General features: G+C 35.8%; 8 protein-coding genes, 1 long non-coding RNA gene, 1 other non-coding gene and 1 pseudogene across 16 annotated transcripts; 6 read left to right on the top strand and 5 right to left on the bottom strand.

The window, feature by feature from the left end:
- The first annotated feature begins 9,996 nt into the window (after positions 1-9,996).
- On the top strand, positions 9,997-38,994 carry LOC138324720 (peptidyl-prolyl cis-trans isomerase Fkbp12-like). 2 transcript variants are annotated; one of them, XM_069269821.1, is made up of 6 exons: positions 9,997-10,137; positions 25,866-25,922; positions 27,220-27,309; positions 28,434-28,456; positions 31,198-31,271; positions 37,555-38,994. In XM_069269821.1, the coding sequence occupies exons 1-6, from the start codon at positions 10,092-10,094 to the stop codon at positions 37,625-37,627; spliced, it is 363 nt and encodes a 120-aa protein (XP_069125922.1). In that variant the 5' UTR covers positions 9,997-10,091; the 3' UTR covers positions 37,628-38,994. The 2 variants fall into 2 exon arrangements, with proteins under 2 accessions (XP_069125922.1, XP_069125923.1); XM_069269822.1 differs by having other exon boundaries at positions 10,019-10,137; positions 25,869-25,922.
- Positions 38,995-40,933: 1,939 nt separating this feature from the next.
- LOC138324718 (ubiquitin-protein ligase E3C-like) lies at positions 40,934-66,658 on the bottom strand. 2 transcript variants are annotated; one of them, XM_069269818.1, is made up of 24 exons: positions 66,514-66,658; positions 66,122-66,175; positions 65,555-65,629; positions 65,152-65,289; positions 63,860-63,972; positions 61,655-61,809; positions 61,099-61,252; positions 60,142-60,404; positions 59,104-59,228; positions 58,283-58,464; positions 57,587-57,673; positions 55,594-55,748; positions 54,796-55,010; positions 54,020-54,124; positions 52,820-52,904; positions 52,395-52,489; positions 51,836-51,977; positions 50,278-50,522; positions 49,949-50,073; positions 48,598-48,688; positions 47,668-47,766; positions 46,772-46,928; positions 46,002-46,132; positions 40,934-44,636 (listed from the first exon to the last, which is right to left on the bottom strand). In XM_069269818.1, the coding sequence occupies exons 1-24, from the start codon at positions 66,577-66,579 to the stop codon at positions 44,466-44,468; spliced, it is 3,228 nt and encodes a 1,075-aa protein (XP_069125919.1). In that variant the 5' UTR covers positions 66,580-66,658; the 3' UTR covers positions 40,934-44,465. The 2 variants fall into 2 exon arrangements, 1 of the variants encoding a protein (XP_069125919.1); XR_011208672.1 differs by having other exon boundaries at positions 44,497-44,636; positions 46,002-46,161.
- A 56-nt stretch (positions 66,659-66,714) lies between these two features.
- On the top strand, positions 66,715-78,539 carry LOC138324719 (diphthine methyl ester synthase-like). The gene is made up of 8 exons (XM_069269820.1): positions 66,715-66,910; positions 70,451-70,511; positions 72,489-72,552; positions 72,910-73,018; positions 73,445-73,565; positions 73,876-73,915; positions 75,229-75,344; positions 78,296-78,539. Exons 1-8 carry the CDS (start codon positions 66,776-66,778, stop codon positions 78,520-78,522), a joined length of 873 nt encoding a protein of 290 aa, XP_069125921.1. The 5' UTR covers positions 66,715-66,775; the 3' UTR covers positions 78,523-78,539.
- A 2,540-nt stretch (positions 78,540-81,079) lies between these two features.
- On the bottom strand, positions 81,080-128,385 carry LOC138324715 (serine-rich adhesin for platelets-like). Of its 4 annotated transcripts, none has more exons than XM_069269814.1 (25): positions 128,246-128,385; positions 128,102-128,142; positions 113,642-113,716; positions 111,441-111,504; positions 110,789-110,926; positions 110,010-110,100; positions 109,377-109,471; positions 108,924-109,042; positions 106,610-106,658; positions 106,069-106,168; positions 104,888-104,994; positions 100,353-100,394; positions 99,884-99,973; positions 99,154-99,459; positions 98,526-98,628; positions 98,025-98,057; positions 97,458-97,574; positions 97,096-97,230; positions 96,852-96,943; positions 95,936-96,037; positions 93,973-94,128; positions 93,696-93,752; positions 91,020-92,646; positions 88,666-90,348; positions 81,080-88,399 (listed from the first exon to the last, which is right to left on the bottom strand). In XM_069269814.1, the coding sequence occupies exons 1-25, from the start codon at positions 128,312-128,314 to the stop codon at positions 88,386-88,388; spliced, it is 5,505 nt and encodes a 1,834-aa protein (XP_069125915.1). In that variant the 5' UTR covers positions 128,315-128,385; the 3' UTR covers positions 81,080-88,385. The 4 variants fall into 4 exon arrangements, with proteins under 4 accessions (XP_069125915.1, XP_069125914.1, XP_069125916.1 ...); XM_069269813.1 differs by lacking the exon at positions 104,888-104,994 and adding an exon at positions 104,396-104,502; XM_069269815.1 differs by lacking the exon at positions 104,888-104,994 and adding an exon at positions 104,396-104,502 and having other exon boundaries at positions 93,973-94,110.
- Positions 96,287-96,499, bottom strand: LOC138326609 (small nucleolar RNA SNORA53). Its single transcript, XR_011208926.1, has one exon. It is a non-coding gene; the product is annotated as a small nucleolar RNA SNORA53 (small nucleolar RNA).
- LOC138326102 (uncharacterized) lies at positions 125,744-126,943 on the bottom strand (annotated as a pseudogene).
- Positions 128,386-128,468: 83 nt separating the features above from the next.
- On the top strand, positions 128,469-146,425 carry LOC138324717 (DNA repair and recombination protein RAD54-like). The gene is made up of 21 exons (XM_069269817.1): positions 128,469-128,606; positions 130,718-130,795; positions 131,082-131,192; positions 131,577-131,637; positions 131,964-132,099; positions 132,318-132,387; positions 132,674-132,751; positions 133,202-133,249; positions 133,612-133,680; positions 134,530-134,623; positions 136,066-136,190; positions 136,617-136,767; positions 139,553-139,659; positions 140,754-140,826; positions 141,326-141,481; positions 141,868-141,978; positions 142,570-142,693; positions 143,104-143,182; positions 143,894-144,073; positions 144,722-144,885; positions 145,315-146,425. The coding sequence occupies exons 1-21, from the start codon at positions 128,604-128,606 to the stop codon at positions 145,514-145,516; spliced, it is 2,220 nt and encodes a 739-aa protein (XP_069125918.1). The 5' UTR covers positions 128,469-128,603; the 3' UTR covers positions 145,517-146,425.
- Positions 146,426-149,604: 3,179 nt separating this feature from the next.
- On the top strand, positions 149,605-182,691 carry LOC138324711 (ankyrin repeat domain-containing protein 29-like). 2 transcript variants are annotated; one of them, XM_069269810.1, is made up of 9 exons: positions 149,605-149,751; positions 163,265-163,375; positions 171,962-172,060; positions 172,291-172,389; positions 173,507-173,704; positions 176,089-176,187; positions 176,479-176,574; positions 179,741-179,839; positions 180,751-182,691. In XM_069269810.1, exons 1-9 carry the CDS (start codon positions 149,740-149,742, stop codon positions 180,856-180,858), a joined length of 921 nt encoding a protein of 306 aa, XP_069125911.1. In that variant the 5' UTR covers positions 149,605-149,739; the 3' UTR covers positions 180,859-182,691. The 2 variants fall into 2 exon arrangements, with proteins under 2 accessions (XP_069125911.1, XP_069125910.1); XM_069269809.1 differs by lacking the exon at positions 149,605-149,751 and having other exon boundaries at positions 163,238-163,375.
- On the bottom strand, positions 163,094-167,035 carry LOC138324714 (uncharacterized). The gene is made up of 2 exons (XR_011208671.1): positions 166,845-167,035; positions 163,094-163,362 (listed from the first exon to the last, which is right to left on the bottom strand). It is a non-coding gene; the product is annotated as an uncharacterized lncRNA (long non-coding RNA).
- A 7,977-nt stretch (positions 182,692-190,668) lies between the features above and the next one.
- On the top strand, positions 190,669-195,635 carry LOC138324712 (uncharacterized). Its single transcript, XM_069269811.1, has 5 exons — positions 190,669-190,981; positions 191,539-191,622; positions 192,264-192,298; positions 193,709-193,780; positions 194,265-195,635. Exons 2-5 carry the CDS (start codon positions 191,544-191,546, stop codon positions 194,448-194,450), a joined length of 372 nt encoding a protein of 123 aa, XP_069125912.1. The 5' UTR covers positions 190,669-190,981; positions 191,539-191,543; the 3' UTR covers positions 194,451-195,635.
- A 1,487-nt stretch (positions 195,636-197,122) lies between these two features.
- On the top strand, positions 197,123-201,921 carry LOC138324713 (uncharacterized). Its single transcript, XM_069269812.1, has 5 exons — positions 197,123-197,493; positions 197,814-197,897; positions 198,113-198,147; positions 199,460-199,531; positions 199,980-201,921. The coding sequence occupies exons 2-5, from the start codon at positions 197,819-197,821 to the stop codon at positions 200,163-200,165; spliced, it is 372 nt and encodes a 123-aa protein (XP_069125913.1). The 5' UTR covers positions 197,123-197,493; positions 197,814-197,818; the 3' UTR covers positions 200,166-201,921.
- Positions 201,922-220,010: the final 18,089 nt, after the last annotated feature.

Raw genomic sequence — 220,010 nt, 5'->3', positions numbered from 1 at the left:
CGCCGTTTTGTCATAAAATACACATAATACTTAAAGTCACCTTAAAGCTGACAATGCAAGTTAAAATTATTAACATGATTTTTTTTTAAATAAGTATACTCGTTTTTTTCCAAGAATCGTTTATGAGACATTCCCCGGTTGAGGACAGCCATTTTTGTTTTACATTCCGACGACTCACCGACCCCTATATAAAGCGCGTGAATCGACACACGTGCGCTCATTCATGTACCTATACACCTAGCAGTCCACAGGTTATATCACCTACAAATAGGTAAACAAAACCCTCACCTTTAAAAACTATATGGGACTTTTTTTAGCAAGAAAAACATTCAACTCCTCTAAGTTGTCATTTAGATGTTTCTCAAAATAAAATTCCAACGCAAGTGAATAGAAATCCGAAATATTTTCCGGATATCCCCGAGATAAAATTTGGGTGCGTTCTGACCAAGAAGGACTAAATTTTTTATAGAAGTAAGTTGAATTAATGTAGGTGGTAATTTTAGGTGGCATATTTCTGCCATCCTTCTGTTTATGTCGCCATCTCATTTATTCACCATGGCTAATCGTACAAACCCATGGCACGCCGTTTTGTCATAAAATACACATAATACTTAAAGTCACCTTAAGGGCAAAAAATGTTTTTTGCCGTTATGTACATTTCACCTTAAAGTGAATAGTCGGGCAAAGAAAACCAGTCTAAATGCGTTAATTGGCCTTTCAAAAGTTCTCACATATTAATACGACGGTCAAGTTCTGCTTACGTTTCCCAGTTCTGACCATTGAAATAAAGAAAAGTTGAAAGCATTGAAAGCGAGGCTGCGTGGAAATGTAACCACGGACATAGTCAGTCGGGAGGACGTTTTAGGATTCCTATACTTTAAATTAATTTCTACGTACGCAGACAGATTTTGACGAGAAATTTTATTTTTCTATTCCATAAGAAATTATACTGGATACATTCACATCATTTTTATCGACTTTAGTCACCCTTGCCCGACTGTTCACAAACAACTGATGAAAATTGAAAATCTCCAAAAATACTTTGTAACAAAATTGTTTTCAAAATTGTTCATTTATTGACACTAAAAGTCTACCTGGTAATAATTCATTTATATTGCTACAAATTCATTTATATTGCTACAAAAAGGTAAATAAATCTTCTGCTTTTAAGGTCAAAAAGCTTTTTTAACCTTAATGTCAAAAAACTTTTTTAACCTTAAAGTCAAAAACTTTTAACCATAAGGTAAATAAATATTGTGTCCTTAAGGTCAAAAAACATTTTTGCCCTTAAGGTAAATAAATATTTTGTCCTTAAGGTCAAAAACATTTTTGCCCTTAAGGTAAATAAATCTTTTGTCATTTTTGCCCTTAAGGTAAATAAATCTTTTGTCCTTAAGGTCAAAAAACGTTTTTGCCATTAAGGCAAATAAATCTTTTGGCCTTAAGGTCAAAAATCTTTTGTGCCCTTAAGGTCAAAAAACGTTTTTGCCCTGATCTAAAAATGACTTCTCCTTCCCCTTAATGAAATGAATACTAAATCTGACCAACAAACAATTGGATGATTCCATTCCCAGCAACATTTATGACATCACACATAATGACAAAAAATATTTTTTGCCCTTAAGGTCAAAAGATTTGACGTTAAGGTCAAAAGATTTGCCATTATCTAAAGATTTGTTTACAACAACAAAAATATGGACATTATGTCAAATAAACGCTTTTGCCATTATGTTACCTATCCGATTTTTTAACCTTAAGGGCAAATCTTTTTACCTTAAGGGCAAAAGTTTTTGCCATTATGTACAGTTTCAACGTTTTAACACTTAAGGTCAAAAGATTTAACCTCAAGGTAAAAATATTTGACCTTAACGGCAAATCTTTTTACCTTAAGGGCAAAAGATTTGACCTTATATAACGGCGTGCCGTACAAACCGGGCTACGCTATTTACGTTCGTTGAAACGCTTCTTTTACATCCAAAAATACAATTTGCCCACGGAAGAGTAGAATGTTTCGCCAATGCCTATAAAAAATTGAGGTTTTATTGTTTTATTCACGGTCGAAAAGTGTGATTTTGTTATATATTGAAACAGATATACATATCTAAACGAGAATCAGAGATAATACTTGATTCAGTTGATGAAATAATTACATATTTCTAGGACTAGGTAGCTTTTTGTTGAATTTTACTGTTATAACTATTTTTTTCTAAATCACGCATGCGAAAACGCTAACCGTTATACATGTATACTAAAAACACACAAGGCAGCGGATACATATTAGTTCCTCAATCATTTTTCATTTTCAGCTGAATAGTACTTGCTGCCCCTATTGCATGATTGAAAAACTATGATTTAGATTGTTATTTTTCCTCTTCCTAACCTATTTTCTCCTTCGTAACGTCTCCCTTGACACCGCCTGACACGAGGTGGTATTTGGTTCTTATACATGTAGCGCTCAGCATAAAGGGGGTGAGACGACTGGTTCTCCCGTTGTCAGTATCATGTGACCAAGTCCAATAAACCTGCATTTTATAAGTTTTTTCCCTATATTAGGCAAAAACCCATATAATATAGGCAGTTTTAGCGGATTAAATGCCACCGGGTGGGGTGTGTTGCTTGTTGTCTTCGGTGGCATACTAACAGTGTATATCACGATAAATAGGACAGGAGTTTCACTATGCAAGAAGATACAACACGAATATACCACAGTCTCCCAAAACACGCACCATGCACTTCACACACGCAACACATTGCACACATGGGAGGCCACATAGACATATCTGTTAACATTTCCATGTTAACAGATATGTCTATACATGCGTATGCGCGCGATATTTTAAAATCTACATGACGTAGATTCTAAAATATCATTTTTCTTAGTTTGATACAGAAGAAACTAAATCTTTTTATTTTGGACACTTTCATACATGTATGTATATAATCCAATGAGGTATTAGATAATTTTTAAATCACTTGAGCAAAGATTCACTCTTACTATATACATATAATTATCATGTGTTTTGAATTGAAATACCTTGTATAAAGAATAATTCAATTCTAGTATTGTAATCTACCCTATTGTGATTATTTGTCCAACTGTAAACTGTTCAACGCTTAAACTGTAAACAGCGAAATTAAGATTCTTGAGAACATTCTAGTTAATACAATGTGAACTAATTATATTCTACGCATACGTTATCTAATATAACGAGACGTACATGATGAACCGGTTTCGTTCCAACGGAACGTCGTATTCAATAAAACAATTTTACGGAATGTCAGGTTCGTACTGAAGACCAGGAACGTTTCTCTAACTGGGATATGCTGCTTGTATTAAATTCTTGGGACTATCAAAATTAAGTGATCTTGATCCGTTTCCATATGGAAAGGTTAACTAGGTTCGAACAATTAAACTACTAAAATATCGCGTGTATACATATATGTGTTGTCATGGAAATGGCTTTTTACTGAAGAAATTATATTTAAGAACTAATATCTACTGCCTTGCATATTGTTTCAAGCGTTCCATATTTGTTTCAAGCGTTCCATATGCGTACAGCTACATGTATACCAGTCCGCAGCGTTTCCGCATGCGTAATTTAAAAAGTATAGTTATAGCAGTAACATTCATCAAGAAAAGGTCACCAAATCATTGAAATCTGTGATAATTTTATGAGTGAATCCAGTATTATTTCTGTCTCTCGTTTAGATATATATATATATATTTGAATATACGACAAAATAATACGTTTCAATCATGATATGACATACCTGTCTATTTTGGATTATTGGCCGTGAGTTGAATATCGAGCAAATATTTATCACGTACGCTCCACAGACGACATTTTTCTATGTAAAAGAAGCGTTTCCACGAGCGTAAATAGCGTAGCCCGGTTTGTACGATGAGCCACGGTATTATTGGGTTCCAAGCTATGCTTCTGCATGTACAGTAGGCCTAGATCTACTGTAAAAAGGACCTGCTACAGCTTCCATTGAATTTTGAACCAATTTAACAAAACCCTGGGGCATTTTGTAGTACTACGACAGAAAACAAGTTAGATACCTTAAAAAATCAAAAGGCCCCCGGGACCTGCACTAGAGATGATTGGTCCAAAGCTATACCAAATTTAAAAAAAAAAGGTAAACTATTTACACACATCTTTTTTTTTATATTTTTTTTTTATTTGTAGAAAATTTAAACCAAAACATACTCATAAATAGAGCCAGCTCATCAACAAAGAAAGTTACAATTGGAGTTCCACAAGGGAGTGTTTTGGGACATATCATGTCAACACAAAAAATTGGAAACCTATCAGTAAACAGCAAATGCAATATCAAAGACGGAAACAACAGAATTCCATTGGAAAAGATTAAAATAGAGAAATACCTAAAAGTCGCTGTGAACAACAGCCTAATGTTTACAGAATATATTCAAAACACAGTGATAAAGGTTACCTCATGGGCACCATCTTACTGACATTTACTTACCTGGACAATAACACATTTACAACATTGTACAAGACCTTAGGTTAGACCACATCTTGAATACTGCTCGGTAGTTTTGACACCCTGGATTAAGAAAGACATATAAACACTAGAAAACGTCTAAAGAAGATGAACAAGGAGACTAATTAGTCTTAAAAACTTATTATACCCAGAAAGACTCGGGGCTTTAGGCTTTCCTACCCTCGAATACAGAGGAGGAAGTCTATTCGTGACATTGCGAGACTCTTTAGACGCAAAAGGTGTCCAGACAAGAACAGGACGAAAGTGGGCAGCATCAACCTATGTAGACCAGGCTGTAAGTATGTTGAATATACGGGATGTGATTGGAAATACGTGCAGTGGAAGGCAAGGACTAGGGTTGCAACACTTTCAACAGTGGAAGGCAAGGACTAGGGTTGCAACACTTTCAACAGTGGAAGAATGCCAAAGAGACGTAGGATGGTTCAGAGCGAGGTCAGGCGGGTAGAGGAGGACAAGAGGAAGGCAAAAGCTGTTGAGCTGGGCAAGCAATGGGCGTGGATGAAGTGGGAATTGCCCGGCAAGAAACTGTTTTGGTCAGAAGTGTGCAGGAAGGACCAGTACAGGAGAGGAAGAAAGAATAATGAAGCGCCCAAAGTCAACACCCGGTAATATGAAGAGTTTTGTTAGGGAGGGCGAGACAGTGTCGCAGAAAAGGCACCTACAAAACCATTGTTGTATAGAGGAAAGGACTGGGAGCTCAAAGTAGACCTGGATGGAAGGGTTGTTTTCCCAATAGTTGAGACTATTTTACGTCCCGACATGGTTCTGGTATCGATCCAGTCCAGAACTATCATTGTAGGGGAGCTCACAGTACCTTGGGAAGAAAATAGGGAAGAGGCTCATGAAAGGAAGAACTTGAAGTTTGAAGATCTAATAGCAGAATGCAAAGGGAGAGGATGGAAGACATGGCTGTTCGCAGTCAAGGCTGGATGCAGGGGGTTCCCAGCTCAATCAACGAACAGACTTCTGCAAAATTTAGGAGTACGGGGGAAGGCAATGTCATCAGCCTTGAGAAGAATTGGTAAAGCTTCTGAGAAAGCATATTGCTTGTTATGGCAACTTAGGGCGACTAGGAATGGAAGTCAGGATCCATCGAGTAGTGGATTGGCCACCACTACTGATCTACCAACTGGAGGATGGTGTGGTTTAGGGTTGAAACATTTGAGGATAGTTGGCGACGACCTGATCATAATGGACACTTGACAAGTGAAGGACAGAAAACTAAGCATTTGAACTACAGGAATGCCAGGAAGATGATGCACCATTAGGTCAGCTGTAAGTGTAATAAAGAGCGGATATGGTTGAGACCCTTAAATCATCAATAAAATAGACATTGTCAACAGTGCCACTATATGTACCCCAATGGCTCATAGAAGAACCAGAGGACATGAGAAAAAACTGTTCAAAAAACCATTCCGTCTAAATATAACAAAAAATGTATTCAGTAACAGGATTATAGAGGTATGGAATGCCCTCCAGGAGCATGTGGTCAACTCTGGAAATATTAACATTTTTAAACCAGAAACTATATGTAACCCTGGTCAATACTAGCCGCAATATATCGCTCGGCTATGTAGAACTTCTCCTTAGCTCGATCGGTTGAGCGTCAGACTAGTAATCCAGAGGTCCCGAGTTCTATCCCTGGCAGAGGCAGGTATTAAATTAATTGTAAATCCTGCACCCTGTTACATTGGCGCCCATGTAGGGACTCGGGAATGATACTTCACGATATCTGCAAAGGAGCGTTGTGACCCCTGGAAACTCGAGGACGAGTTATTTCCTGGAGGGGGAGTATGTAACCCTGGTCATTACTAGCCGCAATATATCTCTCGGCTAGGGAGAACTTCTCTTTAGCTCGATCGGTTGAGCGTCAAACTAGTAATTCAGAGGCCCCGAGTTCGATCCCTGGCAGAGGCAGGTATTAAATTTATTGTAAATCCTGAATCCTGTTACGTATATAATATATATTAGCAACGGCAGCGGGAGATGAGGGCTTACATCCACCAACGCTTGGGATTTCCAGAGGAAGTCGTGTCAACACCTCTTAGCCCAGACAATGGGGTCCCGGAACTCCAAGCAGGTTATTATGGTGGAACTCACAGTACTATGTGAAGACAGACGCACACGGAGACGAGCCAGTGACATCGAGGCAGCAGCAAGAGGCGGTCAGTTCCTGGCTGGAATTGATCACCCTAGTCGACGAACCTCTGGAGGATATCGTGGATTAAGCGCAGCCAAGTCTGAGGAAGGAGGAAGCTCCACTCGATGATGGAACTGGCCAGCATTGGAATATTCTGATGTATTCAAGGTATCAACACTCTGGATTTCCAATGATTACTAGAAAAGGCTAGCTGACGACTGAGAATAGTGCTGTGACAACGTGGAGAGACGGGAGGCAGTTGGGAGAGACCGCCGCGTGGCGTTAGGCTTGGCAAGCCGATGCGCATTCCCTGTTAAGGGAAACCCACAACTTGCAATGGACAGATATATATTGAGACACCCCGGGGTCGCACGAGCGTGGGGGAGGATGAGCGACCCGTCGGACTGACTATGGATACGACACCAGACCAGAACATGGACATGAGCCAGTACAACGGACAACGGGAGAGAACATGCAGTTGTTGCAAGACCAAGACCTGCAAGAATGAGAGAGGGCTGAAAATCCATCGCACAAAGATAGGCTTTGGCCCGATTCTCAATCTGGTGCAACGCGCAGAGCAATCTGGTGAGACGGATGAGGAGCAGGTCCAGGGAGACACCCACAGTGACCACAGCTGCCATGCATCGGGTGAAGAAATGGCGAACAGCGGAGAGGCAGACTCGCAGAGAGATCAGGCAGTGGATCAGATGCACACGGGGAGTGAAGTGGCCAGCAGATTCGAACAAAGCGGCATAGCAACAGTTCGAGCAAGACGTGGACAACATTCTGGATGAAGCTTGTTCACATTTATTTACAACATCGGGCTAGAGAGGTTTGAAGAGGAGGAGATTAAGGATGGGCAGACGGAAGAACACCAGAAGAACAGACGAAAAGTCGAGATAGTAAACATCAGAAGGGAACTGCGACAGTTGACGAAGCTGTATAGACAAGCAGCGGAGGAGGAGAAGCAGCCGCTTAACGAACTGAGGGACGGTTAGAGAGAGGAATTGAAGACATTGAGGAAGTCAGAAATCAACAGACGGAACCGGAAGGAAAGGAGCAGGAAGAGGGAGAGATTTGTAGCTGACCCATTCAAGTTCGAGGTTATTTGGAAGCAAAGGTTCTGTTCTGGAAGACTTGACTGTCCGAGGGAAGAAGCAGCGGAGCATCTGAAGAAAACCCATAGCTATCCGAGTAGGGAGGAAGACCTGGGCGACAACAGGAAGCTCCTAGATCCAGACGATCCAACAGTACCGTTTGACGGTGAACCAAAGCTTCAGGAAGTACAGGACACCATCAAGACGGCCAGAGCGGGGTCGGCACCAGGACCAAACGGTAATCTTTACAAGGTGTACATGACCTGCCCTAAGCTAGTGAAGAGGCTGTGGAAACTACTGAGGGTAGTTTTGAGGAGAGGAAGACTGGCAGACAGCTGGAGTACTGCAGAGGGGTGCTTCATACCGAAGGAAGAGAACTCTGAGAACATCAGCCTATTCAGGACGATATCACTTCTGCATGTGGAAGGGAAGGTGGTTCTCGTCGTACTCGCTAGACGGATGACGAGGTATATGCTGGATAACAGATACATGGACATCTCTGTGCAGAAATGAGGCATTCCCTGGGGTATCCGAATGTGTGGAGCACACCGGCGTACTCACTGAGATTATCATGGAGGCACGGGAGAACAACGGCGACTTGGCAGTACTTTGGCTGGACCTAGCGAACGCCTTCGGATCTATACCACACAAGCTAGTGGAGCTGACGCTGTAGAAGTACTACATACCTAAGAAGATCAGAGCCCTTATAGAGCTGAAGGAGTACTTTGACAACTTCAGAATGCGCTTCAACATCGGCATCTACACGACAGCGTGGCAGAGACTGGAAGTTGGGATTGTCACCGGGTGTACAGTATCTGTGATACTCTTCGTAGCTGTTAGGAATCTGCAAAAAATACTCAAATAGTTAACTTTCCGACCTATATTAAATTTTAACCACTGGGCTGGGAATTTATTTTCATAATTTCTTAATACTGTTATTGCATTTCGTTTTCCAACCCTTTATACAATTAGTATTACACTTTCACATAGTAATATTACGATTGATTGTGTAGTCTTTTGCATACCAATTTAGGGGAATTCATTATCATACGTAATTACTTAATTCTGTTACTGTATTTTATTGTAATAGTTACCAAAGATATTGGGAAGAATTGTTATTTTATTTCTGTAATAAGAATTGTCCGACATAAAGTGTTGTTGATCTTATGTACATCTTCAAATCATTATGTGTGATGTCATAAATGTTGACATACCACTTGTTCGGAATGGAATCGTCCAACTGTTTGTTGATCAAATTTAGTATTCATTTCATTAGGGGGAAGGGGGGTTCATTTTGAGATCAGGTGTTTCTTCAATTATTTACAGTATCAGCCATTGATAATAAGGTTTCAATGCTTCAATAAATCAAGAAACTTGCAGTATTTTTCATTTTTTGAAGGGGAATGGTAATATTTTTATCATAGTCTTAAGTATAAAAAGTCCAAACAGTTATTTGAACTTAAGGCTAAAAGATTTATTTACCTTAAAGGCAAACGATCTATTTACCTTAAGGTTAAAAGTTATTTGACCATAAGGTAAAAAAAAATATACCTTAAGGGCAAAATATTTATTTACCTCAAGGGCAAAAAAATTATTTGCCTTAAGGTTCAAAAAGTTTTTTAACCTTAAGGGCAAAAGATTTAAAAGTTATTTGACCATAAGATTAAAAAAAGTTTTTTGGCCAATAAGCAAGAAGTTATAAGGGCTAAAGATTTATAATTGTAGCAATATAAATGAATTATTACTAGACAGACTTTTACTGTCAATAAAAGAACATTTTTCAAACAAATTTGTTAAATTATTTTTGATTATTTTAAAATTTTCATTAGGGCCTATTTGTTTGGTGTTTTCATTATTTTATTAACTTTTAAAGGACTTAAAATTTAATTTCCCTAAGCGTTTCATGTTGTTCAAGATGTTGACAAATCTATTGATTAGGGGTATGAATAGAATAGTGACTTCAATAGATTGATTATTTGTCATTGTATATATTTTAATCTTAAGTGCAAAAGATTTGACCTTAAGTAGATAATCTATTATGAGTATTTTATGACAAAACGGCGTGCCACACTTAAGTGAAGTGGGGTGCCGTGGGTTATGTGACTGATCGCGAGTTGCTATCCTTGACTTCATAGAATATAACTAAGACATCTAATAATAAAATATTTATCAAAACAAAAAATGCGTGCGCCTGTGGTATAAAGAGGGTCTTGTGCACGTCTACAACCGGAAATTACCTAAAAAGGAAATGACGTCACTATTTCCTTAGAGTTGCTCACGGTGGATATAAAGGTGTTCACACAGATCGAGAAGGATAAACTAGCAAAATGTCACAGGAATTCCAAGCTGAGCTAATTAAAGCAGCCCCGACATGTATGTATCTAACTAAATCTGTATTTTAGGAATGATTAAAATAATGATTACAGTAAAACTTCTAAAGTAGGCTAGTTAACGTTAGTCTCGTTTTTCAGCATTACCGCCAAACCGGCTGCGTGAGCGTTTACTGTAGCTATAACCTAGCCCATTATCAAATCATATTCCTAATATATTATTGCGTAGAACAATATTACACCAGGGAAACCCTTTCCCAATTTCCATGTTCACCAACTTTAAACAAAATGCTAACCAGTTAGAGGTTTTATAGTGAAATTATGGTCGACATACTGTACACGACATGTTGTCAAATATTCAAATTGAACACAACCATCGCTGGTATTACTTTTGCGATATTTGCGTTACATATACAGTAACGTGCCAAAAGTCTTCGTAGTTTTTTTTTATTTTTCCCTATATATTATATGTATTTTTACATTTTTTCTTTGATTTTTCCTGATCTCATCTATTGGCGGATTTTAATCAATTTTGGCATACTTGTAGAAAATTATCTATACTATAGCTCATAAATATTTGTATAATTTTCCGATATTTTGTTTTCAAAATATATATTTTTTTGTGCACCACTTAAACTTATGCCGTCATTTCCTTCTTTGCTCTTACCAAAATGGCAACGAAAAAGTTTTGCCTGGTAATGAAATACGGTTTTCTCAAAAAGTGCATAAAGGAAAATTATGTAAATATTATGAGCTGCAAGTGTAGATAATTTTCTACAAGTATGCCAAATTTGATTAAAATCCGCGCCTAAATGAGATCAGGAAAAATCTAAGAAAAAATGTAAAAATACATAGAATATATAGGGAAAAATAAAAATTACGAAGACTTTTGGCACATGACTGCACATGTAGCATAAACATGGTAGCATTTTGTTTATCTCTCAACTGCACATGGTTTTTGGCGAGGTAATGACCTCGCCTTTGTGATCGTGGTTGCAATATTCTCTTTCAGTCAAATCCTCAATATTTCATGGCTAAGAACTTGCTCGCAGATACTAGCGCTCCTAACGACAGTGTATTCAACAACTTTGATTTTACCAGGAATTTTAAATCGCAAATTTTGAATATGAAAATTACTGAAATAAGCGTATCTGTAATGTTGAAATGGGAATAGCAAGTTACTGCTTTCAAACCATATACACTCCAAATGATATTAGGTTTGAAAATTTTCACTTTAATTGTTTACAATGTATCTAGACTTTTCGTCCCGAAAATGTTGTTTACAATGCATGAAGATGTTTGTCCCGAAAACGCTTCGCTTGGCCCTACGCGTTTAGTCCCTACTAGTGACAGTTATCCCCCAACGGAAAAAATGAAATAAATATTTCACCTCAAACATCAAAATTGTTACAATAACGATTTTTAGCTCACTTGGCCCGAAGGGCCGGTGAGCTTATGTCATGGCGCGGCGTCCGTCGTCCGTCAACATTTCCTTTAAATCGCTACTTGTCATAGAGTTCTGCATGGATTGTTACCAAATTTGGCCACAAACATCCTTGGGGGAGGGGAAACAGAACTTGTATAAATTTTGGCTCTGTCCCCCCCGGGGCAGGAGGGGCGGGGCCCAATAGGGGAAATAGAGGTAAATCCTATAAATCGCTACTTGTCCTAGAGTTCTGCATGGATTGTAACCAAAATTAGCCACAAACATCCTTGGGGGAAGGGGAACAGAACTTGTATAAATTTTGGCTTTGATCCTCCGGGGGCAGGAGGAGCGGAGCCCAATAGGGGAAATAGAGGTAAATCCTTTAAATCGCTACTAGTCATAGAGTTCTGAATGGAATGTAACCAAATTTGGCCACAAACATCCTTGGGGGAAGGGGAACAGATTTGTATAAATTTTGGCTCTGACCCCCCGGGGGCAGGAGGGGCGGGGCCCAATAGGGGAAATAGAGGTAAATCCTTTAAATCGCTACTAGTCATAGAGTTCTACATGAATTGTAACCAAATTCGGCCACAAACATCCTTGGGGGAAGGGGAACAGAACTTGTTTAAATTTTGACTCTAGTCCCCTGGGGGCAGGAGGGGCGGGGCCCAATAGGGGAAATAGAGGTAAATCCTTTAAATCGCTACTGTCATAGAGTTCTGAATGTATAAATTTTGGCTCTGACCCCCTGGGGGCAGGAGGGGCGGGGCCCAATAGGGAAATAGAGGTAAATCCTTTAAATCTCTACTTGTCCTAGAGCTCTACATGAATTGTAACCAAATTTGGCCACAAACATCCTTGGGGGAAGGGGAACAGAACTTGTATAAATTTTGGCTCTGATCCCCCAGGGGCAGGAGGGGCGGGGCCCAATAGGGGAAACAGAGGTAAATCCTATAAATCGCTACTTGTCCTAGAGTTCTGCATGGATTGTAACCAAAATTAGCCACAAACATCCTTGGGGGAAGGGGAACAGAACTTGTATAAATTTTGGCTCTGACCCCCGGGGGCAGGAGGGGCGGGGCCCAATAGGGGAAATAGAGGTAAATCCTTTAAATCGCTACTAGTCATAGAGTTCTGCATGGAATTGTAACCAAATTTGGCCACAAACATCCTTGGGGGAAGGGGAACAGAACTTGTATAAATTTTGGTTTGGATCTTTGGCCATAAACATCCAGAACTTGTATAAATTTTGGCTCCATAAAGTCAATCTCAGAAATGTCCAGACTTGGAAGGGTGTTCGGTACAGGCACAGGGGCATGTGGTACAGGGTTCGATTCACCACTTTGTTTAGAGATGTTTTGTAGACAGAGCTTAATGCTATCAGAATTGCAGTTTGGGTAGTAGGTCTTGTCTCGGCAAAACGTTAACTTGCGAGAGATTTCTCATTCCGATGACCAGACACTGATATGATATCTTATATTTAAAACCACAGCGTTGGAGCACTAGGAAATCTTGGTCGCAGGAATACGTGGTTGCGTGAACACTTCAGTGATAACTGAGCTGTCTAGATTTACTTGGACATTAAACACACCTAGCTATAGCATTTTTTACCTATGAGGACTGTTTTAATACCAGGATTTGTCGGAATCGAGATAGGAATTTCTGGGATATGAAACAAAGATTTCAATTTAGTGTAACGTTTTAAAAAGGTATTTTCAAACTTTTGGACTGGGCACATTTTTGTGTCGTTTCATACATTTGTGCACCGTCACTCTCTAACTGTTAGTGATGCGTGTGTGATTTTTTGTCTGTTTGTTTTAATTTTTAATTATGTATCGATGTCCATGTATTTCAGGTTTTATCTTCAAGTCATTGACCTTCCAGTTCATGTATATTTTCCCTGCTCTTCTGCCGAATTACAGTAGAACCTCAAAACAAGAGCGTAGCCCAATAGGAACTAGAGGTAAATCTTTAGTATCGCTACTCATCATAGAGTTCTGAAGGAATGTAACCAGGATTTGGCCCAAACATCCTTGGTTAAGGGGAACAGATTTGTATAAATTTTGGCTCTGACCCGCGGGGAGGAGTGCCCGGGGCTGAGTTCAATGAAAACGCGGAGAAGTCACGTTATGAACTAAACCATATTATATCTAACATCATTTAAAGCACGTTTAGAGGTTGGTCACTAATCCATACTTTAAAAACATTTTAGCCTGTTAATCACATGTGGCTGACAGGAGCTTTCGTTTCTGATTAAATATATTAGCATATTCAGTAATAAAACTACTTAAGTTAACAACATAATTTTTTGGTTGCGAATGACTAAAAATCATACATAAATGTTCGGTTTATACTCGAAGTGAGCTATTTTTTGTGGACTTCTACATTTGTCGATTGATGAAAATGCCAATTTCTTTTTCACGTGACAAGCCCCAAGACTATAAAAAGTCTGTCTTGAGCGACTTTTCATTCGCCTGTGGCCTTAATTATGATCAATAAACAGGTGTGTGAACATTGAAGTAAACATTTACTACAATTAGAGTACATTACTGTGTAACCAGTTTTGACGGATCATGAAAGATCGTGGTTTTTTCCACAATATTTGGCTTCAAAACTATAAAATAGGCCAGGTACCATCCAGATATTTCTCCTTAATAAACAATGGTAAACATTGACAATAAATAACCGTACATGTTAATAAGAGCATGTTTTATTTTGCCTACCGTATCATCTACATGTATGGCTTGGCGTGGGTGACTCGATCTCTTTTCGTTTTGTACGTGACATTTATGACCAAACATAATTTTATTCCTTGATATGAGTAAGAAGTCATTATAATTGCCATCCTGAAGCCAGCAACCCTATCTTTTCTTGAAACGTTTCTCCTAATGCCAGTCAGTCTTGTAAAGACAAATGCACACGACTTGGGCTTCAGTAATGGCCGCCATTTGGTAGCGGTGTACAGTAGATTTGTAAAATTCAGCAAAATAAAGCACAGGTTTTGAAATATTACCTCTACAAAAGGACTCTTTATTTTTCATCTACACAACATCTGTAATTATTTTGAAGTGGTCATTTTAGGACAGGTCTGATTTTTGTGTTTTTTTTCTTGTGTCTGTTAAAACCATGGTAATCTAATCATTTTTTTTAAATAGAAAAAAGTGGGTTTTTAATCCAAAATTACACCCCCTCCAGATATAATTCTTGTCTTAAACACAGTTTAAACCCAAATATCAACGTACGTGCGTCTGCTTGTATTTATAACTAAATTATTTAAAAAAAAAAAAAAAAAAAAAAAATAGTGCGTCTGCTTGTATTTATACATGTAGATTTCTATTGCTAAATGATTTTTTATATAAAAAAAAATCAGTTTTATTTTTCTAAAAATTGATAATTATTATTTTTATAATTTATTTAAAGAAAATCTGGTTAATTGATATATTAATAAACAACAATGTATTTAATGACAATTACCTACAGATTTTCAAGCAGTAATGTTGCGGTTGGACTGTCTTAAGTGACTCCCTCTCTTATGTGACTTTTTGTAATGGTCCCTTGGAAAGTCACATAAGACAGTCTCGACTGTATATAATACATTTAATGTTGTAAACATTTTTGATCCAAATAATTACTATCATCATCTTCATTCCATATATACGAGCTAACAAGATACCCAATTGATATTGAAATAAAATGAAGAATGATTACTTTTTGGCTTAACTACTTAACATCAAATAAATTGTCAAGTAATATTTATAAATTAATGTATACTTTACAAGAAAATGGACCAGGCGTTTTTTAAATGGCTGTAAGATGTTTAAGATATTTTATCCAGAGCTAGTTTAAATAAGTGCTGGAATGGTTACTAAAAATGCCAACCGGTTAACCGGATCGGATTAACCGAACCGTAACCGAATAACCGTACAATTTTGTAGCTGTTTAAGTAACGTTTCAGTCGTACATCGATGCCATGAATTAGTCATACTTTGTCTGGATTCCATAGTAAAATATATCCAAGGAGCGACAAAGAAATCGGTCCTGATTACAAAGCTAACACTGTCAATTATATTATATCATCAGCGATTAAACATGAGCACCGATCTCTGCTTTGATATAAAATTTTATTAGGTCACCTGAGACGAAGTCTCAAGTGACCTATTCTAATCGCCTTTTGTCCGTCGTCGTCCGTCGTGCGTCGTATGTCCGTAAACAATTTACATTTTCGACTTCTTCTCCAAAACTGCAGAAGCAATTTCAATGAAATTTTGCACAAACCTTCTAAGGCATAAGGCCTATCAAAATTGTGAATTATATGGTCCGCACCCCCCAGGGGGCTGTGGGCGGGGCCAAAAGGGGTAAAATTGAGTAAAATTTCAAAAATCTTCTTCTCTACTCACAGATGTGGTAGAATCAAATACTCTTCATAGATAGAAAGGTCTTAAGGTCCTTTACAAAAATTGTGAATTATATGACCCTGGGGTCTCTAGTTTCCCCCTGGGGAGGGGGTTAAGTTTACTATACTTTATATTGAGAGAACACTTTTTTGCGCATTATTTGGTCATTTGTAATAGGAAATGAGTAAAATGTTGTCAGAATTATCAGTATGAGATGGCCATTTAATCCTATTAACAAATTTTCTATGACTGACCCCCAGGGGCCTTAGGGGCGGGTTCAAAAGGGGTCAAATAGGCTAAAACTTCAAAAATCTTCTTCTGAAATTCTGGAAATGGTAGAATCAAATACTTTTCATAAATAGAAAGGTCTTAAGGTCCTTTACAAAAATTGTGAATTATATGACCCTGGGGTCTCACGTTTCCCCCTGGGGAGGGGATCAAGTTTACTATAGTTTATATAGGGAAAACACATTTATGAGCATTTTTTGCTCAATTTTCATTTGAAACGAGTCAAACTTGGTTAGAATTATTAGCCTGAGATAGCATTTTAATATCATATCCATATTGGTCCAGGCCGACCCCCTGGGGGCAGAGGGGCGGGGCCAAAAAAGGTCAAATAGGCTAAAACTTCAAAAATATTCTTTTAAAATTCTGGAAATGGTATAATCAAATACACTTTATAGATAAAAAGGTCTTAAAGTTTGTTTATAAAAATTGTAAATTATATGACCCTGGGATCTCCTGTTTCCCCTTGGGGAGGGGGTCAAGTTTACTATAGTTTATATAGGAAAAACACATTAATGAGCATTTTTTGCTGAATTTTCATAGGAAATGAGTCAAACTTGGTTAGAATTATTAGCCTGAGATAGCATTTTAATATCATATCCACATTGGTCCTGGCCGACCCCCTGGGGGTAGAGGGGCGGGGCTAAAAAAGGGTCAAATAGGCTAAAACTTCAAAAATCTTCTAAAATTCTGGATATAGTAGAATCAAATAATTATAGATGGAAAGGTCTTCAGGTGTTTTATAAAAACTGTGAATTATATGACCTTGGGGTCTTACGTTACCCCCTGGGGAGGGGTCAAGTTTACTTTAGTTTATATAGGAAAAACATATTTGTGAACATTATTTGCCCAATTTTCGTAGGAAATTAGTCAAACTTGATTAGAATTATTAGCCTAAAATATAGCATTTTAACATCCATATCCGTCCTCGATGACCCCCTGGGGGACCAGAGGGGCAGGACCAAACAGGGTCAAATTGATTAAAATTTCAAAAAATACCTCTAAGTTCACAGGTTTGATGGAAGCAAATACTCTTCATAGTCTAAAAAGGTCAAATTTATAAATCACTGACCAACTTCAAGGCCCAGCAATAGAGCATATAGTGTTTTTATGTCTTTCATTTGTTTTATTATTTGTTTCATTATATATTCTAACTCAGGTGACCGTTAAGGCCCATGGGCCTCTTGTTTTATTTTATTTCTACCTTTCATATCAGTTGTTATATAAATTATGTATCATTATTTTGCTGGTCATCGTAAGTGGTATTCTAGCTGGTGACACTGATTTTTAAAAATACCCTTTCGGGGGCCCCAACAGGTGTTTTAGGTCACGTGAGGTTATTGGAAATTCCCCAAACTTTCGGAACTCTATCAGAAGAAAATAAAACTCGGTGATGTCGCTGATTTAGGGTTTTACTATCAGAAATACAGGAAAACACTGATTAGGAGGCCAAAAACTCCAAAAATTGTCGGTAAAATTCGGCCCCCATCGTCCCATTCGCAGCTGGAGTGTTGCCGCCTGGAAGCATTTTCATCCAGAGGCCTTCAATCGAGTATTGCCTAAAAACATCGATCTTTTTGCAATTTTCATTGATACGATAAATATATAACTTTATTGACAACTTCATCAAATATTGCATATTGCGTAATAATTGCTGAATATGACCAGGTAAAAAATAATTTCGTTTTTGTGTGGGGTAAATAACAGTTTAAATTCACTACCGTTGGTCTGTTAAAATAATAACACGAGATATGTCAGTAAATCTTAACATCTTTTATTGACGCCTAATTATTGGGTCAAAAAAGTTATTTTTATATTAGGTGCCGAAAATAGCAGACGGCCGAAAATACCCGAAGGCGCTCTATTAGACCCAAAAAATTTATAATAAAAAAGCCTGATAATATAGGCAGGTTTAGCGGACTATGACATTATATTGACTTTTTGTTATTTTCATTATTATGTGGGTGGATCCAGATCTGGGGGAGGGGTATATTCCAACAATATTAGAGTTGTGATGTGATCTGTAGTTTTACAAGGATTTATAATTGTGAGAACGATTTGTCACTGTCTCTTAACACTACTAAACACCAAGCGAGACGCCATTGAACTGGGATCATTAGCAACGTATATGTCCAAAACACACACTGACTAAATGAGTGACTTATCCTCCTCACCTATGTCCTTGAGTTTTCAAACGCAATTTAAAAATTAACTCCACATTTAAAGGCCCACTACCTTTCCAAAGAGGCTTTTGATTTTTAGCCCACCATCATCAGATGGTGGGCTATTCAAATCGCTTTTTGTCCGTGGTCCGTCGTCCGTCCGTCCGTATATTGCATTTTGGGACCAATCGGTAAACAAAATGGCCGCCAGGCAGCCATCTTTGATTTTGATAGTTAAAGTTTGTTATCGCTATTTCTCAGAAAGTACTGATGGGATCTTTCTCAAATTTCATATGTAGGTTCCCCTAGGGCCCTAGTTGTGCATATTGCGTTTTGGGACCGATCGGTCAACAAGATGGCCGCCAGGCAGCCATCTTGGATTTTGATAGTTAAAGTTTGTTATCGCTATTTCTCAGAAAGTACTGAAGGGATCAATATCTTTCTCAAATTTCATATATAGGTTCCCCTAGGGCCCTAGATGTGCATATTGCATTTTGGGACCGATTGGTCAACAAGATGGCCGCCAGGCAGCCATCTTGGATTTTGATAGTTAAAGATTGTTATCGCTATATCTCACAAAGTACTGAAGGGATCTTTCTCAAATTTCATATGTAGGTTCCCTAGTGCATAATACGTTTTTGGATCGATCAATCAACAAAATGGCGGTCAGGCAGCCATCTTGCATTTTGATAGTTAAAGATTGTTATCGCTATTTCTCACAAAATACTGAAGGGATCTTTCTCAAATTTCATATGTAGGTTCCCCTAGGGCCCTAGTTGTGCATATTGCGTTTTGGGACCGATCGGTTAACAAGATGGCCGCCGAGGCAGCCATCTTGGATTTTGATAGTTAAAGTTTGTTATCGCTATTTCTCAGAAAGTACTGAAGGGATCAATATCTTTCTCAAATTTCATATATAGGTTCCCCTAGGGCCCTAGTTGTGCATATTGCATTTTGGGACCGAATTGGTCAACAAGATGGCCGCCGAGGCAGCCATCTTGGATTTTGATAGTTAAAGATTGTTATCGCTATAACTCACAAAGTACTGAAGGGATCTTTCTCAAATTTCATATATGTAGGTTCCCTAGTGCATAATACGTTTTTGGATCGATCAATCAACAAATGGCGGTCAGGCAGCCATCTTGCATTTTGATAGTTAAAGATTTGTTATCGCTATTTCTCACAAAAATACTGAAGGGATCTTTCTCAAATTTCATATGTAGGTTCCCCTAGGGCCCTAGTTGTGCATATTGCGTTTTGGGACCGATCGGTCTACAAGATGGCCGCCAGGCAGCCATCTTGGATTTTGATAGTTAAAGTTTGTTATCGCTATTTCTCAGAAAGTACTGAAGGGATCAATATCTTTCTCAAATTTCATATATAGGTTCCCCTAGGGCCCTAGTTGTGCATATTGCATTTTGGGACCGATTGGTCAACAAGATGGCCGCCAGGCAGCCATCTTGGATTTTGATAGTTAAAGATTGTTATCGCTATATCTCACAAAGTACTGAAGGGATCTTTCTCAAATTTCATATGTAGGTTCCCTAGTGCATAATACGTTTTTGGATCAATCAATCAACAAAATGGCGGTCAGGCAGCCATCTTGCATTTTGATAGTTAAAGATTGTTATCGCTATTTCTCACAAAATACTGAAGGGATCTTTCTCAAATTTCATATGTAGGTTCCCCTAGGGCTCTTGTTGTGCATAACACGTTTTTGGATTGATCGGTCAACAAAATGGCTGCCAGGCTGCCATCTTGGATTTTGATAGTTAAAGATTGTTATCGCTATTTCTCAGAAAGTATTAAATGAATCTGTCTCAAATTTCATATATGGGTTCCCCTAGGGCCCTAGTTGTGCATATTTTGATTTGGGACCGATCGATCAACAAGATGGCCGCCAAGGAGCCATCTTGGATTTTGATAGTTGAAGTTTATTACTGATGTTTCTCAGAAAGTGCTGAAGTGATCTGTCTCAAATTTTATATGTAGTATGTTTGCACAAGTTTGAAAAGCAGAGAAAAGATCCCTCTTTCCATTATCAGACATAGATCATTCTTTGGTGGGCGCCAAGATCCCTCTGGGATCTCTTGTTAAAATCGAAATGTAAAATGAGATTGATAGTTTTATAGAGTCACAAAAGTTATCAACTTACCTGTAATACTACACTTATCATCACAATATAAACAAATAAAATGTTTATTTTCATAACGCGAGTCGTCTTATGTTTCCCGCCATCATCCTAAATACGGCAAAACAGCAAAACGAAACCCAACTGTTATCATATATTACGCAGGATATCTTGCATACCTCATCAAGGCCATCGATATATATTTCTTATTAGGTCATCTGACCCAAAGGGTCAGGATGACCTATTGTCATCATGTACCGTCCGTCGTCGTGTGCCGTCCGCCGTCCGCCATCCGTAAACTTTTCATTCAAACAACTTCTTCTCAATAACCGGAAGGCCCAGGGTACTCATATTTGGCCTGTAGATTGCTGGGATGAAGGGCTACCAAGTTTGTTCAAATGAATGACCTTGACCTTCATTCAAGGTCACAGGGGTCAAATAGGCTAAAATCTTTAAACGACTTCTTCTCAAAAACCAGAAGGCCCAGGGTACTGATATTGGGCCTGTAGGATGCTGGGATGAAGGGCTACCAAGTTTGTTCAAATAAATGACCTTGACCTTCATTCAAGGTCACAGGGGTCAAATAGGCTAAAATCCTTTAAACAACTTCTTGTGAATAACTAAGAGGCCTAGAGACCTGATATTAGGCCTGTGGCATGCTGGGATGAAGGGCTACCAAGTTTGTTCAAATGAATGACCTTGACTTTCATTCAAGGTCAAAGGGTTCAAAAAGGCTAAAATCTTTAAACGACTTCTTCTCAAGAACCAGAAGGCCCAGGGTACTGATATTGGGCCTGTGACATGCTGGGATGAAGGGCTACCAAGTTTGTTCAAATAAATGACCTTGACTTTCCTTCAAGGTCACAGGGGTCAAATAGGCTAAATTCTTTAAACAACTTCTTCTCAAGAACCAGAAGACCTAGGGTACTGATATTGGGCCTGTGACATACTGGGATGAAGGGCTAGCAAGTTTGTTCAAATGAATGACCTTGACCTTCATTCAAGGTCAAAGGAGTCAAATAGGCTAAAATCCTTTAAATAACTTCTTGTGAATAACTAAGAGGCCTAGAGACCTGATATTGGGCCTGTGACATGCTGGGATGAAGGGCTACCATATTTGTTTTAAAAAAATGACCTTGATCTTCATTCAAGATCACAGGGGTCAAAATGGCTAAAATGACTATGTTGTATTGTGCCAATAGTCAGATGACTGTTAAAGCCCATGGGCCTCTTGTTTCATTATATATTTAAACTCAGGTGAGTGTTAAGGCCCATGGGCCTCTTGTTTATCAAAGGATACTTCAAATAATAAATTATTTTGGTGTTACATATGATAACCAAATATCATATTGGTTGGCGGGGGGGGGGGGGGGGTGTGACATTAATCTGCCTTCAATTATATTACAATTATATACATTATGAACATTATTAACAGAAACTATGACTATGAGGACTTCAGCTTAGATTTGGAAGGGGGGGGTCAAAATACTATGGCCACGGTGCCCCCCCCCCCCCCCCCCCACTCCAATTCATTCTTTTCCACTGATATTTATCTGCCTTCCATTACATTACAATCATATACATTATGATTTCAGTTGATATTTAATGTTATTAACAGAAACTTTGACTATGAGGACTTCAGCTTAGATGTTGGCCATGGTATTTTGACCCCCACCCCCATCTTCACCTTCCCCTTCTAAGTCAAAGTTCTCATAGTCATAGTTTTTTGCAAATAGCATTTAATATACACTGAAATCATAATATATATGATTTTATTGTATCTTAAGTTAGTTAATGTAAATTAAAAAGATATAACTGTTATGGGGAGGGGGGGTCATTTTACCATGGCGGCAGGCCATGGTATTTTGAACCCATCCCCCTTCCCCTTCTAAGTTTCAGTTCTCATAGTTCTAGTTTTTTGCAAATCACATTTAATATTCATTGAAAAAAAACATATATGATTTTATCGTATCTTAAGGCAGTTAAATGTAAATTAAAAAGATATTAGTCTGGGGATGGGGGGTGGGGCATTTCACCATGGCCATGTTATTTTGATCCCCCCCCCCCTTCACCTTCCCCTTCTAAGTTTCAGTTCTCATAGTAGGTTTTTGCGAATAACATTTAAAATTCTTTGAAATCATAATAAATATGATTTTATTGTATCTTAAGCAGTTAAATGTGAACTAAAAAGACATAATTGGCGTGGGGATAGGGGGTCATTTCACCATGGCCATGGTATTTTGAACACCCCTCCCCCCAAAAAAAAAATTAAAACAAAAAGGCCTTCCACATGCTAGCTATAGGTCTAACTTAATCCCAATTTGGAGTTTATTATAAGTGAGGAGAGAAAATCGTGTCTCCAAGTGTTATAGTAACTTTTAGAAGGGGAGTCATTTTGCCATGGGGGGGGGGGGGGGGGGGGGGGCACCATAATAGTATTTTGACCCCGGGGTCATTCTACCATGGGGGTCAAAATACCATACTACATCGGGTCAAGCTTCAAACCGACCCATGACGCGTCACCCGGGTACTTGTTACAGCCCTAGTACCTTTTCAATTGGGAAAACACTACATTGCATCTTTCTTGAAACATGTATATTTTAGAGATTTGGGAAAATATTAACATAAAAGTAGGAAAATACAGCAAAATTTCTCAAGGGGAAGGGGCCTCTATTTGGCCCCATGTGTAGTAGAATGAATATTCGTGCCTACTATATATGTATACCTTTCGGACGGGTAGGAAATGGTGCCTATGTATCGTGTTAAGTATTTTGATTGATACCGTTAAAATTCCAAATCGTTGATCAAGACGATTAAGCATGTACAACATGTACGCTGTACCCATACCCGAGCCAATGTCATGCACATTCAACAAATACAATACATAACCACTGATGAGTTGATGAAATTATTCTTTGATAAGAACATGCATTTCATAAGGTAAACACGCTACCTTAAGAGCGACATGAGTAGTTCTAGACAAAATTTCCTTACTAAACTGGCAAGGGCCAGGGTTAAGCATACATGACATCCAACCATAATGTGTAATGGCGGACAGTAAACGAGTTTGAACACTTCACATACATTTCAATACAGTTGACTTTTCTGGCATATCACAGTAAAACCAACTAATCTAATTTCCGTTAAAACTGGTTTGTTTCAGAAATATGTGCAAATTTTAATGTACTCTTAGAATGAATTGTCCCTTTAATCAGCTCACACAAATTGAAAAAAATATAACTCAGGGCAGCCAGATTACATTAAAAACAGAAATAATACTACAACACAAGTTTATTCTCAGACCATAGGTATTAAACTCGTCTGTCAGTATATGTCAATATATAATGAAATAACAGAAGGTAGGAATAATCGAAAGTAAATATTACTTTTATACTCCTGTCGTTTTTGGATCTTTAAACCACCATTCTGGCCTGATCATTTGAATCTGTTTAAGAAAAGAATGCATAAAGGGAGACAATTGATTTCAATTAAAATTTTATGTGTGAATCATGGTATTGAATGAAAAATTGGTATTATCCTAATTGATGTATCAATGTATCGTTACAGTCTTACTAAGCAGTAAGTCATGTTGATTATGGAAGTAGGGGAAGAGGTCCAAAAGTTTTAGGAAAAGTCTAATTTTTCATCTGAGATCTCGAGTACCATTTATGGTGGGCTACAAGATTTCTCTGAGATCTTGTTTATTTTGCCATGGGAGTGATGCAGAGATATTGCCATTTTTTGATGCTGTGAAACAGCATTCTTATGTACGCTCGGAGAGCCTGTGCACATCAAAACAATGAAACCACTCCGCGATGAAAATTAAAAGTTGTTTTGTTCATTTCACGTAATACTTGATGGTATGAAAAAATAAAACCCCAATATTCAAAACCACAGACATAGAATTTGTACATACGTATACACCATGGATCGAGTGTTTTAAGTGTTCAGTTGGGACTCTATGATATTTGTATAACTCCGAGAACACTGGTCTCCCAAAAATCACGAACAACGCCTTCTTAGCTGTCTTCCTCCGCGACAGACTTTCGGTGGATTTTGGATTGTGCATGTTTATTTAAACTTTACTTAATTCATGCTAATGATCGATTATTGTAATCAAATGTTAGGAAGGTAACTGCAAAAGAAAGTTCTTGTAACACTTATAAAGTTGTTTGTGTTGACCCTATTGACCAATTGACCAACTATATCTGAGATATTATTGCGCAGTAAAAGTTAATAGATTTGAGTATGTGCCTCCTCCCTTGATCTGTCACTGGGAGTAAACTGTTCTTTGTTTATCGACAACTGTGGTATCTTGAAAGGAAAAAAGTACCAAATCTATCAACATCAACTTACAAAATATAATGATAATATAGATCTATTTATGTATGAGCTACTGAAAGTGACAAATGAACTTATATTGCCGTGTAATGTATGGTAGCCTTATGAAGACTTGCTAAAGTCTGATGTATTGCAGGAAGTTTTCTTGATGATAGCGTTCTTATGAATTCAAAAGACGTTTGACTGTTACCAAATAACAAAGTAACCAAATAATGTACCCTTTACTTGACAAAGGTATATGGCCATGTTTTATTATAATTAAGTCAAAAGTCGGCAAAGCAAAACTCAAGATAAATGTTCTGCACGATAATATCTCGCCAACCAGCTACTGTTAGGCATACGAAGACTTGCTAAAGTCCAATACATTGAATGAAGTTTTCTTGATGTTAATGGCTAGCGTTCTTGTGAATTTAAAAGAAATTCGAGTGATATATACGTAATGAAATAATGTAACTTTTATTTGGCAAAAGTATCTGGCCATGATTTTTTAGTCGCAACCCATGTTAGTTTTCTAAAAAGGAAACCAAAACATATCCGGAAATGGTAATATTTCTAATGTTGTATTTTTCCGAAAATATTCTTCATTGTTAAGTGGATATTAAGATACGAAAATGTTTACTTATTATTTTTTGTCTTTGAATAGACATTGATGAAATTGATAATATAGCATTTAATAAAGAATTATAAAAAAATGATACTCAGATTCTGAACGGTTTCATTGGTGTTGAAATCGTTATTTCAAAAATAATTTAGAAATAAAATTTATTACAGTTATTTCAGGATAATAAGTTATTCAACTTATTGTTCTTGAAAAACTTCAAATATCATAAAATAAATACGGTATATCGTAAATATTTTTTTTATTAAACTCCGAAATTCAACACTGCACACTTATGTATAGTTTACTAAATTCTATATTTAAATGAAAAACCAATTTCTTTATTCCTTTTGTTTGATTCACAGCATCTATGAGTGGCCTTGGCACTTTGATTGTGGCTCCTTGTTACAATTCAGTTTTCTTTTTCATTGCAGCAGACAGTGAACGTAAAATGCCAAAACCAAGTCAAAAAGTGGAAGTCCATTATGTTGGTATGTACCTTACCTTGCACAGTAGATTGGTCTAACTAGTAATCAGTCAGAGAGAGTATATTTTCTGTAATTTGGAACCAGGATCTGTGTGAAAATTATAAGGTTGTGACATCACATAGCACTCAATCAGAACTCCTGAGGGTAATTATGTGTCCCAAACCTATTGTCATCATGTACCATCCATCATCATGTGCCGTATGCTGTGCGTAAACTTTTCATTCAAACGACTTCTTCTCAATAACCGAAAGGCCCAGGGTACTAATATTTGGCCTGTAGCAAGCGGGGATGAATGACCTTTACCTTCATTCAAGGTCACAGTGGTCTAAAAAGACTAAAGTATTTAAACGACTTCTTCTCAAGAATAGATAGGTCTAGGATGCTCATATTGAACCTGCAGCATGCTGGGATGAAGGGCTACCAAGTTTGTTCAAATGAATGACCTTGACCTTCATTCAAGGACACAGGGGTCAAATAGGCTAAAATCTTGAAATATCTTTTTGTGAATAACTAAGAGGCCTAGAGACCTGATATTGGGCCTGTTACCAAATATGGCCAGAAACATCCTTGAGGGAAGGGGAACAGAGTTGGTATAAATTTTGGCTCTGACCCCCTTGGGCAGGAGCTCAAAGGGGCGAGGCCTGATAGGGGAAATAGAGGTAAATCCTTTAAATTGCTACTAGTCATAGAGTTCTGAATGGAATGTAACCAACTTTGGCCTGAAACATCCAGTAGGGAAGAGGAACAGAATTTGTATCAATTTTGGCTTGGACCCCTCGGGGCAAGCAGGGTGGGGCGAGTTGAACTAGATATAAAGCCTTTAAATTGACACTAGTCATAAAGTTCTGCATGGAATGTAACCAAATTTGGCCAGAAACATCGATCCTTGGTGGAAGGGTAACAGAGTCTGTATAAATTTTGGCTTTTACCCCCAGGAGTAGAAAGAATGAGACCCAATAGGGAAATTAGAGGTAAATCTTTAATGTCCTTCAGAAAAGATACAATGATCCTGTAATCAGAACATTACTTGGCATTACAATAACCAGGTGAGCAATACAGGCCTCTGGGCCTCTTGTTTATTTAAGAACACGAAGGATACAATAACAGAATATGATTAAAAATCATAAATTTCTGAATATTTCAAATCATATGATATGCCTGCAACAGATTAAAAATTGATGCATTGCATCGGTTTTACAAACCGATTCTGATCATTGATTGTTTAGAATTTCCAACCGAAGTTTCCATTACTACAAGGTAGTCAGATGACCATTATGGCTCCTGTTTTGATTTGTTAAAGGAACTTTAACTAGTGGAAAAAAATTTGACAGCTCTAGAGACCGTGGAAAACCGTTCTCATTCATTCTGGGAAAAGGTGACGTAATACGAGGTAAGCATATTGAGTTTTAGGTCACCTGAGATAAAGTCTTAAGTGACCTATTCTAATCGCCTTTTTGTCCGACGTTGTGTGTCTGTAAACAACTTGCATTTTCGACCTCTTCTCAAAAACCTAAAAAGCAATTTCAATAAAATTTAGCACACACCTTCTTAGGCATAAGACCAATCAAATTTGTGAATTATATGCCCCCCAGGGGGCTGTCATCCTGTGGGATGGGCCAAAAGGGGTAAAATTGACTAAAATTTCAAAAATCTTCTTTTCCCCTCACAGATGTGGTAGAAACAAATACTTTTCATGGATATAGAAAGGTCCTAAGGTCCTTTACAAAAACTGTGAATCATATGACCCTGGGGTCTCACTTCTCCCCCTGGGGAGGGGGTCAATTTGACTATAGTTTATATAGGAAAAAACACATTTATGAACAATATTTGCTTAGTTTTCATAGGCAAAGAGACAAACTGGGTTAGAATTATCAGCCTGAGATAGCATTTTAACATCATATCCATATTGGTCCTGGCCAACCACCAGGGGCCAGAGTACAAGTAGGGGATCCAAGAGGGGTCAAAATGGGTAAAATTTCAGAATTCTACTGAATTCACAGATTTGATGGAACCAGATACTATTCATAGATTGAAAGGACTTATGATCCCTTTACTAAAATTGTGAAAATATGGCCCTGGGATCTCAGATTTTCCCCTGGGAAGGGGTCGAATCTACTATAGGTAATACTTCTCTATATATCAGTAACGCATATCTTATCTCAAATAGGAAATGATTTATCGTTCCAATGATGTTTTCGCTTCTCGATATTAATAAATGACAGATTGTGAATGGATTGTGAAATTATGTAGTGTTGTGCTAGTAGGTAAAATTGAGAAGCGTTCTGATGAAAAATTGAACATGGCGGTTCCGGTTAAAGCACATATTCCCTTTTTTTGTCAACAGAACATATTCGTAGGGTTTTAATGTTTATTTTCTTGTGTGATTGCATGTAATTGCTGGCTAGTTGGTTTCAGAAAATCAAAACGAAACAAAATAGAAAAAAGAGCTCAACTATGGCTTTATGTTGCAATATATTACCAACCATTCCTAAAGGGCCAATTCTTATTTTTTAGGTTGGGACGAAGGAGTAAAGAGGGTAAGTAATTTCTTCAGATGATTATCTATTCGTCAACCATTTTTGCTGCTGCTGTTTCTGATAAAGGACTGAAGGATCAGTCTCAACTTTCTTATGCAGTACTCCAGTTTGAGAGTCAATTAGAAAATATGTCGGAGAACATTTTGGATTTGACATTAAGATATTGTCACTACTATTTTAGTCCATCATAATTGGATAACCTTTCATTCACAGTCTATTGTCTTGTTACTGCTGTTTTCAGAAAATACTGAAGTGATATGTCTTAGGTTTTAAATGTATGTTAACATATATATATGTACGAAAACTCACGGGAGAACTTTGAACATGAAGCATTAGACAAGGTGACTCAATATACAGGGTGACATAGGCAATTTTGATTCGAAGCTGCAGAGCTATAAATCCATATCCACCTACATATATTATAAATGTTTAATTATTTCTTAGGTGGAAAACATCTTTTAGCATAGTCTATGTAGAAACATTTACGTTTACAAGCACAGATATATAATTAAGGTCATACAGGTATAATTTCAGTTTCATATGTGGTTTGTATGAACCAAGGGTATGTATATGTACCCCTGGGACCAGAGGGATGGGATATATACAATATATGTGTGAATATTAGAAACAAATTACTTAAAAACCTTTGAGGAAATAGTTACTTAATCTGCACTCCTAACTTTATAGTCTTTTAGGATTTGCATATTAACAATAAAAGCAATATACATGCGCCCAGAAAATTACTTACGCTCTCTGGGACATTCAGCTAATAGATTTCAGTTTTTCCCCTGAAAAAGGGGTCAAATTTACTATAATTTATAGAGGAAAAACACATTTATGAACATTATTGGCTTTGTTTTCACAGGAAATTAGTCAAACTTGGTTAGAATTATTAGCCTGAGAAAGCATGTTAACATCATATTCATATTTGTCGTGGCCGACCCCCAGGGGCCAGATCTAGAGGGGTGTCAAATTTGCTAACTTTAAAAAATCTTCTGAATTCACAGATTCGATGGAACCAAGTACTCTCTATAGATTGAAAGGTCTTAAGACCCTTGGCAAAATGTTTGAATTTCATGGCTCTGGGATCTCGGATGTTCCCTGGGGAAGGAGTCAAATTTACTATAGTTTATATAGGAAAACACATTTATGAGCATTATTCGCTTAGTTTTCATAGGAAATGAGTCAAACTGGGTTAATATTATTAGCCTGAAATAGTATTTTAACACTATATCCATATTGGTCCTGTCTGACCTCTAGGGACCAGAGGGGCGGGGCCAAAATGGGTCAAAATGGCTAAAATTTCAAAAACTTCTTCTGAATTCACAGGTTTGATGGAACTAGACATAGATTAAATAGTGAAATTTATAAAAATCACTGACACTGACTGAGTTCTAGTTTGGTTTTGTTGTTTAACGTTGGCAAAGCATAAGGTTTGGTAACATAATACACTAACTATCAAAATGAAAAACAAAAAATGAAAATTCTAATATGAAGGTTCAACTTTAAAGTTTATTCTAATTCGTAAATACTTTTTACAAATTTGAACCAACTTTGCAATGCTCTTTCTGTAGCAGCACTCGAGTGACTGTCAAGGCCTCTTAGGCCACTATATATTGTTATTAAAATACATGTAGTACAAAATATAAGAAACATTTACATTATAAAATAATACAACACAAGTACAATTATCTCTATTAATAAATTCAAATAATTTATTTAAAACAATTTTTTTTCTTTGTGGTGTCTTTAAAAAATAAGTCGGTTTCATCCATGATAAAAATGTCACTTGGATTGTACGATTCACAGATTTGATAGTTTACTAGTCCACTCAGCAACAGTTTGTTTGTTTACATCACTCCTTTCTCCGCTCATGGATCCAAAAACGATGTTGAATCGCTTTGTAAAACTTTGTAGCCATCCCTGTGATGCCTTGAAATCTGTTTTCCCCAAAACCTCCGCAAAGTTAAGAGCCTTTGTTTTCAGAAGCGGACCTGAGATATTGATCCTTCTTGCCGAAGCGTCTTTGAACCACTCATATGTTAGACTGTTGATTTCTTCGTTTCCAGTAAGATAACGCGTCCCTTTGATTCTCCCGGAACATTATGAATGTTTCAAAGTCATTTATCAATTCTAATTTTTCGTTTACATAGATTCTGAATCTGAGTTAATCCTGTTCATCCTTGTAGGCCGGTTTCCCCACATATAGTAATCTGATTGCTTCGATCTTGTTGTTAAAACTTTTCGTTTAGGCGAAGCCATACTATGTACGTACGTCTGAACTGTACACTTAAAACAACAATAATGGCAAAGAAAGTGTCCCTAGTGAGAAGTGTTCATTTCATCTCGTACAGACGTGAATTCCCGAGAGGTCAAGAGTGTATCGACTATGACTGTCGCTTAATACATAGCGAAATCGATAGTCTGGAGTACCTTGATCATAGTTGCTTGTCGCATACGACTGACAGTCGCTTAATTGGAATGATTTATATCGGTAATTACGTTGGGAGGAAAAATTATGGTCGTTTAAAACAGGCGGTCACTTAATTTAGAGGGTCACTAAGGCAATTTTGACTGTAATAAGCTTTTGAATCAAATTTGTTCAAACTTGGTCAGTATATTACGGATTTCTATAACTGGACGCAACACATGCTTCTGTAAGGGTTTACATGGAAATTTAGTGAAGGGACATTTAGTGATAGGCCATCTGCTTGCCTTATATTTCTAATTCTTTGTTTCAGATGGCTCGTGGTGAAACATGGAAACTGACATGTCCCCCGGATTATGCTTACGGGGAGAAAGGCTACCCAGGAGTATATCCTTTTTACTGAAAAAATCTTAGGCCCCCACTGCATTTCCAACACATTAATGAATAAGTCGTCTGAAATATTAATATCTATATTGATAGCCTACATTACCAAGTACACATGCATGAACCAAAAAAAAATCTCTGTGTAAGAAAAAGGACCAGGATGATTATAGTAATGTGGGTCATCATCTGCCTTCCGCCATGCATAAACCTTTCATTCAAATGACTTCTTTTGAAAAAACGAAAGGCCCAGGCTACTGATATTTGGCCTGTAGCATGCTTGGATGAAGGGCTCTGATGAGTCAAATCTGTTAAAATATTTAAATAACTTCTTGTGTATAACTAAAGGCCTAGTGTCCCAATAATAGACATGTAGCATTTTGGCATGAAGGGTTACAAAGTAAGTTGTTTGATATGAATGATCATTCGAGGTCACAGAGTCAAATAGGCAAAAAATCTGTAAACGTCTTCTTGTCAATAACTAAGAGCCCTAGAGACCTGATATTGGACCTGTAGCATGCTGGCATGAAGGGCTACCAAATTTAATCATTTTAGCTCACGTGGCCCGAAGGGCCGGTGAGCTTATGTCATGGCGCGGCGTCCATCGTCCGTCCGTCCGTCAACATTTCCTTTAAATCGCTACTAGTCATAGAGTTCTGCATGGATTGTAACCAAATTTGGCCACAAACATCCTTGGGGGAAGGGGAACAGAACTTGTATAAATTTTGGCTCTGTCCCCCCCCGGGGCAGGAGGGGCGGGGCCCAATAGGGGAAATAGAGGTAAATCCTTTAAATCGCTATTTGTTCTAGAGTTCTGCATGGATTGAAACCAAATTTGGCCAGAAACATCCTTGGGGGAAGTGGAATAGAACTTGTATAAATTTTGGCTCTGACCCCACAGGGACAGGAGGGGCGGGGCCCAATAGGGGAAATTGAGGTAAATCCTTTAAATCGCTACTTGTCCTAGAGTTCTGCATGGATTGTTACCAAATTTGGCCAGAAACATCCTTGGGGGAAGGGGAACAGAACTTGTATAAATTTTGGCTCTGACCCCTCGGGGGACAGGAGGGGCGGGGCCCAATAGGGGAAATAGAGATAAATCCTATAAATCGCTACTTGTCCTAGAGTTCTGCATGGATTGTAACCAAATTTGGCCAGAAACATCATTGGGGGAAGGGAATCAGAACTTGTATAAATTTTGGCTCTGACCCCCCGGGGACAGGAGGGGCGGGGCCCAATAGGGAAATAAGGTAAATCCTATAAATCGCTACTTGTCCTAGAGTTCTGCATGGATTGAAACCAAATTTGGCCAGAAACATCCTTGGGGGAAGGGGAACAGAACTTGTATAAATTTTGGCTCTGAACCCCCGGGGGCAGGAGGGGCGAGGCCCAATAGGGGAAATAGAGGTAAATCCTATAAATCGCTACTTGTCCTAGTGTTCTGCATGGATTGTAACCAAATTTGGCCAGAAACATCCTTGGGGGAAGGGGAACAGAACTTGTATCAATTTTGGCTCTGACCCCCCGGGGGCAGGAGGGGCGGGGCCCAATAGGGGAAATAGAGGTAAATCCTATAAATCGCTACTTGTCCTAAGTTCTGCATGGATTGTAACCAAATTTGGCCAGAAACATCCTTGGGGGAAGGGGAACAGAACTTGTATAAATTTTGGCTCTGACCCCCCTGGGGCAGGAGGGGCGGGGCCCAATAGGGGAAATAGAGGTAAATCCTATAAATCGCTACTTGTCCTAGAGTTCTGCATGGATTGTAACCAAATTTGGCCACAAACATCCTTGGGGGAAGGGGAACAGAACTTGTATAAATTTTGGCTCTGACCCCCCTGGGGGCAGGAGGGGCGGGGCCCAATAGGGGAAATTAGAGGTAAATCCTATAAATTGCTACTTGTCCTAGAGTTCTGCATGGATTGTAACCAAATTTTGGCCAAAACCAAATCCTTGGGGGAAGGGGAACAGAACTTGTATAAATTTTGGCTCTGACCCCCCGGGGGCAGGAGGGGCGGGGCCCAATAGGGGAAATAGAGGTAAATCCTATAAATCGCTACTTGTCCTAGAGTTCAGCATGGATTGTAACCAAATTTGGCCACAAACATCCTTGGGGGAAGGGGAACAGAACTTGTATAAATTTTGGCTCTGACCCCCCGGGGGCAGGAGGGGGGCGGGCCCAATAGGGGAAATAGAGGTAAATCCTATAAATCGCTACTTGTCCTAGAGTTCAGCATGGATTGAAACCAAATTTGGCCAGAAACATTCTTGGGGGAAGGGGAATAGAACTTGTATATAATTTTTGGCTCTGACCCCCTCTGGGGGCAGGAGGGGCGGGGGCCCAATAGGGAAATACTGTAGGTAAATCCTATATAAATCATTTTTAGCTTACTAGTCTTAGAGTTCTGCTAGGATATTTTAACCAAATTTGGCCCAGAAAACATTTCACTTGGGTTAACAGAATTCCTATAATTTTGGCTCCTAACACCTCTTGAGGCAGAAATAAGTGATGGGGGGGCCCCAATTAGGGAATTCATGGGGTAAATATTCAGAATTCACTTCAGAAACAATGTATAATGAATTTTTGGCTCTAAAACCAGAGTTGAGCGATACAGGCCCTCTGGGCCTCTTAGGGTCCATTGAATTACATTGACATATCCATTCAACGGTTACAGGGGTCTTTAAAGCTATATCTTCAAAATCAGGGGAAATAACCTAAGAGGATTGTGACCTGTATTGGACTGTAGCTATGCTGGCATGATCGGGCTACCAAATTTAATCATTTTTAGCTCACGTGGCCCGAAGGGCGGTGAGCTTATGTCATGGGCGGGGTCCTCCGTCGTCAACATTTCCTTTAAATCGCTACTAGTCATAGAGTTCTGCATGGATTGTAACCAAATTTGGCCACAAACATCCTTGGGGGAGGGGAAACAAAACTTGTATAAATTTTGGCTCTGTCCCCGGGGGCAGGAGGGGCGGGGCCCAATAGGGGAAATAGAGGTAAATCCTTTAAATCGCTACTTGTCCTAGAGTTCTGCATGGATTGTAACCAAATTTGACCACAAACATCCTTGGGGGAGGGGAACAGAACTTGTATAAATTTTGGCTCTGGTCCCCAGGGGCAGGAGGGGCGGGGCCCAATAGGGGAAATAGAGGTAAATCCTTTAAATCGCTACTTGTCATAGAGTCTGAATGGATTGTAACCAAATTTGGCCACAAACATCCTTGGGGGGAAGGGGGAACAGAACTTGTATAAATTTTGGCTCTGGTCCCCCAGGGGCAGGAGGGGCGGGGCCCAATAGGGAAATAGAGGTAAATCCTTTAAATCGCTACTAGTCTTAGAGTTCTGCATGGAATGTAACCAAATTTGGCCACAAACATCCTTCGGGGAATGGGGAACAGAACTTGTATAAATTTTGGCTCTGACCCCCGGGGGCAGGAGGGGCGGGGCCCAATAGGGGTAATAGAGGTAAATCCTTTAAATCGCTACTTGTCATAGAGCTCTGAATGGAATTGTAACCAAATTTGGCCACAAACATCCTTGGGGAAGGGGAACAGAACTTGTATAAATTTTGGCTCTGAGCCCCGGGGCAGGAGGGGCGGGGCCCAATAGGGGAAATAGAGGTAAATCCTTTAAATCGCTACTTGTCATAGAGTTCTGAATGGAATTGTAACCAAATTTGGCCACAAACATCCTTGGGGGAAGGGGAACAGAACTTGTATAAATTTTGGCTCTGTCCCCCCGGGGGCAGGAGGGGCGGGGCCCAATAGGGGAAATAGAGGTAAATCCTTTAAATCGCTACTTGTCGTAGAGTTCTGAATGGAATGTAACCAAATTTGGCCACAAACATCCTTTGGGGGAAGGGGAACAGAACTTGTATAAATTTTGGCTCTGGTCCCCCAGGGGCAGGAGGGGCGGGGCCCAATAGGGGAAATAGAGGTAAATCCTTTAAATCGCTACTTGTCTAGAGCTCTGAATGGAATGTAACCAAATTTGGCCACAAACATCCTTTGGGAGGGGAACAGAACTTGTATAAATTTTGGCTCTGACCCCCGGGGGCAGGAGGGGCGGGGCCCAATAGGGGTAATAGAGGTAAATCCTTTAAATCGCTACTTGTCATAGAGTTCTGCATGGAATGTAACCAAATTTGGCCACAAACATCCTTCGGGGGAAGGGGAACAGAACTTGTATAAATTTTGGCTCTGACCCCCGGGGGCAGGAGGGGCGGGGCCCAATAGGGGAAATAGAGGTAAATCCTTTAAATCGCTACTTGTCATAGAGCTCTGAATGGAATATAACCAAATTTGGCCACAAACATCCTTGGGGAAGGGGAACAGAACTTGTATAAATTTTGGCTCTGGTCCCCCGGGGGCAGGAGGGGCGGGGCCCAATAGGGGAAATAGAGGTAAATCCTTTAAATCGCTACTTGTCGTAGAGTTCTGAATGGAATGTAACCAAATTTGGCCACAAACATCCTTGGGGGAAGGGGAACAGAACTTGTATAAATTTTGGCTCTGACCCCCCGGGGGCAGGAGGGGCGGAGCCCAATAGGGGTAAATAGAGGTAAATCCTTTAAATCGCTACTTGTCATAGAGTTCTGAATGGAATGTAACCAAATTTGGCCACAAACATCCTTGGGGGAAGGGGAACAGAACTTGTATAAATTTTGGCTCTGGTCCCCCGGGGGCAGGAGGGGCGGGGCCCAATAGGGGAAATAGAGGTAAATCCTTTAAATCGCTACTTGTCATAGAGTTCTGAATGGAATGTAACCAAATTTGGCCACAAACATTCTTGGGGGAGGGGAAACAGAACTTGTATAAATTTTGGCTCTGACCCCCTGGGGGCAGGAGGGGCGGGGCCCAATAGGGGAAATAGAGGTAAATCCTTTAAATCTCTACTTGTCCTAGAGCTCTGACATGGAATTGTAACCAAATTTGGCCACAAACATCCTTGGGGGAAGGGGAACAGAACTTGTATAAATTTTGGCTCTGACCCCCGGGGGCAGGAGGGGCGGGGCCCAATAGGGGAAATAGAGGTAAATCCTTTAAATCACTACTTGTCATAGAGTTCTGAATGGAATGTAACCAAATTTGGCCACAAACATCCTTTGGGAAAGGGGAACAGAACTTGTATAAATTTTGGCTCTGGTCCCCCGGGGCAGGAGGGGCAGGGGCCCAAATAGGGGTAATAGAGGTAAATCCTTTAAATCGCTACTTGTCATAGAGTTCTGAATGGAATGTAACCAAATTTGGCCACAAACATCCTTTGGGGAAGGGGAACAGAACTTGTATAAATTTTGGCTCTGACCCCCCGGGGGCAGGAGGGGCGGGGCCCAATAGGGGAAATAGAGGTAAATCCTTTAAATCGCTACTTGTCATAGAGTTCTGAATGGAATGTAACCAAATTTGGCCACAAACATCCTTGGGGGAAGGGGAACAGAACTTGTATAAATTTTGGCTCTGGCCCCCCGAGGGCAGGACGGGTGGGGCCCAATAGGGGAAATAGAGGTAAATCCTATAAATCACTTCTTGTCCTAGAGTTTTGTTTGGATTGTGACCAAATTTGGCCATAAACATCCTTGGAAGAAGGGGAACAGAACTTGTATAAATTTTGGCTCTGACCCCCTGGGGGCGGGAGGGGTGGGGCCCAATAGGGAATTTAGAGGTTAATATTAAAATTCCTTCAGAAAAGAAACAATGAACCTGTATTCAGAACATTACTTGGCATTACAAACCAGGTGAGCGATACAGGCCCTCTGGGCCTCTTGTTATTATCTTGACCTTTATTCAAGGTCACAGTGGTAAAATAGGCTACAATCTCACTGCATACTTCATTTCTACTATATTTGGTATATTAATAGTGAAATGATCGTTAAGTCCCATGGGACCTCTTGTTAACAACGTAGGCTAATTTAGCTGCTTTGTCTGCTGTTGCATAGTAATTATGGTAATGCTGGGAAAGATGGTGGCACTTTGGGAATATAACCATTTAATTTGTATTTCCAGTCCACCATTATCAGATTGTGAGCCAATCTCCTTTAATCAGTGGTCTAGTGTCCTTTAGTCTATGTGTCTAAAATCACATATATGTAGACTTCCCTTGGGCCCTAGTTGTGCATATTGAATTTTGGAAATGATCAGACAAGATGGCTGACAGACAGTCATCTTGAATTGTTATAGCTAAGGTTTTGTTACTATTATTATACACACACATAACCATTTATATGGCAAATGTTTAGTTGTATTTGTTTCCAAATGTTACTGTATTTATTCCTTGACAGCCGCTCACTATTCCACCTAACTCCACCCTTATATTTGAAGTGGAGCTCCTCGACTTTGGACCCCCTACTGCAAAACAATAATATGTTTATCTGTTAGCTATATTTATCATCTGCAGGTTGTAGTTTACTCACAGAGTCAAAATGAATTTTGTGTTCATTACTAGGATTTACTTCATCATTTATACATTATGGATAGCTTCTGTACATTTAAACACTCAATGCATTTTTTTTGTAAGTCAGCTTTTTACAATGATTTTTTTTATTTCTTATTTCATTTTCAGATACCAATTTGATGTATACAATTGTGGATAGATTTTACTGCTTAAATTTAGACCTGTATAATATATACAAATGTACTAACATACACAATAGATTTAAAAAATTGAACTGTATCTGGTTGTCTATAGAGAACAATTATCTTAAATTCATTGTTGTTACTGAAGATTTTGAACAAATATCAATACAGAAAGAACAAGCTGGTCCAATGACAAATAATAATGTGTTATATCCAAGTTTACACCACAAATATACCTTAAACCAAAGATTGACACATTTTGTAAGACACAATTAAAAGTGAAACAGAAAATTCACAAGTACTCTTGATAATGGAGAAAAAAACCCAGCATAAATTTTAATTATAATAATCCATCTTGTTTTTTGATATCAACATATTAATTGAAGTAAATTTTGGCAGTTATGAAGTTTTTATATCAACATATTTATTGAAGTAAATTTTGGCAGTTATGAAGTTTTTATATCAACATATTTATTGAAGTAAATTTTGGCAGTTATGAAGATATTTTTTTCTACCAAAGGCTAGATAAACTGTGACCGGATTTTCTGTCACAATGCCTTACATATATTAAACAGAATTTTGTTACATTATCAATAACATGGAAGGTTTTCCTCAAATAATGAATTAATAAAGATTAAACACTGCTTTCAAGATATTGTAACATTACAAAAATTACAACAGAATGTTTTCCAAATTATTTGCAATTTTCTTGTTCAGATAATGTTTTTAAAGTATTCTAATGCCAATTTTAATGTGAAATTGTACTGACTAAATTAACTGCATTTAGTTATTTTTTCTAAATGTGCAAATGTTTAACTTTGTCAATCTATCATTGAATGTATAAATCAAATCAAATTTGTAGTTTACAGTTTTTGGATGCAACATAACAAAAGCTACTGATTCCAGTGCTTAGATTTGCAGACACCTGTTTGTTATGTGTGGAGATTAGATAAAAGTAAATTGGTGTGGAAATGAGATAAAAAGTAAACTACATTATTAATATTTGCTATATACACCACATATAAAAGTCCTAAATGTGTGTGTGACATGCAGGAATGTATTTTGATATCAGCCTTACTTTGTTTAAGTCTACGTTTGAATTTGGATTTGTCTCCATGCTAAAAATTTGATATTAAATTGATAACTGAAAGCAGTTGGATGTTTAGTTGTGATTACAGCTTACCTTAAAGGCCCACAACCTTACTGAAATGGCTTTTATTAGGTCTATGGTGACATATTCTAATCGCCTTTTGTCCGTCGTCGTCCGTCATGCGACGATAAACAATTTACATTTTTGACTTCTTCTCCATTTTTGACTTCTTCTCCAAAACCACTTAAGCAATTTCAATGAAATTTTGCACAAACCTTCTAAGGCATAAGGCTAATCAAAATTGTGAATTATATGAACCTAACCCCCCTCCCCCAAGGGGCTGTTGGATGGACCAAAAGGGGTAAAATTGACTAAAATTTCAAAAATCTTCTTCTCCACTCACAGATGTGGTAGAATCAAATACTCTTCACGGATAGAAAGGTCTCTAGGCCCTCTACAAAAATTGTGAATTGTATGACCCTGGGGTCTCGATTTTTCCCCTGGGGAGGGCTTAAGTTTATTATTTGTTATAGGAAATTAGTCAAACGTTGTAAGAATTATCCCTATGAAATGGCCATTGAATCCTATTAATAAATTTTCAATGAGTGAGCCACAGGGGTCTTGGGGACTGGGCCAAACGGGGTCAAATAGGCTGAAATTTCAAAAATCTTCTTCTAAAATTCTTGAATTGGTAGAATCAAATACTCTTCATAGATGGAAAGTTCATAAGGTCCTTTACAAAAATTTTACATTATATGACCCTGGGGTCCCAAATTTCTCCCTGGGGAGGGGGTCAAGTTTACTGTAGTTTATATAGGAAAAATACATTTATGAACATTATTTGCTTAGTTTCCATAGGAAATTAGTCAAACTGGGTTAGAATTATCAACCTGAAATAGCATTTTAATGTCATATCCATATTGGTCCTGGCCGACGCCCAGGGACCTGAGGGGCAGGGCCAAAAGGGGTCAAAATGGCTAAAATTTCAAAAATCTTCTGAATTCACAGATTTGATTGAACTAGATACTCTTCATGGATTGAAAAGTCAAATTTATAAAATCACTGACTGACTTCAAGGGCCTGATGGGCCAATATATAGTGTTTATATGCATGTCTTTGTTTCATTCTGTATCCGAACTCAGTTGACCGTTAGGGCCCATTATTTTTTAATGGCAATGTAAAACAAGATAAATTTGTAGTCGCAAAAGTTCGCAAACTTACCGTTTGGCCAAAAAAAAAAAAAAATGTCTATTTAGAAAAAAAATTGGGTAAGTAGGTTGGGACGATTCTTTTTTTGTGTGTGTGTCTTTCACTCTAAAATAATGGCCGTAGCCGTAGTCTGAGATCGAAATCCAGACTTTTGATTTTTTTGTTGTAGAAAAGCAGAAAAAAATTAGGATCGAGGGGAAAAAATTAGGGTTACCCTAAATATACATGTTATTTTTTTTTTTTTTGGCCTTAATACTACACTTTTCTTTCACACCTACGAGTGTAATACTGGCTGGTCATGCCGCCTTAGGCTGTATTGCATGGCTACCAATGCAATAAAGCCTCGTGACGTCAAGGCGTCCACAAAATTTCTATTTCCTCGGTAAAATTTCAACATTTTTTTCACAAACTTGACTGGCTTTACTATAAAAGATGCAAACAACGGAATTTTTGTTGAAATTATCACGTAATTTTTCATATGAAAAATTGACTTTCAGCTGTGGGTTCTTTCGAATTTTTTTCAAAATGGCGGGATATTATAGTTGTAAAATTGCAATTAAACATCGAGGTATGAAAGAAAAATACTCTTTCAGAAATGGATATTTTCCTTATTGGGCCCCGCTCCTCCCGCTCCTGGGGGGCCTGGGTCACGGTTTATACAAGACTGGTTCCCCTTCACCCAAGGAAGCTTCAGACCAAATTTGGTGAAAATCCATTTAGCCGTTTATGTCTAGTAGGGCTCACCAGCCCTTCTGGCCATGTGAGCTAAAAATATAACTACAAAGAAAGAGAAGATATCTAGAAATGCTTTATTTGAAAAACAAATAAATTAAAGATAATAAAATCCATTTAACCAACAATTCTTTCATACCTTGGTACTAGTGCACACAGCAACAAATTATTCTTAATGTTTGTATGCATAAAAAAATGTCGAGATATGTACATATTTTGTGACTATATAGGTAACATATATACATAACTTATATAATATACATATGCAGGGAATAATACATTGTACAAGGTATTTTGGATGCTGAAAGTGAAGAGTTGGGCAAGGAAAACCAGTCTAAATGGTTCATTTGCCTCCCATAAGTCTCTACATATCAAAACGACAGTAAAAAAGTTCTGCTTATATTGTCAACTTTTGACCACTGAATATATGAAAAAGCCCTGTGTAAATTTAGAACAGTTCTAAAAATAATTCCTGAAAGCGAGGCTGCATCGAAATGTCAACACCGACATAACCAGCCGAGAGGACATTTTAGGATTCCTATTATACAAATTAATTTCTTCACATACAAAGCGATTTTTATTTTTATTTTTCTATTTCATAAGATATTATTATTATAATGGATATACGAACACCTTGTTACCGACTTAAGCCTCCTTGACCCAACAATTGACTTTAACTGTTAAGTTAAAAGAAATGTTCCAATAATGTAAAAATGGTATTAAAGTATAGTGAATGAATGATGAGAAAAGTCATTGCTGGCAGTTTTATTTTTAGCCCACCATCATCAGATGGTGGGCTATTCAAATCGCCTTTCGTCCGTGGTCCGTCGTCCGTCCGTCCTTCCGTCCGTCCGTCCGTCCGTTAACAATTCTTGTTACCGCTATTTCTCTAAAAGTACTGAAGGGATCTTTCTCAAATTTCATATGTAGGTTCCCCTAGGACCCTAGTTGTGCATATTGTATTTTGGGACTGATCGGTCAACAAGATGGCCGCCAGACAGCCATCTTGGATTTTGATAGTTAAAATTTGTTACCGCTATTTCACAGAAAGTACTGAAGGGATCTTTCTCAAATTTCATATGTAGGTTCCCCTAGGACCCTAGTTGTGCATATTGCATTTTGGGACTGATCGGTCAACAAGATGGCCGACCAGCCGCCATCTTGGATTTTGATAGTTAAAGTTTGTTACGGCTAATTCTCAGAAAGTACTGAAGGGATCTTTCTCAAATTTTATATATAGGTTCCCCTAGGACCCTAGTAGTGCATATTGCATTTTGGGACTGATCGGTCAACAAGATGGCCGCCAGGTAGCCATCTTGGATTTTGATAGTTAAAGTTTGTTACCGCTATTTCTCAGAAAGCACTGAAGGGATCTTTCTCAAATTTCATATGTAGGTTCCCCTAGGACCCTAGTTGTGCATATTGTATTTTGGGACTGATCGGTCAACAAGACGGCCGCCAGGCAGCCATCTTGGATTTTGATAGTTAAAGTTTGTTACCGCTATTTCTCATAAAGTATTGAAGGGATCTTTCTCAAATTTCATATGTAGGTTCCCGTAGGACCCTAGTTGTGCATATTGCATTTTGGGACTGATCGGTCAACAAGATGGCCGACCAGCCGCCATCTTGGATTTTGATAGTTAAAGTTTGTTACCGCTAATTCTCAGAAAGTACTGAAGGGATCTTTCTCAAATTTCATATGTAGGTTCCCCTAGGACCCCAGTTGTGCATATTGCATTTTGGGACTGATCGGTCAACAAGATGGCCGACCGGTGGCCATCTTGGATTTTGATAGTTAAAGTTCGTTACCGCTATTTCTCAGAAAGCACTGAAGGGATCTTTCTCAAATTTCATATGTAGGTTTCCCTAGGACCCCAGTTGTGCATATTGCATTTTGGGACTGATCAGTCAACAAGATGGCCGCCAGGTAGCCATCTTGGATTTTGATAGTTAAAGTTTGTTACCGCTATTTCTCAGAAAGCACTGAAGGGATCTTTCTCAAATTTCATATGTAGGTTCCCCTAGGACCCCAGTTGTGCATATTGCATTTTGGGACTGATCGGTCAACAAAATGGCCGACCGGTAGCCATCTTGGATTTTGATAGTTAAAGTTTGTTACCGCTATTTCTCAGAAAGTATTGAAGGGATTGTTCTCAAATATCATATGTAGGTTCCTCTAGGACCCTAGTTCTGCCTATTGCATTTTGCGACCACCATCTTGGATTTTGATAGTTTAAAGTTTGAAAAGCAGAAAAAAGAAATGTAAGTTTGAAAAGTAGAGAAAAGATCCCTCTTTCATTTGTCAGACATAGATCAATCTTTGGTGGGCGCCAAGATCCCTCTGGGATCTCTTGTTCATTCATAACTTTCTTTGTGTAAACATTTCTTATTTGAAATATTCCATTACTATTCAAATATCTGAATTTGCTGCTTTGAATATGAAAAAATAATCTTTGTGTAAGAGTGTTTCTTGTTTGGTATGGAACCACAAGAAAACAAGTTAACTTGATCTATACTGAGATCAACAAAACATACAATTATCATAACTATTTCTATTTATAACCAAAATTTTTTTTTTTTTTTTATTTGAAATGTTTAATGTTACACATGTACAGTGGATATTAACTGATCATAGTGGACTAGATGAACCTAAAGAATGTGTACCATATAAATTGATTAATAAATTTTTTCAGATACTCTGTTTGGCCTAATAAGTACCCAGGGCAAGTAAGCCATTAATCGATATACTCTTTTCAGCCCAATAAGTACCCAGGGCAAGTAAGCCATTAATCGATTTACTCTTTTCAGCCCAATAAGTGCCAATGCCAAAAGAAATAAAAAAGATAAACCTTAAGTTTTGATTTCAGTCATTTAGTTCGAGGTAAATGAAATTGAGGCCTCAAAAAGTGGGAGGGGCACTTACAGGAACAGGGTCACTTATTGGGTCAAATACTGTTAATATTTAAATCAATGCAAGGGAATATGTGAATACAATTATAATTGCCAACATTTTAAAGCATATATACCATCTTCAACTTCAAGGCTTAGGAATCTTGAACAAAAATTACCTTATGTTTGATATTTCAATTATAATAAATTGATACAATGTAACAAATTCTGAGTTTAATTGGTGAGAACAAATACCATAAAATAATGTTGATTAAAAAATGTAAGCACAAGACACCGACAAACTGCATTTTTGGGAGAAATCTGCATTCACTCATTACCGGTGTCTGCCCTTATGGATAGATATTGATTGTGACGTCATATTTGTGCGAGTGTAAAGTTATACTTTTCAGAGAAAATGACACAGTGTGTGCTCTCAGATTTATTATGTCAGGATCGATATCTGCCTGCATGGGAGATAACTCAGTAAAATGCAAATACGGAATAGTTAGGTAAGCCTGGACTTTATAGCGTGGAAATGAAATGTAGCAAAATCTGGCAAACTTTGAATTTCTAGTACCTGGTAGTCAACAAGTTATACCAAAAACACATCTGAACCTCGCATGTAAAATTGATTATGTCTTTGAAAATAGGCTTTTATGCTTGTTTTGGGATTGAAATTGATGTCTAAAACTGATTATATAATGCTAGCTGAGTTCAAATCCGGACTCTGATTCCACTGCATATAACAGTTTAGTTTTCATTGTCTTTTCATCACTAAACTCAGGAAGTCGCAAAAGATTCATGCAGGTGCTTGCTGTTGGTAGTCGATCTGGTTCATTCCCGCCATAATGTACACAGAATGCTGGGTACAGGTCCTGAAAAATATATATGTACATAATGTATATAACTATAATTACAGTACAAATATCTCTTCTTTTACAAAATTTTGGCCTCTTGGCCATTCTCAGTTCATGGAAACAAAAAATGGCAATGTCAAATCAAGATTGGAACTTACATAGCTAGTTTTTGTTTCCATGTACTTGAGGATGCCCAAGAGGCCAACATTTTGTAAAAGAAGTGACTTGTATTGTTTAAATAAGAAATTTTCTTTCTCTGGAGGATGATTGTTTGATAAAATATATAATTATATAACGACAAAATCCCATTATAGAAAAAAACTTTGATATAAGTCAAAGATCCGGATCATCCCTGTAGTTATAGAAACAAACTTTGCTATAAGTAAAGATCCATACTGTTTTGGTGAAAGCAAAAGATCAATATCGTTAAACTTATAGAAACAAACTTTGGAAAAGTAAAAGATCCCTATCGTTATACTTATAAAAACAAACTTTGGAAAAGTAAAAGATCCCTATCGTAAAACTTATAGAAACAAACTTTTGGAAAAGTAAAAGATCCCTATCGTAAAACTTATAGAAACAAACTTTTGGAAAAGTAAAAGATCCCTATCGTAAAACTTATAGAAACAAACTTTTGGAAAAGTAAAAGATCCCTATCGTAAAACTTATAAAAACAAACTTTGGAAAAGTAAAAGATCCCTATCGTAAAACTTATAGAAACAAACTTTTGGAAAAGTAAAAGATCCCTATCGTAAAACTTATAGAAACAAACTTTGGAAAAGTAAAAGATCCCTATCGTAAAACTTATAGAAACAAACTTTTGGAAAAGTAAAAGATCCCTATCGTAAAACTTATAAAAACAAACTTTGGAAAAGTAAAAGATCCCTATCGTAAAACTTATAGAAACAAACTTTTGGAAAAGTAAAAGATCAATATCGTTAAACTTATAGAAACAAACTTTGGAAAAGTAAAAGATCCCTATCGTTATACTTATAAAAACAAACTTTGGAAAAGTAAAAGATCCCTATCGTAAAACTTATAGAAACAAACTTTTGGAAAAGTAAAAGATCCCTATCGTAAAACTTATAAAAACAAACTTTGGAAAAGTAAAAGATCCCTATCGTAAAACTTATAGAAACAAACTTTTGGAAAAGTAAAAGATCCCTATCGTAAAACTTATAGAAACAAACTTTGGAAAAGTAAAAGATCCCTATCGTTATACTTATAAAAACAAACTTTTGGAAAAGTAAAAGATCCCTATCGTAAAACTTATAGAAACACGTCTTGGTACCTGTGTAAGTTAGAATAAGATCATCATCAATACAGAAACAAACCATGGCAGGAAAAGTTCAATTTTCAAGAAAAGTTTGTGTTTTAACCAACCTTGAAGCCCAGTAAGGGTGGACGTGAACAACTTGTCACAAACTTGAGCAGCTGTCGTTTCTGACGATTGGTAAACTGTTCTACGACCTTCCAAAACATCCGGATGATAGGATGGCTGTCCGTGTATCCACCTGTATATCATCAACAAATTTGTTTCTGTCTAGAATTTAAGATTACAGAAAAGGCACTTAAATGGTTTCCCTTAGCCCTATCTTATTCATTCTTGAAACATCATCACATGTCATTGCGTCTTAGAATTGAAAACAATGAAGTCGATGAATGCAGATGCGTTATTGTAAAATAATTGAAAATTTCTGTATGACAAATGGCCCGCCTCCATGTATCAAGACGAGATTGAAATGGATGCAAGATGATGGGACAGACATTGTTAGTGCATTTCCTCCATCATTTCATGGTAGGGTATTAAAATACTGGAGATTCTTTATCATCTACTTCCAAAACATATAAGTAAATCCTACATTTTACACAAGTTATTTATAAAGTATTTATTGAATGTTTAAGGTGAAACAACCAAGTTACTTGCAGATGTTAAATACATTGTATTACTCCAAGGCATCGAGTTGGTGTATAAAAACAGCACAATCAAATAGCTAAATGCCTCTGGTGCTATATGATCAACTTTATACTTTTGTCTCATCATGAAATAAAGAATTATCATTATAATTTACAATGGCACCATATGCTTGACAATCAGAAGTATTATCAGATAATCTTCTGTAGGTTTTTTATCATTGTATGAAGATCCTCACCAGAATAGTTGGTGTGACGTTGCAAATCTTCTATGTTAACCGGAGTTATGGCCCCTGATATTAGCACCTGGAGCTCATGGTGATCAAACATGCGCAGCCAATCAAGGTTTAGGACGTCTGACATACCCTGTCGGAAAGCTGTGCACTGTACACGGATCTGTCGACAAAAATTAATTCATGTACATACATACAGACAAGTGTCTCTTTACAGGCAATATAAATTAAATTACAACTACAAAATCCTCCCTGTCAGAATTTTTCATTTATGCTATTTCTTTTTCATGATTTTCTCCATGTACATGATTGATAGTATGTTTTCTAACATTCCTTTAAATGTCCAAGGGTAACTGCATCACTAGTATGCGCTAGCTGTAGCTAAGTTATAATAACACCATTCTGATACACTTATCCAAGAACCAACTTTTCGCCCGTAGCTAAGTTATAATAACACCATTCTGATACACTTATCCAAGAACCAACTTTTCGCCTCGTTGAACGTTAAACCCTAGGTCCTACACCATAAAAGAGCTAACCTCGCCCCAGTTTTACAAATTATTTTTAAAATTTCCCTTAATTAAAGATGCTCCACCAATGTCAAATAGTATTTATTCTCAAAAAAAAGCATAAGTAGATGATTTAGTATTTTTCTTAAGTTACAAAAGTTACTAACGTTTCACCATTCAAAAGTTTGAGCTTCTAATTTTACATCTAGATAAAAATATTTAATAGCTTACTAGAAAAATTCTGTGGCACTATGTTCTATATGGAATGAATTGCATCAAAAGCAAAATAAATTGTTAATTAGGCAATGCCCATATAAATATACATAATTAAACATCAATTATTGTTGGCGGTGGAGCATCTTTAAAGGATAAAATTTTTACTAAAGAACTGACCTGCTTGTTGAGCTTATGATCAGCCATCAGGTGTATGTATTCAATCTTGTTATGGTTGTCCACGGCAATCTGATGTCCTCCTGGTTTTAATTCAACAACCTGAAAGCGACAAAATTAAATTAAATTTTAAAATATATATAAGACATAAAAACCTCACCTTCACATGAATCTCTTTTTATCAATCTTATTTTATAGGTCAATTCAGCATAAAATACATCTTCTTTTTATCAATCTTATTTTATAGGTCAATTCAGCATAAAATACATCTTCTTTTTATCAATCTTATTTTATAGGTCAATTCAGCATAAAATACATCTTCTTTTTATCAATCTTATTTTATAGGTCAATTCAGCATAAAATACATCTTCTTTTTATCAATCTTATTTTATAGGTCAATTCAGCATAAAATACATCTTCTTTTTATCAATCTTATTTTATAGGTCAATTCAGCATAAAATACATCTTCTTTTTATCAATCTTATTTTATAGGTCAATTCAGCATAAAATACATCTTCTTTTTATCAATCTTATTTTATAGGTCAATTCAGCATAAAATACATCTTCTTTTTATCAATCTTATTTTATAGGTCAATTCAGCATAAAATACATCTTCTTTTTATCAATCTTATTTTATAGGTCAATTCAGCATAAAATACATCTTCTTTTTATCAATCTTATTTTATAGGTCAATTCAGCATAAAATACATCTTCTTTTTATCTATGGCTATTGTAATAATATTAATTATGTGTTTCAAATACTTAACAATAGCCTTCAATTTTGACTTCAAAAGTAACAGGTAATGGCCTACAAATCATTTTGGTTTCTATTGTTTCAAGTTGGTATAATAAGATTTCAAGTAATCACGGCTATTTAAACATGATATAGGAATGTATTCATATACAACAGGATTACTTTAAAATAATACCTACTTTAGTCTGACCAAAATCATCATTAACAGTTGTAAAGTCTAATCCCAAGTCCACAACGTCTCCCTCGTAGGTCTTCAGTGACAACAAATTCCTGATAACAATGGAAATCAATATATTTCTAATAAAATTAGACTTATGATACGCTCCAATACAAGATCTAACAAGGACATAGTCATTCAGATCCCCCGCCAATGGAGATATCAAAGCTGAAGTAAGTTTGATTGTAGAGACTTATGTGTATGAAAAAAACAGGAAAAAGGAAGTTGAGCTAAAGAAAGATGGAGTATAATTCAAGTAGAGCGGGGCTGCAATTATTGAATCAGGTATACAGCCTTGACATTTGTTGGCGATAATTTTCCTGTTTTTTTTAAAATATTTTACTCCATGCAGTACGTATTAAATTCAAGGTCTGTGTTGTCTAATGTCTTAGATACATATATCATTCCAATTTGACCGCAGTTTTAAATTCGTATTTTCTTTCATCCACCAAATAACACTGCCACGAATATAATCCAAATGTTTTTCTTTCTTTTCTGGTAAGGGCAGATACAGCAAGGTGAATAGTTTTATGAATGTGAAGCATATAGGTGAAAAACTATTAACCTGTTTATAACTAGTACAATGACAGTGTCATAAAGGGCCTAAAAAGAATGTTTCTATGAAGTTTTAGAGTTATGCTCCGGAAATGAACCTGCTACAAAAATATGATATTTTCAGCAATGTTTCTATGGTTACAGAAAAAAGCACAAAAAGTGAAAACCTCAAAAATAGCAAAAGGCACTACTAGACCATAAGAACAATGTGTCTATGAAGTTTCATGGAAATATCTCTGCTGGTTTTAGAGTTGTGCTCCGGAAACGATTCTTACACAAAAATCTGCCATTTTCAGCAATGTTTCCATGGTTACAGAAAAAAGTACAAAAAGTGAAAACCTTAAAATAGCAAAAGGCACTACTAGACCATAAGACTAATGTGCCTATGGAGTTCCGTGCATATGTCTCAACCAGTTTTCCAGTTATGCTGCGGTAACGAACCTGGTACAAAAATATGATATTTTCAGCAATGTTTCCATGGTTACGGAAAAAGTGCAAAAAATGAAAACCTCCCGTGGGCAACACCCTGTTCAGGGTCACGTCACCATGACCCCTATGGTGAGCCAATCAGCATGTTGCCTATAAAATCTTCGGTTTGGTTGACAGTATATACAGTATAAAACTTTTGATTTTAAGATTTTCGACCCTGTTTAAACTAGTGTTTTTTGTAAGACTGGGACCCTCGTCATTCTACATACACTTTAGCCTGTATCATGAGGTACATTTACTCTCCAATATGTGGAAGTCCTTCTACCTACCTGTAGAGCTCAGGGTCCAGAGAAGCCAAGTGGTGAATATCAAGATTGCCGCCATGGCGGCTGAGTATCTTTGAGAGGAAGAAACTTGCAAATGGCAACTCGACCAGCATGTTTTCATAAATAGCCTGCAAAACAATAACCATAGTCTATAACAAAACAGTTTATATTAATAGCATAAACATTAGTCATGAATCTGAAAAACGTTTTTTTACAAAAACAATCCATTACATTTCTATTGATATATCACATGTATCTTTGTTTATCCGGGCCTGGGAAGATGTTAGATTTTGTCTTGGTACTGATTACAAATTGTAAGTAATTATAATTACCTTTCCAAGCATCCTGCCTAAGAAGTAGTAATGCTTTGTATAGTTCTCCATCAGGAATGCAGACTTAGGGTTGGGGTACAGGAGTAGGTCTGTAGTATGGCAGAACATTCCTCGATTAGGATCAAACCCAGTCTTCAGTAACTCGGATAAGAACTCACGAAAGATACCTCCTCCATCAATTCCTGCTTCATCAAGACCTGCGGCATTGATGAGTTGTACTCTCATCTTCAGCTTTAGATTAGGTTCTGGAAAGTAAAATAAACCAACAGATAGAAGATGTTTGTTCTATATAAAGTATAATCTATTTCAAAAGTAAGCTATGACCTATTCTGTATTTGCACGTTACCTGCCCTTGTGGGTAAAAATTGTGATTGTGTGTGCGAGTGTAACATCATAACTTTCATTGAAAACTATGTGAATTTCATTCACAAAATAATCACATCAGAATTGATAACTCTCCGCAATGGAGGTAGCACTGTTACACACAATGATGGAATATTGACCAACACAATTACATAAAATAATGAAACAGATTTAGGCAGCATGATATCATCATATCACCTTAGCGAGAAATGATAAAAAATTTCAATCATGGTCATCACAGGAAACATGGAAAACGAAAAAATGATTTCAAATAGTACAACTACAAATAGTACAAATGATCTTATCAAAATTAAACTTATTTGGCTTCCTTAGAAAAAATGAAAATAGATAAGGTCAGCAAATACTTTTAAAATTTGTGAGCCTTTTAAATTTCAATTGCTATAAGAAGTAAGCAGAACTTAAACCACTTTCATACAGGAGTCTTTGAGGGCAATCTTTCTTGGCTATTTCAAATATTCTGTCCTTGCATATTACAGAGTTAGCCCCCTTACGGATTGGTATCGATTGTTACGTCATTATTTTGTGAGCGCAATTCACTTCGTTTTCTCCGAAAAGTATGACGTTACGCTCGCAAACACATGATGTCACAATCAATACCTACCCGCAAGTGCAGATAACTTTGTAATATGCAAATACAGAACAGTGTACATGTTAAACAAGAGCTGTTGGAGAACAGCAAAGCTCGCCTATTCAGAAGAAGTTGATGTTCAAGTATTTACTATTTAAACATGGAAATATGACAAATTAACAGACTCAAAAAACCCCTAAAGGGCCCCTAATTGGTTGTATTATCACGTTCAGCATCCATACACATTAGGAAAATAAAATCATAATTATTTATGATGACTTATGCTTAAACAATTGACAAAATAGAAACTTGCTCAAAAACGTTAACATGGAAATATGACAAATTAACAAAAAAACCCTAAAGGGCCCCTAATTGGTTGTATTATCACGTTCAGCATCCATATACATTAGGAAAATAAAATCATAAACATTTATGATGACTTAAGCTTAAACAATTGATGAAACAGAAACTTGCTCAAAAACTTTAACATGAAATGGGACGCCAACGCCGACGCCGACGCTAGGGTGACAACATTAGCTCCCCCTATTCTTTGAATAAGCGAACTAAAAATTATGATAAAATATGCTTTAAGTAAGTCTGATTTACCATTCTCTGGTGATAATTTGTCAAATGCATCTTCATAGATATAGTTCCTCCGAATCATCACAGAAATGGAAGGCCCAGACAGGAAATGAGTCATTTCTCCTTGGTGCTCCTGACGGTCAGTCTGTATCAATTTCTGTAAAATCTGGTGAACAGAGTGAAACACATCAAATAAAATGAAAATACCTTGAATGATTAAATTGTACATCTTAATCTGGACACAAGGCTCAGCGAGTGCTGACCAGCCAAAGTTGAAAAGAAATTAATGAAACCATGTGGTTATCACAATATTGTTGTGTGTTGAACTTGATGACATCATCACAATGAGCACCATGGTTATGCCACATAATGCTCATATATAAATGGTGTGATGTTATAGCTCAATTGTTTAATAGGAGTAGTCGGTCAATCATATCTACAGACCGAAGGATAGGCAACCTGTACCAATATATCCCCTCCCTGATCTTACAATATAACATGTTTTAAGTTATGAATGAAAACATCCACACCTAAAGACAGGGTTTCACTTTTCTTCTTCCTACCATTTCCACCATATACTGACCTTGAAACGTTCTTCAAATGTAACGACAAAAGGAAGCTCCGTGAGAATAACTAAATTCTTTACATCTGTATTAGATAACGGAGGCCCATCTTCATCTGTAAAATTAAAAATTAATATCTTTTTGGACTTCTTCTAAGAGTTACAGTATTTAGTGGTGATAAAAATCATCTCTACAGAGTAATGATTGGTTATATCAAGGACAAAACGATGAATACATGTTCACAATATCATAGTATTGTAGTTATGGAGGCTTTGCCCTGACAGCCTAATTTTGGGGGTATTTTTTCAAAGACTCTAAAGCTCTTCAAAGGAAAAATACAGCTGTTTACAGTGTAACACTGGTGGTTAATAACAGTTCTGTTGCCAAATACTTCTCTCATGTGTTCTAAAAGTTGACATGGTTTTTTTTATTGTTATGAACCTACCTGGTGCAGTTTTTGTAAGAGATTTCATTGCTCCGAATGGTCGCCTGGTGAACACGGAACCTTGAGCTCTGTAGATTTGAGATGGCTGGAACACAAAGAGTACAGGTAGAGTGTAGAGTACAGGTAAGGGTAAATGAAAATCGAGATCTGCAGAAAGGAGGAGGTTATTTACTAGGTTTTTTGATAAGTGAAAAATAGAGAATCAATATCCTAATTTCTCCCATACTTCACAGGGATATCCCATGGTTGTTAGGGAAAAGCTATCTTACACAGGGATATCCCATGGTTGTTAGGGAAGAGCTAACTTACACAGGGATATCCCATGGTTGTTAGGGAAAAGCTAACTTACACAGGGATATCCCATGGTTGTTAGGGAAGAGCTAACTTTCAGGGATATCCCATGGTTGTTATGGAAGAGCTAACTTACACAGGGATATCCCATGGTTGTTAGGGAAGAGCTAACTTTCAGGGATATCCCATGGTTGTTATGGAAGAGCTAACTTACACAGGGATATCCCATGGTTGTTATGGAAGAGCTAACTTACACAGGGATATCCCATGGTTGTTATGGAAGAGCTAACTTACACAGGGATATCCCATGGTTGTTATGGAAGAGCTAACTTACACAGGGATATCCCATGGTTGTTATGGAAGAGCTAACTTACACAGGGATATCCCATGGTTGTTATGGAAGAGCTAACTTACACAGGGATATCCCTTGGTTGTTAGGGAAAAGCTATCTCACACAGGGTGGTGTATGACAGCTCACACGCACCAAACAATTATGTCATGACTTCAATATTTGATGCATAACCACGTTCCTTGCGATAATGGCATGACGAAAAAGCTGGAAAGCAACTGAAATTTTCTCATTTTTCTACTAAGTATAGGAGGAAAAAAATCAAACATTGGGTCTGTCAAGTGGACAGGGATATCCCAACCTTCGTGAAAGATTTTGGCTATCAAGCCTCAGGTTAAATCTTTCACTCAGCTTGAGATATCCCTGTCCACTTGACAGACTCATGTAAGATTCTATTGGTCTTTTTGTTTGGGTATATTACAGAAAATAAAGGAATTTCAGACCAAAATCTATTTGTGATTATCAATGACAGGCTAATGTTACACATTATTCAGGGTAAACATCACTAAATTCACACTTATCAGACAGATAAATCTAATAATTTCACCAGCACTAAGTACCTTATCTGCCTGGATAGATACTCGGTCCGACAGCCAGAAGTTTTGAGGACAGAACATGCGCCGTGTGTCTCGGGAGTAGAGCTGTCGCACTAGAGAAGAGGTAACCTGTAATTTAAATACACAAACAATGAATGTACTGATCAATTATATTGGAACACAGATAAACAAATTGGTAATCCTTATTGGGTTCATCAACATAGAAAAAAAAATAATAAAGAATATACACTGCCCTCCGAAGTTCTGTTATATAAGTTATAATTTGCTGACAATTTATCTCTAAGAAAAATCTTGAATAAGCAAGTAATGAGTTAGAGAAGATAGATAAGTTGATAAGTAATATATACTGATGCCTGTATTAACAATGTTTACATATTTCTACATTTTATGTATATTTGTAAATATTCATGTGTAACATTTTGGAGGTCAGTATAGTTATCCACTAACAATTGAAGTATATACACTTTAATAAGTGGAATGATGAAGTATAATCTTATATACTGTATATTGCTTTAAGTTTTGCAGGTTAATATTTTCAATAATCGCTGACTACTAGAATTAATGAACAATTATTTTAATTACCACAAGTAATTTCTTAAAATTGCATGAATTTCAGTGAAAATGTGAATACAAATGTATAGCGAATTTAACAACTATGCAGTAATGCACCAATGATTGTTGGTACAAATCTAGCTCATGGTTGTGTGATATTTACCTTGGGAAAATTAACATATAAAACAGAAATTTTACACAAACAGTTTTAACAAGACAGCACTAACCTTAAACAGGTAGGCCCACATATGATTGTTACGATCCTGCTCCTCTTTCTGCCGAGGCTTGTCTTTCATGCCTGCCTGTATGAGTGCCTCTTGATAGTCCTCCGATATTGACAGCCGTGTATCTGGGTTCGCCAGCTCAATCACCCCCAGACACGTGTCACGTAATACAAGTGTCATGGGGATCAGTTCCTCCAGGCTGAAGGGCATACTGCTAGCTACAGATTACACAAAATATCCATCAAATGTCTAAATAACACATACAAAAGCAGACATTGTAAAGCTCAATCATCGTTCAAGTTGATTGAGAAAAACCCTGTTTGGGGTTATCACTCAAGAAATACCATATAGAAGGTTATTTTTGTGAACAAAAATTTTCGCAATTATAATCTTAAAATGAAAAAATCAAATTTGAGGATTTAAGGGTTGAACAAATTTTTAATACATTGCAGATCAATTTTTCGCGATCATAGTAATGTCTCGTGAAATCACGAAAATATCATCCGCACCAAAACAATCATCTATATAGTAATAAGGAATCATGAATACCCTTCACCAATTATCAAACACAATAAGTTTTATTTGAATTCTCTGAACTGTACTACAAAATATAAGTGCCTTCCATTATGATCAAATATGTTCTGAATACCATTGCATGTTCAACTTAGTTCTGTAATTTCAACAAATGAGACCTTCATTCATAATCATAAATTCTGTAATGTCAACAAATGAGACGTTCATTCATAATTATAACGTCCCGTTATTACCATGTACATGTATATATCAAACATGGAGTCATACCTGTTGTATCTCCATAGAAATCAGCATCATGTATTGTGTACAGGAAGTGATTAAACATTGCACAGAAGATTGCTAACAGCGGTACAATTCTCTGGATATCATCGTCTGAAAGATCTACTCCACAAGCCAACATCTGGATGAGGGAGGCTTCCGTACTGTCAACATCAAAAGTTTACCATTGATAACGTTATAATGATTTTTTCTTTGTTTTCATACTAAATCCGGCCTTCTGACTGGCCAATATTTTTTTGAACACCACTATGGAAAACAAGAGGCCTATGGGCCTTAACGGTCATCTGACTATTAGAACAATACAACACCTCAAAGAATATAGAGTTGGCAAACAATTAAGGCATTTCAAAAAACTCTTTTAATAAGAGAAGTTCAGGTTCTGATATATTTGATGAATTAGAACATGAGTGAAGGTCCCTTGATCCGCACCATGCTACAAATGGCCTACTATACCTTTCGGCCGTATGGTCCCTATATGATATAGTGGTGCACTGCCTCAGATCACTCAGGCACATTTTCTATACTTTGTCGAAGGTTTCCAATTATTTTAAGCATATACATGCATTTATTTATTATTTTTGTCCAAAAGAAACATAACGACCATTCTTAATATCAACCACTCGTAAGACGTCAAATTCATAATATGTAGACTTGCAGTATAATTTTCTTTCCAAAAGACCATCATATTTATATGTGAAAAAACATAATGTCTCGCTGTTAATTTGATAGATTATACGGTTCAGTTTTATTGCCTAGTAGGTAAGTGATATCAAACAAATAAGATGAAATGCATACAGAGTTTTAATGATGGTTTGGACAATCATTTCTTTGCTCCGTTAGCAGTAATAGGCACCAATTGTAGCTCAACAGACGACAAAATTATCTGTCTAAAAGTCTTTTGAACTTCAATAATGCAGCTAATTTGACCCCTGTGACCTTGAATGAATGTCAAAGTCATTTACTTGAACAACTTTGGTAGCCATTTGTCTAAGCATGTCAAAGGCTAAAGATCATGTATCTAGACCTCTTAGTTATTCACAAGAAGTTGTTTAAAAGATTTTAGCCTATTTGACCCCTGTGACCTTGAATGAAGGTCAAGATCGTTTATTTGAACAAACTTGATTGCCCTTCATCCCAGCATGTCACAGACCCAATATGAGTACCCAGGGCCTTTTGGTTCTTGAGAAGAAATCGTTTCAAGATTTTAGCTTTTTTGACCCCTGTGACCTTGAATGAAAGTTAAGGTCATTCATTTGAACAAACTTGGTAGCACTTCATCCCAGCATGCCACAGGCCAACCATCAGTACTCTGGGCCTTTTGGTTGTTGAGAAGAAGTTGTCTGAATGAAAACAAGGGCCGTTTTCGATTATACGGTTTGACTGGTTGGACCTAGTTGTTCGTTTATTAATTAAAGACGGACCTGGTGATTTTATATTGTTTTCAGACGAGCCTTGACAAAGCCCTCGCAGGCCCGTAGAAAAAACTGCAGGTCCGTCAGGTTTTATACTTGAAATAATGACTTTTACAAACGGTCGAACCGGTTGTTCCGAATAAACGAAAACGGCCAAGGTGAACGGCGCATGGCGGTCGACGATGCATGAAATCCAAGAATGGCACAAAACCCCTTTATTATTGTAACGTCACAATAGATATTGATGCTGTGTATTGATTCGGAAAAACAATCCATATAAAATCTTTAGAATGGTACATTTAAACATATTTTATTTCATCAAATAGATAATAAAATTAATCATAAGCATTAATGTCACTTTTTTTAAAATTTCATCAGGTTATGAAAACAAATTGTTTGCAAACTTTTATTCACAGTTTGCAAACATTTTTTTCCCCCATACCCTGATGAAATGAAAAACTAGTAACATCAATGCGTAAATACCAAAACTATTTCATTCTTCATCTGTAATAATTACGACTACAACAACATGAGACAAAGCCTCACTAGTTACCAATGGTAACACTTACCCCATGACTGTCCAGTTCGAGGTTGTTGTACAGACTGACCACAGACCACGGATAAAAGACTTGCTGAAGGCTAAGCTGTACAGCAATCTGTAATCCAGAGAAAGCACGGTAAGAGTAAAGTTTTACTGAATTTATTTCATGTTATGCAATGTCTCCGAGATGTAAAACATTGACATCAAATGATGAGATGGTACAAGATGAAACGAGATGTTATGGACATAGATAACACTATAAACCACCCATTCATTTTAGGAGCGGAGCATGAAAAGCCTAAATTGTGTTAAATTTTATAGAATAATATAATTGATTTATCAGTGTAGCAGATACTGAAAAGATATATTGACATGTTAACATTTGGGATAAAATATCACAATAAAATGGGATTTAATTATAAACCATGTGATTCCTGATAACATTTGTGCTTAGTGTTTGTATTGGCGATGGAATATCAGTAAAATATGATATCCCATGTAAATGTCATTTTAGCGGGAGAATTACAAATAGTTCTGTTCTTTTATCAGTGGAGATACTAGTCCCGCACATACGTTATCAGGTATCATGTGATACATGAGTTAGTCCGTTCAATGAAAACATGGAAATGTTTTACTTTGATAAGTAATCATTAGGTGGTGCGAGACATTGAGAAGCTATAAACAGATTAATTTAAAGGTTAATACACCTGTGCATCAGTTTTACCTGACTTTGTGGATTTCCAAGTGATGGTGCGTCATTAGGGCGTGACATATAACACAGATGGCCGACACTATGTCATGTGACATCTTGTTTCCAAGGCAATCAATGACACGATGGACAAAGTTGGGAGAATTTAAAAATGTCATGCAATCTTGTTGAATCTTTTGTAAACCTTCTGTTGGAAACTGTGAAGAAAAACAGATAAATTTATTTATTAATTCAAGAAGCATGATGGAAGAGTTCATGATCTGTTAGAAATTCAAATAAATAAAAATTTCTAAAACAAATTTTTTTCTATTATCCAATCCTTAACCATTATTGAAAATTATGTGCTTGAAGTATAATTATCTTATTGACAAATCACTTACATACATTTTTACATTTTTATGGTATCAAAGTTCTCTATCTTCGCCGGGAAGCAATGACTATATTTCTAATGAAAACATTCAATCAAATCCATTTCTTTGTTGGTAATAGTTGTTTGCATGGACATCTGAACAAAATTTGGAATACCTTTAATTGGCTAATGCCCAAAACATACAAATACATTGTAAAATGTCTGTATTTAGCATCCTTGATACTCCAGGGGTTACGATAACAGATATTACTTCCACCCTTGGAAGATCGAATAGTAAACTGGAGGCAGTAGTTGACTGTGTTGCTCTGAAGTTGAGCATTTCTCTGTCATCTTCAAAAGAAGTCTCTGCAGGCCTGTGATTGGTCAGTTTTTTCTCTCTCCTGAACTGCATTCAGTTTTATTAATGAGACAGTCGAGGGGTGGATGTAACATTGGTGATAGTAACCCCTGGAGTATAGTAACATACCAATTGGTCTACATCCATTTCATCATCAGAATCATCGTCATCTTCAACCTCACATGTTGGTAAACTCGACAACAATTTCTTCAGCACAGACAGGAAGTCTACTGTCTGCTTGGTGTTCAGAACTTCTGCAAATGATAATCAATCTATGATTGGATATTATGCTAAATTTGATGTTGAGATACAATGCAGAATATTCTACTCAAAACAATTTTTCATGTGTTGCCATAATACACATCCAATTAAATACTTAAGGCCTAAAACTATCTGCTGCACACAGGTCACCAGGGCCCAATTGTTCAACAGAAATTTCTGGTACTACAATTTTCGCAAAATTTTGTAAGATTCTTAAGAACTTCATTTTTTATCTGCTTGCTGATTTTGGTGAAGATAAAATAACAAATTCTGCAGCAAATGGAACATGAAAATTTCACTAAAGCCGTAGTTGTGTTTTCTCTGTTTTGCATCATTTTGATTTTCTTAAATCTACCAGCTAGCAAGGCAAAAAAATAAACACTATGTTTCGCTACGGAATTCAAGTTTTTTAGAGGTTCAAATTTATACTGATTTGTACATTTTTCTACAAAAATAAGTTATTTAATTACAACTGATCAAATTAAGAAAAGAATTTTCTTTTTATAGATTTTAGAGATCTATGAAAACTGCAAGAAACATTACTTACCCTGTTCCATACTTCTTTTATTACCCAGTTTGGAAAAAAAAATCAAGACCTAAAACCTACCGGACACAGAAAAAAAAACCCTATGGCCTAATCATGTGATTAAGTTAATCATCCTTTGAACAAACAAGTCCTGGCAACTAACTTTTTTGTGTGCTTGAATTTTTAGGACAGTGAAGCTAATTTACATAAAAAACATTCTGACAAAAATTGTGAAATTACATCACTGAGAACGCATGAAAATGTGAAATTAAAATGTAACGACGACAATGTGATGGTTTACTATGATAGTAATAAATATCCCCATTTGATTTTAGACACAAAATAAAAAAGTGTATATCACACAGCCTTGGTTGCCTCACCTATGTATTTATCAGCTAATGTTACAAGGGCACCAAGCAGCCATGGTGTCATCTCTACAGATGAACTTGATCTTTTTGGCCTCCCATTGACCTGTGACCCCTGTTTAATGTTGACAGCTGTGTCAGATATGAGAGCCTGGATGAGATCGACGAATGGGAACGGAAACCTTCCGTAAGCCATGGCAGGAAGGAGAAAGTGTTCTATTTGTTCACTGTACGCCGGACACAGAAGGGACTGACAGACTGCCTTCAGTATGACATGGCTACAAAACACAAAGAATGTAAATATTTACTTCTAACAGCTAGCCACTAAACACAAAGTTATTCATTTTTCTTTGTTTCTGTACTAAATCTGGCTTTCTGATTGGCAGATTCATTTTTTTCATATATCACTTTGAAAATAAAATTGAGAATAGCACAGAAACTTAATATTTTCTATTGACGTCATAATAAAAACATTGACGTTGCATACTGATTTAGAAAAATAATCCACTGGAAAATCAATGGAATATAGATGTAAATATATTTCATTTTATCAAATAGTTTGGAAAATTAATTATAAGCATTGATGTCACTATTTTTTAATTTCATTGGGTTATGAGATAAATTTTGTTTGCAAACTTTTGTGAGAATCTGCTACACGAAATATATTTATGATGAATTCAATAAACTATCATAGAGTATAAGGTATCTTGTGAACAAGAATTAACAATCCAATAATAGATATTTCATAAGTATAGCATCTTTTGTATGATATATTAAACATCTCCAGATGTACTAGAAGCCATTCATACTTCAGAGAGATTCAATCACACCGAAGATTTTATAGGCGACATGCTAATTGGCTACCATAGGGGTCACGCTGAGGTGACACTGAACAGGGAGATGCTAGATCTGTATTGGAGCATATCATAGTGAAGCAGAATTACAAGTCTAATTTCAATTGGATTGTGTTACCTGAATGACTGGTTTTTGTGCTGTATAGCGTAACTGACTGGTCCCATGATAAGTCCCAGGATGCTGTCTGCGAGTGGGGTAGGAGCCACCGGTGTCCTCTCAAGGTCTGGGGGAACTTTGGCCTCCAGGATCACCCTCAGGTTGTCAAAGTAACCTACATCAATAATCAATCCAAATTGACAAAACAAGATTAACTTAAGCCATAAAGTGACTATTACAAAACTTCTATCCTTAGTACTGACCACTTCATTGATCTGATGAAAAGTGAAAGTGTCACATTCATTACAATTTTTTTGTGTGTTCAAAGTTCTAGCTACATCTATTACCAGATATGTTCAACTTTCCTGCTTGTCATAATCCTAAATTTTGTCCTCATATTAAAGCCTTAAAAGATATTCATAAAATTAGTGAAAGTATTATAAATCAAAGCATGAAATATGTTAAAAAGATGATTTACTGCTTATAGTCAACCTTGTTGTTATTACAAGAAAAATTACATCAGAAAATGTTTTAATTTTAAAGTATTTTTTATCCACTAGTGTAATGTTTGACATACCGTGGTTGATTAAGTAGAGCCATGTGTGATGAACTGGTCCATCAGGACTCCGTGTAAATCTGTGTGACCTATAGATATCAGGGGAGGTGAACATCTCCAACATCCTCATAGGGATGGCTATAGGGGCTGTCGTCTTAACCACGTCAGTCAGGTGTCTGTACAATATACAAGGTGTTACTCTATCATCTTTATCAATAAATTCCTAAAGGTCATGCAGAGCACAAAACCAATATTCAAATATACAAGAAATCCCAGAGGGATCTTGGCGCCCACCTAAGAACGATCTTTGTCTGACAAAGGAAAGAGGGATCTTTTCTCTGCTTTTCAAACTTTTACTTCATATTACTACATATGAAATTTGAGAAAGATCCTTTCAGTACTTTCTGAGATATATAACGCTAACAAACTTCAATTATCAAAATCCAAGATGGCTACCTGTCAGTCATCTTGTTGACCTATTGGTTCGAAAATGCAATATGCACAACTATAGTCCTAGGGGAAGCTACATAAAAAATTTGAGACAGATTGCTTTAGTACTTTCTGAGAAATAGCGGTATCAAACTTCAATTATCAAAATCCAATATGGTGGCCTGTCGGCCATCTTGTTGACGGATCAGTCCCAAAATGCAATATGCACAACAAGACCCCAAGGGAAACCTGCACATGACATTTGAGACAGATCCCTTCAGTAATTTCTGAGAAATAGCTGTAACAAACTTCAATTTCAAAATCCAAGATGATGGCCTATCGGCCATCTTGTTGACCGATCAATCCTAATACGGTATGTAATATGCATAACTAGGGACCTAAGGGAACCTACATATGAAATTTGAGAGAGATCCCTTCATTACTTTCTGAGAAATAGTGGTAACAAACTTTTACTATCAAAATCCAAGATGGCTGCCTGGCGGCCATCTTGTTGACCAATCAATCGCAAAATGCAATATGCACAACTAGGGCCCTAGGGGAAGCTACATATGAAATTTGAGAGAGATCCCTTCAGTACTCTCTCAGAAATAGCGGTTACAAACTTTACCTATTAAAATTCAAGATGGCAGCCTGGCGGCCATCTTGTTGACCGATCGGTCCCAAAATGCAATATGCACAACAAGGGCCCTAGGGGAACCTACATATGAAATTTTAGAAAGATCCCTTCAGTCCTTTCTGAGAAATAGCGGTAACAAACTTTAATTACCAAAATCCAAGATGGCGGCCTAGCGGCCATCTTGTTGACCGATCGGTCCCAATATGCACAACTAGGGCCCTAGGGGAACCTACATATGAAATTTGAGAAAGATTCCTTCAGTACTTTCTGAGAAATAGAGGTAACAAGAAATGTTAACGGACAGAAGGACGGACCACGGACGAAAAGCGATTTGAATAGCCCACCATCCATCTGATGATGGGGGGCTAAAAATGTACTTCTGAGGACAAAATATGCATTTAAATTCCACAAAATGTCAAAAAATAACTCATTTTGGTACTTTTTCAGGTAAAGCTGAGTAAATTATATATATATATGAGTTTAGATTGAAGTTTTTGTGTAAGTCAATATTTGTATATTATAGACATGCACATGCTTTCAAAAAACTTTGAAAAAATAAAAGATACAAAAAAATCTTTTTTAAATGTATCTTTTTTTTATAATGCAAGACAAAGACATCCATAAATATGATGTATCGTAATTTCCTGCAAATTGCCCGCAGGTTATACATTTTTTTTAACATCAGATGATGCCTAATGCGGGCTATCTGCCAATGCAGGCAATATGTGGTAACTATTATCAGTTTTGAAAAATATTTGTTCTATAAAACTATTTCAAATACACTGTATACAGTGAAAAGGTCAAGTAACCCCGACTATCCCAACATATTTTCAGATGAGCTATATCACTTACATTTAAAATATATTTACAAACAAAACATGTGTTATTGATAACTTTATATGTTTTTTGAATAGACATATACCCCCCCCCTACCGAATGTCATCACTGTAACATATAGACTCACATGTTATTATTAGTACATACTACCATCATGAAATGTAATTTTCAGCATATAACCTGCGAGCAATTTGCCAGTGCAGGTTATCTGTAATTTATTTTACAAAATCATAGAAAATGTCTGATTTTGTTTTCCGAAGGCTATAACCTAGTGCAGGTAAAACACAGGAAATTACAGTATACGGAAATAGGTAGAAAGCTACCTTAGACACAGCAGCAGCAGTTTCTGTAAGTGGTGCAGGCCACCTGGGATACTTGTACTGAGGTAGGCCAAGTAGTCCTCCTTTTTCTTCATTATATTCTGACAAACCCATATCTGTTGGAACATAAACAGCTAATGTCATACCATCTGTCCTCATATCATAAAAAAGCATTTTCCATTGTTTGAAATATGAAGCAGAGTAAACATGAAACATTTATTAGAGTTAAAAAATAAATATATATGATGTTAGTTAATTAGTCTATAAGACATCTAATAATGTTATGGTCTAGGGGGAGGTAACCCCATTCCATATATTTTTGTTGCTTCCAATTTTCGTTTTATAAGTTATGACTTGATTCCAGAAATGTTAAAACTGATAATAATGTGTATGTATAGCCCTCACTCAAATACCTCTCTGTAAAGCATACAATACAAAAAAGTATTCGGAATCAAAAGCTAGCAATATTCTGCTCTGTCTTAAGCAAAACCCTTGGAATGTGTAAATTGGCAAATCTGAAGACTGTTGTGCAAGAAATTTCATACTAGGGAAAGAGTGAAATTACTTATTATAAATGTCACAAGAATATTACAAACATGCTATCACCAAATGATGTTGCATTATCCCCATTAATAATAGTTGTACACAATAAAACAGCTCCACATGTCATACCATTGTAAAGATAGTCTCTTATAGTTGTCAATTATGCCAAGTTATCTTTAAGTTGAAGAAAATCCAGGTTGTTATGTATAACGCAGCGTTACCCAAATGGGAACGCTACCCAAAATGGAACACTTTAAAAATATGTGATACAGAATTTTCCGTTTACAATCAAAACTACCAATAACCGTAAAAATTAAGGTGCTGAATAATAACTATGACAACTTTTAGGTGTCATTTTCTTTCCAGTTGCTTATTAACTTTAATATGCATGCTTCAAGCTCTCTATTTCAAAATATATGCCCTGCTGACAAGTAAACAAATCATGAAATTAAAACTGAAGGCATCTAATTGTGGAAAGTTGAGAGAATAATCTGGATTCATGCACACGTTAGAAATTTTTCACAATTATCTTCAAAAAGTGTTCCAATTTGGGAAGTGTCAATTACCAGTTTCCATTTACAGGAATAGGATGTTATACAAACGTAGTTAGTATGAAGGTGACTCCATACATCTTAATGCAAATCTACCATAAAAAAATAAACATATTTTTTTCTTATAATAATTCATTGAACATTTTCTAATTAAAATAAATCCTGAAATGCATCACAAATATCATAATCAATAAACCTTACCAGTCTCTGAGAATCAAGTTGATCTCGATAGAAAAATGAAAGCTGTTGTTGAAGGGAGACCAGCGTCTTCATATCCGGTGATTCAGGTCCGTGTAACGATTGGATTCTCTGGTCAAATTCATTCCGAACTGCCACCATCTACAAAACCATGCAACGACCAATTACATACACAAATCTAGTCAAATATAGTGATTAAAAAAAATTAACACTTTGCTATCATACTAGGTAGTACTGCTTTTATCATATCTGTGACCATTTTGTATTTGTATCATTTTGAATATCTGACAGATGAATCAGTAATACTTGCATTACAGCAAACAAAATGAATAATCTCTTTATCAGCTATTTCACACAGAGATAATTATATAAGGACTTGGTACATAGCTTTATTTTGTCACATTACCTTTCTTTTCCTGACAGCATAACTGCGGAAATAGGCCTGTATTTTGGTTGCACTTTCATGCTGCAATCTCACCTCCTGAAGTTAAATATGTATTGTGAGACAAAATGTAAATAATCTAATGAGCCCCTACCCCAAAATACCACATCACTATATATATTATAGCAATTATTAATCAAACACTTCATGGACATCATTCTGACATTTTTTTTCAAGAAAGCTATACCTTTACTATGCAAGTGACTTAAATTTTATGTATTTAAGCAACATGTCACAACAGTAGCATTCATACACAAAGGTAGATACACAAAGGTAGACTGTAATTCAACGGTATTGGATGATTCATCCCCATAAAGAACACTAAACAGCCAATTAAGATTGAAATTGGAGGTTGATATTCCAAGTATTACTAGTAGGGTCCCAGTCTTACTGGTAGGGTCCCATTATTACTGGTAGGGTCCCGATATTACTGGTAATGATATACTAACCAAACCTTGATAATGCTAGTTTAGGGGTACATCATACATGTAACAACATTTACGTTGTATTTTGATTATAACAGGCACTGACCTCTCTTCTCTGTCTTTCAATCTGAGCACGAATCAGTAGTTGATTTTTCTCTTCCTTAAATTAAAACAGAAAACAACAAGAAAAATCTATAAAAAGGTAATTGTTGATTACATATCTAATTATATATAGCTTATAGATAAAGGTCACACAAGAGTAAGTTTAAAAAGATCATAGAGTTGGAATAGCGAAATACAAATAAATTAGAATTAAAATGTTGATGAAATTATCCCAATCCCAAATCCGTGTAACTTCGTGATTGATTATAATTAATCACGGGCTAAAAGCGTGATCAAAAACCAAGGATTTTATCGTTTTGTCCATGATCAAATCAGCTGATTATTAATTTCTACAATCAGTCAACAAAATAACTGATTGCTCGTATTTCTGAATACCTTTTTACTTGCTCCACGCAAAGATTGGATTGGTTTTCTTCTAAAATCGCCTTCAAAACTATACATCTTACTTTCGTGGTGTTTTTCTAGAAACTGCAGAATGACTGTCAAGTTTTTTGTTTACATACGATGTTACAGTGGTGTTGATTGGCTAAAGAAATATTCTTTAGCCAATCATAAGATTCGTAACTTTTTCCGTATGTGTTTCTAATTAACTTCCGGTTATTTAGCTGGACCGAGCCACGTGAGATCTGTCAACAAGATGTTTTACCTCATAGGTCTCGGATTAGGGGATGCTTCAGATATCACCGTCAAAGGTCTGGATATTGTTAAAAAATGTAAAAGAGTTTACCTTGAAGCGTACACGTCAATTCTCACCGTTGGAAAAGAAGTCTTGGTAAGCAGTTGTTTTCTGATCACAGATTTGATTGTGTTTATTATGTAGTTCAACAAACATAAACATAAGAAGGTTAGTTTGAGTTCCGAGAAATATCAGTTGCCTCTGAATTTTATATTGTTTCCCAATTTTGTAAGCCGTTAAGAGTGTCTATCCGTCCATACTTTTCAGATGTGGATAAAGGGAGGTAATCCCTATAATATAGTTTTACTTTTGTAGAAGAACAGGGAAAATACACATTCCTGTTGAGTGCCCCGACCAGGAATCGGACCCGAGTCTCCGGCGTGGAAATCTATGGCTCTACCGACTGAGCTAAAGAAGCATGCTCCGTCAGCTGAGTGACAGAGACCTTATTTAACACTATGTACAAACCACACCGACCCGCTCCTTTTACACTACTCCCCCTGTTTTTTCTGAGATTTCCTAAGTCTCAAACCGAGACTCTTTAACCACTTTCCATGGGTTATTTAGTTGGGCGCCAATGTAGAAGAACAGGGAAAATACACATTCCTGTCGAGTGCCCCGGCAAGAATCGAACCCGGGTCTCCGGCATGGAACTCTACGGCTCTACCGACTGAGCCAAAGAAGCATGCTCCGTCAGCTGAGTGAAAGCGGCAATATTTAACACTTTGTACAAATCACACCAACCCACTCCATTTACACTTTTTATGTTATTTTTTATTTTTTTCTCTTTTTATTTTTAAATCAATTATTTTTTCCAACCACATCCTCTGGACTGTGAATTTTAAGCTGAGAGATTTGTGAAAAGGCTGTCAAAATATTCATTTAGCGATAAATCCGAATTTATCGTGCGCACATGCAGCCTATGCAGGGGATAGCGAAATAGCGAATATATTTTTGATCGGTATTTTTATCAGATTTTATGTCTCCATCTATTAGCCTTTTATATAAGGAGTTGCATTTTGTACTTTGATTTAATTTTATCACAATAACGTATGCGGATAGCGTTGATACAACAGAAGTAAGCCCTCTTTCAAAGTATTCATCTGACATATATTACGCTTACCTATAAATTTATTGTACATGCTTTCTCTATTTGTGTTGAAATCCAAATAATTCAAGGTCTCAAATATATGCATAAATGCTCTTTTTTTCTGGTTATTATTTTCAATATACCGGTTGAATGTTGTAAGGGGCACTTAGTCCGCTAAACCTGCCTATATTATAAGGTTTTTTTGTTTTTTTTTAAATTGGCCTAGTATATAGTCTATATATAAGGCAAAAAAAATAAAATAAAAAGCCTAATAATAAAGGCAGGTTTAGCGGACTAAGGGGCGCTATGCCTGGCACATGAAATCAAATTGATATTTATATACATGCAACTTGTCCTTTATATCGACTTGGATTGATAATAAAAGCTTAACTTTATATATTTAACGACGTAGATACAGGCGCGTATAAAAATTACCAAAGAATTTTCATGTTCATTTTAGAATTATAATAGAACGTCTACTGATTACGTTTATACACAGAATCTATGTGTTCTAATTATTTTACCTGAATCGCAAATAGTGCCAATGAGAATGAATTATTACATACGGTAAAAGTTGGTATTTGTAATTTTATCATTTGTGCAATCTTCCGTTGTTCCAATAGTAATTACACTATATATTTTTGTACATACTTTATACATACATGTACAGCGATCAATCAGCAATATGATAAACAATGTGTATTTTATTTCGTTGAAAAAGATGGTCCAAGCTAGAAGTTGATCCTCCGATATGGGCATTATAAAATTCAGGAAAAACTCCTGCTAAAATAAATATTCGCAAATCGCACGACTATGCAAGTTTGCTGTCGTGTAATAGATGATTTATTGGATTTTAAAACTGCTTTTTCACAAATACATTGTAGATCATTTATATATCCTTTGGACGGCCATAACGTATTTATGCGTAATTATTCATTTGCCCCATTTCATGCACCCTTCTGGAGCCCCACTGAGACCGTTGAAAACTAAATACTAGTGTTTTGAAAAGGAGATGTTCATCGCTATATAGCATGTCAATATCGATTAGGTCATTACATTAGTGACGTCACAAATCACCTTTTAACATGCTCAAATAAGTCAAAAATTGAGGTTTGAAATCCGGATTTTAGTGTGTGCCCGGAAACCTGTTGTTGTGAGCTTATCAAGATACAGACATGCAGATGGTCTTGAACGATAGAAGAGATATTAAAGTAAGAGAAAATAGAGAGAAAGGGAAAAGGAAGGGGAAAATAGCACCGATTTGAAAAAAACCAAAAAAAAACAACAAGTCCCACGCGCAGGTTTCTGCCTCACATGACCCGTGCGTGGTGACCTTTAGGGGACTTCCTGTGACTGTTTAAGCTTGTTTGTAGTGTGTACTGTTTGTTCTCATCGTGAAAATGGCATCAAACCAAAATCTAGATGCAAACTGCTTCCATAGATGGCATTTGTTATAGCTGACTATCAAAATTGAGTCAAGTTCGAATCCTGCCGGCCGTCGAAAGGATATTAGATGTTAAGTATATAAACATATGTATTTAGAAACCTCATATTCGACATTTATTTTCAGTCTACGTTACTTTGAAAATGGTCACCTCTATTTTAAGTCGAGACGGGCCGATATTACGAGTGGAACCATGCCTCTTTATAATATTAACAATGTTTGTTTTCTTATCTTTTTTCCCCAATATGTACATGTAGTTCATATACACTATAAATTCCACATGTGCAGATAGGTGCAGTGTTTTTGTCTGCATTTCAATAGTTTTTATTCATAGTGCTTATGTACTGAAGACTAACGTTAGCTGTATGTATTGCCACTTTAGTTCAATTGTCAGTTTTAAATAAATCACCCCATTCCTTTAATTTTCAAATAATTACTGATTTGTGTTGTATTTGTGATGTTGATAATTCAAGAAATGAAATGGCATATCTCATTATTAAAGTAAAACCGAATCGTATTTCATAGCATTAAGCACTTCTCATAGATAGCCGCTTCAGTAACTTGTCCGTTTGTTCCAGTTGCCGCTTAGGTATTTGCATAGAAAATCGCTTATGTCATTGAGAACTGGCAAATCGCCTATTGCAATGAGTTTATGTTAGACTAGAACAAATAGATCAGTAAATTGATAGGTCACTGGATGTCAAGGATAAATATTAACTGACCTCTGACCTATATATTTAACAGGGAGGGGGGGGGTTATTTTGAGCGGGGTCTTATTTTGATATTTTCATGAAGGTGGAGTGTGTTGCATGCATTTTCTCCCATATATGGATTAAAAAGAGTGTTGTTAAACTGCTTTTTAAGTTTTTATATGGCTGATTTGTAGACTTAATCACATGGTTATTAAAGTATTAAAAAAAAACCAAAAAACAAAAAGATATTCGTTGTGAAAAAATTTGTTGTTGGCAAAAGCTTTATTTTAAAATTTTATAGGAAAAAACTTTATTTTGACAATGTTAAGATTTTCAAGTGTTGGTGTTTATGTTTTCATGTGTATATACTTTTTGATCACATCTTATAATTAATATTTACTTGTTCATAGGAAGAATACTATGGAAGAGACGTTATTCTAGCAGATAGGGAGATGGTGGAGTCAATGTCGGGTAAACAGATAGAACATTAATTTATAACTCTAAAAGAACTGGATGTACATACTAATCTCAATACACAATATATTTCATCCATGTGGTTTTAATTTAAGAATGAAAACTGCCTGAAACATCTTAAGGATAATTTTTAGCTCACCTGGTCCAAAGGACCGAGGTGAGCTTATGGGATACCGCAGCGTCCGGCGTCCGTCAACAATCGACTTCTTCTCCATAACCGCTAGTCGGATTTCAACAAAATTTGACTGGTAGCATCCTTATGGGCTACTAACTGAAAATTGTACAAATGATGGGGCTGACCCCCCGGGGGCCTGAGGGGCAGGGCCAAAAGGGGTCAATTTGGCTATTTCCATATAAACGACTTCTTCTCTGAAACAAAGCATGGGATAGCACCCATAATGCAATGGTAGCATCCTTATAGGGTGGGGATTCAAAATTGTACAAATGATGGGGCTGACCCCCCGGGGGCCTGAGGGGCGGGGTCAAATGGGGTCAATTTGGCTATTTCCATATAAACGACTTCTTCTCTGAAACTAAGCATGAGATAGCACTCATAATGCAATTGTAGAATCGTTATAGGGTGGAGATTCAAAATTGTACAAATGATGGGGCTGACCCCCGGGGGGCCTGAGGGGCGGGGTCAAAAGGGGTCAATTTGGCTATTTCCATATAAACGACTTCTTCTCTGAAACTAAGCATGGTATAGCACCCATAATGCAATGGTAGCATCCTTATAGGGTGGGGATTCAAAATTGTACAAATAATAGGGCTGACCCCCGGGGGGCCTGAGGGGCGGGGTCAAAAGGGGCCAATTTGGCTATTTCCGTATAAACGACTTCTTCTCTGAAACTAAGCATGGTATAGCACCCATTATGCAATGGTAGCATCCTTATAGGGTGGGGATTCCAAATTGTGCAAATGATGGGGCTGACCCCCCGGGGGCCCTGAGGGGCGGGGTCAAAAGGGGTCAATTTGGCTATTTCCATATAAACGACTTCTTCTCTGAAACTAAGCATGGTATAGCACCCATAATGCCTTGGTAGCATCCTTGTAGGCTGGGGATTCAAAATTTTGCAAATGATAGGGCTGACCCCCCGGGGCCTGAGGGGCGGGGTCAAAAGGGGTCATTTTGGCTATTTCCATATAAATGACTTCTTCTCTGCAACTAAGCATGGTATAGCACCCATAATGCAATGGTAGCATCCTTGTAGGCTGGGGATTCCAAATTGAGCAAATGATAGGGCTGACCCCCGGGGGCCTGAGGGGCGGGGTCAAAAGTGGTCAATTTCCATATAAATGACTTTTTCTCTGCAACTTAACATGGGATTGCGCTCATAATGCAATGGTTACATCCTTATAGGGTTTGGATTCAAAATTTTGCAAATGATGGGGCTGACCCCCCGGGGGCCTGAAGGGTGGGGTCAAAAGGGGTCAATTTGGCTATTTCCATATAAACGACTTCTTCTCTGCAACTAAGAATGGAAGAGCACTTATAATGCAATGGTAGCATCCTAATAGGGTTGGGATTTGAAATTGTACAAATGATAGGGCTGACCCCGGGGGCCTTAAACGGCAATAGATGCGAGGTCAAAAAGGTCAACTAGGCTACTATTTTCATATAAATTACTTTGTCTCTGAACCTATGTATTGGATAGCATATTTGTATGGTATCAATAGCATCATTGTATGGTTGTGATTCAAAATTAAACTTTGGGAGTCAATTTTGCTTATTTTTCTAATTGTCAGAGTATTGTGATAATTACTAACAAAAAACCAGGTGAGCGATACAGGCCCTCTGGGCCTCTTGTATTAATTGTACTCTAGTTACAGAATTTTCAATAAATCTAATGGTATACAAATGATATTGATTTACATGCAATGTAAGATACTGTTGAGTATGATTTCAGAAATATTTGTTGATAATTTAGATTTTGTAACTTAAAATAGTGATTTATTGCTGTCTTCCATTTATAGATGAAATACTGAATGAATCAGAAACAGAGGATATAGCGTTCCTAGTAGTTGGTGATCCCTTAGGGTTAGTATGCAATTTTTCTCTGGAAACTCCAATTTACGATATACATGTACTCTCTATAAATCTGATTATCAGTTACTCGGGAGTATTACAACACCATGTGATTGAGTATTCACATTACATTTATGGTTATTTGATGGCTAAACATTTGTTGACTGAGTTTTAGCTAAAGTCAACATGTTGAACTACAGTACCAAACTACTGCCTGATGAGTTCGGAAGTAAATATTTTAATTATGTTATAGTTGGAAAATAACTTGTTAGAATTATAACGTGTGAAAATAAAAAAAACCAATAAAAAGCAATAGTGTTTTGTCTCAGTGGATTGAACCAGACATTTCTTTTTTGTTTTGTTTTACAGAGCAACAACTCACACCGATTTGATTTTAAGAGCAACAGAAAAGGGAATTAAATTCCGAGTCGTTCACAATGCTTCAATTATGAATGCCATAGGATGCTGTGGGTTACAGGTAGCTGTAAACTTTTTTGGACAATTTTCAAGTTAATCTTTTGAATTAGATAATTTTGATTGTAGATAATTATCATTTAGATTTCAATAGGTCATTTATGAGAAAATGGCTTACAATATAACTACATAACGTTAAATAAATAATCAATAGCATTACCTTTAATTAATTTTAAATACTTATTGTATGAAATATCATCATCTGTCAAAAACTTGAAGGACCATACAATATTCACTTCTATAAACTACATCTTTATTTCCCCATTATCAGAAAACACAGCTATTTCAAAATATCTTATAGTCTATTTTTACAGATGTACGACTATTTCGAGGCTGTTTCAAATTATATGATTATCTGTTTTTTGTACAGTTGTACAACTATGTGGAGACTGTTTTGAAAATGTTTGATTATATATATCTATTTTCACAGTTGTACAATTATGGAGAGACTGTTTCAATAGTGTTCTGGACAGATACATGGAAGCCAGAAAGTTTCTTTGATAAAATACAGAAAAATAGAGACGCAGGAATGCATACCCTATGTTTACTTGGTATGTAATAATGTAATTCACTACAAACAGTATGCTCAACTTTTCAATGTTTTAGATTTTTTTGCAGTTATATAAAAAAAAGAAAAATCAATTTCTGCACATGACCATGAAACAAGCTGGCCAATTTTATAATGACATAGCATCTGTTGAAGATCTCTGGCCTCTGTCATGTGATGTGTACTCCATCTTTTAATGCAATAACCAGGCACTTCATAATTAGAGCTGTTATACTCAGTATATTATACCTTACTTTTTTATCCTTTTTTCATATTATTTTTTTGGTTGATATAAAATCTTTGATCTCTTTCAGACATTAAAGTTAAAGAGCAGAGTATTGAAAACATGATGAGGTATGTGAAACTAATTTTCATTGGTGAAGACAAACTCTCTCATGCTTAACTCAAGTTCTATCTCTCCAAGGCTGTTTTTGTTTATATATTGTTTTCAGGCGAGCCTTGATAAACCCCTCATAGGCCCATAAAATTTGCAGGTCCGTCTGAATTTGGTCTTACTAATTAGATTAATTTATTACAAGTGTTCCAACAAAAAACTGCATAAACCAAAAACTTGTCTTGTTTATCCAAGGGAAGTAACTCCAGGGAAGGGAAGTAACTTTGTCGTTTTGGTTTGTTTAAGGGAATTAACTTTGTCATATTTACTCATATTCTATATATTGTTGCGTTTGTCCAAGGGAAGTAACTCTGCCATACTTATCAAGTTCTTATCTTAAGCTTTCCATCCGTTATTCTTGCTTACTGGATACCCATTAGTGAGGCAATTATGAAAAGAAAACCAAGTGTTAACTTCATTTTAAAAGAATCATTTCTGGGAATTGGTAATATAATATCTATGCTTATGGATTGAATAGTATTAAGATTTTTTTCAAGGTTTTAGGCTTTATGCTTTATAATAAAAGTTTTCTGTCATGTACATATCCAACAATGCCTTGGAACTGGCTGCTTTAGAATATAAGTTTTCTGTTATTTACATATTCTACACTTCCTTGGAACTGGCTGCTTTAGAATATAAGTTTTCTGTTATTCACATATTCTACACTTCCTTGGAACTGGCTGCTATAGAATAAAAGTTTTCTGTTATTTACATATTCTACACTTCCTTGGAACTGGCTGCTTTAGAATATAAGTTTTCTGTTATTTACATATTCTACACTTCCTTGGAACTGGCTTCTGTAGAACAAAAGTTTTCTGTTATTTACATATTCTACACTTCCTTGGAACTGGCTGCTTTAGAATAAAAGTTTTTTTGTATTTACATATTCTACACTTCCTTGGAACTGGCTGCTTTAGAATAAAAGTTTTCTGTTATTTACATATTCTACACTTCCTTGGAACTGGCTGCTATAGAATAAAAGTTTTCTGTTATTTACATATTCTACACTTCCTTGGAACTGGCTGCTATAGAATAAAAGTTTTCTGTTATTTACATATTCTACACTTCCTTGGAACTGGCTGCTTTAAAATAAAAGTTTTCTGTTATTTACATATTCTACACTTCCTTGGAACTGGCTGCTTTAAAATAAAAGTTTTCTGTTATTTACATATTCTACACTTCCTTGGAACTGGCTGCTATAGAATAAAAGCTTTCTTTATGGGTAATAGAGTTAAACTGTTATGCCATTCTGTGTTTGATGACATTGTTTTAGGGGCAGAAAAGTGTTTGAACCACCACGTTACATGAGTGTTAATCAGGCAGCAGAGCAGATTCTAGAGGTTATACAAAACAAAAGGGCCTCTGATGACATGCAATCAACTGACACAGGTAAATATCTTATTATCTTCAACACAGGTAATTTTTTAACCTGGTATAACCATAATTGACCCTGACTGTCTAATCAAAACAAATGCTCGCATACATTTAAGTTTTTATCTCAAATTTCCAAATGTATATTCTAAAATGAATATGTAAGATTATGTTCCATTGTTGTTGTAACCTCTCCAATTACAGGTAGTTTACCATCATTATCATAAAATTCATTTTGTATCAAGTCACCCAGAATAATTTTTAACAAAGTCTTTACTTGTGATTGTTTTAAAAACATTTGATTTGCTAAACAAGAGATCCCAGAGGGATCTTGGCGCCCACCAAAGATTGATCTATGTCTGACAAATGAAAGAGGGATCTTTTCTCTGCTTTTCAAACTTACAATTCTTTTTTCTGCTTTTCAAACTTTAAACTATCAAAATCCAAGATGGTGGTCGCAAAATGCAATAGGCAGAACTAGGGTCCTAGAGGAACCTACATATGATATTTGAGAACAATCCCTTCAATACTTTCTGAGAAATAGCGGTAACAAACTTTAACTATCAAAATCCAAGATGGCCACCGGTCGGCCATCTTGTTGACCGATCAGTCCCAAAATGCAATATGCACAACTGGGGTCGTAGGGGAACCTACATATGAAATTTGAGAAAGATCCCTTCAGTGCTTTCTGAGAAATAGCGGTAACAAACTTTAACTATCAAAATCCAAGATGGCTACCTGGCGGCCATCTTGTTGACCGATCAGTCCCAAAATGCAATATGCACAACTGGGGTCCTAGGGGAACCTACATATGAAATTTGAGATAGATCCCTTTAGTGCTTTTTGAGAAATAGCGGTAACAAACTTTAACTATCAAAATCCAAGATGGCTACCTGGCGGCCATCTTGTTGACTGTTCAGTCCCAAAATGCAATATGCACTAGGGTCCTAGGGGAACCTACATATGAAATTTGAGAACAATCCCTTCAATACTTTCTGAGAAATAGCCGTAACAAACTTTAACTATCAAAATCCAAGATGGCTGCTTGTCGGCCATCTTGTTGACCGATCATTCCCAAAATGTAATTTGCAGAACTAGGGTCCTAGAGGAACCTACATATGAAATTTGAGAACAATCCCTTCAATACTTTCTGAGAAATAGCGGTAAAAAACTTTAACTATCAAAATCCAAGATGGCCACCGGTCAGCCATCTTGTTGACCGATCAGTCCCAAAATGCAATATGCACAACTGGGGTCCTAGGGGAACCTACATATGAAATTTGAGAAAGATCCCTTCAGTACTTTCTGAGAATTAGCCGTAACAAACTTTAACTATCAAAATCCAAGATGGCGGCTGGTCGGCCATCTTGTTGACCGATCAGTCCCAAAATGCAATATGCACAACTAGGGTCCTACGGGAACCTACATATGAAATTTGAGAAAGATCCCTTCAATACTTTATGAGAAATAGCGGTAACAAACTTTAACTATCAAAATCCAAGATGGCTGCCTGGCGGCCATCTTGTTGACCGATCAGTCCCAAAATACAATATGCACAACTAGGGTCCTAGGGGAACCTACATATGAAATTTGAGAAAGATCCCTTCAGTGCTTTCTGAGAAATAGCGGTAACAAACTTTAACTATCAAAATCCAAGATGGCTACCTGGCGGCCATCTTGTTGACCGATCAGTCCCAAAATGCAATATGCACTACTAGGGTCCTAGGGGAACCTACATATGAAATTTGAGAAAGATCCCTTCAGTACTTTCTGAGAATTAGCCGTAACAAACTTTAACTATCAAAATCCAAGATGGCGGCTGGTCGGCCATCTTGTTGACCGATCAGTCCCAAAATGCAATATGCACAACTAGGGTCCTAGGGGAACCTACATATGAAATTTGAGAAAGATCCCTTCAGTGCTTTCTGAGAAATAGCGGTAACAAACTTTAACTATCAAAATCCAAGATGGCTACCTGGCGGCCATCTTGTTGACCGATCAGTCCCAAAATGCAATATGCACTACTAGGGTCCTAGGGGAACCTACATATGAAATTTGAGAAAGATCCCTTCAGTACTTTCTGAGAATTAGCCGTAACAAACTTTAACTATCAAAATCCAAGATGGCGGCTGGTCGGCCATCTTGTTGACCGATCAGTCCCAAAATGCAATATGCACAACTAGGGTCCTAGGGGAACCTACATATGAAATTTGAGAAAGATCCCTTCAGTACTTTCTGAGAAATAGCGGTAACAAACTTTAACTATCAAAATCCAAGATGGCTGCCTGGCGGCCATCTTGTTGACCGATCAGTCCCAAAATGCAATATGCACTACTAGGGTCCTAGGGGAACCTACATATGAAATTTGAGAAAGATCCCTTCAGTACTTTCTGAGAATTAGCCGTAACAAACTTTAACTATCAAAATCCAAGATGGCGGCTGGTCGGCCATCTTGTTGACCGATCAGTCCCAAAATGCAATATGCACAACTAGGGTCCTAGGGGAACCTACATATGAAATTTGAGAAAGATCCCTTCAGTACTTTCTGAGAAATAGCGGTAACAAACTTTAACTATCAAAATCCAAGATGGCTGCCTGGCGGCCATCTTGTTGACCGATCAGTCCCAAAATACAATATGCACAACAAGGGTCCTAGGGGAACCTACATATGAAATTTGAGAAAGATCCCTTCAGTACTTTTAGAGAAATAGCGGTAACAAGAATTGTTAACGGACGGACGGACGGAAGGACGGATGGACGGACGGACGGAAGGACGGACGGACGACGGACCACGGACGAAAGGCGATTTGAATAGCCCACCATCTGATGATGGTGGGCTAAAAATAACAATACTATCAAAAGAAGTCATTTGAATAAAATCCTTGAAAACTCCCTTTTATTTGATTACGTAGCAGTAAATAGTTGTCATTTATTTAAAAAAAATTTATTGTTTACTTGTCCTTTTCCAGTGATTACAGAGGAGACCCTGTGTGTTGGACTATCAAGAGTCGGTGCGGAATCTCAACAGATTGTGACGACGACCCTACAGGAAATGACCTCTGTTGATATCGGTGGCCCTCTTCATTCATTGGTTATTCCAGGTCACATGCACCCTTTGGAACTTGATATGCTTTCATTATATGCATCAAGTAGAAAAGTGAAAGAAATGTTACAGTCATTACAACCGACAAAATAAATAGATAAATTAAGATATTCACATTGTTTGTTTTTGTTCTATCTGATACATAGCCATTTTACCTGGAAATCAACTTTTTGTCAGCTAAATATATAAGCACCTATATCTTGGATTTTGAAGTTTAATTCTTCTATGATTTCTTGGAATACTTTACACTGCCTTCATTTAAACACCAGCTATATGAGCCTGTTATACTTTCAAACTATCTGTCGGTCATAATGCTTTCTAGTGAGGCCAGTGGTTGTGATGTTGACACAAGTCCTTCTGTGACACGAGTTTGACACCCATGTGGTGCAGTTGCCAGGTTGTTGGTTTTTCTGGGTAATCCTGCTTTCCCCCACTTCCTAAACCTGGCATGTCCTTTACTCTCAGTAATGGCCCCCGTAACTTGTTAATAGGACAGAAACCATTCTAGAGAGATTTCCAGAGGACTTGAGCATACTTTACACTAGTAACCAGCATGCTTCAATTTCTACTCTTCAGCATATCATTTTTTCATAAATTTATCGAGGATTTATTTAAATTATTTTAGCCCCTGTGGCCTTGCATTAGGTCAATGACTTTTGTTAACTGATTTTTAAGAGACTAATAAAATCTGTTACCTGTAAGTGATCAAGATCAGGTTATCTCAGTCAAGGGCCAAGATTTTAATCTTTTCATTTTTGCTTCAAATTTAGTAATTCCGCATATAACTATATACTGTTTTAATAATTTAAACAATAACCAAAGAATTCATGGTAAATGACTGAATGAACAAAATTCTAAAAATATTGATTTTCTGAATCGTGCGACATCAGTGATTTGAGGGTATGACGTCACGTGACATGTGCGAACTGTTACATGAATGCGGTAAAATTCTGCCAATAATTGCGTAAAAGTACCAGACAGATCGGACGAGATATAAAAATCTAGCACAGGGTGTTATATATGAGATTTCCCTGTCCCAGGTGCGCGAAATGGTAATCACTACTATAATTCCTCTAAGAAACAAACCCAATATCGACTACCTAGGATGTTCTGTCTTGTGGCTTAGTTTCAAACTTTGACCACTTGATAAAACTGGCCCTTGTACACTTATAAGAGAGAACACCCAATATACTCCAATCTTTAAGGCCATAATGAGATGTTGAGGCCACAGTGGTTAAGATATTACACCATATTACCACCAGCCCTCCACTTCTGGGCTTCGAGCTTGAATCCCAAGATGGGGCAGTTGTGAATCCCAACAAAGACATAGTCATTCAGATCCCCCGCCAATGGAGATATCAAAGCCGAAGTAACCATTTACCATGATATTTTCAGCAATGTTTCCATGGTAACGGAAAAAGTGCAAAAAATGAAAACCTAAAAATAGCAAAAGGCACTACTAGACCATAAGAACAATGCGTCTATGAAGTTTCATGGAAATATCTCTGCTGGTTGTAGAGTTGTGCTCCGGAAACGATTCTTACACAAAAATCTGCCATTTTCAGCAATGTTTCCATGGTTACAGAAAAAAGTACAAAAAGTGAAAACCTTAAAATAGCAAAAGGCACTACTAGACCATAAGACCAATGTGTCTATGAAGTTTCGTGGAAATATCTCTTCTGGTTTTAGAGTTATGCTCCGGAAACGAACCTGGTACAAAAATATGATATTTTCAGCAATGTTTCCATGGTTACGGAAAAAATGCAAAAAATGAAAACCTAAAAATAGCAAAAGGCACTTCTAGACCATAAGAACAATGTGTCTATGAAGTTTCATGGAAATATCTCTGCTGGTTTTAGAGCTGTGCTCTGGAAACGATTCTTACACAAAAATCTGCCATTTTCATGAATGTTTCCATGGTTACAGAAAAAAGTACAAAAAGTGAAAACCTTAAAATAGCAAAAGGCACTACTAGACCATAAGACTAATGTGTCTATGATGTTTCGTGGAAATATCTCTTCTGGTTTTAGAGTTATGCTGCGGAAACGAACCTGGTACAAAAATATGATATTTTCAGCAATGTTTCCATGGTTACAGAAAAAATGCAAAAAATGAAAACCTAAAAATAGCAAAAGGCACTACTAGACCATAAGACCAATGTGTGTATGAAGTTTTATGGAAATATCTCTACTGGTTTTAGAGTTATGCTCCGGAAACCATTCGTACGTACGGACGGACAGACGGAACCCATTTGTATATCAGATACAAGTTGCAGATATCAGTCTTAGGTTGGTGGTTTCTCTTTGGTCACTCAGACTTTCCTCCATCCCCTAAACCAGACACAGCCTTGTTTCTCTTTGGTCACTCAGGCTTTCCTCCATCCCCTAAATCAGACACAGCCTTAAATGACCATATCCATTTTATAGAAATTACGAGATGCAACTCCTGAGCCTAACTTGATTTGCCCTCTTTTACTTCTAGAATATAATTTCCAATTATTGATTTGTAGCTCTTCTGCATCCGGAAGCTCTTCCATCTGTTTGGGTTGGAATACCTGACAGGAACACAAATCAATTTTGACTCTGCATCAGGATGTATGTAGTCATAAGTAACTACTTCTGAACAAAAAATAAAAACAACAGACAATGAATTATGGTTTTAAGCACACTGTAATTAACAGAAAGATGATACACTGACATGAATATTCAGCTTGGAAGTATGAGTACCATTCTCGGTGATACCTGTACTTGCACTCTGGCCTGACAACATACACCTATCATGTTGACAAGTTCTACACGAACAAAGACTGGCAACTACTGTCTATGACAAAGAAAAAAAAAAAAATGAAAAAAAAATATACATATCACAGATAAAAACAAATGTGAAAGAAATAATGTATGCAGTTGGTGCTTTCAAAACAAGAAAAAAAAGTTGCATTTAGCTTTAAAACTTGTGATGCTGAATTTAAATGGATGGAGAATACCATTGGCATTAAGTAAAGTAAAGTTTGATAAAAAGAGTCCAGGCCTGTTTGAAAAGAGGTGTTGTTCACCCCTCTATACACACTTAAACTCTTCTAAGTCAAGGCTGGAAGGCTTCATTATGAACTTTCAGGGGTGAATGACTTAAACATAATCTTATTATCACAGTAAACAAATTGACTTATTTCCTTTTGACCTTATTTGTTCATCTGTGTTGATACTGAAAACAGCAGATCTTTACGGGATTTTTTTTTGATGGATGGACCGACTTGTTCATTTATGAACTCAAGAGTAACCTGGTGATTTTATATTGTTTTCAGACGAGCTTTGACAAAGCCCTCACAGGCCTGTATCAAAAACTGCAGGTCCGTCAGGATTTATACTTGAAATAATAACAAAGGATTCAAGCGGTTGTTCCAAATAAAACAAAATGGCCCTGATAATAGATAATGGCCCGTAATGGGACACATAGAATCAGTAAGCATTAAGACACCAAACACCTAATACAATATTTATAGAGATGCTACACCACTAAGTATATCCCACCTTACATAAAATGGTACGCAATTTAGGAATATCTCTATAAAATGGTACACAATTTAGGAATATCTCTATAAAATGGTATGCAATTTAGGAATATCTTTATAAAATGGTACACAATTTAGGAATATCTCTATAAAATGGTACACAATTTAGGAATATCTCTTTAAAGAGATATCCAATTTCGAAATTTTTCTTAACAGCACTAAAATGAAAAAAGAAAAGTAGAGTTGTAATTAAGTATTGCTTATTAGAATAAACCTTTCATATGAAATGTTATTTACAAAAGGATTCCAGACATACTGTCTTCAATCAAAAACAAGGAAAGACAACTGTAAAAGATGAATTATTTGCACTGTGGAAATTCTGCTTATTTCACATTGATTAGGAAACTCTGCAATTATATCCACAAGTGCAAAATTTCACATATAAAATAATTCGAGTAAAGATGCACTGAGCCAAAGTTATCTTCCTGCAAACACTTTGAAAGCTGACTTGGCGAAAAGATTGACACGCACCCACATTTACAGTGTCGCAGGGTTCATTTAAAATTATATTACAAGTTTTGTTGTATGTTACAGATGTAGCACCTTTTCGACAATAGCACAATGGCATTCTATGTATATCAAACCTCTAGCTTATTGACATGTCTGTTATTACATATTAATAAATACACATACAAAAATAAAGTTGGTTATCCTCATAGATTTACTGATCAAAATCCCACTGATAATGACTGGATGAAAGATAGAAAATGAAAATATGAATCAATTACATCGTTATTGTTGCAAACACATTACGATAAATGATTGAGTTGTGATTTGTTAATATAAAATTTAATGTACGTACATTTTGTTGTTTTAGCTTACACATAGGACACTATAATAAACAACTTTTCTTTTATCTTATTTTTGAATTTTACTTTTAGAGAGAGAAAAAAATTAAAACAACCTCAATACAATGATATCTAGAAAACTGCATGGGTGCATGCAATTATTTGTATAAGTGTCTTTGCAGTTTTAGGGTGGAGGAAAATTTTACCGGCAAAAATAAATAAGTTACAAAAAGTGGGTGCTTTGAAGAGTAATGACGGAATGGTGGTTTTGTACTGGCATTATCATAGAATAATATAAAAATGTAAACGTGAAATTTACTCAAGACACAAAAAAGTTAATAAATTAATTAAATGATGGTTAATTACAGATGATTTAATTTATTAGTGAAAAATATTACAAAAATATCTAAATTATCATAGAAAATCGGACCGATGACAAATTTGGATTCTCTGATTTGCTGATTACAAAATAAGGCTATTGCAATGATATTTCAAAACTTCCTCTCAAACCAGAAATGATATTGCAAAGTTTATCATTTCGTCCCACAAAAAAAATACCAATACTTAAAAAAAATCTTTTAAAAACATTTAAACACCATACCATAGTTAACTAAGATGTACAGATGTACAAAGTTTAAAATTTTGTGCGATTTGATGAAATCATCAGTATACGGCCTCTCATCCTCGGTAACCCAGGCAATATAAACACTAATGTTACTATCAGTTAATTATATATTTCTGTCACAGGGTTACCGAGGAAAATCACCTCTGACCTTTACCAAAACAAGCTAATTTTGTATATTACAATGCCACAAAAAAAAACAATTTTGTTAATTAGAGAGTTATCTGCCCTTCCAGGCACCACTTTCTCACAACAAACTTAAGTAAAAATTTTGCACATAAGTTATATCAGGAGAAAAACATTTGCAATTTTGTTTCAAGAAATCAGAACCAAATAAAGAAATGTATTAATGTTACGCTGTGTATTTGTATTCGTAAAATCATGTTTTTTTCTGAGAAAATAAGTGATAATCAAATTTTTAGAATCAACTAATGGCATAAAGTACATATCCTTATGAGCAGACAACTCTTCTAAGACAAAATAACAATAAAAGGTTTAACAGACATCACTGCAGTTGTAAGTTTTGTACACAGAATAATAAAGTACAGTGTGCTAAACTTTTTAAATTTGACAAGAGGGTTCAATACAATTTGATAAAAATCTGTATCTTCAATACACTTATGTATATGCTCAAAGTGTAAGCATATTAAAGATAAGGTTTTTAATAGATTGGGATTTAATATAACATACTCAAATCTGTATGTTTACAGTAATTCCTATCATTTTTACAGAATAACAACGTATATGATTTAATATTTTTGAACAGAATAATTATAGAAGATAAAATGTATTCCTTTTTCAAATCTTTGTAAAATCCTGCTCCATCATAATATACTAGACTCTGATTTCACTTCTACCCATTTTTTTCCAATTAGAATTGACAATTAACTTCCAGACCACTCAATATCAGTCACCATAAACATCTTAAAAATATTTAACATATTTGCAAACAGTTATCCTATATTCCAATAATTAAAGAAAACAAGAGAGATAAAAACTGTTGAAAAATCATTTAATTTTTTGTTCAATTTAAAAAATATCTTTGAAATGACAGAATACTACTTCTATGAAATTAATACTTAACATATAATTGTTTCCTGTCACATTGATGCAAATCACAGCAAAGATAATCACCTAGCTTGTAACACCATTTACATCTTAAACTCTCATAAGCACAAACTAATTTTCAAGAATAAAACAAGACTCTCACAATACTATGTAATGAATAGTTGCTGGCTTGGTAGGTCTTTATATATAAATTGTGCGTTATTAGTTAACCATACCATTTTTGAAGTTTTGAAGTGAACTGAAACGAACCAAGTAAAATACTGTACAATAGCTTATTTCTGTAGGTCAAAATTTTTGCGATTTAGACAAAAAACTAAAAAAAATTAAATTACAGTGAATGAAATTTTTCGCAATTTGGCTTCAAGGGTAAATATCATTTAACCCATTCCTATTATTTCATGGATCAAAATTACGCGGTCACGTTGATGACCCTTAAAATCACTAAAATATCATCCCTATGAAAATTACCGGCTCTACAGTAATCTACTTAGCTCATTTATCTTACACTTGTGAAAAAACAATGGACACCTCGATAATCCAAAACCTCCCCAGCTCAATCTATCTAATTTCCAGACTATCAGATTACAATTTACTTAAGTCAATAATTATTTCCCTGATATTCCCGTCTGGATTGAGAGTTGGAAGACTAATGGTAACTGGATTATCACGAGCCCACTAAATCTGTAATGTCGGAAATAACACTTCTCGATTGTCAACATAGGACTGTTCTTGGACTTGATTTACTCTAATATCATTATTTACAATAAAATTAATTTCTGTTCAAATTTCATTGGCAAAAAGAAAGATACAAGTATTTTTTTTTTCTATCTTCAGCATGAAGTTGATCTAGTTCTGTAATCATTGAGATGTTACATTGTGGCCAACAAGGTACGGTATTAAAACAAAAACAATTACCACTCACATCATTCAATCAAACACTTTTATATACATGTTAATATCTAAAGATCAAATGTATGAGATCATAAAATCTTCACAATATTAATTGATGTGGTTTTAACTTAATGCTTATTTACACTGGCTAAATTTGATAAATAATGATAATACAAAACTATCATGCACCATAAAGACATCATTCAAATCAAAAGTCAACATGCATTACATGCATTCTCCCCAGAATGTCTGCCATATCAAATTGTAAGGATTAGCTCAACAGTTGGATAAGCACTTCTCTAGTTAATAAAAGTCCACAATTATCAGACACATTTTGTATATTGCTCCAACCTGCTTTTGAATCAACAGTTATCTCCCCTCACCTATCATTAGTTGTCTCCCTTGAATACACAATGTCCCTGAGGTTGGGTGGGGTTTAGATATACAACTGTATACAGTATCACAGCCCCACCCCCCTCACATTTCACATTTGGATGGTATGTCTTACTGGCATTCGTAACTAATTTTCACCATATATGGTTTTCCAATAAACTATTGGTTCAGTAACAAAACACTTCCCAACCTACCATTACTTAGCATACCATAATATATCTCATTAGAGTGAACTATTTTGAGATTTATTGGGAGAAATAAATCATGTAGAATACCTTAAGTTGGACATAATTGTATGTTGAAAAAGATAAAATACAATTCTGATGGATAAAAGGAAAACTTCTCATATTTGCCAACTTTGAATTCACTCATAAGCTCATGGACCCACTGATAATTATAACTATAAATTTCATTCACACAACATAGACAACAGAAAATATAATAAACTTCTATTGATGATAAACCAATTCCATATTAATTCAGTAAAAGTGAAATAAATTTTATATAGCACAAATTTTAAAATAATAATCATCATTTTATACAAAAGGAAGTCTGTGCAAATATATCAACATGTAAAAATGTCTCAAAATACATGTACAGGTATAAATCTGGTAAGTAACAGATATTGCATGGATACTGCTGGAAAGAAGCCTGAGGCTTTGTTTCACTATGCCAAGTCTTTTTTATCAATATATGTAGTTTTTGTAATTATTTTGTCATGTCATCTTCAATATCAGAAATCTTAAGCCAATCATTTCATTTTAAACAATCTTCTTAAAGTTGGCTACACATTAAATTCTATTTAAATCCAAAATATGGTCATTAATAATCGCTTTATTTTTTAAAGCGTTTACAAATTTAAAATAAGTTTACTATTTCAATATCAATATGTAATGTACTAACTAACTAACTTGTGATGGTAAAACAATTGAAAAACATTTTATGTTTTTCTATGAAAACATTTTATGTTTTTCTATACTTTTGCCAAAATGTGCTTGACATTCTGAATATGACTTTAACACACGACAAACATCCCATACTTTCACCATTTTGGTAGATAATGTGTCTGACCATAGCTTAACAAACAATACAAAATGATACAAACCAAATCTACTATTTCTTCCCACATGGAACTGTTTAATCTACTCTATTAAAAAGCAACTAATTTTGGTTACATAGTATATATTTTATAATATTTTTTATTATACTTTTTTGTGTCTTTTGTTTTCTTTCCATGCCAGCTCAAGTTTTGCCAAACCTTTTTTAATGTTGAATCTGACAAATTAAGTTAAGGTGAAATCCAAAACTATTGAATTTCATCATTTTATGTTTTAATTCAATTTTAATTTTATTCAATTGTTTATAGCATTCATTCATTTCACTATTTAATTCAATAAGCTTGTTTCAGATCCATGCTGCATTAGCCATTTCCTTAGATACTGGCACTATTTCCTTACTAGAAGTCTGTCAGATATATAAATACATGTACTCAACTTGGCTCAAACTAGATCGGGCCGTCTGCACACACATATCCTCAAACTAGATCAGGCGGTCTAACTTGCATATCCATGTGTTTTACTCAATAAATACATTTTTACAGATTTTTGTGACATGTTTTCTAGACATTCCCTGATAACAATCATTCAACATCTAAGTTTCACCGATTTAGGGTATATGTAACTGGGTATCATTGATACAAAACACATATGGTGATATATACTGTTGGAATAATAGTTTTACCCTTAAACACAAGAATGTTGGTTTCTTTATTAGCACAAATCACGATGAAAAAGTCTGTCACAAAATATCTTAGTTAAGAAAATAACACTGATCTGGCACCAGTTTATATTCCGTCCTTTGCATTATAGAGTGACCTCCCTTGTGTGTAGGTAAGTATTATGATGTCATCATGTTGTGAGCGAAACTCATGCCGTTTTCACTGAAGAGTATGATGTTACACTCACAAACACATGATGTCACAATCAATAACTACCCGCATGGGCAGATAACTTTGTTATATGAAAACATAGAAAACAGCATATTGGAGATTGTCAAATGAAGTCATTTCAGTATGATCAGTGAGTGCGACATCATATAATCACACTTTCATATGACATCACATTCATCGTTTCCATTCTCTGGAAAGCTCCCGATTCGAAATTTTGACTAAAATTTGGTCATACCGCATAACTTGGTTCTTACAATATGTTTATACAATGTTGTACATGAATATATCATATGGTTTGACAGTAATCTATGATCCTGGGTGCAGTTTAGTTAAATAAGGTCCACCAAGTGAAAAGATAGAGCTTAGAGTCATAAAACTGATAAATATCGTGTTAAAAAATCAAGAAACCAATTTCATTCATTATGTTATTAAATAAATATTTTTTTGTACTCTCCAGAAACATCATTATTAACTGGTAAATAATCTTAACAGAAATAATTTCAAATCAGAATGTATGTAACAGTAAAAACCAGTCTATTATCCAATCCCACGCTCACTGTGTTACTTGTTATCTCCCATGGAAACTTGCCATTTCCAGTCACTGCAGCAGTGCTGACCTTTGATTAAAAGGTCATCATCCACAGGGTCAAGGCCACAGTTAGTCTACTAGGTTGCCAATCACATTTGCCAATCTACAAAACAAAGATAATAAATATGAAAACATCACCACTTACAGGTTTAATTATCTTCAATTATATTTAAATACTCTCATCTACATTTTAATTTTTTCTTTTAATCTAACTTATTACAAATACATGGTGTACATACCTGGTAAATCTAACTGTAGGTAACATTCAGGAAAATTATTAATAGTAGTGCTATAGACTATTAACCAAACATAACTGTAGCTGCTAACCTCAAAATCAGGTGTATCAGACTTTGATGGTTTTCAACTTACTTTGCTGCTGTCCTGTAAACTGCTGCCTTGGTCCAGCCTGATTAGAAAACAGTCCTTGCAGCCTGATGTTATTATTCTGCTGACTGGGCTGTAGGCTGGTGTAGCCCTGAAACCTCGTGGCTGAGGCGTCTAATCTAGGACCCGCTTGGTTAGAGATAGCTGGACGGATTTGTATAGGCCCTCGGAAATTGGCAGACTGATTCTGTTGTGGCCTTGGTCCCTGTTGTGGATGTGGGCCTTTAGCAGGAGATGGTAGTCTGGCCTGCAGATTGACTGGAGGCCTAGAGAAGTCTGTGATATTTCCTGATGTAAAAGGCCTTTCATTAAATGTGGTGATAGGCCGGGGAGGTAGATCAGATCGTGGCCTAATAGGAGTGGGAGTGACAGAAGGGGGGCGGTGATTGATGGTGAAGATGGGCGTGGTAGGCTGTCCTGTCCCGCCTGTACACATTTGTAGTTGGCCTGTTGGATTGGTCACAACATTCCCGCCCCCCGGAAGACTGGAGTTAGGTGGCTTTAATGTCATATTAGGCGGAGGCCTGCTGAGATCAGGTAAGCTGAAGTTCGGAGCTGTAGAAACAAACACAGGCCCTGCGGTAGTGTAGTGAATATTCTGAGCTGCTGGCTGTAGAGTCAATCCCTTCTGAGTATTGTCGTTGTTTGGTGGCGGAGGAGGGGGTTGTTTAGCACATTGTTTTAACTGTTCTGAGAGGTTAGGCATCTGAGCCTGTGGGACAGGGTTCATAGTACTAGTCTGAAGAGAGGCCGCAGGACCCCCAATGATCTGATTGTTCATACCGTTGTTCTGTGGAGTGAACGATAACACAACTAAATTGCTTGGTATGGATGATGGAATTATTGGCATCTGATTGGTGATGGGTTGCTGTGGAATACCTGTGGCAGTGGTGCCTGTTTGGAGCTGGTTATTGGTCATCAGCATCATACCGCCACCAAACGAGGTGCCATTGTTTAACATACAATAGTTAGCATTGTTCATCACGGTACCGGTCACTGAATTACTACCTAGAGGTGCCGGCTGTTTTGGCACTCCTAGACTGTTTGTTCCTGAGTATTGCTGAATCACTGGTTTTACACTAGAGTTCATCACCGGATGTGGCACCTTTTTCTTTGTGGTTTCACTAGCCTTTTTCACATTTATTTTAGTGTTCCGGTGGCGCCCACTCCCGGAACTCCGACTTGATGACGAACTCCGGGAACGACTCCGGCTTCTACTGCTGGAGTAGCTACTACTTCGGGAGCTGCTTCTACTGCTCCTGGTTTGACTAGAAGTTCTGGAAAGACTACAACTACGGCTACGACTCGAACTATAACTGTTTTTCCTCCGACTTTTGACCCCCTTTTTCTGTGAGTGCGGAGATCCTGGGGGGGTTCTTGGCCCACGTTTATTTCTGGGAGGAGACCCAGGTGGAGTTTTGGGGCCTTTCCTCTTATCAATGTCCCTTCGTATAGAGTCCCGTAGGGACACGTGCTGCTTGGATGGCAGCACTGAATTTTTACGAGGACTTGGACTTTGACCTTCTAAACTTTTCCTACGAATTTCACGATTTTTATCTAATTCTGACGAAGCCAGAGCAACTAAGGCATCAAAACCACTACTGATCTGAGCTTGCCAATTCTTACTGGGCGAGTCTTTAGCACGGATATTTTGGAGACTAAGATGACCTGCAGAAGAAAAAAAGAGAAAATATTTAGCATACTTGCAGTTGCTTAAGTTTTGCACCCTAAAATTACATAACTTATCATCAGTAGTTATCATTTAAATCTCATCTGTAAAATATACTGCAATATAAAATTCAAACAAAATTGAAAGCAAGGATACCTTCACAGAAAGTAAAACCTTATTTGATTTTGCTATTTATGTATCATATTCTTTGAAAAAAACTTATGTAAATTGTGATTTATTTTGTCTCCATCAGAAGATATTGCCGCAGTTGTGTTATCATATTATTCAAACGGTAATTCCAAGTTTTCATCACATAGAGACAAATCAATCATTTATATATCTTAATTTGTATAGCTGGAGATAAAAAACTGGATCAATATTGTGTCTATTCATTTACTTCATTTGCAATTACCATAACTGCAGCTTACCTTTTTATGGCTTCAATTTCACTTATAGACTAAAGTATGAGAACCATGTAGGTTTCCCTATTTAATTTAATTTGTTAATTGATTAATGTCTTATTCTGTGCATTAACTTTGTAAAATGTTAACCAAAATTTGATCCTATTAGGCGCCCCTACATTTTCATTTTTAAAACCATCCTGGGTGCTTATTGAGTCGAATATGGTATCTTGTTTAGAGAAACAAAGGAAAATGATTTTCTTACATACTTTTGTGTTTCTGTCGAGCTGCCGTTGGGAACAATGGGCTCTGTACATGTGGTGTGGATTTCCCTGAATCAGGAGATGAGAAAGACCCTATTCCAGCTGTGAGACCCAACATGCTATCAAATACTCCATGGGCAGGTACATGAGAGGACAAGGCCATCTTCTTACTTTCACTTTCAAGCACATCCCCCTTTTTACGCTTCAGCCGTTTCCTGTCTGCAGCCTGATAACTTTCAAGAGTGTGCCGCATTTTAGGTGATTTGGAGTTGTCTGCCCCTTTGGAAGCAACACTGGCGTTGGTGGAAGACTGGCGAGGGGACACAGGTTTGTTGACACTCCGAACCTCGGACATCTGAAGCAGAGCCTCAGCTAGGTTAAATTTCTGTTGATCAGTATGCACCTTTTGACCTCGGCCATGTGATGAGTTGTTGGGTTTGGCCTGACTTGAAGTATTTTCCATAAAATTATTACTCACAGTCATGCGGCCGGAGATCTTGGGTTTAGAATCGGCCTTGTATCTAGACGAGCTGTAGCCCCTGGGACTACTAGAGGCAGTGGCAGGGCTGTACGAGTGACTGGCATCAAACCCAGGCTCATCAGCAGACTCTGTAGTACTGCCACGACTACTGGGCCGACTTATTGGAGAGTAAAACCCAGCATCATGATCAGACTTGCCTGACTGTTTAGACATCAGATTATCGTCGTGCTTGCTCGGTCCTGTCCGATTAAGGATTTTCTGCCGCAGCTGCTCCTTCTGTTGATGATCCAGTGGTATACTGACTGGGAGTGTGGGCCTGTTAGACTCCAGACCCACACCCTTGGGAGATGATTTGATCCCATTTGGAAGTTTGACTTTCTTGTTGTGTGTAACTAGCACATTACCCTGATTATTGTTTGTTTGTTGTATGGACTGAGATGAAGCCTGGTCAGTTATCTGACCAGACTTGGACTCCTTCATTCGTCCATTTTCTAACTTCACAGTTGAGTCTTGATTAAGGTCCTTGACCACGCCCGACTTGTAGCCAGCCAATCTAGAAGCTATTTCACCCCTATTCCGTTGACGCGCCTGCTCCCCGCTAGCCTCCAGGAGGATTCGTATAGACAATGCTCCCGGATTAGGAGATGATATTGATGATGACGATGACACATGTGATGATTTTACACTGGAATGGTTTTCCTGAGAACTAGCACTAACTCCTATAGAGTCCCTTACAGAGGGTTTGTTATGATCAAGAGAGTTGTTACACGACGACGTCAGTCGCACGCCGCCCATAGCACCAGTAACAACCTTCCTGTTCTTGGTGTCTGCAGAAACACGCGGTTGGTCCTGAGATTTGTCGAATTGATAATATGAGCTTAGAGGTTTCCCTGCCATATTGTCGGTTGAAGCTGCCTCGTCGGGAGACTGGGGAGGGGGAACGTTTGGTGTTAGACTGATACCGGAGTCCTGTGACGGGCTGTCATCACCTTTAATATCTCCGTCCTCCCTCGCCAGTTTATGTTGATGTACGTCTGACAAGTTCACCTCCAATTCATGTCCTTTCTGAATCATGTTCTTCTTTTGTGAATACGAGGATACACTGATTTCCTTGAGAATATTTTCCTGGAGAGGGGATTTGTGGAATCCGTTCTATAAAAGAGATAGGAAGGTTAGATGATAGCCTAGAGACAACAGCAATCACAAGTATGTTACTATAATTTTATTCTGTCTCTGCTTGTGTTGTGACCCATTATACAGCAACTTAAGAAATTTTCAGAATCAATCAGAAACCATAAGCTAATTATAACATGATATTTCAGTTACGTGCTTTTTTTTTTTTCCTTCCCCCCCCCCCCATATCTATCAGTCTGTGCTTATTCATATGAGACTACCTGTTTACTGTATTATTTCTGATTTTCGTGAGAATAATTTAATTTACTGTGAAATCATTTATTTTCGTTGGTCTAAATTTTCGTGGATTATAAAATTTTACAATTTTGTTGACACTTAACTTCGTGGGGAAGGCCTTACATATTACTGTTCAAAAATACACAGTCGACACTGTCACCTGTACTGTGTGATCGCTCGAGTGGAACTAAGCTCTACCATTACACACCACATACAGTTACAATCACAAGCTAGAGCTGGTACTCAACCAGTGTTTTTACAGGTGTAGACATGAACAATTATTGTGTCATATCGATAATTTCGTGATAGACTCTATCAATTAATCATTGGTACATGTAGATATAGTCTATCAAATTTTGAAAACTGTCTTTGTTTGAACAATATATATACTTTCCAACTTTTATCTTGTTATGCTACATCCTGCAGTGAAGGCAGGAGGTACTAATATAATCATCCAATGAATGCATAAACTAACATGACATTCGTATGCATTCATTTAAAAAAGATCAATTTTCGTGGGTACGTAAATTCGTTGATTTTGGTCAATCAACGAAAATTAATGATTTCCCAGTAACTGAAAATCATGGATTTACCCAAATTCTCAAAAATTTTATACTACAAATTTTTTTTCTCTCCAAAAAGCATTGTTTTACATACCACAGCTGTCACATAAATGTCACTTTCAATTGTTAAAAGCCTGATTCATAAAAATAAACCCCATGGATAGTATCCAAAAAGTAAATAACAGAATTTTCTATCCGCAAAATTTCATGATTACATATTAAGCTTACCTTTTTACCATTCATCCCTCCAGTTTTTTCTAAAACAATGTCCTGGTGAATCTCCACCTGTAAATAGTTTCCTTGCATGGTTATAACATGAAGTTCCAACCTAGTCTACAATATTGGATATTAAGTATAAAATACCTACTCAATCAAGGTAATTCCATCGGAATTATGAAAAGTCAAAACATTTTTGTGGTCTACTAAAGAAGGCCCTTTACAAAACAAGAAGGCTATCAAGATTTTTACATTAGTGTCTGTATTCATATTTTGGGACAAAGCTCACCAGTCTGCGCTGTTCTGCCTCTAGAGAAGCCACCTGGCCTTTCAGCGACCCCACCTGACCCTCAAGCTCCTTGTGTTCCTGGACAATAGTCTTAGCCTTGGAAAGGAAGTCCGAGGGACAGTCGGTGTCTATACCAAGCTGGGAAATAAAATCAATCTATTAGTCGAAACCAACCCGTCTTCTGTTGGAATCGATGTTTAGAAAACAATGTCAACATTTCAGAGCTGATAACTCTAATCTACTGACCTTTCACTTGCATTTCACAGTATCGCTATATACATTTTCATTGGTGAAGACAGTTAACTGTTACATTGTAGACGTTTCCTTACTTATAATACCGTAAGTTTCTTGTGATTGAATACATTAGTGATGATACAGGAAGAGAACTTATATAGTAACTGCCTGTTGTTTAATTCCTTTTCAATTTTATTTCATTGAAAAAATGAAAATGATGATACAAAGTCAAAACACACTTTTAGTGAACACTATTAAAGTGAACGGTCGGGCAAGGATGGCTAAAGTCGGTAAAAATGGTGTGAATGTATCAGTATAATTTCTTATGAAATGGAAAAATAAAATCTCTCGCCAAAATCTGTCTGCGTACGAAGAAATTAATTTAAAGTATAGGAATCCTAATACGTCCCCGGCTGACTATGTCCGTGGTTACATTTACACGCAGCCTCGCTTTCAATACTTTCAATTTTCCTTTACTTTAATGGTCAGAACAGGGAAACGTAAGCAGAACTTGGCCGTCGTATTAATATGTGAGAACTTTTGGAAGGCCAATGAACGCATTTAGACTGGTTTTCTTTGCCTGACTATTCACTTTAAACTGAGTTTCAAAGATCCAAATCTATATTTACATGTCAATTCTTTGTCACTATTTAACAGAGTTCCAAACCTATATTTACAAGTCAATTCCTTGTCACTATTTAACCAAAAGATCCAAACCTATATTTACAAGTCAATTCTTTGTCACTATTTAACAGAGTTCCAAACCTATATTTACAAGTCAATTCCTTGTCACTATTTAACCCAAAGATCCAAACCTATATTTACAAGTCGATTTGTTGTCACTATTTAACAGAGTTCAAAACCTATATTTAAATGTTAATTCTTTGTCACAATCTAACCCAAAGATCCAAACCTATATTTACATGTCAATTCTATGTCACTATTTAACCAAAATATCCAAACCTATATATTTAAATGTCAATTATTTGTCACTATTCAACCCAAAGATCCAAACCTATATTTACATGTCAATTCTTTGTCACTATTCAACCCAAAGATCCAAACCTATGTTTACATGTCAATTCTTTGTCACTATTCAACCCAAAGATCCAAACCTATGTCTACATGTCAATTCTTTGTCACTATTTAACCCAAAGATCCAAACCTATATTTACATGTCAATTCTTTGTCACTATTCAACCCAAAGATCCAAACCTATGTTTACATGTCAATTCTTTGTCACTATTTAACCCAAAGATCCAAAACCTATGTTTACATGTCAATTCTTTGTCACTATTTAAACCAAAGATCCAAACCTATATTTACATGTCAATTCTTTGTCACAATTTAACCCAAAGATCCAAACCTATGTTTACATGTCAATTCTTTGTCACTATTTAACCCAAAGATCCAAACCTATATATTTAAATGTTAATTCTTTGTCACTATTTAACCCAAAGATCCAAACCTACAAAGATCCAAACCTATATATTTAAATGTTAATTCTTTGTCACTATTTAACCCAAAGATCCAAACCTATATTTACATGTCAATTCTTTGTCACTATTTAACCCAAAGATCCAAAACCTATGTTTACATGTCAATTCTTTGTCACTATTTAACCCAAAGATCCAAACCTATATTTACATGTCAATTCTTTGTCACTATTTAACCCAAAGATCCAAACCTTTATTTGATGTTAAGTCTTTGCCAGGTTTTGGATACCTACCTCGCTCATCCTAGCCTTCAGTTGACCAACACTATCTTTCTGTAGGCCATAAATCTGTTTCTCTAGGTACGCCACTCTCGACTTCAAACAAGCCTGCTTCTCCTGTACAAAAATAAGCCCCTTTTTTAGTCATATACTACGAAAACCAGGAGCTCTACCATAAAATAATATTTATCTCTTTATCTCTTTATATGGACATATATTTTATATATTATGGGATACTATCAAATAAATGAAAGTCCAAATAAAATCAGATGGTAAATCAGAAGAAAATCCCCCTTTCCAGAATCATGATATTCCAAGAGGAAAATCTTGACTTGAAAATTCTAGAATATCTAATCCAATGTGAAATCTGTCCAAGTCAGAGGTCAGACAACCAGACTACCTAGTGTGGTCGTATTGGACCTCTGACTGAGGTATATTTCTGTTACACGCCAATGACTCAATCACCTTCGACATACAACCGACAAAGTTGCTGGACAGTACAATACTGGGCCCGCACAGCGGTGCTGCCATGTAGACAGGTCTTGTTCTAGTCCCAAAGGTGGACCTAAGGAGCGTGTGTTTTACATAAAGTTATACCGTAAATTGGGATATTTTGGCATCAGGAAAATGTGGCTTTTTGTATCAAAATAGGGTGGTTAAATTTTGATGCATTTAAATTTGGCTTTTCCCAATGCAAAAAATTCTGAAGATCTACTTTTTCTATAAATATAGATCCCTCAACAATGAAAAACTGATGTGATTTTTGAGTGAGTTAAATTTTGGTGCTTTCATGCCAAAGGCCTAATAAGCCAAAATATGACCACATCCAAAATATCCCGATTTACCGTACTGTGATATGGTAATTGGTCATTATGGACACTCACTGAAGCGCAACAGGTTTTTAGATAAACAATAGTTATTATGATCTTACCCTCTCCTGGTCTATCTGGAGTAACAGATTTGATTTGTACTCTGGCGTCTGCATAAAGGACAGGAACTTGTTGTACTGGTGCCGGAACAAATCTGTCAATGAAACATTAACATGTTGATTAAATAAAATACCCATAAATTCAAAACCAGTAGTTAGCAGTTTGTAATTTTACAAACACTTACATTCCTACCTGTTAATTTTCACAAAGTCACAAGAACTGCTTTTGATTGTCGGAGTGACTTACCAAGCAGACGTTGAAGTGCCGGCTCTGTTTCCAGTGACGATACTGTTTGGGCCTGAGTGCTTGGCTTGAAAAAAGCATTAGACATGGTAACCATGCTGCGGTCATTCCACTTATCGTTACTCTCGGGGGAGGCAGCTGTAAACAAAAGTTTATAAGTCAAACATCAGGAATCTTTTTAAACAGAATAGTGTTAATGTATACAAATGACATTGTGAGTTTTTAAAATAAACAATTCAGTCATATATTCATATCACAGTCTGAAGAAAATAAGAAGAAATTTTCACAGAAACAAGGGGTATTGAAACGGACACTCATTTAAAGATTTGATATTTATCCAATCTATATGTGTCATGGTTAGTTACCTGTTGACATGAGTGTGTGTGTATGTAGAAGATTAAGGCTATCCAGTCCTAGAACTTTCTCCTTCTCTTTGTTTTTATTGGCCCTGGCACGACTTCCCAGATTACTTCTCTTTCTCCCTGTAGGATACAACATATACAATTCTCATTTACACTACAGCTGAAATCTTCACACAGGCAGTCGGCAACTTCTGGTAAAACCAGTCTGCTAGGCAGACCAATGCCTCTCTTTGTGCCACTGGATTCTCCTTGGGTCAGTTATTAACAATACTTATAACTTGAAGATTTGCTTATTCCTAATTTTCGGGATGATAATGTGTTACAGTGCTTAGATTATATGAAATTTTGAAATGCATTTTTTTTTTTTTTTTGAAATCAGGATATGGGAATGTACAAAATTGGTAAACCCTTTAACTGGTAGAAGAAAGATTTCAAGACTTAAAAGATTTTTTTTATATTTTTCTTTGTTTTTTTTTCTTCATTGCATGATCATGACTTGCCATCCATCTGCATTTCCTTTGAATATAAATGTCTATAGAAAAATTCTTCTGTATAGTGGCCAATAATTACCTGTTGCGGGAGGGGTACTGCTTGCTTCACCAACTGGAAAGGTTGGAAAATAAGGTTTTTGTGTTACGCTTGCCACTATACTCTACTTTCATTTCTCATATATAAACTATTGTGTTGACTATATATTATATGGGATATATCTGTAATTCTTTATTTTGTGATTATTTTTGTGAATTAACCAGGAATTCATCATTAACAGTTGGGATTAAGTTTTATCTTTATTTTATCAACTTAGATCATTTAAGGATGCTTTTCTGTATGATAGTGTTGAAATCATAACAAAATCTTAAAAAATTAAAATGTGATTATCTTTTTATCAACTGCAAAATTTATTGATCTTTGTTGTCATCCTATCTCATCTGAAGGGAAATAATTGTTACACAGATTACACTTGTAACAATAATTGTGAGGAATTTTGTATGTAAGTCCATGGAAATTTTGTCCAGATTTCCTGTAGCCAATTCACAAAACATGACATTTTGTCAATATTTAGAATCCTACCTGCGCGTACGTCTTTCCTCAGCTGTCCGTTTCTCAAACGTTTTGATGCCGTCTTTGCTGCCCTAGTTCTTGTTACCTTCTTTGGGATGTCAACCACCACAGCCTGAGGACAATTTGTACACTCATAAGAAAACTATATCAATTAATCAGGGTTAGAGGTAACCACCTATTATTAAATACATTTAAGCATTATTTTAATTATCTTTTGGGGTTATGACCTCATAACCCCAAAAGATATTGAGAATAATGCTTATAATTTAATTCAGATAACTAAAAGATCTAACCAATAGAAACGAGTGTAACATATGAAATTAACTTACAGTAAAATGATTATGTATCATTTTAGGACATATTATGGATAACAGCAAATCAGCAGTATCAGGTGACATTACGGGTAAAACATGCTTTCAATTTAGTTTGAGCAATACAAAAGCAGTACAATGTATTTTAGTAGTTTTTACATGAATTGGACAAGGGCATGGTAAGCAAATGTTTGTATGTGCATGTATGACCTTTCTGAAAATACCCTTCACAAATATCCGAATTCAATCGCATAATTATGTATGAGTACCATTTCCAACATCTCAATTCTATTTTCACCCTGGCACCAAAGTCAAATTACACTTACATTTTCATCACTCTCCTCACGGAAGGCAGGCGGATGTTCTGGTGAGACCACTTCCATTGATGGTTTATTGAGACACTCAGACCACTGTCTGCGAGTCGTAGGGCCACCGAGGACCTGAGCCACTTCCTCAGCCGTGCCACTGACATTGGTGGCCGTGCTGGCATTACTGGCGCTGTCGAAGTCGAGATTACGTGCCGCCTGATAAGAGTGGTCCTTTATCACATTCAGTGCTGGTATTTCATTCTTGTTCACCTCTAGAGCTCGTATTTTCTTCTTCAAGGCACCATTCTTCAGCTCCTCATGCGGCTAAAGGAAATCAAATTGTAATGTTTCATGAATATCTGTTCAATGTTTCACTTACCTTCATAAACTTTAATGGCAATTGTGTTTAATATTTCAAAACATTCATATGGTTTGTCTATTTCTGTTTTCAAGAGTTACACTTTTCATCTTATTTTGTACAGCCTCTTTTATAAGTATAAATTGATTTTTATTCTAGATTATCATTTCGAAATCAATCAAGAGTTAAGAGTGAAAACTTATGTGGACATACTTATTTGCAGTCATATTAAATATCCTTTATCTCTATATTTAATGACACGACGAGCAAGTCTGTTTATGCTGAATATCTTTCTACTTATATTTTATGTATCTATTTTTAGCATAAGTCTGTTTATACTGAATATCTTTCTACTTATATTTTATGTATCTATTTTTAATTCAGTCTTACTTTGCCATCATTATGACCACCACAGCAGGTATGTTTCTCTCGTAGATGAATTGGTCTTCCTCTACGATCTCTTCGTACATCTTCATCCTCCTAAAATATATCAATCAATCAATTAGAAATTGATTACATATTACTGGATGAAATATCATTGCATGGCACCTAATGTTTTTCTCACTATCATCTCACGAAGTCGAAAAAAATTCCAAAATTAGATACTCTGGAGTTTGGCTTCATTGATAATGCTGTTTTTTTCCAATTCATATTATTTCAAAGCACTAAGTTCAAATGATTTTAAAATTAATGATCTGCTCTAATCAGAAAACATGCCGCTGAGTTTTTATCATTAATATCAAACGGTAATTCCAAGTTTTCATCATTTTAGCAGAGTACACTACATCACTTAACTTCCAATGTCTTTATGGAAGCTGTGAATATCATAAAGTTTAAACCATTATCAAACTGACCTTACCTTCATTTTTGGATTTTTCATTCGTAGAAAATACTTTTCCAGCTGAAAAATAAACAAATATATATGAAATGTACACAATATTATAAAACTATTGATCGTGCTTGTTTTCAATTATGGTTTTCTGTTAAACTCCTCAAATCTCAGCAGTTTATAACATATAGGCTAGAATGATAAAATTTGGGAAATTTTGGTTTTAATATGTTCATTTTTAATACAAATATTCTTTTGTATTCAAAGTTTTGAGTAAGATTATCAAACTTTCTAGTTCATTTTATCAGATAGTACTGGAGTAGATCATAACCATATCCTGCCTGGCACCTAAATAGTAAGTATTTCAACCTTCACTGGTTTTCAACTTTAAACTGAAATGGAATTCTTTAAAAGTACATTTAGTTTCAAAAACATAACTTTAACACAAAGTGCTTTTTAACAGGAAAAAGAAAATGGTCAAAACAAACAAACTAGTGAATTGTTTATAAATTGGTAATGAAATTGTGAGTTAAACATTAGGAAAACTCATCAAATATTGTCATTCTAATTTCTGAATCATCAGCATATCAAATGCACTAGTACCAGAGCTAATAAGCCAGTCTTGGTGACTCATGACAGACTTCAGTAATTAACAATTACTGTGGTCACAAAGTCTATTTACAGTGATACATACACAAAAATGTAGTAACATTTAACACAACAACAAGAGATCCCAGAGGGATCTTGGCGCCCACCAAAGAATGATCTATGTCTGACAACAGAAAGAGGGATCTTTTCCCTGCTTTTCAAACTTTAACTACATACTATATATGAAACTTGAGAAAGATCCTTTCAGTACTTTCTGAGATATGTAGCAGTAACAAACTTCAATTATCAAAATCAAAGATGGCTACCTGTCGATCATCTTGCTGACCGATAAGTCCGAATGTGCACTAGACCCCTTCAGGAACCTGCACATGAAATTTGAGAAAGATCCCTTCAGTACTTTCTGAGAAATAGAGGTAACAAACTTTAACTATCAAAATCCAAGATGGCCGCCAGTCGGCCATCTTGTTGACCGATCTGTCCCAAAATGCAATATGCACAACTAGGGTCCTAGGGGAACCTACATATGAAATTTGAGAAAGATTCCTTCAGTACTTTCTGGGAAATAGCGGTAACAAACTTTAACTATCAAAATCCAAGATGGCCGCCGGTCGGCTATCTTGTTGACCGATCGCTCCCAAAATGCAATATGCACAACTAGGGTTCAAGGGGAACATGCATATGAAATTTGAGAAAGATCCCTTTTGAACTTTCTGAGAAATAGAGGTAACAAACTTTAACTATCAAAATCCAAGATGGCCGTCAGTCGGCCATCTTGTTGACAGATTGGTCCCAAAATGCAATATGCACAACAAGGGCCCTAGGGGAACCTACATATGAAATTTGAGAAAGATCCCTTCAGTACTTTCTGGGAAATAGCGGTAACAAACTTTAACTATCAAAATCCAAGATGGCCGCCAGTCGGCCATCTTGTTGACCGATTGGTCCCAAAAATGCAATATGCACAACTAGGGCCCTAGGGGAACCTACATGTGAAATTTGAGAAAGATCCCTTTTGAACTTTCTGAGAAATAGCGGTAACAAACTTTAACTATCAAAATCCAAGATGGCCGCCAGTCGGCCATCTTGTTGACCGATTGGTCCCAAAATGCAATATGCACAACTAGGGCCCTAGGGGAACCTACATGTGACACTTGAGAAAGATCCCTTCAGTACTTTCTGAGAAATAGCGGTAACAAGAATTGTTAACGGACGGACGGAAGGACGGACGGACGGACGGACGGACGGACGGACGACGGACCACGGATGAAAGGCGATTTGAATAGCCCACCATCTGATGATGGTGGGCTAAAAAGAAAATCTCAATAATCCTCCGACAAAAACATGGGCGGTGCATGGCCAACATGCTAACTTTTTAATGCTACATCATAGGATTAATATGTGACAGAAAACATAAAAACAAATCATTGAAAATCCTTTACTGTAGAGACATTTATAGTGCATGATGTGTAACTTAAGGAACTACTGACAAAATTAAAGGGACAATTCATTGAGGCTTCTTCTGTTACATAACCACGAAGCAAAATATGACATAAATGTATTGTTCTACATTCCTTATGAAATATATAACAGAAAATATTGACAAATTCCACAACATTGTTAAGTATTTTGATTATTACCGTTGAAATTCCAAATCGTTGGTAAATACAATTAAGCAGGTACAACATATGTACGCTGTACCAATATCCCAGCAGGTACAACATATGTACGCTGTACCAATATCCCAGCAGGTACAACATATGTACGCTGTACCAATATCCCAGCAGGTACAACATATGTACGCTGTACCAATATCCCAGCAGGTACAACATATGTACGCTGTACCAATATCCCAGCAGGTACAACATATGTACGCTGTACCAATATCCCAGCAGGTACAACATATGTACGCTGTACCAATATCCCAGCAGGTACAACATATGTACGCTGTACCAATATCCCAGCCAAAGTTTCACACGTTAATCAATGCAATACATAACCACAGAGGAATTGATGAAATTATTTTTAGATAGGAACATACATCTAATAAGATAAACACACTACTGTTTGAGTAGCTCTAGGCAAATATTTCTTTACTACATAACTACACTGGCAAGAGCCAGGGTTCGGCATACAAGACATCCGACCACTATGTTTAATGGCAGACAGTAAGCGAGTTTGAACATTTCACATACATTTCACTACAGTGGGCTTTTCTTGCATATCACAGTAAAACCAACTAATCTAATTTCTGTTAGAACTGGTCTGTTTCCGATATATAGGCAAATTTTAATGAATTGCCCCTTTAATGACAGACAACAAAGCTTAATATATCACTATGAAACTAATCATGCATGACAAATAAAACACATTTAAGCAGAAATACATGCGTCGCTGTAATCAACAAAATATGCCTATTTATGGCAACACAGAAAAATAATTTCAAAGAAAACTCCATGAACAAACCAATTTGGTAAGCACACATTCAATATCTGTACCAGTGCTAGATGTACAGTGTAGCATTGGTATTGTGTACCTCAGTTATCACTTATTAATTATCCCGCCTTCATCATCTCACCATTGACTTTGATATCTACATCTACTTGTCCCCACCTTTCAACGTTAACACAAACCTTTCTATCCTAATGTTGTCCCTCCTTGGCACAATTTACTCGTTATGTATCCTGTTTTTGTGCCCTATAACCATCGCCACTGACATACTCCCGATAACCTATACCTGGTAATGTTTGTACATTTGTAACCCAGAGCTGTACTGTTGGCCTATTACAGTGAGCCTTAACCTCTATTCCAACGGTTTACTGCTCTTAGCCCCTGTTTTTATTACCTCTGACCCTTGTGTTGGTCTCCTCTATTATGTCCCTGGCCCTATTTTTTATGACCTCTGACCCTTGTGTTGGTCTCCTCTATTATGTCCCTAGCCCTATTTTTAATGACCATGCATGCTCCCTTTGTTCTGGTGCTCTTCCAATACAATGAACTTCATTGACCTTAACCAGAGTTCCAAATACCTTGTGACTTATGTGCTCTTCCTATGTATACTTTATCAGTAACCCTTGTTTCCATGACCCTATGCTCTTTGACCCCTAGTATTTGCACTTGTGACCCTATGCCCTTTGACCCCTGGTTCTTGTCCCTTATCTTTGGTCCCAAGCACTTGTGACCCTTTACCCTTTGACCCCTGGTATTTGTCACCCTATCTTTGGTCCCTAAAACTTGTAACCATGTGCCTTTTGACCCTAGCATCTGTGATCCTTTGCCCTTTGACCCCTGGTACTTGTCCCCGATCTTTGGTCCCTAGCACTTGTGACCCTATGCCCTTTAACCCTGCGCCCTTTGACCCTAGCACTTGTGACACTGTGCCCTTCGACCCCTGCGCCCTGTGTTTGACGTCTGTGCAACAAGTCCTGCCATAAACACCATGCCCTGCGTCCAGGCTACATACTCACCAGAGTCCTATCTATCGTGTGTACAAAGTAGGTGAACGCTTTCCCCGTCCAGGAGACGGCACCACTTAGCGGTGACAGTTCCGCCACGTGCATGATAGTACCAATATCTGAAAATTGCAGAATGCAATCAAATCATATCGCGATCGTCAACTTGCTGACAACCTGTATGACATACGGGGAGCCTGTCTGTATGTTAGTAGTGCTTCTGTGGGTCTGGCAGCCATGTAAAGAGTGAAACTCACACTGGCCATCTGACCTGTAGTAATGGAAGGAGCAACCAGCACCAACAACATAACACTCAATACTGCCAACCGAAATATCAACCAAACCAACATTACAAGGAGATTAACTCACAGGGTTCTGCTGTCAGATTTTATAAAAGTTTATTTCTTTGAATCAAGTGGTGCCGTTGGTGCTGCCTACGGATTGTTTAGTTAAGAGTGAGAACCCAATCTTGAGTTGATGGGGAGACAACTCTGTGACACAACTCACCATAGCACGATCTATTGTATGCAGGAAATACGTGACTGGTTTTCCTGTCCAAGATACCGCACCACGTAAGGGGGACAACTCTGTGATATGCATTATTGCTCCAATATCTGGAAAAAACATGTGAGCAAGCAAGGGGATGATATGTTGTTATATACACAGGCCTTATGTATGATCCAGTCCTTTCCCTTTCCTTTTAAAACTGGTTTGTTTCTAAGTATCGTAATCACATCTGGGAAAATAACTTTACATACTGAATATCAAACCCCAATGAGTGAAAATAATAACACAGAAATCATTGTCAGACCTTCAGATGCACCTATTTGTGTAGGTATTTCCATAGGTGGAGGGCTTATGTGTAGACATAGAAATGCCTTACCGTTTGGCGACCATAGCAAGATTTTCCAAATGGTAAAACTAAATAATTCAATTATCTAACTCTTTTTTTTAGAAGATATTTTTAGATTTCATTCCTGTGTTTATTTTCTGAATTTCAGGGATAGTTTCACCAATGTTAAAATTTACTGACAAGGTTTCCTGAAACTGCAAAAAAAACAAATGATGATGATGTTTAGGATGACATGCAAAGCAATGATATGATACATATAAATGAAATATTAACCTAGATTAAAAGTATCACAAGTCAGATCTGACAATACAGGACACTAAAAAAGAAAATGTCATTTAGAACCAGACATTAAATACAATTCACTAACAATTTCAAGGGCACTATACCGCCTTGAATCATATTATTTTTAATCCATTTTCCCCTTAAAACTTAATTTTGAACATTTGATGCAACAGCATTGAAATGGACATAGGAAGAGGTATTCATCTAAATCAGAATAATAGGTGGTTTTTGGTGGAAGAAATACAATGTATTTCATCACACTCTGACAAGTTTCAATAGGTCCAAGGAAAATTTAGAATTTAATGTGAAGAATTTTTTTTTTTTTACTTGTCAAACAACATTTAACAGTATCTAAAGACCCCTTTGATAATGACAACCCCTTTTTTCCAAAGATTTTTTTGAAGATGGCCAACAGGCTTAAAATTTGGAGGGAAAAAAAGAAAAAAAAAGAGAGACATTTGTACTGTTTAAATTACATTTGATTTCCGACTTTTAATTAAAAGGTCGTCAGAGTACCAGACTTCTGTTTTGCAGGCACTAAAATCCAACTTACCACTGAGATTTCTGTCTGTAATACGGAAGTTGAGGGGACAAAAGGCTTTGGAAGATACAATTTTGGCTCCTTCTTTCATATTGGCAAAGCGTAGTTTTAACTGAAAATATACACGTTGACTTTCAAGGTTTGCTCAGTTAAACATCTACCCCAACCCAAAAGTCTTCATCACCGGATTCAATGTTTGTATGGTCCACATATTTCTTTTATAACTACATTTAAGCAATAGACAAGAATTCTAAGCATGATCAAAGACAGTTTACTATAGATTTTTTTGGGGTCAAGTAAATATTTCAATAAATTAACTCTCAACCTTAACAGTTTTATTTTTTCAAGATATTTGATGAAATATTTTGTCAAATGGACAGACACACTTTGTATGACCAACACTTCTTTTATTCTATATTTAATGAACACGAGACATTCCATAACAACGAGAAGTAAATAAATACATCCTCATACGAGTATTATAGTGAATACAGGTTCTTTTAATTCTGGAAATAAGATATCTTTATAAGAATGTAAATGATATGATACTTACTTGATGGTCTACCTGAGGTCCAAATGCAAAGTTGTTCACAAATATAACACTGTCAAAGAAATAACAACACCATAACAACTTTTATAGCCTTCAATCTACATGTATTCGGGGAAATTTGTGTGAAAGATCAAATATAAACTGCACATTTTGCAAGTACACATAATTTCTATTGATTTAGAACAAAACATTAAGACCAACAAAATATGTTTTTTCCACTAGCAAGGTCGATTCCACCATTTTTCAAATGGCGCCCCTGGCAGCTGGATTGGGAATTTCGTATTTTAGTGGAATTTTTTCGACCTCACCATATTTTTTCATTCAAATGAAATCTAACACTTTTATATTACATTAGATTTAATTGTATAATGTTTTAATGTCATGCTTTTAGACATTATATTTTCAATATTATCATAGAAGTTTTGGAGAAATATTGTCATGAATATTAAGTTGAGCTTTTGTCTTGGTAAACACATTAGAAATGGAAAGATTTCTCAATTGCCATCTATCACAAACTGACATAAAAATATTTTATTTTTCTGGTGTAAGCAACTTTCCTAATCAGGAAAATATCACTTTCACCTTTTAAAAACCTATAATTGAATGTATACTGATTTGCTAACTTTGTTATTCCTTTTAGACATGATAGTACCATGACTGAAATCAGTTATTTATCCAAATCCAAGTAAATCGTCGTCATATTATTCAATATTCAGACTTCAATTTTACTTTGAACGCCGACGACCATCGAATTGTTCATATTACGCTGCAAAATCTTGTAGTAATATCATTATTCACATGATTCATTACTGTTTATTTAATTCCTATTTCAAAATAGTAAAGTGATAAACGAAGCAAAAGTTGTGACTTTAGACTGTCTCCTATCATATGCACAGACCGCCAGATGATCGTTCAGTTGTTTCTAAGAAAGAACGATGTGTCTGTGTTGTAAACTAGTTTATTTATGTTAACTTCAATTCATTTAAGCATTTTTTTACAAATGCCACTTGCATTTTTTTAAGGTTCACCTAGCGTGTTTGATATTTTGATCACATAGACGCTTGCACAAAAGCGCTACACATCATATAAACGCTTGAAATGGCATGACTAAAATATGGAATCAAAATTTCCGGATAATCTTACGACTTTTTAAGTAGAAAGTCACAGCTCACAGGCAAGCTGTTGTGAATTTTAAGAACAATCAGGCAATTTAAAATGGGGCCGTTAGAAGGGGAATGGGGCCGTTTAGTGGCCTTTAAATGATAGTAGAATCAGCCTTGCATAGCTATTGTTTACAGTTTGGTAGATGTTAACAATATGTGGGCTAATAGGGGTGACTATCGCCTACAATGTTAACAATACGTGGGCTAATAGGGGTGACTATCGCCTACAATGTTAAGAATATGTGCGCTAAAAGGGATCACTATCACCAACAATGTTAACAATATGTGGGCTAATAGGGGTGACTATCGCCTACAATGTTAACAATACGTGGGCTAATAGGGGTGACTATCGCCTACAATGTTAAGAATATGTGCGCTAAAAGGGATCACTATCACCAACAATGTTAACAATACGTGGGCTAATAGGGATGACTATCGCCTACAATGTTAACAATACGTGGGCTAATAGGGATGACTATCGCCTACAATGTTAACAATACGTGGGCTAATAGGGATGACTATCGCCTACAATGTTAACAATACGTGGGCTAATAGGGATGACTATCCGCCTACAAAGTTAACAATACGTGGGCTAATAGGGATGACTATCGCCTACAATGTTAACAATACGTGGGCTAATAGGGATGACTATCGCCTACAATGTTAACAATACGTGGGCTAATAGGGATGACTATCGCCTACAATGTTAACAATACGTGGGCTAATAGGGATGACTATCGCCTACAATGTTAACAATACGTGGGCTAATAGGGATGACTATCGCCTACAAAGTTAACAATACGTGGGCTAATAGGGATGACTATCGCCTACAATGTTAACAATACGTGGGCTAATAGGGATGACTATCGCTTACAATGTTAACAATACGTGGGCTAATAGGGATGACTATCGCCTACAATGTTAACAATACGTGGGCTAATAGGGATGACTATCGCCTACAATGTTAACAATACGTGGGCTAATAGGGATGACTATCGCCTACAATGTTAAGAATACGTGGGCTAATAGGGATGACTATCGCCTACAATGTTAACAATACGTGGGCTAATAGGGGTCACTATCGCCTACAATACGTGGGCTAATAGGGGTCACTATCGCCTACAATGTTAACAGGTGGATGTCTATATACTTACGTAGCATTGTTAATTTTTTCCACCATTTCGTCACACAGGAAGTCACCTTTGTCTAGTTGGTAATTACTGAATTTTTTTCCATACCACTTCATCCATTGTTTAAACTGTTTCTCCATATCCTGAAAATGTCAAATATATCCATATGTATTAGTAAAACCTGCATAAAAGTATCATAAATTCTCTAGAAAATGGACAAAATGTTTTTTGAAGTCTTTCAAAATTAAGTATATAGACTAAAGCTTCTTCAATACAGATTAATTCATCAAAGTAAGTGTGGAAAAATTTCATTAATTTTTCACTTTCATCAGTAGTGCTCCAGATAATTTTCAAAGGGGTGGGTAATTGTTCTCCCATTTTTGGAGGGTTGGGTAATTGTTCTCCCATTTTTTGAAAGGAAGGGGTACAACTCTGACTTGTGTCATATAACTTACCATACAGAAAATGTAAACTTACCTCAGCATACATAGCTGGGTATTCTGCTTTCTCAATACCATAGCACATTTTACAGGAAGTTGCTGCTGCCACCTGTAGGACGACTTGTCCAACTCCTGCAAAGATAAAATTTTGAGTTACAATTTTTTGCTGAATGGTGTACATTTGATCTTGTGTTAATCTATCCAGCACAACATTACTTGCTGATATTGAGACAGAATATTGTATTGCAAGCTGTTGACAGTGTTCATCAACATTACAAATGTACTTGATTTCTCAGCCATTTGACAAGTTGTGCAAATGTGCAATATGATCTTTTATCAAAGTATCTTCATGACAATGGTCTAATGTTATGGTATTGGAATATTGTTATCATATAAATTTATGATACTTTTAAGATATGGAACTCTTATTGAACAGATGGATGAACAAATCAAATAAAATCATTAATCTTTTTTTTTTTTACATTTTTACCACAAAACACATTTTTTTTATATGTTTTCCCATGAACTGCTGAACATGTATCCAGATAAAGAGAAAACAACTATTAACATGATTCAAAACCTAACACTACATGTATTAAAAGTGATGAATCCTAAATCTGTCTGAAAAAAACAAAACAGTACATGTCTTATTCTAGCTAGAGAGACTCACCACTGCCGAGGTCTATGAAGTAATCTGTCTCGGAGAAATTTATAGACTTGATCATCTGGTCAACGAGATCAAAGGATGTTTCTCCATACACCTGGTAAAAAAAGAGAACAAGCTGATGTAATAAAAATATTGTAATACCTTATAAACAATCAGATTACATTGAATCATGATGTTCATTCACTTTTCACCTGCATCATATACAGACAGACCTGTCTATAAAGACCAAACCAAGGGACCAGCAAAAAGTGGTCACTATAGCTAGGTGGTCATTATACACAGGTTAAAATGTCATATAGAAATAAGCAGGAGATCTTTATTCAGAGGTGGTCATTAAGGCAGGTTTCTCTGTATATGTATATTGAATTATGAAAGTTTTTCTAATTTTGAGGCATTTACTTTCGAAGGAAAGATTATTTCTCCGAACTAAAATATGGTTCAGGGTCCAGTAAAATCATGTGTAACCTCCCCTATCCTGTGGGAATAGATAGATAGGTAGGAAAAGTGACAAAGTGTGTAAACTGTGAAACATTATCGCATCCCATATAATGAACACATTAACAACAAGTTCATGATTATAGCGTAACATTTTTCATTCCCCATTACGATTCCTCAAAGATGCCTGTAATGTGTGTATAATGAAAGATGTTTATAACTAAGTGATTTTGTTGGTCCCTAGAGGGTCGTCATAACCATGTTTTACTGTATCAACCTTTCCAAATTTCCAGAGAACCAGGATTGGCTGTATTGTATCAAAAAGGGCACTCTGAACATTTCCATACCTCGGGAGAGAATGGCTCATACTGGTTCAGTCTCTCTGGATCTTTCACGGCGTGGTCATAGCACTGCTGTAGGATATGTTTCAGTAGGCCAGTTGATGGACGCTCCTTGATTTTTTGGGGGCGTGATGTTCCTTTCCACTACAATGTACATAAAACATCTCTTTAACAACATTCTTTTCATGACTTTGGTGAACTACTTTATTTTTGCGAGATACCAATTTCTGTGTAACCAGAGCGCTCAAAAGTGATTTCAAATATTTGCAAATAATTGTATAAAACTTATTTCCAAAACGTAAATATACTTAATAGCCCTAATTGTGAATTGATGTATGTAATGTTATTCACAAATATGTTCAATTAACGAAGACACAACACATAGTATTTGTGTAAATAAAGTGGTTTATAGCTATCTCTATTTCTACTGTATAAAACTTGTTACTGTAACGCTGGAGATTTTCACTGAGTTATATATTTATGTGGCACATTGATAGAAAATTTCATCCACAAAATAAACAGTCCCATAGCCATACCACGAAATTTCAATTTGTTAAAATTTACTTATAATTACAAAAATAATCAGCTTTGTGGCATGTAGTAGACATGGAAGCTGTTGCAGATCTATGATAAGACTTTTGATACACGCTCAACTTACCAGCTGAAGTATACTGTCGATGGTCCTGTTGTACTTGTCGCATAGCTGCTTCATACTCTCGTAGCTGGAAGTGATTACATAATATCTCAGGTTCTGATCTCACAGAACGGTTACCATATCATTATGATATTCAGTGTCAGAAAAAAGGGACAAAAAAGAGAACCAAGAACTCATTTAAACTAAATCAAGGCTTTTTAGGAATGACCTTGAATATCTTAATAATATTTATCCCATAACTATGCATGTTTCACAATGGAAAAACCATGTGATAAATTCCAAAGCAGTTGGTTATTTTTCAGGTTTTTGTGTGAGAGGTTTACAACACTCCAGTGTGTTAACACCTACGGTGCCTCTGATTGGTCAATTCCAAGATCTCTTGATTCTGATAGGCTTTCAACTTCAGGCTACTTTTCATAGCACATTTTCTTTGAAATAGCATTTTACTAACTGTTTAACAAGTAGATGTTTATTCAAAGTATTAAACAATAGAATATTAGTTCACTATTAAGGCATGCGCACTACATTTTATGGCGGAAAGATATCATTACACATTGTATGGTGGTAAGTTTCCCTGAATGAAGACGAGGAAATGGTCATCATGGTATAAATATAAAATTAAAGTTATGGGATAAATAAGTTCCTCAACGTGTGACTGTTGTTTATCATGTTTATCTATACTCTCGTTAAGTAATTTTCAAATTTTCAAAAGACACTCGCTGAAGTCTTTTAAAAATTTGAAAATTAACTAACTCGAGTTTGATAAACATGATAAACAACAGTCACGCGTTGGGGAACCTCTATATCATTCATACTACTTTAATTTATCTGCTATACATTTTTGCATTTCTCAATCTATATTTGCGATGAATCAGCAATGATAATCACAATGCTACTAACTAGTGACACTATACATACACTCTAGCATTATCAAATCTTATTTTTGTAAATAATCCTACTTATTCAACATTTGCTGTATGTGTACATTGCTATTGTTGATTAACTACTGTAAATTAATTACTATTTTTATGGAATTCAGTTTTCATTTGAAACCAATATTTTGGGTAGGGCTAAAGGAATTGGGTTAAAGCTTAAAAACCTCAACGATAGACGTAGGCTATCATGACGTTCAACAATTTAAGAGTTCCAACAAAATGTGAAATCATCAACACGTCATTTTTGTAAAAACAGTGACGATTTAAATGTCATAACCATAGCTGTTTATCAAACTCTTGAAGACTTTTTTTCACACATAAACATAAATGATAATTGTATTATCACTCACTAACAATATGTCTGTCCTGTATTTGACCTACATTATTCTAAAGACATAAAAACTTTTTATGTACTTGTAAACTTTTCAATTTATTTGTTGCATCAAAAGCAATACCGGTACTGGAGCTATTTCATCTGTCATATTTGGGTAACGACTGGTGAACATATCTGGGATACATTTGATAACTTGTTCTTTAAAAGAATACCTACACATAATACAGACGATCATTTATAGGGTCATGGCAGACATCGCGAAATTTGCCAGTCCGACGGACATGTCCGGCAAAATTTGACTCGGACCGCCTATTTTAAAATCTGGTCCGATTGACCATCCGGCAATTATTGAGTACTGGAAGTTGGCAGAAATGGTGTCTCTGAAGTATTATGCAGGTGTCGAACCTGGCAAATATGTAAACTGCATAAGATAAATTAAATTAGATAATCATGAAAACAGCTGCTCGGATACTTATAGCAGGAAGTTATGTTTACTTCAAAGCTTCACATTAATGTTTGGTCCGGCAAAATCTTACTCAGTCCCTGGTGGTCCGAATGTCCAGCCATTTTTTTCAACTTTCGCGATGTCTGCATGGTGTTCTTTATCTTCGTATTACCAATACTGTAAACCAAATTTCTTTCGTGTGCGATTTATTTTTGCGAATTTCGCGATCTAAATAAATCTGCAAAGTTTATCTCTGCGAACTTGCATCTATATCATTGATACTGATAAAAACGTCCAGTCAATTTTTAAACCCCGCAAATGTTAAACTTTGCAAACTTGCTTAAAAATAAAAATCACGAATTTAAGTAGCTGCTAAAGCTAGCTAGTTTACAGCCATTCTCAGGATTTAAAAGAAATTTTGGAGTTGTCGAGCTAACCATGGACACCTGTACTATACATGTATACCTAATTAATCCTGAACAGGTTTTACCTTTTGACATCATAGTCCTGTAGGATATTGTTATCTAGGGCCGTCTCCAGCTCCGGAATATCTTCTGACACCCATCTGTAACATATCAGTCAATCATACTAATTAGTAATCATGCTAATTAGTAAATTACAGGTGAGCAGTGACATATACACTTTGAAATTAAACAAACTGTTGTTTGAAAAATGACAGGTTTTATATGGGCTGGCTAAGGTTATGAAGGCAATAGTTATGACTAATCATTAAGGAGAAGGTACGTTAAGACTCGAATATGGCCGCAAAATTAATTCTCCAGTAAAGAACTACATATTTTGCCATATAACAGTTGAATACATTTGCTAACACATTATAGCTATTATATAGACTTGAAATGAATGTGGCCGCCTTCGTGGAGCAGAAAGAGATGTGTATCGTGTATTTACACATATCCATGCAAAATATAAAGTTGCTCCAAGGTGGCAGCCAATGTGCGGAGCACATCGTGTATGTACATGGTTATAAAAAGTTGTTTTGATGAATGGCAAGTATGAGAGTATTTATTGATGTGAAATTGATGTGGATCAGAGTTAATATTTTTCGGCCTGAAAAATTAAGGCCAAATACTGGTCCTTTCATATCTACTCCTTTGAGATGAGTAGGTAGATTGGTATAGCGCCTTTCATACTTGTCCAGCACATATGAAGTGGGATCATATGTACAGGACAAGGTTTTGAAACTGATAATTATGACCAATCAGTAGTTGGAGACTAGTAGGTTTAATAGATTAGTATCGTGTCTTTTATGGAGTTGTTTCATATTTAATTCCTTGTCCTTATATGTTACCTGGATGTTCCCTGCAGTGGGTATTAAAATACCTACCACATATAACTATCCTTTGTTAAAATAGTTGTAAAGGTAATCCTATGTATATTGTCTAATGGCCTATTAACACTTGTACAGGCAAGGTCATTTACGGATGTGTCAGGTTCAGGAGGTTGAGGAAGCCAGAGTACCCCGAGAAAACCCACCAACTTATGGTCAGTGCAATATGTGTTCATATTGGCTTACCCAGAGTTGATTGAAGGTATATCTGAAAACCTTAACCATTCCATCACTCCCCTACACCTCCCCCTCTCCCATTTTATTTTTCGTGAAACAAATGGGGTATCATGGATTATATCAGGTCAACCCCAAATGTTGTAAGAATTAACCTCATTTGGTTACAGCTTACTCTAATATCCTTATACAGCTAATAAGTACATAATTATGTGTCCGAAATGTATATCTTCCGTTCTTATGATCCGAGATAATTTTACAATTAATCATATAGAATATTGCTAAGTAAAAGTTGTAAACAATTTGTCACCAAACTTGTTCAGTCAGTGTACACCACTAAACAACCAGTAGTGACTAAAACAGGATCTTAAGTACACAGTCTCAATAGCTAACTACCGGTCACTTGTTTACTAGGGCTGATATATGTTACTAGCTTATGTCTCACGTATATGTTTTCTACTTTGATAAATTTTTACAACATGCAATGCATGATAAGTTTTGTTGTTGCTAATTACCCCAGCTATGAACAAGTAAACAACTGTGTTTATCAACACACATCTGATAAAATATCTTATTTACCTCATTCCCCCTTGAAAATTCATAATGGACTAGTCTAATCTTTGATTAAGAAGAGCCTAAATGTGGCTTCGGGGGTGATTGAATTAAGCTAATTCATAAGAGAAAGATGCTGCTAGGGGTACATATCGATATTAAATCTCTTCAGAAAAACAGTCTGTCATAAGTTTTTCAATTGTGACCTTTGAAAGTTTACAGCTTAACATAAGCTAAACATTTTTTAAATAGAAAATCTTTGAAAAGGGTGTGTTTTATTTGAACCACAATAATCTAGATAGAGATAGCATGGAAAAATTCTCAATACGGACAGAAATGTCAGGGAACTGGTTTTGTTATTGACCAAGTAGACATCAGCATACATGTCGCAAAATTTCCATTCCAGATGGTTTGGAGATGGGATGCATGTATTCGGATTGTTATGTTTATAGTATAATAATATATCAACAAGGTATGGTAATCAGGATTGTCATGGCCCACTGTTTATAGTATAATGATATATCAACAAGGTATGGTAATCAGGATTGTCATGGCCCACTGTTTATAGTATAATGATATATCAACAAGGTATGGTAATCAGGATTGTCATGGCCCACTGTTTATAGTATAATGATATATCAACAAGGTATGGTAATCAGGATTGTCATGGCCCACTGTTTATAGTATAATGATATATCAACAAGGTTTGGTAATCAGGATTGTCATGGCCCACTGTTTATAGTATAATGATATATCAACAAGGTATGGTAATCAGGATTGTCATGGCCCACTGTTTATAGTATAATGATATATCAACAAGGTTTGGTAATCAGGATTGTCATGGCCCACTGTTTATAGTATAATGATATATCAACAAGGTATGGTAATCAGGATTGTCATGGCCCACTGTTTATAGTATAATGATATATCAACAAGGTATGGTAATCAGGATTGTCATGGCCCACTGTTTATAGTATAATGATATATCAACAAGGTTTGGTAATCAGGATTGTCATGGCCCACTGTTTATAGTATAATGATATATCAACAAGGTATGGTAATCAGGATTGTCATGGCCCACTGTTTATAGTATAATGATATATCAACAAGGTATGGTAATCAGGATTGTCATGGCCCACTGTTTATAGTATAATAATATATCAACAAGGTATGGTAATCAGGATTGTCATGGCCCACTGTTTATAGTATAATGATATATCAACAAGGTATGGTAATCAGGATTGTCATGGCCCACTGTTTATAGTATAATGATATATCAACAAGGTTTGGTAATCAGGATTGTCATGACCCACTGTTTATAGTATAATGATATATCAACAAGGTATGGTAATCAGGTATTGTCATGGCCCACTGTTTATAGTATAATGATATATCAACAAGGTATGGTAATCAGGATTGTCATGGCCCACTGTTTATAGTATAATGATATATCAACAAGGTTTGGTAATCAGGATTGTCATGACCCACTGTTTATAGTATAATGATATATCAACAAGGTATGGTAATCAGGATTGTCATGGCCCACTGTTTATAGTATAATAATATATCAACAAGGTATGGTAATCAGGATTGTCATGGCCCACTGTTTATAGTATAATGATATATCAACAAGGTTTGGTAATCAGGATTGTCATGGCCCACTGTTTATAGTATAATGATATATCAACAAGGTATGGTAATCAGGATTGTCATGGCCTACTGTTTATAGTATAATGATATATCAACAAGGTATGGTAATCAGGATTGTCATGGCCCACTGTTTATAGTATAATGATATATCAACAAGGTTTGGTAATCAGGATTGTCATGACCCACTGTTTATAGTATAATGATATATCAACAAGGTATGGTAATCAGGATTGTCATGGCCCACTGTTTATAGTATAATGATATATCAACAAGGTTTGGTAATCAGGATTGTCATGGCCCACTGTTTATAGTATAATGATATATCAACAAGGTATGGTAATCAGGATTGTCATGGCCCACTGTTTATAGTATAATGATATATCAACAAGGTATGGTAATCAGGATTGTCATGGCCCACTGTTTATAGTATAATGATATATCAACAAGGTATGGTAATCAGGATTGTCATGGCCCACTGTTTATAGTATAATGATACATCAACAAGGTTTGGTAATCAGGATTGTCATGGCCCACTGTTTATAGTATAATGATATATCAACAAGGTATGGTAATCAGGATTGTCATGGCCCACTGTTTATAGTATAATGATATATCAACAAGGTATGGTAATCAGGATTGTCATGGCCCACTGTTTATAGTATAATGATATATCAACAAGGTATGGTAATCAGGATTGTCATGGCCCACTGTTTATAGTATAATGATATATCAACAAGGTATGGTAATCAGGATTGTCATGGCCCACTGTTTATAGTATAATGATATATCAACAAGGTATGGTAATCAGGATTGTCATGGCCCACTGTTTATAGTGTAATGATATATCAACAAGGTATGGTAATCAGGATTGTCATGGCCCACTGTTTATAGTATAATGATATATCAACAAGGTATGGTAATCAGGATTGTCATGGCCCACTGTTTATAGTATAATGATATATCAACAAGGTATGGTAATCAGGATTGTCATGGCCCACTGTTTATAGTATAATGATATATCAACAAGGTATGGTAATCAGGATTGTCATGGCCCACTGTTTATAGTATAATGATATATCAACAAGGTTTGGTAATCAGGATTGTCATGGCCCACTGTTTATAGTATAATGATATATCAACAAGGTATGGTAATCAGGATTGTCATGGCCCACTGTTTATAGTATAATGATATATCAACAAGGTATGGTAATCAGGATTGTCATGGCCCACTGTTTATAGTATAATGATATATCAACAAGGTATGGTAATCAGGATTGTCATGGCCCACTGTTTATAGTATAATGATATATCAACAAGGTTTGGTAATCAGGATTGTCATGGCCCACTGTTTATAGTATAATGATATATCAACAAGGTTTGGTAATCAGGATTGTCATGGCCCACTGTTTATAGTATAATGATATATCAACAAGGTTTGGTAATCAGGATTGTCATGGCCCACTGTTTATAGTATAATGATATATCAACAAGGTATGGTAATCAGGATTGTCATGGCCCACTGTTTATAGTATAATGATATATCAACAAGGTATGGTAATCAGGATTGTCATGGCCCACTGTTTATAGTATAATAATATATCAACAAGGTTTGGTAATCAGGATTGTCATGGCCCACTGTTTATAGTATAATGATATATCAACAAGGTATGGTAATCAGGATTGTCATGGCCCACTGTTTATAGTATAATGATATATCAACAAGGTATGGTAATCAGGATTGTCATGGCCCACTGTTTATAGTATAATGATATATCAACAAGGTATGGTAATCAGGATTGTCATGGCCCACTGTTTATAGTATAATGATATATCAACAAGGTTTGGTAATCAGGATTGTCATGGCCCACTGTTTATAGTATAATGATATATCAACAAGGTATGGTAATCAGGATTGTCATGGCCCACTGTTTATAGTATAATGATATATCAACAAGGTTTGGTAATCAGGATTGTCATGGCCCACTGTTTATAGTATAATGATATATCAACAAGGTTTGGTAATCAGGATTGTCATGGCCCACTGTTTATAGTATAATGATATATCAACAAGGTATGGTAATCAGGATTGTCATGGCCCACTGTTTATAGTATAATGATATATCAACAAGGTATGGTAATCAGGATTGTCATGGCCCACTGTTTATAGTATAATGATATATCAACAAGGTATGGTAATCAGGATTGTCATGGCCCACTGTTTATAGTATAATGATATATCAACAAGGTATGGTAATCAGGATTGTCATGGCCCACTGTTTATAGTATAATGATATATCAACAAGGTATGGTAATCAGGATTGTCATGGCCCACTGTTTATAGTATAATGATATATCAACAAGGTATGGTAATCAGGATTGTCATGGCCCACTGTTTATAGTATAATGATATATCAACAAGGTATGGTAATCAGGATTGTCATGGCCCACTGTTTATAGTGTAATGATATATCAACAAGGTATGGTAATCAGGATTGTCATGGCCCACTGTTTATAGTATAATGATATATCAACAAGGTATGGTAATCAGGATTGTCATGGCCCACTGTTTATAGTATAATGATATATCAACAAGGTATGGTAATCAGGATTGTCATGGCCCACTGTTTATAGTGTAATGATATATCAACAAGGTATGGTAATCAGGATTGTCATGGCCCACTGTTTATAGTATAATGATATATCAACAAGGTATGGTAATCAGGATTGTCATGGCCCACTGTTTATAGTATAATGATATATCAACAAGGTATGGTAATCAGGATTGTCATGGCCCACTGTTTATAGTGTAATGATATATCAACAAGGTATGGTAATCAGGATTGTCATGGCCCACTGTTTATAGTATAATGATATATCAACAAGGTATGGTAATCAGGATTGTCATGGCCCACTGTTTATAGTATAATGATATATCAACAAGGTATGGTAATCAGGATTGTCATGGCCCACTGTTTATAGTGTAATGATATATCAACAAGGTATGGTAATCAGGATTGTCATGGCCCACTGTTTATAGTATAATGATATATCAACAAGGTATGGTAATCAGGATTGTCATGGCCCACTGTTTATAGTATAATGATATATCAACAAGGTATGGTAATCAGGATTGTCATGGCCCACTGTTTATAGTATAATGATATATCAACAAGGTATGGTAATCAGGATTGTCATGGCCCACTGTTTATAGTGTAATGATATATCAACAAGGTATGGTAATCAGGATTGTCATGGCCCACTGTTTATAGTATAATGATATATCAACAAGGTTTGGTAATCAGGATTGTCATGGCCCACTGTTTATAGTATAATGATATATCAACAAGGTATGGTAATCAGGATTGTCATGGCCCACTGTTTATAGTGTAATGATATATCAACAAGGTATGGTAATCAGGATTGTCATGGCCCACTGTTTATAGTATAATGATATATCAACAAGGTATGGTAATCAGGATTGTCATGGCCCACTGTTTATAGTATAATGATATATCAACAAGGTATGGTAATCAGGATTGTCATGGCCCACTGTTTATAGTATAATGATATATCAACAAGGTATGGTAATCAGGATTGTCATGGCCCACTGTTTATAGTGTAATGATATATCAACAAGGTATGGTAATCAGGATTGTCATGGCCCACTGTTTTATAGTATAATGATATATCAACAAGGTTTGGTAATCAGGATTGTCATGGCCCACTGTTTATAGTATAATGATATATCAACAAGGTATGGTAATCAGGATTGTCATGGCCCACTGTTTATAGTGTAATGATATATCAACAAGGTATGGTAATCAGGATTGTCATGGCCCACTGTTTATAGTATAATGATATATCAACAAGGTATGGTAATCAGGATTGTCATGGCCCACTGTTTATAGTATAATGATATATCAACAAGGTTTGGTAATCAGGATTGTCATGGCCCACTGTTTATAGTATAATGATATATCAACAAGGTTTGGTAATCAGGTAACAAAATCAGGTATTTATTTAGCCAGTAAAAATAGTACAGCAAATGTAAACAATAAAGTATCCTACAGTGATGGGGCTCACCTAGAAAATTAATGGACTTAAGGTTTTCCTATTGGACCAAACTCACGACAATTTTAGGAACCTTAAATATTTCTTTGTACTGGGAATCATCAAATGAAAATTAAAGTAGTGTTCTGGACCTGCCTTCGACAATCCTGCATAAATTGCTGAATCCCAGAGAATTCAAATCATTATTTCATGAAAATGTTTCAAATATAACCCACATTATAATAGTCTGCTGTATATATACATGAAGGTAGACTATATATGAAACACCTGAGCAGACGAAGCTGAACAGGAATGTGACCTGGCCTCTAGTAGCTGCCACAGCTGTAGGCCGAGGTCAGACCAGGAGTACAATTATAACCCAGACATTCTACAAGTAGGGGAAACCAGGTCATTGATTTAATCGCATACAGCACAGGTTTCTTTAGCAGTAAATTCTCTACAAGTTTCATCACTGCTACTGTGGACATGTGTACATCCAGAGCCCACTGTACTGTGGGGCCTGGTCAATATGCCCAGATTATTGTCCATTCCTCTATACAGTGTAGCAGCTCTTCGCTGTACTGGAGCTCCGAACCAATAAAATGTATATTCTGTAAAAGCCAGCAGCCTCCAATCAATATAGCTGATTTTAGTTACAGATATCTGTGTCACCTGGTCAATAATGGTCAGCAGTGGTCATCTCTGGTCAATGGCCTATGATTGACAAGCCCTACATATTCAGGCCAGCCTGTATGGTCATATATATCTGACCAATCCTTCCATAGAGAGCTGTAGCCTTAAGAATCAAAGTCTAAGACTGACCAGCCCTTCCTAACATAGTATATAGCCCATTAATGTTTGAATGCTCAGTTCTTATACCTGGCATTCAGTCCTAGAACTGACCAGTGCTACTTTGGACAGTAGAGTCCTCAGATTGACTAGCCATACCTGGTCAATAAATGAAAGTTCTAGCTAGGACTGATCCGTCCTAGAACAGGTAGGCATCCTTGGATTGTTACATTGTCTAGCCTTTCCAGCTGGTCAGAGTGGTCACTGACAGACAGTTCTTGAGGCTGAACACCTCAATTGGGCATCATAGTTTGTTGAATGTCACAAAAATTGCAAGGTGTATCAACATATTATAATACTCAATACACTTAATGCATAGACAAATATACCAAACTCATATTAAAATACTCAATACACTTAATGTATAGACAGATATACCAAACTCATATTATAATACTCAATTCACTTGTATAGACAGATATACCAAACTCATATTATAATACTCCATACACTTAATGTATAGACAGATATACCAAACTCATATTATAATACTCAATACACTTAATGTATAGACAGACATACCAAACTCATATTATAATACTCCATACACTTAATGTATAGACAGACATATACCAAACTCATATTATAATACTCCATACACTTAATGTATAGACAGATATACCAAACTCATATTATAATACTCCATACACTTAATGTATAGACAGATATACCAAACTCATATTATAATATACTCAATACACTTAATGTATAGACAGACATACCAAACTCATATTATAATACTCCATACACTTAATGTATAGACAGACATATACCAAACTCATATATTATAATACTCCATACACTTAATGTATAGACAGATATACCAAACTCATATTATAATACTCAATACACTTAATGTATAGACAGATATACCAAACTCATATTATAATACTCCATACACTTAATGTATAGACAGATATACCAAACTCATATTATAATACTCCATACACTTAATGTATAGACAGATATACCAAACTCATATTATAATACTCCATACACTTAATGTATAGACAGACATACCAAACTCATATTATAATACTCCATACACTTAATGTATAGACAGATATACCAAACTCATATTATAATACTCAATACACTTAATGTATAGACAAATATACCAAACTCATATTATAATATACCCAATACACTTAATGTATAGACAGATATACCAAACTCATATTATAATACCCACACACTTAATGTATAGACAGATATACCAAACTCATATTATAATACTCCATACACTTAATGTATAGACAGATATACCAAACTCATATTATAATATACTCAATACACTTAATGTATAGACAGACATACCAAACTCATATTATAAAACTCAATACACTTAATGTATAGACAAATATACCAAACTCGTATTATAATACTCCATACACTTAATGTATAGACAGACATACCAAACTCATATTATAATACTCAATACACTTAATGTATAGACAGACATACCAAACTCATATTATAATACTCCATACACTTAATGTATAGACAGATATACCAAACTCATATTATAATACTCAATACACTTAATGTATAGACAGATATACCAAACTCATATTATAATACTCCATACACTTAATGTATAGACAGATATACCAAACTCATATTATAATACTCCATACACTTAATGTATAGACAGATATACCAAACTCATATTATAATACTCCATACACTTAATGTATAGACAGATATACCAAACTCATATTATAATACTCCATACACTTAATGTATAGACAGATATACCAAACTCATATTATAATACTCAATACACTTAATGTATAGACAGATATACCAAACTCATATTATAATACTCCATACACTTAATGTATAGACAGATATACCAAACTCATATTATAATACTCAATTCACTTGTATAGACAGATATACCAAACTCATATTATAATACTCCATACACTTAATGTATAGACAGATATACCAAACTCATATTATAATACTCCATACACTTAATGTATAGACAAATATACCAAACTCATATTATAATACTCCATACACTTAATGTATAGACAGATATACCAAACTCATATTATAATACTCCATACACTTAATGTATAGACAGATATACCAAACTCCTATTATAATACTCAATTCACTTGTATAGACAGATATACCAAACTCATATTATAATACTCCATACACTTAATGTATAGACAAATATACCAAACTCATATTATAATACTCCATACACTTAATGTATAGACAGATATACCAAACTCATATTATAATACTCCATACACTTAATGTATAGACAAATATACCAAACTCCTATTATAATACTCCATACACTTATGTATAGACAGATATACCAAACTCCTATTATAATACTCCATACACTTAATGTATAGACAGATATACCAAACTCATATTATAATACTCCATACACTTAATGTATAGACAGACATACCAAACTCATATTATAAAACTCAATACACTTAATGTCTAGACAAATATACCAAACTCATATTATAATACTCCATACACTTAATGTAAAGACAGACATACCAAACTCATATTATAATACTCAATACACTTAATTTATAGACAGATATACCAAACTCATATTATAATACTCAATTCACTTGTATAGACAGATATACCAAACTCATATTATAATACTCCATACACTTAATGTATAGACAGATATACCAAACTCATATTATAATACTCCATACACTTAATGTATAGACAGATATACCAAACTCCTATTATAATACTCAATACACCTAATGTATAGACATGGGACAAGGAAGTAATTCCAACCGTGTGGACAAAACAAAATTGTCAAATTTTCGAGGCGATCTGCCCTATAGACAAATATACCAAACTCATATTATAATACTCAATTCACTTAATGTATAGACAAATATACCAAACTCATATTATAATACTCAATACACTTAATGTATAGACAGATATACCAAACTATCTACTTTTAGCTATCTTGTAATACATTATACCTCCTCTAAGGAACTAACTTATGTCAAATCACCAATATCTGTTGTAATAAATAACTACTAAGTAATCTCAGACTAATTCTATATAGATCATACACACCAAACACCTGTAAAATTACTAAAGATAAACATAAAAGAAATTCTTATCAGCTTATGTCAGTACCTTTTTTACAAGTAATTAAGGACATGTACATATAAATAGATGATGAATCACAGTTCTATAAGTAAGCCACAGTAGACACACACACTACATGTACACTTTTTAATACTGTTCCAACTGTTGCTGATCAACCGGTTGCAGTATAAAGAAAGTCTGACATGTGTGTACACAGATGACAAGTATTGACAGGCACCACTGGTGATTTATCTACGTGGATGGAACAAGAAAGCTGCTAATTAACCATTACCATGTACCATACTCAGCCACCATCACACATAAACCACATTTTTCACAATTGGATTTAAACAAGGCTTTGAGAGCCAAGTTCAATGCAGTATAAATGCATTCTGACTTGTACTACAGCTGTTTTTTTATGGCATAAATTATTAACTACAAGGCCTTTGATCATTAGACAGCGACGAGTATACAAGTCTACGTGTCTGTAGCTCTACCGTAACACTAAGTACATCAACTTGTACTCTGTAACTTCACAGGGCCACAGGGGAGAAATGTATGGATCAAACCTACCATCATCAATAGATCTACCGGTCCTACACACACTATAGTCACTAAACATATCTGCTGACTAGGCATGTCTACATGCAAGTCATTAGTAATGCAGGTGAGCACATATACCTAACCTTAAAATGTGTACTATGTCCAATAATCATTATTATACAGTAACACAATGTGTGCAGTATTCACAAGGGAATAAACTTCACTACAGACATAATTGTGTTATCAAGAAGTTATGAGTGTGATTATGTTACTGTGTGGGGGAGTGGGTGTAATTATGTTACTGTGTGGGGGGAGTGGGTGTAACTATGTTATGTGTGGGGGTGAGGGTGTAACTATGTTACTGTGTGGGGGAGTGGGTGTAACTATGTTACTGTGTGGGGGAGTGGGTGTAACTATGTTACTGTGTGGGGGAGTGGGTGTAACTATGTTACTGTGTGGGGGAGTGGGTGTAACTATGTTACTGTGTGGGGGAGTGGGTCTTACTATGTTACTGTGTGGGGAGTGGTTGTAACTATGTTACTGTGTGGGGAGTGGGTGTAACTATGTTACTGTGTGGGGGTGAGGGTGTAACTATGTTACTGTGTTGGGGAGTGGGTGTAACTATGTTACTGTGTGGATGGGGGTGTAACTATGTTACTGTGTGGGGAGTGGGCATAACTATGTTACTGTGTGGGGGAGTGGGTGTAACTATGTTACTGTGTGGGGGAGTGGGTGTAACTATGTTACTGTGTGGGGGAGTGGGTGTAACTATGTTACTGTGTGGGGGAGTGGGCATAACTATGTTACTGTGTGGGGGAGTGGGTGTAACTATGTTACTGTGTGGGGGTGAGGGTGTAACTATGTTACTGTGTGGGGAAGAGGGTGTAACTATGTTACTGTGTGGGGATGGGGGTGTAACTATGTTACTGTGTGGGGGAGAGGGTGTAACTATGTTACTGTGTGGGGGAGTGGGTGTAACTATGTTACTGTGTGGGGGAGTGGGTGTAACTATGTTACTGTGTGGGGGAGTGGGTGTAACTATGTTATGTGTGGGGGAGTGGGTCTTACTATGTTACTGTGTGGGGGAGTGGCTGTAACTATGTTACTGTGTGGGGGAGTGGGTCTTACTATGTTACTGTGTGGGGGAGTGAGTGTAACTTTGTTACTGTGTGGATGTAACTATGTTACTGTGTGGGAGAGAGGGTGTAACTATGTTACTGTGTGGGGGTGAGGGTGTAACTATGCTACTGTGTGGGGGAGTGGGTGTAACTATGTTACTGTGTGGGGATGGGGGTGTAACTATGTTACTGTGTGGGGAGTGGGTGTAACTATGTTACTGTGTGGGGATGGGGGTGTAACTATGTTACTGTGTGGGGATGGGGGTGTAACTATGTTACTGTGTGGGGGAGTGGGTGTAACTATGTTACTGTGTGGGGGAGTGGGTGTAACTATGTTACTGTGTGGAGGAGTGGGTGTAACTATGCTACTGTGACGGGGAGTGGGTGTAACTATATTATATGTCATTAATGATAACAGTAAAAGTTTTGCTAAACATATATTTTTATATGGTTTGTGGGGATGGGAAGACTATTGGATGTTATGACATAATAATATACATGTAGTTACATTGATGATACAACTATTCTATGTCAAGTGTTCAGTAATTTGAGGCAGTGAGATCATGATCAGAAGACAAGTTTAGTTTGTTGATAAGATAACAACGACTATGTGTACTGCTATTCCGCTAATCATTTTTCTATTGAAAACACAATATAAGTCATGATAGTACATAAAACACCAGTCCATAGTTATATCTGTACTTTGTTATATTATAAGTTACCATAGTGTTTTGGTACACGAAACAGTTATTCTCGCCCCACCCCATATATTGTGTAGGATTTATTGTTGGTACGTTTCTGAAGAGGGAGGAAGTATAAAAATAACATGTAAGATGAAAATAAGACAAAAATATACACAACAAGGAAAATAAAATATCTCTTCTTTATCAGAAAAACTATGGTATGTAAATTGTCAATTACTTGAATATGAACTTTGTCACCATAAATTTTCTAAAAACAAGTATTGACCTGTAATATCAGTGATTCTAGGAAGCACACAGGCATGCATTCTGGTATACAGGTATATACACAGGCTAATCTTACCGAGCCTATTTTTAGTTTCTAACTAGGACAGGTAATTATAATATCCAAAAGGCATTTAAAACACAGCAGACATTCAACACCGACAATATTTCTTGCATCAGAAATTCTAATCTCATATTTTGCCTCTAGCACCCACGTGTAGTGGCAAAGGTGAATGTTATTGTTTTTAGAACACAATACATTTCAGAAACTGACAGCTCAGCTTTTTGATGCCAATTGTACTCTCCTGTCCCAGTTAACGTGCTTTCAATTAAACAGTTCCCCATTGTCTGACAGTTTGTATACGCAACAATGGATAATCAAATCATCGGGTTTTAGAACTCAGAATGCAATTATATTGAAGGAATAATGTGATGCTACGCTGTCACTGACATTTGGCCAAATGACCTACATTTTTACGTGGTCATGGGGTCAAAACCCTTCTGGATTCTAACATGTCTGAATATGGCGTCCTCCTCGTGCTTCACATATTTTTCGTTATTGAAATATATCACCGATTAAATGAATGAAAACTACATACCGTATGGTTTCGATGATTTCACTAGCTCCTTCTTTCCCGTCCTGAAATCAAAGAGGAAACAAATAAGAGTGAATGATCTGTCAAAACAGTGAAACAAATCAGATTACTTTGTGTGATATTTCTAACTCTAAGAACACGCCTTACCGAATTCGACAGAGGCCACGTGTAACTGACAGCTTCGGCTCCTGCCGGACTATGAAGCTTTAATTCCATTTCGATTCTCTCTCACTGACGTCTTCTGTCGCCATCTGATGCTCAAACAGCGTGAAGAATCGTCATATTCTGACCATTTCTTTCTTAGAAGTGGTGACCTATATCAGGCGTCAGTCCCACTCACAGGGGGAAGCCTCGTTGATCATGTGGGTGGCAGTTCTTCGTTTTGATTGGCTGCCTCTATCTGAATTGGAAATCACCTCCAAAATGGCGGTCAACTTTAAACTCGCATAATGTTTACACCAGTGAGACTGTCTAAAGAGAAGTCCTATGGAATTATGAAGCTAAAATGGTAATTCAAGTAACAACAGTTTGATGTAAGACTTGTTCAGTCGACATACAATTTAACAATATGGAATGGTTTTCCCGAAAATCAAACTGGTCATTCCGCCTACGTAATGGACCGAATCAACAAATCAAAGCCAGGGATATTACTGTATATTTGTGACATCACGAAATAGAATCCATATACTTATCATACTTGTTACGTAATGACACACCTCCACTAAATCACCCACGATTATTTTTTTATAGAACGATAAAAATCCACTTATGTTTTGTTATATACTTTGTTTTTGTTGTAAATTGAACGTGTTGATGATGATTTAGGTGATGATGATATATAATATGATGATGAGGAGGATGACGACAACAAAGATGATGACAAGACGATAAGGGGTACCAATGAATAGGCATAGACTAGCTAATATGTGTAGAGGAACAGGGAAAATACACATTCCTGTCGAGTGCCCCGACCAGGAATCGAACCCGGGTCTCCAGTGTGAAAAATTACGGCTCTACCGACTGAACCAAAGAAGCATGCTCCATCAGCTGAGTGAGAGAGACCGTATTTACCACTATGTACAAACCACATCGACCCACTCCTTTTACACTACTCCCCCTGTTTTTCTTGAGATTTCCTAAATCTCAACCCGAGACTCTTTAACCACCTTCCATGGGTTATTTAGTTGGGCGCCAATTTTGTAACAGGAGAGGAGAAAATGTAGCGGCCAGACCAGGATTCGAACTCGGGTCCCTCAGAACACAAGCCAAGTGCTCTATCGACTGAGCTACCTAGTCACAGATGATCGACCCAGTCCAATCCTGCTACACTCCTCCATCCTATCTCAAATTCTTCGCCCTCGAAGACACACGAGACCCTTACAAACACCACCACCGTGGGTTATTTAGTTGGGCGCCAATTTTGTAACAGGAGAGGAGAAAATGTAGCGGCCAGACCGGGATTCAAAACCAGGACCCTCAGAAAACTAGCCGAGTGCTCAACTGACTGGGCTATCTGGTCACCGATGATCGACCCAGTCCAATCCCGCTACATATGTGTTGAAGAGTGAAATAAATTAGGCTGATACTGGGATTTTAATAGAAATTATTTGAGATCTACATAAAATCAGAGATGACCATGTCTGCTAAAACACAAAAAAAAAAATGTCTCTGTAACATTATGTTGTTCAAATACCATGGGTCACATGCACAGTAGATTGCTGAGGCATTATTGTTATACGTGTGTGACTTATAATCAGGAAAATTTCATATAAAGAATATCGAACTTGTGATATTTACAATGTAAGTAATTATAACCTCTTCAGTATGATATTAAATCAGTCAAAGTTAAGTTTTAACAATATTTATTCAATAAGGATACAGTACAACATACATGTCATAAAAGGTTGGGTTCAGAAACAAATTGTAATTGGAGTGGATCCTTATAGACAAATAGTTGTGACTAAAAATTAATCAATTGAATTAATCCGACATTTCAAAAATCTTCTTTTCAATATAATAAGTAAGTATCTATAAAGCCAAGATCTTTAATTAAAATTGTGAATTTTGTGTCATCACCGGGCATAAAATTTACTACTGGTACAAGTATGGTAGTGTAACATATATGTCAACAGAGCAGTCACCCATCCAAGAGCAGACCGCTTTCAACATTGTTTTATCAACAATACACAGATACTGACACTGATCCATACCAGAGCTTTTTCTCACTGCTTTGGGAATGGGGCCTGTGGATTTGAATTTGGGAATATGTGTGACAAAACCAAGACTTGGGGAAAATAATGGAATATGAAATAAAATATAACAAATAAGAATTTTTTTTCCAGTGTAGTTTATGCACTTTTCTGAAGCCAATTCACAAATATTTCAAGCCTTAGCCAACTAAGTTCATGCAATATTTTTGGAAAGTTTTCAAGAAACTTTGATTTTTGGAAATTTAAAGCTTGAATATCAATTGGGGAAAATTTGCTTTATTGCAGCTGAAATGCCCATATCCATGTAAAATAATTCAGAACTTAAGATACTGGTAGATTAAATAAGGCCTCTTTTAAATGTAATATAATTAAGCTTTCCTGTATGCAGATATATTGCTTATATTTACAGAGACGCAGCCAGGCCCCCAGTCAGAGAGGGGCTATCACCTGCAGTACACAGAGGAGAACAAATGAGGACTCTCCTCAGGTAGACGTGTATTCCTAACATAATCTATGATATTAATGATAATTAGTAATGATAAACTGTTACTTCACAGAAAAGATAGTAAGATAATCATCATTCAATGTCAATTAGTTTTACTTCTTGATCAAACATATTACAGTTAAATATTAAATAATAATTTAATATGAAAGTGATTGAATATAAAAAGATCTCACAATCCTAATAAAATTTTAGGAACAATAAAAATGATATATTTTATTAATGTTGAATTGGATATTTTTTTTCTTCCAATTCTTTTTTTTTGTGATAGGTTAAGCGACTTAAGACAATTCACAAAGACGGAACAAAAGATGAAGTGGTTCGACGTGAGCCTCTGTCCAGCATCACCAACGTATCGCATTGTCCGGATGCCTTTTCTCATGTATGTTGTGATCCTGTCAGATAAGTATTGAAATACTACTTGTGAATTAATTTACTAATATTGTCTAATGTATATTTTACAAACATATTCAGTAATTTTAAAGGGATCCATACTTTTCAAATCCACTTGAATTTGAACATGCCCTCTGGCAGACTTTACTATCTGATAACCCTGTTTTCGGGAAGTACCAATTAGTAAAAATGACTTATCAGTGGAACTTTACTATTTAACAGTGGAACTTTACTATTTAACACAAAAAGAAACTTCAAGATTCCACTTCTTGCAATATCAGAAGAAACTTAAAAAAAAAAAAAAAAAAAAAATCAGTAACTTATTCATTTCAAACTGTTCTGTCTGATTTTATTTATCTTATTCAATTTCCAGGAGGCCTTCATCAAGAAAATTCTGTCCAAACCATTTAAGGTTCCGATTCCTAATTACAAAGGTAACTTGTTTAAGGATACCCAGAGTGATACAGTAAATTTCCATGAATATATATATAGCATAGCATCGCCAGATTGTGAATCTGGTTGTGATAATATAATTTGTTTCTTTATATTATTACCATGTTCATTCCACTGTCATAAAGCTGTTGTGTCTAGTTTTTTGTGTAAGAAATCTATTCATGAGCTTTTAATAGAAATACCATTCTGATCTACCAGAGTTAGTTAATGTCAGAGCTAAACAAGGGGAAGTAACTCTGCTAAATTAGAATGTAGAAATACCTATTTCTGTCTTGGCTATAATCACACACTTGTACTTTCTATAAAGGTTCCTCCCTAAGTAGAGCCCTGGGTGTGAGGAGACAAGGGGCCAGACAGCCCCTTCATGATCCAGAAGAGGAGGGCGCCCTCATACTCTATAGCCCACCAGAGCTGAGTGCTCACCAACAGCTTAAGGTCGACATGTAAGTCTTTATCACAAACATCAAAATGCTTCATTCTTACAGAGCCTGAGAATGTGAAATAGAAACTGAGTTCGGGTTCAAACTAGAAAATTCCAGAGGGGTAAATAAATTAACCAGTTTTCTTAATAGTGCTTCACTTTCATTCCTTATTTGCATTAAGGTAATTTTTGTTATGACATGAAGGAGGATGAGAACTTCATTTTCTTTTTTGTTCTCAGAGAAAAGATCCCTGTCCATGTTGTAGTAGATCCTAAACTCTCCATTGTTTTACGTCCTCATCAAAGGGAGGTAAGTTAGAAGTAAAAACTTATTTTTTATATCAACTATTTGTTGTGAAACAAGATTTTAAAATATTAGTTAAGTAATTAATTTATTTCTGTATTTATATATTTACGTTAAAACACATTTATTATGAACATGCTTACAACAAATTTGTGTCTGTAACCTAGTGCAATATGTGTATTATAAATTATGTTTATAATGAAGTAATTCTGTTGATCCCTTGAGGTTTGGTATAACCCTGTAATATTCCATGATGTTGTGACTTTAATCAGAAAGATGTTTGTGTTTTCAGGGTGTGAAGTTTATGTACGACTGTGTGACAGGAGTACAGATACCAGACAGCTATGGGTGTATCATGGCAGATGAAATGGTCAGTGGCAATTTGTCCTAGTATGTAAAAACAGAATAAGATATGTTCATTGTGCTGCAACACATCTCATTTCAAAGGCTATAGACCCTTCATTGATAAAACAATTATAGTTTCCTTGAAGAAGGTGAAGGAATTATTTTATTTTCAAACTTGGTAATGCTTAAAACATTCCTAAAATTTTTACAGGGAAGTATATTTGCATTAAACAATCAAACATTTGGTAGGTTGTATTTGTTATTAACATGAATATAATCTTGATGATAATTAAATGGATAGAGTGGTTCATGTTGCTATCAAAATAAATAAATCAGATTCAGGTTTATTGTTTGTATAAAACTGGATAAAAGTTATTGAGTGATGTGTCTTCTTTTCACTTTTGTATTTTACCAATGATTTTACTTTAGGAGATAACATTATTTTGTTTTTAAAAATGAGGTATTTGATTTGCAGGGCCTTGGAAAAACACTACAGTGTATAACGCTCATGTGGACAATACTGGTAAGATGAAACAGATGTGTATTTAACTGAATTCTACCTAATGCAGAAAGACAAAATTCATACTGACCTTTATCAACAATGAGTTATTTAGATGTGATTAGCTAAATCTAATCATTTTGGACCCAAATAAATTGGTCCTGTTAAGTAGGTGACTGTTATATAGGTGGTTGTTACTGTATATACAAATTCAGATAGAGTTTCTGCAAAGGTTTTGGATTCTTGTTTCAAGAATTAGATATTTTTCTTTTTGCTGGAGATAATTAATTATAATTGTATCTAAGAGGTATATATGATGGACTACATATTTTGTTGATGTATGACATACTTTTTTTATGTAGCATTGATTGTATTTGTTTTATCAGAGACAGAGTCCAGACTGTAGGCCGCTGATAGACAAGGTGGCCATTGTTGCTCCGAGTAGCCTTGTCAAGGTCAGTAACATCAGTTACTCTTCTGTAGGCAACTCACAAGTACCCCAAGGAAATATGAAAGTAATTATGTCCCCTGGATAAGACACACCATTGTTTATCAAAATAGTATGTTTGCTCCTGCTTAGAGTTTGACATAAAAGGAGGGGTTGACCTATTCTCAGTTCATATATAATGTGAACAGATATGCTGTTCTGTTTTGTTGAGACAGCAACATCAAAAAGGCAAACATTTCCACTATTACAAGAAGAAGCAACAGGAAAAATACCACAAACTCACAAAACACACACACTTGAGAACCTTACACAACAGATTCAGGCTGTCATAAAAGATCTAAGATGGTGATAGAACTTTATTCAACATCAAACTGATCCATAAATTCACCTTTGTCCAAAACCAGCTGTAATTTGGTTACATTCTCCCAGATAAGTTTTGAAAAATTTGCATTAAACTGTTTTTGTGATACAATGTACATTTAGTATTATTATGATGCACTATATGTAAGTACAATTCCACTTATGTCTGTTTGAGATTATTTTGTATCACTTGAAAGTGAATCTGCTAAAAGAACAAATTTTTAATCCAAGATATTGCATATCCATGCATTTCAAGCTACTGTAACCAAACTTTCTTTCGCGTGCGATTTACTTTCACGAATCTCATGATCCAAGTAAATTCGCGAAAAATTATCTCTACAAATTAATATCTACATCATTCATATTGATAGGAGTTAACATTCAACTGTTAAATCCACGAATTTTCATCTTTGTGAACTTGTTTTGAAACAAAAATCGCGAAATTTAATAGCTGTGAAAGACAGTTGGTTTACCATATATCATGTTTCTTTTTCAGAACTGGGCGAATGAGATTCAGAAGTGGTTAGGCACGATTATTAATTGTCTGGTGATCGACTCTGGATCCAAGGATGACATCGACTGTAACTTGGGTAGGTTGGTTGGACAGAAATCTGTAAACATCAACCAATTAATAGGAGTTCAAAGAAGATCCAGATCCAGAAAATGCTTGATAGAAAGCTAGTGTAGGTTGAAATGAATCTGAAATTACCTTACATGGTTTACAACTAATTTGATAATGAGAGCTGTTCCTTATTGTCACTTAAGGTAGGTCCATACTTTTGAAAATCGCGCCAATTCATATGACGCTATACCGGAAGTTGCGGAGGTTGTTTTTGAATTCCAGAATGGTTTCCGATACGCCACGACATCACACTTGGATATTTTTTCAATAGGTGAAAATTGTCTACATATAATATTGAATGTTTAAAATCATTAAATAAATCAAATAAAAGCAGTTAAGTGAAAACTATATGCTATCTCTGAGGTTTTTGCGGTCCCTGTCGTAAATGGGAATGGATTTTTAAACACCGGAAGTGCCGTTCGTCGCTATAAATCATAAGACGGGACCCGGCCGGACCAAAATTCCGGAATTCTAAAAAAATCGCATACGGATTTCCTTTAAACACACAATTTGGAGAAAATCATAAAAACAAACAGACATAAACCAGATATAATATCACAAAAACGTATGAACTGATGTGGAATGTTTTTTTGTGGCATGATTTTCAAAAAAGAGTCAAATATAACCCATCTTAACTCTGGATGAAATGGGGGTAGGGTTGCGAGTTACAAACTTCAAGCTTACAAAATTGTGAAATTGTGATCGAGGACCCCGTGTTTTTATATGATATTTGAAAAACATATTACCTTGGGCATATCATATACAAATATTGTGAAATTGACATGGGTTTTCATTTCCTTTTTGGCCTATTCATTGATTTTTTTACGGGCGAAAATATGGCAAAACATGGTAATTACGTATAGAAACGGTCCTGGGAAATAACAAAAATTAGTTAGCATTTGTAAAAATAAAATAGTTTTGTATATTGTTCTATCGTAAGAAATTTAGGACAAAATATCAACAGGATCGAGACTACATTCACCCTAATATTACAGAAAATATAATTTTATGAATTTTTCTATTTTCGGTCAGCAAATTTGCATGGATGGTATATTTCAAGCTCAAATATCTCAAAAAGTAGTTCGAGAACACCCATTTATCTTTACAGATTTGAAATCTACATGAAAAATGCAAGAAAATAAGACCTGTTAGAAAAAAATGACATGGGTTTTTCCAAAAGTATGGAGCTACCTTAAGGACAGAATCCTATTCAGAATGGTAGTCTAGTAGGCCAGTAGTGAGGAAATAGGCCATCTCATTGTTTTCTCAGCATACTAAGGGGAGATAACCATAATACTTGGATTGATCTCTAATGTATGTTCTGGTAGGCCTGTAGATGGTATGCTATCATGGGAAGTACCATTTGATTTTAGTATTTATACTATTTATATCGTTTGTTGTGGATTTCAGATCATTTTGTGCAGCAAAAAGGGAGACGTATCCCTAATCCAGTCCTCATCATTTCGTACGAAACTCTGCGACTCCATGCCAAGGTCATGTTGAAGGGCACCATTGGACTTGTGATCTGTGATGAGGTATAAACACATTCCATTGTACTTTTTAAAAAAAATATTGAAGAATGAGAAACATATTGGATCTGACATGGTTTACCTTTATCAGAATTGTTTTTCCAGATTGACAGATATGCATTGTATGTCTCTTGTTTGTTGTTGAAGTAACCATTTTATAACAAAAACACAACTTTTATGTATTTGTTTTCTTTGATAGGTATGTTTTACTATGTTGCATATTTCTTTCACCTAAGAAATAAATGCTTATAGATTTTGGACTGTCTTTAAAATAACCCAAAATCATTGCCATGCATTCGGTTCCAAAGTAACATACCACTGGTCATTGAGAGAAAAAATATAGGTAAAACCATACAGGTGGTAAAACACTAACCTGCTACAATAATATCATTATTTAAACTTAACAGACATTTTTTTTAAATTTTTTACCAGGGTCACCGTTTAAAGAACTGTGAGAACCAAACCTATCAGGCCCTAAACAGTCTGAAGGCCCAGCGGCGTATTCTACTATCGGGTACCCCCATACAGAACGACCTTCTGGAGTACTTCAGTCTCATTCACTTTGTCAATGGTGGCATCCTGGGTAAGGCTAGTTATTAATAACCAGTGGAGAATTTTTAGAGAGTCTGTATGATGTATGAAACTTTTCAGGGCTTAATTCTAAAAGATAATAGATTAGCAGCAGATCTAGTTAGTAGATAATCTATATACATGTATATGTAATACAGTGGACCCTCCATAATCCGGACACCTTTGTTCCCAGCCTAAACCGTGCGGATTACGAATTTTCTGGACTGCCAAATTCCGTGTTCTTAGTCAATTAAATTGTCATGTATGAGTTACTCCCTTTGACCTTGTAATCGATGATAGGCTTTTATTTAATATAAGTTATTATAATAAATACTTTGTTTGTTATGTTTTATAGGTGTTTTTTTTTTCTCATATTATGACATTAAAAATATTTAAGAAACATATTTCTTTTTCAAAATACGAAACTAAAAACCATCGTTAATTGTGTACGATGTATGCATATAGCGTATTCCACTCTTGATCTGTCGTACGGCAAATTATGTTTCAAAATGCCTAACCAAGGATCAATATCATCTACGTTCTTGACATAAAAAAAATATGATAATAAATAGCTGTGAACATTTTATGAACTAATATAATTGTTATTTTATATATTGTGTGTTTTTATTGACCATTTCCACAAGTCTTGCTTTCTGACTTACAGACATGTGTAACAACCACATGCATGTTCACATCTAACTTTGTGCACAATGTCACACACGTGTAGCCTTCATATCTTATACCATAGACGATGAATTTGAATAGATTCACATACATTTAAAATACTTATTTCCGGCGTCCGTCGTCCGTCGTCCGTCCCTGTCCGTCCGTCCGTCAACAATCGACTTCTTCTCTTTAACCGCTGGTCGGATTTCAACAAAATTTGACTGGTAGCATCCTTATGGGCTACTAACTGAAAATTGTTACAAATGATGGGGCTGACCCCCCAGGGGCCTGAGGGCGGGGCCAAAAGGGGTCAATTTGGCTATTTCCATATGAACGACTTCTTTTCTGAAACCAAGCATGGGATAGCACCCATAATGCAATGGTAGCATCCTTATAGGGTGGGGATTCAAAATTGTACAATGATGGGGCTGACCCCCCGGGGGCCTGAGGGGCGGGGTCAAATGGGGTCAATTTGGCTATTTCCATATAAACGACTTCTTCTCTGAAACTAAGCATGCATGAGATAGCACTCATAATGCAATGGTAGTATCGTTATAGGGTGGGGATTAAAAATTGTACAAATGATGTGGCTGACCCCCCGGGGGCCTGAGGGGCGGGGTCCAAAGGGGTCAATTTGGCTATTTCCATATAAAACAACTTCTTCTCTGAAACCAAGCATGGGATAGCACCCATAATGCAATGGTAGCATCCTTATAGGGTTGGGGATTCAAAATTGTACAAATAATGGGGCTGACCCCCCGGGGGCCTGAGGGGCGGGGTCAATTTGGCTATTTCCATATAAATGACTTCTTCTCTGAAACTAAGCATGAGATAGCACTCATAATACAATGGTAGTATCTTTTATAGGTTGGGGATTCAAAATTGTACAAATGATGTGGCTGACCCCTGGGGGGCCTGAGGGGCGGGGTGGACTGCCAAATTCCGTGTTCTTAGTCAATTAAATTGTCATGTATGAGTTACTCCCTTTGACCTTGTAATCGATGATAGGCTTTTATTTAATATAAGTTATTATAATAAATACTTTGTTTGTTATGTTTTATAGGTGTTTTTTTTTTTTCTCATATTATGACATTAAAAATTGTTTGCTATTTAAGAAACATATTTCTTTTTCAAAATACGAAACTAAAAACCATCGTTAATTGTGTACGATGTATGCATATAGCGTATTCCACTCTTGATCTGTCGTACGGCAAATTATGTTTCAAAATGCCTAACCAAGGATCAATATCATCTACGTTCTTGACATAAAAAAAATATGATAATAAATAGCTGTGAACATTTTATGAACTAATATAATTGTTATTTTATATATTGTGTGTTTTTATTGACCATTTCCACAAGTCTTGCTTTCTGACTTACAGACATGTGTAACAACCACATGCATGTTCACATCTAACTTTGTGCACAATGTCACACACGTGTAGCCTTCATATCTTATACCATAGACGATGAATTTGAATAGATTCACATACATTTAAAATACTTATTAATTTTGTTAGTATTATCTCACTTTATTGTATCCGAAACTCAGAGCGATATATTCTGCATGTGAAACCAGTAAGGTATCTACAGCATATGTACCCAAGCTCAAACTGCATGTTGAAAAGCATGTGGCTAAAAATATATTGCGTATCTCAATTACAACACTGAAGTTTGATCTCCTATAGAACACCAATGAACCGTTACATGTCTGCATGTACCCATTAGAAAGGTGTTCAGGTAAACGCCCGTGGCTATGACCTGGCAGCTGTTGTTATGACAACACACACAGTGTCAAGTGGTAGTGTGTATTTTACACATGACTGTAGCTGGCCTTGGATTTTCTCGGCTTGTGGCGACAGAAAATTGTCCGGATTATTGCGGGAATTTATTATACATTCCTTTCCCAAAATGGAGTTCCGGATTTGGAATACGAATTTCCGGACTAGTGAGTATAAATAACGTTATGGAAATCCGTTCCCTGACATTTCCGTCCCGATTGTGAGTTTTCAAGACTATCTGCATCCGGATTATCGCGGGTCCTGTGTACTGTACTGTTGTTGTTGTTAATATAAATATATAGTATGTGATATTTAAATTTATCATTTGTTTTGTTTGTATTTGGTTTCCAGGCACTGCCCAGGAATTCAAAAAGAAATTTGAGACTCCCATCCTCCGTGGACGAGATGCTGCAGCTTCAGACTGTGATCACAAAAAGGGAGAGGAGAAGCTTTTAGAGGTGAGTAGACTCAATGTGTGTAGTTCTGGTTTATCTGGTGCACTAAGGCCAAAAAATAATTGTCTGTTTAGGGTTACATTAGCCAAAAAAAATAGGGTCGGTCGGGTAACCCTAAAGAGACATTTTTTTTCTTTTTTGGCCCAATGATGAAGTGATGAAGTCTCTATTACAGGATCGATAGTCTGTTCGCAGAGTTGGGAACATATAGGAAGGAAGAAAAATATATCATATGTGGATATGAAGCAACCTTATGCTACTGTAAACTAACTTTTATGCAGGCTATTTTTTGCAAATTTTGTTTCAAGTGCTAACCTATTTCCTCTACATATTAGAGTTTCCATATATTCCGTCTTCTACATATTACAGAGTTAGAGGAAAAAGTAGCAGTTCACAAGCTTAAGTGCGAATGTCCAGATGTCTACTCTTGCATTACACTTGTGAAACACTTTGGTATCTTTAGTAGAATTTCCGCTGGTTCTACGAGGATTGTACCTTTTAGTAATAGATGCAGCACATCAAACAATATTCCGTCTTCTACATATTACAGAGTTAGCTCCCTTGCGGGTAGGTATTCATTGTGGCGTCATTATTTTGTGAGCGCAATTCACTTTGTTTTCTCCGAAATTTATGACATTATGCTTGCAAATATATGACGTCACAATCAATACCTACCTGCAAGTGCAGATAACTCTGTAATATGAAAATGCAGAATAATCACATGTGACTTGATTTTTCTTTGGGTAAACATGTCTGTTAGTGTGGTTGAGACATAATAAGACAACATCTATGATACAATAACTAAGTAATGAAGTAACTTACAGTTCAGATAATTCTTAGTCATATCGACAATAATTTGTGGAGATTAACTTTCATGAATTTTAGTGGATCACGATAGTAAATTGCACGCGACTAAAAGTTGATTTACATTATATTAGAACATCATTTTTGTGACAAGATTAATTTGAACTATTATTTATCTATTTCAATTATTTTCATTTACTATCACATTCTCTGAATTTTGTACCTTTTGAATTAAGAATTAATTCAAATGCAAAATATGTCTTGAAATCTGTTTCAATTTGTTGATACTGTAGCTTGCTGCCATAGTAAACAAGTGTATCATCAGAAGAACACAGGCTTTACTTACCCGCTATCTACCTGTTAAAAGTAAGTTATATTAATCATTACAGTGAATTCATATAAACAGTCCTATTTCTGTGAGTATCAGATACAATTCTTTATGTATGAGTTCTGAAATCAATATTATTATACCCCTCACAACGAAGTTAAGGAGGGTGGGGGGGGTATACTGGAATAGGATTGTCTGTCTGTCCGACCATCTGTCTGTCTGTAGACAAAATATTGTACGGAGACTCTTCCTAAACTACTAGACAGATTTAGTTAAAATTTGGTACAGAGAACCCTGACATAAAGGGAAGTTGAGTTTTACAGTGTTCTGCAATGTCCCCTATTGATGGAGTTATTACAAATTTGTGCAGCAGGGTATTAGTCGTCCACTCTGGCGACAGTTCAAGTTTCTACAATTATTAAGGAATACTCCATATTCCGTCTGTATTGAGGAAAATATGTCATTGATTTTGAGAAAAATTTTGTATCTTTTTATAAGTTTCAACATTTAGAAATCAATGTCATGATGATCTTACAGTTGAGCAGGTTGTGTGTTGCCGTCTGACTCCCCTACAGAAGGCCCTATACCAGCTGCTAGTCAAGTCCAAGGCTGGGGACCCAGACATGGAAAAAGATGGACGCCCGACTGGCACCAGTCTCTCCTTTATCACACAACTAAAGAAACTTTGTAATCGTAAGTTATCTATAAAATGTGGTGTTATAATGAAAGAAAAAAGGAAAACAACATTTATTTTGTACCCTTTAAATTCAAGAACATCTTGGAAAAAATATAGTGTGAAGAAGATGTAGCAAAATAGAAAATTTGTTATTTCAGCTTTCAAGTAATTTGTGCATTCATATCTTGATATTTAAATTGTACATGTATTCAAAACTTTTCCAACAATTATATCTTTGTAATTGGACTCCAGGAATGCACTATACAACATGCATCCATTATGGAATAATGTATCAATATGTTAATTTAACCTACAGTATTATAGGAATGTGAATAATATCCTTGTGCTTTTATTGATACCTTGAGTTTCTTGATATTAAACACACCTGGATTTTGTACAACAGACCCTGATCTGATATATGATAAGTGTATTGGAGATGCTGACGGTTTCGAAGGATCACTGGATCTCTTCCCAACAGGATATAGTCTGAAGATGGTACGACCCGAACTTTCAGGTAAAATTTCTCTTGTCATATAGTTTTATTTCTATCCATCCTAAAAAGCTAGATCACTGTCACATAGATAGTTCGGCCATTTATTATTTAAAAATGATATATGTATTTATCCTTTCGACTAGCTAGATTTTTTGCATCCAGCTAAATGGAAAAAAAGTGGTTAGCTGTTTTGTCCTGCTGATAATTTATTACAAGCTTTGTAAACTGCTTTGAAATTGATATTTTAACTTTATATATACAGAGGATTCCGCTTATTTGCATAGGGTATTTTCCAGAAGAATATATGCGAATAAGCGGAGAGTATCCGAATAGTCGGAGATGGCATTTTGCACCTCCGTTTGACCTCTACATACATGTGAACAAGCAAATACAGTAGACATTGTTTCCATCACTTGAATTCAATGCGTAAATGATTTACACTAGAAACCAACAAGTAATAATTTCGAAGTTTTAAATCAATTTTAATTGTGTAGTAACAAACAATGCTCCAATGTGAGGTTTTTATACTTGTCATACTCTTCATGGGTTATTTTAACATATGAATAAAGTGAATCTGTTTGCTTACACTACCCCTGGTATACTGTATTATAGGTAAGGTGTTAGTATTAGACTGTCTACTGGCCATGATTAAATCTACTACCAGTGATAAAGTGGTACTGGTCTCCAACTACACACAGACGCTTGACTTGTTTGAGAAACTCTGTCGACAAAGAGGGTATGTACAAAACTGGAGATGATAACAGTGTGCCTTTTACGTTTTGTGAGACTATGTCTACCACTTCAGTTCTGACTTATAATTATCACATCACACAATGTGAGGCCCAACTTGTCAAAACCAGATTGCATTACCTTAGAACCTCTATAATTTTATCAATAAGAAAATAAATATCTATTAGTTTGATTCTTCATACCTCTGTGCTGTGATGTAGCCATCATCTGCTTAGTCCTTGTCATAAAACTCAACTATTTACTGGTTGATAAACAAATGGGATAAAACTCATTAATATATAACAGTTCATTGAATCTTTATACTTTAAATCTTATCATCTTTAATAGGTAAACTTTTTGTACTTGAACTTTTATGTAAAGTTCGCCTCAATTCATTATTCTGTGTCTCATTTTCAGGTATATCTTTGTAAGGCTAGATGGTTCTATGTCTATAAAGAAGAGAGCAAAGATTGTGGAGAATTTCAACGACCCTAAAGTAAGTCTCTTTGATTGAATACTTTGACAAAACACAACAGCAGAATATGTTAGTTACACAAACTTAGATACATGACTAGACGAGGCAGACAGAATATGTTAGTTACACAAACTTAGATACATGACTAGAAGAGGCAGACAGAATATGTTAGTTACACAAACTTAGATACATGACTAGACTAGGCAGACAGAATATGTTAGTTACACAAACTTAAATACATGACTAGACGAGGCAGACAGAATATGTTAGTTACACAAACTTAGATACATGACTAGGCAGACAGAGCTGTGAAATTGTACACCATACACTCGATTTGATTTCTCTTATAAATTGTACACCATACACTCGATTTGATTTCTCTTATAAATTGTACACCATACACTCGATTTGATTTCTCTTATAAATTGTACACCATACACTCGATTTGATTTCTCTTATAAATTGTACACCATACACTCGATTTGATTTCTCTTATAAATTGTACACCATACACTCGATTTGATTTCTCTTATAAATTGTACACCATACACTTGATTTGATTTCTCTTATAAATTGTACACCATACACTCGATATGATTTCTCTTATAAATTGTTTTGATTGGAGCTTTTTCTTAAAATTGCCATAGCATTGATGCTTGTGTGGATTATGAAAAAACAGACCATTAAGTTCTAAATATTCCTCATTGTAATGATGAAACTCTTTGTTTGCAGAGTCCAGTATTTATTTTCATGCTGAGCAGTAAGGCCGGAGGTTGTGGGTTAAATCTGATTGGTGCTAATCGCCTGGTGATGTTTGATCCGGACTGGAACCCAGCTAACGATGATCAGGCCATGGCTAGGTGTTGGAGGGACGGACAGAAAAAACAGTGCTTTATTTACAGGCTTATAGCAGTAAGGCATCCTGTTTTAATCAAAATACTTTAGAACATTTTTCATAAGTACATTGAAATTATTGTCGGTGTTAATAAAATACAATATTTGTATCCCACTGTCATGAAATAGGAAGACATATAGAATTATCTATGTCAACAATGTCAGTCCTGCTTTAATATACCGTATTTGACCCAATAAGCGCCCATGTCCCTATATGCCCCCCTCCCCCTTTTTGAGGCCTTCAATTTCAATATAAATAAAGACCAAGACTACACAAAACTATAGATTTGCAATAATTTCATCTTATTAAGCACCTTTTCACTTTTTCAATTTTTTAAATGCCCTGGGCGCTTATTGGGTCGAATACGGTATGGATATTTTCTAATTTATCTAAGTTCCATTACTAAAGTGCTGTTGATGTTACCGATTTATACCGGGTAACACTCCAAGCACCTAAAATTTGGTTTAAAAGTTTTGATTTAATGTTATATATAACGTGAAGTTCTTGATTCAAAATTAAATGTTTTATTTTTAAATGTGGATTTAAATTTTATCTTTGAAATATTATCCAATCATTTTAGATTGATCAGCAATACTCCAATAGCATTCTGTGCACATATAGAACTCAAAGTAGTGTTATCTCCCCTTACACTCATTCATTTTCAGACGGGTACCATTGAAGAGAAGATCTTTCAGCGCCAGGCTCACAAGAAAGCCCTCAGTTCCTGTGTAATTGATAAAGAAGAGGATGTGGAGCGTCATTTCAGCCTTGGTGAACTGAAGGAGCTCTTCAAGCTGAACGAGGACACAATAAGTGATACACATGACAAGTAAGGGGCTTCTACCAGTGATTAATCATATCATAATACTGTAAACCAGTTTTCTTTTGCAGCTACTTAAATAATTTTGCAATTTCCTTTTCAATACATTTTCACAGAGATTAAGTTTCGTGGATTTAAAATTGAATGGAAAAATCATTGAATCGAATGGTGCAAGAATTGTGGAAGATATCTATTTGCGAAAATAAATCAGATGCGAAAGTTGATTTACAGTATAGTTGAGTACAACCAGTCCAATGTAAAATCATAATAATCTTTTTGTCAACATGACAATTATTTGGTATCTTTAAGAAGGGAAACAATTTACTACAAAGTTAACAGATAACTGGAAAATAATTAGATATCACAAATGAATATCAATATTAAGCCATGTCTTTGTTATTGATACTTGAGATTGAATGTTTCTTTTTGTTTTCATAGATTTAAGTGCAAGCGATGTGTGAATAATATCGAGACAAGACCTCCTCCAGAAGGAACAGACTGTAATTCAGATCTTTCTCAGTGGTATCATTCTACAGACAAAAAGGGACTCAATGATCTTGTCTTCAAAGGATCATGGAATCCTGCGATCTCATTTGTTTTTCATCATAAATCTCACGAGGAACAACGCAAAACTGTGTAGTGTCATTAAATATTTCAAATCATTCCTAGGAAGGAATCTTATTTATTTGAAGTCACTGAAGTCAAAGACTTTGAATTTGGTATGAAATCTACCTCTTTCTGAATGTAAACTGTTGTTGTTTTATGTGAAACCATTTCTTTGAAATCTCTGACAGAATGTTTATGAACTTGTATGAAAACAACGCTCTTTTATCTATTTATTCATAAATCTAAACGATGCTCCATCACCGATAGAGCATAGACGGTGCTCATTATTTGAACAGTAATTGGTGTTTAATCATGCAAATCTGTGTCTAATTAGCATAAAAACTAATTTAATATAATTTGTTTTGATTTTGCTGAATGCACAATTAGTACTTAATTCCATATATGGTATAGTGTCATGGACTTTTTTTCAGGACGCAAATACATTATATGTGTAAAAAAAAATTGGGGGGGGGGGGGATCGCTATTCATTCTAGCATTTGTTTGATACATTGTCTAAGAACAATCTTTCAGGTTAATGGGGAAAAAAAGATACTTTTAATGGAAATAAATGTCAGTGGTGCTTTTAGTTATAACAGTTGATGTGTTTTCATTTGAAATAATATTGTTTTGTGTTCATTGTTAGATGTGTAGTGCTCATTAAGTATTGATCAAATCATTTTGTATTCTGACCTAATGGATATACATGTACATGATTTTACAATATGTTGTGGGGAGTTTTGATATTTTGTACAAGGCTTTGTTATGGTCATTTTTCATTTCTTATTGATATTGTATCAAAATATCACTCATTAAATGAGAATTATGTGTTTATTTTACATAGACTGTCAAAGTTTTAATCAAATGCTCGTACATGTATATGTATCTTTGAGATAAACAAAAAGCTGGGGAATGAAATATTAATTATTAAAATTGATGAATTGTGTTTAATTTGTTGTCAATTACTTTTTTCAAGAAGAAAATAAAAAGTGGTAAAACATTTGAAGAATTACTTTCAATTGCAGAAAAATAAGAAGCATGAAAAGAGAAACGATAGTAAAAATACCGGTAAATATGAAAACAACAAAAAAGGTATTTGGGCATTGTAATATAGTTTTGAAATCGTTCAGAAATTTCTAGTTTGTTTATATGGCTTTGTCTCTCTTTTTTATCTGTCTTTTCAGAAATCCTTCATTATGGTGCTGGACAGAGCAAATGTTGAGAGAGTTATGGCCCTTGGTACTTCAAATCTCTCAATGAAAGCCAACACATGGATGCTCGAAAAAAAAAATCAAATTCATGATATTATGAATATCAACATTGTGCCTATTTAATGCTTTAGTTCACTGGACTCTTGCATCAAAGGCTGGTATGAAGTTTCTGTTGTAAATTTCGAGAAGTTATAAACTAGACTTTGCCGCATATAGGATTATAATGACTTCGTGAGTTAACATCACTAAAATCACAAAGTAAATTAGGCTTTTAATAAATCAATTTATAGGTAATACAATATAACTTGTCTAAACCTAATGCCACAGAGACCAGCATACCTTTTGCCAGTAGACAAGTTTTACTTATATTATGTACTACAAATTAAGAAGTAAAATGCCATACATTAACACTCGACAGTGATACGGATTAGACCGTTTTTAACATGTAAATAGCTGAATACCATGACAAGTTTGGAGGGGTTAAGTCACAATGAATGCCAAGTAGAGACTATGGCACAGGAATAATTGTAGAGTTAATGGTCTGGTATATTAGTTTTCCAAAATCTGTACATCTATCTGTTGTGGTGATTTTTCACTGGGTACTCCAGCTTCCCTTCACCAACAAACCTGGCACGTCCTTAGGGCTGTTCCAGCAAAACATATATGGTAGGGGGGGAAGGCACTTTGAAATTGGGAGACCCACCAATAGAAGGGATTTTCAATTTTGTTGACCCCCACACATATCTAATTTTTTGTGAACAAGACCATGGCATAGAAGCCATTTAATTTTTTATTTTGCTGCGTCATCTTTTTGGATTTACATACTTTGATTTCTAGCATCACTGAAGTATATGGTGCAATTGTTGGATGTGCTACATCTATTACTAAATTTGTATAAGGTATAATCCTCGTAGAACCAGCGGAAAATCTAGTTACTAAAGATACCAAAGTATTTCTCAAACGCACTGCAAGAATAGTCATCTGGACATTCACACTTCAGCTTGTGAACTGTCACTTTTTCCTCAACTTAATACCAGTGAATTTAAATAAAGATCTGTTATTTTGCCAAAACTAATCCATTGTTTCTCTGTATCATTGTCAAGTTTGAATGAATACAATATGTTTTAGATAAATATTCTGTCATTATTATATCAAAACACTTAGAAAATAAAATAATTGTTTTTTATTGAAGATGAACAACATTAAATATTGTCAGAAATAAACATTTTTCTCAACAGTTATTTTTGTAGTCATGATGACTGACAGCATTATAAAACACAAATTTTGCATTTTATTTCAAAAAGTGCTTCAGATAGACCCACCCTCAGAAGTAATTTTATTGAAACGCCACCCTGGCTCAGAAGGGATTTTATTTTGAACCCACCATGCCACATACTATTTTTTAAAGTGCCTTCCCTGGGTGCCATATATGTTTTGCTGGAACAGCCCTTACATGAACCTGGCCGAATAGGAGAAAAACCACCAACCAGCGGTTAGTACCTGGCAACTGCTGCACTTGGGATTCAAACTCGCGACCCAGATGTGGAGGGCTTTTGGTCATTTGTCAAGACATCTTAACCACTCTGCCACCGCGGCCCCATTATAACTCATATAAGTGGAGATGTGGGGACTAAACAAAGAAGGGTGGAACATGTTTGCGATTTGATAATCACTGCTCTATCATATGAATCATGGCCTTTTATTTTAGGAGCAACAGTTATCAGCTAATACCAGGTAATATTATAATTCAGCGACATCATATGGAGAGAAATCAATTAGTGTAACATAATTATCAATATTGATGAGTTGACAATTAGGGAGACATTAGTTAACAGAGGACAGTAAGTAGACTATATGTGACAGCAGTAAGATTGATTCTCTGAAGCGAAACAGATGAAGGTCATCCAAGGTGAAAGGTCAAAGGTTTAGTTTCCTGCTGAAAATTGCTATTTAAAATGTTGTTCATGAAGCTATCATAACTTTTATTATAATTGTACCATAATTTTCAAACTTTAATTTCAAGTAAAAAGAACCGTCAATTTACAATTGCATTCAAACTATGATACTTTTAGGTCTCGATAGATAAAATGTAAATAAAATTATTTTCTGTATAGATATCTACCTCTCCAGGTACTTACTGGACTGTTACACTGACACTACTCTAAAAATGATGGAAGACACTCGCTGGTCAATTTGACTTCAAGTCTGGTGATTGTTAAAAAGCCAAATTTTGAAATTGTATAGGTATTCTTAGGCCAAAAAAAGAGTCTGTTTAGGGTTACCCGATCGACCCTAATTTTTTACCCTTGACCCTAATTTTTTTCCCCTCTTTTCAACGAAAAAAAAAATTAAAAGTTGTGACTTCGATCTCAGACTCCGGTTCCGGCCATTACTTTAGAGTGAAAGACCCTAAAAAAAAACCCAACCTTTTTTGCCAATGTTTGGTTTGGTTTGATTAGTTTAACATCCTGTTAACAGCCAGGGCCAATGTAACCCTAAACAGACAATATTATTTTTTTGGCCTTATTATATGTTTAAAAAGAGAATGAAAAAAAGAAAGAAATATTAAAGGGTAAATCCAGTTAAGATTTAACAGAGATAAAGCTAAAAGAAAACCCGAGTGTTTGGGACCAACTAGGCCTAAAACAGAAACTTATTGAGCCTTTGAACCTACATGTATTATACTCAGTATGAAGTAAGTCCTGTCTAATTTACTTTGCTTATAACAATTTGTGATCACAAACAACTATATATAATTTGATTTCTTTTATTGTATCAGTCAAAAACTTTGACTTAATTTCTTATGTCCAACAAATGAGAAATTTCAAATGGTGTAGAAAGTGCACTTCTTAATTTAAAGCGTCTAGAAGACGCGGGCATTTATCTGTGATTTCATTGGCTGTGCGAAATCTGTGTCCCTCAGGCGCATTTCCGCAATAAGATAGCCGACGATGAGAAGTTGACAGGCTGCACGATAAGTGACAGCTCTTTCTTTGTGGACAAACCAGCTGTTTAAGAAAGTTGTTCTGAAGGATTTAGTAATCCTGCGATGTCTTTAAAGGTAAGAGTTGCCATTCTTGACGTAATGATGCGATGATCGCTAATTATGTTCTGACCGTCCCATGAACAAGACGAAGTCACATCGAATCCGATGAAACACACCTAATCATGCTACAGATTCACACATTTCGTGTACCTTTATTTCTTCCTGAGTGCTACCTGAACAACTCTGAACTAGTTTTTCTTGCAGCAGTAAAACAGTAGCCCGATCCGATATAGGCCTAATATGACGGCTCATTTGCCACACGTCAACACTGTCAACTTATGTGTCGTAGATCAAAACACTGATAAGAGTGATGTAACACGTTTGATGAAATATGGCGGTAATTAATAATGAATTATCATCACCATTCAACATTCCTTAATATAAAAATAAATGGGAGCTACCAATACACGATATCACCAGTGAACAGTTGATTACATGAAAGAATTCAAAACATGAAGATAAAGATATTAAAATCTTATTTAAATATTTTTGTAAATAAGTTGTAGTTAGATCGATGCGTACGTTTTTACGTCAAGAAAGTCAGATTGTGTAACAGGGGTGAGAAAATGTAGCGGCCAGACCTGGATTTAAACCCGGGACCTCCGAACACTAGCTGAATGTTCTAACGACTGAGCAACCTGGTCACAGATGATTAACCCAGTGCAATCCCGCTACACTCTTCCTTCTTTTTTCAAAGTCTTCGCACCCAAAAACATACCCTTATACTAGTTATGTCATTGGTGAGGACTGTTTTCTCTAAGAGTGTAGGGATATTAACTTTCACCAGAAGAGGTACGAATACATTTATGAGATCGCAGAACACTCATAGTTTCGTATTGATCTTTGTTTCAGAATATTTTCGAACACTGACAACTTTCCTCATCATGGCACTTTCAGAAATGTTCTTTGAAAGTGTTTTTGACTGCAGAACTCTGGGACGAGTTATCTCTCTCTGCGTTGGTTATACTCACTGTCTTGGCTACCCGTTACAAGGCTCAGGTTGTTATTCACAAGTTTGCGTAGTAATGTTTGATTAATTAACGTCCTATTAACAGCCAGGGTCATGAAAGGACGGCCTCCCATGTATGCATTGTTAAGTGTGTAAGAAGTGTTGGGATGTGTGTTGGGAGACTGCAGAATATTCATGTTGTATCTTCTTGTATAGTGGAACTCTTGCCCTTTTTATAGTGCTATATTACCGGGGTATTTTGAGAAATTTCCACCTGGCGAAAATTGGGAAGTTTTGTGCAATAAAAGTAGGAAATTGGGAAAAATTTTAACAGTGTTTATGGAAATTTTGGAAAAGGTAGAAATAAACAATTAAATGCTTCCCTAAGAACCAGTGTAAAAATGTACATTCTAAAATACGATGTTCAGGCTTGTGATTTCTGGATTTTGGTTTTGGTTTCATCACTTAAAATGTGCGTTAGTCACTGATTTGGGAAGTTTATACATAGATTTTGGAAAAAATACCAAGAAATACGATTGGAAATGGGACCAAATGGGGCCGAAATAATAGGTCTGAACCGAATTTTGGCCCCAAATGTATAGGCAGAAATAAACATTTAACACTCCACCTGGTTACATTATACTGACAACAGGCAAACCAGTCGCCCCACTCCCTTAATGCTGAGCGCTAAGCAGGAGCAGAAATTACCACTTTTATAGACTTTGGTGTGTCTCGGCCAAGGAACAAAATCCAGAGCCTACCTCACAGGGGTGAGTGCTCAGCAAAAGGCCAAAAGTGAGGCAGTGTCAAGGGAGATGGTTAGGAAGAAGAAAGTAAGTTAGGAAAAAGAGAAAAGATAGATCCTAAAATTAGTTGTCTTTCACGATCATACAATAGGTACAATTCTAACGTCGTACCAGGGCCCAGTTTCATCAACATTCCTTATAACTTGAAGACTTTCTTTAACTTAAATTTCACCATCAAAAATCATTAAATTATACATGTTATAATCATGAGCCTTCCTTAAAATCTGTGATGCTGTCATGGAGAATTCGAAGTTAAAGATGCTCCACCGCTGACAAATGGTATTTTTTCACTATAAAAAACAGGAGCAGACGATTTAGTATTTTTCTCCAGTTACAAAAGTTACTTACTTTACACCATTCCCACCATTGAAAAGTTTGAGCTTATAATTTTACTACAAGTTAAAAATATGAAAAATAATTAATTGCATCCCGAAAAAATTCTGTGACACTATATCCTATATGGAATGAAGTACTGATTGCGCATGCACCGAAGGCGAAATATATTATTTCATATTATTTTTTGCGTTAATTACGCATATATATACACGATTAAACACCAATTATTGTTCAAATGATTAACATCATTTATGCTCTGTCGGCGGTGGAGCATCTTTAAGGAATTCCTTAAATTTAAGGAATGTTCATGAAACTGGGCCCTGCACATCTAATGACAGTGAGATGTAATAACTTCTGATGTTTAAGGAGTCTAGGTTAAAATTTGATGTCACAATTAGTAAATGTTGAAAAGATATTTTTTCCTTAAAAAGATTTTATGTTATCGCAATGATGATCACATTGTTATATAATTACTACAGGGGGTGAAGGCGCAACGTCCTGGGTTATGGAAAATGTAGAAATTCTTAATGGAACCGGCCGTGGATGTAATCCTGGTAAAAGTATAAAAGAGCGAGTCCAACACGGTAGTTCCTTCCAGTAAGCTGACTGGAAGGAACTACCATGTTGGACTCGCTCTTTTATACTTTTATTGTTATATACCGGTATTTGTTATAATTGTTTACATTATGGTGATAACACTCCAGTTCATGAAAACTGACATGGTATCACATCATTGAAACAGCTGTGTCAGTGATTAGGTTTCATGCATATTAAAATATAAAATCCTTCTTCCTCCCCCTCTCTCCACTGCATAATTAATTGAAAGCTTCCTTCCCCTTTTTTCGTCTTTGACTTCTCTTTGAAGACTGAAAATATGAATATGGCATAGTTTTTAATATATCTGTTGAATCAAGACTGAAAATATATACATTTATACAGTCAAACCAGTCTATCAAGGATAATCTTTATGGCCAGGTTGTCCTTATATACAGGTCAAAGTATGTTGATGTGATATTACTAAGCAGGTGGTCTTTATACAGAAGTGGTTGTTAGAACAGATTTCAATGCATACAAGTACTGACTTGACCCCAATATTCTTTTTCATGCAAAAGTTTCCCTACATAAATGAAACAGATCACTCTAACCTATCAATGATCATTTGTTATTTCTTTGTAATGCTATTTGTTCATCTTGGATAATTTTTCCATGGTACTATTAAAAAATTTTGACCCAGGGGTTATTTTAACACCATTAAACAACTCAAAGGTCAGAAAAATCCTGCCCTGTACACTGTTATCTTATAAAAACCTCTTCTATTGGGTTCTTTACTATACTGATGCAATCACACAGCTTATCTCTTCTGACATTTTATCAACATTATAAAGTGAAGAAAAAAACAAAACTTTTTATCAGAATATATGTAGGGTTATCAGCCAAGGCAGAATGTGTATACATTTTATAGCTATCTAACAGTTGGATACAAAACCAGAGAAAATAATATTGGATTATTTCCAATCTTCATCCCTTGGAAAGGCAAAGAATTGGATGGATTTCACTCTATGTAGGGAAACAACACAACTTGCCAATATTACATGAATAGGTTAAATATAAATATTACATCTATCTTTCTAACAGGAAACTCACACGTCTGAATTTGAATTAAAAAAATAACCTCCGTAAACTAGCTACAACTACAGGAGGATTCTATTGTAAGTACATACTGACTGACATGTATAAGGTACATGACCAGTACATGGTGACCCACCACATTGAAAGTGGGTCGGTAGGGTGGAAACATTTATTAAATTTCCTACATAAAAAGGGGAGAACAGAGGGATTTTTGATAAATTATATCAAGATGAATAAGATCCATTACCTTCAATATTCTGAATGTCAAACAGTATCATTGAGCAACCAGCCAAATTTTGAATATCTGAATTTTTCAAAGAAAAAAGAAAATACCAAAATAAAATTTTTAGATGTCTGAAAAAAATTGGCTGAGTCATTTTGTCATTTCAAATTCCAAACAAATTTGTTATGGTCTTTAGAGATTGACAGACTAGAGAATCTAAAATTGTCTCAGATTATGTGAATTACATTTATGATGTTATGACAGACTGTATTATCTTGTTACATTTAGATGAGCTTTGACAAATATGTTCAAGGGTATTTGTAACCATAAAGAAACTCTCTTGAGTTATGTGCTATCATCTGTATGATGGACAATTTGATCACTCCAGATATTTAGTATAGACCATTTGTGTTATAATCTTGTATATATAGATAGTTGCTAAGGACAACACAATGGACGGATGATTAATTGAAGATAAAAGTCAGTTATAATTCCCGGCTTTCAGTACATATTTATCTACTCTATTGATATTTCATCGTTTATAGAGCTTGGCTTTTTGTGTAGATTTATCTGCACGATTGATGTATCTACACTGGGGATTAAAGTTACAGAAAGTAATCACTCTCAATATATACATAACACAGACTTATAAAGATAAATTGGTGACTCATGTCATGTCTCCATTGATATTTAGGCACATTAAATTAATTCTTAACTGAATAAAATTAAATGTACATGTATTAAAATTTCTGATAGAAATCAATGTAATTAATTATAAACGATAAAGCTAAGCCAGCAAGCTTTAGTAAAAACTGAAGTGCAGAATATGAAATGATTTAAAACTTATCTAAGCTTACAAATTGCAAAATTGTCAACATCATATTAATAAACTCACTAAAATGTACAATGTTAGACTCATTGATTTTATTTAAGAGTTTTGTCAAATGAAATACTTAATTCAGTTTAATTCATTTCAATTCAATTCAATTTCACATATAGGGGAAATCCCTGTGGAAGTTTGACTGACGGAATTTGGCCGAATAGGGATGAGGGTAAAATAGTTTATGTAGGTAGTGTCCACTACATTCAAAATCATCATCAATTTTAAATCAATATTGATCAGGGAAAACATCTTGTCAAGTGTTTTTCAGTGTTTTTGTAAAATCTTCAAGGCCTGGTAATAGAAGTAAAAGCAGGATATTCACATAAATGTATTTTAAAATAAGGCTGAAATGATGTTGTAAATGCTTCCTTCAATTTTGTTTTGTATAGATCAGTCAACTTTGCAGCAAAAATGCTTCTATTTGTTACAGTCAAATAAAAACAGAAGAGTTGAATCATGGACAAATCACAATGTACAAGGTCATTGTCTGCGAACGTTTGTTATTATTCAAAAACAGAATATAAACTTTGACCAACCTACACATTTTCTTCCACCATATTGAAACGTTCATTTCAATAAGATATAAAACATACCCAAAGACCCACTTCCTTTCCTTAACGGCTTGGAATTTTTAAGATGAGAATAAAAATCAAAATTGATAATTTAGTAGAGTAGCAAAAGTTATCAGTTTACCATTAATACCACACTTATCATCACCTTTTGATTCAATTAGAATAAATCAAATGATAATTTCCATAACGGGGGTTGTCTTATTCAGTGGGCCTTTAAATGAAAAAAAAAAAAGGAAATATATAAGGCTTGATAAATGTGTCATTGTATAAAATTTAGAATGGAGAAAGTACGAGTTTCATAGCGAATACGGTATTAGAGATAATGCGACTTTTCTCTAGAACACACCTGAAGCCCCAAGCCATTGACCCCGATTTGGGACCCCTGACCTGTGACGTCACGAGGACAACGGGACCTACTCTACTCGCATAAGATATAGAGTGGCGATTTTCTGTGTCTGCCAATTAATATAAACAATCTGTTTGTAAATATCGATTTTTACAGACACAAGTACCTGTGTTCATGTCCGATACCTATTTAATATTATCCTCAATCACAGATATGAGTTTGGAATACGCTTGAAAATAGGGATTTATATATTGATGTACCTGTCGTAGATAAATGAACATTTCTGCGCGATTTCTGCACAATTATACACAATATAATGTGTATAATAATCCACGTACGTTGTAAATCTACGGTATTTGGAACCACATATACATGAATATTATGTAAAGGATTCTTGACTATGTTATCCAAAACCCGACTCGGGTCGTTGTACTGGTCAAACCCGCTTTACAAATTTCTGACTTTTTCATATAACCTACCCATACGAATTAAGTTATGATTCTAAACAGATTTTTTTGCATATATGTAAATGCATCTAATAATTGCGTTATATCTGAAATCGATCCATTTTTTTTTTTGACGAAATACATTCAGCTTTCATATAATACAATACATCCGACGACTTGTTGATATTTCGCTCAAGTTCATTTATTAGTGTCTTTAATTGAAAAAATAAATCATGCACGAGTCAGACGAAAAAAAGACTGAAGATGTCTATGTCTAATCCAAGTTGCAGATATCAAGTACAGAACAAAATCAGAACTGTACTTCCGAATAGCCAATGTCGTGCTGCGTTTATCTCTTTACCTGTATACTGCAGTAACTAAAACGCGTGGTCAACCGAGACTAATGAGGGGGCTAATAACCAGATTACGTAAGAAAGGTGTTTAGTGACCTGTCACGCTTCGTTGATTAGCTCACGTCAGGTGTCAAAAGTAAGATCACGGGTAAGTTAGCGATGAACCATCATTTAATTGTTGTATAATGTCATATTTGTTTACACTTATAAATCCTTGATTTACAGTAAAATGTACCGTTCGAACATAACATATAACAAGTGCATAAATCACTAGATGTAAACATAATTGTATATTTCAGAATGCCCAATGTATACATTTGTCTCGTATACATATTTCTAGTTATATGTACATGTATTTTTGTAACAGAAACTACAAAATTATTTACAAGTGGCATGTCGAGAAAGAACAATGCAAATATGATGCACAATGTCAGAATTTTGATATTTCTGGTAGTTGTTAGATTTTGGATATCCAATTCTTTGTGAATTTTGGTCAATATCGATCATTATATAATACTAATAATGATAATCTATATGACCAATAAATGTACTGTTGAATATTGTTAAAATAACACATGTTCTCATACATGTACTTGTACATGTAGCTATAAAAGGAAGATAGACTCGTTACAGCTATAAATGAATTATGTATTTTAAATTCAATTTCTCAAGTGGTTTATTTTTTTTTTATTTACTCCCCCTCCCAATTTATGTCTATGATATTTACGTGTATTGAACTATGAAATACATTTAACACATTTTCTTTTCGTTATGCTGATTCTTGAAATCCATAGGCCAAGTGAATTTTTATTTATACAGAAACATATTCAAATGTTGGATAATTATATGACCATCATTTTTCGAATTCGTCTCCTTTTATATGACATTATGAAAATTGAATATTCCCCAGGTTTGATAATTTAGTAAGCTGTTAAAACAGAGATAAGATCTCTACTGAAAAGTTTTTACACAAGGTACACCTGGCTTACACCAGAAACATAAATAACTTATAATTTCCGCTAATAAACTTATGTATTTAGCATGATTTCAGTTGCAATATTTCCTACTTCATATATAATTAAATCGTCACCATAACTGTATACTGTATAAATATCTGTAAAATTCTCGTAACCCCATTTTAGGAATACATATGTCCACCATTGTGCTATAACCCCACTACCAAACACCTCACTGCCGTTGTCCTCGTGACGTCACATCCGGTTATTCCCCAAATCAGCGTGAGCGGCCGATTCCCTGATTAGCAGTTGATATACAGGTAAAAATCGAGCACTTCGGAGGGCGGTATCTCGGTACTGAAGCGGCCGATTTTGATGCGGTTTTTAACATTCTTGTCAGGAGATCAAACAGAATAACATATCTGAATATCATTTTCCATTCCGTGTACACTTTAAATGAAAAAAAAAAGGAAATAGAATATAATATATTGGTTTAGGGTTTTATTAGTTCAACATCCTATTAACAGCCAAGGACGTGCCAGGATTATGGTGGAGGAAAGCCAGAATACCCGAAGAAAAACCACCAACCAGCAGTCAGTACCTTGCAACTTCCCTACGATTACGATTCAAATTTGCGACCAAAAGGTGGAGGGCTTGTGGTACCTAATATGTCGATATATCTTAACCACTCGGCCACCTCAGCCCGCCGAAATATATAAGATAAATAATTAATAGATAAACATTATTAGGTCATTTGACCCGAAGGGTCAGGATGACCTATTGTAATCATGCATCGTCCGTCGTCATGCGCCATGCGTAAACTTTTCATTCAAATGACTTCTTCTCAATAACCGAAAGGCCCAGGGTACTTATATTTGGCCTGTAGCATGGTCACAAGGGTCAAATAGGCTGAAATCTTTAAACAACTTCTTGTGAATAACTAAGAGGCCTAGAGAGACCTGATATTGGGCCTGTGACATGCTGGGATTAAGGGCTACCAAGTTTGTTCAATTGAATGACCTTGATCTTCATTCAAGGTCACAGGGGTCAAATAGGCTGAAATCTTTAAACAACTTCTTGTGAATAACTAAGAGGCCTAAAGACCTGATATTGAGCCTGTGGCATGCTGGGATGAAGGGCTAGCAAGTTTGTTCAATATTGAATGACCTTGATCTTCATTCAAAGTCACAGGGGTCAAATAGGCTATAATCTTTGGAACGACTTCCTCTCAAGAACCGAAAAGCCCAGGGTACTCATATGGGGCCTGCGGTATGCTTGGATGAAGGGCTACCAAATTTGTTCAAATGAATGACCTTGACCTGCATTCAAGGTCATAGGGGTCAAATAGGCTAAAATCTTTGGAATGACTTCTTCTCAAGAAGGCCCAGGGTACTCATATTTGGCCTGCGGCATGCTGGAATGAAGGGCTACCAAATTTGTTCAAAAGAATGACCTTGACCTTCATTCAAAGACACAGGGGTGAAAATTAGGCTAAAATTTGTGAACAACTTCTTGTGAATAACTAAGAGACCTAGAGACCTGATATTGGGCCAGTGACATGCTTGAATGAAGGGCTACCAAGTTTGTTCAAATGAATGACCTTGACCTTCATTCAAGGTCACAGGGGTCAAATAGGCTAAAATCTTTAAACGACTATGTTATAATGTGCCAATAGTCAGATGGCCGTTAAGGCTCTTGGGTCTCTTGTTATTAAGATAATATGGTGATGTTTTAGATATGTTTATCTTTGAAATGTTTTTGTTATATTAACCCATCAGTCGTGACTACATAAATATATTGAATTTGACTTGAATGTGAATTCTATTCCTTCTATTTCTTTTTCCTCCACAAAGATAACCTGTATATGTAACATTAAAGTACCAGAACATTACCAGCCTTCCTTTTGATGTAAGGTTCTAAAAACCAATACAGACAAGGTTTGAAACCATGCTGTATATATGTAAAGTAAAAAGATAAAAAGTTCTCCATATTAAATGTCATACTTGATTCACATGAGTTTTCAGATACATGATACTTACCAATGTTACAAACTCTTGGGGAAAAATGGCTTCAAATATATCTTCTACGGGAGTGGTTGTAGGGTTTCTTTATTGCAAAGGTACCGGTGATTCTCATCTTTATTCGAAATGATTGATATCAGTTAAAATATCCACGGAACTTGGTTAAGCTGATAACAAGAACATTAATAGGGTAATCAAGGCCATTATTCTGGTGTTTCATCGTAAATCTCCGAAAAACCAAACACTTTAAGGTGAAATCTATCTCTATTTGATAATAAAGACAATGTGAAACTAATTGCAATACAAAATAAATCTTTACTTGAGTCAAAGTCTCGAGAAAAGTCCATTAAAATGCATCTCCTGATTCATGACATTTTTACGATACAACAGCAAGAGCTAGATAATGAAGAAGATTAAGAATAAGGTAACTTGGTACTTGCTATAACCGGAGAATTCGGTTAAAACCTTGTCACTCATTTCCTTTTTTGTGTGTTAGTCTTTATTTTCTTTTCAGTATACTGTCATGAATAGATTCCATGCATGGGAAGTTTGAGTATTTTGTACATATTCCTCCCTTTCCTGTGTAAAATTTACAGGAGAGTAGTTGGTATATTGACTCTATCACCACTGATAGCATCACGGACAAGTTTGCTGTTTTATACTGTTTTATACTGAAAAGGTGCTGACACTTACGACTTATATCTAAACTGTACTAATGTTGACAAGGATATAAGTACTGAAAACATTTCTGTCATGTAGAAAAGTTTTAGAAATGTAAGATTAGATAATAAAGTAAGAAAGCACAAAAAATATCTGATGAAAAATGATAAAAAAATATGGAAACTTTCTGCATTTAGATTTAAGTCCTTACCTAACAAGTACCTCGTAAAAGAAATAATGATTTTCTATGCATTGCTTAACATGGATGCTATGCATATATACAGCCTTGAAGTTTTGTCTCTCATAACATTATGTGGAATAAAATCCATTCTACTGAAAACTGGAGTGGTTAAAGTGTTCCAATATACTGGTATAACCACCAGCCTTCCACCTCAGAGTTTTGAGTTAGAAACCCAAATGGGACATTTGCAGGGAACTAACCACAGATTAATGTTCTTTATCCTGTTAGTACAGCTATCCCCCACCTCCTGAACTTTTGATGTCCTTAAATGATTGGCTGTTAATAGGACATTACATAAAAATTAAACAGTCTGTCTCCTACATCGGAGAACTATGGGTTGTCTCCCCTTTGCTTTTTTGGATGAATATGGCAATGATACAGAACCTTAATAGAGATTTCAGAGAATATAGATGTTATCACATTAATTGAACTTTATATCTTTCTTTTATACCTTTAATTTTGTTTAACCTTTAAGTTTTGGTAATTCTTTGACCTCTGGTCCATTGGTGGTTTTTCTCCGGGAACTCTGACTTTCCTCAATTAACAAACTTGGCACGTCCTTACATGACCCTGGCTGTTAATAGGACGTTAAACTAATGTTACCCAAACCCAAAACCTTTAGATTTGTTTAACCTTTAATTTTAAGTAATTCTTTGTGTAGTATTTTACATACAGGTTGATAAGAATAAGATGTCTGGCAATTACATAATAGACCACCTATTTTTGTGACATTCCCGGCAAGATTGTCTCTCCTTTTTCATGTGTTGTGTAATAACAATATCTTGATATTAGTTAAAAATAGACTAATCTGATGGCGGGAGTGGAGATAGCCGGATACGATGGCATTTCGCCATCTACTACAGGACATCTGGTGTCATTGTGTAGAATATGTGTGTAATAAATACAGTACCTTATCTGGTGCTCCCATAAGTAAGGCATATTTCATTATAATGAAGATATTTGTACACAGACAACGTCAGAGGTCGACATGATTTTAGTTTTCTCTGTTACAGATACTGTAACCCAAATTATTTCGCATGTGGTTAAATTTTGAATATTTTGTGGGCAATCAGAAATTGTGAAAATAATTGTGGTAACATGTACTTACATATACATTTTAAGTAGAACATGTAAATAAAGGGTCTTCAAGACAGGAAATGCAAAATTAACCCATTTACCCCTGAAGAGACATTTAGATTCTTCTAATTCAAAGGCTGGAATAGTCCATTTTGGAATTTCAGGGGTGAATTAGTTAAGTTATTAAGAAAATACCATATTGGACAGAACATTTTGGATGAACTTTCATTTCAGGATTAGATTGTGTCATGATCTCCTGCTGGACGCTGTATGAAATGCAGATAAATAAACATTTTTTCTGTGGATTCAGCAATATTATTGTCTATAAATACATGTATAATGTGTGACCCATCGTTTTTCAATTAAAAGCAATAAACCGTTAAAAAAATTTATCAATTACGTGCTCAAGCAATTTTACCAAACTAAGAACAGGATATATAATTATTACTATATCAGCTTTTAGGTTTGTAACTATTGGAACTGTGTCTGTGAAAATGAAATTGATACTGACAGAATGGTGTCAGTTGGTAAATGAAGCGATCACCCGCTCAAAGTTTGTCTTGGCATACTTGTACTTTTATCAATTAGTAGATGAAAGTCCTCCTATATAGCCACAAACAGCTAACAACAGTAGGACAACAAATAACCTATACATATATATATTAATTTATACATGACAGGCTACTTATACTGAATGTCTAGCTATTTGTTATGTAGTATAGATAACACAGATCGTGAAAGATAAGAGTTATCTCCCCCTGTCGTCCCAGCTGGAATGCCAGTAAACAATCAGTCAAGATATAGGATTTCCTCATTCTCTCATGCCTTGTTAGCTTAACTTATATCCGTAATATTATTCCTAACATTTATTTTAAGATATGACTCTATTCTTAAAATATTTTTCTAAAAATATACTTTAATCTTTGATTTAATGAAGATGTATTTTAAGTTATTGGTCATATAGTGTGGAATAGCACCTCGATAGATTATGATAATTCCATGTTTGCTTGATCTCCTGTTTTGTCTTTATTATGATGTTTGTAGTTTTCATTTATACTGATAAACTGTATCATATATCAAAGCTATAAACATCTTTCCAATTTTTCACTGATAGTAAGTATATTAGATGGTATTCAATAGATGTTGATTATAAGTGAAAAATCCCAAAACTTATATTTTCTAAATTAAGCTAACCAGTCATTGATCCTACTGACTACACATCACATGGTGCCATTTCACACCACTGTTACACATGCTATTCACATGTGTGAAGATTTCTACCAAATCTCCACTCAACTTTATCAACAAATTTTGGCAGAATATACCTATATAGATTTTATGAAGAAATTAATTATTGAAATTTACATCTCAAGTCTTCCAAATTTTGAGATTAGAACATGTAATTCGCTGATGAAGGGAGATCGCGTTTGATATACAGGGGTTTTGGGGATCTTTCACTGTTGTACGGAAAATTGTAAATGATTCTCAGATGATTTGAAAGTTAGCTATAGCTACAGCGATGTTAATGATTTGTTTTCAGCAGCCTAGCGGTATGGCTTGTAAATCGTTATTTTCTCCCTATCTAATTTGATGTGATTCTGAATACCTATTATGTAATTTGTAAATACTTCTTGCTTGTTACGCATTTAGTTGATAATAAACGGTCTATATAGTTTATATATTAATCTCCTTTTTGAATTTTTGGAAAGAGGAGAATTACTTCAGGCGTATCAAATAAGAATTTTTTCAATAGTAATAATTCTTTAAAGCGGGATATTCTCCTACTGTAATGGTCTCCGCGGGTTTCATTGCTGGGTGTACAATATTAATGTAAATCGAGACAGGACCAGCAGACAACATGTGTATAATGATTTAATGGAATATCATCAATTTCTTATCAACAACTGCTCTCGTCTCTCACACGGATGCCAGCTCCAGTGGAGTTGAGATGTCCTAACTATTTGTACAGACGCTAATTGTTCTTCCTCCTCGTTCTGCGGTACATGGATATGTATTTTTATGATTTTCAGAAGGAGACTCCCTCTGACCAGCAGCTCCACCTGGCGGCTCTCCAAGGAAACTTTGACCTCCTCAAGCGCGTACTGGACAGCGGGAAAGTGCATGTGGACTGTAAAGACAAGGTAAGTGATATCAATATGCATCTATGTTTAAGGTATACAGGAGCCATGGGTTTGAGTGATGACAACCTCTGTAGTATAATGTACCAAACAAAATTAGTGTACGGCCCTAATTCTTCACACTTCCTATTTTTCTAACTTTGTATTGAAGGTTAATGGATAGTGTACATACATGTGTTAGGCCTAATCCTTCAGGTTTCGTATTTTTTTTGTGTTTTTTGTAACTTCGTATTTAAGGTTAAATGGATAGTGTGTTAGGCCCAATTCTTCAGACTTTCTGGTGTTTTGTGTTTTCTCTGACCACGTATTTAAGATTAAATGGATAAGGTTTCCATCCAGTCTGGAAAAGAAAATAGTTCACACTTTTTCTTGTATTTCAATCATCATGCGTCTGACTAATTAAGTTAACTCTACAGAGTTGTTTTTCCTTTGACCGTTAGTGTTGATTTAGAAGACACTGGAGAAGTAATTTGACCTTGGACACAAGGTCATTGAGCTTTAATGACCATGAATTTTTTATTGGTCATTGATCATTGTCTGCTGTCACTAAAAATAGAACTTTTTTGTTAGTGTTCTTGTTGTCTCTACAATAACATCACACGGATGTCTAGCTCGATGTTTAACATGTAGATGATATTTACACCTGTTTCACATATCACTTTTATTATTTCATATCAGTCTGACATACATAAATCAATGGAGCTGAGAAAATCAGAAAAAAGAAGTGTGTTTTTAGGACATCTCATTCTACATTGAATAATTTGCATGGCATATCTATCAGTAATTCAGTGGAAAGTCAGTTTACACTCGCATTGATCTTGTGGTATTAAAATGTAATCATAAAATTCTCTAGCTAAAGCCATTATGTAAATTACTTACAAACATATTGCCAAAGCTTAAATCCCAGTTTTATTACTACAACATTGCCTAGATCAAGGATCAAATTACCTAATCTTGTTTCTAATATTCAATGCGTGAATTGTGACAAAGTGTGAACATGAACATTTTGAAAAAAATATAGCACCCGGCCCCTTCCTTTTTTTAAAGGTTCAAATTCAATTTAGTTCATGGAATAAGAAAGATACATTATTGTAGTGGGTCAAATGAGAGGTCTAATAAAATATTTTGAAAATGAATTTAATGTGTTAAAAAATAAGATAAGATTGAATCTGTATATCGCCAACCTGTAGGTGCACGACCTTGACCTTTGGATATACAGACAGGTTATGTAGAGTAGTTTAAGTTCAAGAGATTTTGAAAGAATAAACTTATAATTATTGTACAATTACATGTACTGACAATCATAAAGTACTAAAGACATTAGATTCAGATAGAAAAGAAATATGTTTGCATGTGTCCAACGTTCTGCCGCAACAAGGTTAAAGGGACAATGCAGTCTAAGAGTACATTAAAATTTGCACATGTTTCGGAAACAATCCAGTTCTAATGAAAGTTAAATTAGTTAGTTTTACTGTGATATGCCAGAAAAGCTCACTGTAGTGAAATGTATGTGAAATGTTCAAACTCCCTTTACTGTGTGGTTTATCTGATGTCTTGTAAATGCGAACCCTGGCCATTGCCAGACTGTAGTAAAGAAATTTTGTCTAGAACTTCTCAAATCGTTCTTACAGTAGTGATTTTATGTTATTAGATGCATGTTCTTGCCTAAAAATAATTTCATCAATTCCTCAGTGAGTATGTATTGCATTGGTTTAACGTGCGTGACTGTCTCGGGTATAGGTACAGCGTACATATGTTGTACCTGCTTGATCAACGATTTGGAATGTCGTGAAATTTGTCAACATTTCTTGTTATATGTTTCATAAGGCATGAAGAACAATACATTTATGTCATATAATATGCTTCGTGGTTATGTAACAGATTTAGTCACACTGAATTATCCCTTTAAGGGAGGGTATACTGGAATCGGGTTGTCTTTTCTGTCTGTCTGTCTGTCTGTCTGTAGACACAACTTTGTCCAACGAACTGCTGTTAAACTGCTTGACAGATTTTGATAAAATTTGGTACACAGAACCCTGACATATAGGGGAGTTGAGTAAATTATATATGGTTCTGCTATGTCCCTATTGATGGATTTATTACTAAATATGTTCATCAAGATGATATGTTCTGTGATGGATGGTTTTACTGACACTTCAATGAAAAAGTTTTGTGAAATGAACCATTGCTGTTAGACCTATATAACACATGCCCTAAAGAACAATTGTTATAGTAATGCACATTACGTAATGCACATTACGGACATCTATAGCCGACTAGATACTGCTATGTATACTTTGTTCTGTATAATAGATTGAAAAGAATTATGTTTGAGTTTTCAATGATAAAAGTCACGAAGGCAAACATTAGTTAGACAGACTAACACATGTTTTTGTTAAAGAACAGATGTTAGGTGCTGGGAGTTTCACTGTGTGTTCAACATTCAACTGCGTTTTATTATAGGTCTATTTGTATGTGGGAATTCTGTGTTTAGATCTAACCACAGATGGATGTCCCTTGTTTTATAATATAGATGGTCCTACCCAAATAAACACAAAGATCTGGAATACTGGCTAATCGTGTGGTCCAAACCCCCAGGCTGTGGAATTCTGTGGGATATTAATTGGTAGCTCATACCAGAACATTGTATATTGTTATAGATATGTAGTTGATTGTTCATTTCTAGCCTGTGATCTGGTGATTTTAGGGGTTAAAAGGTTCAATCTAGACTAGAATGAATATACGTACCAGGCCTACTATATCTTTTGGCTGGGTACAAAATGGTGCCTATGTGTCCTTGTGGAGCACTGCCTCAGAAAATCACTCAGGCATAATGTTCTATACTTTTTTGTAGGTTTCCAATTATTTTATGCAAATTTATTAGTATACATGTATTTATATATTGTTTTTGTCCAAAACAAACATAACGATTATTCTTAATATCTACCGTACCGTTCACAAAATGTTAAGTTCACAATTTGTACATTTTCCGTATAAGAAATCAAGTACGATAAAATGCAAACAAACATGTACATTGAATGATGGTTTTCATAATCATTACTTTGCTCCATTAGCAGTAATAGGCACCAATTGTAGCTCTAAAGACGACACCATTATCTGTCTTAAAGTATTTTGAGCTACAATATTGCAGCTAAATCTAGACTAGCCACACGACCCTATATGTGTAATATATTATAAGTTTTGTAAATACTTCTGAACTGAATCTTATTCAGGATTGCCTCCCCTTATTTTTTCGTCAGCTGTGTGCGGTAAAGTGACAAGATTAGATATTTAGACTATAGATTGCTTTCTGAGTCAGGCAAAGTAAAATTAGTGAAGATCTCGTATCTACATGATAATCAGCAACAGTCGAATCCACTCAGCATTACATCATTCTTTTCCAAACACATAAAACAGCATCTCAATCATAATGGCTGATCAGATAAATTGTAAAGGCTGTACGGATATTTACCTCAACGTCTGTATTGTTTAAAGCTAAAGATCTTCATCATCTTCTATTGGCTATTAATGCTGTTGCTTATACATCCTGCCAGGTAAATTGTTTGTCAGTAGTGATAAGCCCCGATTTTAAAACACCAGAGATATTTATCAGTTTGTGTATGAGGAGAGAATTACGTCATCCTGGGTATTCGTGAGGTGTAACTGTCCAACAATGTAGAATTTCAGTGTCAAAAGTTTATTTACCAAGGTAGATAACTCCATCTTTGTTGGAAAATGTAGATGATTGATGTAGAAAAGGCAAAATTATTGTTAGATAGGCACAGGAACCTCTGTATCAGACAACTGCCTGTTTGTTGTGGTATGGAATCCTAATGTTAGTTGTAGGAAAAGGAAATATTACATTACCATTACATTACCAAATTAATTTTGGTTAAAAATCTTAAAAAGCAAGGATACAAAATAAATGAATGGTTTGGAAAAAAGGGAATTCAGACTTTTATTTGAAGTTCATCTGGCCAAATAGGCTAAAACTTTACACAGCTTGTCAATGACTAACTTGGCCCAGAGACCTGATATTCAGTATGTAGCATGCTGGGATGAAGAGCTACTCATTTGGTTTAAATGAATGACCTTAACCTTCAATCATGGTTACAGGCGTCAAATACCAATAAACAAACAATTTTAAATGATTTTGTTTGAATAACAGACTTATTGTTATGACAGATTGCATGCTGGGGTGAAGGGCTGCTAAGTTTTTTCAAATGAATGATATTGATTTTGACCTTCATTCAAGGTCACAGAAACTAAATTTAGATAGGCTAAAATAATTATGTATCAACTTTGTAATATTTCGTAGAAGCCTAGAGACTTAATATTGGGCCTGGAGCAAGAGACTTAATATTGGGCCTGGAGCATACTGGGATTGATGGCAACAAAGTTTGTTCTAATGAAACACCTTGACCTTCATTTTAATTCACAGTGGTTGAACATATTTCAATTTTAAAGGAATTTCTTCTCAATAACTTGAAGGCCTTATATTTAGCATGTTGCATGCTTGAAGGAATGGTTATCAAGTTTATTAGGTCATCTGACCGAAGGTCAGGATGACCTATTGTCATCGTGTTTCGTCCGTCGTCGTGCGCCGTCCGCCGTCCGCCGTGCGTCGTGCGTAAGACTATTTATACAAAAGCCTACTCCTCCTTCATCCTTTGATGGATTTCATCCATATTTGGTTTGAAGCATCATTAGGGAAGGACAATCATATTTTATATAAATGAGCCTGGTCCGACCCCTAGGGGCTGAGGGGTGGGGCACCAAAAGGGCAAATTTTCTTATTTTAAGCTTTAAAATCCTACTCCTCCTTCATCCTTGGATGGATTTCATCCATATTTGGTGTGAAACTTCATTGGGGAAGGACAATCATATTTTATATAAATGAGCCTGGTCCGACCCCTAGGGGCTGAGGGGTGGGGCCCCTAAAGGGCAAATTTTCTTAATTTAAGCTTTAAAATCCTACTCATCTTTCATACTTGAATGGATTTCATCCATATTTGGTGTGAAACATCATTGGGGAAGGACAATCATATTTTATATAAATGAGCCTGGTCCGACCCCTAGGGGCTGAGGGGTGGGGCCCCAAAAGGGCAAATTTTCTTATTTTAAGCTTTAAAATCCTACTCCTCCTTCATCCTTTGATTGATTTCATCCATATTTGGTGTGAAACATCATTTGGGAAGGACAATCATATATTATATAAATGAGCCTGGTCCGATCCCTAGGGGCTGAGGGGTGGGGCCCCAAAAGGGCAAATTTTCTTAATTTAAGCTTTAAAATCCTACTCATCTTTCATCCTTGAATGGATTTCATCCATATTTGGTGTGAAACATCATTGGGGAAGGACAATCATATTTTATATAAATGAGCCTGGTCCGACCCATTGGGCTGAGGGGTGGGGCCCCAAAAGGGCAAATTTTCTTAATTTAAGCTTTAAAATCCTACTCATCTTTCATCCTTGAATGGATTTCATCCATATTTGGTGTGAAACATCATTTGGGAAGGACAATCATATTTTATATAAATGAGCCTGGTCCGACCCCTAGGGGCTGAGGGGTGGGGCCCCAAAAGGGCAAATTTTCTTATTTTAAGCTTTAAAATCCTACTCCTCCTTCATCCTTGGATTGATTTCATCCATATTTGGTGTGAAACATCATTTGGGAAGGACAATCATATATTATATAAATGAGCCTGGTCCGATCCCTAGGGGCTGAGGGGTGGGGCCCAAAAAGGGCAAATTTTCTTATTTTAAGCTTTAAAATCCTACTCCTCTTTCATCCTTGGATGGATTTCATCCATATTTGGTATGAAACATCATTGGGGAAGGACAATCATATTTTATATAAATGAGCCTGGTCCGACCCCTAGGGGCTGAGTAGTGGGGCCCCAAAAGGGCAAATTTTCTTATTTTAAGCTTTTAAATCCTACTCCTCCTTCATCCTTGTATTGATTTCATCCATATTTAGTGTGAAACATCATTTGGGAAGGACAATCATATTTTATATAAATGAGCCTGGTCCGACCCCTAGGGGCTGAGGGGTGGGGCCCCAAAAGGGCAAATTTTCTTATTTTAAGCTTTAAAATCCTACTTCTCCTTCATCCTTGGATTGATTTCATCCATATTTGGTATGAAAAATTATTGGGGAAGGACAATCATATTTCATATAAATGAGCCTGGTCCGACCCCTAGGGGCTGAGGGGTGGGGCCCCAAAAGGGCAAATTTTCTTATTTTAAGCTTTAAAATCTTGCTCCTCCTTCATCCTTGGATGGATTTCATCCATATTTGGTATGAAACATTATTGGGGAAGGACAATCATATTTTATATAAATGAGCCTGGTCCGACCCCTAGGGGCTGAGGGATGGGGCCCCAGAAGGGCAAATTTTCTTATTTTAAGCTTTAAAATCTTGCTCCTCCTTCATCCTTGGATGGATTTCATCCATATTTGGTGTGAAACATCATTTGGAAAGGACAATCATATTTTATATGAACGAGTTAGGTCTGACCCCTGGGGACAGAGGGGTGGGGCTCAGAAGGGGGAACTTCAATGAAATTTATCTTTCAAATCCTACTCCTCCTTAAGTCTTGAGTGGCTTTTTTCCATATTTGGTGTAAAACATCATTAGGGAAGGACAATCATATTTTATATAAAGATTTTGGTTATCCAAGATGGCCACTGGCCCACTTTATGTTTTCAGGTTTCGGTCTCTGATCTCAACGAAAATTGATCTATAGGGGTTTCAAGGGATGGCAAAAAGCATGCAAACATGGGGGTCCAAAATGGGAGCTTTGCTGAAACTTGGCTTTAAAATCTTACTCCACCTTAATCCTTGAATGGGTTACAACTATAAATGGATGAAGGGCTACCAAGTTTGTTCAACAAATGACCTTTACCTATTTCAGAAACTTAAATATTCAACAAAGGAGTTCCTTGTATTGCTTATATTGATTAATTATTAACCACTACTTTATACTCTGACTTTGTTGTTTTGTGCCATGTGTCAGATGACCGTTAAGGCCCATGGGCCTCTTGTTCAAATACATTACCTTGACCTTTATTCAAGGGGTCAGAGAGGCTTTAACCAAAATTCCAAGAGGCATATATATGGCATATAGTAATTTGTGAAGGATTACTAAGTTTGCTCAAATGAATGACTTGGAACATTTTAAGATCGAAGGGGACAAGTATACTATATATTCTTTAAGCAGTTCATTCTCAATAACCAGAGACTATGCCAAGAGACCTAAAATTAGGCATTGGGCATGGGATGTAGGGCTACCAATCAAGTTTGTTCAGATAATTGTCACATTTTTCAAATATGCTAAAAGTTTCAACACTAGATTATTTCTGCAAACAACAGTCCTACAGATCAGATAATCATGTCAATGTTAAGGACAAACAAATTTAAAAAAAATGATGAACTGTTTTTTAGCTCACCTGGCTCGAAGGGCCGGTGAGCTTATGTCATGGCACGGCGTCCGGACCGTCTGTCCATCCGTCCGTCCGTTTGTCTGTCAACATTTCCTTGAAATCGCTACTAGTCATAGAGTTCCGCTTGGAATGTAACCAAATTTGGCCAGAAACATCTTTAGGGGAAGGGGAATAGAGTTTGTATTAATTTTGACTCTGACCCCCCGGGGACAGGAGGGGCGGGGCACAATAGGGAAAATAGAGGTAAATCCTTTAAATCGCTACTAGTCATAGAGTTCTGTTAGGAATATAACCAAAGGATCCTTTAGCCAGAAACATCCTTGGGGGAAGGGGAACAGTTTGTATAAATTTTGGCTCTGACCCCCTAGGGGCAGGAGGGGTGGGGCCCAAAAGGAGAAATAGAGATAAATCCTTTAAATTGCTACTTGTCATAGAGTTCTGCATGGAATGTAACCAAATTTGCAGGAGGGGCGGGGCCCAACAGGGAATTAGAGGTAAATCTTTAAATTCCTTCAGAATTGAAACAATGATCCTGTATTCAGAACATTACTTGGCATTTCAAACCAGGTGAGCGATACAGGCCCTCTGGGCCTCTTGTTATGCTTGGTCAAATAGTTAGCTGGTTAAATGTGATGAAAGCTGCCACTGAATTCTTTTCAGAGAGACATGAGACACAGAGACAGGATACAAGATGTGTAGAATTTCCAATGTGTGATTACCTGGTATATATTTACTGCCAACTAATTTGGTCCAGATTTACTTACTGTACACTTGTAAAGTGACAAACAGCAATGGTCTGGTTAGGCATAAACAGGTGGATACACTAGACCCTAGATAACCAAAACACTTGTGTTCCTAGCCTTATCTGCTGGATTGTGATTTTCCGGACCGCTGAACTCGAACTCCGTTAATAATGATATCCGTTTCCTAACATTTCCGTCTGGGAGTTGAGTTTTCCGGACTATCGGCGTCCAGACTTTCACTGGTCCACTGTATTTTGAAATGTTTAAATTTAGGTGACTATTCCTCTTGCTTATTTTATCTATACATCATTTGGTATCAAAAGTTATGTAGAAGACAGTTATAGTATTTTGAGAAAGGCACTGAAGTGATTTATTGGACATACTTTTATATATTTTCAGGAAGGAACAACACCACTTATACTAGCTGCAGCCAATAACCATTTAGATTGTGTAAAGGAATTATTAAAACAAGGTGGCGATCCAGCAGCCAGGAGATTGGTGAGTTATCTCCCTTTAATTGACTCATTTGTATTGATTTGTTTGTAGGTGCTTGAAAGTCACATCTCTTTGATTGGTCCATTCTACTAGCAGATATTTATGTAAAAACTGAAAAATATTAGGTTTTATAAAAGTCGCAATGACAAAAAGGGCAAAGGACTTTAATCATTTGTTTGCAATGGTACAAATGTATTTTGATGTTTACTAAGTATCTTTGGTATCTATTTCAGACTGGAACTTGTGCGTTGTTTTTTGCTGCCCAGGGTGGATTTCTGGATATTGTTAAAGTTTTGTTAGATAGTGGAGCACCAGTGGACATAGCCAGTTATGTGAGTATATAGTGTGATTTCATCATAAGCTATGATATCCTGACCTCAAACCTTATATTTATTTCCTCTAAAACTGAAGTACCTTGGTAGATAAGTCTCTGAAGGGAGGTCTGGTACCTTTTAACAATAAACAATTCTTGACAGTATTCATGTAATCTCAATTTAAATAGTATTTCCTTGAAAATTCAGTAAAAAGCTTACATTCGACAACTGCTTGACAGAATCGTCTTCAAATAAAAATCATAAATGCATAGAAGTTTTTTTCCTAATTAATGATTTCCAGGTACAATGTATTTATTAATAATTGCTTTCTGAATATGTTGGGATAAACTAATTTAAGCCTTGATGCTATGGTTAAAATTAGTTTGAATTGATATATTTCATCCTAAATGAACACTTTGGGTATTGAACAAAGTGATGTTTACATGCAGTACATTGTTTTTATTAGCTCACCTGGCCCGATGTCATGGCGCGGCGTCCGTCGTCCGTCCGTCAACATTTCCTTTAAATCGCTACTAGTCATAGAGTTCTGCATGGATTGTAACCAAATTTGGCCACAAACATCCTTTGGGGAATGGGAATAGAACTTGTATAAATTTTGGCTCTGACCCCCCGGGGGCAGGAGGCGTGGGGCCCAATAGGGGAAATAGAGGTAAATCCTATAAATCGCAACTTGTCCTAGAGTTTTGCATGGATTGTAACCAAATTTGGCCACAAACATCCTTGGGGAAGGGGAACAGAACATGTATAAATTTTGGCTCTGACCCCCCGGGGGCAGGAGGGGTGGGGCCCAATAGGGGAAATAGAGGTAAATCCTATAAATCGCTTCTTGTCCTAGAGTTCTGCATGGATTGTAACCAAATTTGGCCACAAACATCCTTGGGGGAAGGGGAACAGAACTTGTATAAAACATTGAAATTCCTTCAGAAAAGAAACAATGAACCTGTATTCACATCAGTAGTTGGCATTACAAACCAGGTGAGCGATACAGGCCCTCTGGGCCTCTTGTTTGAATGATTTGTTAATATGATGAATGGGATGACCTTGTTTTTATCATGATGTTTATGCAGTACAGTGTATGTCGCAATAATAATGTATTTTATATCCATGTTGACAGGATGGAGGTACGGCCCTGTTTGTGTCGTGTCAGTGTAACCACCTCGACGTTGTGGATGAATTGTTAGCGCGAGGAGCCGACATCCACTGTCAGATGGTAGATGGAGCTACGCCGTTGTTTATCACAGCACAGAATGGACATCTAAAACTTCTCAAATATCTCATCAGCAAGGGCGCGGATGTCAACGTGAAACGACAGGTCTGAATCTCTCAATCTCTTGTATGGCTAATGATTCCTTAAGCTTGTAACATCAAATTACAGGTCTGATTCTCTCAAACTCTTGTATGGCTAATGATTTATTGATACCATCATCAAACCACAGGTCTGAATCATTGAAACGTTATCATTGATGTTATTTTGATATGACATAGTAATTGCCAATAGATTTGGAAAACCTTTTCATAAAAAAAAGTCTGGAATTACTGATACTGAATGGAAGAGCATTTAACAGTTTAAGTGTTGTAGGAAATGATAATAGTTTTGTTCAGGTGAGATATATTATATAGCTATCAGTATTTGTGTTCAATCTGGTTCTGTTTGTAGGAATAATTATGTAACATTCCTCAGGCAACTATCAAAGAGACTAACGTAATTAATAGAATGGACTATAATGGGTGACCAGTTAAAGTCATTATGACAGGAAGTTTCACTTAGCCTGCTTATTACATAAGTTATAGAATTAGGAAGTTAGAGTAAAAGTTCTCATCATTGTGGTGAACACTGTAATTATAGTCAGTAAAATGTTTGAAAGTTCTCATCATTGTGGTGAACACTGTAATTATAGTCAGTAAAATGTTTGAAAGTTCTCATCATTGTGGTGAACACTGTAATTATAGTCAGTAAAATGTTTGAAAGTTCTCATCATTGTGGTGTACACTGTTATTATAGTCAGTAAAATGTTTGAAAGTTCTCATCATTGTGGTGTACACTGTTATTATAGTCAGTAAAATGTTTGAAAGTTCTCGTCATTGTGGTGAACACTGTAATTATAGTCAGTAAAATGTTTGAAAGTTCTCGTCATTGTGGTGTACACTGTTATTATAGTCAGTAAAATGTTTGAAAGTTCTCATCATTGTGGTGTATACTGTTATTATAGTCAGTAAAATGTTTGAAAGTTCTCATCATTGTGGTGAACACTGTAATTATAGTCAGTAAAATGTTTGAAAGTTCTCATCATTGTGGTGTACACTGTAATTATAGTCAGTAAAATGTTTGAAAGTTCTCATCATTGTGGTGAACACTGTAATTATAGTCAGTAAAATGTTTGAAAGTTCTCGTCATTTTGGTGTACACTGTTATTATAGTCAGTAAAATGTTTGAAAGTTCTCGTCATTGTGGTGTACACTGTTATTATAGTCAGTAAAATGTTTGAAAGTTCTCATCATTGTGGTGTACACTGTTATTATAGTCAGTAAAATGTTTGAAAGTTCTCATCATTGTGGTGAACACTGTAATTATAGTCAGTAAAATGTTTGAAAGTTCTCATCATTGTGGTGTACACTGTTATTATAGTCAGTAAAATGTTTGAAAGTTCTCATCATTGTGGTGAACACTGTAATTATAGTCAGTAAAATGTTTGAAAGTTCTCATCATTGTGGTGTACACTGTTATTATAGTCAGTAAAATGTTTGAAAGTTCTCATCATTGTGGTGAACACTGTAATTATAGTCAGTAAAATGTTTGAAAGTTCTCATCATTGTGGTGTACACTGTTATTATAGTCAGTAAAATGTTTGAAAGTTCTCATCATTGTGGTGTACACTGTTATTATAGTCAGTAAAATGTTTGAAAGTTCTCATCATTGTGGTGAACACTGTAATTATAGTCAGTAAAATGTTTGAAAGTTCTCATCATTGTGGTGTACACTGTTATTATAGTCAGTAAAATGTTTGAAAGTTCTCATCATTGTGGTGAACACTGTAATTATAGTCAGTAAAATGTTTGAAAGTTCTCATCATTGTGGTGTACACTGTTATTATAGTCAGTAAAATGTTTGAAAGTTCTCATCATTGTGGTGTACACTGTTATTATAGTCAGTAAAATGTTTGAAAGTTCTCATCATTGTGGTGAACACTGTAATTATAGTCAGTAAAATGTTTGAAAGTTCTCATCATTGTGGTGTACACTGTTATTATAGTCAGTAAAATGTTTGAAAGTTCTCATCATTGTGGTGTACACTGTTATTATAGTCAGTAAAATGTTTGAAAGTTCTCATCATTGTGGTGAACACTGTAATTATAGTCAGTAAAATGTTTGAAAGTTCTCGTCATTGTGGTGTACACTGTTATTATAGTCAGTAAAATGTTTGAAAGTTCTCATCATTGTGGTGTACACTGTTATTATAGTCAGTAAAATGTTTGAAAGTTCTCATCATTGTGGTGAACACTGTAATTATAGTCAGTAAAATGTTTGAAAGTTCTCATCATTGTGGTGAACACTGTAATTATAGTCAGTAAAATGTTTGAAAGTTCTCATCATTGTGGTGTACACTGTTGTTATAGTCAGTAAAATGTTTGAAAGTTCTCATCATTGTGGGGTAATTATAGTTTGTAAAGTGTTTGTGACTTTGATTTTGATTGACAGGACCAGGCCACGCCCCTTTGGATTGCTTCACAGATGGGCCACGTGCCAGTGGTGAGGGAACTCCTATTGGCCAATGCAGATGTGGATGCTGTTAGAGAGGTAATACAAGGGAGATTACTCTTGTTGTAATTGCTAAACTCTTCTGAAATTCTCAATTAAAAAAAGAAATTTGCATGTTGTATATTTGCAACGAGGCATACATTTTTTTCACAAGGATGAAAATTACAAAAATCACAAAAATATTAAAAGGACAGTTATCAATTGGTTCCCAAACTTGTGAAAAAATTGCAAATAATATTATAACTTTTGGATGTCATTTATTAATCTAGGAGAATTGTAGCTAGGCATGTTAGTTGTTCAATTGATAAATATGTACTCATTACCTTTCAGGATGGAGCTACGCCTCTGTTTAAAGCTTGCCATAAAGGTCACCTAGAGGTCGCTGAACAGCTCCTACGATACAAACCTGCACTAGGACTTTTACAGGTAAATTAGATAACAGATCAGTGTCGTGTGGTATTAAACGAGGGATCATAGATTTTATTGATTGACTGTTTAGTGATTAAGAAACTTGAGTGATTCTGTAGTATAGCATAGAAGAAGCATTAAAGGCAAATAATATGCTTATTGGCCAATGCAGATGTGTAGGCTATTGAAGAGGTATTACAAGGGAGATTACTCTGTTATTAGATTTTGCCTCCGATTTCTTAGAAAATTTTATGTGGAGAAAAATGGCTTCCTCTGGAGTAAATTGCATTTGATTATTATTAGCTCACCTGGCCCAAAGTGCCGGTGAGCTTATGTCATGGCGCGGCGTCCGGCGTCCGTCGTCCGTCCGTCCCGTCGTCCGTCCGTCAACATTTCCTTTAAATCGCTACTAGTCATAGAGTTCTGCATGGATTGTAACCAAATTTGGCCACAAACATCCTTTGGGGAAGGGGAACAGAACTTGTATAAATTTTGGCTCTGACCCCCCGGGGGCAGGAGGGGCGGAGCCAAATAGGGAAAATAAAGGTAAATCCTATAAAACGCTACTTGTCCTAGAGTTCTGCATGGATTGTAATCAAATTTGGCCAGAAACATCCTTGGCGGAAGGGGAACAGAACTTGTATAAATTTTGGCTCTGACCCCACGGGGGCAGGAGGGGTGGGGCCCAATAGGGGAAATAGAGGTAAATCCTATTAATCGCTACTTGTCCTATAGTTCTGCATGGATTGTAACCAAATTTGGCCAGAAACATCCTTGGTGGAAGGGGAACAGAACTTGTATAAATTTTGGCTCTGACCCCCTGGGGGCAGGAGAGGCGGGGCCCAATAGGGGAAATAGAGGTAAATCCTATAAATCGCTACTTGTCCTAGAGTTCTGCATGGATTGTAACCAAATTTGGCCAGAAACATCCTTGGCGGAAGGGGAACAGAACTTGTATAAATTTTGGCTCTGACCCCACGGGGGCAGGAGGGGCGGGGCCCAATAGGGGAAATAGAGGTAAATCCTATTAATCGCTACTTGTCCTAGAGTTCTGCATGGATTGTAACCAAATTTGGCCAGAAACATCCTTGGTGGAAGGGGAACAGAACTTGTATAAATTTTGGCTCTGACCCCACGGGGGCAGGAGGGGCGGGGCCCAATAGGGGAAATAGAGGTAAATCCTATAAATCGCTACTTGTCCTAGAGTTCTGCATGGATTGTAACCAAATTTGGCCAGAAACATCCTTGGGGGAAGGGGAACAGAATTTGTATAAATTTTGGCTCTGACCCCCCGGGGGCAGGAGGGGCGGAGCCAAATAGGGAAAATAAAGGTAAATCCTATAAAACGCTACTTGTCCTAGAGTTCTGCATGGATTGTAATCAAATTTGGCCAGAAACATCCTTGGGGGAAGGGGAACAGAACTTGTATAAATTTTGGCTCTGACCCCACGGGGGCAGGAGGGGTGGGGCCCAATAGGGGAAATAGAGGTAAATCCTATAAATCGCTACTTGTCCTAGAGTTCTGCATGGATTGTAACCAAATTTGGCCACAAACATCCTTGGTGGAAGGGGAACAGAACTTGTATAAATTTTGGCTCTGACCCCCTGGGGGCAGGAGAGGCGGGGCCCAATAGGGGAAATAGAGGTAAATCCTATAAATCGCTACTTGTCCTAGAGTTCTGCATGGATTGTAACCAAATTTGGCCACAAACATCCTTGGGGGAAGGGGAACAGAACTTGTATAAATTTTGGCTCTGACCCCACGGGGGCAGGAGGGGCGGGGCCCAATAGGGGAAATAGAGGTAAATCCTATAAATCGCTACTTGTCCTAGAGTTCTGCATGGATTGTAACCAAATTTGGCCAGAAACATCCTTGGCGGAAAGGGAACAGAACTTGTATAAATTTTGGCTCTGACCCTACGGGGGCAGGAGGGGCGGGGCCCAATAGGGGAAATAGAGGTAAATCCTATAAATCGCTACTTGTCCTAGAGTTCTGCATGGATTGTAATCAAATTTGGCCAGAAACATCCTTGGGGGAAGGGGAACAGAACTTGTATAAATTTTGGCTCTGACCCCACAGGGGCAGGAGGGGCGGGGCCCAATAGGGGAAATAGAGGTAAATCCTATAAATCGCTACTTGTCCTAGAGTTCTGCATGGATTGTAACCAAATTTGGCCAGAAACATCCTTGGCAGAAAGGGAACAGAACTTGTATAAATTTTGGCTCTGACCCTACGGGGGAAGGAGGGGCGGGGCCCAATAGGGGAAATAGAGGTAAATCCTATAAATCGCTACTTGTCCTAGAGTTCTGCATGGATTGTAATCAAATTTGGCCAGAAACATCCTAGGGGGAAGAGGAACAGAACTTGTATAAATTTTGGCTCTGACCCCACGGGGGCAGGAGGGGTGGGGCCCAATAGGGGAAATAGAGGTAAATCCTATTAATCGCTACTTGTCCTATAGTTCTGCATGGATTGTAACCAAATTTGGCCAGAAACATCCTTGGTGGAAGGGGAACAGAACTTGTATAAATTTTGGCTCTGACCCCATGGGGGCAGGAGGGGCGGGGCCCAATAGGGGAAATAGAGGTAAATCCTATAAATCGCTACTTGTCCTAGAGTTCTGCATGGATTGTAACCAAATTTGGCCAGAAACATCCTTGGGGGAAGGGGAACAGAACTTGTATAAATTTTGGCTCTGACCCCCTGGGGGCAGGAGGGGCGGGGCCAAATAGGGGAAATAGAGGTAAATACTATTAATCGCTACTTGTCCTAGAGTTCTGCATGGATTGTAACCAAATTTGGCCCAGAAACATCCTTGGGGTTAACAGAATTTGTATAAATTTTGGCTTTGACCCCTTGGAGCAGAAAGAGTGGGGCCCAATAGGGGAATTAGAGGTAAATATTCAAATTCCTTCAGAAAAGAAACAATGAACCTGTATTCAGAACATTCCTAGGCATTACAAACCAGGTTAGCGATACAGGCCCTCTGGGCCTCTTGTATTACTGTAATCTGAAAACAGGACTTCTCTAGCAGATTCAGTTTCTGAAGAAAGTTAATTCCAATGTACTCTAGACTTTAGTATCATATATCAAAATTTTGGGACAGGGCACTAGCTCAGGTGAATACTGTAAGTATGCTGTTTCATTGAGTTTTGACTATCCTGATATTTATTTTTACTACAGAATGGGGAGACCCCTCTACATGCTGCTGCCTTGTTCGGTCATATGAAGGTTATCAAACTTCTTCTCTCATATGGTGTAGATACGCTAATCAAAAATAAGGTAAGCATGGTTTAAAAAAATATTCTAATGTATTTAATAATTAGCAATAACTACTAACTACATTATATGGATTTTTGCATTTTATCAATCTTGTATCCTTAAATATTCAGACCATCACCACAAGGTAGCATATACCCTTAACATATACAGTGTAACTTCCCGAAACCGAACCTTCTCAAAACCGATCACCTCTAGAAACCGATCAAGGATGTCTTGTACGGAATGAATTCCTCTTTATCAATAGTAAATAAAACTTCCCAAAACCGATCCCTCCCAATTTCCAAATACCGGACCGATTGTGAGATTTGAATAGTCAAATGTAACTAAAATACACTTCTGGAAACCGGCCTTTCCTGAGCTACACCGATTGCTTGCATTGAGGTCTGATCAACCTACCGCGAAATACACACGTACCTGTGTCCATAGTTGTCCTGCGGCATGTATACAGGTGTGAAGGCTATATGTATATTAACGGTAATTATACCAGAGATGGTGGTGTAATTATTCAATCATATCTATTGTTTCAATATTTAATGAAGGTCTACCATGTGCACGCTGTTTGTTTACTGTAGGAAAACAAGCAGAGCTAGTAAAGAGAAAGTTTCGTATTCAATTTTGAGAGCCTCACATCAGTTATTTATTTAGTTGTCGGATAACGTAAATTCTCTGTATGAAGCAGCCAAAGTCATGTATTGTTTTAGAAAATGACCATGTCATATAATGACAGGTGTAGAAGTTTGAGGAAGTTCCACTGTATATCCTTAAATATTCAGACCATCACCACAAGGTAACATAACCCCCTCAATAAGTATTAAGACCATCACCACAAGGTCGCATACACCCTTGATAAATATTCAGACCATCACCACAAGGTAGCACACACTCTTTACTTAATTTTGTTTTTGTTCCAGGAAGGTAAAAGTGCTGTGGAGCTGGCTCGGGAAGCTGGATATGACTACATTGCCAAGTTTATAGAGAGCTATGTGAGAAGCAGTACTCCAAACGGCTCCACGTCTTGATGTAGACGACCCGAGTCAACCTACGCATCTGTGATCTGAGTGTTGTTAGACCAGTTTTTTTACCTGCTTTAGACACACATTTACAGTAACTGCTTTAAATCGGTCCAGCCTTGACACAGGGTTATTTGGGGGAAATACAAAAAGCTTACAAGTCCTGAGTTTCCTCAAATCTCAGTTCAATATTACCAGTATTTAACATTTTTGAACAAGGTTAGGGTGTTCAAGTATAAGTATAATTCTTTAAACTGATGTTTTTCCGAAATTTTTTGTCATTTTCTTGTTTTACATGAGTGTACTGTGTTTGGATAAGAATGTTACATAATTCACTCTTTAGATTTATAGACTTGAGCTAAAATAAGTTTAACATACAACAATGTATGAAGCTGTAACTTTATCTAAATTCAGTTCTTTGACTTGTTCACCCCTGAACTTTCATAATGGACTGGTCTAGTCTTTGATTTAGGAGAGTCTAAATGTGTCTTCTGGGGTGAATCAGTTAAACCGATATTTATAATAGCTGATTAGATGAAGTTTTACGAAATAAAAAAGAAAGCCCTGTGTCATGTAGTAATACCGATACAAGGTATAATGTTGTCAACAAATAATAGCCGTACAAGTACATTTACACTAAATATGATTGTCTCCAAGCAGTTGTGTGTTTGTATGGTTGTCCCATGTGTCTCATTCTGAAAACAGATAAAAAAACATTTCTTAATGAGATATTTGTAACTGCAAAGTCTGTTTGCTTTCTTTAAGGATTGTTTGTTGAACAGTCAAACCATTGTTTGATTTTAACTTGCGCATTAAGTTTGATTCAAAGAATACTCATTTTGCACCGATATTGATTCCTAATGACTAATTTGTACTGCTGATAAGGTTGAGTAACTTTCAATTATTATTTTATTTCTTTTAATCATGACTTCAAAAGTCTGTGCAGTCAATGTATTAAAACTACCACATTTTTAAAAAGCATCAATTCATTATGATTCATCCGTCATTTTATAAATACTACTGCACAATTAATTATTTTTACAAAATCTTTAAAATTCAGACTGTAATTATTTTACATGTTAGGATTTTGCACTACAAAACCTTTGTCTTAAATTTCAGTTTATTCCAGCATAAATAGATTTTTTTATTAAGATATATTTCTTGATGAGAAATGTTTGAAATACTTTGTATAAACTGATGATTTAATAATTATGATTACGATTAATTACTAATAGATATTTCTACATCACTGCCGACCAGTTGTTGATCAATGCCACTCAGCTTTATCTTGTATATGGCAAATCCTCAAATGTCTGTTTCCCCCTCAGGTGGGAATTGTCCTATCTATGTCATTGTACTGAAATGTCCGAGGATATCCTTCCATACTGTACACATGTACATCCATGCTGGCTGGTTTGCATCCTTAAATAGTCATGGACACAGCAATTTAGGAGGCTACGAGAAGTCTATTTTGGCACATTTAAACATTTCCTTCACATATCCTGTAACTCTGAGTAAATAATTTGAACGCCTTGGAAGTTGTAAATACCTGTATTAATTATTGTAATGTATTTAAAGGACTGCCTTCCTGTATATATTCAGCTGTTCTACAAATTAGATTGTTATGTATTTATGGGACAGCTTCCTTCCATATAATAAGCTATTATATACTTAGCCAGAAACACACTGTGTAATGTTGCATGTGTCCACTGTGTTTTATCAGGCAGAAATTTTAAATAAACTACCCTTTTCCCCTTGAATAAGATGTGGAAAAAAAACCTGAAAAAATAGTGTGTAAATATATTCTACCAAAGAATATATGTAATTTTGAATAATTGATCAATTTTGAATATATGTAATTTTGAATAATTGATCAATTTTGTCAGATTAAAAATTTCATAAATTTCTCATTTAAAATTAATTTAGGCAATTTATTCAAGAGTTCATGGAAAGCAATTGAAAGAATAATATATCCATTCCTACAGAAAATAAAGCACATTAGACAGTGCCTGTGATTTATTCATTACTTGCATGTTACAGAGTTATCTGCCCTTCTGTGTAGATATTGATTGTGACGTCATATTTTTGTTCACAAGGTAATGGCGTCACAATCACTGCATATATGTACAAGGGAGATAACTCCGTAGCATGCAAAGACGGAATAAAGGTGTATGAAATAAGGTGTTCACATTTTTCCAACTTATACAGCACTATGGTTTAAAAGAAAGTGTAGAATTTACAGTTTCAACTCTCAATTATTATTGATATTAATATTATATAATTATTTATATAAAAAAACCTATGTATTAAATGTCAACTAATTGGATAACAAGGGTGAAAACAACGTTCAGGGTTACTATTATTACGCCCACCGAGTTATTTATAAGCAGCAACAGAAATGACATTACAAGTATTATATATAAGTTGTATACAATGTACATTATATAAGATGCTTGGATGTGTATATATATGTATGATGATTGTGTTATATATGTTATTAACAAGGTGCAGGTGCTAACCGTCTTAAGTTCAATGTATTGTAATATATTAAATTACGAATGGTGAGGCATTATGCAAGGAAGTGTAATTCATATGGAAAGTGATAGTAAATATTCAGTAATAAAATTACTATTATTAAATGTTTAGATAAAAACTTCATATGTAATAAAAGAATAAATTTGCTGAAATTAAGTACTAGGTAGAAAATGTGGTTTAATTAATTAGTTAAAGTAATTTCATTTTTGGTTAAATTCTGCTTTAAGAAGGCAATTATGTAACTCTATTGCTGATGAGCTCTTCCATGCCATTATGATTATGTAAAATAACATTAATATTATATATACAGAAAGTGAAAGTGATTCAGCAACTTTTGTGACTATTATTTTCTTGCATTTTGTGATCTTGTAAACTATTTAGAAAAGGTTGTGTTTTAAATTACAATTACATAATCAAATATCTTGGTTATCTAATAATTACTTATGCATTAGTTTAATCATAATGTTGTATTAATTTGATTGTCTGATGTATCCAGAATAATATTTCATAAATCTATTTATTCTTCATTATTTAATTGTTGAAAAGAAAGAGATGTGAATGTAAGATTTTTTTTCGTATTTCTATCTTATGAAATCAGTTGATTATTGCTAACATGAACATACATTCATTCAGTCTCCAAGATTAGATGGCTATACATTGGAACGTATTGTATTTCTATTGTACAGGTTTGTACTTTATACTAATGATGTACATTGTCTATATAGAAGTTTACTTAATAGATATTTTACATTCCGATGTCAGAAATATCCTCCTTGTTTTAATTTAATCAAAATTGATAGCAAAATTATATTGTCCTTATGTTTAATGTCAATCTATTTTAACACCTTATATCTGTTTCTGAACACATTTAGTTGATACATGCATGAATGCATTAGATAATGCATTAAAGTATTACAGTCCTAAGCTGCATGTTAAGAATGATTTTGCTTTTAATATTTTCGTGAAGAAGAAAAAAGGCTGAAAATGCAGTGTTTTTTAATTCAAATCTTAAGGTCAATGTCTGTTACATAACCTAATACAAACATCGTCGGAGACCCATGGTTGATTGCACTTAGCTCTGCTACACTTATCCACAGGGACCTGGCAGGAATTTTTAGTCAACAGCATATGATATTATAAAATATAGATACATATACTGTTGGCCAGAAATTTGTGCCAGGTCCCTGTGTACTTCTCAGACCGATGTGTGGGTCTCCGACAATGCAAAACAAAATGTCCAGCTTTTATAACAGTTAAAATTATTGGAGAAATGTATAGAAAAGAAGTTTAGAACGAAAGGATGTACATATTATGTACAAGTACTTACATCGATTTGTTGAGTTGGTAATGAATGTGTATTTATTTTAATATTGACGCCTGATGCTGTAAACTATGCAAAACAAGAGACAAGGATTGTAGAATTGAGTAGATGATTCAAGTGGTAAGAAGAGGTTATGTTGAGAAATATTTGGTGCATGTTTTAAAGTATGCTGGGAGAGATTAGTTTTGTCTTTCGAATTAAATTCTTCTTTAGATCAGTTATGAAATAAACTTTGATTTTAGTGGATACATTAATCAGGAAGAGTAAAATGATTTATGATTAGTTTATTTCAGTTTTAAGCTCGATGTTCAACACATCAATTGTTATTCTAAGTAAAAGATGAATTTAATGTTCACCAATTTCATTAGAAATATATAAATGTTTAATCTCAGACTGTAAAGACTATAATGGTATGTTTTGAGATTACATGCCTGGCAATCCAAAATATGTAAAACTTTCATGAACACTGCTCTGTTTATATATAGAGCATTACAGTTTGAAAGACTTTACAAATGCTTGGTACATACCCAGTATTTCATTTCAGAATATTTTATTGTAATATTACAATTGGGATTGGGCAGCAGGCTATGCCTACATTAGCCCTCTCCCGGATGTTTTGCATACCCACTATGAATTAGATTGTAAAGGATCAAGTGTGGTTTAGTTTGTAGTTAGTGTGCAATATGGTTGTTTAAAAAAGTGTTTGGGAATGTTGTTTGTTAATTAGCTAGGATGAATAATTAAACACTTGTGCAATAGATTCAAACCTGCCAGTTTTTAATTGCTTTTTCAGACAAATTACTTAATTGATTTTATGTACATATTTATAGATACAGCATGACTTGTGTTTTTTTTTTACTAAAATATGTTTTGGACTTTTAGAATTTAAGACATTAATTTTGTCAAGTCTTGAAACACAGGAAAAATTCTGTGCTGAAGTTTCTTGAAACCATTTTGTTTGTTCTCATCATATCAGAGTTACTTCCCTTTGTTTGACTCTATCACTATTGACATGAGTGGAACAAAGGGAACTAACCCTGATAGATCAAGTCAGCTACTTTGGGACACAGCTGGCTTTGTTCTTATTTAAGGGTTACATGTACCTAATTATGGTAACCTAGTTATTTATTATTAGACTAGTATATGCTCTCTTTACATCATTATTATATCTGAAATGACTCTCTAGCTATAAGTTTTAGAGATTGGAGAAATGTTAATTTAGATTATAATGTTAGTGATTAAGATATCGTAGATGGTTTTAGGTTTGCTTTCAGTCTAGTAGGTATTTCATAGTCATATTCATCGCAAAGATATAGTAGCTAATCCATCATTTGTACTAACATTACTATTATAGATAAGGTGATTAATTAACATTAAAAGACATGTGTTTAATGGTTAAATAAATTACATACAAATGATGTAACTGTGGTACTGGCTTATAATCAAAAAGATGTTACAGACTGTGTTTGTACCACACGATGGTGTTGTGATCCCTGATTTTGTTGTTGACTTTGGTGCTGATTTTGCCCCTGTACTGCTGATATCATGATTATGTTCATTATAACCTCAAGCCTTGATGAGTAACGGTTTGCTTACCTTAAATACACTATAAAACCAGATCTTTATACACCAGTGCCAGTTTCTGTTGTTATAGCTACCTGTAGCGTTGCAGTATTATATCATGTCCTTGCATGTAACCTAAAATACCAAAAAATGAGGCTCTTATTTCCTGCAATGCCGGTACATGTTCAACAGATGGAATCTAATAGAAAACATTGGAAAGAATTCAAGGTTATATTAAGGTTTTAAAGGAAAAATACAACCAGCTTTTCTGTAAAAACTCAATTTTAACATAAGATACTACATTGTTGTTTTTTTATATTAATTATAATGCTCTATACCATTCGGTTGATTAAGCTTGATCCTCGGTGATGAGTTGTTATGATTTTCTTTATTGGTATATACCCACTACACATGATTATGTTGCCATGGTAACTACTTGTGTTCACATTTACTTACGTAGTATATAGATTATGTTTGGTAACTACACCTTACACATACTGTTGCCATGGTAACTACTGTTCACCTATCAAACCAAACCAAACTTACGTAGTATATATGATTATGTTTCCATGGTAACTACTGTGTTCACTGTTACCTAATACACATGATTCTGTTGCCATGGTAACTACTGTGTTCATGTTCACAGTTCACCTACTACACATGATTCTGTTGCCATGGTAACCACTGTGTTCATGTGTGCCATGGTATCTGTTTACCAATTCCTGCAGCATGAAGGTCATGTCAACATGTGAATAAATAAAGATTCTAATAATGATGACATTAGAAAAATACTAATGGACATTAATCATATAATTTGATTTCCAAATTTCTATTTGTGATTTATAACATAAGTTTATCAGTAACTTTTTCATTATCTAATACAAAGGATAACACATAGTTAATTGAAAATTTGTACCTCAAATGGAAGATATGGTCTTGCACATAGCGAATGTTCATTACATAAGTTTGCATATGTTAAATGCTTTTGTTTTCCAAACGGCCAAAATGTTTTGCTAGAGATTTAGTCACAAATATGTTGGTTATGTGTTGGTGAGTGTGTATGTGTGACATTAAGTGTTTATTGTAATCTTTAACAATAAAATTTGTATCTAACGAGGATGGGGTCCTATATGTATTTTAACCATGATTTAGTTTTATATAAAACCAGGGAGTAGAATTATTATAGTAGTTAGTGCTATCATATATAACAGGACAGAAACTCGGTAGTGTATGATTAGTGATAGTAAATGTATTAGGCCGTTACCAAATTTACATAGACACACAAAAAACACTGTATGTAACATTACCTTTTATACCAATCTGCTCACAGAATGCAGTATCTGGGTATGCAATATTTGAGGTAGAGTTGTCTCATTTTAAAGTCTACTAGAAAGAAAAACTACAAACATTTTAAGCTTTTTGACATTGATTTCTAATGTAAATTTTCCTTAGTACAAAAGCAATTGGATTTGACACAATCTTGAAACTTTTCACCTAACATATTATTACTTCTCAATATTGGTTTGGTTCTTTGCCATACTAAGAGTATTGGGAAATATTCTGAAAAATTACTTAAATGATGGAATTTCAAAAGTACTTTCTATTGGAAATTAATTGTATTCTTTTGTACTGAAAGAGCCTATTTGTCTCATTCAAGAGACATCTGATTCTATTTATAATTGTGCTGATGGAAAACAAATTGTGCATGTTATAAATATACATAAATAAAAATACATAGATGTACCTGCTTTTGTGAATAAAAGTGATAAATGTAAATGACTTGATAATTATGGTATTACCCCAGACCCAGGCAGTGTGACATACGACTGCATGCCTGTTTTATATCTGTGGACTAGTGAATTATAATTTGGCAAATATGATTTACATACCAATTGTTCTATGTGCAAGCATTTGTTGAGCTATATATTTTTTATTATTTTCAGAACATGTACCGATGCTCATAAATAAATATTACCTGAATACTGATTTACTTGTGTTTTCATTTTCTTTATAGGTTGTCATTTCACAGGGACTTGGCATGAATTGCCCACCAATGGTCAAATTATATAAATTAGATATGCTCTGATTTCAACCATTTAAATTGGTTAATACATGGTCACGTGTCTTTCAATATATAGCATATTTACTGGGTGTTTCCATTTTAAGAAACACCGAGTCGGTGTTTCCAATTTAAGAAACACAGAGTCAATATTCCTTTCCAAACTTCATTGCCCAAATGCTGCATTCTACCAGGTGGCGTTCTTTGTCCAATGCCTTTTAGGTCATCTGACCCTGTCATCATGCACCGTCCGTCGTTGTGCGCCGTCCGCCATGCGCCATCCACCGTGCGTAAACTTTTCATTCAAAGGACTTCTTCTCAATAACCATTAGGCCCAGGGTACTGATATTTGACCTGTAGCATGCTGGGATAAAGGGCTATCAAGTTTGTTCAAATGAATGACCTTAACTTCATTCAAGGTCACAGCGGTCAAAAAGGCTAAAATCTTTAAATGACTTCTCAAGAACCAGAATGCCCAGGGTACTGATATTTGGCCTGTAGCATGCTGGGATGAAAGGCTACCAAGTTTGTTCAAATGAATGACCTTGACCTTCATTCAAGGTCACGGGTCGAATAGGCTAAAATCCTTTAAACAACTTCTTGTGAAAAACTAAGAGGCCTAGGGACCTGATATTGGGCCCTTGACATGCTGGGATGAAGGACTATCGATTTTGTTCAAAGGAATGACCTTGATCTTCATTGAAGGTCACAGGGGTCAAAAAAGCTAAAATCTTTTATACGACTTCTTCTCAAGAACCGAACGGTCAAGGGCATTGATATTTGGCCTGTAGCATGCTGGGATGAAGGGCTACCAAGTTTGTTCATATGAATGACCTTGAACTTCATTCAAGGTCACATGGGTCAAAATGGTTAAAATCTTTAAATGACTATGTTGTATTGTATCAAAAGTCAAATGACCGTTAAGTCCCATTGGCCTCTTGTCTTGTAAATAATATGCACATGAGATTGTTTTGACATTTGTTAAAGAAACGTCATATCTCAAACAAAAATAAAGGACTTTTGTTTCGGTCCAGATGTTTTTAAATCGCACTTGTAGAATTTATAATTTGAAAATCGGGTGATATAACACCATATGAACCTCAGCTAAAGTCCATAATTGATCGATGTATTTGACACCGATTAGTGCCAAGTCCCTGTGGTATTTTACTAGTCATGGTCATATGATATCGGGACACATTGACCGCCCATCCATATTACCAGTGAGTACGATTGAGATACACAACCCCAATAGGACTCCTTAATAGTTCACCACCTTCAGAATGTGAGCTAACCTAATCACTTTTCGCCGGTGGTCCGCCGTCCGTCTTCTCAGATTGCAGTTTTAGATTGCATGCCTTGAACCCTAGTTGTACTACTACATTGTGCATATTACATTTTGGAACTGATCGTACCAACACGGTGGCCAACGGACCGCCAGTTTCAATTTTGATAGTTGAGTACCTCTATTTCTTAACTTTAAAGTACTGAAGGAATTTTTCTTATTCTAACGACAATAAATTACATTTCATCTGTTGGTTTCCCTTTGAATTTAGTTATGCATATTTCATTAATGTTTGTATACCGATTGTATTACAATTAAGGCCTATTCTAAAGTAATTGTCAAGGCTCGTCTGAAAGCAATATAAAATTTCCAGGTCTGGTTAATTCATAAACTTAAGTTCATAAATCCTGTAGAAGTTTTAGACCATTAGAGGACATGAGTCGTATCAAATTTTCAAAATCTGTTAAATGATAGATAATTAAATCTTTGTGTCTTTATTAAAAGAAAGATGTTCTCACAGTAGTTAACGAACGAGTTAAGTGAAGTGGGTTTCATCTTCAATGTCGAAAATTTGCATGGAGGACGGGGAATCTTTTACTTGAACCGCCTCGATTTCTAAACTGTGGTTGCTAATTCGCAGCTTTGCAAACCATTTTCTAAATCAAAATCCTTTATAGAAAGATAGGTTTCTTCTTTATATATTTTTTTAAGTTGACTATATGAACCGTCATGTAAGTTCTGCAAGTTATCTCCCGTGCGTCGTTGTCCGAATAGCATCCTAAGGAACCGACAATTTTACCCCTTTCTAAGTAAACAAGTCATTCATTTCTTTTCATGGAATTTTAATGTATACTGTTCTATGAACATGAAATGCCATGTATATCGGTTATTTTCACTTGTAAAACATTATTTATTATTTCGCTGATTACTTTTTTGAGACTTCCGTGTAAACCGATATACTGCAAAATTGTGAGAATATTCTCACGAAAGTTATCGACTAGACTCTATATGTGTATTTAATTATAGACACAATAGCTAAAATATAATGTAAAGATCTATATATATATATTAATACTTCACTGATACGCATTCATCTTTCATTTGATTGAATAATTCCACTCGAAAATATCAGAGTTAACAGTAATTATAAGTTGTAAATTAAACGGATATGATGTCCCGAAGCCGGTGACAATTACTTCAAACACGTGTCAATTTCGATAACGTCACGTGATTAGTTACTTATGTATCACGTGTGTGTGTTTATGACGTCAAAATCCATTGTTCTCAAAGTTGTAACCCGCCAACGTTGCGAACGATCTATCTGTGCTCATAAACACGAATTTTCCTATCTTAGAACTGCAAATCCACAAAGGTATGTATTTGCTACATTTTTCAGAGTAACTTATATGTTAGTCTTGTCTTCTTATGCGCATTTTATGTCTTATTAGGTTTTTTTATTAGGACTTAGTCATGCGCGTGTTTTGTTTGTTCATTGAAAAGAAATTTTGCATATATATACACACTTGTTACATTAGAATACGTAAGTAACTTTTTGTCTGCTGGTAATCATTATTTTCTTGTGTTCTGACAAAATGCTTTGGGTGTCTTGTTTGATTAAGACATCGAATAAAAACGATTTTACGTATATATTTGTCTTGCCATTCTATGTATTTTAGGTTTTCGTTAGAGTTAATTAAGACTAAATTATGCGCGTGTCTTGTTTGTAGATTAGAAGACTATTGGATACGCTTCACTTGTTATATTAAAACTTTTTGTCTGCTAGTAATTTTCATTTCTTGTGTTCATACTAAATGCTTTAGGTGACTACATCACAAAGACTAAAGAATGTATTTTTTTTTCAACGCATATAATGAATTGATATCGCCCGTTTTCCGCTGGCCGCAATTCACTCGCTATTTTTCGTTCCAGTTACAATGCTTTTCCTGACAATTGTAACCAGAGTTGTGTATTGGTACATGGACCACAACAACCCAGCAAAGTTTGTGAAGAAGGGTAAACTGTCTTAATGTTTCTTTCATACCTACACGTGTAATACTTGCTGGTCTATGGCAATACACTCATGTCGCCTGAGGCTGTATTGCATGGCTACCCATGCAATAAAGCCTCGTGACGTCAAGGCGTCAACAAAATCTCTATTTCCTCGGTAAAATTTTATTATTTTTTCCACAAAATTGACTGATTTTACTACAAAAGATGCAAACAAAGGCATTAATGTTGAAAATATCACGTAATTTTTAATGAATGGAAAATTGACTTCCAGTCGTTGATTTCTTCGAATTTATTTCAAAATGGTGGGATATTTTAGTTGTAAAATTGCAATAAAACGTCGAAGTATGAAAGAAAGTACTCTTTCATAAGTGGATTTGAAGGATAGGGATATTCTACCCTCAGGATCACAAAATGTTGCAAAACCCTCGGGTAGAATATCCCTATCCTTCATATCCACATATGAAAGAGTCTTATAATATTTACCTGCAAATCAAAGGTGACTTAGGGTATACAAGATAAAAATTGAAGTAATGACAATATTACTTATAAATTGTGGATTGAAGCTTTTTTCTGATAAACTGAAACACTGTTTCGAAGTCATTTGTAAGTGAAAATGTCATAACACTTTTTTCTATAATCTTCAGAAACAAAAATAAAAGAAACAAAACGCTGCAAAAAGGTGAGTAATTGATACTGTTATGTTCAAACTAAAACTACTACCCATACTGATAAAACAGTCTAATGGTAAGCATTATGATTCGATTAAGTGTCCGATAGTCATTACGTTGACTTCAATACTTTCCTTATGTGGTAAAATAACAAAGGACGGTTGTGGTCAATAAATAGGGACAAAGTTTGTGAAAAATCCTCCCCCTCCTTCCTTCTCTTATACTTCTCATATACTCTGCGTATAATTCTTACAAACCTGTGTGGTACATGCCCATTAGAAAATATGCCCTCTAAAGTTAGGGAAAAGAGGTATGGTCACTCTCCGCCTGGCACGACGTAGATCTTGCTCGAGCTAAAAATACACTACCGGTACAGGTAAAATGTTGCTTGTCAAAATAAAAATAACATTCATACCCAGGGGTATTTGCAGTCCACCTCACTTTAAGCGATTGAAAAACACATTTATTCCAACTAACGTTACAAATTATGCACAACCGTATTTTAGAAATGTACATCTTTCATTTAAATTATCATTCAATGCTTACACTTGTACACAACTGGAGAAATCCGAGAAAACATCGTCAAATTCTGACGATACCATCTATTATATAATATAGGTAAAATTTATTTTACAATTATGAACATGTCTTGGTCTACTGCAATGATCTGTTGGAGGGTTTGCTGGTTGAAACACTACTTGAATTACCTCAGACCAACAAAACAATTGTCTGTTAAGGTTTACATTGGCAAAAAATAGGGTCGGTTGGTCGTGAGGATTTTTTTAGTGTCTTCCACACTGAAATAATGGCCAGAACCGGAGTCTGAGATCGAAATCCTGACTTTAATTTTGTTTTCGTAGAAAAGTGGAAAAAAATAGGGTCAGGGGTAAAATATTAGGGTCGGTCGGGTAACCCTAAACAGACATATTATGTGTTTTGGCCTCACCGACCGAATGACACAAACTTTGTAACATTTAGATTAGTTTAGTAAACAAAGGTAATAACTGGGGTTATGTATAAGGAAAATGTGCTGTTCATAGATGGGTCCTTACATGGTTTAAAGTTATATGAGAAAATTCATACATTTGCGAATTGCGCATATACTTGTTCACTTTCTTTGAGTTATACATAATGTACCAGAAATACAATTACTTACAACATATAATATCACAATACACCCTCAATGCTTCAGCAAGGGGGATAGCCCAAAGAGTTGGTGGCAGGAACAATCAAAACAAAGCAACACTACAGAAATGCTTAGGTATTCATCCTGTGTGTTTCCCCATTCAAACACAAAAAGACGAGAATAATCCCTCTCTACACGGAATGCCACATATACTCCCTCATATCAGATAACAATAGAGAAACTGTAGTTAATGCCATAACACTTCTGACTTTAAAATTTTATGTTTGAATTCCAGACGGTGAAAATCGTAGAACCAGAGAAAGAAGCTGCCGTCTTCCAAACAACTACAGAGAAGACAATTACATTGGTAAAGATCGATTATCTTGAATATGTTGTACCAAAATGGTAGGTGGACGGGACTACCAGAGCTCTAAAATACAGAATATCTGACTTGACGCTTACTTTCCCTCTCTACATTCTCCGGATATAGAATTAACGGATGAATGTTTTGATCCAATCCTATCTTTTACGACTGTCTATGTTTACCATGATGTTGAAAGATACCACTCTTCCTTGATTCTAGCAGTGGAAGGTTCTTAATATCCCCTTCTGTTTGTAGAAAAATTCCAACCAATTCTGAGTTACCCCAACAAATCTTTTTGCAAATATTCACGAGATAATCAAGTTTGTTTGTTTGTTTGGTGTGTTTTTTTCAATTAGAAAATGTGTGAATAGTTCACATGGCTAAAACAGATAAAATACTGTTTGTAACAGGGTTCGGGTAGAACTAGTGTGAAAGAAGTAAATTATCTTTTTTTTTTTAAATTCAAATTGGTTTTTTTTTCTTTCAGATTGAAGAACCAAAAGTTAATGCAAGCGAGAGCGAAGTGAGGAAGGCACCCGAGTTTAAGTGTGCTGGATGTACCGACGAAGACATCAACAGGAGGCACTGTTGGGAGAAAAATGAAATCGACTACATGGGACGTGATTCCTTCGACAACATCCTGGCCAAACTGAACCAGAGCCTGGCCGGATAATTTGCTAAAATTTTAATTGGAAAAGTACACAAGAAGACTCGGCAATTCAAGGTTTAAATGCATCCTATATGAAGATTCTGCGATAAGGGTATATAAAACATAGTTCACTTTCGCTAAATCATCGGATCAAGATGCAATCTCTGCTGCCAAAGAAACGAGAACAAAATTAACTCTATACTTATGCATTTTCCTCAACACGTTGTTTTCAACCAATGTAGATGGACTGTAAAACCAAATGAGCTTATGGTCCGATAAACGTAATTTGTGAAAGTATAACATTATAAAAGAACTTTGGGAAATCCACGTAAGAATCCGTTTCACTAGATGCCAACTATGAAGTCGCAAGTTCTTTTAGCAAACTTTGACCGAGTCTTTGTTACATTTTAAAAGGCGTTGAATGAGAACGAGGACAGGATTTAGATCCATCGAAAAAAAACTACGGAATCCAACAGGTGACAGAGATGTTGTCCTACGATTCTTTGCGGAGCTGAGCAGACATCGGGCCGTGATAGCACTGAAGAAGAGATCATTCCTACCAAATTCCGAAGTGCACTTCGAGTGAACCCATAACGAACTCGGCCTGTATTAAAACTTCCTTGTCGTTTCGTTATCGTGTCGCAATAAAGATCAATTTACATCTAGATAATGATTTAAAATTTTAACATTGTATAAAAAATGAGTTTATGACTTCTTAAATGATGCGTGAATACAGTGTATGTATCTTTTTTTATATCATTTAGGCCTACATGTGTAGTAACCTTTTTATAACCATGCTACAAACAATGCAACACATCGTCATGCTTTGTCTCCGTAATATAGCGGAGATAGATCATATTATATTTTTAAATTCTGTGATTATATGAATGTATCCAGTTTCTGGAATGTTCCCTACTTCATTTTTTCATGCTACTAGCTAGGGTATACAAATACTTTACATCTAGAAGTTAAAATAGAGATGTGGACCCCAAAGAGGTATTTTTGATATAACGTGTATACTTTTTCGAACAAATATTGAATAAAACGTTGTTTTAAAAATATGCTTTTTAAATATGTTGAGAAATACACTCTGACACACAACGTGCTACACCGATATCTCACGGTCCTACCGAAATAATGTTGTTTTAGTATTTTCAGTTTTATGCGTAGTGCATTATCATACGACGATAAGACCAGGGTGTACATGACCTGTATACTCATCGAAAGAAACAAAATGAACACGATTAATATCACTTACTTTATAACATGAAGTTTTCATTGCGTAGAATTTTTCTTTTTTTTTGTGGTTGCTATGGAACCCCAATTAAAAAAAACCAGCGAATTAATTTTTACATAGTATATACAGTATACAGTACATAGTGTTAGTGATGTTTATAATCAAGAAATGATGATGTCATGTTCTGTAACTCTTTTCACGAAAATGTGTATTAGTGAAGAATGATACATTTTGATAAGGAAGCTGATGTTGAACATGTTGGATTTTATATATTATTTTCTTACACTAGTTGAAACAAACGCACAAAAAAAAAAAAAAAAAAAAAAAACCGCATTCAACCAAATATTCTTATTGATTTTAGTAGCATAGGTAGTTGTAGTATATAAAGTATCAAAAAGAAGTAAGCATTCAGCTAATAGCAAACGTTATTACACATAACATTTAATCTTTGATGCCAAAAATAGTTAAAAAGTGTTAATAGCAAAAAAGAAACATATAGGTTCAATGTTTAAATAAACCGTCTAGTCCGTTATGTACTGCGACTTATCTTCCGTACGTCATTGTCCCTATTTACCATTTTCTAGGTAAATATGAATTTGAGGAAGTCTTTTATATTATTTTGCTTATCAAATTTAAATAAACTATGAACAGGTGATCCCGTGTATAGCGGTTATTTTCGCATGTCAAACATTGCTAATTATTTCTCGGATTATATTTTTTTGACTACCGATATTCCGCAAAATTGTGAGAATATCATCCTCGCGAAAAAATATCGGTTACTGTAAATGTGGAAATTTTCATGGGTGGTGAATTCCGCTTAAATTATAAAAATCCGTTTGTTGCGTCCCTTGATTCCCTTAATTTTTACGGACGGTGATCATGACTGATTGTAAAATCTGAATACATGGCATTATATCTTGCAATTCTGGATACTATTAATTAATGTTAATTGTCCCTTTATTCTGAACAATGTCACCCGTGCTTTTATACATATCTGCCGTGCAGCGACCTGTCAACAACTCGACGCAAGATAGGTGGCCGGTCTTTTGTTTTCTAATTTTAAGATTTACGTTTAACGGGAAAGGTATACTTATCAGTTTCCCAACAATGTATTTTCTGCTATCCGTATATATGTTTTTTTGTTTGTAAAGTGTTTTCCTACAATCTGCTATTATTGTATTCTTGTTCGGATGTTAACCTGATATCATCGTATATCAGCCGAGATAAAGTTTAGGCTACAAACCAATTGTTTTATAAATCGAAACGCTTGCACGCTAAATGAATAAATCGTTCTTTCAAAGTTGAATTTAGTTCCTAACTGTCGTTAATTAAGTGCATGCTTATGAAATAAAATTAATCGGAAGGTATTACTAACCCGCCTTTATGATTAATTTTTATCATGAAGTTTACAAAATATTACGCGTGGGTGGATTTCGCGATCGAGCGAACTTCGCGTAATTAAAGTAAATCCCCCCTCGCGTAGATTGACAGAGTCGCTTAGATATTTTGTTATTCTTAAGCGAACAATTTCAACATAATGGACACAAATGTTTCACTGACAATGCATTCAATTCCACTAGAAAATATCGCACGTAACAGTAATAAGTTATTCATTAATTAAATGACTTCTTTCCGAAGCCGGCGACAATTACTTAAGTCACGTGTCAGCTTGGATAACGTCACGTGGTTAGTTACCTATGTATCACGTGTGTGTGCTCATGACGTCAAAGTCTATTGTTCTCAAAGTTGTAACCCGCCAACGTTGCGAACGATCTATCTGCTCTCATCAAACACGAATTATCCTATCTTAGGACTGCCAAATCCGCACAGGTATGTATTTGCTACAATTTTCAGAGTAACGTAATTATTTGTCTTGCCTTTTTTATATACATTTTATGCATTCGTTAGGGTTAATTAAGACTTAATTATGCGCGTGTCTTGTTTGTTAATTAGAAGATTATTGGATACGATTCACTTGTTACATTAAAACTTTTTGTCTGCTAGTTATTTTCATTTCTTGTGTTCATACTAAATGCTTTAGGTGACTACATCAAAAAGACTAATGAATATATTTGTTATCACCGCATATAATGATTTGATATAGCCCGGTTGCCGCTGGCAGTAATTCACTCGCTATTTTTCGTTTCCAGTAACAATGCTTTTCCTGACAATTGTAACCAGAGTTGTGTATTGGTACATGGACCATAACAATCCAGCAAAGTTTGTGAAGAAAGGTAAAAAAACTGTCTTAGTGTATATTATTTATCTGCAAATAAAAACTATAATCGCGCTTAAAATCCTATACGTAATTATACAACATAAATATTGAAATAATGAAAATAAGTTATACATTGTGGATTGAAGCATTTTTTGATAGACTGAAATACTAGTGTTTCGAAATCATTTGTAACTGAAAACATGATTAACAATTTTTTTCTATAATTTTCAGAAACAAAAATAAAAGAAACAAAACGCTGTAAAAAGGTGAGTAATTGACACATTGATACCGTTATGTTCAGACAGAGTAACTTTAACTAAATCTACTACCCATGCTATTAAAATTCTGATAGTGGTAAGTGTTGTAAAATAACAAAGGACGGTTGTGGTCAATAAATAGGGACAAAGTTTGTGAAAAATGTTCTTCTTTCTTCTCCTCCTCCTCCTCCTCCTCCTCCTTCTTCTTCTTTTCTAATACTTTGCGTATAATTCTTACAAACCTGTGTGGTACATGCCCATTGGAAAAGATGCCATCTATATAAAAATGGTCACTTTTCGCCTGCCGCGACCTAGGCCGCGCACAGCTCTTGCTCGAGTTAAATATACACTACAGGTAAAATGTCACGTGACGTATTGTGGAAAATCCATGTCCAAAATAGATTGACACTCAGCAGGGGGGCAGGGAGGGCAGGGGGCAGGGGGGGGCAGAGGGGCAGGGGAGGCAATTGCCCCCTCCCATTTTCGCAGAGTGAAATGTTCTAAAAATGCGCATTTGTAACATTTTTGTACTTCGTCTTAGAAATTTTTTCCGCTGCACGGCGCTTTCCCTAAAACATTCAAGCACGTAATGTTCAAATCTTTAAAGGGTTCAGGCTAATTCTTTTACATAAACAAAAAGCAAAATATGGCATAAATGTATTGTTCTACAATCTGTAATAATAAATCGTTGATCAATACGATTAAGCAGGTACAGTAAGTACGCTGTACCCATATCCGAGCCAAAGTCACCCACGTTAAACAAATGAACTACATAACCACTGAAGAGGTGATGAAATGATTTTTTAGGCAAGACAATTCCCCTAATAGGATAAACACACTACTGTTAGAGCGATTTGAGCAGTTCTAAACATAATGAGCATTACTCTACGAGCAAGGGACAGGGTTCGGCATACAAGATGTTCGACCACAATGTGTAATGGCGGAAAGCGAGCGAGTTTGAACATTTCACATGCAATTCACTAACCTGGGTTTTTCTGGCATATCACAGTAAAACCGACTGATCTAATTTCCATTAGAACTGGTTCTTTTATATATATATGTACAAATTTTAATGTTCTCCTAGACTGAATTGTCCCTTTATACAAAATTCAATACACACGAACTAGACTAAAAATGTCCATCAAGGGATTATATTATTTCAAAAATGCTTCTTGAAAGATTAATTTGTTTATATGCCTTAGCAAGAAAATCAATTTATTATTATTTTGAGTGACACACACAGTGTGTCGATGGTGTGAATCCGGTATGTTCAGATCGAGCTGGGTTGCATAATGGTATGACGACACTCACTTAATTTCAGACGGTAAGAATCGTAGAACCAGAGAAAGAAGCTGCCGTCTTCCAAACAACTACAGAGAAGACAATTGCACTGGTAAGGACCAATTATCTTGAATATGTTGTACCAAAATGGTAGGTGGACGGGACTACCAGAGCTCTAAAATAGAGAATATCTGCCTTGACGCTTACTTTCCCTCTTTACATTCCCCGGATATAGAATTAACAGATGAATGTTTTGATCCGATCCTATCTTTTACGACTGTCTATGTTTACCATGATGTTGAAAGATACCACTCTTCCTTTATTCTAGCAGTGGAAGGTTCTTAATATCCCCTTCTGTGTGTAAAAAAATGCCAACCAATTCTGATCGATTTACCCTGAAAATCGCACAAATATTCACGAGATAAACATTTTTACTTCAATTAGAAAATATGGGAATAGTTCACATGGCTAAAACAGATAAAGTACTGTTTGTAACAGGGTTCGGGTAGAACTAGTGTGATAGAAGTATTTCTTTTTAAAATCAAATTGTCTTTTTTTAGATTGAAGAACCAAAAGTTAATGCAATCGAGAGCGAAGTGAGGAAGGCGTCCGAGTTTAAGTGTACTGGATGTACCGACGAAGACATCAACAGGAGGCACTGTTGGGAGAAAAATGAAATCGACTACATGGGACGTGATTCCTTCGACAACATCCTGGCCAAACTGAACCAGAGCCTGGCCGGATAATTTGCTAAATTTTCAATTGAAAAAGTACATAAGAAGAATCGGCAATTCAAGATTTAAATGCATCCTAGTTTCTGCGATATGGATACATGAAGTATTGTTGTCTTTCGGTGAATCGTCAGATCAGGATACAACATGTACTGCCAAAGGAACTACAACAAAAATAACTCTTTACTCTGTACTTCATCAACATGTTTTTTGTTTTCGACCAATGTAGATGAACAGTAAAACCAAACAAACTTCTGGTCCAACTAAAGTAATATGTGAAAGTATCAATATTAAGACTTTAAAAAATCCACCGAAGAATCACGAGGTGGCAGCTACGAAATCGGAAGTTGTTTAAGCAAACTTTGACAGGGTCTTTGTTAGGCCTACGTTTCAAAAGGCGTTGAACGAAAACGACGACAGGATTTAGATCCATTGTGAAAACTATCGAACATTTTAGAGAAGTATTGCCAGTCGATGTGTCATTCGTTTGTTTGCGACGAAAATGAGCTGAGCTGACATCGAGCCGTGATGGTTCTGAAGAAGATATCGTTCCTAACATCCATAACAGACTCCGAGTCGTAATATAATAAACCTTCCTTGTCGTACTGCACGGAAGACCAATATACACCTAAAGATAATGATTGAACAATTTAGCATTACATATGTAATATCCAGTGTGTTGTCAAAACTGTTGCTTAAAATTATGCTTCGTGGCCTTTTGATGGATAAACAGATAGAGTGTATGTCTCATATTTATGTCCATAGAATGTATGGTAACCATTTTGTAACCATGCTGAAACCATGCGATACAGCGTTATGCTTTGTCTCCGTAATAAAGCGGGCAGAGATCATGTTATATTTAAATTCTGTTATATATGAATGAACCCAGTTGTTCCAACTGCGTTAATCCATATACAGATTTTCATGCTACTAGGGTATACCAAAGGTGGTAGGCTAGTTCCTGTGACTCAGAAATAAAAGATTTGAAAGTTCGGCCAATCGTTATGTCCTTAACACTAGCCTACCACCTGTGGGGTATACAAATACTTTACACCTAAAAGTTAAACTAGAGGTAGGGACTCAAAGAGGTATTTTTGATATTTGATTTTTTACTCGAAAAATATATTAAATAAAATGTTTTTGTTTAAAACTATTTTTGTTAAATGTCTTAAGAAATACACTCTGACACACAACGTGCTACACCGATATTCCACCATGCTACCGAAATAATGTAGTATTTTCAGTGTTATACATAGTGCACTATCATACAACGATAAGACCAGGGTGTGCATGGTCTGTATACTCGTTGAAAGAAACAAAATGAAAACGAATAATATCGCTTACTCTATAACATGAAATTTGTATTGCGTAGAAAAGAGGGGGGGTATCACTTTAGGCCGTTTTACGGCCACTCAGTGATCAGCAAAATATTTTGCATGAAGATACCTTAGGGTCTGCTGCATATTGTAAGATGCTATTCAGAATATCCGATTTTTTTTCTGGCCTCACGGTAATATCAGAGGTCAATGATCAAAGGGTGAAAATTCACATTTTCATTGTTTATGTCCTAATTAATTAAATATTAGACTAGAGATAACATTTTTTGCAGTTTTTGTATGTAAATATTGATAACTTTGAGCTTATTTAGTCCGCCAAAACTGTAAAACCAATTAATGTTTCATTGTAATAAAGTATAAATGAAAAATATACATATTTGGTGCAATATAACATAAATTAGGTGTATTAAAATTAGAAAAAAAAAAAAAAAAAACTAGAAAAAAAAAATTAAAAAAATCTTCAGTGACAATTGAACCCCGGCCGCCTGGACAGGAATTTTGAAACATAGCACTACACCCACATTTCTTACTACTTCTTCACTTCCGGTTGTTTTCCGGTTGTTTAAATACTAAAAACCGCCTGGGCGTGGTCTAAATACAGCCTGATCAACCCAATGGACCAGCACTGTCCGGTATCTTTAATGTTGTTCTACATACAGCCTGATTGTGAACTGTCAACGCCAGGCACTCCAAGACGTCGAACTTTACACAGCCTTACCGTGGATCGTCAGTACCCTTTACATAACATTTATATCAAAGGGTTTTTTTTACTAATAATCTTCACACATCTTTATTATATCATTTATATCAAAAGTGAAAGAAGTGAATCAATTTTTGTTGTGTTGTGGAGGTGAATTTAGTCATTCTGGAAAAATAGAAACACAACTCAAAAAGTTCATGGAGTTAAAAGAGTAGAAAATGCCTATTAGTCTGCATTTTTACGACAACTCAATTTCAGAACCATTTTATTGATTCAAAGCTAGAATTGCAACCATCTGTCATCAGATTTGTGAACGCAGGTGAGACGGTGACCAAAACCCAAACAGGTACCAAATGCATTCTTGATGAGGAAAAGACATTTACCCTGAGTGTGGATCTAGGGGGAAAATTGGTTTCCCCAGGCGTAGTACAGACTAAGTTACGAGATAATGCGGTGATGCGACCTGTCGAATCCCGGCAGGTCATTGTAATCGAACTGACTGTTCCCTGAGAGGAGCGATTTGACAGCAGGCCAATGAGGGAGAAAGGGCATATACTGAGTATATATACAGACCTCATGAAAAAGTCCAATGAGCGATGGTGACGCACTTGGCTGTCGCCTGTGCATGCTGCCTGCAGAGGATTACCATCACACTCAGTATTAACACTATTACAGGTTCTTGGGGTAGTCTTGAGGGCACAGAAGACAGCAGCCGGTAGACTAGCAGAGGCTGCGGAACGTGCATCCTGCTGACTATAGCCATCCTTTGACAGATAGTGAATTGACTGCCGCTGTTCCATTACGACGAGAATGTTCCGGGACAAGGAATGGAACGTCTACCGCCTGATGGAGTCGGCTGATATATAAGAAGTAGTCCTACTACTGAGGTACATGGTTAAAATGACTTTAAATTGGCTATCAAAACTGTAAAACCGATTAATGTTTAATTGCAATAAAAAATTCTTGCCTGGCATTGCCAACGTCGGTCTAAATACAGCCTAATCAACCCAGAGTGGACCAGCACTGCCTAGCATCTTTAATTTTGTAACTCAAGGCACTCCAAGGCGTCGAACTGAACACAGACTTACCGTGGATCGTCAAGGCCTACTTTACATAAAATTTATATCAAAGCGGTGTTTTTTCATCAATAATCTTCACACATCTTTATCATTCATATAAATATTGTCTTTGCACATAATCTGTGTTTAAATTTTTTATTACAATTCAATTTCAGAACCACGTACAATGTATATTTCGTTTGATATATTTCGCTTTCCATTGCAATCTACTAATATAGATATAAATAACTATCAAGCTTTTCTTGGGTTTTTTGGTTGCTATAGAACCACAATTAAAAAAATAAAGCAGCAAAAGAATTTTTATATGAGAATGTTATCATTGTTTTATAGGGTAAGCTCGGATATTTCTAGTCACGAAAATATAGTATTCACAAATATTTTATGCTATACAGTACTTAGTGTTAGTGATGCGTATAATCATGTTCTATATCTCTTTCCACGAAAATGTGTTAAGTGAAGGATGGTAAGGATGATTCATGATGATTATGGTAAAGATATTATATTTCATATATTATTTTCTTACACTTATTGAAACACACAAACAAACTCCACATAAAAGCTCCCCCCCCCCTTAAAAAACAGAAACAACAAAACAACCCATAAAGCAGAAAAAGCCCATGGATAACCTAACAAACAAAAACCCGACAAAAGTGATAATTGACCTTCGTCAACATGTAGGTCACTTACGGTTTGTGGATAGACACAACAAGGCTTTTTGTATCTTAGATGGGATAAAAGAAATTCGGAGTGACAGACGATGAGATACAGGGACAGACGAAGGTCAGTTCGATGATCATCACAGTACATCTGTAATAGAGCGTCCTGCTAAGATTGGCTGTCCATCACAAATCAAGTTAGGTCGAGAGCAGTAATGGCCGTTATTGGCTTTCTATATTATCATTGGTGTTGTCCAGCTAAACACTTTATAACCGAAACAGACACCGGAGGCGTTGATTGTCTGCGAATGTAGCAGCAATGAAATTGTTCTGGCAATTATCTTAGCCTAGCGATGGTTGTTAAAATGGTTCTTCTTGTCTTTGGGTCTATTCACAGTACCTGCTAATAAAGTACCAGCTGCTGTGGCTGTGTTGAAGAACTTATCAGATAGACACGTATTTGGGTTAAAAAACAACAACTAAAAACTGCTTTTATGGATTTATTACATTAATTGTAAATCCAAAATATCAATTTCATTTCCATTTTCTATTTCACTGCCGATTGGTAACCAACACTGTACTTGCTCCAAACAAGGCGACTTATTTTAAGATATTTCAAATATCTTAAAATTAACTTCAAAAGTAAAGGTTGCAAACTCCAAATGAAATAAATCATAAATATACAAAGCATACATAATACTTACTGTTCCTTAGCTTAAGTACAGCCATCTTTGTTTTAACATAATACTTACTGTTCCTTAGATTAAGGACAGCCATCTTTGTTTTAACATAACACTTACTGTTCCTTAAGTACAGCCATCTTTGTTTTAACATAACACCTACTGTTCCTTAAGTACAGCCATCTTTGTTTTAACATAACACTTACTGTTCCTTAGCTTAAGTACAGCCATCTTTGTTTTTAACATAACACCTACTGTTCCTTAAGTACAGCCATCTTTGTTTTAACATAACACCTACTGTTCCTTAAGTACAGCCATCTTTGTTTTAACATAACACCTACTGTTTAGCTTAAGTACAGCCATCTTTGTTTTAACATAACACTTACTGTTCCTTAAGTACAGCCATCTTTGTTTTAACATAACACCTACTGTTCCTTAAGTACAGCCATCTTTGTTTTAACATAACACCTACTGTTCCTTAGCTTAAGTACAGCCATCTTTGTTTTAACATAACACTTACTGTTCCTTAAGTACAGCCATCTTTGTTTTAACATAACACCTACTGTTCCTTAGCTTAAGTACAGCCATCTTTGTTTTAACATAACACCTACTGTTCCTTAGCTTAAGTACAGCCATCTTTGTTTTAACATAACACCTACTGTTCCTTAAGTACAGCCATCTTTGTTTTAACATAACACTTACTGTTCCTTAGCTTAAGTACAGCCATCTTTGTTTTAACATAACACTACTGTTCCTTACTTAAGTACAGCCATCTTTGTTTTAACATAACACTTACTGTTCCTTAGCTTAAGTACAGCCATCTTTGTTTTAACATAACACCTACTGTTCCTTAGCTTAAGTACAGCCATCTTTGTTTTAACATAACACTTACTGTTCCTTAAGTACAGCCATCTTTGTTTTAACATAACACTTACTGTTCCTTAGCTTAAGTACAGCCATCTTTGTTTTAACATAACACTTACTGTTCCTTAGCTTAAGTACAGCCATCTTTGTTTTAACATATAACACTTACTGTTCCTTAAGTACAGCCATCTTTGTTTTAACATAACACTTACTGTTCCTTAAGTACAGCCATCTTTGTTTTAACATAACACTACTGTTCCTTAAGTACAGCCATCTTTGTTTTAACATAACACCTACTGTTCCTTAAGTACAGCCATCTTTGTTTTAACATAACACCTACTGATCTTTAACATAACACTCCTACTGTTCCTTAAGTACAGCCATCTTTGTTTTAACATAACACTTACTGTTCCTTAGCTTAAGTACAGCCATCTTTGTTTTAACATAACACTTACTGTTCCTTAAGTACAGCCATCTTTGTTTTAACATAACACCTACTGTTCCTTAAAGTACAGCCATCTTTGTTTTAACATAACACTTACTGTTCCTTAAGTACAGCCATCTTTGTTTTAACATAACACTTACTGTTCCTTAGCTTAAGTACAGCCATCTTTGTTTTAACATAACACTTACTGTTCCTTAGCTTAAGTACAGCCATCTTTGTTTTAACATAACACCTACTGTTCCTTAGCTTAAGTACAGCCATCTTTGTTTTAACATAACACTTACTGTTCCTTAAGTACAGCCATCTTTGTTTTAACATAACACTTACTGTTCCTTAGCTTAAGTACAGCCATCTTTGTTTTAACATAACACTTACTGTTCCTTAGCTTAAGTACAGCCATCTTTGTTTTAACATAACACCTACTGTTCCTTAAGTACAGCCATCTTTGTTTTAACATAACACTTACTGTTCCTTAAGTACAGCCATCTTTGTTTTAACATAACACTTACTGTTCCTTAAGTACAGCCATCTTTGTTTTAACATAAACACAACTGTTCCTTAAGTACAGCCATCTTTGTTTTAACATAACACTTACTGTTCCTTAAGTACAGCCATCTTTGTTTTAACATAACACTTACTGTTCTTTAACAGCCATCTTTGTTTTAACATAACACTTACTGTTCCTTAAGTACAGCCATCTTTGTTTTAACATAACACCTACTGTTCCTTAAAGTACAGCCATCTTTGTTTTAACATAACACTACTGTTCTGTTCCTTAAGTACAGCCATCTTTGTTTTAACATAACACTTACTGTTCCTTAAGTACAGCCATCTTTGTTTTAACATAACACTTACTGTTCCTTAAGTACAGCCATCTTTGTTTTAACATAACACTTACTGTTCCTTAGCTAGTAAAGCCATCTTTGTTTTAACATAACACCTTACTGTTCCTTAAGTACAGCCATCTTTGTTTTAACATAACACTTACTGTTCCTTAAGTACAGCCATCTTTGTTTTAACATAACACTTTACTGTTCCTTAGCTTAAGTACAGCCATTTTTTGTTTAACATAACACTTACTGTTCCTTAAGTACAGCCATCTTTTTTTTAAAACTAACACTTACTGTTCCTTAAGTACAGCCATCTTTGTTTTAACATAACACTTACTGTTCCTTAAGTACAGCCATCTTTGTTTTAACATAACACTTACTGTTCCTTAAGTACAGCCATCTTTGTTTTAACATAACACTTACTGTTCCTTAGCTTAAGTACAGCCATCTTTGTTTTAACATAACACCTACTGTTCCTTAAGTACAGCCATCTTTGTTTTAACATAACACCTACTGTTCCTTAAGTACAGCCATCTTTGTTTTAACATAACACTTACTGTTCCTTAAGTACAGCCATCTTTGTTTTAACATAACACTTACTGTTCCTTAAGTACAGCCATCTTTGTTTTAACAATAACACTTAACTGTTCCTTAAGTACAGCCATCTTTGTTTTAACATAACACCTACTGTTCCTTAAGTACAGCCATCTTTGTTTTAACATAACACTTACTGTTCCTTAAGTACAGCCATCTTTGTTTTAACATAACACTTACTGTTCCTTAAGTACAGCCATCTTTGTTTTAACATAACACTTACTGTTCCTTAAGTACAGCCATCTTTGTTTTAACATAACACTTACTGTTCCTTAAGTACAGCCATCTTTGTTTTAACATAACACTTACTGTTCCTTAAGTACAGCCATCTTTGTTTTAACAGAACACCTACTGTTCCTTAAGTACAGCCATCTTTGTTTTAACATAACACTTACTGTTCCTTAAGTACAGCCATCTTTGTTTTAACATAACACTTACTGTTCCTTAGCTTAAGTACAGCCATCTTTGTTTTAACATAACACCTACTGTTCCTTAAGTACAGCCATCTTTGTTTTAACATAAACACTACTGTTCCTTAAGTACATAGCCGTCTTTGTTTTAACATAACACTACTGTTCCTTAAGTACAGCCATCTTTGTTTTAACATAACACTACTGTTCCTTAAGTACAGCCATCTTTGTTTTAACATAACACCTACTGTTCCTTAGCTTAAGTACAGCCATCTTTGTTTTAACATAACACTTACTGTTCCTTAAAGTACAGCCATCTTTGTTTTAACATAACACTTACTGTTCCTTAGCTTAAGTACAGCCATCTTTGTTTTAACATAACACTTACTGTTCCTTAAGTACAGCCATCTTTGTTTTAACATAACACTTACTGTTCCTTAGCTTAAGTACAGCCATCTTTGTTTTAACATAACACTTACTGTTCCTTAAGTACAGCCATCTTTGTTTTAACATAACACCTACTGTTCCTTAAGTACAGCCATCTTTGTTTTAACATAACACCTACTGTTCCTTAAGTACAGCCATCTTTGTTTTAACATAACACTTACTGTTCCTTAAGTACAGCCATCTTTGTTTTAACATAACACTTACTGTTCCTTAAGTACAGCCATCTTTGTTTTAACATAACACCTACTGTTCCTTAAGTACAGCCATCTTTGTTTTAACATAACACTTACTGTTCCTTAGCTTAAGTACAGCCATCTTTGTTTTAACATAACACCTACTGTTCCTTAAGTACAGCCATCTTTGTTTTAACATAACACTTACTGTTCCTTAAGTACAGCCATCTTTGTTTTAACATAACACTTACTGTTCCTTAAGTACAGCCATCTTTGTTTTAACATAACACTTACTGTTCCTTAAGTACAGCCATCTTTGTTTTAACATAACACCTACTGTTCCTTAAGTACAGCCATCTTTGTTTTAACATAACACTTACTGTTCCTTAAGTACAGCCATCTTTGTTTTAACATAACACTTACTGTTCCTTAAGTACAGCCATCTTTGTTTTAACATAACACTTACTGTTCCTTAGCTTAAGTACAGCCATCTTTGTTTTAACATAACACCTACTGTTCCTTAAGTACAGCCATCTTTGTTTTAACATAACACTTACTGTTCCTTAAGTACAGCCATCTTTGTTTTAACATAACACTTACTGTTCCTTAAGTACAGCCATCTTTGTTTTAACATAACACCTACTGTTCCTTAAGTACAGCCATCTTTGTTTTAACATAACACTTACTGTTCCTTAAGTACAGCCATCTTTGTTTTAACATAACACTTACTGTTCCTTAAGTACAGCCATCTTTGTTTTAACATAACACCTACTGTTCCTTAGCTTAAGTATAGCGATCTTTTTGTTTGAATAAACTCAAAATTAAAAAATATTTATTTAGCTTCACGTATATTTGAGTTTGGTATGTATTTTTCGCATCCTCGAGCTACCGTATTGTGCCAAGTGAAATAGATAGGTATACTCTAGATATCGGAACTTTTTGTGAACAGATATTCATACCGGGATCAAATATTTGTTCCGTACACGTCTATTCATTCTTTGGATCGCAGGAAGGTTTAAGACACGGATTTGTTCAAACTGTACAGAATGAAACAAATTACTAATATATTTTGTATGAATGGTTTCTGAGTCCACAAGAAGATTAAAGCTGTACTCAGTGTAAGGTCTTTCATACATTTCTTACATTGTAGAAGATGACGATTTACTACAGAAAGTGTTCAATCGCCACTTCACGGTCGATTCCAGCTTTGCTATATATACTCACCATCCGCGTGTGCATCTGTAACTGAACAAGGTATCTCTGTCGACAAAATCACGAGAAAAAAAATGAAAAAAAAAAATAAAATCTTGTTTAATCAGTTAAATCAGATGCTAAGGTCGTTGTACCAGATGTTTATTCCAAGGACAAATATGTAATCTTCACATAATCAATATATTATGGACCATTAATGTAGTTTTTCTGGCTTCGCTTTTCCTGTTGGCACAAACATAAAATCTTAAAGACAGAAGCGAGAAAGGAGGTCACGATGACCGTGACTCTCACGTGTGATTAATGGCGGATGGTTCCGGTTCCAATTTATATATTAATATCAACTTATTGTTTGAGTGTATGGTGATATATAGACCAATCCATGAAAAACACAAATCATGCTATGTGTATCTATTGTCTTTACAGGTCCTGTGAAGCTGATGTACAGATTGGTTAGTCTGGTTTTCTGTAACAAGCTTCGGTACTATGATAGTGTGGTAAAGGACGAATAGGCTTTTATTGAATGGATATGTGTAAGAGAAAGATTAATATGCTCTGGCGCAGGATCTGGGGGTGTTGGATAAAGGCTGGTTTTAATTTAGCATATTTAACGTTAGTACATCACGTGACAGAATGCTGGATTTTTATTGGTTAATGTTGTACTTTTAATGTAACATTGTGGTGTGGAAATGAAGATTGCGAAGTGTCGCTTGACGTGCTTGTGATACGTTGACATTAGAACGGGTCTCGTGTGAGGGTGATGTACTAAACCCATTATGGCCTGGTTGAAAGGGTACTATTGCCTCATAGTATTGTCTCGTGATGGGATAGTGCCCTCGCCTTCGGCTCGGGCACTATTCCATCCCTCGACAATAATGAATAAATATAAGGCAATAGTGCCCTCTCAACCAGGTCATAATAGATAAACACTGCCCTCTCAATCAGGTAATAATAGATAAATAGTGCCCTCTCAACCAGGTAATAATAGATAAATAGTGCCCTCTCAACCAGGCCATAATAGATAAATAGTGCCCTCTCAACCAGGTAATAATAGATAAATAGTGCCCTCTCAACCAGGCCATAATAGATAAATAGTGCCCTCTCAACCAGGTAATAATAGATAAATAGTGCCCTCTCAACCAGGTAATAATAGATAAATAGTGCCCTCTCAACCAGGTCATAATAGATAAATAGTGCCCTCTCAACCAGGTAATAATAGATAAATAGTGCCCTCTCAATCAGGTAATAATAGATAAATAGTGGCCTCTCAACCAGGCCATAATAGATAAATAGTGGCCTCTCAACCAGGCCATAATAGATAAATAGTGCCCTCTCAGCCAGGTCATAATAGATAAATACAGCCCTCTCAACCAGGCCATAATGGATAAATAGGTTCCTAACTTACAGTCTGTAAGAAAATTCATATAATTCTAAACTTGCATTCTTATGTTTAGTAAAAAAAAAAGGTGGTCGTCAGCGGCACCTTATATGTACACGTACCTTGAAACTGTCAGGGTGTTGTTTTTTCATTTAATTAACATCCTTATTATAAAATATTAATTGGCAGGGCACAAAGCATATAAGATGGAAAAGTAAAAGCATCAGAAGTAAAAACATCGACCTTTGGTCACTACATGGTATATATAATTGTCCCACACTGGTTTCCAACTCATGACCCAGAGATCGACGGTTAGTGGTACTATATGCCGGGTCATCTTCATCATTCTATCATTGCGCCAACCGCCAATCAATCCTCTACCCCAAATCAGAATGAGCTTAAAAGGTTGATACGCGTATACTACTAGTAATCATAATAGATAAATAGTGCCCTCTCAACCAGGCCATAATAGATAAATAGTGCCCTCTCAACCAGGTCATAATAGATAAATAGTGCCCTCTCAACCAGGTCATAATAGATAAATAGTGCCCTCTCAACCAGGCCATAATAGATAAATAGTGCCCTCTCAACCAGGCCATAATAGATAAATAGTGCCCTCTCAACCAGGTCATAATAGATAAATAGTGCCCTCTCAACCAGGCCATAATAGATAAATAGGTTCCTAACTTACAGTCTGTAAGAACATTCATATAACTCTAAACTTGCATTCTTATGTTTAGTAAAAAAAAAGGGTGGTCGTCAGCGGCACGTTATATGTACACGTACCTTGAAACTGTCAGGGTGTTGTGTTATTTCATTTAATTAACATCCTTATTATAAAATATTAATTGGCAGCGCACAAAGCATATAAGATGGAAAAGTAAAAGCATCAGAAGTAAAAACATCGACCTTTGGTAACTACATGGTATATGTAATTGTCCCACACTGGTTTCCAACTCATGACCCAGAGATCGACGGTTAGTGGTACTATATGCCGGGTCATCTTCATCATTCTATCATTGCGCCAACCGCCAATCAATCCTCTACCCCAAATCAGAATAAGCTTAAAAGGTTGAAACATGTATAAATGTATACTAGTAATCGTTGGTCTCTTATTGTGTCGTCACTGTCAGGAAGCATGTGACTACAAAATTGAGCGTTCCACGAATTAAATTGTCTAAATCACTTTTACTTTTTGTTGATACATTTATGTATTATATTGTCCAGGACAATCTTTAAACGTTTGCGATGCTATCTGTAGCGTCCTTTTTGGCGGGTTCATAGAATTAGAGAATATTGTGATAAAAAAATTGCAGCGGCGTAGCAAGGTCTGGATAGGCCTGCATGCCTGGGGGTGCAGGGGGCGATAGCCCCCCTGCTCAGGGTCCAGAGGCGAAGACCCGGTAGGGGGTATGGAGGGCGAAGCCCCCCAGAAGCTGACGGGAGATTGTTACAATGTAGTAACTAGATCTATTTTACTTCTATGGAAACTTTTAACGTACAGTGTATATACAAATGGTTAAATGGAGGTAACGATAATTAGGTGATAACCATGCAAAACTATACACAAAATTAGAACAGTGGTGATTTTTTATATACATATAATCGTACTATTCTAGACTCCCCTGACAAGCGCTCGAACAAAAAAACACGGATTTTGGCTGTAAAAATTAAAATAGTAAGCAATGGGAGAATTTTGTGTTATTTCAACTGATGACAAACTTATGGCGAATATTTGTTTGTTTACGAAGACCACTGTCAAAATGGCGTAAATTGCGTAAGAAGAGACCAGTCCTCAACCACCGCAATGAAAAATTAAACACTGTATTTATGACAAGTTTTCTACTTATTCTGTTCTATTTGTAACAAATGATTAACAATCTGCTCATAATCGACAAAAACAAAAGTCAACTATTTCGTGAGTAGAAGTGAACCAAAATTGAAAAATTCACTTTTACGTTACTAAGGCCAAGAACATGTTGCAATTGCTATTTTAGATGTTTTGCTATCATTTTAATATCATTATATGTTTTTAGAATATTTCTAACTTTTCATGCAATGTTGTTTATTTTGGTAATCGTAAGTGTTTCCAGATTCAAAATCCACATTTGCTTGAGGGATTTTGGTGAAGAAGTCTAATGATTCAAACGTAATCAAATTTAAACAACTTGGAAACCGGAAATAAATAGACTATTCTAATAAATTTCCAGAATGACCAATCTTCAAGTCTTTCAAATGTGCATAAAGTTATGTTAGGCATACAGTCGGACATATCATATGTATTTTATACGTAATTTGTATTCTGCAGCGTTATGTGTATTCAAATGTTGTGTTTTTTTTTTCTGACTGTACAAAAATGTAAGTCAGATTATTTTTTTGCATGCTCAAGCATGCAAGCATGCACGGGCGCTACGCCACTGAATTGTATAACTTTCTATTTTTATAGTTCCAATGATAATATTTGAATCATATCATACATTGTATGTAGTATTATTATAATATGTCGGTTTTAACCTGACTTATCAGGTAGTACCTTTCTCAGATAAAACTACGTCATGACATGATCTATTGATTTTATGATCTATTCTTCAGGGGAAAGGACAAAACTTTGCCACATGTTTTGAAAGGTTCCAACATTTATTATTGTGTTATTAGAAACATACGGGTCATTTGAATAGCAATAAACACGCTGAACAGATGAGGACATCCCCAGATCCTGGCGCCAGAGATAAAGCCTATTCGTTCTTTACCACACTACTATCATAGTACCGGAGCTTGTTACAGAAAACACGAGCCAGACTAACCAATCTGTGCATCAGCTTCACAGGACCTGTAAAGACATTAGATACACATAGCATAGTTTGTGTTTTTCTGGGAGTCGTCTATATATCACCATACACCCAAACAATACAGTTTATATAACTGTAAAAATGCATGAGCGAAGCGTTCTTTGTATTAAAACGTAGTAAAACAAATCACGTGCTTATACCTCATTCATGTCATTGGTCGAGATTAGGGGTAACTAGTAATCACAAGATCGTGTGTTTACTTTGACTTTTTTTTCTCTGATCTTGTATATAGTATAGTAATTTGACCTTTTGACAGAGATCTTCTTTTCTTTGTGTTATTTTAATCTGCTCTGAAAACTAAAACAGGTAAATATAAACTTAGAATTTAAGGAATTAAACCGGGAGTAGCCGATCTTCGCTGATCCTAGATAAGGCGGTTAAAACGATTTAATTTGTCAATTCCGATTACATCATTTATAGATAAAACGTAGAAATGAAGGTTTAATAACTCATTTAAGTCCATTATATATAGTAAAACAGTACATATTTGCAAGTCTAAAAGATATGCATGCAATATTAACAACATTTTGGAGTCTAAATATTTTCCAATAAATCAATTATTCCGAAAAATGGCAAGCAAGCTATCACTATATTTGGAAGTAAACACACAATCACGTGATCACTTGTTACCAATAAGACAATTCTATATTTCGACCAATGGCCTGAATGAGGTATAAGCACGTGACTTGTTTTACTACGTTTTTACTACAAAAAATAGATGCAAACATTTTAATCTAGTTTCCTAATGTGTACATGTACAGTGACCTTTGTATATTGTATCGATAATAGATATTTAATTGTTAAAAGGAGTTGTTTGTTCTTCCTCTCAGCAGACAAACAATCAATCTATAACAAATATACACAGGTGACACCTATGTATGCATGTGTGTAATATGTACTACAAATGTATGTCGATATACGAATACTATATACATATGGGTGTAATATGTACTGTGTCGATATACGAATACTATATACATATGTGTGTAATATGTACTGTGTCGATATACGAATACTATATACATATGTGTGTAATATGTACTGTGTCGATATACGAATACTATATACATATGTGTGTAATATGTACTGTGTCGATATACGAATACTATATACATATGTGTGTAATATGTACTGTGTCGATATACGAATACTATATACATGTATGTGTGTAATATGTACTGTGTCGATATACGAATACTATATACATGTATGTGTGTAATATATACTGTGTCGATATACGAATACTATATACATACGTGTGTAATATGTACTGAGTCGATATACGAATACTATATACATATGTGTGTAATATGTACTATGTCGATATACGAATACTATATACATATGTGTGTAATATGTACTGTGTCGATATACGAATACTATATACATATGGGTGTAATATGTACTGTGTCGATATACGAATACTATATACATATGTGTGTAATATATACTGTGTCGATATACGAATACTATATACATATGTGTGTAATATGTACTATGTCGATATACGAATACTATATACATATGTGTGTAATATGTACTGTGTCGATATACGAATACTATATACATATGTGTGTAATATGTACTGTGTCGATATACGAATACTATATACATATGTGTGTAATATGTACTGTGTCGATAAACGGATACCTATGTATACGTGTGTAATATATGTACTGTGTCGATAAACGGACACGTATGTATACGTGTGTAATATGTACTGAGTCGATATACGAATACTATATACATACGTGTGTAATATGTACTGAGTCGATAAACGGACACTATGTACATACGTGTGTAATATGTACTGTGTCGATATACGAATACTATATACATATGTGTGTAATATGTACTGTGTCGATATACGAATACTATATACATACGTGTGTGTAATATGTACTGAGTCGATATACGAATACTATATACATATGTGTGTAATATGTACTGTGTCGATATACGAATACTATATACATATGTGTGTAATATGTACTGTGTCGATAAACGGAATACCTATGTATACGTGTGTAATATGTACTGTGTCGATAATACGGACACTATGTATACGTGTGTAATATGTACTGAGTCGATATACGAATACTATATACATACGTGTGTAATATGTACTGTGTCGATATACGAATACTATATACATATGTGTGTAATATGTACTGTGTCGATATACGAATACTATATACATATGTGTGTAATATGTACTGTGTCGATATACGAATACTATATACATATGTGTGTAATATGTACTGTGTCGATATACGAATACTATATACATATGTGTGTAATATGTACTGTGTCGATATACGAATACTATATACATATGGGTGTAATATGTACTGTGTCGATATACGAATACTATATACATATGTGTGTAATATGTACTGTGTCGATATACGAATACTATATACATATGTGTGTAATATGTACTGAGTCGATAAACGGACACCTATGTATATGTGTGTAATATGTACTGAGTCGATAAACGGACACCTATGTATATGTGTGTAATATGTACTGAGTCGATAAACGGACACGTATGTATGAAATGTGTGTAATATGTTACTGATGTCGATAACGAACGACACTATGTTATAATACGTGTGTAATATGTACTGAGTCGATAAACGGACACCTATGTATATGTGTGTAATATGTACTGAGTCGATAAACGGACACCTATGTATATGTGTGTAATATGTACTGAGTCGATAAACGGACACTATGTATACGTGTGTAATATGTACTGAGTCGATAAACGTACACCTATGTATATGTGTGTAATATGTACTGAGTCGATAAACGGACACCTATGTATACGTGTGTAATATGTACTGAGTCGATAAACGGACACCTATGTATACGTGTGTAATATGTACTGTGTCGATAAACGGACACCTATGTATACGTGTGTAATATGTACTGAGTCGATAAACGGACACCTATGTATATGTGTGTAATATGCACTGAGTCGATAAACGGACACCTATGTATATGTGTGTAATATGTACTGAGTCGATAAACGGACACCTATGTATATACGTGTGTAATATGTACTGAGTCGATAAACGGACACCTATGTATACGTGTGTAATATGTACTGAGTCGATAAACGGACACCTATGTATACGTGTGTAATATGTACTGAGTCGATAAAACGTACACCTATGTATACGTGTGTAATATGTACTGAGTCGATAAACGGACACCTATGTATACGTGTGTAATATGTACTGAGTCGATAAACGGACACCTATGTATACGTGTGTAATATGCACTGAGTCGATAAACGGACACACCTATGTATACGTGTGTAATATGTACTGAGTCGATAAACGGACACCTATGTATACGTGTGTAATATGTACTGAGTCGATAAACGGACACCTATGTATACGTGTGTAATATGTACTACTGTCGATAAACGGACTACCTATGTATATACGTGTGTTAATATGTACTGGATGTCGATAAACGAACACTATATACATACGTGTGTAATATGTACTGAGTCGATAAACGGACACCTATGTATATGTGTGTAATATGTACTGAGTCGATAAACGGACACCTATGTATATGTGTGTAATATGTACTGAGTCGATAAACGGACACCTATGTATACGTGTGTAATATGTACTGAGTCGATAAACGGACACCTATGTATATGTGTGTAATATGTACTGAGTCGATAAACGGACACCTATGTATACGTGTGTAATATGTACTGAGTCGATAAACGGACACCTATGTATACGTGTGTAATATGTACTGAGTCGATAAACGTACACCTATGTATACGTGTGTAATATGCACTGAGTCGATAAACGGACACCTATGTATATGTGTGTAATATGTACTGAGTCGATAAACGGACACCTATGTATACGTGTGTAATATGTACTGAGTCGATAAACGGACACCTATGTATACGTGTGTAATATGTACTGAGTCGATAAACGGAACACCTATGTATACGTGTGTAATATGTACTGAGTCGATAAACGTAACACCTATGTATACGTGTGTAATATGTACTGAGTCGATAAACGTACACCTATGTATATGTGTGTAATATGTACTGAGTCGATAAACGTACACCTATGTATACGTGTGTAATATGTACTGAGTCGATAAACGGACACCTATGTACATACGTGTGTAATATGTACTGAGTCGATAAACGGACACCTATGTATACGTGTGTAATATGTACTGAGTCGATAAACGGACACCTATGTATAATGTGTGTAATATGTACTGAGTCGATAAACGGACACCTATGTATATGTGTGTAATATGTACTGAGTCGATAAACGGACACCTATGTATACGTGTGTAATATGTACTGAGTCGATAAACGGACACCTATGTATACGTGTGTAATATGTACTGAGTCGATAAACGGACACCTATGTATACGTGTGTAATATGTACTGAGTCGATAAACGGACACCTATGTATACGTGTGTAATATGTACTGAGTCGATAAACGGACACCTATGTATACGTGTGTAATATGTACTGAGTCGATAAACGGACACCTATGTATATGTGTGTAATATGTACTGAGTCGATAAACGGACACCTATGTATACGTGTGTAATATGTACTGAGTCGATAAACGGACACCTATGTATATGTGTGTAATATGTACTGAGTCGATAAACGGACACCTATGTATACGTGTGTAATATGTACTGAGTCGATAAACGGACACCTATGTATACGTGTGTAATATGTACTGAGTCGATAAACGGACACCTATGTATACGTGTGTAATATGTACTGAGTCGATAAACGGACACCTATGTATACGTGTGTAATATGTACTGAGTCGATAAACGGACACCTATGTATACGTGTGTAATATGTACTGAGTCGATAAACGGACACCTATGTATACGTGTGTAATATGTACTGAGTCGATAAACGGACACCTATGTATACGTGTGTAATATGTACTGAGTCGATAAACGGACACCTATGTATAATGTGTGTAATATGTACTGTGTCGATATACGGACACCTATGTATATGTGTGTAATATGTACTGAGTCGATAAACGGACACCTATGTATACGTGTGTAATATGTACTGAGTCGATAAACGGACACCTATGTATACGTGTGTAATATGTACTGAGTCGATAAACGGACACCTATGTATACGTGTGTAATATGTACTGAGTCGATAAACGGACACCTATGTATACGTGTGTAATATGTACTGAGTCGATAAACGGACACCTATGTATACGTGTGTAATATGTACTGAGTCGATAAACGGACACCTATGTATACGTGTGTAATATGTACTGAGTCGATAAACGGACACCTATGTATACGTGTGTAATATGTACTGAGTCGATAAACGGACACCTATGTATACGTGTGTAATATGTACTGAGTCGATAAACGGACACCTATGTATATGTGTGTAATATGTACTGAGTCGATAAACGGACACCTATGTATACGTGTGTAATATGTACTGAGTCGATAAACGGACACCTATGTATATGTGTGTAATATGTACTGAGTCGATAAACGGACACCTATGTATATGTGTGTAATATGTACTGAGTCGATAAACGGACACCTATGTATACGTGTGTAATATGTACTGAGTCGATAAACGGACACCTATGTATACGTGTGTAATATGTACTGAGTCGATAAACGGACACCTATGTATATGTGTGTAATATGTACTGAGTCGATAAACGGACACCTATGTATATGTGTGTAATATGTACTGAGTCGTACTGAGTCGATAAACGGACACCTATGTATACGTGTGTAATATGTACTGAGTCGATAAACGGACACCTATGTATACGTGTGTAATATGTACTGAGTCGATAAACGGACACCTATGTATATGTGTGTAATATGTACTGAGTCGATAAACGGACACCTATGTATATGTGTGTAATATGTACTGAGTCGATAAACGGACACCTATGTATACGTGTGTAATATGTACTGAGTCGATAAACGGACACCTATGTATACGTGTGTAATATGTACTGAGTCGATAAACGGACACCTATGTATATGTGTGTAATAATATGTACTGAGTCGATAAAACGGACACCTATGTATACGTGTGTAATATGTAACTGAGTCGATAAACGGACACCTATGTATATGTGTGTAATATGTACTGAGTCGATAAACGGACACCTATGTATA

Source organism: Argopecten irradians, chromosome 6, assembly GCF_041381155.1.
Source record: "Argopecten irradians isolate NY chromosome 6, Ai_NY, whole genome shotgun sequence".
Taxonomy (NCBI): Eukaryota; Metazoa; Mollusca; class Bivalvia; order Pectinida; family Pectinidae; genus Argopecten; species Argopecten irradians.
Note: the sequence above shows the minus strand (reverse complement) of the source record. Positions and strands in the feature narration are given on the sequence as shown.

Excerpts from the sequence above, each read along its gene's own strand:
- LOC138324720 (XM_069269821.1), top strand. The coding sequence starts at position 10,092 with ATGTCACAGGAATTCCAAGCTGAGCTAATTAAAGCAGCCCCGACAT. Across the intron at positions 10,138-25,865 it reads AATTAAAGCAGCCCCGACAT|CAGACAGTGAACGTAAAATG; the intron begins GTATGTATCTAA and ends TTTTCATTGCAG. Across the intron at positions 28,457-31,197 it reads GGGACGAAGGAGTAAAGAGG|ATGGCTCGTGGTGAAACATG; the intron begins GTAAGTAATTTC and ends TCTTTGTTTCAG.
- LOC138324712 (XM_069269811.1), top strand. The coding sequence starts at position 191,544 with ATGCTTTTCCTGACAATTGTAACCAGAGTTGTGTATTGGTACATGGAC. Across the intron at positions 192,299-193,708 it reads AAACAAAACGCTGCAAAAAG|ACGGTGAAAATCGTAGAACC; the intron begins GTGAGTAATTGA and ends TTTGAATTCCAG. Across the intron at positions 193,781-194,264 it reads CAGAGAAGACAATTACATTG|ATTGAAGAACCAAAAGTTAA; the intron begins GTAAAGATCGAT and ends TTTTTCTTTCAG.
- LOC138324718 (XM_069269818.1), bottom strand. The coding sequence starts at position 66,579 with ATGTATAGTTTTGAAGGCGATTTTAGAAGAAAACCAATCCAATCTTTG. Across the intron at positions 55,749-57,586 it reads TCGAACTGGACAGTCATGGG|TACGGAAGCCTCCCTCATCC; the intron begins GTAAGTGTTACC and ends TGATGTTGACAG. Across the intron at positions 46,929-47,667 it reads ATCATAAGCTCAACAAGCAG|ATCCGTGTACAGTGCACAGC; the intron begins GTCAGTTCTTTA and ends TTTTGTCGACAG.
- LOC138324713 (XM_069269812.1), top strand. The coding sequence starts at position 197,819 with ATGCTTTTCCTGACAATTGTAACCAGAGTTGTGTATTGGTACATGGAC. Across the intron at positions 197,898-198,112 it reads AGCAAAGTTTGTGAAGAAAG|AAACAAAAATAAAAGAAACA; the intron begins GTAAAAAAACTG and ends TATAATTTTCAG. Across the intron at positions 198,148-199,459 it reads AAACAAAACGCTGTAAAAAG|ACGGTAAGAATCGTAGAACC; the intron begins GTGAGTAATTGA and ends ACTTAATTTCAG.
- LOC138324711 (XM_069269809.1), top strand. The coding sequence starts at position 163,238 with ATGGATATGTATTTTTATGATTTTCAGAAGGAGACTCCCTCTGACCAG. Across the intron at positions 172,390-173,506 it reads CAGTGGACATAGCCAGTTAT|GATGGAGGTACGGCCCTGTT; the intron begins GTGAGTATATAG and ends CCATGTTGACAG. Across the intron at positions 179,840-180,750 it reads ATACGCTAATCAAAAATAAG|GAAGGTAAAAGTGCTGTGGA; the intron begins GTAAGCATGGTT and ends TTTTTGTTCCAG.
- LOC138324719 (XM_069269820.1), top strand. The coding sequence starts at position 66,776 with ATGTTTTACCTCATAGGTCTCGGATTAGGGGATGCTTCAGATATCACC. Across the intron at positions 66,911-70,450 it reads CCGTTGGAAAAGAAGTCTTG|GAAGAATACTATGGAAGAGA; the intron begins GTAAGCAGTTGT and ends ACTTGTTCATAG. Across the intron at positions 73,916-75,228 it reads AGTATTGAAAACATGATGAG|GGGCAGAAAAGTGTTTGAAC; the intron begins GTATGTGAAACT and ends ACATTGTTTTAG.
- LOC138324717 (XM_069269817.1), top strand. Across the intron at positions 132,752-133,201 it reads GTATCATGGCAGATGAAATG|GGCCTTGGAAAAACACTACA; the intron begins GTCAGTGGCAAT and ends TTTGATTTGCAG. Across the intron at positions 143,183-143,893 it reads AGAATTTCAACGACCCTAAA|AGTCCAGTATTTATTTTCAT; the intron begins GTAAGTCTCTTT and ends CTTTGTTTGCAG.
- LOC138324715 (XM_069269814.1), bottom strand. The coding sequence starts at position 128,314 with ATGGAATTAAAGCTTCATAGTCCGGCAGGAGCCGAAGCTGTCAGTTAC. Across the intron at positions 110,101-110,788 it reads ATGAGCCATTCTCTCCCGAG|GTGTATGGAGAAACATCCTT; the intron begins GTATGGAAATGT and ends TTTTTTTACCAG. Across the intron at positions 109,472-110,009 it reads CTTCATAGACCTCGGCAGTG|GAGTTGGACAAGTCGTCCTA; the intron begins GTGAGTCTCTCT and ends TTATCTTTGCAG.